We start from the raw sequence: 288,358 nt of genomic DNA, 5'->3' as shown, positions 1-288,358 counted from the left end.
GTTCGTGCCCCGGTCCGGGAAGATCCCACATGCCGCGGAGCGGCTGGGCTCATGAGCCATGGCTGCTGAGCCTGTGCATCCGGAGCCTGTGCTCCGCAATGGGAGAGGCCACAACAGTGAGAGGCCTGCGTACCGCAAAAAAAAAAAAGAAACAGTTGAAGGAGGTTGATGCGTAGATTCATGGAAAAAGAAGAGGGGGTCAAGAATGAGAAGGTGCATTTAAATATTTGAAGGTCTGTCATTTAGAAGGGGGATTAAATTAGTCTCTAAAGAGTGTGTAGAATTTATAACTAAACATATATCAGTTTAAGAACAATTTACCTGATTGACTTTCTTTAGTAGGTAATGCGTTTCTTGGTGAATGGTGTTCACACATAGACCAGGAGAACTCTTGGGAAGCGTAGAAGGATGCATGCCTAAGGAATCTTGTATTTGTCAGAATTTGTTATTATCTGAGCCTGATTTCTTATCAGTAGAGTGAAAATAGGATTAGAGATGCTCTGTAATGTCAGATATTTATGACATAACAAATTCTTAGGTTCTGAAGAGCAGCTCAAACTGCCTACATCCAGATTGCTTGGTTTAGACATATAGATGTCCCTTAACTGCCCCAGAAGCATCGCTCACCAGCAAAGACAAAGGTCTTCCTTCCCAATTTTTGTGGTATCTGTTTCTTCAAAGTCTCCAGCCACACCTGGAGCAAGCCAGCATCATCACTGATCAGTCAGTGAGAGCAATAATGGGGTGATGATGGAAATGAGTTGGAGTCATATGAATTTTATAATAAATCAGCAGCCCCTGTTTCAGAGACTGGCCAAAAGACTTCAGGACGTTCAGTCAGGTATAACTTACAACTGCAAGGATGAGCCAGTTGGAAGTTTGAGAACAGGGAAGGAGGCCCAAACCAAATAGGTCAAAAACAAAATGGTTGAAGGCAGAGATTGGTTTAAAAATGTAAAATTGAGCAAAGTCATTGAATATTTTAGCCAGGTATGTCTCCACTACCTTTTCAGTGGCTTATCATATTATAGATATCATCTAATTCTATCCAAGGTTTTAGAAGGCAATAAGATGTATGAGTAGTGAGAAATTGAGTAAATGAAACTTCATGTAGACAGAAATTTCACAACTGTATTTCACATTTCAGTTTTAACACACCACTTATGTGTGTGAAGACCTGAACGCTCTTAAAATCTCAATGCTCTTTCCAGGAATGCCTAAGTAAAAGACCATCAGATATTTCTCTATTCCGTTGCAGGTTTTGTTTTCTTTGTATGGAAGAAGGTTGTTAAATGGGAGCAGTCAGTGCTAACTCAGAGTTGCCGTGTTCATTACTAATTAACCTGTCGCTGTGGCAAACTTACCCAGAGTCTGACAACAAAATGCAGAGCATTTGTCCCAAATATCCTAAGGAACTACACAATACCCGCATGCATACGAATGCCACCAAAGACACACATGGCTTATGTCAGAGGGGCATCTCTCCGCAAGATAATCTCTTTATAGTCCTGCCCTGGTACAGTAATTATCACCCCTAGAAAAAATCCAATGGCCCCTTCAGACATCACCCTACTCTTCTGAAATGAAATTCATGGATACTATAACCTCCCTTATCATGTAATTTCAAAAAATTAATATAAGGTACAAATATAAAAGAGAAATGAAGGAAAATCAGTTTATAATAAAATATTCTTTTATAAATGCTCTAGCATATAATGTCAAAAGACAATGAAATACTGAAAGGTTTGAGCATAGTAAGTTTAAATTTAAGAGAAGTAACATTTATCTAGCTACTGTTGACACATTATATATTAAAATAAAGACTAAGTGAAAGCAGATATGTGCATAGATTTTAAAGTACAGGCTGAAGAAGAGGTATGCATACATAAAACCAAGAATACAACAGCTATAAATACAAACTGAAATGAACAATTTTGTTACTGACTCAAATCCACAATCCATGTTCCTATTGGTAGCGTGATTTTTCTAAAATGATTGACTAATTCTTAGTAAAAGTCAGAATAAAACAAGACAATCTTTCCCTTATTTACGTGGTAGTTGCACTTCTGAGTAATTTTAGTATATATCAAAATCATGCCAGCACGAATGTCCGTCAATTGATGAATAGATGAAATGAAGTGTGGCTTATCATACAATAGAATATGATTAAATTGTAAAAAGAAATAAAATACTGATAGGTGCTACAACATGGATGAACTTGGAAATCATGCCGAGTGAAAGAAACCAGACAGAAAATGTCACACACCATATGATTCTATTTTATGAAACATACAGAATAGGCAAATCTATAAAGACAGAAAGTGTAACCGAATGCAGATTCAGCCGCTCGCCACTCAACGGCCAATAAATCGAGGGGCAAGCTTCGGTACAGAAGATGCTTTATTCAGAAAATCCAGCAATCTGGGGAGAAGGTGGACTTGTGTCCAGAGACCAACGCCAAAGATTCTGCTCAGCCAACGACAATTTTTAAAGGGAAAAAGGGGAAACAGTTAATCATTATGGCAGGAGGTCAGATTCTTTGTCATTTTTCCACTGCATGAGGGCCTGTTGACTTATCCCAGTCTTACTTGGGATGCTGTCTTTCTCATGTGGTCCACCTGCAATTGAATGTTCTCTTGCCCACGTGGTCCACCTGTGCCCATGGGGTCCACCTGCAAATTTACTAAGGGGAAGCTAGAGGTAGAGAGTCAGTCATTCTTTACCTGCTTAATTCTTCATTCTTATTCCTTCTAAGCCAGGAAAAGAATCAACAGATTAGGTAAGGTGTTGTGAATATTTAGAAAAGTAGAAATCAGGAGCTAAGTTAAATGTCGCCTAATGATCTCACCTTTATGATTAAGGTCTGAGGAGAACAGGGATGAACAAACAGAAAAGGGGCAAAGGAGCTGCTTCCAAATTAGGTTAGTTTCCAGGGAATGGAAGGGGGAATGGGCAAGTGACTGCTATTTGGTTGTTTGAGGTGGCTGAAAATAGTCTGGGATTAGATATTAATAATGGTTGCACAGTCTTGTACATAAACTAAAAACCATTGACTTGTAAACAGCTTTAAAAGGGTGAATTTTATGAAATGTTAATTATGCCTCAATTTTTTAAAAATATACAAAAATATTACTTTTTGTATCTGAGTTCAGTTCTGGGCTCAGAACATCATAAACAGATTTTTTGTTTACATAAATCTTCAGTGTAGCATTAATACTTCATTGGGACAGTTATTCTCCCTTGAGCAGAAGTATCTCATGCACTTCAGGGCATATGGCATATAGCATTTCTCTCTGCCCACCACATGGTAGTAGCAGCCCACTACCTCTGTAACAACCAAGAAATCACTGCACATGTCCACGTGGTCCTTGAGGGTTAGGTACTGTCCTTGTTGAGAACTACAGTCATAATAGCCTGCAAAAATAACCAAAGCATATAAATACTTTGCCCTGTGACTTTCTGGATTTCCAAACTGACAATTAGTCACTACTTACCATCACTTAGAGACTGCTTCAAGGACTATTCAAGCTGTATCAGTTGGTCCTTTCACCTGCCCCTCCCTCCCATTACAGCTGACTTTTAAGACAACAGTGCAGAATATACTCTTCCCAGTGAACCATAAAATAATTTGCAGGATTCTGTTTGGGTTTTTTCTAAATTAACACTATTAAGATGTGTGGTATTTCTCAGAATTTACAATAGCCCTTACAGTTCAATGATGATGTGTTTCTCAAGAAGGAATTCAGCAACTTTATAGTTCAATGGTGCTTTGAGGTAGAGGGTTTAAAAAAAAAAAAAAGGCTTCCCAGCTATTTAGGAAGTTTTTCTGTTTCTCAAAGATTTTTTTTTTTTTATTCATTGATTTTGCATTTAAAACAGCAGTTAAGAGAGCCTTAAGGCCTGGGAAGGGCTTCAAACGCGAATCTGAGTAGCTGTTTGCAGCGTTGAAGAAGCACCAGCGGCTGCTGGTGTCACGCACACAAAAAAAAGCCAGCAAAGGATTTTTTCAGGTCTTCATTTCATGAATTGGCCCCTACCAAGTGCTGAAGACTTAAAATCAGGATCGAAGTCAGTAATTCCCAAACCAAGTTTTGGTACACACAAGGATGTCTCTAATGGTTTCAAGGAGAGTCTAAAATTCTCAAAATGCTTCATTTTTATTTGCAATCTTCTTCAAAATAAAATAGGCCCTGGAGTATCTTAGAAGAGGTGGGCAATGCAACCCAGACTTTCTGAAAAGTAGTATGTCAGCCTGCTGGCTACTGACAGAAATCACTGTGAGAACGCTTTCTACAGGCTCCAATGAACCATTGCCGCTTGTGAGAAGGGATTTTGATGAAATAGTTATTCAGCTTAAACATTGACTATAGTCCCAAAGACAGGAGAAAAGAAAGCATTTTATTCAAAAATGACGTTCTCTTCCTATACACCATAATGGATTGTTAGTGTCCAAAGTAGGATTAGAGACATGGCTGGTATTTTTCAATGATAATTCCATTCGGCCTCCTAACATAAACACTGCAAATTGTACAACTGGAAATAAAAACTCTTTTGGTCAAATATTATAATCTGAACGTACAGCTCATTATCGCTTTGAATAACGTGAAATCTCGCTTTCGAAGTTAGCACTCAGCATTTCACATTTGTTCAAGATAATTTCTAAAAAGAATAAAGATTTGGTTCAGATCAAACCCACTTCCAGAGAAACTCAAGATAGGCTCAAAGTCTATTGGGGAGAGTCTTTCAATTTACAGGAAGACGGTCATTATGTTGGTTTTGTAACTTCTGAGATATTTAACAGATTTCAGTGACCTTTGAGATGTGTGTGTGTATATGTGAGACATATGGATTTTACAGAGGGGGCTTTGAAGTTCTATAGGTTTTGGATTTGGCAACGGTAAACCTAAATTAAACATCTGATTAAAAAGTGAATCTTTAGAGCCATTGCCCTACCCTGTGTGCTCTTAGAACTGCTCTAGGGCCAAAGCCCCTGAACATGCTTGAGGATTTCTGGCTCCGTTTTGTTCCACGCTGGGGCTGTGGTTCTTTTTTAACTTTTTTATTATAGAAAGTTTCAAGCGTAAGCAAAAGAAGATCAAATAATATAATGAACCCTTGTTTACCCATGACCTAGCTTTAAGAAATACTAGTACGCAGCCCATCCTGTTTCATCCAAATCCCCACCAACTGCCCCCAACCCCAGATTATTTTGAAGCAAATCTTCTCATCTCTTCTGTAAATATATCAGACTGTATATAATCAGGCATTTTAAAAATCACAATATGATTATCAAAACTAACAATTAACAATGTTATTAATATCATCAAATAGAAAGTCAGCGTTATTTGTGCTCTTGTGATTGTCTTATCATTTTTCAGTAAATTGCTTGAGTCAAGGTCCAGATATGTTCCATCCATGACAATTGATTGAAGATAATGAGTTGCTTCAAACTAATCGAGGTTGGGGAGTTGGTGTGGACCAACACAATGGATTATATCCTGATATATTTTTTCTTGATTAGAATCATCATCCATGAAGTTCATCAAAATCCCATTCCCTAGGATGGAGGAAGATTGAGAATGTGTTGCTGAGTAAGCACTTTATAGGGAACGAATTTTATTTTCACAAGCCCTTTTAGGTTGAGCAGAGGTAGGGAGAAGACGGAGATAAAAAAAGAAGAGACTTAAAAAACATTTTTTTTCACTTCAGACTAGCTTTTCCTGGGAGAGGATTAAGCCCTGTGATAGGTATCTTACCACTGTCAAGCGTTTTGCTCTAACCCAATAAACTGGATCATTTTCCTGCCAACTGGAGACATAAAATAAGCATAATATCTTAACCGTGTTTCAAGTAGATGAGCTGGAATCCTAGTGTTTAAAATGGTCTCATGCTCTTCAACCATTAGCTATTTTCCTCCATCACAATTCCTATTACACAGTACGGTTTGATGAGTTTGGGAGTAAGTGGGAATTTGCTGTAAAGTCAAGCAATGATTTTGTTCTTCTAGCAAAGTAACATTTACATAAGATGAAATCAAATGTTTCTCTTAATGAATCTTTAAAGGAACAATTGACTGAAAAAAAATAGCTGTGACAAACTAATATGAAGGCCAAGGTATTTCAGGAAAAGAATAATAACAGATGCTAGTAACATCTCTCCACATTCGTTCCCTATGACTGAAGCTGTCTCTTAATAGATGGGAGAATGAAGCTATCTCCTACCAGGGACCTCGGGCTACATGGAAAAAAGTAGATGCCACAACAATGTGAAATATCTGAAGGAAGCTAAAAATGAAATCAAGAATGTCTTAACAGACGTCTAGATATACAGATTTTTTCTACCAGGTAGCTAGATCATGGGTCAGCAAACTTTTTCTGTAAAGGGCCAGAAAGTACTTATTTTAGACTTGGCAGGCAGTTACTGGATTCTGCTATCAGAGCATGACAGGAAGTACAGACAATGCATAAACAAGTGGACTGGGGTATATTCCAGTATAATTTATTAAGAAAATCATTTACAAAAGCAAGCAACAGGCTAGATTTGGCGTGCAAGCTAGAGTTGGCAGACCTCTGATAGAGATGATGACAGAAATCTTGCTTTCGCGTAGGAATCTGGTACTTAGTTGCAGGTATGAGAAGAATGGTGCAGATTATCGAATTTTTTTAAGTGGCTCAGGTAGGAGGTCGCAGCCCAAATTTCTATAGGATGAAAACTTTAAGCCCCTTGAAGAGATATAAGTGTGTATAAGAGGTTTGGAAGTGGTGAGAACATACCTAAGTAAAAAGATCCTTCTCTCTCAGTGGAAAGGGACCCTGTAGCTGTACCCGACTGTCACCATGTGGAAATGTCCAGTATCTCCATCTCCTCTAATAGTTCAGTGAAATCTCCCTATTTGTAAATGTTGTAAAATAATTAAACATTTTTAAGACAATGCAAAGGCAAACCAAAACAAACTGTAGGGCATCCAGAAAAGTATCGAGTAGACACATAGTAGATTCTCCATAAATATACGTTTTTTGTTTTGTTTTTTCTTATTAACTTTTATTGGAGTATAGCTGCTTTACAATGTTGTGTTAGTTTCTGCTGTATAGCAAAGTGAATCAGTTATACATATACATAAATCCACTTTTTTTTTTAGATTCCCTTCCCATTTAGGTCACCACAGAGCATTGAGTAGAGTTCCCTGTGCTTCAATAAATGTATGTTTGAAGGGCAAGGAGAGGGAACCAAGGAGGAGATAGGGAAGGAGGCAGAGAGGCTGAGAGGGAAACCAAAAAAAAAGAAAGGGGAAAAGGCAGAAAAAGTGAAAAAGAGGCAAATGGACAAAACCATTACTTAAACGACCAGTTTTCAAACTCCAGGCAAGAGGCTACGTCCCAGTCATTCATATTTGGCACCTGCCTGGTCTGACGACATGACGTGTGTTAGAGGAAGTGTTTTATATTTATTTAACCTAAACAAGATGTGCTATTTTCAATCTAATAGAAATGAAATAGAGTGAAGACCAAGACCCTGGAGGGAGAAGTCTCCATTTTCGTTTATGCACCCATTGTGGGACACACACCAAATTTTATCTTCAGTGCATGTGTAGTTGTATTCTCTCCCTCACTGTACATGAGTCATCAGGGAGCTTTGTAAAAGCATCTGTGTGCAATCAGAGCCCAGAGATTCTGATTGAATGGGTCCAGGGTGAGGCTCAGGCCTTGATATTTTTTTAATGCCCCCTATTTTATTCTAAAGCACAGCCGCGGAGGAGAATTACTAAACATTAAAGACATATGTGGTGTTAGGAGGATATTTAGATTTATGAAGAGCAGAAAATGCAGAATTCCTTCTGACTGCCACTCAGGGATGTCTCTAGTAAAGGTCTACATTGTTGAATTGGGTCACCCACCAAGTTCGGCAGTAAACACAATTACACTCCCTAATCCTTCCCAAAAGAACCACGTGACCTATGTCTTAGATCAGGGGTTGGCCAACTACAATCCACTATGGGCTTTTATATGCCCTATGAGCTAAGAATGGTTTTTACATATTTAAATGGTTGAAAAATATTCTTAAAGAATAATGTTAGTGATCTATCAAAATTAAAAGAAATTCAAATTCCATTGTCTATAAAGTTTTATTGAAACCCAGCTATGCCCATTCATTTACATATAGCCTGTGCAAGGGCAGAGCTGAATCATTGCAACAGGAACTGCGAAGCCCAGAATATTTACCATCTGACCCTTTACAGAAAATCTTTGCCAGCCCATGTCTTGGAGGGTATAGACTCTTTTTTGTGAAAAGACTAACAAATATAAACAAACGACTTGAAAGTTACAGTGGATTAACCCAACAAATGTTTACCTCCCCCATATGTCTCAGGCTCCTTCCATGTGGCATTGAAAATCTTAACCTTTTTGTGCTTTGGACCCTTTGGGCAGTCTGGTGAAGTCTGTCAACACATTTTTTTACATCATTATTGGAGTATAATGGCTATACAATGGTGTGTTAGTTTCTGCTTTATAACAAAGTGAATCAGTTATACATATACATATGTTCCCATATCTCTTCCCTCTTGCGTCTCCCTCCCTCCCACCCTCCCTATCCCACCCCTCTAGGTGGTCGCAAAACACCAAGCTGATCTCCCTGTGCTATGCGAGTGCTTCCCACTAGCTATCTATTTTACATTTGGTAGTGTATGTATGTCCATGCCACTCTCTCGCTTTGTCACAGCTTACCCTTCCCACTCCCCATATCCTCAAGCCCATTCTCTAGTAGGTCTGTGTCTTTATTCCTGTCTTACCCCTAGGTTCTTATGACATTTTTTTTCTTGAATTCCATATATATGTGTTAGCATACGGTATTTGTATTTCTCTTTCTGACTTCACTCTGTATGACAGACTCTAGGTCTATCCACCTCATTACAAATAGCTCAATTTCGTTTCTTTTTATGGCTGAGTGATATTCCATTGTATATATGTGCCACATCTTCTTTATCCATTCATCCGATGATGGACACTTAGGTTGTTTCCGTCTCCTGGCTATTGTGAATAGAGCTGCAACGAACATTTTGGTACATGACTCTTTTTGAATTATAGTTTTCTCAGGGTATATGCCCAGTAGTGGGATTGCTGGGTCATATAGTAGTTCTATTCGTAGTTTTTTAAGGAACCTCCATACTGTCCTCCATAGTGGCTGTACCAATTCACATTCCCACCAGCAGTGCAAGAGTGTTCCCTTTTGTCCACACCCTCTCCGGCATTTATTGTTTCTAGATTTTTTGATGATGGCCGTTCTGACTGGTGTGAGATGATATCTCATTGTAGTTTTGATTTGCATTTCTCTAATGATTAATGATGTTGAGCATTCTTTCATGTGTTTGTTGGCAGTCTGTATATCTTCTTTGGAGAAATGTCTATTTAGGTCTTCTGCCCATTTTTGGATTGGGTTGTTTGTTTGTTTGTTATTGAGCTGCATGAGCTGCTTGTAAATTTTGGAGATTAATCCTTTGTCAGTTGCTTCATTTGCAAATGTTTTCTCCCATTCTGAGGGTTGTCTTTTGGTCTTGTTTATGGTTTCCTTTGCTGTGCAAAAGCGTTGAAGTTTCATTAGGTCCCATTTGTTTATTTTTGTTTTTATTTCCATTACTCTAGGAGGTGGGTCAGAAAGGATCTTGCTGTGATTTATGTCATAGAGTGTTCTGCCGATGTTTTCCTCTAAGAGTTTGATAGTTTCTGGCCATACATTTAGGTCTTTAATCCATTTTGAGCTTATTTTTGCGTATGGTGTTAGGGAGTGATCTAATCTCATACCTTTACATGTACCTGTCCAGTTTTCCCAGCACCACTTATTGAAGAGGCCGTCTTTTCTCCACTGTACATTCCTGCCTCCTTTATCAAAGATAAGGTGACCATATGTGCGTGGGTTTATCTCTGGGCTTTCTATCCTGTTCCATTGATCTGTATTTCTGTTTTTGTGCCAGTACCATACTGCCTTGATTACTTTAGCTTTGTAGTATAGTCTGAAGTCAGGGAGCCTGATTCCTCCAGATCTGTTTTTCATTCTCAAGATTGCTTTGGCTATTCGGGGTCTTTTGTGTTTCCATACAAATTGTGAAAATTTTTGTTCAAGTTCTGTGAAAAATGCCAGTGGTACTTTGATAGGGATTGCATTGAATCTGTAGATTGCTTTGGGTAGTAAGAGTCATTTTCACAATGTTGATTCTTCCAATCCAAGAAAATGGTATATCTCTCCATCTATTTGTATCATCTTTAATTTCTTTCACCAGTGCCTTATAATTTTCTGCATACAGGTCTTTTGTCTCCTTAGGTAGGTTTATTCCTAGATATTTTATTCTTTTTGTTGCAATGGTAAATGGGAGTGTTTTCTTGATTTCACTTTCAGATTTTTCATCATTAGTGTCTAGGAATGCCAGAGATTTCTGTGCATTAATTTTGTATCCTGCTTCTTTACCAAATTCATTGATTAGCTCTAGTAGTTTTCTGGTAGCATCTTTAGGATTCTCTATGTATAGTATCATGTCATCTGCAAACAGTGACAGTTTTATTTCTTCTTTTCCGATTTGGATTCCTTTTGTTTCCTTTTCTTCTCTGATTGCTGTAGCTAAAACTTCCAAAACTATGTTGAATAAGAGTGGTGAGAGTGGGCAACCTTGTCTTTTTCCTGATCTTAGTGGAAATGCTTTCAGTTTTTCACCATTGAGGACAATGTTGGCTGTGGGTTTGTCATATATGGCCTTTATTATGTTGAGGAAATTTCCCTCTATGCCTACTTTCTGCAGTGTTTTTATCATAAATGGGTGTTGAATTTTGTCGACAGCTTTCTTTGCATCTATTGAGATGACCATATGGCTTTTCTCCTTCAATTTGTTAATATGGTGTATCACGTTGATTGATTTGCATATATTGAAGAATCCTTGCCTTCCTGGAATAAAGCCCACTTGATCATGGTGTATGATCCTTTTACTGTGCTGTTGGATTCTGTTTGCTAGTATTTTGTTGAGGATATTTGCATCTATGTTCATCAGTGATATTGGGCTGTAGTTTTCTTTCTTTGTGACATCCTTGCCTGGTTTTGGTATCAGGGTGATGGTGGCCTCGTAGAATGAGTTTGGGAGTGTTCCTCCCTCTGCTATATTTTGGAAGAGTTTGAGAAGGATAGGTGTTAGGTCTTCTCTAAATGTTTGATAGAATTCGCCTGTGAAGCCATCTGGTTCTGGGCTTTTATTTGTTGGAAGATTTTAAATCACAGTTTCAATTTCAGTGCTTATGATTGGTCTGTTCATATTTTCTATTTTTTCCTGATTCAGTCTTGGCAGGTTGTGCATTTCTAAGAATTTGTCCATTTCTTCCAGGTTGTCCATTTTATTGGCATAGAGTTGCTTGTAGTAATCTCTCATGATCTTTTGTATTTCTGCAGTGTCAGTTGTTACTTCTCCTTTTTCATTTCTAATTCTATTGATTGGAGTCTTCTCCCTTTCTTTCTTGATGAGTCTGGCTAATGGTTTATCAATTTTGTTTATCTTCTCAAAGAACCAGCTTTTAGTTTTATTGATCTTTGCTATCGTTTCCTTCATTTCTTTTTCATTTATTTCTGATCTGATCTTTATGATTTCCTTCCTTCTGCTAACTTTGGGGTTTTTTTGTTCTTCTTTCTCTAATTGCTTTAGGTGCAAGTTTAGGTTGTTTATTCGAGATGTTTCCTGTTTCTTAAGGTAGGATTGTATTGCTATAAACTTCCCTCTTAGAACTGCTTTTGCTGCATTCCATAGACTTTGGGTCGTCGTGTCTCCATTGTCATTTGTTTCTAGGTTTTTTTTTGATTTCCTCTTTGATTTCTTCAGTGATCACTTCGTTATTAAGTAGTGTATTGTTTAGACTCCATGCGTTTGTATTTTTTATAGATCTTTTCCTGTAATTGATATCTAGTCTCATAGCATTGTGGTCGGAAAAGATACTTGATACAATTTCAATTTTCTTAAATTTACCAAGGCTTGATTTGTGACCCAAGATATGATCTATCCTGGAGAATGTTCCATGAGCACTTGAGAAAAATGTGTATTCTGTTGTTTTGGGATGGAATGTCCTATAAATATCAATTAAGTCCATCGTGTTTAATGTATCATTTAAAGCTTGTGTTTCCTTCTTTATTTTCATTTTGGATGATCTGTCCATTGGTGAAAGTGGGGTGTTAAAGTCCCCTACTATGAACATGTTACTGTCAATTTCCCCTTTTATGGCTGTTAGTATTTGCCTTATGTATTGAGGTGCTCCTATGTTGGGTGCATAAATATTTACAATTGTTATATCTTCTTCCTGGATCAATCCCTTGATCATTATGTAGTATCCTTCTTTGTCTCTTCTAATAGTCTTTACTTTAAAGTCCATTTTGCCTGATATGAGAATTGCTACTCCAGCTTTCTTTTGGTTTCCATTTGCATGGAATATCTTTCTCCATCCCCTCACTTTCAGTCTGTATGTGTCTCTAGGTCTGAAATGGGTCTCTTGTAGACAGCATATATACGGATCTTGTTCTTATATCCATTCAGCCAGTCTCTGTCTTTTGGTGGGAGCATTTAATCCATTTACATTTAAGGTAATTATCAATATGTATGTTCCTATTCCCATTTTCTTAATTGTTTTGGGTTTGTTATTGTAGGTCTTTTCCTTCCCTGTGTTTCCTGCTTAGAGAAGTTCCTTTAGCATTTGTTGTAAAGTTGCTTTGGTGGTGCTGAACTCTCTCAGCTTTTGCTTGTCTGTAAAGGTTTTAATTTCTCCATCAAATCTGAATGAGATCCTTGCTGGGTAGAGTAATCTTGGTTGTAGGTTTTTCTCCTTCATCTCTTTAAATATGTCCTGCCAGTCCCTTCTGGCTTGCAGAGTTTCTGCTAAAAGATCAGCTGTTAACCTTATGGGGATTCCCTTGTGTGGTATTTGTTGTTTTTCCCTTGCTGCTTTTAATATGTTTTCTTTGTATTTAATTTTTGACAGTTTGATTAATATGTGTCTTGGCATGTTTCTCCTTGGATTTATCCTGTATGGGACTCTCTGTGCTTCCTGGACTTGATTAACTATTTCCTTTCCCATATTAGGGAAGTTTTCAACTATAATCTCTTCAAATATTTTCTCAGTCCCTTTCTTTTCCTCTTCTTCTTCTGGAACCCCTATAATTTGAACGTTGGTGCGTTTAATGTTGTCCCAGAGGTCTCTGAGACTGTCCTCAGTTCTTTTCCTTCTTTTTTCTTTATTCTGCTCTGCAGTAGTTATTTCCACTATTTTATCTTCCAGGTCACTTATCCGTTCTTCTGCCTCAGTTATTACTATTGATCCCATCTAGAGTATTTTTTATTTCACTTATTGTGTTGTTCATCATTGCTTGTTTCATCTTTAGTTCTTCTAGGTCCTTGTTAAGTGTTTCTTGCATTTTGTCTATTCTATTTCCAGGATTTTGGATCATCTTTACTATCATTATTCTGAATTCTTTTTCAGGTAGACTGCCTATTTCCTCTTCATTTGTTAGGTCTGGTGGGTTTTTATCTTGCTTCTTCATCTGCTGTGTGTTTTTCTGTCTTCTCCTTTTGCTTATCTTACTGTGTTTGGGGTCTCCTTTTTGCAGGCTGCAGGTTCATAGTTCCCGTTGTTTTTGGTGTCTGTCCCCAGTGGCTAAAGTTGGTTCAGTGTGTTGTGTAGGCTTCCTGGTGGAGGGGACTAGTGCCTGTGTTCTGGTGGATGAGGCTGGATCTTGTCTTTCTGGTGGGCAGGTCCACATCAGGTGATGTGTTTTGGGGTGTCTGTGGACTTATGATTTTAGGCAGCCCCTCTGCTAACGGGTGGGGTTGTGTTCCTGTCTTGCTAGTTGTTTGGCATAGGGTGTCCAGCACTGTAGCTTGCTGGTCGTTGAGTGAAGCTGGGTCTTGGTGTTGAGATGGAGATCTCTGGGAGATTTTCGCCGTTTGATATTACATGAAGCTGGGAGGTCTCTTGTGGACCAGTGTCCTGAAGTTGGCTCTCCCACCTCAGAGGCACAGCACTGACTCCTGGCTACAGCACCAAGAGCCTTTCATCCACACAGCTCAGAATAAAAGGGAGAAAAAGTAGAAAGAAAGAAAGAAAGGAAGGAAGGAAGGAAGGAAGGGGATAAAAGAAAATAAAATAAAGTAAGGTAAAACAAAATAAAGTTATTAAAATAAAAAAAATTAAGAAAAAAAATTTTTTAAGTAAAAAAAAAAAATCGGACGGATAGAACCCTAGGACAAATGGTGAAAGCAAAGCTATACAGACAAAATCTCACACAGAAGCATGCACATACACGCTCACAAAAAGAGGAAAGGGGGAAAAAATAATAAATCTTGCTCTCAAAGTCCACCTCCTCAATTTGGGATGATTCATTGTCTATTCAGGTATTCCACAGATGCAGGGTACGTTAAATTGATTGTGGAGATTTAATCCGCTGCTTCTGCGGCTGCTGGGAGAGATTTCCCTTTCTTTTCTTTGTCCTCACAGCTCCCGGGTTTCAGCTTTGGATCTGGCCCCGCCTCTACGTGTAGGTCGCCGGAGGGCGTCTGTTCTTCGCTCAGACAGGACGGGGTTAAAGGAGCCGCTGATTCGAGGGTTCTGGCTCGCTCAGGCCTGGGGGAGGGAGGGGTACGGATGCGGGGCGAGCCTGCGGCGGCAGAGGCCTGCATGACATTGCACCAGCCTGAGGCGCGCCGTGCGTTCTGCCGGGGAAGTTGTCCCTGGATCCCGGGACCCTGGCAGTGGCGGGCTGCACAGGCTCCCCGGAAGGGGGGTGTGGATAGTGACCTGTTCTCGCACACAGGCTTCTTGGTGGCGGCAGCAGCAGCCTTAGCGTCTCTGGGGTCCGCACTTTTAGCCGCGGCTCGCGCCCGGCTCTCGAGCTCCTTTAAGTGGCGCTCTGAATCCCCTCTCCTTGCGCACCAGGAAACAAAGAGGGAAGAAAAAGTCTCTTGCCTCTTCGGCAGCTCCAGACTTTTCCCCAGACTCCCTCCCGGCTAGCCGTGGCGCACTAGCCCCCTGCAGGCTGTATGCACGCTGCCAACCCCAGTCTTCTCCCTGGGATCTGACCAAAGCCCGAGCCTCAGCTTCCAGCCCCGCTCGCCCCGGCGGGTGAGCAGACAAGCCTCTTGGGCTGGTGAGTGCCGGTCGACACCGATCCTCTGTGCGGGAATCTCTCCGCTTTGCCCTCTACACCCCTGTAGCTGCGCTCTCCTCCGCGGCGCCGAAGCTTCCACCCGCAGTCTCCGCCCGCGAAGGGCCTTCTAGTGTGAGGACACCTTTCCTCCTTCACGGCTCCCTCCCACTGGTGCAGGTCCCATCCCTAGTCTTTTGTCTGTGTTTATTCTTTTTTTTTTTTGCCCTACCCAGGTACGTGGGGAGTTTCTTGCCTTTTGGGAGGTCTGAGGTCTTCTGTCAGCGTTCAGCAGGTGTTCTGTAGGAGTTGTTCCACGTGTAGACGTATTTCTGGTGTATCTGTGGGGAGGAAGGTGATCGCCGCGTCTTACTCTTTCGCCATCTTCCCAATCCTCTCCTATCTCTTTAATGTCTGTCAACACTTTTTCAGGATAATAGTTTTTAAAGGCATAAAATAAAATACATAGGATTTAAAGAAAATTATATTAAAATTCAGTAATCAAAATATTTTTTTAATGTGACATAATAATATATGTGCTTCTTTAAATAGCAAAGTCTAGCAACAGGTCTAATAACTATCATAATTTTGAAACAGTAGTAAGTGTAAAAAATTTTTGAAATGTCTGTAGCAACTGTAATGAAAAATCTGTGATTTCTCCAGGTGACAAAGTCACAGGGAGTGCTTACATCATTGCGGTTATTTGCCTACATTCATAGTAGAAGGAAATGCTAAATTTAAGTTAGAGTTTTCGTGAAGATAGGGATGTAATGTTTTTCTAGCCAAGCCCATGAAATCCTTGAATTTTATCCATAGATCAGGCATCTATGGACTGAAAGCTAAAAATTCCTCTGAGACTCTACAATTTCTGAGCCCATGGAAACTTCCATTTGAGACTCTGCTTTCCACCAGCAGGCAGGGAAGAGAGAGCAAGCACAAGACAGCCCTGGAAGTGACAGAAAATACAACAGCCCACATTCCATGAAGCAGAACTCCAGTTTATGGGAGATTCCAGCAGAACCCACCTAACTGCAAGGGAGGCTGGGAAATGCAGCCCAGCTGTGCACCCAGGAAGGAAAAGAGACCCACATGGTGAACCCTCAGCTGGTCTCCACCACAGCCTCTTCTCCAGAGCACTAAACAGAAGACCCTGGGAAGCTGTATTAGTCAGCTTGGGCTGCCATAATAAAACACCACAGACTGAGTGGCTTAAATGACAGAAATTTATTTTCTCACAGTTCTGGAGGCTGGAAGGCCCAGATCATGATGCTGCCTATTCAATTCCTGGTGAGAACCCACCTCCTAGCTTGTAGATGGCCACCTTCTCACTGTGTCCTCACATGGAGAAGAGAGCGAGATTTCTGTTATCTCTTCTTATAAGGACGCTAATCCTATGGCTTCAGGGCCCCACCCTTAGGACCTCATATAAATTTAATTACTCCGTAGAGGCCCTAACTCCAAATGCAGTCACACGGGGGGGGGGGGGTTAATCGTTTAGGGATGAATTTTGGGAGAACACATTTGTGTCCATAGCAGAAGCCATGCCAAGTTCTTCTTTAAAACTTAGAGCAAAGAGGATGTTTTGTTCAAAGTCTTCCTGGTAGCTTGATCTCAATATGGTAAACAGCTCCACATTTTTCCATTTTCATGTTTTATCCTGAAGCAACAGAGCATAACATTAATTGACTTGTCTTATTAATTCAGTAAGCTGCTTCCAAGATGAAATGCTTAGCTATGCTTGCTTGTTTTGGGTCCTTTTTGGTTGTTGGGAGAAAGCTTCAGGGCTCAAACTATTCTGCTGTTTTTCACAGTCACTGAAAATTTTTACACACTGGTGAAGATTTGCCACATTTGGAATTACTAAAAACTTCTAATTTCTCATTATATTATAGTTTAATTCACACTTTTTAGTATGATAAGAAAATATTGTGTAGTTCACATATTGTAGTAGGATATTTGCTCATAGATAGTTAATACCCTGTTTGAGTGTTTATCTTGGAGGGAATTCAATGCAGCAAATTTGACAGCTGCAATTAAAGCCAAAGGAAACTCTCATGCAACTGTGCTAACTCTAGCCTAAAACAGTGGAATGTGGACTTCACTCAAATACTTTTTTGAAAATGAAATTAGGAAATCAAGTGAGTAGAAAGTGAAAACTTTCTACAAGTACAAGGGGAAAAATCTAGATATTTAATTATCAAATCATAACATTGTACACCTTAAACTTACACAATATGTCAATTATATCTCAATAAATCGGTGGGGGAGGGGAAAATCTAGACATTTAAGAGACTAAACCTTTCAGGAATTAAAATAAATTGATAGTGACTTTTAAAGGACTTTCCAGGCTTATATTGTTGGATTTCTTTTTCCCAAAATCCTTTGGTACAGTACCAGAACAGTACAGATGGGTGCCTAATGTGTTTTTAATGAGATTTCTATTGATGATGATAAATATGCTACTTTGTGAAACCATATGAGATAGGTACTAAAGCATGGTAAAGGGATGTTTTAAACAATTTTTAGCGATTTAGACACTAATCTCAAGGACAATTTGAAATTTACATTATTATTATATAAACAGCATTTTAAGGCAAAAATAAAGACAGTCCCCTCTTTCCACAAGGACACAGATGTGCATGCATTTTGTTTTGCTTCTTTGCAAAGAGGCTGTTGAACAAAAGGTTTTTGCAAAAATCCAAGAAGGTTTATAATGCTTATTCTACACTATGTTTGAAACATGGAGTCTGCAAAGTAGCTCATACCTAGACAAGTGGGTTTAATATGAATAGCTATTCATGGCCCAATGCCCACTTAAGCTTGGGACAAAATGTGGAAGTAACCAAATATTATTTTAAGCTTTCCTCTGGTGTATTGTACCAAAACTTGATGCAAATCAAAGGTTAATGCAATGCATTAGGTAAAAGGGTTTTTATTGCATAGAATTGACTTCGTAACAGTATTTTTCCAGTATGTTTCCAGTATTAATATTAGGAAAACTGATAATGATGAAAAATACAAAGTTAGTAGTATGGATTTGCAAATCTTATCTGATCTTTCTTGGGGCTTGCTCTGTTAGCCCTAGAATTTCAGAAACCACTTCCTTGCTTCCACACAAAGCATAGCAGAAGAACTGGAAACACATGAATCCCTGCATTCATTTATTCGTGTGAACATTTAGTTAGTCACTCATTCCAGATTCATTCACTTATTCAACAAATGTTTCTGGAACATTTACTATGCACCAGGCTTTTTCCCATTCATTTATTTTATCTCACTTTTTTGTTGTTGTTTTTTTTTTTTACCCATACGTTTCAGGAATACATTCCCTGAAAAAAAGTAATTCAAACAATAGAGAGCATATAAAGGAAAAAAATCTAAAATCTCTCTTCACTCTTCCCAATGCCACGGCCTTCACCATAACTAAGCAAACCTAGATCAGGAATCAACAACCAATAAGCTCAGAGGATTTTATTTTTATGTATTTCATGAGCTAAGAATGTTTTTCATGTTTACATTTTGAAAGAGTTGTTTAAAAACATAAATTTGAAAAAGAATAGATACATGTATATGTATAACTGAATCACTTTGCTGTATACCTGAAACTATCACATTGTTAATCAACTATACTACAAAGTAAAATTAAAAGTAAAAAAAAAAAAACCATGAAGAATACACAACAGAAACTGTTAGATGGCCTGCAAAGCTTAAAATAGTTACAGTCTGGCTCTTTACAGAAAAAATGTTTGCCTACTGGCATAGACGTCCAGACCTTTCTCTAAGTGTGTATCTGTGTGTGTGCGTATATAAAGACACAGATAGACACAGAAATCTAGAGTTTTGTTTTTCTGTTTATTTAGAGAAATGAGGTTGTACTTGTTCATTGCTATGCAGCTTGCTTTTTTTTTTTTACTCAGTTGTGTATCGTAAAAATTGTTCTATGTCAGTATATTTATCTCAACATCTTTTTTAACTCCTAGTAGTATTTCATACATATTTTATGTTCCCTGCATCTATAGAGCCATTGCCCCCCTTCAGTTTGGAGCAGCACCTCTTCTGAAGAGTCTCGCTCACACGTCCTCAGTTTAGCTCTCAAGTGTGTGTCCCTGCCTCCTATTTTAAACATCCATCCATTTATTCATTCTACAAATATTTTTTGACACATATTATGTATCAGGTACTCTTTTAGCCCCTGAGGATTCAATAGTGAATCCAAATATCCTGCTTCATTAAACTTAGCTTCTAGCATAATAAACAGAACCAACTAGTGAAATATAATATGTAGCAAGGAAGGAAATGTCAAATGGTGGGGCTCGAAATTTAGATCAGGTGCTCATAGATGCCCTCCATGAGACAGTGACTCTTGAGGAAAGACCCTTGGGAGATGAGGGTGCTGGCCCTGAGAATAGCTGAAGGGAGTAGAATATTCTGGAATAGAGGGAGCAGCAAGTGGAAAGGCCCTGAGGTGGGTGCACCCTTGCTTGAGTGTAAGGAAGATCAAAGGTAACAAGAAGAGCAACGTGGCAGAAGCAAAGTGAATGAGGAAAAGCGTAGTGGAGATGAGGTTAGAAGGTAACGAGTGCCTGCACTACGTGGGTTAACCTGTGGCTTATATGAGGACTTGGGTTTTTACTCTAAGTGAGAGGAAAGCTGTGGGAGGGTTTTGATCAGGCGAGTGACGTGGTCTGATTTTCTTTAAAGCAAAATCACTCTTGTTGCTTTGTTGAAAGTAGATTAAAGAGTCAGAAATATAAGGATAGAAGCAGTTGGACCAGTTAGGAGGCTGTGGTCATAATCTAGGTGAGATATGATGGTGACCCAGAATAGGGGTGGTAGAAAAGGGGGTGTGTTATGGAGCAAATGTTTGTATTCCAGCTCACCCCCATCCCTGAATTCATATGTTGAAATCTTAACCTCCAGTGAGATGGTATTTGCAGGTAGGGCCTTTGGGAGGTAAGTAAGGTTAGATTAGGGCATGAAGGTGGTGGCCTCATGATAGGATTATCATCCTTATAAAAAAGAGGAGGAGATGTAACATCTCTCTCTCTGCTCACCAGTATGTGAGATACAATGAGAAGGCAGCCCTCTGAAAACCAAGAAGTGAGCCCTCACCAAGCACCAGATCTGTCAGCATCTTGATCTTGGACTGCCCAGCCTCCAGAACTGTGAGAAATAAATGTTTATTGCTGAAGCCACCCAGTCTGTGGTAATTTGCTACAGCAGCCTGAACTGATTAAGACAGGGTAGTAAGAAATGGAGGCTATAAAAAGCCAGAGGAGGAGAAAACCAGTTTTGAGACTCCAGCATACGGACCCATAGGTAACACTCTCATTCCAAAAATGATGAAAATATATTACAAGAAGAATCTTCAGATCTCAAAGGCCAAGGTCAACCTAGAAGATTAATCTTTAGGTCTAAGATCACATCTTATATAGGTAAACACCCCTAAGGTGAGGCTTTATTAGTTATTTTAAGATCAAGGCCATGTTCTCATGAACTGTCATCTTAGAAGTATTTTTTTAAGCCCTGTTGTGAAAATAGTGAAATGAAGAGGAGGAACTTTTTCCTTTGCAACTACTCCAAGAAAGAATCCAATAATATGTGTGCAATCTTCTTAACAGAAAAATAAAGAGTGGGAGTAGGCCAAAGAACAAGGAGGTTCCCAGAGTGTAGGGCTTTTGGTAGCAGACACGAGTAGATGAGGGCAGAGCCTAAGGAAACAGTCAGCTGTGGTCATGAAGGCTCTTGGCCAAATCCCAAGGGTCGATTTTCAGCAGATTGGGACAGCTCTGGTGGTCACTCAGGAGTCTTCTCTTCTTGGGGGCTTGACTCCCTCAAGCTGTCAGTGGAGGCCACATACTAGCATTCTTCTGTTTCTTCACCTGAAAGGATGTAACCTTTGTCTCCCTACAAACTCAGAAAGTTGAGGTGAGTTCTTCTGAGCTGAATGGCTTGTCAGAGGCATAGTCTCAGGGTCAAGCTATAAGTCAAGAGTCTCAAGAAGATTGCAGAGAATCTGAAATTCAGAAGCTTCTGTGCTTTTGTTTGGGCTTTATCTACCTTTAAACAATAATGATGCTTAGATATGGAAACTGGACTTAGTGTATGCTAACATACATAAGATCATTCTCCCCTAAGTGTGAGGCACAATGAGTTTAGAAGATATCCAGACAATTATTATTTCATTCCTGTTTCCAAGGAAAAGGAGAAGCCCAAGATATATTTCAAACTTTGGGGAAAAAAAAAACAGTAATAATTTTAAATATAGTAACACTCCTAATACCAGTATATTGATTGGATTCTTTTGGTTACAAATGGCAGAAAAAAACAACTCAAACTAACTCAAAAAGAGAGTATATTGGCTCATCTAGCTGTGAAGTCCAGGAGTGGACACAGACATAGAAGAAATGTACACGTTGGGTATAGCAGATTCTGGGGACTCAGATGATATTCTCTTGCCTTTCTTTCTCCGTCTCTAGTTCTACTTGCAATATGCGTTGGCCTCGTTTCTTTCTCCTGTCACATAATTTGATAAACTACAGCCAGCAGTCCTAGATGTCGATTAGTGTTTTTTACAGTGTGTGATCCAAGCGTAAGAGGATGCATCTTCTCCAAAGTTCCAGCAAAGATATCCAAGGAGAACTGTGATTGGCCTATTTCAGTTGAATGTCCATCTCCACACCAGTCACAATAAGCAGAGGGAGGGGTTATCTTGGCCAGAACTAGATTACATGGTCATTCTTGGGCTCAGAAAGCAGAGACAACCACACACAAAATCATATACAAAGTGGGAGGAATGGTCACCCAAAGAAAATGGTGGAATTTAGAAGACGAAAACATGTGTCCCCTGTAACCTTATTTCTTTTTTTATTGAAGTATAGTTGATTTACAATATTATATTAGTTTCAGGTGTACAGCATAGTGATTCAATATTCTTATAGATTATATTCCATTCAAAGTTATTAGAAAGGATGGCTGTATTTTACTATGCTATTCAATATATCTTTGTTGGGCTTCCCTGGTGGCGTAGTGGTTGAGAGTCCGCCTGCCGTTGCAGGGGACACGGGTTCGTGCCCCTGTCAGGGAAGATCCCACATGCCGCGGAGCAGCTGGGCCCGTGAGCCATGGCCGCTGAGCCTTTGCGTCCGGAGCCTGTGCTCTGCAACAGGAGAGGCCACAACAGTGAGAGGCCCGCGTACTACAAAAAAAAAAAAAAAAAATATATATATATATATATGTATACATATATATATATCTTTGTTGTTTATCTGTTTTATACATAGTAGTTTGTATCTCTTAATCTCATACCCCTATCTTGCCCCTCCCCGCTCCACTCTCCCCACTGGTAACAACTATTTTGTTTTCTATATTTGTGCATCTGTTTCTGTTTAGTTATATCCATTTGTTTGTTTCTTTAAGATTCTACATATAAGTGATAATCTACAGTATTTGTCTTTCTTTGTCTGAATTATTTCACTAAGCATAATACCCTCTAGGTCCATCCACAGTGATACAAATGGCAAAGTTTTCATTCTTTCTTATGGCTGAGTAATATTCTCATCTGTGTGTGTGTGTGTGTATCCTCTTTATCCATTAATCAGTTAATAAACACTTGGGTTGCTTCTATATCTTGGCTATTGTAAATAATGCTGCTATGAACTTTGGGGTGCATGTATCTTTTTGAATTAGTGTTTTCATTTTTTTTTTCAGATATATACCCAGGAAAGGAATTGCTGGATCATGCAGTAGTTCTGTTTTTAGTTTTTTGCGGGAGCACCGTACTGTTTTCCATAGGGGCTGTACCAATTTACATTCCCACGAACAGCATACAAGGGTTGCCTTTTCTTCACCTCCTTGCCAACATTTGTTACTTGTAGACTTTTTTGATGATAGCCATTCTGACGGGTATTAGTTGATATCTCATTGTGCATACTTATGAATTATGTGGTAGTATTTCATTTCTTCTTATAAGTTTGAGAAGTGCTTTCTATATTCAAAAACAGCTGTACAGCTTACCCTAAAGGAGACAATAGTTTGGTAGAAATATGTTCAGGAAATTTCCAAGAAGATAGGGACCAGGAGAGAGAAATGTCTGCAGCTTATTGACTGTCAGTTCTTGAAGGCAAGCAGGCCCTATAACTTACTCAGCATGGGTCTGACTTTGGGTCTAGTTCATGATGCTGTTATACAAGTAAAAACTTGGTCACCAAGTATTTATTAAAATGATTGGCTTAATAAGAGAGAAGCACCAGACTGCAAGTTGCTTCTCTACAAGAGGAGGGAGATGCTACCAAGAAGCTAAGTACCTGCCCTGGTGTGACCAGCTTAAACTCCTGAGATATACGGCTCATCATTAGAAGGCTTTACTCAGCCCTTTTTCTGTGCTGGGGGCTTGGGAGCCCTTTCTAATTATTAGAGTAGAGATTAATTTCCCACTGCAGTGTTGCAGATGTCCCACTTTTGCCCCTCTGTATCTACTCATCACTGTATCTCTGCCTCAAGGCTGACCTGTATGTTTCCATATTTTCTGGCTGTTATTTTGGTTCAGCCAACAGCATGAGAAGGAAATTGGAAGGACAGAGAAACCTGAGGTTAGAGTATTAATCCCCAGATCCCACTCTGCAGGGTTGCATTGGATAAAACAGAATAAATGTCCTCTATCTGCTAGCCCTGGACTAGATTAGCTCAAACTCCCTAGCTCTTGAAGTACACACTTCCATATTTCCCTCCTTTTTCTTCTATTTCTCTTTTTTCAACCTCTTCCACCTGTTTTGGCGTTAGGACGCACAAGTGTCCTCCCTTGCCTTTGAAATCACTCTTCAATTTCTTTTGGCCTTAAGTTTGCAGACTCACACTCCAGTCTGTCCTTTCTTGTCCTGATTATCTGAGGTTTGGGTACATTTACTGTTGAAGGGTATATGACAGAAGTTGGGCAAGTTCTCCTTAATAATCCTTAATGAGGGACATTTTATATGATCCCATAAGCCAAGGGTCTTCCATCCATCTCCTGTCTCACCCATTCCAGATAAGATCCCAAATCTCTATCACCGCATCTTCTGCACCCAGAAGGGCAGATACTGCCTCTGAGGCACTTTTGGAAAGCAAAAGTTGATTATGTTTATTTTCTGTACTAAGACAAACAGCAGTCTCTGTCACCAGCAACAGTTATGATAGGGTTCCTTTCTACCCAATGAATTCAATTGGCTATATTTCTAGAGTGCCAACGTCAGCAATGCTTTGCTGGTTCATCAATGGCTGTTACTTTCATCTGCTGAATGCAGAGGAGGACATAAATCCACAGCAGTAAAGGTGTTTGGTGGTTAAGTAGTCTCTAGAATATATGACTGCTAGATTGCAGAATGAGCTCATAGAGAAACTATTATACTGAACACTGGCTCTTGTGTGGACCTCAGAAGAATGGGATGCAGTAGACAGAATGAGGGTCCTTCATGGAGGCTTTATTTACTTTTTAAAGACACAAGGACGTCATCAAAAATGGCTTCACTTGTGAGAGTGTTCCACAGAGATAGAGGTGAAATTTCACAGCAAGTGAAACCATAATCCTTGGCATCAGAAAAGCTTGGGCTTGAAGTTTCTCTCCACTCCTCTCCACTTGGATGACCTCGGGCAAGTCACTTAATCTTTCTAAATAGACATATTTCCTTCTGTATGTTGAGGGTAATGATGTACCAAGTTATAGCGTTGCTGGGATCATCAAATTAGATAAACTTAGGAAAGCAATTAGCACAGTGCCTGGCACAAAGGAAGCACTCAAGAAATAATACTTGCATTTTGATGATGATGGTGATGACGACCACCATTAGATCATCATTATTTGTATGACTGAAGGGCATTTTGCACTCTTATTTCCCTCGAACAAATCTCTTCATTCCTACACTATTTTGGGCAAAAGAGCTATCTCTCTAAATACATACCCAAGTTTATCATGGCCCTCACTCTCTTAAAGATGACTCTTGGCTTCCTAGTCCACCTGCTAAAGTTGAAACTCTTGAAGATACCATATAGGCATTCACGATCTGTCCTTCTCCCATCCCTTCAGCCTCATATCTGGATTCTTCTCACCCTGAATATTTTACTGCAGCCATAGCAAACTTTTCACAGTACCCACCTTGCTCATGACGTCATGCCTTCTATATTCTCTTCCCTTTTCGTGGAATGTTCCTATGGAGGGTTCAAGGCTTTAGTCAAGGATCACCATATTAGCTCATACTTGTTATGTGCGTATTGTATGCCCAGCACCGTGATGATCAACACGTCTATGATGTGATACTATTATTCAGCATAAGACGGAATCTGAGGCTTGGCAACAGGGAACTCATAAAAGTGATCCAGGGTACCTGTTCAGGAAGTGGAAGAGTGAGAATTCAAATCAGGGCATTCTGACTCCAAAGTAGCTGTATCAGCTTCCTATCGCTGCTGTAACAAGTTACCACAAACTTAGTAGCTTAAAACAACGTGTACTTATTATCTTACAACTCTGGAGGCCAGAAGTCCAAAATGAGTTTTACTGGATTAAAATCAAGGTGTCAGCAGGGCTGTATTCCTTATGGAAGCTCTAGGGGATGATCTGTTTCCTTGGCATTTGTAGATTCTAGAGACTGCCTGTGTTCTTTGGTTCATGACCTCTTCCTCCACCTTCAAAGCCAGCATTTCTCTCTCTCTCTCTGTCTGTTTCTCTCTCTCTCTCTCTCTCTGACTCTGCTTCCATAGTCACATCTCCTTTCGTGTCTTCTACCTTTTTGCCTCCCTCTTAAAAGGACACTTTTTATTATGTGGGGCCCACCTGGATAATCCAGGATAATCTCCCCATCTCAACTCTTAATTTTTCACATCTGTAAAATCCCTTTTGCCATGTAAGGAAACATATTCACATGTTCTGGAGATTAGGGATGGGCATCTTTGTGAAGACTACCACAGTACTGCTCTTAACTTCTGTATTATTTTGTCAACTTTCTTTAGGAAAGTTGCCTTCTTTAACTTTTCCATGAACATTTCCGTAGCCAAGGAGCTGCTCCTTTCTTGGGTTCCCATAATCCTCTATTCATACTTCTCTTTATGTGCTTATCATATTGCATTGAAATTATCTCTTTATCTTTCTGGCTCCACAAATCAAATGAGAGTTTCTCAAGGGCAAGATTTATGTTCCCAGCATCCAGCCCAGAACCATGTACATAGTAGGCGTTCACTGAAAGTGGGGTGGATGGAGGGAGGGAGCACATGTTTGAAAACTGTTGATATCCCTTTTCAAAAATGTTGGCATCCATAGCCATTTTAAACAAATACATTCATGTGGCTAAAAGGATGTCTGCAAAGTTTATATATGCCAAGAATGAACATTGTCCTGCAAGAGGTGAGGATAACTACAGTTCATAGAGCCTCTTCTTACTCGTGCTTGATTTCTTCAGTCCTGTGACACTTGAATGTATCTACCTACTAAGTGTGAGGCCCCAGGGACATAAAGATAAATTACACTCTTGCCACTGAAGAGCTGACTGTTTTAAGGGCAGACATGTATGAACTCAACAATTGATCAGAAGTAATAAGTGTTGTACTCATATGAAAGAGCCATTTTTTGGGTCTTGCTGGAATCCACGAAGGATCTTTGCAAAGCCTTGCTTCAGTAAAAAAGAGAAATATAGGTTGTTAGAGTCTCTGAGGAGGTAGTGCCATTTAGTGGTTAAGGACGCTCATTAGAAACCAGAGTCTTAGGATTAAACCCTATCTCATAGAGGTTATGTGGTCATGTTTAAATACACTGTTGGGGACTTCCCTGGTGGTCCAGTGGGTAAGACTCTGCACTCCCAATGTAGGGGGCCCAGGTTCGATCCCTGGTCAGGGAACTAGATCCCACACGCATGCTGCAACTAAAGATCCTGCGTGCCACAACAAAGATCCCACATGCTGCAACTAAGACCCAGCTCAGCCTAAATAAACAAACAAATAAATAAATGTTAAAAAAAATTTTTTTAAATAAATACACTGTCGGTGGGAATGTAAATTGATACAGCCACTATGGAGAACATTATGGAGGTTCCTTAAAAAACTAAAAATAGAACTACCATATGACCCAGCAATCCCACTCCTGGGCATATACCTGGAGAAAACCATAATTCTAAAGCATACATGCACCCCAATGTTCATTGCAGCACTATTTACAATAGTCAGGACATGGAAGCAACCTAAATGTCCATCAACAGAAGAATGGATAAAGAAGATATGGTACATATACACAATGGAATATTACTCAGCCATAAAAAGGAATGAAATTTGCAGAGATCTGGATGGACCTAGAGAGACTCATACAGAGTGAAGTATGTCAGAAAGAGAAAAACAAATATCATGTAATATCGCTTATATGTGGAATCTAGAAAAATGATACAGATGAACTTATTTGCAAAGCAGAAATAGAGACACAGATGTAGAGAACGGATATGGGGGCTGATGGGATGTGGGATAAATTGGGAGATTGGGATTGACATATATGCACCACTATGTATAAAATAGATAATTGGGCTTCCCTGGTGGCACAGTGGTTGAGAGTCTGCCTGCTGATGCAGGGGACATGGGTTCGTGCCCCAGTCCGGGAAGATCCCACATGCCGCGGAGCGGCTGGGCCCGTGAGCCATGGCCGCTGAGCCTGCGCGTCCGGAGCCTGTGCTCCACAACGGGAGAGGCCACAACAGTGAGAGGCCCGCGTACCACAAAAAAAAAGGATAACTAATGAGAACCTACTGTATAGCACAGGGAACGCTACTCAGTGCTCTGTGGTGACCTAAATGGGAAAGGAATCCAAAAAAGAGGGGATATATGTATATATATATATGTATAGCTGATTCACTTTGCTGTACAGCAGAAACTAACACAACATTGTAAAACAGCTATACTCCAGTAAGAATTAATTTTTTAAAAATGCATGTGAAAAAAAAATAAATAAATGACCTAAGTTAATCTTTTCAAACTCCTCCCTTATCCAAAGGAAATGAAATCAGTATCTCAAAGAGATATTTGCACATCCATGTTCAGGTGAGCATTTTTCACAATAGCCAAGATATGGTAACAACCTAAATATTCATCAACAGATGAATGGATTAAGAAAGATCTCACATACACACATACACACACACAGAGGAATATTATTCAGCCTTAAAAAAAAGAAGGAATCCTAACATCTGTGACATGGATGGACCTGGAAGACATTATGCTAAGTGAAATAAACCAAAAAAAGAAAGCCAAATACTGCACCATCTCACTTTTATGTGAAGTCTAAACTAGTCAAACTCATAGAAGCAAAGAGTAGAATGGTGGTTGCCAGGGCCTGGGGGTAGCAGAGGGAATAAAGACATGTGGATCAGGTGTACAAACTTTCAGTTGTAGAGAGTGAATAAGTTCTGGAGATCTAATATACAGCAATGTGACTCTAGGTAACAATGCTGTATCCTATACTTGACATTTGCTAAAAGGGTAGATCTTAAGTGCTCTCACCACCAAAAAAAAAAAAGAAAGAAAAAAGTACATAAAGAAAGAAAATGGTAACCATGTGAAGTGATCAATATGTTAATTAGGTTGATTGCAGTGATTACTTCACAATGTATATGTGTATCAAAATATCAGCTTGTACAATTTAAATAGTTAATTTTTCTTTGTCAAGTATACCTTAATAAAGCTGGAAAAGAAATAAATTTTTAAAAAACTTTTCAAGCAAACACTACTTCTGAATGGGGAGGAAAACAAAAATCACATTAATTTAGATTGTTTTGTCCTGCATTGTATCTGTCCATGAATAATCTGTGTTTACTACTTATTAGGCTTTAAATATACTTCTATAAATCTGGTTGACATTTAGGTATTTTATTAAACACAACAAATGCCAGGGGCAATTGAATTAAAAAAAATTCTCCCCCCAAAAATGGAAATTATGATCACACCGATCCTGTAGGGATTTATGGAAATTAGATGAGATTTATGAAGAGCTTAGCTTAAGGTTTAGCATATTCTTTGCACCAAAGAAATGCTAACTATAATTATCATTTAGGATAATCCTTTGCTTTTTTGGGATGTTAAAAACAACTCAGTATAACAGAATACATTTTCGAAGTGTTTACCAAAGTACTATTAACTACTTCCCAGTATAGCTGCCAACCATCCATTTTAGGAGCCAAATGGATGAACACCAGTTGTAGAAGACACAGGATCCACTACTGAGAGCAAAGGTGACAACCTTAGCTCCAAAAGGAGGAACAAGCAGGAAAGATGTTTTCTTCCTGCCCCCAGATTCTATAAAAGATCCTCTAAGCTGCAGATAGAGAAAAGAATTTGGATGAGAAGAGAGACAAGACATTCCAGGGGCCATTTACTCTGTCTCCCCTTCTTGGAATAAGTCCTGGTGATGGAGAGGGGAAACCACCTCACAACTGATTTTGATTTGGGATCTGTGAATAGAGAGGATTGGCACCCTGCAGTAATTCTCCATCTCCTGTGGCCCTCCAAAAGACGAAGGACAACAATCAAACCTTTAGGAGAGATTCCAAAAGACTGAGCTTGGGCTGAAAAATCTGAATGAGCCTGGCGTCAAAAACAGGAATGATAGACAATGACCTGAAGGCATAGGCATCAGAGCTATGGCAAACCTTGACCATCTCAAGGGACATAATTGCTAGACATCAATGACCGTAAACTGTGAAGGGTGAAGTGCCATCGTAGACTGGATAGCACACCCAAGACTCAGGCAAGACAAGTTTTGAGTATTAAAAAACTCTAACAAGGGCTTCCCTGGTGGCGCAGTGGTTGAGAGTCTGCCTGCCGATGCAGGGGACACAGGTTCGTGCCCCGGTCCGGGAAGATCCCACATGCCGCGGAGCGGCTGGGCCCGTGAGCCATGGCCGCTGAGTCTGCGCATCCAGAGCCTGTGCTCCACAACGGGAGAGGCCACAACAGTGAGAGGCCCGCATACGGCAAAAAAAAAAAAAAAAAAAAAAAACTCTAACAAAGTACCAAGATAGAATAAGTCTAAGATATGGACTTAACTCCCCAGTAGCATCTTATAGCAATTATCTTAGCCTTGGGACATTTAAAATCAGTACTGAATTAAAGGGAAGGAGAGAACCTCAAGATGGTTTTGTGGGATTTTCTGAATGATCCTGAGTTTTAAGCCAGAAGTAACTTAAATAAAAATCTCTGGACTGAACTGAGAAAATCCTGAAAACGGTTAGGTTAATTTTTCTCTCTAGGAATTCTTGAATCATAAAATCAAAAAGTTTTGTAGAAATCGAGTTCATTTTTGCACACCTGAGATGGTCACCATATGTTGATAACCCACAAACATTTGCCTTTCAGTGACTCGTTCTCTCAGGCCAAATAAGGGAGACTTCACTGAATTAAACATACTTGTGACAACTGTGTTTAGAAGAACTCAGGTTGCACTTTATATTAAGTGTATTCCAGTGGCAGTACCAGGGATACTGGGTTACTGAAAAGACTCACTGGGGGTGTTATGTGATTTAATGCATAGTTCTTGCCTGCAGAAGTATGACAAGTGGAATCTGCTAAATTAATCACCATTTGTGCAGGAGCTGCTCCTCAGATGAAGGAACAGAGAAGGAGAGTGAAGGGTTGAGAATAACAATTGTTCATGTCCTGCCCTGGAACCTAGGAGACAACTTCTAGAAATCAAAGTGGTTGAGTGTGTAGCTCAAGGTTTGGCAATTTTTCTTTTTTGAAGAAGGTTATATCTTACTCAGTTTGGGCTGCTATAACACAGTATCCAGACTGGGTAGCTTGTAAACAACAGAAATTTATTTCTCACAGTTCTGGAGGCTGGAAGTCTAAGATCAGGTGCCAGCATGGTCAGGTAAGGGCTCTCTTCTGGGTAGCAGATATCTTCTTGTATCCTCACATAGCAAAAGGAGCTAGGGAGCTCTGTGGAGACTCTTTTATAAGGAGGTTAGGACTTCAACATATAAATTTGGATGGGTGTGTGGGGAGTGGCACAGGACACAAACATTCAGACCATAGCAGGCCAGATAGTAAATATTTTTAGGCCTTGTGAGTCATAACATCTATGTCGCAGCTACTCAACCTCATGGAAACAAGCATAGACAATATAAACAAAGGAGTATGGCTGGGTTCCAATAAAACTTTATTTACCAAAAAGAAAAAAAACGAGCAATTGGATTTGGCTCATAAGTCACAGTTTGCCGACCTATAGTCTAGCTTATCTGTACCAAAGTGTGTCGGTCTGGCCATTAGACAACAATGTGGGCACACAGATGTACTTGCCTGATGGATGGATATAGCAAACATAGGAAACAGTGGGCATTGTTGGTTTTGTTTCATGGCCTCCTTAGGTTCTATTTTCCTTAACGTCCTTTGGGAACCACCATTACCCCACCCTCAGCCCACATGCTTTCGCTTAGGCTGGACTCTTGGCCTATGCGTAGAGAATATGATCCCAATCTAACCAATGAGCACACCTATCCCCTTAGCCACAGTGACTGGTGCAGAGATGAGGAAGTGGTCCCAACTTGTCCGATCAGGATGAGGTTTATGATGTGTTCAACCAGGAGGAATCCCCCAAAAGCAGACCCAGAGACAAAGATTTCAGTGTAAATGGTTTTTTTTTGTTTTTTTTTTTTTGAGAAGTAATCCCAGGAGACACTGGTTGATGTTATCAAGCAAGTTACAACTGAGGGGAATTAGAGCTTCGTCCTGCTAGTGGACTCTGGGAGCCTGTGTGGAACAGGAGCCTCAGAGGCAGCCTGCCACAGAGGTACACATGAACCCCCATCAGTCATTGGTTGAGGGCTCTTCCTTGTGGGGTTCATCCCTGCTACTTGTGACCTGACCTCAGCACTAACAGAGTGGATGTTTCAGCCACAAAAGGATGACTTCAGGCAAAGAGGAACAGATGTTAGGATTTGGAAGTCAGGTCTTACTGCACTGAAATAAGAACCAAGAGGGGATTGTGTGGAGGACCTACAACTTTTGCTGCCACAGAATTTCATTAGTCTCCCTATTAGGGTTCTGAAGAAACTGGGGGCTTATTTGACTCAGTTAGAGCCTTTGACTCACATTATGCCTGAAGTCATCTCACGGACATTTTAGTTATGGGAGCTAACAAATTCCCTAAGTGGTTAAACCAGTCTGAGTCAAACTTCTTACCATATGAATCAAGAAGGACTAAATAAAGCGCATGGGAAGTTGTAATCTATTTTCTACTAATATTGATTCACTACACAATCTGATCATTATTTGGGGGTGTATAGTATTCCTGAGATTATAGGTATAAATATACAGCTATAGATCATATATATCATCTGTATTAGATATAGATATATCATATATTTCTGTGTCTATTTCTATATCTATATACAGGGGTGTGGTACTGCATTCAGGAAAGAGCTACATATATATGATGGTTTTTAATCGTATACAAAGAGTTAAGTAAGGCTATAATGTAGGATCTCAGAGGAAGGTCACGAAATCACCACAGTCCTTTCATTTATCCACATGACTAAAACCCATGAATATCTGCTTCCATGAAAGAAGCAACTGTGCAAAGTTGCCCAGCAGGCTCTCAGGAACTGTTTAATAAAAGAGATAAAAGTCTGTTCATCATGAGAACTTATTTTTGTCCACAATCTCTGTGCTTGAGGTTTATCTCTCTTTCTCTTTTTTTCTACTCCTATTTGCTAAATGGAGTTGAAGGATTACAGTTGAGATGGTCTGGACAAATAGAAGAGGATCAGAAGATAATAAGACCAGAAAAAGCAAATGTAGTCATTTCAGGGAAAGTTAGAGAGTCAAGGGAGTAAACAAAGGATGACACATGCTTATGAGAGTGGGAGAAGGGTCAAAAAAGAAAAGATTAACAGAAAAAAATTTTAATGACTAGAGCATATACTCCCCCTTTTTTGTGTTCTCAGAGGAAATGGAATATGTTTCTATTATATTTTTGTTTGGACTGCTATTTCATTTAATGTGATTCTGTGCTGATCCATGCTTACTTAGGCTAAGTTCGCAAGTGAAACCCTTTATAATCTGTGACCCATGTGGTTCAATCTTTGGTACCCGCTTATTCAGGAGTCACAGGTCAACAGTCTAGAAATAGATTAAGACGGATTCCATTCATTGATTCAACATTTCTCTTGAACATCTTCTATGCCAGCCACTACTCGTGGCACTTGTGATTCAACAGTAAATGGACTAAACAAAAAGCACACTCATCGAGTTTACATTAAGCAGGGAAAGACAGATGATAATCAAAATAAATAAAATGTGTGATAAGTTAGGTGATGATAAGTGATATGTAGAAAAACACAGCAAGAAAAATGACTTGGGAGTTCTGGGAGGAGAGGGCCTCTTTGAGATGATGCCTTTTGACCAAAACCCGGAATGAGCTGAGGGGTGAATCATGCAGATGCCTGAGGGAAGAATACTCCAGACAGAGGGAACAGCAAGTGCAAAGGCCCTGAGGTGGAAGAGTGCGGGACCCTTTCTTGGAACTGCAAGCAGGCCAGTCTGCAACTAGAGCAGGGGTCAGCAAACTTTTTCAATAAAGAGATAGTAAAAGATTTCCAGCTTTGAGAGACATACAGTCCCCATAACAATGACTCAACACTACCACTGCGGTATGAAAGCTGCCATAGACAACAGGCTTTAAGTCTAAAAGAATGGGTAGGTGGTAATGAGGCCTGAATGTGTGGGACATTATATATCATAATTTTGGATTTTACTTTGTTAGGGGTCTCCAGAGAAACTTACGAACAGAACCAATAGGATAAGTGTGTGAGTGTGAGTGTGTGTGTAGAGAGAGAGAGAGAGAGAGATTATAAGGAATTTGCTCCCATGCTTACAGAAGGTGACAGTTGATAAGCTGGAGACTCGGGAAAGCTGATGGTGTAGTTCCGGTCTGAAGACCAGCAGCTTTGAGATGAAGGAAGACTCAATGTTTCAGTTTTAGTCTAAAAGCAGCAAAAAACCTGATGTCTCACCCAGTTTGAAGGCAATCAGCAGGAGGAATTCCCTCTCATTCAGGGGAGGGTCAGTCCTTTCATCCTATTCAGGCCCTCAACTGATTGGATGAGGCCCACCACATTAGGGACAGTGATCTGATCTGTACTCAGTCTACCAATGTAAGTGTTAAACCCATCCAGAAAAACCCTCAACAAAACACCCAGAATTATGTTTGACCAAATATCTGGGCACTCTGTGCACCAGTCAAATTGACACATAGACTTAACCATCACATTTTGCATGGGATAAAGTGATATTGGAGGGTTTTGAGCAATGAAATGACATAATCTGATTGAAATGTTAACCACATTACTCTAGTTGGTGTGCCAGGGCAGACATAGGGAGACCAGCTATGAGGCTCTCTCAATATTCCAGGCAAGAGATAATGGTGGTTTGGACAAAGGTGGTAACAGTGGAGGTGGTGAGAAATAACCAGATTCTGATTATTCTGAGAAACAATTAGATTGGTTTTGGACAGTAGCACTGACTACATTTTCTGAGTACATGATATAAGTATGGAAGAAAGATTAGAGAACGGTGGATTCTAAGACTTTCTCCTGAGCAATTTAAAGGATTGAATTGTCCCCAACTGAGACAGGAAACATGGTGAGAAAAGCTGATTTAGGGGAAAGCATAGGGATGCAGTTTTGGACAGGTGGTATTAAAATGCTTTTTAGATACCCAAGTGACAAAGTAGATACTATGGTCAGGATGTTTGTGCTCCCACCCTCCAAATTCCTACGTTGAAATTCTAATGCCTAATGTGACGGTATTAGGAAGTAGGGCTTTGGGGAAGTACTTAGGTCATGAGGGTGGAGCCCTCATGAATGGGATTAGTGCCCTTATGAAAGAGAGCCCACAGAGATCCTTTGCCCCTTCCACCGACTGAGGATATAGCCAGAAGGTGCCGGCTATGAACGAGGAAGAGGGCCCTGACCTCTGAATGCAATCATGCCAGCACCTTGGTGTTGGAATTCCAGCCTCCAGAACTGTAAGAACTAAATTTCTGCTGTTTATAAGGTACCCAGTCTGTGGTGTTTTGTTATAGCAACTCAAATGGACTAAGACAGTAGAACAGGCAATCATATATACCATTTGCAGTTCGGAGGGAGAGGCTTTTCCCTCACCTAACTTCAAAAGACAATTCAAGAGATCCAATTCAAAACTTTCAACATTTTCTATATCCCTTTCCTTTTTTCTCCACACACCTGAAACTTGTTGGAACTCTCATTTGCTACTGTCCACCCTCTTCCCACCCTCTGCAAACCCAGCTTTCTCTCTTCCTCTCACCAAGTCCTACTTCTCCACCCATGCCTCTCTGGGTCTTCCCTTCTATGCCATTTGCTGGATCCGTATCCCCAGGTCTCCTGGCTGGGGAAAGGCAAGGACTGGATTACAAAGAGGGGAAGATAAAGAGAGAATTTGGACTGGAAATTATGTAATCTTTTGGGGCAGCTATAAGGATGGGTGAGATCTATAAACACCCCTATGATAAATAATAGTAATAATAATTATACAATTATATATGTATGTAGGTATATGATTCATATACAAAATCATATGTATATGATTCGTAAGTAGCTAATGTTTATTACGTCAATGCATATTTATTAGAATCATAGGATTTTAGTAACTCTGAAAGTTTAAATATCATCTTGTCCCGCTCTACCTTTTATAAATGAAGAAACCAAGATTACAGCAGTGAACTAACTTATCTGAGCTTCACTTTTTCTCAGAAGTGTATTCATCTATTAATCACCATAGCAGTATAATGTGTGTACAGTTGTATGTATATCTCATCAGTGTAATAAATATAGCATCTACACATGTAGCACTATGAAAAGTGAATCCTTTGAATCCTCACAACTCTATGAAGTAGGTAAAATTCGCTCAATTTCACAAACAAGTGTCCAAAGGGCTGAAGAGGAGAAATGACTGGCCCTGGGTCACTAGCTAGGCAGTGACTGAGCCAGGATTAGACATTTTTCTGAAGCCAGTAACTTTCCTGCACACAGCTGCCTTTCAATCATGAATCATTGCATGTGCTGGGGTGAGGATGAGAAGTAAAGATGATCCGCACTTGATGGTAATTCATTCTGGCTGAAGCTGTTTCATTCTGCATGTTTTGGAGTCCCTGTGATTGAACTTCATAAGCTCTAACTTCCTCTGAATGACCTGGCTTTGTCTTCATTCATAGTTTTGCTTTTTTGTCCTTTTGTCTGCAAGAATTTGCATGTACTATAAGGGGGAGTAGTGGTGGGAGAAAGAGAGAGGGATAGAATACCCATCCTATTCTAAAAACAGAGAGAAAAAACACACAGAGGAGAGTGTGTGCGGGCTCTACCAGCTGAAAGTATTATAATGTGAAAGTCAACTACAAACAGAAATTTGACATGAAGAAGTGTTAGGAGCTTGTGACAACCAAACATGAGGAAGTAATCGTCGCCCACTCTAACTGTACTTACTCAAGAGAAGGCACAAACAAGCCGTGGGTCTGTTCCTCTTACCATGTACTGCACTGTATTTTTCAGCCATATAATTTCTCCAGGGTAAATTCTAAAATATCCTCCTATAGAGGAGGATTGGAAAGGAGTCTTACTTCTTCTTACTAGAGAGAATTTTGCTAGAAGGGAAAGAGGGAAAGGTAATAGAGCTTCCCAGGGACACAAGCTTTTACTTTTAGTTTAGCAGATCCTAAATTCATATTTCCATTCATAGCACCTTCTGTCTTATGTGTTCTACCTGAAAAATCCTTTCTCCTTTTGTCAAATATATCTTACTCCTCAAGACAAGCAGAAAGGCAAGGAAAGTTTGTGCAAGTGCAAAAGAATCTGTGAATCAGCCTAAGGTTTTCATTTTGGTTGGAACACTGTATGGTGTCCATGGACTGTGTCCACACCTTTCCCACACTTTCACTCAGAAGGTCTGGATAAATAGTAGGCCAAAACTGGCCATATGACTCATTTTAACTTCTGGGAATAGACTGGGGCTTCTCAGTTTGACACTGTTGACGTTTTCAACCAGATAATTCTTCACTGTGGGGGCCCAAGATGTTTAGCATCATCCCTGGCCTCTACCCACAAGATGCCAATAGCACTCTTCCCAAGGCATGACGAGCAAAAACACTTCTGGATAAATGGGTAATTCCATGGCTGGAGAAAAAAAAAAAAGATAGTTATCAAAACACAAACACACACACACACGCCCACACACACAAATTTAATGATAGGGGTATATCAAACCATAATTCAAAAAGAGTCATGTGCCAAAATGTTCGTTGCAGCTCTATTTACAATAGCCCGGAGATGGAAACAACCTAAGTGCCCATCATCGGATGAATGGATAAAGAAGATGTGGCACATATATACAATGGAATATTACTCAGCCATGAAAAGGAACGAAACTGAGCTATTTGTAATGAGGTGGATAGACCTAGAGTCTGTCATACAGAGTGAAGTAAGTCAGAAAGAGAAAGACAAATACCGTATGCTAACACATATATATGGAATTTAAGAAAAAAATGTCATGAAGAACCTAGGGGTAAGACAGGAATAAAGACATAGACCTACTGGGGAACAAACTTGAGGATATGGGGAGGGGGAAGGGTGAGCTGTGACAAAGCGAGAGAGAGGCATGGACATATATACACTACCAAACGTAAGGTAGACAGCTAGTGGGAAGCAGCTGCATAGCACAGGGAGGTCAACTCGGTGCTTTGTGACCGCCTGGAGGGGTGGGATAGGGAGGGTGGGAGGGAGGGAGACGCAAGAGGGAAGAGATATGGGAACATATGTATATGTATAACTGATTCACTTTGTTATAAAGCAGAAACTAACACACCATTGTAAAGCAATTATACCCCAATAAAGATGTTAAAAAAAAAAAAAGGGACAGAGAAGAGCCCTCAGAGGCTAAAGCTGGAACAATTTAAGCAACAAAATTAAGTAGTATTGGGTTATAACCCTACGTATAAAATAAATATTCATAAGTCCATATTAATATTAATAATTGATTGAACAATTAAATAAATGGGGATAATGGGCAAGTCTCCTCTGCAGAAGTATTTCAAGTAATGTATGTCAACACTCATTTTAATGAGTGTGTGTGTGTGTGTGTGTGTATATATATATATATATATATATATATATATAATGAGTTAGGTAGTCATCAAGGAGGTATGTGTAACTTCCCCTTCCTTAACTTTGGGCTGTGCTTAGTGACTTCCAAAGAGTACCGTATGGAAAGCAGGGACACAATGAGTAACTTCACAGTGAAGAAACCTGACAGACACTACTCAGCCAGGTGGCCACAGTTAACATCAGCAGTGATAAGTCATGGTGATCGTGTGTACCCTTGATATGATGTGATGAGAACGACACTCTACCTCTGTGTGCTCTTCCTTCTAAAACCCATAACCCCACTCTAGTCATGAGAAAAGCATGGACAAATCAAAATTGAGGGATATTCTGCAAAATATCTGACCAGTACTCCTCAAAACGGTCAAGGTCATCACAAACAAGGAAAGTGTGGGAAATTGTCACAGCCAAGAGGAGCCTAAGGAGACAGATGCCTGAACGTAATATGAGATCCTGGAACAAAAATCTGAATAAAGTATAGAATTTATTTAATAATAATGTATTGATATTGGGGCATTACTTTTTTCAAGTGTACCATACTAATTATTACCATGAGAGATGTTATTAGTAGGAGGAACTGGGCATGAGATATATGGGAAATTTCTTACTATTTTTGAAACTTTTCTGTAAATCTAAAACAATTCCAAAATAAAAAGCTAATTTAAAAAAATATCTCTGGATATTGCCAAACGTCCCCATGGAAAGTAAAGTAGCCCCAAGCTGAGAACCATTGCTATAGCATATCTGAGTTCCAATCTCACAGCTTCCATTTTCTAGCTGTGTGGCCTTGGGAAAATTCCTTAGCATCTCTGAGCCTCTGAAAAATGGCGATAATAATACCTATCTCAGAAGATCAGTTTGAGGATGAAGTGAGGTAATGTAAAGTGCAGGCTGGCACTTAATAAGCGCTTGATAAATGTCAGCAATGGTACCACTCACCACGATCAGTATTATTATCAATTCACATTGTATGACAAATGCACTACTGACACAGTCCTATTTGTTCCTAGCTCATCAGGCTCCAGAAAAAACTATCTCGAGGGTGAACTGCGTTTAGACAAATCTCCCTTCTTGCCTTGAAGAACAGAATGTGCCTTTTAGAAAATGATAAACTCTCCCCCAAACCTGCAGGCTTTCTCAAGAAAAGCCCAAACGATGATCAACAGTGGCATTTCCTGCCCCAATACCAACTCAGCCTAGCTCTCCCGCATCACGTTTCTTTAGGTTAGACTCATTTATTGAATCCCGGGGTGAGAAAGGCAGCACAGTAACACAAGTGGAGGATGAAGCCGTCTGTCTGGCTGGGGACCAAGGGTGAGGAAATGAGACGAGTGGGGGCTCCACTGCATGAAGTGCAGCCGCTGCTGTTAGGTCAACCATCCCTGGAAAATGTTTCCCATCTACCCTGTGACTGTTCAATGGTGGAATGTTTTAGTCATCTCACCACTCACTTTTTAGCATCCTAGACTCAAAACTATTTAGATGTAATGACTTCTACTGATAGGGAGTTTAGGGCTGAAGGAAAATGCAGAGAACCAAACAATTTACATTTTCAAAAGGGATATAGAATGAAGCAGGATGAAGGCTACCACTCCAGCCCCTTGTTAAAACTGGGGCTAAAATGAAAAGCCCAGCGTCGGGCAGCCTTTCATTTACCTATCAGTGTAGAGAAGTATGGTCCTTAAAGTCAGATTAACTTGGTTTCAGATTCCTCCAAAGTCTCTTCCAGCCAGGTGACCGTGAGCCAGACTCTGCTCCCTCTTTGAGCCTCCATTTCTTCCCATGTAAAATGGGGATGATGATGAGAAATAAATGAAGGGATTTTTATAAGAGAAAACCAAAAGGACCAAAATGGTAACAATGGTCAGAGAGATGATGATTCTAGATGGACTGATCCTGAAGAGTGATACCTCCTGAAGTTCTCAAAAACACACTCTGTCTGCTAAGACAGTCTTAGTTCTCTCCAGCCAGGGACCAGCAGGACACCTTCTCCCCTTTGAACTGAGATCAGAAGGTGTTGATGTCATAGAGTGGAATCTGTTTTCTCACACCGCTATGTTCAGTTACTGAGGAATAATTTGAAAGACTGTGATGGTAATAGTTTAGTCCAAGCAGTCTTTGTGGAGAGTAGGTGCTGGAGAGCAGGGTAGCTCCAAGAGAGGGTGTGAGATGGAGTATAGGTTCCCCAGCTCTGAGAGAGACAGGTAGCATAGGGCTTTGGAGGGATCAACTATGTGTTGTTGCATTAACTAATCTTCAACTTCTTGGACCTTTACACTTCTCTTGGACCTTGACCTCTGAAATCCCTATTTGAGCCCGTTTTCAAGGATTTGGCTTCATTCATTCAAGAAATAATTATGAAGTGCCTACCGTATGCCTAGGCACCAGAGATACAGTAGTCAAACAAGCCAGCTGCCAGCTAGCCTGGTAGGAAACAATAGCTAAGGAAGGATACAAATGAATGAATAAACAAGATAGCCTTGGTGATGAACTCTATAAAGAAAATAAATCAGGGTCAGGGGGCAGAAAGTGACTAGATTTCAGGTAACCTCCAGACAGGTTGAGGAAAGCACCTCTGAGGAGATGGCATTGGAGATGAGCTTTAAAGGGAGAGAATGAGACAAACATGCAAAGATTTGTAGAATTATCCAGGCAGAGCCGACAGCCTGAATTAAGGATATTCTTGATTGCTTCTTATTTTTTACTTTAGCAACCCTACTCAGATCTGATTATCTAACTTCTTCCTACTTAGGAAAGTATTTTCGTTTTTTAGTTTTTATTTTATATTAGAGTATAGCCAATTAACAATGTTGTGATAGTTTCAGGTGCACAGCTCCAAACTCCCCTCCTATCCAGCCTGCCACAGAACATAGAGCAGAGTTCTTTAGGAAAGTATTTTAGACTCTGCTTGTGTGGACCATTTGTTTATTCATTCATTCATTCACTCACGCACTCAATTACTTATTAAGCACTTCCTGTTTGCCAGACACCAGAAATAATGAGTAGAACGGACATGAATTCCCATTCAAATGGAAACTGAGTTTACAGAGACTATCCCTGAAGTATTTCAGTGCCTAATGCACCAAATAGTAGTACCTTAGAAGGATGTTGCAGAGCCCATACCTCAGAAATAGCTTGTTTTTTTAGGGAGTCATCCATGGCTGGTAGATAGAACTGCAAAACTTGATTGCAGATAGATGTTAGGAAAACATTGGACTTAGGGTCAGAAAGAACTTGACTTCAAATCTAGTGCTGCCATCGACTAGCTGTGAGACCTTGGCAAAGTCACTTAACTTCTCTGAGCCTTAGCATTCTCAGCTGTAGTATCTAGCACAGGGTTCAGCACAGAGCAGACTCTCCATAAATGATTAAGGTGACATTTTGACCCATTTTTGCTGTCTTTTTGAGTAAGTAAATTGTAGCTTTTTCCCCAAGAGGGCAAAACTATATAACCTATATCAGGAAGGAGTGGAGGTTTTTTAATGAATCTAGTTTAATCTGATTTTTACAGAGACTATCAGATCCCCTTAAAATCCAAAGAGGGTATTCTGCCCAAAGTTATCCTTTCCACTTTCTGTTATGACATTCATTCTCAACAGAGCTGATATAAACAGTCCCTTTCCTGAGACCTGGATTCTCCAGTTGCCTGTACAATAATGTTAGTTAAATAATTATCTAATATTTACATGGATGGCTTGTAGAAAAAAAAAAAAGCTATTATTCCCACACTTTGGATAGGGACTGTTATGTAGAATTCATGCAAATATCCTGAAAAAATAAATGCTGTGTCTTAGCCTTTGGCGGTAATCAGCTCAACTAGGAAAACAGAACTGATCGGTGTTGAATTATACCTTATTCTCTATGCCCTACCAAATATGGAATCCAGAAACTACTGCATAATGTTAACCCCCAGCAATAAACCACTTCTCAAAGCAGTTTAGCTCTAATTATAAAAGGAAACAGAGGTTGCCAGTTCCTATCTGTCACACATCCTACATCTGCCAAGGCCCTCCGCGAGCCAGCAGGGGGACACCCTCGGGGGAGAATTAGCTGTTGGGTTTCTCAGTCACCTCCTGGAATGAGATTCAGCGGAAGAAATAGAGAGGTGTTGTATGAAGGTCACTTTCCAGCTAAATCATGCACCAGCCCGCAACTGGCAGCAGGGAGCAGGGAGCAACACTGCTGATTTGTACCAAGGCCCCAGGAGTTACTCAGCTGTATTAAACTATTAGGAGGAAGAATAAAAATCGAAAGAGATCGCATCCACTTGAGGTGGGCTGTTCAAAATGCGTTCACTGGGAGCGTTAAATTCAATATAGACGACAAGGTTGGATGAGACCCAGTGCCTTATTCCAAGCATATTAACGTTCAAGAGCTCACCACAGGGTTTACCGCACACTTCATTAGATTATACTTCTCACCTGAAACAATAACTGTTAAATTCCAAACTCCATCTGAGTCTTGGAGATCGTGCCTCAGAGATACCTTAACCTTGGGACGGGTAGCTGAATGGGAATTGATTTGTCATCTTTTAGAACTTAGCAAGAGCTAAGAGTTCACAAATTGACACTCAGATAACATATTCTGAATTCTGTTAAGTGATTTCAACTTCACTAGAGACCTGTATAGTTCTGTCTGGCCAAAATTGCCGCAGCCCTTTAAAATATTACACTGGAATCACACAAATAGGACACTGCCCTCGCTAGGGAAGGTTGTTTACATTAAAATGATGTCTGCCTTGTGACCCTGTGGCCAAATTTTTCATCACCTAACTTTGGCCAAAATTCATTTTTACTTGCATCATTTTGAGGTCATGAAGTTTAACCTGACCGGTGCGAATATAAGCACACACTTTAAACCCTTTTAGTTCTGCGTTTCAACTTCATCTTTTTGCTGCCTTGTTCTTACAGTTTGGGGGCTTATGTTCCTTGGTCAATCTTGTGCTTTCATAAAGTGACAATGTTTTACCTAGACTTTATTTTTCACCTCCCTAACCCTCCAAGGTATTCTCTATCTTCCAGACAAAAGAAAGGTCTTCGTGATTACAACCAGCATTCAGTCTTTGCTTCAGAGGATGAATTCATTCATTGATTTAGTAAATATTAGTTAAGTACCTATTATGTGTCAGGCATTATTTTTGACCCTACTGTTGCAGTGATTATACTTAGGGAATCTTTGGAACTCACATACTACTGAGAGTGAAAGACAATAAAAAGTCAATAAAAGCACCTAGTTTCAGGTGAAAAAGATAGTAAGGTAAAGAAATAGAGCATACAATTAGGGTAACTACTGAACGCCTTTCTCGGAGGTGGCATTTGTGCAGAGATCTGAAAAGATCCAGGGGAAGAATATTCCAGACTGATGGGACAGCAAATGCAAGCTTCTGGGGCAGGAACAAGCTTGGTTTGTTGATTAGGAAAACCAAAAGTGTCCAATGCAAAAAGGATGAGGACCCAGAAGTAGGTGACCTTCCCAGCCCCGATCAGGAGTTTGGGTTTTATTCTCTGAATGATGGAAAATCATCATAGGGCTTTAGTAGGAGAAGGACATGATCAAGTTTAATCTTTTTAATTACATTTTGGCTGATCTGTAGTAAATAGATCTATGGCTTATGCCTAATATGTAATAGCTCGATAAAGTGGGCTTTGGTGATTAGGTAGTTCTGAGTCCAAATTCCAGTTCTACCGTTCATTTGTTTATCTATTCATCAAATACATATTCAACCACTGACATTCTGTGCCTTCAAAGTCCTGCATGTAGCAATTTTAATTAGCTGTGTATTTTTTTATTATTTTTTGAGCATTTGATTTCCTGTTGTCACTCTCCCAGCTTTTTAATACAAGGAAGTTCCAAACTTGCCATTCTTCCGTACTTTTGTGCTTCCTCAAATCCCAAACCCTCCTGAGAATCTGGAGCATTCCACACATAAGCACGTGGATCGTAGATTCCCATTCACTGGGTAAATACTGAGCTGCTCTCCTTATAGTATTTGAAGGATAAGGTTTTGGGGTGCTAAACTAGTGATCCTCAACCTTTAAAATACCAGAAATTTTGGTCACACGTTAAAGCAATTAAGAGACTGAAGATAACAATTAATATGTCCATTATAATTATAGCACAATTCTATTAAAATAGCATAATATTTCAATGTATACCAAAATAACCTTTGTTTTTTCCTCTTTGATGATTGCCCCTCAACCCAATGCAGACTGTTTACTTCCCTGACTAAGCTCCCTAATATACCCACAATGCAAAATTGTTGAGTAACCCAAGCTCTTTTCTTCATGCTGACTTGATATCATGATTAGCCTCTTCTATCACAGGTTTCTCTTCTTATAGGGCTTCCTAAATCTCACTCAGCACAACATCATATCTGACAGAAATCACTATGATAATATGAACCCTCAGTTGTAGCAAAAATTAATCGTACATACTGATCAAAATTTGAACGCAAACACATGAAGGATTCACAGCACACTAGTAATATTGTGACATCCCTTTGATAACCGCTAAAATAAGGGCTGTCACTGGACTCCTGATTTTTATTTCAAACAGCAATAATTACTCCTGGGATCATACCACATAGACTGTGATATTGGTGCACAAAACTCCCAGCCTAGCACTTTTTAAAAATAGATCTTTATTGGGGTATAAGTGCTTTACAATACTGTGTTAGTTTCTGTTGTACAACGCAGTGAATCAGCCACATGCATACATAATCCTCATATCCGCTCCATCTTGGACCTCCCTCCCATCCTCCCTATTCCACCCTTCTAGGTTGTTGCAAAACAGCAAGCTGATCTCCCTGTGCTGTGCTGCTGCTTCCCACTAGCCATCTATTTTACATTTGGTAGTGTATATAGGTCGATGCTACTCTCACTTCGCCCCAGCTTTCCCCTCCCTCTCTGTGTCCTCAAGTCCATTCTCTATGTCAACATCTTTATTCCTGCCCTGCCACTAGATTCATCAGTACCATTTTTTTTTTAGATTCCATATATATATGTGTTAGCATACGGTACTTGTTTTTCTCTTTCTGACTTACTTCACTCTGTATGACAGAATCTAGGTCCATCCACGTCACTACAAATAACTCAATCTCGTTTCTTTTCATGGCTGAGTAATATTCCATTGTATATACGTGCCACATCTTCTTTATCCATTCACCTGTCGATGGACATTTAGGTTGGTTCCATGTCCTGGCTATTGTAAATCGTGCTGCAATGAACATTGTGGTACATGTCTCTTTTTGAATTATGGTTTTCTCAGGGTATTTGCCCAGTAGTGGGATTGCTGGATCATATGGTAGTTCTATTTTTTAGTTTTTTAAGGAACCTCCATACTGTTATCCATAGTGACTCTATCAGTTTACATTCCTACCAACAGTGCAGGAGGGTTCCCTTTTCTCCACACCCTTTCCAGCATTTACTGTTTCTAGATTTTTTGATAATGGGCATTCTGACCAGTGTGAGGTGATACCTCACTGTAGTTTTGATTTGCATCTCTCTAATAATTAGTGATGTTGAGCATCTTTTCATGTGCCTCTTGGTCATCTGTATGTCTTCTTTGAAGAAATGTCTATTTAGGTCTTCCACCCATTTTTTAATTGGATTATTTGTTTTTTTGATATTGAGCTGAGCTGTTTGTATATTTTGGAGAATAATCCTTTGTCCGTTGTTTCATTTGCAAATATTTTCTCCCATTCTGAGTGTTGTCTTTTCGTCTTATTTATGGTTGCTTTGCTGTGCAAAAGGTTTTAAGTTTAATTAGGTCCCATTTGTTTATTTTTGCTTTTATTTTCATTACTCTAGGGGTGGGTCATAAAAGATCTTGCTGTGGATCAGACACTAAAAATCTCTTAGAGGAAAACATAGGAAGCACTCTTGGACATAAACCAGCCTAGCATTTGATTAAAATTTTGCAAAGTCAAAGAAAGCTCTGATATTTCCTGAGAGTTCTCTATGTCCTAGCTCATTGTGTCCAGACAGGTTTGTGACTTTTGAAACGATTTCTTAGAATGACACTTCTTACGAATTCAGACTAATGAAGACATTCCAAAATTCTAATGCTCAGAGCATGGCAAAATCAAGTATGAAGTTGAGAGGTCCTATGAATAGTGCTTCCAGATGCCACATCTGGATCTTACTTAAGACCATTACATTATACAACTCTAATTATATGCTTATTAAAATTTGAGAACCCCTGAAGGAAGAAACAAAAGAAAGGTCTGTATGTAGATAACTGGACAGTCAAACCCTTCAGCATTTAACATAACTAGAAAATCCTTATCAGTAGATGAGATATGTGAATAACCTCTAAAATGCCCCTACTTGTTCAGAGTTCTAGCCAATTTCCCAGTAAAAATACCTGTTTGAGGAGATGATAGTGTAGAATCTGGGTACAGTGAAGTGGAGGAGGTGGAGCTCAGAAGAAGATCTGACTTCAGCTTGTAGATTAATGCATGCATGCTCCATCTCTACCATAACTCCTATTTTATCTGCTAAAGCCAGAAAAACTTTGTAAAAATAAATGATATAATTCTATTTCACATTCCCTATGCCCCTGTGTTGTTTTCATTGTTCCACTTCAGGAGCAGTGCCAGAGTCTAGGGATGTACTCACATAAAAATATATATTGAGAGTTTTTTTTTAATTGAATTGTAATTGACATACAATATTATATTAGTTTCAGGTGTACAACATAATGGTACATTACAAAATGATCACCACGATAAATCTAGTTACCATCTGTCACCATACAAAGTTATTACAGTATTATTGACCATATTCCCTATGTTGTATATTACACCTCCATGACATGCTTATTGTATAACTGTAAGTTTGTACCTCTTAATTTCCTTTACCTATTTTGCCCAACCCCCTACCACCCTCCGCTCTGACAACCACCAATTTGTTCTCTATATCTACGAGTCTGTTTCTATTTTGTTTTGTTTCATTATTTAGATTCCACATGTAAGTACAATCATGCAGTATTTGTCTTTCTCTGTCTGACATTTCATTTAGCATAATACCCTCTGGGTCCATCCATGTTGTCACAAATGGCAAGACTTAATTCTCTTTTATGGCTAAATATTACCACGTTGCATGTATATACCAGATTTTCTTTATTTATTCATCTATCAGTGGACACTTAGGTTACCTCCATATTTTAGCTATTATAAATAATGCTCTAATGAATAGTGGAGTGCATCTATCTTTTTGAATTAGTGTTTTTGTTTTCTTTAGATGAATACCCAGAAGTGGAATTGCTGGGTTGTATGGTAATTCTATTTTTAATTTTTGAGGAACCCCCATACTGTTTTCCACAGGGGCTGCACCAATTTAAATTCCCACCAGTAGTACAAGCAGGGTCCCTTTTCTCCACATTCTCGCCAACACTGGTTATTTGTTGTCTTGTTGGTAATAGCCCTTCTGACAGGTGTGAGGTGATATCTCATTATGCTTTTGATTTGCTTTTCCCTGATGATTAGTGATGTTGAGCATCTTTTCACATGCCTGTTAGCAACCTGTGTGTCTTCTTTGGAAAAATATCTATTCAGGTCCTCTGCCCATTTTTTAATCAGATTATTTGCTTTTTGATATTGATTTGTATGAGTTCTTTATACAGTTTGGATATCAAACCCTTAAGGGATACATTATTTGCAAGTATCTTCTCCCGTTCAGTATGCTGCCTTTTCGTTTTGTTGATAGTTTCCTTTGCAGTGCAAAACTTTTTAGTTCGATGTAGTCCCATTTGTTTATTTTTGCTTTTGTTTCCCTTGCCTGGGAAGAGAGATCCAAAAAAGATATTGCTAGGTCCAATGTCAGAGAGCTTACGGCCTATGTTTACTTCTAGGAATTTCATGGTCCCCAGTCTTACATTTAAGTCTTTAATCCACTTTAAGTTTATTTTTGTATATGGTATAAGAAAATAGTCCAGTTTCATTATTTTGCTTGTAGCTGTCCAGTTTTCTGAAGATCATTGATTGAAAAGACTGTTTTCCTCATTGTATATCCTTTGTTGTAGATTAATTGACTAAATAAGTGTGGGTTTATTTCTGGGCTCTCTTTTCTGCCCACTGATCTATATGCCTGGGTTTTTTTGCCAGTACCATCCTGTTTTGATTACTATAGTTTTGCAGTAGCATGATACCTCCAGGTTTGTTCTTCTTTCTTAAGATTGCTTTGGTTGTTTGTTGTCTTTTGTAGTTTCATACAAATTTTAGGATTATTTGTTTTAGTTCTGTTAAAAATGCCATGAATATTTTGATAGGGATTGTGTAGACTCTGTAGATTGCTTTGGGTAGTATGTACATTTTACCAATATAATTTCTTCCAATGCATAAACATGGAATGTCTTTCCTTTTTATCATCTTCAATTTCTTTCATCAATATCATAGTTTTCAGAGTACTTAGTTAGATTTATTCCTAGGTATTTTATTCTTTTTGATGTAATTTTAAATGGGATTTTTTTTTTGCTTTCTCTTTCTGATAGTTCATTATTAGTATATAGAAATGCAACAGAGTTTTGTAAACTAATTTTGTATCCTACAATTTCACTGAATTTATCAGTTCTAATAGTTTATCGGTGGAGTCTTTAGGACTTTCTATATATAGTACCATGTCATCTGCAAATAGTGACAGTTTTACTTCTCCCTTTCCAATTTGGCTCTCTTTATTTCTTTTTCTCATCTGATTGCTATGGTAAGGACTCCAATACTATGTTGAATAAAACTGCTAAGAGTTGGTATCCTTGTCTTTTTCCTGATCTTAGAGGAAAAGCTTTCAGTTTTTCATTGTTGAGTATGATGTTAGCTGTGGATTTGTCATATATAGCCTTTATTATGGCGAGGCGCATTCCCTCTATATCCACTTCGTGGAGGGTTTTTGTGACAAATGGATATTGAATCTTGTCAAGTGCTTTTTCGTTATCTATTGAGATGATCATATGATTTTTTTCATAAATTTATTTATTTTATTTTTGGCTGCGTTGGGTCTTCGTTGATGTGCACGGGCTTTCTCTAGGTGCAGCGAGTGGGGGCTACTCTTCATTGCAGTGCGCGGGCTTCTCATTGCGGTGGCTTCTCTTCTTGTGGAGCACGGGCTCTAGGTGTGCGGGCTTCAGTAGTTTCAGCATGTGGGCTCAGTAGTTGTGGCTCACAGGCTCTAGAGCACAGGCTCAGTAGTTGTGGTGCACGGGCTTAGCTGCTCCGCTGCATGTGGGATCTTCCTGGACCAGGGCTCGAACCTGTGTCCCCTGCACTGGCAGGTGGATTCTTAACCATGTGCCACCAGGGAAGCCCAATCATATGATTTTTATGCTTTGTTTTGTTAATATGGTGTATGATGTTGATTGATTTGCAGATGTTAAATCCTCTTTGCATCTCCAAATGAATCCCACTTGATCATGGTGTATGATCCTTTTAATGTACTGTTGAATTTGATTTGCTAAAATTCTGTTGAGGATTTTTGCATCTATGTTCATCAGGGATATTGACCTGTAATTTCCCTTTTTGTTGTTTCTTTGAATTAGTTTTGTTTGGAACCTCTGGGGCTTCCTTGACCTGGATATCTGTTTCCTTTCCCAGAATAGGGATGTTTTCAGCCATTATTTCTTCAAATAATTTTTCTGGTCCCTTCTCTCTTTTCTTCTTCTGGGACCCCTATAATGAGAGTATTATTCCATTCGCTGTTGTCCCAGAGGTCCCTAAAGATATCCTCTCTTTATTAAATTCCTTTTTCATTTTGCTGCTTTGTCTGGGTGATTTCCATTGCTTTGTCTTCCAGCTTGCTGATTCATGCTTCTATTGCTTCCATTCTGCAGTTGAACCCTTCTAGAGTATTTTTCAGTTCAACTATAACTTCAGTGTGCTACTTCCTTTTACATTTCTTTGTTGAGGTTGTCTCTGTGGTCATCCATTGTTCTCCTGAGGCTGGTGAGAATCTTTATGACCACTACTTTAAACTCTTTATCAAGTAGGATGCTTATCTCTATTTCATTAAGGTCTCCTTCTGGGGATTTGCCTTCTTCTTCGGTTTGGAACATATCCCTCTGTCTCCTCTGTATTAGGTAAAATGGTTACCTCCCTCAGTCCTGAAGGAGCAGTCTTGTGTGGGAGCTGTTCCACGTGGTCTAGAAGCACAATTTCCCCTGGGCCCCAGAGCCCCCCACTCATGTGGGCTGTGTGTGCCCAGCAGCTTGATAGGGCTATGGTTGCTGCACAGGAAGGGTGGTGCTCAGGGTGCTCACCTGGTCTTCTTGTGGCTTGGCCGCTACAGGGAGAGGGCAGGGTTTGTGTTGCTTGCCTATCCCCGTTGTGGCTTGTCTGCTGCATGAAGAGACTGAGGCTTGGGGCACTCACACAGGCTGGTTGTGAATCAGTTGCTGCCCAGGGATGGCAAGTCTCAGGGTGCTCGCCTGACCCTGATGCAGCTCAGCTGCTGTGCAGGAAGAGTGGTCTCAGAGTGCCGGGGGCCACCCTTTTGTTGGCAAAAAAAAAAAAAAATGCTTGCTTTAATAGTAGATGCTGTCTACCTTTGCTACCACTTCTCTTTCCCTTTGCCAACATCTGATAATTCAGATTAATTTTAGCTTTAAACAAGAAAAAAAATCTGTGCTCTCGTATTCTGTCAGCAAAAAGGGGTCACTCTGTCAGCCCAGAGCCAACTCCTTCTTTTCTCATATAAGCCATGGAAATCAGGGGTATTCAAAAGATAATGCCACCATGCACATGTTTTTGAGACCCTTCTTGATACTCCATAGCGTGATGAAATGGAACAACCGTGGGCTATAGACTGAGATGGACTTTGATTTGAAACCTAATTCTGTATTATTCTAGTTACATAATTTTGGGCAAATCACTAATGTCCTTTTACCTCCACTTCCTCGTCTGTGAAAATATCACATGGTTTTTGTAATGAATAAGAAAATCAGCATATATGATCAACCTTCTGATGGTACATGACACATAGTAGGCACTCAGTTAAATGGTAGTTTCTTTGTAGTTATTGGTATAGCTTCTATTTTTGCTGCTGTTCTTACCAATAAAATATCTGGCCCATACTACCCCTGAGGAAACATTAGCTCTCCTCTATTATGCCATTTATTCATAGCCATCTTTGCCTTCTCTCCTTTCCAGCCCACTCCATGAGGCCCCCAAACGGTTTCCTGGCGCAATATATAAATAGTAAATATTGGAACCAGTGTTAATTTAACCTAGTCTTTGTTCCAGCCTTCCCACTGACCTGCCTTTCTAGATAGATGAACTCGAGCAGAAATAAGGCAGCAATGTTCTTTCTTTGTATCACACACCTAAGGGATTTTTTTTTAGTCTTTTGAGAACATTCAACTTTCCCTGCAGCTCAAAGTTAACTCTCAATGAGAGAAATCATTCATGGGAAACATGAGAAGTGTGAAGAACATCAAAGCCAGACCAAACTACATCTGGTCCTCCCTACAACCCTTTTCAAGAATAGGAAAGCAGCAGCTGAAAACCTAGAATGGTGGGATAGATTGGGGCTGTGGTGGGACCAGGGTAGAAAACCTTCCGTGGCATTTAAATAACATTGACAGGCTGAAATCAAACCATCATTTCAAAGAAATTCCAACCTAAGACAAATTCTCTGCAACAGAAGCAACACATTTTCATACTTTAAACTTCTTGTCATTCTCATATAAAACCTGCAAGTCCATACTAAGAGACTGTTGCCTGGAAATTGGAAATGTTAGAAATGAGGAATAAAGTTACCTTACAGGGAAGTCTCTGAGCCCAAGCTGTTTTGTTTTTGTTTTCGTTTTTGTTTTTTTTTCCTGTTTAGTTTATCTTGTAGGCATGTTAAGAATGGATTGCTGGCTCTTCTGAGTTTCTAGCTTTCTGATGGGAAGTTTAATAGCTCAGTAAATGGCACACCCAGTCATTTTTTCCCAGACTTACTTTTTACTGTTTTAATGTGTGCTGTGGAATTTAGAGATGCACCCCCATTTTAACAAATAATGTTGGATAAAGAACCATGTTCAGCCCAGGACACAGGGAAGTTTTTTTTTAAATAATGTAAACTGAGTTCATAATAAGTATATGAACCATTATTGGAACACGGCTGTAACATTTCCAAACTTCTTTCACATGCATGATTTCATTTAATTTTCACAAAGCAGAAAAGTATTCAACCATTGAAAAAGAGCTTTGTAGTTCCTACTAAGTGCCAGGCATTGTGTTAAAATGCCAGGTCTGCAATTCTAGATAGCATCATTTCTCTCTCCATTTTCAGATGAGGAACCTGGCTTCAGGAACATCCATTGACTTTGCCGAGGTCACAAGCTAGTGAGCAGAAGTACCAGGTTCTCTGATTTCAAACCCAATGTTGATTAGCACAGAAGAAACTTATAGCTGAGTGGGGCCTTGGAGATTACATAAGTCAGTGTTTTTACTTTATACATGAGAAAAATAAGTATTCTGCCCAAGGTTACAATTGACACATAGTTAAATGGGGATAGGAACTCAAATCCCCCCATCACCTAATGCATTGCTCTTACCCCAGAGAATAACTTTAAATGTATTGTATATTTTAAGTCATATCTAAAATCCCACACTCTTTACTGGAGAACATGCTCTAGAATTCTTTTCTCCAACCCACGTTTCCTTGGAGGAAATAATCTTAGAATATAGAGGAAAATAAGGGCCATCATGATAATTAATGTGATCTGGCACATGGCAGTGGCTTGATAAATACCTATTAGATGGATACATTAATGGCCTAGTAAATCCTTTACAAACTCATATTATTAATCTGTTAGTTCTGGCCTGCATTTAGATCTCTGGAAAGCAGGCACTTGTCTTATTTATCTTTGTAACTCCTGCAGTACCTCACATGGTCCCTGACACAAAGCAAATGTTCAGCAACATTTATAGAAGAACCATCACATAAAGAAATAGAATTCAGTATTATTACTGATACCACGGAACAGGTATTTGACAGAGGCTGCTAACATTCTCAGTCCAACGAGAATAATTATCTCTCTCCCTGCCTGACTCGTTAAGCTGGCTCATGTGCCTCTGTAGCTTTGCTGAGTTTCCATTTGTGTTTAAAGCTGTGTTTGTGAAAGCTATTTTAATTCTGATGTCCTTAAGTTTGAAAAAGCTCTTACTAGCCCTTGCACAGGAGTCTCCAGAAATATCAGCAACTTCACTGATGGTGGCTTCCATGGAGACTGGATGTCTTAAGAAACTTAAATATAAGTCAAGGGAAAAATGCATAAAAGTGACAGTGATACCCTTCTGGCCATTGGCCATCATCCTCTAGATAGTAAGTACTTCACTACTGCAGTTTTAAATCTAGAATTCTAAAAAGAATAGTGGAATACAGAAAGAGTGGTAACATCTTGGAGGTACTAGTATAGTATTAGCACCAGGAGACCCTACCTACGTTTGCAATCATCCCTCCACAAAAAGAGCTTGAGGGAGTTGTTCATATGAGCAGTAGAAGCAAAAGAAAGCAGAATACCAGCTGCCTGGTAGGTGGATTTGTGCCTGCTACTCTAGCAGGGGGCTGCACTCTCTGGCAAGCTGAGTTGAAACTTCAGGCCGTTGTTGTGTATGGTCCACAGACCAACAGCACCTGCTTCACATGAGAGCCCGGTAGAATGCAGAATCTCCTCCCCACGAAACTACTGAGTATCTATATATTAGCAAGGTGCCTCCAGTGATTGTATTCACACTTACCTCCGAAGTAAGATATAGAAGAGAGAAAAGCAGCGAGAGAGGTACATCCAGGTGTCATGTCTAATGAAACACACATGCCACCCTCTCCCCTCCAGTCAACGTCTCTGAGAAAAGAGACCATGAGGTTAGCAGAACTTGGGATTTGCTCTTCCTGTTGGCGTGTCCTGTATCATTAGAGTCAAGCAAAGCCCCAATCCCAGTCTGGCTCAGAAATAAAGGCTTTCACAAGGATTTTATAAACTCCAAAGAGATAGCACTTGCTCCCACTAATTCCTTCAGCCAGAGACTGTAAATGCCCACATCTGTAAGACAGAGCTCGGAGAGGAGGAGGCCTGAGATAGCTTATCATTTAATATTTCGAATATACAAGAATAAACTCCTTGGAACCCAATAATAAAACTTCAAAAACACAAATGCCTAGACAGGAAAACTTACTTTTATTCACCTTTCATACCTATACCCTTCCTTACAGTGGCCTGTAACTGATTCTCAGAACTGCAAGTATGAATAAAGGAGAAAATCAAACTCAGTTATCTGGAAGGGAAAGAAAACCAAGAAAATTTATTATGCCATCGACTTTTATAAGGGGTCTACTTCTGTAGACATGAGACAGATATTAGGGAATGAATTCTAGATTTAGAATGTTCATTAGTTCATTCAAAGTCTATTTTAACACTGAACTTGCTTAAGAGTTTTGATACTGTTCCTCAACACCATATGTGTAACCTCTTAATTTGCAGTGACTCCATCCACTAATAAATGTTCCCTAACGTAATCTAGAATCTGACCAATAAAACGAGTATTCCATTTTCCTGGGAGGAACAACAAAAAGGGTGATAAAGAAGGATGATGAGCTCAGTATGACATGCAGGGTTATCCTCATGCAGGCAGGCTTAATGGGGGAAGTGAGATCCAAAGAGCATTGCAGAGGGGTGTGTGTGTGTGTGTGTGTGTGTGTGTGTGTGTAGGAAGAATTACACAAGAGGCTGAGGGGTGGGTGAATATCTACTGGTTTCAGACCCCTGAGAAATCCTTCAGAGTCTTAGTCATAGCTTTAAATCTTCCCCAAGCAGAGGGGAAAATAGTGACTTCTAAATACAGTTTCATAGAGCGGCAAACCTTTATCACTTTCCCAATGTATTTTTTCCACTCCCACTTGAGTGGGGGAGCTGCCCAAGGAAGCATCTTCCTTCCCCAAAAGGATCCTTATACTTAGATAAATAAATTCCCATTATCCTAATTAGCATAATTTTACCTTCCATTAAGGTTTTTGAGACAAGGTCTTAAATGCTGACTTGAAACCTTGAGGAGCAGTAATCACATTAAACATGGAGTTGTTTTTCCTCCCAATTCACCTTTGAGATATTTAAACCCTATAATAAGAAGAAAGAAACTCTATGAATTTTAATGTGATAGTATTGCTAACAGTAGGCAACCTCAGAAATAAGACAGTGCCTTATTTAAAAGAAATCTGATTTGTGATAGATTTGAATATTCTCTCCCCACCCACCCAGCTGTCTAATGGGCTGGTTGGTCAAATCCACGTTGGGTTTTATGGGATCACGATTGTCTTAACAAGTTATGGGGTTTTGTTACTTAGTGAAAAAAAATTTAAACTATGCTTATACAGAACATATCTGACATAGTATGTTTTCATATGATTCCGGGAACCACCCTCCGAAATAGGCAGAAAAATATGATTAATTTTGTTTATAAATGAGAAAATTGAGCTTAGTGAGATTAAATGATTGCCCAAAATAACATATCTGGGATTACAGTTACTGGCCCCTAGGCTGGTGTTATTTCCCTTCTACAAAGTTGCCTCATGTGTATCTAGGAGAAGAACATTTCTCTGAATTCTGTATCAAGTATTGATGTAAACCATGACAGCCAAAACATTGCTTAATGCATGTGATGTCTTGCACTGGGTAAAAAAATGCCATCTTTGTAAATTATCTTTAATATTTTACCTGTACCTCCTTAATAACAAGTGAGAGAGGTTTTAGAAGGATATGCACAGATGCCAAAAGGGATGAGACCAGTGGCCCACACAAAGCCAAGTTCTTAGTAGGCCTGGCTGCTCTCAAAGGTGCCGATCTGGGATGACGTCAACGAAAGCAGCTCTGGCTCGTACTTCTTTTTTTCTTATTTATTTTTTTATATTTTTAGCATCTTTATTAGCGTATAATTGCTTTACAATGTGGTGTGTCAGTTTATGCTTTATAACAAAGTGAATCAGTTATACATATACATATGTCCCCATATCTCTTCCCTCTTGCATCTCCCTCCCTCCCACCCTCCGCATCCCACCCTTCTAGGTGGTCACAAAGCACCGAGCTGATCTCCCTGTGCTATGCGGCTGCTTCCCACTAGCTATCTATTTTACGTTTGGTAGTGTATATATGTCCATGCCACTCTCTCACTTTGTCCCAGCTTACCCTTCCCCCTCCCCCTATCCTCAAGTCCATTCTCTAGTAGGTCTGCATCTTTATTCCTGTCTTGCCCCTAGGTTCTTCTGACCATTTTCTTTCTTTTTTTTTTTTTTTTAGATTCCATATATATGTGTTAGCATACGGTATTTGTTTTTCTCTTTCTGACTTACTTCACTCTGTGTGACAGTCTCTAGATCCACCCACCTCACTACAAATTACTCAGTTTTGTTCCTTTTTATGGCTGAGTAATATTGCATTGTATATATGTGCCACATCTTCTTTATCCATTCATCAGTTGATGGACACTTAGGTTGCTTCAATGTCCTGGCTATTGTAAATAGAGCTGCAATGAACATTTTGGTACATGACTCTTTTTTTTTTTTTTTTTTCCGGTACGTGGGCCTCTCACTGTTGTGGCCTCTCCCATTGCGGAGCACAGGCTCTGGACACGCAGGCTCCGCGGCCATGGCTCATGGGCCCAGATGCTCCGCGGCATGCGAGATCCTCCTGGACTGGGGCACGAACCCATGTCCCCTGCATCGGCAGGTGGACTGTCAACCACTGCGCCACCAGGGAAGCCCTACATGACTCTTTTTGAATTATGGTTTTCTCAGGGTATATGCCCAGTAGTGGGATTGCTGGGTTGTATGGTAGTTCAATTTTTAGTTTTTTAAGGAATCTCCATACTGTTCTCCATAGTGGCTGTATCAATTTACATTCCCAACAACAGTGCAAGAGGGTTCCCTTTTCTCCACACCCTCTCCAGCATTTATTCTTTGTAGATTTTTTGATGATGGCCTTTCTGACCGGTGTGAGATGATATCTCATTGTAGTTTTGATTTGCATTTCTCTACTGATTAATGATGTTGAGCATTCTTTCATGTGTTTGTTGGCAATCTGTATACCTTCTTTGGAGAAATGTCTATTTAGGTCTTCTGCCCATTTGGGGATTGGGTTGTTTGTTTCTTGGATATTGAGCTGCATGAGCTGCTTGTATGTTTGGAGGTTAATCCTTTGTCAGCTGCTTCATTAGCAAATATGTTTTCCATTCTGAGGGCTGTCTTTTGGTCTTTTTATGGTTTCCTTTGCTGTCCAAAAGCTTTGAAGTTTCATTAGGTCCCATTTGTTTATTTTTGTTTTTATTTCCATTACTCTAGGAAGTGGGTCAAAAAGGATCTTGCTGCGATTTATGTCATAGAGTGTTCTGCCGATGTTTTCCTCTAAGCGTTTGATGGTGTCTGGCCTTACATTTAGTTCTTTATCCATTTTGTGTTTATTTTTGTGTATTGTGTTAGGGAGTGTTCTAACTTCATTCTTTTACATGTTGCTTCCACTTTTCCCAGCACCACTTATTGAAGAGGCTGTCTTTTCTCCACTGTATACTCTTGCCTCGTTTATCAAAGATAAGGTGACCATATGTGCACGGGTATATCTCTGGGCTTTCTATCCTGTTCCGTTGATCTATATTTCTGTTTTTGTGCCAGTACCATACTATCTTGATTACTGTAGCTTTGTAGTATAATCTGAAGTCAGGGAGCCTGATTCCTCCAGCTCTGTTTTTCTTTCTCAAGATTGCTTTGGCTATTCCGGGTCTTTTGTGTTTCCATACAAATTGTGAAATTTTTTGTTCTAGTTCTGTGGAAAATGCCAGTGGTAGTTTGATAGGGATTGCATTGAATCTGTAGATTACTTTACGTAGTAGAGTCATTTTCACAATGCTGATTCTTCCAATCCAAGAACATGGTGTATCTCTCCATCTATTTGTATCATCTTTAATTTCTTTCATCAGTGTCATAATTTTCTGCATACAGGTCTTCTGTCTCCTTAGGTAGGTTTATTCCTAGAATTTTTATTCTTTTTGTTCTGGCTCTTACTTCTTGTGGAGTATGGAGCTGTAGCTATTTTCATACATTCATTTTATAACAATGTTCTGCATGTCTACTATGCATCATAGCAATAAATCAGAAAAAAAAAACCTGGGTCCCAATGAGGTGTAAAAAGAAGCAAGTATCTATGTTCCTGAGTAAATATGGGATGGCTTCAAAGAAAACAGGCATTTTATCTAGGTTTCAGAAAATATGTAGCATTTGAATTCAAGTTTGAGGCATCCTGTGTGAAAGAACAATGTCCATACAAAGGCATGGATATGGGAAATCTTGTAAGCCATACTATTCAGCTTGTGAGTTAATTAAAATATGACACATAGTCAAAGATGTGGGTAAGTGTTGAATTTATCCAGAACCATTTTTGAACCTTTGAGCTTTCCTGTAATGCCATTTTTGGTAAATGAGTTCTACAGATGGGCTGTTTTCTGTGTAATACTGTATTTCTTTGAGGTGCTATCAAGTCAGTCCTATCATGCTACCAGTGAAGTGGTGGGGTATAGTGACAAGGACTTGGGAAGAGAAAGACCCAGGTTTAAATCATGGCTCTGCCACTTCCAGCTGTTTGATTTTGGACAAGCTACCTAACTTCACTACAAGTGTTTACTAATTGGTAAAAAATAATATTATAATAATTTAGTCAAGTTATATTAACCTTCTAATGCCTATCATTAAATTGAGATGATACTACTTGCTTAATGAGGTTATAAAGAGAATTATGCTAGATAATGTGCCTAATGCACTTTGCTCATACATTGCCAGTATTCAATAAATGTAAGCGTTTGCTCTTCCCTGGATTCTAGTGCGATCTCCTATCTATCTGCCAGGATTTGATAGATTGGAATTTTCCTTTTGCATACTACATCCCTAATCATTTTATACCCTATCATTTGGATTATTTCAAAACTGCTTTAGTTTACATTGTATTTGAGTTTTCTTTAGCCCACCAATTCAGTTTATCAGATTTAAGCATTTTTTTTATCCCAGTATTCAAGAAAGCCTATGCAAGGGATATGTGGATGTGAATGTAACAAAAAAAGGTAAAGATGAAACTAATAGAAGATACTCAAGGTAGACAAGGCTTTGTAGTCCCTTCCCTTTGGGTTTGGTTTGACCTGGAGAATGCTACATTAATGGCACTTTTGAACCATTTACTTGAGCCCCCATCTTTTCCATTCAGGGAGAGCCAGTGAAGTAACTTTTGTTCTTAGAGCCTTACTCTAAGGCTTTGAGATTGTGGCAAAGATACAGCCACAATCTCTTCCAGAGCTCAGCATTTCTAGGGTGTCTCTTCCTACTTCTTTCTATCAGAAAATAATCAGCTTTTAAAAATATATTGATTTATTTAATTTTTCACTGTGTCAGGTCTTAGTTGAGGCACATGGGATCTTCATTGCCACATGCGGGATCCTCCACTGTGGCACACGGGCTCCTTGTTGCAGCACACATGCTTCTCGGTAGTTGTGGCACCAGGCTCCAGAGCACGTGGGCTCTCTAGTTGTGGCCCACACGCTCAGTAGTTGCGGAGCGCGGGCTCAGTTGCCCAGAGGCACGTGGGATCTTAGTTCCCCGACCAGGGATCAAACCCACGTCCCCTCCATTGGAAGGCAGATTCTTAACCACTGGACCACCAGGGAAGTCCTGAATCAGCTTTTTAAAAGTCCTTCCCCTAAAATAATTCAGTAGCATAGAGTGGAGTGGGGGGCCTACCTGGCACTGGATTTTTTATTCCTAAAACTCAAGCAGCAGACAGGGGAAATACTAATGCATCAAATATTTTATCTTAATTAGGGAGACACAGCTAATAAATCACAACACTCACCTGGCTGCTTCCTGCTGACCAGTACAAAGCTGTAGACTGATTTGCAATATGAAACTAAATCACACTTGCTACTTCTACACTGCACGTCAGCACCGGGTTGGGTTATTATTCCAGTTGTCAGGCTCCGATAATCACAGACAACTTGAAGAATTATCTCCTATACACCTTCCACCTGTCTTAAAACTAGCATTCCTTTTAAGTGAGTTCTGCGGAGACAGTCCTGGTCCTAAGCTGAGGCAACAGAATTCATTGCCGAGGTGTGTTTCTTTGTCATGGAATCACCCAACGTATGGCACAAACCGCCAACCTATCACCCATTTAACAAATACGTATTGTATGGCTGTTCTGTGTCAAGTACTGTTTTAGGATCTCACAATAAACCAAAAAATAGAAACGTGTCTTCATTGGAGTAAGCTTATACCCTAGCTAGAGAGAGAGACAAACATATCAATATCTACTGTTATATTGGGTAAGAATAAAGAAAAATTAAACAAACAAAGCAGTCCATGGAAGCAGGAAGTTGGAGAGTGAGGCAGGGAATTGTAATTTTACATATGGTGGCCATAGAAGGTCAAATGGAGAGGGAAATATTTGAATAAAGACCTCAGGGAAGTGAGGAACTGAGACAGGCACATATTCAAGGGAAGAGCAGTTTGGGCCACCACTTGCGCCACCACTGCATGGAGTCACGTGAGAAGTGCCAAGGTCCTGAGACAGAAATAAGTTTGGTGAGTTTGAAAAACGGGGAGGACTGTGTGGCTAGGGAAGAATGAATGAGTTGATGAGGTTAGAGCAGGAGTTCAAGGTCAGACCATGTAGAGCTTTGAGAGTCATCAAAGGGACTTTGAGGTCATCTCTGGGTGATATGGAAGGCACAAAAAGGTTTTGAACAGAGGAGTGACAGGACAGATCTTGCATTTTTAGAGGTTCACTCTGGCTCCTATGTGTCTATTTAAAAAATGCTTAGTGAGCATATACTTAATATCAGGCTTGAGGTCATGTAGTAGGGACATAAAGTTGAACAACATCTGCTTTCTTTTTTCGACTCATGGACCTTACAGCAGCTATTTATACAAGTTGCTGTGAAAATGAGTAAATGTCTTACTTAATTCAGCCCATGGGCAAAGACCATGGGTTGTGACTAAGTGAGGCTGTAATTTTAGTCCACTGCTGAGTGCCTCCACCATTCCTATATATTGCCTTCTATTTGCATTCTGGAAAACACATGTTTCACAGTCCCATCCATTACCTTCCCTAAACTGACTAATAACTCCTTTCTTATGGCTGAATCAGGGCTGGTGTATATTCAGCTAAAAATAAGACACATTTAATCAGATTTCAAAAAGCCAGTTTCTCTCTATAAAGAAAAAAATGCAGATTATCCAAAGAAGTTTTACCACTATTTGCAACTGTGGGTAGCTTTATGAAGAAGCAAGCAAGTAAGGAGTGCTAAAATCACTTCCTCTCCCCCTCCTCCATGAAATTGGCAGTTATATCATTGTATGTGAGACCTCAGGCAAAATAAATGTTCTCAGACCAATTTGAGGGTAAATTATCTGACAGAAAATATTATCAGGGCCCAAAACCAGCCTCTCTAATAACTGCCATGACACAAAGTCACTTTTTACTGTTTCTGTGTCTATGACATGTTTACAAATTCCCTGTTGGCAGGAGGGAAATAAGTGGGTTTTTCACATCTAGTGTATTAGTCAGCTTCTGCTGCATAACAAGTTACCACAAAGTCTCAGTGGCACGCGAGAATTAACAATTATCTCTTGTTTAAGTTTCAGCAGATCTCGTGTACTTTAATTCAGAGCGTGGCTTGGGGAGCAATGAGGGAAACCCAGTTCATTCTAATGTACATGGCTACTTTTTTTGTTAACCAACTCCCGGGACCTGGCCTGTATGTCCAAATCCTATGTATTCCTGTTATTCATTGAGCATCTGTGGTTTTAAGGTCAGGAACTAGATACTTTAAAAAGATAAAAGAGATAGAAAGGTAGATTCATAGGTACATAGATAGATAATAGATCTATAGAGTGATAGAGATAGAGATAATGTAGTGGGTGATCCAGTGAGCTAATGAGCACTGGGGTAGTATCTTGTTCTTCTGCCATTATCTCCATGGTGCCTCTCTCCACAGTGTCTAGAAGAGTTGTTAAACTGATTTAAAGTAGGATTTAGACATTGCTTCCAGTCCTGGCTATGTAACTTTAAAAATTTTGTTTGCCCTTCCTATAAAATGTGAGTAGCGGAGTGCATCCTCAGTGAATACCAGTGCACAGACAACTAACAGGTTAATTACACTTTGGCCAAGCCAGGTTGAGCGGCAAAGAGGGCAGTAATAGTGCTGCAGTAGGTTAATGTTGTCTGCCATGGCTGTGAGCATCACATCTTCCTCATCCTAATGAGGATGGTGTTCAGAAAAGCAGATATTAAGAAATGCTGCCTTGAGAGAATTGAGGGGGTAGATGTGACTCTGTCAGGGGACAGTGATCCCTATAAATGTGGAAAGGGTAGTATGAGAATGAGTTTGCCTAGAATATTTATTTGCCTAGAATTTTATTTGTATGTTAACTTTATATAAAAACATACTGTATCATTCTCCTTGATAATAAACCAACTTGGTTTTATTTTGAGAAAAATATATGCTTATTCCAACTCCTTTACCTCCAAATATTGTGTACCTGGGAATTTAAATGTACCTGGGGAGAGGGCAATTTTCTTTGCTATCTACTGAGCCAGTGGTGATTTTTGTTATAAAATGTCATTCTCTCCACCAAGGTTCCCCTTGTTACAGTTTCAAATGGGCAAGTGATCCACACTCAGGAAAAAAAAATACAGCCAAGCTCTATTGGAACGTCTGACGGATCCTTAACAATAGCATTGCTATCAAACGTTAGTACTGTAGTTTATAAATAATTCATTGATCACATGGCTTTGAATAGTTCTATCAAACTCCACTTACAGAAGTGGCAAATTATTCTTCAACACAATCATTTGTTTTCATCCATGAAAAATAGTATGCATTAATACCGTGGCAAATAAGAATTGAAATTCCAGCCAGGCAGTCTTTCAGAAGAGTTTTGTAGATGAAAATCTGAGGCATACTTTGTGAGATAGCCTCTCTTGCACCACCACAGCATGGAGTCACGGTCCTTGTTAATTTTATTAATTTGTAGGTTTGGTAGTTGACCTCAGAAGTGGTTCTGAAATTCTGCAACATGCTCAGTGAAATGTTCTAGCAAAAACAGTTGAATCAGAGTGTATAGAAAGTCAACTATCAAGTCTGTGAGACAACCAGTTCTTTTATCATACTTGGCTTTGTGTATGAATCTGTTTTCTCATCTGGTTATTACAGAAATCAAATAAAAATATAATTACACATAGATAGGTAAGCAGATGATAGATAGATAAATAGATAGATAGATAGATAGATAGATAGATAGATAGATATTGGATGGGCAAGTGATGAAGCTTAGAGGAAGGAAATGTTCTGTATATCCTCGGAAAATCAGCATTAATATGAAGCATGCAAAGTATATCAAAGAAAGACCACTCTACTGGTCTCATTTTCTAAACAAGCATGATGGGTAAAGTTAGAGCAAACTAGAAGATGAGATGAGCAAAAGCAATTTCTTCCTAGTCATACCCAAACATCCAAACAGTTAAGACAAAAAATCAATGGGAGCATTTTATGTAGACATCACCAAAGGCTGCCAATTTAGCATGATTAGAATGAATGGAAAGAAGCTGAAAAGTAACTGGAAATGAACAGTCACTACTTTCTCTCCTAAGTGTCGGCCTGTACGTAACTCTCCTACGATTTCAAGTCATTTTTCTTTGAGTCAAAAGCCAGTGTGAGCAATGAGTCCCTTATTTCAGAATCCTAATCATGTTGGAGGCAGCATCATGTCGTAGCTGGACCACTGGACTTAGACAAGAAAGATCCAGGCTACAATGGGAGTCAGTTATTGTGTAACCGCAAATGAGTCACTCCACCTCTCTGGGTTTCCATATCAGTGTCCTGAAAATGAGGTAGCTGGAATAGAGAATCTGCCGGATGCGTTTTAGCTCTGAGCATGGGGTGTTATGCTGGGTTGAGAGCATGGGTTTTGGCAGATAGGCCGAGCCTTCCACTTAAATAGCTTTGTCTATGATGTTTCTTAACTTCTTTAAGTCTCAGCTTTCTTATCTGAAAAATGGGCTTAATAATAGTGTTCACTTCACAGGGAGATAGTTTACATAAAGCCTCCTAAAACGTCATATCAAGTCAATAAATAACAGCTGATGTTCCTTGGGTTGTTCTGTAATAATGACTGGTTTTAATTTTTAAAACCAGAAGATGTTATGGGAGAGAAATAAAGTGGGAGACGAGTCATGTGAAAAGGAGGCTGTGAGGGGTGACCCCCCAGTCAGGACACCTGGCAGTCCACGTGACCTCAGGCCGTCTTGAGAGACCATGTGATAAAGTTAAACCGTGATACCGATTCCTATGTATGATATTACTTTTTAAGTTTTTAGTAACAGCAGGCAGACTGAAGTTGGGAAAAGCATGGGAGTGAAACTTTAAAAACGTATTCCTTTTGGTAGAAAGCTTTAAAAAGTAGAGAATGACTTAAAAGTTTTTCCTCCGTTGAACTTTTTAAAAATAAAACTTACTAATCGGGAACTTATTCTACTCGACATGTTCATCTCTCAATTCTATATTCATCCATTCCTGAGGTCTTGACAAATAGCGAGATGGCAGAAGGAAGTGGCAAAAATATCCCTAACTTCCATCGGAACACAAATGCAGTCTGTGTGTGGGCTTCAGAGACCTGTGCTAAAGGCAGGAGGTCCCCCCCAGGCATTCTCATTATTATTTCTTGACTTCAGAAGACAACCTGAATGTCCTAGATGAGGCAACCAACCCTGGAAGAGAAGGGGACAGGCTGAGTTTTCTAAAAACAGGTTTATAAAATATGAAATTGGTTTCTTGGGCCCATGTGTTGTGGGAATATTAAATCTGTGCCTTGAATTAAGGGTCTGTCAGTTGCTCCATGAAATGCTTTTGTCTTCAAGAGGGGCTTTATGTGGCAAATGAAATAGAGGTGAAACAGAAATGCAGGTTTTTCTCAAGATGTCTTGCTCTAAAGAAAACTGGTTTTGTTGCTTGGACTTGCAAGGAATTGCCTTCAGTATCTAGAATAAGGTTTACTTTGACCACTGTGACAGATCTGTCTGGTTTTTGTGTAGTCTTAAATACCATATAAGCCTGAATATAAGGCAAGGTATTTTCCTCAAAATTCACCATTCAGAAAATAGGGAGTCACCTTACAATACAAGTTCATACCGAGTTTCTAAATCACTTTATTTTGAACAACCAAGTATAAATTGGGAAAAACCTGGCCTGAAAGATATTCAGTCCATTTTAGTTTAAGATACTTGTAGAGGTCCCTGTACAGGGTTAATTTTTTACATTTAATTTCTGCTTGTCTTTAAACACCTACTGAATTAATTTCTGCAGGGATGACCCTCACAGTTGCAAAGTTTCAGTGTCATAAATAGGCCTTTTAAAAATCTCTTTAAAATAGAGTAGGTGGTGGCATTGAGGAGATCACAAGTGTAGCCAGTATAGAACAAGTGGGGAAAACAGTGTGCTAATGTTAAGCAAAGAATGTTCACAGCTTGGGATAAAATATCCAAATTTAGCAAAATACCTGGATTCTCTATGTGGCTGCACGTTAAAATAAGCCACAAAGCTGATATGCTCTAGAAAACTGTTAGGTGACGCAACGTGTTTCCAGTGATGACAGAAACATTGAGTCAGAGATACACACCTCCAGCTGTCAGGGCCTTCACAGTTCGCTCAGCTGCAGAGAGCTGCCTCATCCAAGGGCACACCCCTCTGAGAGTAGCCCACATTCAGTGACTGATGTAGTGGCAACATAAAGACCTGGCCCAGCCTGGGACAACTCTAATGGGTCCTGGGCACTCCAGAGCTCTCCACCGGGTGAGCCAAGATTTTATTGGGCCTGCCTCACAGCAAAACTTCTCTCTTTTCTCAATCCTGCATCTCACTCCCTCTCTACCTTCCCATCCACAGATGTTGATCCCTAATCAATACCCTGCTCACCAAACTCCATCTCAACATTTACTTCCAGAGAATGAGACCTGTACGAGCTGGTTAGAGGGCAGAGAGGGAGGAAAATTACAAGTTCTGTTCTAGGTGGAATATATGCAAGGTATCTGTTAGGCAGCTGGGGGGAGGGGGTGCCATGGAAACAATTTATGTATGAGTCTAGTGCTCAAGGGAAAGGTCAAGGCTGGAGAAACAAATTTGGGAGACAGCAACTTAATAGATGGTATTTAAAGCCAGGGGACTAGATGAGAGCTCTTAGGAAGTAAGTACAGGTAGTGAAGAAAAGAGTTCTAAGGATTGAGCCCTACCATTTAGAGGTCAGAGGAAGGGAATCCAACAAAGGAGATTGAAAAAGAAGCAACCAAGCAAATAGAAGAAAAACCAGTTGTGTTTGATATTCTGGAAACCTAGGAAAGAGTTTCAAAGAAGTGATCATCCATTTCAGTGCGCTGAGAGTTTGAGTCATATAAGGATATAGGTAATCCCTAGATTTGGCAAGACAGAGTCATTGCCAACTCGAGAAGAATGATTCCGTGGAATGGTCTGGATAGAAAGCCTGGTCTGAGTATTTTCAGGATAGATTAGATGTAAAGGAGTGGAAAGGGGGAGTATGAAGAATTCTTTTCTTTTGCTATCAAGGGGAAGGGAGAAATGGGGTTATGGCTGGAGGGAGAAATAAGGTTGAGGGAAAGCATTTTAAGGAGGGAAATAATTTCAACTTGGTTATAAACTGATGGGTATGAGCCTGTGGACAGTGAGAAAATAATGATACAAAAGGAAAAGGGGAGGGTTTCCCTGGGGGCGCAGTGGTTGAGAGTCCACCTGCCGATGCAGGGGACACGGGTTCATGCCCCGGTCCGGGAAGATCCCACATGCCGTGGAGGGGCTGGGCCCGTGAGCCATGGCCGCTGAGCCTGCGCGTCCGCAGCCTGTGCTCCGCAACAGGAGAGGCCACAACAGTGAAAGGCCCGCGTACCGCAAGAAAAAAAAAAAAGGAAAAGGGGAAGATTATAGGAGGAAAGTCCTAGAGTGGGTGAGAAGGAATGGCATCGCATGCACAGGTAGAGGGACCAGACATGAGAAGGGATAGTTTTTATCCCATGTATCAGGAGGGAAATAAGAGAAACGGGTACAGATTCAGGTGGATGGTAGATTTGGTGGTGGAAATATGAGGGATTTGTTTTCTGGGTACTCCTACATTCTCAAGGTCATCATCTGAGAGTGGGAAAAAGGTCTTGACTTTCCAGTGCCAAGAGCATCATCTTTTACTCCTTTGTAGTCATCCCCCCACTTCACTCCTCTGTGAATGTGTGGATTTTCAAAAGCTTGTGACTGGCCGCTTCTCACTTTCCTTCCTTTTTCCAATAGCTGTATCCCCCTGGTCCCGTGTCAGGGTATCCTCTCTCTCCTTTGTGTTGTTCACTTTTTTCTAATGAGTTCACCCTCTTGGCAATGTGGTGTGACTCACAGCCATGCCATTTCTTCACACCTGAGTCAGTTTCCTTTCAGTTCTCATGACCCATTGATCCAGCTCCTTCTTCCATTTGTTGGAGCGGGTTTTTTTTCTTATGCTTTTGTCAGGATGCATTTGTCACCAAACAATGTGTGCCTCCCTGTTCAATTCCCAGATCCTGCACACACAAAAAAGAGTTGATTCCAAATAGGAATATTTAGATACAAAAATAAATTGTTCAGTTCTTCACATATGCCTGCACCCCTGGAGGCCATTGATAATCACGTTGCTTAGTTGCCCAGAGATCCTACACTGTTTGATTCCTAAAATACTGTCAGCAGTAGAACATTTATCCAATGACAGGTTCGCAGTCATTTCCCATTGAACATTCATCCTATGAATCCTCTGCACACACACAACAAAAATCCTGCCAGCACCACGGGAGACCTCAGAGATCCCCAGTGCCCCGTATATGCCTGCATAGCCCAGGCTCTGGACTCAGACTTGCAGGCTCTCTTAGAGGAAAACATAGGCAGAACACTCTATGACATATATCACAGCAAGGTCCTTTTTGATCCATCTCCTAGATAAATGGAAATAAAAATAAACAAATGGGACCTAATGAAACTTAAAAGCTTTTGCACAGTAAAGGAAACCATAAAGAAGACCAAAAGACAACCCTCCGAATGGGAGAAAATATTTGCAAACGAAGCAACTGACAAAGGATTAATCTCCAAAATTTACAAGCAGCTCATGCAGCTCAATGTCAAAAAAACTAACAACCCAATCCAAAAATGGGCAGAAGGCCTAAATAGACATTCCTCCAAAAAAGATATACAGATTGCCAGCAAACACATGAAAGAATGCTCAACATCACTAATCATTAGAGAAATGCAAACCAAAACTACAATGAGGTATCACCTCACACCGGTCCGAATGACCATCATCAAAAAATCTACAAACAATAAATGCTGGGGAGGGTGTGGAGGAAAGGGAACCCTCTTGCAGTATTAGTGGGAATGTAAATTGATACAGTCACTATGGAGAACAGTATGGAGGTTCCTTAAAAAACTAAAGCTAGAACTACCATACGACCCAGCAATCCCACTACTGGGCATATACCCTGAGAAAACCATAATTCAAAAAGAGTCATGTGCCACAATGTTCATTGCATCAGTGTTTACAATAGCCAGGACATGGAACCAACCTAAATGTCCATCAACAGATGAATGGATAAAGAAGATGTGTCACATACATACAATGGAATATTACTCAGCCATAAAAAGAAATGAAAATGAGTTATTTATAGTGAGGTAAATGGACCTGGAGTCTGTCAGACAGAGTGAAGTAAGTCAGAAAGACAGAAACAAATACCATATGCTAACACATATATATGGAATCTAAAAAAAAATGGTACTGAAGAACCTAGGGGCTGGACAGGAATAAAGGCACAGACGTAGAGAATGGGCTTGAGGACATGGGGAGGAGGAAAGGTAAGCTGGGACAAACTGAGAGAGTGGCAGTGACATATATACACTACCAGATGTAAAATAGATAACTGTGGGAGGCAGCCACATAGCACAGGGAGATCATCTCAGTGCTTTGTGACCACCTAGAGGGGTGGGATAGGGAGGGTGGGAGAGAGACGCAGGAGGGAGGAGATATGGGGGTATATGTACACGTATAGCTGATTCATTTTGTTATACAGCAGAAACTAACACACCATTGTAAAGCAATTCTACTCCAATAAAGAGTTTTAAAAAAATAAAAATAAAGGCAGGTAGCCTTACCTCTTTTACTTAATTTCTCCATCTGAGAAATATGGATAGTAATAGTATTTATCATTGTTACGATGAGCATTGAAAGAGCTAAAAAGTATCAAGTGATTTAAAAAGTGCCTCACATATAGTGAGCCCTCAATACTAAATACTCTCGTTGCTGTTGTTACCTTTATTCTACTGACTTCTAGCTTCACCAGCTTGTGGTCCAACATGAGGTCACGGCCTTCAATATACGAGTGAAATGACTCTGAGCACAGTGCGTCCTGCAGAGAGAATGATGTCTTTCTTCCCTACCTGGGCCAGTTCCCCCCGCACAGTCACTCCAAGGCCACACGAATGCTTTTTAAAGTCTGGTGGTCAATGACCCCAGCAGCTAAACAGACTGACTGAACACTTCCTGTATAGAAATGAGTGAATAATAAGCCTACAAGGGTATCAACCAGAAGCCCAAGTCAAGCCAACATGACTGATCATTCCCCAAAGTTTTGCGTTCTGAGCTCTGACTTTTTTCAAGCGATATGTGAGGTTGTGGGGAATTGGGGACAACGTCAAGAATGCCCAGTACCAGTGGTGCCGATGAACATATTTGTAGGGCAGGAATAGAGATGTAGATGTAGAGGAACGGATATGTGGACACAGGGTGGGATGGGGAGGGTGGGATGAATTGGGAGATTAGGTTTGACGTAAATACACGAACATGTGTAATATAGATAGCTAGTGGGAACCTGCTGTATAGCACAGGGAGCTCAGCTCAGTGCCCTGTGATGACCTAGATGGTGGGGGGAAGGTGGGGAGGGAGGTCCAAGAGGGAGGGGATGTCTGTATACATATAACTGATTCACTTCGTTGTACAGCAGAAACTAACAGAACACCATGAAGCGATTTTACTCCAATAAAAATAAAAACTCCTGGAGATAAAAAAAAAAATTCTTTACAATCAGAAGGAAAAAGAGATAGGGTTATAGAAATGTTTTAATTTTTTCCCCATATCAGAAAAAAATGTTCTTAATTTTTTGTTGAAGTATAGTTGACTTACAGTGTTGTGTTGATTTCTGCTGTGTAGCAAAGTGATTCAGTTATACATATACATTCTTTTTTATATTCTTTTCCATTATGGTTTATCACAGGATAGTGAATATATATATTCACAGTTCCCTGTGCTATACAGTAGGACCTTGTTGTTTATATGTAGAATCTAAAATATGACCAAATGAACCTATCTACAAAACAGACTTGTGGTCATCAAGGGGGAGGGTGGGGAGGGGAGGGATGGATTAGGAGTTTGGAGTTAGCCGATGCGAAAAAAAAAAAAAATTTTTAGGCCATGAAAATTAAGTTTTGCCTACACAAAATGAAAAATAAATTGTTTACATATTTAAAGTGTAAAAAAAAAAAAGGAGTGCCCAGTACCAGCATGGGTCAGCCTAAGAGACCTAGAAAGTGGGTGAGTTAGGGGACAGAGTGCTCTGACCATGTCTCAGAAACCATATATAGAAAAGCCTTTGCCAGCCTGAGCTGCTCCCAGCTGGGCTGCGTGCCCAGAGCCTGACCTCAGATTCAGAACAGAGAAAGTAGGCTGCAGTCTTTTCCCTGACCAAAACGTTGTCTAAAGTGAAGCATTTTTCCTCCTTGTTTTGACAGTGCACTAGAGGTCTGTGGACCCTTCTGAGCTGCGTGATAGGATGCCTGGGGCCTAAATAATTACTTGGAATTGAGAAATGGGTTCTCTTTACGCACAGTCATTGTCAGCGCTATGGCTACTGCTTTAAGACTTTGAGATTATTTTTGCAGGCTTAAAGATTGATCACACTATCGGTTTTTTACAGTCTTTCTCTCTTTCTAATTGAGACGGAATATTGCATTAGTTTTAGGTGTACAATATAATGATTTGATAGATGTATATATTACAAAATGATCACCAAAGTAAGCATAGTTAACGTCCACCACCACACATAGTTACAATTTCTTTTTTCTTGCGATGAGAGCTTTTAAGAGCTAATCTCTTAGCAACTTTCAAATATACTATACTGTGTTGTTACTTATAGTCACCATGTGGTACATTACATCCCCAGGATTTATTTATCTTATACCTGGAAGTTTGTACCTTTTGACTGTACACTCCTTTCATTTTTTAGTGTGATGGAGCCATGTAGGTAGGAAGAGGTAAAATGTATCTTGAGCAAGTGATATTCACTTAATAAGTGAGAAGAATGGAGCTGAACCCCACCTGTGCACAGCTAGTGTTCTAAGAGGAGTCAGGTGTGTTCCCTAAGGGAATTCCTGTTCTCAAATAACCTGGATGGCAAGAGCTAGCAGTGGCTTTTTCATGGGGTCTCATCATGTTACAAAATTGTGGGAATATGTCGTTTGTCTCTCCACTCTCTGTCCCTACTCCACCCCACCAAAAATCAGGTCCCTGGTTTTTCTCTGGGGACATCATCCCTCAGCCCTTCTCCACGTGTTTCAGGTGGGGTTTACCTCACACCTTTATTTCCAATCAGAGGCTCTGATGGGCCTAAGTCAAGACCCCTCCCTAAGGAATTGGCTCAAGCATGAGCATCTGACCAGATCAGAACCAATAAGATACAGGAAACATTTTGGAGGGAGAGAGGGTGTTTCCCGGAATGACCAACCCTGGCTTTCTCAGCCCCTGTCACGTGAGGTGAGAGGAGATGGAATCTAGCACTGCTACAGAGATACTGCTGCCATTAGAGAGCATGAGGAATTACTGAAGGCAAATGCAGAGCCCAAAGATGAAGGAAATTCTGCAGGTGGCAGGACAGAGGAGAGCCACGTGGGTGCTGGCAACACTGTCTGTGCCTTTTTTTTTTTTTCAGTTGAATTATAGTTGATTTACAACGTTGTGTTAATTTCTTCTGTACAACAAAGTGACTCAGTTATACATATATATATATATATATATATATTCTTTTTTATACATATTCTTTTCCATTATGTTTTTTTTTTTTAACATCTTTATTGGGGTATAATTGCTTTACAATGGTGTGTTAGTTTCTGATTTATAACAAAGTGAATCAGCTATACATATACATGTGCTCCCATGTGTCTTCCCTCTTGCGTCTCCCTCCCTCCCACTCTCCCCCTCCCACCCCTCCAGGCTGTCCCAAAGCCCCGAGCTTATATCCCTGCGCCTTGCGGCTGCTTCCCCCTAGCTATCTACCTTACTACGTTTGTTAGTGTGTATATGTCCATGACTCTCTCTCGCCCTGTCAAAACTCACCCTTCCTCCTCCCCATATCCTCAAGTCTGTTCTCCAGTAGGTCTGCACCTCTATTCCTGTCTTATCCCTAGGTTCTTCATGACATTTTTCCCCCTTAAATTCCATATATATGTGTTAGCATACGGTATTTGTCTTTGTCTTTCTGACTTACTTCACTCTGTATGACAGACTCTAGGTCTATCCATCTCATTACAAATATCTCAATTTCATTTCTTCTTAAGGCTGAGTAATATTCCATTGTGTATATGTGCCACATCTTCTTTATCCATTCGTCCGATGATGGGCGCTTAGGTTCTTTCCATCTCTGGGCTATTGTAAATAGAGCTGCAATGAACATTTTGGTACATGACTCTTTTTGAATTTTGGTTTTCTCAGGGTATATGCCCAGTAGTGGGATTGCTGGGTCATATGGTAATTCTATTTGTAGTTTTTTAAGCAACCTCCATACTGTTCTCCATAGTGGCTGAACCAATTCACATTCCCACCAGCAGTGCAAGAGTGTCCCCTTTCCTCCACACCCTCTCCAGCATTTATTGTTTCTAGATTTTTTGATGATGGCCATTCTGACTGGTGTGAGATGATATCTCATTGTAGTTTTGATTTGCATTTCTCTAATGATTAATGATGTTGAGCATTCTTTCATGTGTTTGTTGGCATTCTGTATATCTTCTTTGGAGAAATGTCTGTTTAGGTCTTCTGCCCATTTTTGGATGGGGTTGTTTGTTTTTTTGTTATTGAGCTGCATGAGCTGCTTGTAAATTTTGGAGATTAATCCTTTGTCAGTTGCTTCATTTGCAAATGTTTTCTCCCATTCTGAGGGTTGTCTTTTGGTCTTGATTATGGTTTCCTTTGCTGTGCAAAAGCTTTGAAGTTTCATTAGGTCCCATGTGTTTATTTTTGTTTTTATTTCCATTACTCTAGGAGGTGGGTCAGAAAGGATCTTGCTGTGATTTATGTCATAGAGTGTTCTTCCTATGTTTTCCTCTAAGAGTTTGATAGTTTCTGGCCTTACATTTAGGTCTTTAATCCATTTTGAGCTTATTTTTGTGTATGGTGTTAGGGAGTGATCTAATCTCATACTTTTACATGTACCTGTCCAGTTTTCCCAGCACCATTTATTGAAGAGGCTGTCCTTTCTCCACTGTACATTCCTGCCTCCTTTATCAAAGATAAGGTGTCCATATGTGCGTGGGTTTGTCTCTGGGCTTTCTATCCTGTTCCACTGATCTATCATTCTGTTTTTGTGCCAGTACCATACTGTCTTGATTACTGTTGCTTTGTAGTATAGTCTGAAGTCAGGGAGCCTGATTCCTCCAGATCCGTTTTTCATTCTCAAGATTGCTTTGGCTATTCGGGGTCTTTTGTGTTTCCATACAAATTGTGAAATTTTTTGTTCTAGTTCTGTGAAAAATGCCAGTGGTAGTTTGATAGGGATTGCATTGAATCTGTAGATTGCTTTGGGTAGTAGAGTCATTTTCACAATGTTGATTCTTCCCATCCAAGAACATGGTATATCTCTCCATCTATTTGTATCATCTTTAATTTCTTTCATCAGTGTCTTATAATTTTCTGCATACAGGTCTTTCGTATCCTTAGGTAGGTTTATTCCTAGATATTTTATTCTTTTTGTTGCAATGGTAAATGGGAGTGTTTTCTTGATTTCACTTTCAGATTTTTCATCATTAGTATATAGGAATGCCAGAGATTTCTGTGCATTAATTTTGTATCCTGCTACTTTACCAAATTCATTGATTAGCTCTAGTAGTTTTCTGGTAGCATCTTTAGGATTCTCTATGTATAGTATCATGTCATCTGCAAACAGTGACAGTTTTACTTCTTCTTTTCCGTTGTGGATTCCTTTTATTTCCTTTTCTTCTCTGATTGCTGTGGCTAAAACTTCCAAAACTATGTTGAATAAGAGTGGTGAGAGTGGGCAACCTTGTCTTGTTCCTGATCTTAGTGGAAATGCTTTCAGTTTTTCACCATTGAGGATGATGTTTGCTGTGGGCTTGTCATATATGGCCTTTATTATGTTGAGGAAAGTTCCCTCTATGCCTACTTTCTGGAGGGTTTTTATCATAAATGGGTGTTGAATTTTGTCAAAAGCTTTCTCTGCATCTATTGAGATGATCATATGGTTTTTCTCCTTCAATTTGTTAATATGGTTTATCACATTGATAGATTTGCGTATATTGAAGAATCCTTGCATTCCTGGAATAAACCCCACTTGATCATGGTGTATGATCCTTTTAATGTGCTGTTGGATTCTGTTTGCTAGTATTTTGTTGAGGATTTTTGCATCTATGTTCATCAGTGATATTGGCCTGTAGTTTTCTTTCTTTGTGACATCCTTGTCTGGTTTTGGTATCAAGGTGATGGTGGCCTTGTAGAAGGAATTTGGGAGTGTTCCTCCCTCTGCTATATTTTGGAAGAGTTCGAGAAGGATAGGTGTTAGCTCTTCTCTAAACGTTTGATAGAATTCACCTGTGAAGCCATCTGGTCCTGGGCTTTTGTTTGTTGGAAGATTTTTAATCACAGTTTCAATTTCAGTGCTTGTGATTGGTCTGTTCATATTTTCTATTTCTTCCTGATTCAGTCTTGGCAGGTTGTGCATTTCTAAGAATTTTCCATTATGGTTTATCACAGGACGTGGAATATAGTTCCCAGTGCTATACAGTTGTACCTTGTTGTTTATCCATTCTATATATAATAGTTTGCATCTGCTAATCCCAATTTCCCACTCCCTCCCTCCCCCCACACCCCCTCCCCCTTGGCAACCACAAGTCTGTTCTCTATGTGAGTTTGTTTCTGTTTTGTAGATAGGTTCGTTTGTGTCATATTTTAGATTCCACATATAAGTGATATCATATGGTATTTGTCTTTCTCTTTCTGACTCTACTTCTCTTCGTATGATAACCTCTAAGTCCATCCATGTCTGCGCCTTTGAATGAAGCCTCACCTGAAATATACTGTAGTCTCTAGACCAGTGCTTTCCATTGTATGGTCCCTGGACCAGCAGAGTCAGCCTTAGCTGAGAACTTGCCTAACAATGCAAACTGTTGAGTCCCCACTCCAGACTTCCTGAATCAGAACTCTGTGCGTGCAGTCCCATAATCTACATTTTATTAAGCCTTCGGGCTGATTGGGATGCACACTGAAATTTGAGAAGCACTGCTGTTGACCGATACAACAGAAAGTAAGCTAATAGAAAGTTAGCTAGTCCAACTCAAGTACAATTATTCCAGGGTTCTCAGTACCACAAGCCGATCTATGCCTTTCTTATTAAAGCTGGTCTGAGTTTGGTTTTTATATTCCTCATCCTAGCTTTAATCTTTTTGTTCTAATAGTAGGAAAATCAGATGAAATGTCTTAATCAGAATTCTTCCTTATATTTCCAAAACATATTGAATTATGTGATGATTCCTGCTCCTTGGGACGGCTCTCTGAAGGACAGCAAGGATGTTCAGTGTACAAACTCCTCATTGTAGGGATGAGAAAACTGAAGTGCCATCCCTTAAACCTCCTGGCTGGCTAAAAGTCTGGTCTGGTTCTTTCCACCATACTTGGCTACCTGTGTAGCTGAGTAATTAGACCCACAGCTGATGGAGTCCAGCCAACCCACATTTATATCCTGATTCTGCTACATGGGAGCATCTAGCTTTTGTGTCTCAGTTTCTTTATCTGTGAAATGATGAAAACGGTTCTACTTCCTTCAGATGCCTAGTGTGAGGGATCTATGAGAATTAGTATGGAAAGGGACAAGCTCTGGGCAAATGGTCAATAAATTGTGTCCATTCAGAATAATATTGTCAAATCCATCATTGCTACTGCACTATAAAATGCAGGGCTGCACCCACAGCAGATTGAACCGAGCCAGGGAGTGTTATCTGGGAGAAGCAGCATCTCGGTCCTGCACGGAGTTATCCAGCCTGCTGATTTCAGGGAGCCCTCTGAATTCCCTCAGCCAGGCACCTAACTCAAGCAGCTCCAATCAGCATCATAATGTAATCTCTCACTTCAGCTTCCCGTCAGAAGCTGTGTTTCTAAACCTCATCCCCTTTAAGGCCATCTTTCTTCTGAAGGGAGCGAGGCTGCTGGTGATTAAGAGTTGTTTAAATTGCCATCAAAGCAATTAAAAAGTGAATCATTTTTACTAAAGAACCGGTCTTTATTCCTGTCCTGCCCCTAGGTTCAGGATAGGAATGAAGACGTAGAGAATGGACTTGAGGACACGGGGAGGGGGAAGGGTAAGCTGGGACGAAGTGAGAGAGTAGCATTGACATATGTCCACTACCCCATGTAAAATAGCTAGCTAGTGGGAAGCAGCCACATAGCACAGGGAGATCAGCTCGGTGCTTTGTGACCACCTAGAGGGGTGGGATAGGGAGGGTGGGAGGGAGACGCAAGAGGGAGGGGATATGGGGATATATGAATACATACAGCTGATTCACTTTGTTATACAGCAGAAACTAACACAACATTGTAAAGCAATGATACTCCAGTAAAGATGTTTAAAAAAAAAAAAAAGAACCGGTGTGCTTGAATCAGTGGGTATCTCGCTCATTTCCATGGATGCTTGATTCACGTCTCATCCACACAGAGGGAGGTGGTTTATTAAGGATTATGACGTCCTGCCTTCTCTGGGCCATGCAGAGGTTGTGCTGCTCTGGGAGGGGAGGGACCACATTAAGCCCAGTAATATTTTTAGAGCTGCATTTCTCTTGCCTGGCTCTAGATCATTCATCTGGCCTTTCAGCATGGCTACAACTTAAGTGACACATCAGGGACATTTTCCTGATAGATCTTATTTGGAGCTGAATCTTGTAGCTGCACGAATAAAAGTTTAATAAGTGCCTGGGTTCAAATCCCAGCTTTGCCACTTAATACCTGTATGACTGTGAGGAAAATGTTTAGCAATTTGGTGCCCTGGTTTATCCATCTTTGAAACGGGGATAATGGAACCTACCCATAGGATAATGATTAAACAAGTTAACGTCTGTTAAACCTTCGATGAGTAAAAATGAATAATAATAATAAATAATATTTACCTTTTACTAAGAACTTATTTTGTGCCAGACTTTGCACTAAGCACTTTACATTTGACAGATATGTTTATCCCAAACATAAATCACTGTAGTAGTGTGATAGTAATAATAAACAATATTGATAACAGTATTAATAATAATGGCAGAAATAATAATAATAATGTGTGCACACAGAACTATAGTACTATGTCTAACCTCACAAAACCTTATTAGTGAGTTTCTATTATAACCTCCATTCTGCACATGGGTAAACTGAGCCACAGAAAGGATAAGTATCTTTCCCAAAGTCACACAACTACCAAGTGGCAGAGTTAGAATTCAAATTTCATCCTCCCTGACTACAGATCCCAAGCTTTCAGTTGCCCACCAACTCAAAACCACATAAATATTGCATTATAAAATGAAGGTGTCAGTGTTCACATTTTCTAGATGCATGGGATAGATCAAAAATGTCAATACCATTTTTTTCTCTAGGCAAATAATTCCAAATAGGAGACACATAAATGGAATGGAGAACTGTAAAGGTTCCCAGTTGGCTGTGGGTCAAGCCCTGTGTGCTCCATGAAAACGAGGGATTGTTTTCCAAGTGAAAAATGACTCCATTAATAATAGGTTTTAAAAACTATAGAGTCAGCACCTTTCAGAAGATACTCAGTTGTGTAATAAAAAAAAAAGTAGAGGCTTTTATAGCATCCAATTACATGACAAGTGAGTTACATTTAAAGGTATTGAAAAAAAGTGATTTCAAACGTGAAATGAGGGGTGTGAGCAAATGTAACTAGTCCTCATATTAAGTTCTTTCCAAGCCCATGGGGGAGGTGAAGTCATAAAGGATAAGCATGTAACCTGACTTGAACTTGACAATTCTGCCTGTTAGTAAGCAGGTGTGTCTGGTGACCAGAGACAAAAGGGAAGGGTGATGATTAGAGCCATCACTCATCCACTACCCACTCTGTGCCTACTTCTGTGTGAGGTCCTTCCCAACACCCTGTTCTGGTCCTTCCTAAAGTGTTTCATTGGGAACCCTTATGAGCTCCATTTTACAGAAGAGGAAACTGGAACTTTGAGGTAGTAAGTGACTTGCCCACGGTCCTTCCGCCTGGTAAGGGGCCAAACTGGGGTTCGTACTGGTGTCTGTGTACTTGAGAGCCAACTTGCTTCCCACCACATCGTGTTTCCTTTCTAAAAAGAGACCACAAGAGAAATTCCAGGATTTGAAGGCTCAATTTTAGGGGAAATGACTTTTGATTTTCTTTGCACAATGTCACATTTAGGTAGAGGTAATTTTTTTAGAGGTGGAGACAAATTGAAGCCTTCCTATTGTGGAAATACCTAAGAAAAGAGAGCCTAATGATAAAGATTAGGGAAGATCCCTTCTGGGACTAAGTTCAAGAGAAGGATTTGTGTATTTATCTTTATGTCCTAGTGTTTTATGCCAAGCTGGTGTAAAGTACATGCTCCATAAACGTTCACTCCGTTGGCTCAAATTTTGTTCTTTTAGTTCCCAAACCCATTAGGCGGAGCCAAATATACTTTAAGTTCCTTGAACCCTGGGAGAATGTCTAGCATTTCTTTGATACCCACATCTGCCCTCCAAGGTACAATGGTAAGCGTGTAGGTGCTCAAATCAATGCAATTAATACAGACCCCATAGGAAATTCTGTTAGGGTTTGCTTCAAGTTCAGTGTACTTTGGGAGGCTATGAAGGACCGAGCTAGACACTGATACCAAGCTAGACCAAAATAGTAGCTGTATCCTCAGAAATTCTGATTAAGCAGGATTGAGAGAATAATGACTAGAGATTGAAATTTTAAAGATAAGACTCTGTTTACTGCAAATCCGTATACAGAAAGAAGAAATGACGGAAGCCCAAAAGAACGGTTTAACTCTTCCATCTTCCTGGAATCTTGAAATTATAATCATTGTTGTATTCACCCTTATATGAATTAACTTAGTTGCTTGAACAAGTGGCCAGGAATCTATCTAAGAGAATTGTCCTTTTGTGTGTGGTTAGGGGTGTTGTTATTTTGATTTGTTTTCCTAGAACTGCTTTTTATTTTTCTGTGGTCACAGGATTCTAGTAATGTAGGGGAATTTGGGGCACAGGTGTCTCAGAAATCAAGGGTAGTTTATAGATTCTTGTAGTAGAGGAAGGGAGCAAATTAATAGTTCCCCAAATATACCGATGTCCTAATCACCCAAAACCAGTGAACGTGTTACGTTTATAAGGCAAACGACATTTTGCAGATGTTTAAGGGGTTACGAGGATTAAGTTAAGGGTCTTGAGATGGGAACGTTTTCTTGGATTATCCACGTGGGCTCAATCATAGGGATCCCTCTAAATGGAGACAGGGTGTTAGAGCCAGAGAAGGAAATGTGATTGATGGAGCAGAGGTCAGAGTAATAAGACTGCTCACCTGGAAGAGAGAAGAGAGCCACGAGCCAAGGAGTGCAGGCAGCCTCTAGAAGCTGTGAAAGGCAAGGGACAGTTTCTCTCCCGGAGCCTCCAGAAGAAATGTAGCGAGACTTCTGACCTCCAGCAGTGTAACATAATACATTTGTATTGCTTAAGCCACCCGCTTGGTGGTAATTTGTTACAGCAGCCATAGGAAACTAGGACAAAGTTCCCCATCAGCAGCCTCGGCCAGAGAGGGGTGTTTCCTGACGGGAGCTTCAGAAAATAGTCTACCTGATTGGAAGCCTAAGTTATTATTATCTTTGGGTACTTGTGATGTACCTTAGGGTTTCTCAATCTCTTCAACGTCAGCGCTATTAATATTCTGGCTGGATGATTCCTTGTTGTGGGGCCGTCCTGTGCATTGTAGGACGCTTAGCAGCATCCCTCGCTTCTACCCAGTAGATGACAGTAGTACCGCTTCCCCTCAATTGTGACAATCAGAAATGTCTCCAGACATTGCCAAAGGTCCCCTGGGGAGAGGAAGAGCAGCAAAAGTGCCTCCAGGCTGAGAACCATTGATCTAGCTTGATCGTATCCTCCTCAGTTTTAAAATTTCTGGTGACAGTGAGCAAGCCATCTTTCTCCCACGGCCCTAATTCATAAATTAGCCAAACCCTAAGACACACAAAATGTGCTTTAGTCAGAGTCATTTTGTTGCTCAATTATAAGGCAAAAAAATCCTCACCTCTATACTCGATAGAATAATCTCATGGCTTGTACCAAAATATCAGACAGGATTTCTTTGTGGATGAAACTCCGCTGATAACCTAAGGCAAGTTATTAATCTACTCAGCCCAGCCAGCCAACACCTTAAGCCTGTTCCTCTCAGTAAATGCCAGATAAAGTGTTTTATCAAACTGAGTGAAATGGCTTTGCGGCCCTCCTCTTTATTGGTGGGAGTTAATTGGGAATCCAATTCATAACTGTTACTGGTTCAAAATTCCCAAAATGTACTGGGATGAAATGTGGTAAAGTCTGAGTAAAGGAGAGGGTACGCTCTGTGCCTCGTCTGGTTCCAAAATGTGGCTACTATTGGACATGGAAGCAGAAGCAGCCTCTAGAAAGCCAGTTCTCCCTTCTCCGAATCAACATGCCTGCCAAAGGATGCCTGAATTCAGGAGGCGGGGTGGGTGGGAGGAGCGCAAGGGAGAACCGATTCTAGTTCATTTACCGAAAGAAATTCACACTGTGCCATGGATAGGTTTGGCAGAGATAAGGCAGTCGGAAGTGGGAAAAGGACAAGAGAATAAATGACACTGAGTTACGATCAGCTAGGATGGACGGGTAGGAGGATGTTATAGACTAAACGTCTGCATCCCCTCAAAAATGCTCATGGTGAAGTCCTAACCTCCAATGTAATGGCATATGGAGATGGGGCCTTTGGGAGGTATTAGGTTTAGATGAGGTCAAGAGAGTGGGGCCCCCAGGATGAGGTTACTGTGCTTATAAGAAGAAGAGACCAGAGCTCTTTTTCTCTCCAACACGCAAGGACACAGCAAAAAGGTAACCATCCGTAAGGCAGGACAACAACCCTCACCAAGAACCCAACCATGCTGGCACCCCGATCTCGGACTTCCCGGCCTCCAGAACTGTGGGAAACGAATATCTATTGTTTAAGCCACCCAGTCTCTGGTATTCTGTTGTAGCAGCTTGAGGAGGCTAAGATGAGCAACTGAACCACAGAAATTTTATGAAGAGCTAGAAAGATTTGAGTTTCTTGGAATGGCCCCTGCCATCACCACCAAGCATGAGACCTCTGGCTTTTTAATTAGTTCTTTGAATTTTGTAAACATGAAAATCACGTGCTAGGTTGAAGACTAGATTCTCACTAGCTCTATGAGTGTGTACAGGTCTCTTTCTTGCTTCCCTTTTTTGGTTTCTATATTAAAATGGGCATAATAATACCTGCCTTGAAAGAGCATCATAAAAAGAGAATGAAATCATAGGTGTGAAATTCATAGGTATGTGATAGGCACTCAGTAAAGGTGAGTCTTCTCCCCTCCCATCTAGCCTCATCTTGATCAGTTGAAAACAGGTCAAACCTAAATGAGGCAGGTTCAGTTAGTGTGTGAGTGTGAATGAGGGTATGTGAACATTTATTCCTGATTTGGATAATTACCAACACTAGTATACTCAAGTATGAAGGGTAGTTCTTCTAAGGGTCTCCTTGTGGTAAATATTTGAAAACACTGCTTTTGTAAACCCATCTTCTAGTCCCCATTCTTCTGGTAATTTCACCTTGATTCTCCTTTGAGAAGTCTCCTTTTTCTCATTCTCAGTCTATGAGTTTCCGTGGGAGCTGAGAACACTCTGTCTCATACACACACACACACACACACACACACACACACACACACACATCTAACTCAGGAAAGAACACTTCCTTGGTTTGTAAATACGATCATCTACACCAATTATTTCAGATTCCACATATATGCATTAATTTGTTTTTCTCTTTCTGACTTACTTCACTCTGTATGACAGTCTCTAGGTCCATCCCCATCTCTACAAATGACCCATTTTCGTTCCATTGAGTAATATTCCATTGTATATATGTATCATATCTTCTTTATCCATTCCTCTTTTGATGGACATTTAGGTTGTTTCCATGTCCTGGCTATTGTAAACAGAGCTGCAATGAACATTTTGGTACATGACTCTTTTTGAATTATGGTTTTCTCTGGGTATATGCCCAGTAGTGGGGTTGTTGGGTCACATGGTAGTTCTATTTTTAGTTTTTTAAGGAACCTCCATACTGTTCTCCATAGTGGGTGTCTCAAATTATATTCTCACCAGCAGTGCAAAGCAGAAATAGAGATACAGACATAGAGAACAAACATATGGATACCAAGGAGGAAAGGGGAGGGGTGGGATGAATTGGGAGATTGGGATTGACATATATACACTATCGATACCATGTATAAAATAGATAACTAATGAGAACCTACTGTATAGCACAGGGAACACTGCTCAGTGCTCTGTGTTGACCTAAATGGGAAAGAAATCCAAAAAAGAGGGGTTATATGTATATGTGTTGCTGGTTCACTTTGCTGTACAGTAGAAACTAACACAACATTGTAAAGCAACTATACTCCAATAAAAATTTTAAAAAAACAAAAACACTTCCTTGCATCTGGGCAGTGAGTTTATTAATCATTACTCAAACCAGATCAGAATAAATTAATCTCAAGAATACTGTTAGAATTCATTAAAAGGGGAAAGATTTCTTTCTGCTGGGATTGCTGGTAATAAGTGTAGTCTGAGCCTGGAGTTGTCAGGAGTCACCATAATGAGAAGGCCAGTGTAAAACTTAAAAGTCATCACAGAAGAAAGCAGAGCTGAGAAATGGAGAGAGAGTGATGGCAACAAGTCCCCTGCATCCAGCTGTTCCTGAAGCTAGTTGGTCCCTTGACCTTCCAGGGATTTGAGCCAATTTATGTTTAAGCCAGAATGAATTCAGTATCTCTCACTCTCTACATAAAGACTCCTGAAAAATATATCCTCCCACAATTATTTCAGGATTTCACCTTGGGGTGAAATTTCCTGTGTTCAGAAATTAATTTTCTCAGCCAAAAGGAGACTCTGCAGCTGCTCTTCAAATGCTGTTAGAACCATCTCAGGGCTAATTGGTTGAGAATGTATGCTGATGGCCAAGCTCCCAGCACCACCTCCATACGCCTGGGAGACTGACCACAGCTACGGTCTCAGTGCTGGTTGTAAAGAAGTTTCACGGTCAGCCAAACAAGGCCCCAGTTTGAAACTATTAAGCCTAAGCCACCCCTTCCTAATAAACAAGGAGAATTCTCCTTCCTTCCATGTGACACTGGATAAGGGATACAGAGCTAGCCTCATTTAGCTATAAAGATTCCAACTGTTACATGCTGCCTAAAGTCCCCCAAACATGAAATAGTAGGGGCTACTTTTCTCCCTTCTACTCCAACCATTGTCTTTTCCAGAAGACCCAGCCGGCACTTGTCCTGTTTTAATAAGTATTTGAGAGGTCTGTCTAATCAGGGAGGAAAAAGAGATAATAATAGGTCAGAAAAGAAAGCAAGGGAAGCAGAAATATGAGTGTAGGGTCCAAATGATGTGCTGTCATGATTTGTGGCAACATAGCGTTTAGAAAGGAGATTCACTAATGAGAGGTTTCATTTTATTCATAAATTTTTCCTGATGTAAAAAATGTAACTTTTTCTTGCTACTTAACTGCCAAATAAACTTGGAGAAACATGTCCATAGGAATAATGACTCCCTCAGATACTGCCCCAGCCCATAACATCAAGATGAATGCAGGTATTTAGGAATCAGCAATACTTGGGTCCATGATTGACATACCAAGCTAGGCTTTTTGTGTCTGCAATCACTGTCTACCTTTCTGTGCATGGATATCCTTCTCTATGAATTATGTTAGATGAATCCAACTGTGCTGCTTTGACAATATTTCTTACGTAGGCACAGCTTTTGTTAATTTCTCTACATTTCAAGTCAAAAAAAATACGTCCTGAGTGAGTGACTATCCTTTGAAAAGGTCTAGACTAGAAGAAGGAAAGTATTTAAAGATGGGTAAGATTAAGATGCCTCCGTAATTCTCTGCATAGGTAGCTCCAGCAATGTTATTATTCTATCAATTTTATGCCAGTAGGAATGCAAAGAGAAGAGTTTGGTTTTGGAAATGAGAAATGAAAATATAAAGTGGCTTTGATAATCAGACATGCTCTTTTTCCTTAACACTGACTAGTCTTGAAATCACTAACCTGGGAAGGAATCTGCCATGTGTCTGGAAACCAGAGACTACAGTTTCTAAGGGCCCCGGATCCCTCTCTCTCTCTAGATTCCTTTCTGCTTTTTCTAGGGCTTCCTCCAAAGGTTTCAAAGCCAACTCTTTTCCTTCCTCCCAGCTAAATGGAAATGTGGGACTGAAGCTGCCATCAACCTATATCTTTTGAAATGCGCATGTCCCAAGTTCAAGAAACAACAACCATAAATAGATTAGAATGCCTCTGTATCTCATTGCCAAATCCCAGGAGAATCTGATGGCCAAAATCGGGCCAGGTGTTCACCTCTGATCCAATCACGTCATCCTGAGGGGTGATACCGGGTAATACAAACATTGTCATTAATAACCACAGGGTTATTTTGGAAGTAGCTCCGAATCGCAGATGGTAGCTTTTCAAAAGCCATCTCTGTCGTTCCAAAATCAAAGTCCCCATTCCTTTCTGTGCTTTGCTCCCTTGCCATCTTGAGCTAATTACAGCTGTGAAGCCTGCCCTCCAAATCCTAGCCATGAGAAGGCTTGTTTCCCCTTAAGTGGAGCTTAGCCAAATGTTGCTTCTTCAAATGCAGATTTCATACAAACAGGCCCTGAAGTTTAAAAGGTGTCTTTAAACCCCATTAAATAACACAGTTCCTTAGCAGGAATATCTCCTGGGACGGGATGTCTTCTATTCAAATGCCATGTTATGACAAGCATGACAGACTTGATGGGCATCTGTTCTGACTCATGACATCCCTTAAATTAAGTTAGGTAGAATGTGTGCAGGCATTCTAAGAAAATCTCCTCGGGGCCCCAGTCCTATTATTTTTCTTAATAGCTCTGAGTTATGACTGTCTTCTCCTAGGGACAGTAAACCCTCTTTCCATACTGGCTACATCATAGCATGTTTTTAGTACCTGATACCTTACCAGCAAAGCCAGTTGGCCTGCCACACATTAAATACTAATTTACTGTTGCATTTCTTCTCCTCTCTCTCTCTCTCTCTCTCTCTCTCTCTCTCTCTCTCTCGCTCTTCTTCTAATAGGCCAGAGTCAGCTTCCCCCACCTGAACTTTAATTTCTGCAAACGCTACAAGGGCCCCTCCTGTTTCCAATTTAACCTTCACCAAAGAGAAGAGTCCTGGGATGCCTCCTAATCCCCAATTTATGCGTCAAACTTGATTCACAGTCGCCGTTTCTTTGGTGGCAAAGGCTCAACTTTCCTGTGATCATTATTGGTTATATTGGCTCTTCGATCCAATTTAGTGCATCCTCTCCATTGATCACTGCAATGTAAATCTACCTCGTTATTTTAGCTTCAAGGAAATTTGAGGCAGGACTTAATCGGTTACAAGTCGTCAGGAGTAAGTTTCTCTCTGCTTCTCAGTTCTGCTTTCCTATCAGGCAGCTTTGTGAAGACAGCTGGCAGCTGCGGTGTCACGTGCTCCCAGCCTCAAGCCCGCAGAAGGCAAGAGTCAATTTTCCAATAGAGAAATTCCAGAATTTCTGTTGGCTTAGTTTCAGTCACTGTGGTCTGGAGAACAAGATGTTGTTCATTGGTCAACCCTAGTTCATTGGTCTGCCCTTAGACCCTCTACTCACTAGAGGCCAGTAGCACACTTCTCCCACCCCACCCCCAAATTGCCTCAGTTTGGACAAATAAAAATGTCTCCAGACATTGCCAAATGTCTCCTAGGGGGCAAAACGTGCACCTGGTTCGAAATCATTGGCCCAGTCAAGCCATTTGAGTGGCCAACCTCTTCTTGGTTTACTACGAAATAGCCATTCAGAATCGCGGAACTCTGGCTTCTTAACCTTCTTGGAAGCATCACTTAGAAGGAATCACTGTGCATAAGGATCAACCAGATTCTCAGGTCCCACCTCCAGAGAACATAGCTTAGTAATCACGTGTAGAGTCATAGAACGTGCGGTTTTTATAAGTACTTTGAGACCCAGTTCCATAGAGTACTAGTGGTCATTTTGCCACTAGTTCCTTCATTCAAGATCTATTTACTGAGCATGTACTGTGCTAAGAATTGTCCTAGAAGCTGGAAATAGAAATATCACTTCCTTCAGTGAGCTTTCATTCTAGTGGAGGAGACAGGCAGTAAACATAATAAATAAGTAAATTATATAGTATAATGAAACGTGATAAGTCATATGGGAAAACATCAAACCTTAAATGGGGGTGGCGACGGTAGAGGGGGAATCCCAGGAGTGGAGATAATAGACATGGTGACCTCAGTGAGGGAGTAACATGTGAGCAGGCACATGGAGGATTTGAGGAAGTATTCCAGCATGCATCTAAGGGAAGAGCAGATCAGAGCCAGGAGAGCCAGTGCAAAGGCCCTGAGGTGGGTGTGTGCCTGACTTACTGAAGGAGAACCAAGGAGATGACATGGTTGAGGCAGAGTGAGCAAGAGGAAGAGGGGGAGGGGATGAGGGCTAAGAGTTAATGGGGGGGGCGGGGACTTCCCTGGTGGTCCAGTGGTAAAGAATCCACCTTACAATGCAGGGGATGCTGGTTCAATCCCTGGTCAGGGAACTAAGATCCCAAATGCCACGGGGCAACTAAGCCCACGTGCCACAACTACTGAGCTTGCGTGCCCTGGAGCCTGTGTGCCACAACTAGGAAGAGAAGCCCTGACACCACAGCAAAGAGCCTGCGCACCGCAACGACAGGTCCCACAGGCCTCAACAAAGATCCCTCATGCCGCAGCTAAGACCTGAAGTAACCAAAAATAAATTAAATAAATAAATAAATAATAAATAAATCTTTTTTAAAAAAAGAGTTAATGGGGGGCAGGGAGAATATCACATAGAATCTTGTATAAAATTATATGTACTTCATACAGTGAGAAGTGATAAAATAAATTTTCACATACTGTGATATGGGGAAGTCATTCTGGCTTACACATGAGTTAACATGAATTTTATGCTAACTCAAAGGGCGTGTTTGTGGCCTATCAAACATACATTGTACGGGGCTTCTCTCGTGGCACAGTGGTTGGGAGTCCGCCTGCCGATGCAGGGGACGCGGGTTTGTGCCCCTGTCCGGGAGGATCCCGCGTGCCGCGGAGCGGCTGGGCCCGTGGGCCATGGCCGCTGGGCCTGCGCGTCCGGAGCCTGTGCTCCGCAACGGGAGAGGCCACGGCAGTGAGAAGCCCACGTACCACCAAAAAAAAATAATAATAATACACTGTACATCTGCTTTAATTATTAGAGAAAAGGACACATTGACCAAAAGTAAAGAATGTCCCCGTTAAGAAAAAAGATTAAATGCCCCTCTTCCTGGGATGCCAATGCTGGTCCTCCTTTGATGATAAGACTCCCTTGCCAGGCGCCGAGGCCATACTGACTCTCTGTGTACGTGCTGGTCTGTTCTTCTGGGGTTTTTTGTTGTTTTTGTTTTTAACCTTGAAAAAATGTAACCCTGACTTTTTAATGTTCTTTGTTCTGACAAGATATAAAACTGTGCTGGAAACCATGCTTCTCCAGAACAGGTTCTCAGAGTAATCTGGAAAGCGGGCTTCCAGCCTCGTCCTCAGTTTGGCTTGAATAAAACTCTTTCCTATTCTTATTATTGATCGTGTATTGGTTATTTTCGTCGACAGAAGACATGAACATGTTTGGAGCAGAGGTGTGACATGATTTGACTTATGTCTTGTTGCTGAGTTTAAAATACTGTATGGGAGGGCTTCCCTGGTGGCGCAGTGGTTGAGAGTCCGCCTGCCGATGCAGGGGACACGGGTTCGTGCCCCGGTCTGGGAAGATCCCACATGCCGCGGAGCGGCTGGGCCCGTGAGCCATGGCCGCTGAGCCTGCACGTCCGGAGCCTGTGCTCCGCAACGGGAGAGGCCACAACAGTGAGAGGCCCGCGTATGGCAAAAAAAAAAAAAAAAAAAAAAGCCAAAAAACCCATGTATGGGAGGCAAAGATGGGAAAAGCAAGACTAGAGAGGAGGTTATGAGAAGCGGTGACAAGGAATTCGTGGGTGACATCACTGAGAGCGCTTTCCGTGCAGTGATCTGTGTGAAAGCCTGAAAAAACTGATTGAACTGGTTCAGAGGGAAAGTGAAGAGTATTAGCATAAACAACGCTTAGAGGAGGTTTGCTTCAAGGAGAGCAGAAAAGTGAAGCTCCAGGGGGAAGAAGCAATGGGATCAAGGGAGACTGTTTTAAGGTGGGAGAGACGCCCGTAGTTTTACACAGCTGGGAGCAATCTCTAGATTGGCACGCACTGATGACGTAAGAGGGAGAGAGAGGTGAGTTGCGCGGGTGGTGTTTTCAAGCCGGAGAGCGAGGATCGGCTCTTGTGCAAGAGGGACGGTGTTGCCTTTGCAGAGGAGCGTGGTCAGTTTACCTACAGCGACGAGAAGGAAGACGAGGAAGGTGAGTCAGTGTTGCGGTGGGACTTTGTGCAAGTTCTCTTGTTATTGATTTAATCTTCTCAAAGGAAGAAACAGCAAGGTTGTCAGCTAAGAATCATGAGCAGGAGATGTTAGCATTTTGAGAAGGGAGGAGATGTCAGAAGGAGAGTGGGAGAGGGATGCGTTGTGGTACTAATGCCAGGAGCGTGGCTTTACACCCAGAGATGGGTCAAGGAATATGAAAGTGATGGAGTCACTTTCTTCTGTGTTGTTGGAAGGAAGGTGGGGACCGGATAACGTCCTCAGCACCGGGCATGGGTTTGAGGAACGTGTTCGGGACACACCAAGTTATTCATTGAGTCTTGGCGAACTATGGTGGAGAGGGCAAACCCTGGCAGGCAGAATTGGAATTGCGAGGCACGTGAAAAAAATGTCTTGCTGTACTGTTCGGTCTCAGTTTGATGTTGGCCTTGGACTAGTGCTTAATCCTCTGGTATATACGTGTTTGCCTTCTTGCTCTCACATCACCAGGATTTTCTCAGGGTTGGAGGTGGGGAGAAACTGTGAGAAGGTATTTGAAAGCCGTTCAACCTCTTCAGAGAACAGCTGCTATAAATCACCAAGTAGTGTTCCAGAATTAATACCAGTAGGGTTGGGGAAACATGTCTTTTAAAGTGAGGGTGCTTGTAATCTCGTGGTCACCTGTGTTGAATAATAGATAGGTGCCTATCCCTTCAGCAAAGAAAATGAGATGAAAATGCTTTTTTCCAAAGTTATGCATTTTCAGAAGAGGACTGAGCCATCAGCACCTCACCATCCTTGCATAAAGGAAGGCTCAACAGGATCAATTAAGTTCACTTGTTGACTCATCCTATTAAAACGCCTCTAGGAAAAGCTGAGCCCAAAATGCACCGTCGTCAAAGAGAAAATTGATGGATGTAAATAGACCAGCCAACCAAACTGGGTCTGAGAGGCAAGACTAGAGATTGGAAGGACTTATTTGAAAATTATATAAAACTGTTGCTAAAAAGGAACTGACTGCATCTCTCTATGTGTTCCCTTATGTCCTTTTAAAAAAAAAAAGTGCTTTTCTTACCTCACACCTTATAATGTATGTATCCGAACAAGCTTTGTTTCCTTCACAGTAGTTGCCTTTGAAGCTTAGCATTTATCTATCGTAATGATGTTCACATGAGATGCTGTCATAACGTACATGGCATCCTTTTGCACCTGCCAGCTTCCCAGTACATCTCCTTCTAGGGGGATTTAATTGCAAGGAGAAGCTACCAGCTGTTCTGAGTCAAAGCTAACAAATAACATGGCTGATCAGATAGGGGATCTGAAATTTTAAGAAGAGGCCTGGGCTTCCCTGGTGGTGCAGTGGTTAAGAATCCACCTGGGGCTTCCCTGGTGGCACAGTGGTTGAGAGTCCGCCTGCCGATGCAGGGGACACAGGTTCGTGCCCCGGTCCGGGAAAATCCTACATGCCGTAGAGCGGCTAGGCCCGTGAGCCATGGCCGCTCAGCCTGCGCGTCCAGAGCCTGTGCTCCGCAACGGGAGACGCCACAACAGTGAGAGGCCCGCGTACCGCAAAAAAAAAAAAAAAAAAAAGAATCCGCCTGCCAATGCTGGGGGTAGGGGTTCGAGCCCTGGTCTGGGAAGATCCCACATGCTGCGGAGCAACTAAGCCCGTGTGCCACAACTACTGAGCCTGCACTCTAGAGCCCGCAAACCACAACTACTGAAGCCCCCGCACCTAGAGCCTGTGCTCCGCGATAAGAGAAGCCACTGCAATGAGAAGCCTGCGCACCGCATCGAAGAGTAGCCCCTGCTCGCTGCAACTAGAGAAAGCCTGCACGCAGCAACAAAGACCCAACGCAGCCAAAAATAAGTAAATAAAATAAATAAATTTTTAAAAAAAGGAAGAGGCCTGATTTTCTAATACAGAATGTAAATTAAATCTACAATTTGCAAAGTTGACTCGAGATGGGAAATCGGCTCTAGAATATAATTGTAGCCTCCTACATCTAGATTTCCCCCTAATTAGAAATAGCTTTATATCATTTCTTCTTATTATTTAAACTTTATACAGAAAACATACAGATCAAGTGTAATCTCACTGCCGAGAGGTACCTGTGATTTATAGTTTTGTGTATATCTTTAATTTTTCCTTGTTCCTATAGAGTTCAAAATGAGGAATCCTCTTTTGTAAATGGGATTATTATGATAATTTATCTTGTCATTTATGTAAAATGAGTGCCATTCTGTGTCAAATGTAGAGCTAGACATCATCTTTAATGGCAGTGCAGTATTGCGCTGTAGGGAGGATTCGTAATTTAACCAGCCCACTCCTGATGGGCCCTTAAGTGGTATCCAAAATGTTGCTTCTATAAACATTACTAGGAACGTTGCTGTCCTTCCCAATTCTGTTATTTACAAAAAGGCCTTAACGTGTTCTTCCTACTCACTAATCCTCCCTTAGGCTTTCTTCTTGAGGTAACATGTTTTTGAAGGATGTCTAACTTACAGGGTTTCCGTAGTCATCGTTTTTTTTTTAATAGATTTATTTTATTTATTTAGTTATTTTTGGCTGTGCTGCGTCTTTGTTGCTGCATGTGGGCTTCTTCTAGTTGCGGCGAGCAGGGGCTACTCTTCATTGCGGTGCGCGGGCTTCTCATTGTGGTGACTTCTCTTGTTGCGGAGCACGGGCTCTAGGCACACAGGCTCAGGAGTAGTGGCACATGGGCTCAGAAGTTGTGGTTTGCGGGCTCTAAAGCGCAGGCTCAGTAGTTGTGGCATACGGGCTTAGTTGCTCCATGGCATGTGGGATCTTCCTCGACCAGGGCTTGAACCCGTGTCCCCTGCCTTGGCAGGGGGATTCTTAACCGCTGCGCCACCAGGGAAGCCATAGTCACCATATTTAATACCGAAGTTCAAATAAAAATGACCTGTTCTGTGGCCAGCCTTGGTGTGGACGCTGGGGATTCTCATCTCAATGTCGTCCTCTTGGCCAGGAGAGGACAAATTTTGTTATCACCTAAGTCACAGTTCTAGCCAGCTGTCCCCATGGGAGCCCCAGGGGACACATTTGAACATGTGTCACTGTGTAATGCCGTGCTCTCTGGGCTCACATGATAGGGTGATACACTTAGTCTGAGAAAAAATAGAGGAAACTGCTTACACATCGTCTAATCCATCCTCTGCGTTCTGTAAACAAGATGACCAAGGCTCAGGAAGGTGAAGTTATACCGCCACGGTGTGTAGCAGTACCTCATTGAACTGGAGATCCAGGTTGACACCTTGATTGGATTCCCTGGAACCCTGGTTAATAGCATTCTGTGAGCACATTAGTCAAAGTCTAAGACTTGGAAAATGGAGTTCCATTACTTAACTCATAGGATTATTTCAAGACCGTGGACTATAGTGACTTCTCAGTAGTTTTTTTTCCAGCAGTAGTGGGACAGTAGTAGTTGTTGACGTCACAGTTGCTGTTGGTATTGTTGTTGATATAGAAGTAGCTGGTGTTGGGGTAGAATTTGGGCAGAATTCAGGCTAGATTCCCTATTGAGTATTTCTTTCATTTTACCTGGCTTACTAAAGTTCCCAATTCATTATTTTGAACCCTACATACAAGGCAGAATTCTCTCTGAGATCTGTGTGTGTGCTTCTATGGGGATAGTAATCCTCATTTTTTTCTATGATGGAGGAGAGTAAAATCACACCTACTTGTAGTTCAAATCACATCCTTGGTTGTCAGTTTCCGCAAACCCCAGGGAAACTCAAGTTTGGTTGAAGCTACTGGAGTGGCCATATGTTTAAAGAAGGAAGTGAAAATTATGTTTAGGACACTAATTTTTTCTATTTCATTTTTCTGTTTGCTTTTCTTGACACCGTGAATTCCTTTGGCAAAGTGTGTGTGGCTTTACATTTTTAAAAGGAAGGGAGGAGAAAAAAGTGTCCACAAGCAGGCAATCAATTATAATTCTCACAAAGAGAACAAGTGGATCACATCTGAGGTTACATTTTCAAGTCTTGTGTATGGATTTATTCATTGACTCCCCACTGACTTAATAAGTATCACACCGATAAATTACAGCACGTAACGTTCTTTTTAATTAAGGGCTAGACATCCACTGGGGATGCTCAAAATCAAATTATTTTTTTTCTTATGACCATATTCAGATAACCATTCTGAAGGAGAAAATAATTAACTAACCTTATAAGAAGGCTTGCAGAACTACCATACAACTGTTTTCATTTGGAATGTTCGTGCCCGAGCTTCCTCGAATTCGTCTGCAGTGATGCAGCATCCAAGATGGTTGTAAGCAATGGCGCCAGTGTTTGTTTAATGTTCGTTACATGCTGCACGTTGTGCTAGGGGTTTTCCCTTATGCTCTGTGTCAGTCTGGAACAGTGGTTTTAAGCTGGGCATGATTTGACCCCCAGGAGGTACATGGTGATATTTTTGGTTGTCACAACTGGAGTGAGTGCTCCGGCATCTAGTGGGTAGAGCTCGGGGATGCTCCTGAACATTCTGTCAACAAGAAATTGCACTCACTTTTTCCCATTAAAATAAATATTTTTTAAGCTATTAAAATGCTGTACATCTCTGGCATGTCATATAAACATTTTTAATGATACAGTGAAATATAAAAATATGTGGAATATTTGAAAATTTAAAAAGAAACTAAATAAACAAATTAAATCTATTTGACTTGCATTCCACGAAGCTTCCTACATGTTATTTTTTAATTAATTTTTTTATTAGAGTATGGTTGATTTACAGTGTTGCGTTAGTTTCTGCTGTACAGCAAAGTGAGTCAGTGAGTCAGTTATACATGCACATATATCCACTCTTTTTTAGATTCTATACCCACATAGGTCATTAGAGAATACTGAATGGAGTTCCCTGTGCTATACAGTAGGTTCTTATTAGTTACCTATTTTATATGTAGTAGTGTGTGTATGTCAATCGCAATCTCCCAATTTATCCCTCTCCTGATTCCCCCTTGGTAACCATAAGTTTGTTTTCTATATCTGACTCAATTTCTGTTTTGTAAATAAGTTCATTTGTACCATTTTTTTTTAGATTCCGCATATAAGCAATATCATATGATATATGTCTTTGTCTGACTTACTTCACTTATATGACAATCTCTAGGTCCATCCATGTCACTGCAAATGGCATTATTTCATTCTTTTTTATGGCTGAGTCATATTCCATTGTATATATGTACCACATCTTCTTTATCCATTCCTCTGTCAGTGGACATTTAGGTTGCTTCCACGTCCTGGCTATTGTAAATAGTGCTGCAGTGAACATTGGGGTGCGTGTGTCTTTTTGAATTATAGTTTTCTCCAGGCATATGCCCAGTAGTGGGATTGCTGGATTATATGGTAGCTCTATTTTTAGTTTTTTAAGGAACCTCCATACTGTTCTCCATAGTGACTGTACCAATTTACGTTCCCACCAACAGTGCAGGAGGGTTCCCTTTTCTCCACACCCTCTTCAGCATTTATTGTTTGTAGATGTTTTGATGATGGCCATTCTAAAAGTATGAGGTGATACCTCAGTGTAGTTTTAGTTTGCATTTCTCTAATAATCAGTGATGTTGAGCATCTTTTCATGTGCCTTTTGGCCATCTGTGTGTCTTCTGTGGGAAGATGTCTCTTTAGATCTTCCGCCCCTAGATGTTAAATTATTTACCACACACAACAACCCTTTTGAGGAAGTGTTGCTCGTAAGAATACTAGCCTCAGATAAGCAGCGCTGAAATCCAGTTATCTAGGGAACTGCCATCCAGACAAGCTGAGGAGCTTGCACAGGGTCTCCTGGCTAGGAAGTGGCACAGTCAGGACTCAGAGAATTGAGTATTCACACATCCCAATATAAATGCATCCCACCAGATTCCCTTGGCGTCTGCCTCTCTCTCCCTGATCCAGATGTTCACATCTCCTCTCCCTCTCAGCAACAACCCATCCGGAGGTGCCTGCCCAGCCTTGAACCAGCTACCCAAGATGAACAACCCAGAGTCAGAATCTTTATCTGAGTAACAGACTTCCAATCCATTTGTTGCAGTTGGAGATAAATTACCAGTTCTAACTTTTTGTAGGAGGAGATATTGCTACTATTTACGATTCCTGACTATCTTCTTAGAGGGCATAACTCAAGGAAAGTGTCTGAGCTAGTTCTGAATGTAAGAAAGTGCACAGACATTAGAGAGAGTGCCCAAAACTATACTTCTAATAGCTTTCCCAGATGATTCTAATACTCACAAAGTTTGAGGCTCACTTTTCCAGGAGGAGAGAGGACCATGTATCCTGGTAAATTATGGTGTAACTAGATAAATTACTGTGTAACCAGCCAAACGTTAAAATAGAGAAAATGCCTATCTAAATTCTGTTTAGCTTTCAAAGCTGAATTCCTTGTGCTCTATGAAGGGTTTTTTGGCTGCCCAGAATACATTGATCTCCAAAAATACTCATATAAACATAATTGTCTCTGTTTCTGAGTATAACGTTTTCCTTTTTCCATCTCGATGGAATCCCTTGGAAGATCATGATCTTGTATTCCCCAGAGTAAATAGGCTAATCTACTGAAAGCTCAGTCAGCCAGTAATCGTGGGCTGAGTGGCTATTGAATGGAATAAGTTGTATTCCTCTGTCAAGGTCCAGGGAGGGGAAATCAAGATAGAACCTAACTGAAAGAAAAATAAAAAATACTTCCTAAACACTGAGATTTGTTTCCATCCAAAATCTGAGTTCACCTGGCCCAATCCCCTCAAGGTGCCTAGCCCAGTCCTAATTTTTTTTTTTTTTTTTTTTTTTTTTTTCGGTACGCGGACCTCTCACTGCTGTGGCCTCTCCCGTTGTGGAGCACAGGCTCCGGATGCGCAGGCTCAGCGGCCATGGCTCACGGGCTCAGCTGCTCCACGGCATGTGGGATCTTCCCGGACCGGGGCACGAACCCGCGTCCCCTGCATCGGCAGGCGGACTCTCAACCACTGTGCCACCAGGGAAGCCCCTAGTCCTAATATTTTTGAAGTTCTTTTACTAGAGTAGATTCTTCTCCTTTTGAGGGGTGGCCAAAGAAAAATTAGCAGAACCAATCATCAATTTCTTGCAAATTTTGCTGACATGACAATCAAAATAGAAACTGCTGAGGTGTCATGAGTTTGAGGACAAGGAACAGAGACCATGGGAGAACACATCCATGTCCTGAGATCCCCCATAATCACTTGGAATTTATCAGAGATATTGTAGTTACTACAGGCCCACTTACTAGGACATAAGTCAGGGTAAACACTCCATCCAGGGTCTTTAGGACAGCTAATGACAAAGCTTGTTTGGATACGTGTGTGTTTAATATTTTAGCAGTCTTCAAGGCCTATCTCACATAGGAGGTAGTGCAGATATCAAGATGATTGCCATCCTATAGAAAACTCACCAAGAAAAAAACATACCTTGTGTTAAGAGATAGTTGTGCACGTCCTCGTGGGTCCTACCTGTCTGGTTAGATCTCTGACACAGGAGGGAAAAATTGACTTATTTAGAGTTACCACCATGATGTGCACAGAGCAATTTGACCATGATCAAGTTTTTTTCTACACTAACACTTCAAATAGGCAGTTAAGCAATTATTCCCTTATCTGATCCATTCAGGGAGATAGTCCACTCAATACAGCCCCAAAATGAAGTTTGGAAGGTAGAATATAAATACCAGTGATTAAAAAAAGGACATGTAAGATACTATTTCAGAATAATACAGCATTTTGCTATGTTTTAATTTTTTGCCTATTGCCTAAGCAACCCCAAATTAATCTTCAAACCATATTAAAACAATCCTTCCATCACTACCAACCAATCCCACCCCGCAGCCCAGTACACATGTATAAGATTTGAGCAAAAGTATGCAAATTGTATGCAAATTTTAAAATTGTGGGTGTGTTATACTTGCGAATAAGGAATCCAACAAGTTACCAATTTGCATTTTGTGAACTGCCTACAGCTACAGTTTCCAGAACTGATGAGATGTTCAGACCCTAATACACTTTTTTTCATAATAAGGAGGTAAAAAATGGGAAAAAATACAAAAGGAAAGCTTTTATTACAAATTTCTTTCCAGCAGTTTGGTCAGGTTTAGAAATGTTTTATTAAAAGATAGGCAGCCAGAGTCTATGATAGGGAAAAGGGTGAATAATTTTTCCAAGGCAAATGTATTCTACTTTTTCCCCTTCTTGTTCACTGTAGCACCCAAATACCAACACTGTTACCTGTATGTGGCTGGTAAATCCAACAGGAATGTCAAATTGAGAAAATTACTCTCTTCAATATCTTGTTATTGACAGTGATCCTTAGGATCAAATACATGAGTGATGTCAGGAGTAACTCTTTAGATGGCTGAAATAAATGTTAACTCAGGGTGAACAGTTAGGAGAGAGCATGATGCGTGACCCATCAGGCAAAGCCACAAGAGAGAAGTTGACTTGAACCTCATCTAGGGTCCCTAGACATGACCTCAAAGTAGAGATTTTGCTAGAAATGAGATAATACCAAAAAAAAAAAAAAAAAAAGGTTGTCCTTTTGGGCACACTTTGCTGACATGTTTATTTCAGTTTTCCAAGCACTGCCCAGATGTCTGTGCTGGTATATTGGGTAATATCTGGCTCGAAACTCACAGGCAGACAAATATGTCTTCTTGAGGTTCCTTCTAGGCCAATGAGAGTTCAGGCTGACATAAGCCACAGGAGAAGGACTTTAGTCCTTCCATACCGAGAGGAGAATTGCACTATTTCTGTCAAGCTTATCAAGAAAAATCCCCTCACTTCATCTTTGACCTCGTGATATTTCTCAGTTTTACCACATTTCCTTATTTGCTGTTTATACTCATGCAATTCCAAGCAATCACTGAGTAGCTGTCCAATGAGAGGAGATAAAACCTTCGAAATTGCTATCTAAGGGCTAAAATATAAGAATGGCATTTCTGAACAAGCTGTGAGAGACTTGCATACAGATGGAATGTTACTTTTTATGCATGGAGACATCAGGCAAACCAGGATAAGTGAAAGGAAATGTCTTGAAGTAACAATGTTTGTAATTTATTATCTCCTGTATTTCAAGCTAATTATCTTTGAGGTGAAAAACTAGAAAGACTTAATCTGTTTTTGAAGTTCAGCCCCATCAAATTAGGCAGAATATATATGGAGCTTCTTGCTGATGGAACTAGGATCCAGCAATTATTTAAAAATTAATAGCAACTACCTTTGTAATATTTTACTCTTTGGCAAATTTCATTTATTGATTCCTTAGAGGCTTATAATTGTTCTAACTCTCTAGGGAACCAGCTTTGTGTGCCACTGAACTAGCGGCTTCAATTTAAAATCAGGAAAGGAAAATGGAGACTTAATTTTAATGGTGTCATTTTTAGGTAAAATGTGTAATGTATGCAAAAATCTTACATATATAGTTATTAAGGCATTAAATGGTAGTGACTAAAAGTTGAAGTCTAGAATAAATTAGACATGGAATACAGTAGAAGTTCTGGGCTTCTGTTTACTGTTTGAGCAAGTTTCTTATCCCCTCCAGCCTGTTTTGTGATCAGTAAAATGGGAATGATACAAACTTTCTGATAGGGTTGTTGCAGGTAATAAGTGCCTGGCATACAAATAAGCAAGCGTGTATGAGTAATGTTCTCGTTTCAAGAGTGTTTACCTTCCGACAAAGGAGAGGGAGACTAAATTATTGAACACCTAACTCTATGTAAGAATAAAATAGGGGTTATGGCCCTCTTTGTAAATGAGAGTAACGAAAAGCAAAGAGATCAATTACGCGGCTGCCCTTGGTCTCACAGCTACCCTTTGGTCAAATCGGAATTTGAACTAAAGTTGTTGGACACCAAAGCCCTGGGCTCTTATCCAGTACCATGCACTGATGGGTGCTCAGTGGTCCTTTTGGGGGTTTTTGGAAAGCAAACAGTGACAAGGATTCAGGAAACCAGGGCCCTGAAAGAAAGGCTATTTCACTTTCTCAGGGCCACCCAGTGACAATATCAAAACTGAGACCAACTTTCTGATTCCTGCCCGTGGGGCTTTCAAATCTCCCTGGCTAGGTCTCAGAGCTTGCAGTCCCCATAATACAAAACTTTTTGGGTCCTTAAAATCAATGCCCTTTCTCATTTATATAAGCCTACTTATGCACTTAATTGTCATTCCTATAGTTAGGAATGATCTTTATTCTTTGAAGTATAAGCCATGCTTTCCTAAGTGGTGATCCCATGTATGTGAACTCAACATAACAGCTCTCTGTATTTTTAAAAAATCTCTCTGAGAAGTTCACATGTGTAGAGATAGAAGCTACTTCCCCTCAAACAGCTGTTGCATTGAAAAGCACTAGAATTTGAGGAGGGTTGTCTGAAAATTCATCCTTGGATTTTTACCTAGCCATTTCAAAAACACCTGCTCTTTGGTCTCAAGAGTCTGATATAGCAAGCCCCATCTAGACATTCTCTTCCTTTATTGCTATTTTAAATGTACAATTCTCTATGTCATTCTTCTGTAGTTATGAGACACTAGACACACCCTTTATGTGAGTTGACCTCGGAAGAGAAACCAGTATCAGCTAACCAAAGAACACTTTGTCTTCTACTTCTTTTTTCCTATTGGACCTTTCACTGTTAAGGAACCACGATTGAGTATTTAAGATCATTTCCATCATTTGTGATTGGTGAAAAATCCCTGTATTCTCAACTCACTTAATAAATCTGTTGGAAAAACTATAGTCCAATATACTCTAATTACTAATGGGAGGAGAAATATAAATATTATTCCATTTGGTTAGATTAAATCTATAGTGTAGTCACAGGTGTTTAGAAAGCTTCTGGAAAACGGCTGAGTTATTGACTAAAATATAATTGATATACAGTATTATGTTAGTTTCACATGTACAACGTCTAAATACATTATGAAATGATCACCACAATAAGTCTAATAACCATCTGTCCCCATACAAAGTTATTACAGTTTTATTGACCATATTCTTTTTACTGTATATTATATCCCTATGACTTCTTTATTTTATAACTGGAAGCTTGTACCTCTTAATTCCCTTCACCTATTTCACCCATCCTCACCCCACTCCCCTCTGGCAACCACCCATTTTTTCTCTATATCCATGAGTCTGTTTTCATTTTCTTTTGTCGGTTTGTTTGTTTTGTTTTTTAGATTTCATGTATAAGTGAGATCGTATGATATTTGTCTTTCTCTGACTTATTTCTCTTAGCATAATACCCTTTACATCCATCCATGTTGTTGCAAACAGCAAGAGTTCATTTTTTTATGGCTGAGTAATATTCCATTATATGTATACACGTTATCCATTCATCCATCATTGAACACTTAGGTTGCTTCCATATCTTGGCTATTGTAAATAATGCTGCAGTGAACATTTTATCTTAAGGCCTACCTAATGTGGGGGGCTTCTCTGGTGGTCCGGTGGTAAAGAATCTGCCTTCCAATGCAGGGGACACAGGTTCGATCCCTGGTCAGGGAACTAAGATCCCACGTGCCACAGGGCAACGAAGCCCACGCGCCACAACTACTGAGCTCACGTGCCTCAACTAGAGAGGCTGTGTGCCACAAACTACAGAGTCCATGTGCTCTGGAACCCACACACCACAACTAGAGAAGAGAAAACCCGTGCACCACAACCAGAGAGAAGCCCGCCCGCCACAATGAAAGATCCCATGTGCCTCAACGATGATCCCGCGTGGCACAACTAAGACCTGATGCAGCCAAAAATAAATAAATAAATAAATAATAAATCTTTAAAAAAAAAAAAAAAGGCCTAATGTGAATTCTTCATTCTTCTGCCTTGCCTCTTGACTAATGGTTACTTTTAACATTTAAAAAAAAAAAAAGAATTAACCAGTTGTTATGCATTTTTCAATATTGAAAATGAAAAAAATATCTGGCTCTATGTAGATGAGTCCTTAACCATATTTCTGTATCTTCTCTTTACCTACTGCCTACTAGATTGATTTTTTAAATATTTTAAATTTTCTCTTTCAAGATTTGTTTAATTTTGTTTTGTGACCACATTAACATTAGTTATATAGAATTTCTGTTTTGTTTCAGTGCTAATTGTTCCTATTAGGCCACAAGTAATTCATTTCAAGGTTTCATATATATATGTAAATATTACATACATATCTAAATTTAAATGTGTATCTATATATAATCTCTATATACATAACATAATTGTTTTAAGGAAAGATGTGCCATTTTTTGAGCCATTAAATGTCTAAGGCCATCTTGCTGTTGTCTTCAGAGATGAAAAATTATTTAGGCAGAAGTAGATTTCTTGAATTGTGTTTTTCTCAAATGTTGGTGATTCACTTATTTTCTAGCTTTAGTATTATAGAGTCTACATACAGCTGGAGTTTTGTTCCTTTGTAAGTGACATTTTTCATCGTTATTTGTAAGATGCTTTTTTAAATCCGTAAAATTCAAAAGATGTCATAGGATAAGCCTACGATTTTGTTCTTTTCATTAATTTTTCTTTGGGCTTTTTTTTAAAGACAGAAAAACTGCCTGCTGTTATTTTCTTTGTTATTCATTCTGCTCCATCAATTCTGTTGTCTTTCAGGGATTCCTCATATGTATTTCTTCATGTTTCTAACCTTTTCTCCCATTAATTTTATCTACTTTGCTTGAATTCTGAGTGTATTTTACAGGGTTGCTATTTTCTGCAATAATTGATTTGCTAGGATATTTTATCATCTTTCACTGCCTTTTTTACTGTTTTATACATTTTATATAAAATATTTATGAATGCTACATATTTTATTAAATAATCAGAAAATACAAGAAAAGAAAAATGGAACACTCAGTACAGTGCCATAAAAATAATTGCTGCTGTTAATATTTATTTTTCCCAACTCCAAATACTTCTTACATTTGAGAAATATCCCCTTTTAGATTTTATACGTGTTTCATGTGTTCATACTACTAGTTAACCTGGGTTTTTTTTAACTTGGGAACAATTTCCCTGATGATGTATATAGATTTAGTTCAACATGAATAACTTCACATAAATCTAATTAGATGAATGTTCTATAACTTAATTATCCATTACCTAACTGATAGACCTCTAGGAATTTTACAGATTTTTTTCTTTTTTATTGAAGTATAGTTGCTGTACAATATTATATAAGTTACAGGTGTACAATATAGTGTCACAATTTTTAAAGGTTAATTAAACTTACTATAAAATATTGGCTATGCTCCCCATGTCACACAGTATATCCTTGTAGCTTATTTTATACCTAATAGTTTGTACCTCTTAATCCCCTACCCTTAAATAGCCTCTCCCCAATTCCCTTTCCCCAGTGGTAACCACTAGTTTGTTCTCCATATCTGTGAGTCTGCTTCTCTTTTTGTTATATTCACTAATTTGTGGTATTTTTTAGATTCCACATATAAGTGACATCATAGACTATTTGTCTTTATCTGTCTGGCTTATTTCACTTAGCATAATGTCCTCCAGGTCCATCCATGTTGCAGCAAATGGCAAAATTTCCTTCTTGGTCATGGCTTAGTGGTGTTTCATTGTATACCACGTTCTTTATCCATTCTTCTGTTGATCCCTGATGATTAGTGATGTTGAGTATCTTTTCATGTGCGATTTGGCCATCTGCATTTCCTCTTTGGAAAAATGTCTATTTAGTTCTTCTGCCCATTTTTTATTTTTTTTACATCTTTATTGGAGTATACTTGCTTTACAGTGGTGTGTTAGTTTCTGCTTTATAACAAAGTGAATCAGTTATACATATACATATGTTCCCATATCTCCTCCCTCCTGCATCTCCCTCCCTCCCACCCTCCCTATCCCACCCCTCCAGGTGGTCACAAAGCACCAAACTGATCTCCCTGTGCTTTGCGGCTGCCTCCCACTAGCTATCTATCTTATGCTTGGTAGTGTATATATGTCCATGCCTTACCATTTTTTAATTGAGTTGTTGGTTTTTTTGATGTTGAGCTGTACGAGTCTATTTATATATGTTGGATACTAACCTCTTATCAGTCATATCACTTACAAATATTTTGCCCCATTCAGTAGGTTGTCTTTTTGTTTTGTCAATTGTTTCCTTTGCTGTACAAAAGCTTTTAAGTTTAACTAGGTCCCATTTGTTTATTTTTGCTTTTGTTTCCATTACTCTAGGAAGTGGATCAAAAAAGGATATTGCCACAATCGATGTCAAAGAGTGTTCTGCCTATGTTTTCCTCTAAGAGTTTTACTGTATCCAGTCTTACATTAAAGTCTTTAATCCAGTTTGAGTTTATTTTTGTATATGGTGTTAGAGTATGTTCTAATTTCATTCTTTTACATGTAGCTGTTCAGTTTTCCTAGCAGCAGTTATCGAAGAGACTCTTCTCTCCATTGTGTGTTCTTGCTTCCTTTGTCATATATTAATTGACCATAAGTGTGTGGATTTACTTTTGGACTCTCTATCTTGTTCTCTTGATCTATGTATGTTTTTTGTGCCTGTGTCATACTGTTTTGATAACTGTAGCTTTGTAGTATACTCAGAAGGCAGAGCGTGTGATTCCTCCAGCTGTGTTCTTTCTCAAAATTGTTTTGGCTGTTTGGGGTCTTTGTGTTTACATACAAATTTTAAAATTATTTGTTCTAGTTCTGTGAAAAATGCCATTGGTATTTTGATAGAGATTGCATTGAATCTGTAGATTGCCTTGGGTAGTACAGTCATTTTAACAATATTATTCTGCCAATCCAAGAACACAGTATATCTTTCTATCTGCTTGTGTCAGATTTAGTTTGCTCTTCTTTTTCTGGTTTCTTAAGATGTACAGTTAGGTTATTGATTTGAGATCTTTAAAGTCCGACTTTATAGCTATAAATTTTCCTCTTAGCACTGCTTTGCTGCATTCCATTAGTTTTAATATGTTGTGTGTTCATTTTTATTTGTCTGTAAGTATTTTCTGATTTCTCTTGTGATTTCTTTGATCCATTTGTTTTGTAAGAGCTAGGCTTTTTCATGTTGCCCTTTATCAAACTGAAAGGATTAGCTTCAGTTGCTGGTTTTCTTAGAGTTTTTATAATGAATGAATGTTGACTTTTTTATTATGAATAAGCATTAAATTTTGTCCAAAATTTATGCATATATTGAGATGATCGTGTGTCTTTTCTCCTTTATTCTACTAATACAGTGGATTGCCTTTATGATTTTCAAATGTTAAACCAAACTTGAGTTCATCTGGTAAACCCCACTTGCCCATAATATGTGATTCTTTTTTATGTATGGCTGTATTTAATTTATAATGTTGAAGATTTTTGTGTTTTTTCTCTTAAGTGGTATGACTGTAGTTTTCTTTTTTAATATCTTTGTCTCGTTTGGGTATTAGAATATTCCTGACCTGAAGAAGTTGGGAGGTGTTCACTACTCCTTTATTTTCTGAGGAAGTCTGTGTAGGGTTGGTTTTATTTCTTCATTAATTGTTTGATAACACTAACCACTGATACTATCTGGACCTGGAATATAACGTGTAGAATTCCTTTAATTCCTTTAAGAGACCTATTCAGGTTCTCTATTTCTTAAGTGAGCTTTGGTAGTTTGCATCTTTCAGATAACTTCTCCAGTTTTTCTATGTTATCAAATTTATTGAAATGAAGTTATTTACAATATTGCTTTATTATCCCTTTAATAATGTAGGGTTTGTAGTGCTGTCTTTGCTTTCATTCTTGCTATGGATAATTTGTGCTTTCTCTCTTGAGGGTCATTCTGACAAGAGGTTTGTCAATTTTATTTGTTCTATTCAAAGATAGGCTTTCTTTTTCTTTTTAGCTTTCTGAATTCTTGCATGCTTGAACATGACTTACTTCACCCCCAGACTTGATTACATAATATATGTATAGTTTCTAAGTTGTTTAACATTGCTTTTCTTCAGAAATAGGAAGGTCCTGTTGTCTTCTCTCATCCAGTACTGCTGGAAGTTGAATTCCAGTCTGATTCTTGCTAGGTGACACTTTTTTTCTCTGCAAGTAGAGGGGATGGTCAGTATGACAATTCCTTTCTTTGTTTACCAGCAGGTTTCTGAATTGGCATCAATTCCTTTACATTCTATACTCTTCGGTCCTTCAAAATAGAGAGCATAGAGCAGTGGTTGAGAACACAGTTTATGGAGCCACACTGCCCAGATATGAATACCAGCTCCATCATTTACTTGGTTCTGTGACCTTGGGCAACTTGTGTACCTCAGTTTCCCCAACTTTAAAATGGAAATGATGGTAATAATAGCACCAACTTCATAGAATCACTAGAATGATATTTATAACTCCTTAGAATTGTAACAGGTAGAGTAACATAGGGGTTAGCAAGCTACAACTCTTGGACCAGATCCAGCATTTGGTCTCTTTCTGTACTGCCTGTGAACTGAAAATGGTTATTACGTTTTTTTATGTCCCATATATTTTATTTATTTTTTTAACATGTTTATTGGAGTATAATTGCTTTACAATGTTTTGTTAGTTTCTGCTGTATAACAAAGTGAATCAGCTATAGGTATACATATATTCCCATATCCCTCCCTCTTGCATCTCCCTCCCACCCTCGCTATCCCACTTCTCTAGGTGGTCACAAAGCACTGATCTGATCTCCCCATGCAATGTAGCGGCTGGGAAGCTAGCTACCTAATTTACATTTGGTAGTGTATGTATGTCAGTGCTATCTCTCACTTCATCCCAGCTTACCCTTCCCCCTCCCCGTGTCCTTAAGTCCATTCTGTATGTCTGCATCTTTATTCCTGTCCTGCCCCTAGGTTCTTCAGACCATTTTTTTTATTTTTTAGATTCCATTATATATGTGTTAGCATATGGTATTTGTTTTTCTCTTTCTGACTTACTTCACTCTGTATGACAGATACTAGGTCCATCCACCTCACTATAAATAACTCAATTTCATTTCTTTTTATGGCTGAGTAATATTCCATTGTATATATGTGACACATCTTCTTTATCCATTCATCTGTCAGTGGACATGTAGGTTGCTTCCATGTCCTGGCTATTGTAAATAGTACGCAGTGAACATTGTGGTACATGACTCTTTTTGAATTATGGCTTTCTCAGGGTATATACCCAGTAGTGGGGTTGCTGGGTCATATGGTAGTTCTATTTTGAGTTTTTTAAGGAACCTCCATACTGTTCTCCATAGTGGCTGTATCAATTTACATTCCCACCAACAGTGCAAGAGGGTTCCCTTTTCTCCACACACTCTCCAGCATTTATTGTTTGTAGATTTTTTGATGATGGCCATTCAGTGTGAGGTGATACCTCATTGTAATTTTGATTTGCACTTCTCTAATGATTAGTGATGTTGAGCATTCTTTCATGTGTTTGCTGGCAATCTGTATATCTTCTTTGGAGAAATGTCTATTTAGGTCTTCTGCCCATTTTTGGATTGGGTTGTTTGTTTTTTTGATATAGAGCAGCATGAGCTGCTTGTAAATTTTGGAGATTAATCCTTTGTCAGTTGCTTCATTTGCAAATATTTTCTCCCATTCTGAGGGTTGTCCTCTCATCTTGTTTATGGTTTCCTTTGCTGTGCAAAAGCTTTTATGTTTCATTAGGTTGCATCTGTTTATTTTTGTTTTTATTTCCATTTCTCTAGGAGGTGGGTCAAAAAGTATCTTGCTGTGATTTATGTCAGAGTGTTCTTCCTATGTTTTCCTCAAGAGATTTATAGTGTCTGGCCTTACATTTAGGTCTTTAATCCATTTTGAGTTTATTATTGTGTATGGTGTTAGGGAGTATTCTAATTTCATTCATTTACATGTAACTTTCCAGCTTTCCCAGCACCACTTATTGAAGAGGCTGTCTTTTCTCAATTATATATTCTTGTCTCCTTTATGAAAAACAAGGTGACCATATGTGCATGGGATTATTTATGGGTTTTCTATCCTGTTCGTTGATCTGTATTTCTGTTTTTGTGCCAGTACCACACTGTCTTGATTACTGTAGCTTTGTAGTATAGTCTGAAGTCCGGGAGCCCAATTCTTCCAGCTCCAGTTTTCTTTCTCAAGATTGCTTTGACTATTCAGGGTCTTCTGTGTTTCCATACAAATTGTGGAATTTTTTGTTCTAGTTCTGTGAAAAATGCCAGTGGTAGTTTGATAGGGATTGCATTGAATCTGTAGATTGCTTTGGGTAGTATATTCATTTTCGCAGTGTTGATTCTTCCAATCCAAGGACATGGTATATCTCTCCATCTGTCTGTATCATGTTTAATTTCTTTCATCAGTTTTATTATTTTCTGCATACAAGTCTTTTGTCTCCTTAGGTAGGTTTATTCCTAGGTATTTTATTCTTTCTGTTGCAGTGGTAAATGGGAGTGTTTCCTTAATTTCTCTTTCAGATATTTCATCATTAGTGTACAGAAATGCAAGAGATTGCTGTGCATTAATTTTGTATCCTGCTACTTTACCAAATTCATTGATTAGCTCTAGTAGTTTTCTGGTAGCATCATTAGGATTCCCTATGCATAGTATCATGTCATCTGCAAGCAGTGACAGCTTTATTTCTTCTTTTCTGATTTGGATTCCTTTGATTTCTTTTTCCTATCTGATTGCTGTGACCAAAACTTCCAAAACTATGTTGAATAATAGTGGTGAGAGTGGGCAACCTTGTCTTGTTCCTGACCTTAGAGGAAGTGGTTTCAGTTTTTCACCTTTGAGAATGATGTTAGCTGTGAGTTTGTCATATATGGCCTTTATTATGTTGAGGTAAGTTTCCTCTATGCCTACTTTCTGGAGAGTTTTTATCATAAATGGGTGTTGAAATTTGTTGAAAGCTTTTTCTGCATCTTTTGAGATGATCATATGGTTTTTATCCTTCAGTTTGTTAATATGGTGTATCACATTGATTGAATTGTGTATATTGAAGAATCCTTGCATTCCTGGGATAAACCCCACTTGATCATGGTGTATGATCCTTTTAATGTGCTGTTGGATTCTGTTTGCCGGTATATTGTGGAGGATTTTTGCATCTAAGTTCATCTAAATTGCATCTAAGTGATATTGGCCTGTACTTTTCTTTCTTTGTGACATCTTTCTCTAGTTTTGGTATTCAGGGTGATGGTGACCTCGTAGAATGAGTTTGGGACTGTTCCTCCCTCTGCTATATTTTGGAAGAGTTTGAGAAGGATAGGTGTTAGGTCTTCTCTAAATGTTTGATAGAATTCGCCTGTGAAGCCATCTGGTCCTGGGCTTTTGTTTGTTGGAAGATTTTTAATCAGTTTCAAATTCAGTGCTTGTGATTAGTCAGTTAATATTTTCTATTTCTTCCTGGTTCCGTCTCAGAATGTTGTGCTTTTCTAAGAATTTGTCCATTTTTTCCAGGTTGGCCACTTTATAGGCATATAGTTGCTTGTAGTAATCTCTCATGATCCTTTGTATTGATGCAATGCCAGTTATAACTTCTCCTTTTTCATTTCTAATTCTGTTGATCTGCGTCTTCTCCCTTTTTTTCTTGATGAGTCTGGCTAGTGGGTTATCAATTTTGTTTATCTTCTCAAAGAACCAGCTTTTAGTTTTTTTGATCTTTGCTATTGTTTCCTTCATTTCTTTTTCATTTATTTCTGATGTGATCTTTATGATTTCTTTCCTTCTGCTAACTTTTGGGGTTTTTTGTTCTTATTTCTCTAATTGCTTTAGGTGTAAGGTTAGGTTGTTTATTTGAGATGTTTCTTGTATCTTGAGGTAGGATTGTATTGCTGTAAACCTCCCTCTTAGAACTGCTTTTGCAGCATCCCATAGGTTTTGGGTCATCCTGTTTTCATTGTCATTTGTTTCTAGATGTTTTTTTTATTTCCTCTTTGACTTCTTCAGTTATCTCTTAGTTATTTAGTAGCATATGGTTAACCTCCATGTGTTTGTATGTTTTACAGTTTTTTTCCTGTAACTGATATCTAGTTTCATAGCGTTGTGGTCAGAAAAGGTACTTGATACGATTTCAATTTTCTTAAATTTACCAAGGCTTGATTTGTGACCCAAGATATGATCTGTCCTGGAGGATGTTCCATGAGCACTTGAGAAGAAAGCATATTCTGTTGTTTTTAGATGGAATGTCCTATAAATATCAATGAAGTCCATCTTGTTTAATGTGTCATTTAAAGGTTGTGTTTCCTTATTTATTTTCATTTTGCATGATCTGTCCATTGGTGAAAGTGGGGTGTTAAAGTGCCCTACTATGACTGTGTTACTGTCGATTTCCCCTTTTATGACTGTTAGCATTTTCCTTACGTATTGCGGTGCTCCTATGTTGGGTGCATAAATATTTACAGTTGTTATATCTTCTTCTTGGATTCATTCCTTTATCATTATGTAGTGTCCTTCTTTGTCTCTTGTAATAGTCTTTATTTTAAAGTCTATGCTGTCTGATATGAGAATTGCTACTCCACCTTTCTTTTGATTTCCATTTGCATGGAATATCTTTTTCTATCCCTTCCCTTTCAGTCTGTATTTGTTCCTAGGTGTGAGGTGGGTCTCTTGTAGACAGCATATTTACAGGTCTTGTTTTTGTATCCAGTCAGCCAGTCTATGTGTTTTGGTTAGAGCTTTTAATCCAATTACATTTAAGGTAATTATTCATATTTATGTTTCTTTTACCATTTTTTTGTTTGAGTTTGTTTTTATAGGTCTTTTCCTTCTCTTGCGTTTCCTGCCTGGAAACGTTCCTTGAGCATTTGTTGTAAAGCTTGTTTGGTGGTGCTGAATTCTCTTAACTTTTGCTTGTCTGTAAAGGTTTTAATTTCTCTGTCGATTCTGAATGAGATCCTTGCTGGGCAGAGTAATCTTGGTTGTAGATTTTTCTCCTTCATCACTTTAAATATGTCATGCCACTCCCTTCTGGCTTGCAGAGTTTTGGGTAAAAGTTCAGCTGTTAACCTTATGAGGATTCCCTTGTATGTTATTTTTTGCTTTTCCCTTGCTGCTTTTAATATTGTTTCTTTGTATTTAATTTTTGATAGTTTGAGTAATATATATCTGGGTGTTTTTCTCCTTGGATTTATCCTGTATGGACTCTGTGCTTCTTGGACTTCATTGACTATTTCCTTTCCCATACTAGGGAAGTTGTCAACTATAATCTCTTCAAATATTTTCTGAGACCCTTTTTCTCTTCTCCTTCTGGGACCCCTATATTTCGTATGTTGGTGAGTTTAGTGTTGTCTCGGAGGTCTCTGAGACTGTCCCCAATTCTTTTCATTCTTTTTTCTTTATTCTGCTCTTTGGTAGTTATTTTCAGTATTTTATCTTCCAGGTCACTTATCCGTTCTTCTGCCTCAGTTATTCTGCTATTGATTCCTTCTGGAGAGTTTTTAATTTCATTTATTGTGTTGTTCATCATTGTTTGCTCTTTAGTTCTTTTAGGTCCTTGTTATACGTTTCTTGTATTTTCTCCATTCTATTTCCAAGATTTTGGATCATCTTTACTATCATTACTCTGAATTCTTTTTCAGGTAGACTGCCTATTTCCTCTTCATTTGTTTGGTCTGGTGGGTTTTTACCTTGCTCCTTCATCTGCTGCATATTTCTCTGTCTTTCCGTTTTGCTTAACTTACTGTGTTTGAGGTCTCCTTTTAGCAGGCTACAGGTTCATAGTTCCTGTTGTTTTCAGTGTCTGCCCCTAGTGGGTATCGTTGGTTCAGTGGCTTGTGGAAGGGACTGGTGCCTGTGTTCTGGTGGATGAGGCTGGATCTTGTCTTTCTGGTGGGCAAGGCTGCGTCCAGTGGTGTGTTTTGGCGTGTCTGTTAGCTTATGATTTTAGGCAGCCTCTCTGCTAATGGGTGGGGTTGTGTTCCTGTCTTGCTAGTTCTTTGGCATGGGGCGTCAAGCACTGGAGCTTGCTGGCCTTTGGGTGGAACTGGGTCTTAGTGTTGAGATGGAGATCTCTGGGAGAGCTCTCACTGATTGATATTACGTGGGGCTGGGAAGTCTTTGCTGGTCCAAAGTCCTGAACTCGGCTCTCTCACCTCAGAGGCTCAGGCCTGACACCAGGTTGGAGCTCCAAGACCCTGTCAGCCACATGGCAGTTGAGTGGTTTATTACCAAGTGTATTAAAGCACAGGAACCAACAGCCAGATGAAGAGATTCATTGGGTGAGTTTGAGAACAAAGGAACTTTAGTCCTCTTGGAGTTTGGAGCCCAGCATGGTGGCACATGGAGGCATTCTGCTTCACCAACCTGGAAGCTCTCTGAAACCCTTCCTTTGGATTTTAATGGTGGCTCCACTCCAAAGATAGGCTTTTGATTATATTAGTTTTTTGTATTATTTTTTGGTTTCCTGATCATTTGTTTTCGTTTGGTTGGGTTTTTTGTTTGTTTAATGTGGAGGTGTTGGTTTTTGTTTTGTTGTGTTTTGGGGGATTTGGGGGGTTTTCTTAAACATAGTCTTTATTTGTTTGTTTATTTTTTGGCCGATCCATGCGGCTTGTGGGATCTTAGTTCCCTGACCAGGGATCGAACCCCAGGCCCTTGGCAGTGAAAGCGTGGAGTCCTAACCCCTGGACCACAAGGGAATTCCCAGTTTCCTGTATCATGGGTGTCTTTTTCTTCTTAATGACCCTCTTCCTTCTACATATTTGGGTGTTAGTTAATATCCACTCTACCTTTTCCCTGACTGTACAGCCCTTCAGAGCTGCAGATTATTCTGGAGAGAGTCTCCTGCTAGAATCACCAGTTCCTTGGGCTCTGCATTCTGAGAGCTTTTCACAGTTGAAGGGCATTGTTTCTGTTATCTGCGTAATTCTCTGCCTTCTCAGTTTTCCTTTCAGTTTTTGCCAGCTAATTTCTTACTCTTCTGTTTCTTTTTGTTGTTTTAGGAAATTTATTTTATAATTTATCCTGCATTTTTGGTTGTTTTTCATAGTAGGATTTGTCTAGAAAAGCTAGCCTTCTGTTACCAGCAGTTAGATCCCTAGTAGTTTTTCCACTTTGGAGGGCCATTGTCTCAAAGGCATTTGTGGCCCTTTCATTCCCATCTTCTCATATTCCATCAGAAGCTTGATGATTGTGCTAGTTTCAGGACAATTAGGTTGAATTCAGTCTTCTGTGTCTCACATTTTTATTTTACATTTTTGGGAAAAAGTAATATTTGTATTTCCTGAGAGACCATACATGAAACTGTGTTTTCTTGATTCTAAACATAATAACTCTTGAACATTTTTTAAAAGAATGAAGAGAGGGCTTCCCTGGTGGCGCAGTGGTTGAGAGTCCGCCTGCCGATGCAGGGGACACGGGTTCACACCCTGGTCCGGGAAGATCCCACATGCCGCGGAGCAGCTGGGCCCGTGAGCCATGGCCGCTGAGCCTGCGCGTCCGGAGCCTGTGCTCCGCAAGGGGAGAGGCCACAACAGTGAGAGGCCCGCGTACCGCAAAAAAAAAAAAAAAAAAAAAGAATGAAGAGAAAATGTCTATATGTTTTCATCCTAAAGAAAACTGCAATGAATATAATAGTGCATTTCCTGCCAACAAATTTTTTAATGTATTTAGATAGACAGCTGCTCTGGCCACTGACTGTGTGTGTATGTGTAGGGTTTTTTTTTTAACATCTTTATTGCAGTATAGTTGTTTTACAATGTTGTGTTAGTTTCTGCAGTATAACAAAGTGAATCAGCTATATGTATACATATATCCCCTCCCTCTTGTGCCTCCCTCCCACCCTCTCTATCCCACCCCTCTAGGTGGTCACAAAGCACGGAGCTGATCTCCCTGTGCTATGCAGCTGCTCCGCGTGTCCTCGGGTCCATTCTCTATGTCTCCCTCTTTATTCTTGTCCTGCCCCAGGTTCATCAGAATTTTTTTTTTTTTTAGATTCCATATATATGCGTTAGCATATGGTATTTGTTTTTCTCTTTCTGACTTACTTTACTCTGTATGACAGACTGTAGGTCCATCCACCTTACTACAAATAACTCAATTTCATTTTTTTTATGGCTGAGTAATATTCCATTGTATATATGTGACACATCTTCTTTATCCATTCATCTGTCGATGGACACTTAGGTTGCTTCCATGTCCTGGCTATTGTAAATAGTGCTGCAGTGAACATTGTGGTACATGACTCTTGTTGAATTATGGTTTTCTCAGGGTATATACCCAGTAGTGGGATTGCTGGGTCATATGGTAGTTCTATTTTGAGTTTTTTAAGTAACCTCCATACTGTTCTCCATAGAGGTTGTATTAATTTACATTCCGACCAACAGTGCAAGAGGGTTCCCTTTTCTCCACACCCTCTCCAGCATTTATTGTTTGTAGATTTTTTGATGAGGGCCATTCTGACTGGTGTGAGGCTGACTGTGTTTAATAGGAATCATACTATTGTACCTGCACTACTGAGTAGGTTAGCCACAAGCTACATATTGCTGTTGAGCATCTGAAACGTAGATAGTCTTTTTTGAGATGTGCTGTAAGTGGGAGATATACTCCAGATTTGCAAGTTTTATTATAAAGAAAAATAAGAGTGTAAAATATCTCATCTATAATTTTTATGTTGATCATGTGTTGAAATAGTATTTTGGCTATATGGGTTAAATAAAATAGATTATGAAAATTAAGTTCTCTCTTTTTGTTTCTTTACTCTTTTATTAAGCATGGCTTCCAGGCATTGACAATTATTTATGTGACTCATATCTGTGTCTCTTATAATTCTTTTGGATGGACTTGATATATACTGTTTTATATTCTTTTTCACTCAGCTTTATAGAACAGGAAGTTTTGCATACCACACAAAATTCTTCAAAATTATCATTTTTAATGATAATTCAATATTTTATCATTTAGAGATACGATATTTATAGTATAGCATAAAGAAACTTTAAAATATATTTTTAATTTAATTGAAGTATTGTTAATTTACAGTGTTGTGTTAATTTCTGCTGTACAGCAAAGTGATTCAGTTGTATATATATATATAAATATTTTTTTTTCATATTCTTTTCCATTTTGGTTTATCACAGGATATTTAATATACTTCCCTGTGCTACACAGTAGGATCTTGTTGTTTATTCATTCTTTGTATAATAGTTTGCATCTGCTAATCCCAAACTCCCAATCCATCCCTCCCCCACTCCCCCTCCCCCTTGGCAACTACAAGGCTGCTTTCTATGTCTGTGAGTCTGTTGTTTCATAAGTAAGATCATTTGTGTCATATTTCAGATGCCACATATAAGTGATATCATATGGGATTTGTCTTTCTCTTTCTGACTTACTTCACTTAGTATAATCTCTATTTACATCCCTGTCACTGCAAATGGCATTACTTCATTCTTTTTTATGGCTGAGTAGTATTCCATCATATACATGTACCACATCTTGTTTATCTATTCATCTGTTAATGGACATTTAGGTTGTTTCCATGTCTTGGCAATTGTGAATACTGCTGCTGTGAACATAGGGGTGCATGTATCTTTTTGAATTATAGTTTTGTTGAGATATATGCCCAGGAATGGGATTGTGGGACAATATGGCAACTCTATTTTTAGTTTTTTAAGGAGCCTCCATACTGTTTTCCCTAGTAGCTGCACCTATTTATATTCCCACCAGTAGTGTGGGAGAGCTCCTTTTCCTCCACAGCCTCTCCAGCATTTATTATTTGTGGACTTTCTGATGATGGCCGTTCTGATTGGTGTGAGGTGATACCTTGCTGTCGTTTTGATTTGCATTTCTCTAATAATTAGAGATGTTGAGCATCTTTTCATGTGCCTGTTTGGCCATCTGTCTTCTTTGGGAAAATGTCTATTTAGGTCTTCTGCCCATTTTTTGATTGGGTTGTTGGGGGGTTTTGTTGACTTGTATGAGCTGTTTGTATATTTGGGAAATTAAGTCCTTGTCAGTCACATCATTTGCAAATATTTTTTCCCAGTCCATAAGTTGTCTTTCCATTTTGTTTATAGTTTCCTTTGCTGTACAAAAGCTTGTAAGTTTGATTAGATCCCATTTGTTTACTTTTGCTTTTATTTCTATTGCCTTGGGAGAATGACCTAAGAAAACATCGGTACGATTTATATCAGATAATGTTTTGCCTATGTTCACTTTTAGGAGTTTTATGGTGTCATGTCTTATATTTAAGTATTGAAGCCATTTTGAGTTTATTTTTGTGTATGGTGTGAGTATGTATTCTAACTTCACTGATTTACATGTGGCTGTCCAACTTTCCCAACACCATTTGCTGAAGAAACTACCTTTTTTCCATTGTGTATTCTTGCCTCCTTTGTCAAAGATTAATTGGCTGTACGTGTGTGGGTTTATTTCTAGGCTCTCTGTTCTATTCCATTGATCCTTATGTCTGTTTTTGTTTTTGTTTTGTTGTTTTTGTGCCAATACCACGTTGGGTTTTTTGTTTGTTTTTTACATGCTGTTTTGATTACTGTAGCTTTGTAGTGTTGTCTGAAGTCTGGGAGGGTTATGCCTCCTGCTTTTTCTTTTTCCTCAGGATTGCTTTGGCAATTCTGGGTCTTTTATAGTTCCATTAAGTATTACTTATGACATGTTTTTTCTTGCAGTGGAAATTCTACTCCTGTTACTCAACAAACATTAATGACTCTGTGATTCCTGCTCACATACTGCTTTCTTCATTCCTTCATTGTATTTCTTTTGTTTTCCCTTTGTGTATTCATTTACCAGATATTGTTGAGGGCCCTCATAGGCAGGATAATGTAATAATGAAGCACAATTGCCTCTGGAGCCAGACTGCATGGGTTCAAATCTTAGCCCTGTCACTTAGTAGCTGGATTACTTTAGGCAAGTGACTTAATTTCTCTGGTCCAGGTTTCTCAATAATAACATGAAGCTTATAGTTGTATTTACCTCATATGTTGTTGTATTAAATAGAATATAATTAATTGTAACAACACATTTTGCACACCACCTAGCAAATTTTAAGTACCATGTAGGTTATAAGTTATTAATATCAATGTCTGCTACCTTGTAACAGTCTAGCAGGGAAGATGGGCACTAGACAAGTTACTACAATCATGCTCACTCTTAGGAAATCTCTGAGAGATACCCCAATGAATAAGATATATTCATTGCTCTCAAGTAGTTGACAGCCTGTTAGGGGAGAAAGACATGAAGATAAACAGTCCTAGTACCGTGGGCTAAATGCTAACAGGACTTGTATTCAAAATGCTACAGGAGGGAGGAAGGATGAGCTCACTTCCTTTGGTGGTTTGTAGAAACAGTATTTTTGAGCTGAGTCTGGAGGGATGCCTTTGGTTTTTAACTCCAGTCATTTGATCATGTGCAAAGACTCATGGAAGACATTCACATCAGTCAGCAAAATAAAATGCATTTTCACAAGCACGTTAGCAGTTGAATTGGACTAGCCAGTTGCATTTTTGTAAATAGGGCAAAGGTCACCAGTACCAGTTTCACACACTGGTACTTGGAATGGAGGAAGGGGAGATACTTCAGCAAACAGGGGACGCTCTTTCATAATAAAAGCATAAACAGATTACCAGTGTGTTGCAGGGATTATTTTCTTCTATTGCTGATGCCTGGTTATCAAGCAAAATACCAAATACCTCATCAGGTAAAGTGGGAAGCTTTTCCCTTACAATGAAAAAGAACTAAAGACTTCAAGTGTGAGCACAAGAGGAGTGTTGGGAGTTTAAGAAAAAAATTTAACTTAGATAAAAAAGTGTCCTTGATTTTAGAATGGCCAAGAACAACGTAATGATTGAAATTGATAGAATTGCTACTTACCCAGTTAAATTATCCAATCTCAGTATAATGTCCAGGTGACTTTGTGTGTTTTTCTTTTTCTTTTTTTTTTTAAGTGATAAGAACTATACTTGAATCAACCCTCATTCAAGCCTTGAATCTGCTAAATTAACCGTCAGTTTACTGGGCAAAAACAGTTTGACTAAATACTTGTTTTTGTACTGAAGAAAATATATCAGAACTAGAAAGCTTCCTTAAAGTCATATGTCTCTCTTTGTGCTCTTTTCACATCATGTTTATCTACTGAGTTAATTAATAGCAGCCAACTCTTAAACAAAGAGAAGAAATGTCTAATAATGAAAGGTATAAAGATTTTGATTGAAAGCTAGTGTGACAGTGTGACCTTAACTTTGCTTTGTCATTCAGTTACAACTGATGAGGATGTCATTTATTTTTCTTCACCTTTTCATTAGAAAGTCAAGATGTTTATAAATCCAGATTAATGATAACAGCACTTAGCTACACCTGCTCATAGATCTATTTGTGTTAGTGTATTTTGACAGGTGGAATGCGTTGTAATCTAACTCCCACTGTACGCATTTCTCTTTTCTTTCCAATTTATAACAATCTCAAAAAGAATGCAGTAAGGGACACACTTATCCTATAATATGTTTCTGTGTTTTCACTTGTTTTGTAAACTCATTTCCAATTTAGTTATAATGCCAGCTTTGCCATGATTTATGGTTATAACTTCTTTGTTTTGGTTATATAGTTCTATCTGCATGAAAATGCTCTGACTAATGTAGGCTGATAACGCTTCAAAATTAAGATGCTATGTTCTGTGCAAGTATTTAATACATTAAAGACATTTTTAACACAATAGCTGCTTGGGACAGACAGAAATTTCTCTTAAGGCAGTCCTGAGTGATAAAATGCAAGGTACATGTATATAATTTATGAAACTATCACCAAGGGATCCTGTGTTGATTTGATGTCTCTCTAACTGTTGGGTAACTAAAAGAAAACAATTGATCCACTTTTTCCCAACAGGGGTGATTTTTCTCCCCCAGGGAACATTTGGCAACATCTGGAGATACTTGTGGTTATCACAACTAAGGGATGGATACTACTGGCATCCAGTGGGTAGAGAGGCCAGAGATACTGTTCAGTGTTCCACAATGCACTAGGCAGCCCTCACGCTAACAAAGAATTGTCCAAAACTGCCAGTAGTACCAACGATGAGAAACCCTTTTCTGGTCTGAAGAATTTAAATCCCCTTCATATCCTTTAAGCGTGGCCATCCATATTTCTCTAGCTATTAGCCCTTGTCAGAGCTACCCAAGCAACATCTCAGATACATATTTGATGGTGCATACCTCTCTGGCTTGATCTAAATTGGCAAGAGTCCTGAGAAATTGAGGTGGCTGAGCTGGTCCCATCTGTACCTTCACTGGTACACACGCGCACACACGCGCTCGCTCACTCTCTCTCTCTCATATCACTCTTTGAACCCAAACATAGAGCCTATCTCTCTCATCTATATCCAGGCAGCCTGAAAGTTGCCACAGTTATTCTGACTTGCTGACAGCATTCCCCTACCATGTTGGCTCCCTGTGGTTTTTCAATGAGCCCAATAAGAGAAGCAGTGGGGAATAAGGAGAGATAGGTGGCACCACTGTGAGTAGTCGCTTGCTTTCCAAGGTAGCTGTGATTCTTGCCAAGCCTCAGCTCTTGTCAGCCTGGCTTTTGAACACCCTTTCAGTGTGGTTCCTCTGGAGATGAGTGGCTGTGACTTCCCATTCAGGAGGTCTACTGTGTGCAGCCTGCCATTCCCAATGGCTTGCAGGACAGAGAAAATAATACTGAGCTTTTCAGAATCAGTAATTCTGTGTTCCAGGAACTAATTCTGCAGAATGTGGCAGACGCATGTTTCTTTCCATGTACAGGGTATATATATGTCTTCCTTAATTTCTGCTCCTGGGTGTCAATCACTCAGCATATAATTACCAAGTATTTACAGCATGCAAAACATTCCTATGGAACTGTTCATAGAGGGGAGAAAAAAACTTCTGTGAATTCCTCTGAAAGTTTGGGGGATATGTGAAATGATCTTACCCAGGAGTGATCTCAAGGCAGGATGGGATTTATAACCAATTAAGGTGATGATAATGGATGGTAAAAGTCACAAGAGGGACAGTAATACATGACAGTCTCACCTCCACTCCCCACTCCCATGCCTGAGGCAGACATAACATGTCAGAGCACTCTTGCGTGCTGTGCTCAGACATGGACTCAGAAATCTGAGTCCAACGTAGCAATGCAAGTGGCTATAACCACTCAGTGGGAGAAGCTGTCTGAGATGCACTCTATTTGCCATCCATGGAGTGTGGACTCAAGTCACAGTGGTGTGGAGAGAATAGACTGGTGGGTAGATGGAGTTTTGGTAGCAAGAAGGATAGTTTGGGTCTGAGAGTAACACCTTAAAATCCTAGTGTATGGAAAGTATTTGGAGAAGATTTCAAAAGCGTCTGAGCAGGAATCTGGGGCTTTATTAAAATAAGTGGAACAGTCAGAGAAGCTGCGAGTTTGGGGAAAACATCAAAATGGAGTCTAAGAATTACAGACCTCCACTTCTTTTTTCTTAGTCCCTCCCTACATTCTGGGATTTCTTCTCCATGTCTTCTCACTTTTTCACCTTTTCCACCTTTCCTCTCTTGCCATTTTTCTTGCCCTCTCTTTCTGACATCACCCATCCCTAATGATAAGAGTGTTGAAAAGAGGAGCATAAAAATAAAGTCAGAGGCCTCTCCTTGTTTTCCTGAACTAGTTTTATAATTACCAATTTCAGCATTCTGCTTATGTAATTTTTTATTAGCTTGAGTGGTTTCAGGTCTCAGTTTATTGATAACAACTCTAATAATGGTAAATACTCAGAGCTAACATTTAGCAAGCACATCCCCTGTGCTAGATATACCTGCATAAATCCACTTCATCTTCAGAACAACTCTTTGAGGATAGTTACTATTAACATCCCACTTTTGCAAAAGAGACTTAGTTACATAACTCGCCCAAGATCATCTACCTAGGAAACCATGGAGATGCCTGGCTCTGAAATCCATGCTATTAATAATGATGGTGTTCATCTTAGTAGAGAAAGGTCATTAAAATAAAAGACTTATCACGATGAGAAATACAGATGTATTTAAGGAGCAGTGAGAAATTAAAATTTACTGTGTGTGTTTGGGGTGGGTGGAAATGTGTAAGAGTGCGTGTTTTCCTCTTCATGTTCTCCGAGTTCTGAAGGAAAGGGGAAAAGCTATAAATCTGCTGGATGAAGGAAACACTCAGGTGTCCCCAAATGGATCCGTTTGGGGAAAACCTGAGTGACAATCAGGAGATTAACTAACAATTTGGGGGGAGGTGATCTTGTTTAACCGCAGAGTCTGTTCTTCATTTGGGTAAAGTTATTGTTTCTGAGTAATTCTTTGTCCCAGACACGATCTACTTGGCACGGGTACCCGGCCACCCATTACGTTTCTTCCAAAACCTTTGAAAAATACATTCATCTATTCTTGCATCATAGTAGTGGCTCATTAAATGCCTTCTCCCAGAGACATACACACACCTTCATTTGCCTCCATGCAGGGACATGCAGATGAACTCAAGTCTTTCAACAGCGTCCCCAGCCATCATGGAGCTGTTGGTAGATATTGCTTGTTGAGCTCTTCTTAGTCACTGCTAATGCACATACCAGCACAGTCTGAATTACTCTGTGAGTCCTTTGGATGTCTGGAAGTCAGCCACCCTTACTGTTACAAGAGTTTACTCTGTCAGTGGGACAGCTACATTACCAAATCTAATTATACACATAAAAAAAGAAGGAAAATGTCCACATATCAAGCTAGATATAGAAGTCAAAGTTTAACATAAAAGAGAGGCTTTTGGGGCTTCCCTGGTGGCGCAGTGGTTGAGAGTCCGCCTGCCGATGCAGGGGACACGGGTTCGTGCCCCGGTCCGGGAAGATCCCACATGCCGCGGAGCGGCTGCGCCCGTGAGCCATGGCCGCTGAGCCTGCGCGTCCGGAGCCTGTGCTCTGCAACGGGAGAGGCCGCAACAGTGAGAGGCCCGCGTACCGCAAAAAAAAAAAAAAAAAAGAGAGAGGCTTTTAATTCAATATGTCAGTTATCTTTTGCTGTCAGCTCATAGTTTAATTCAGGCACTCGCATTGTGAAAACACTGGGTCAAGAATCCTTCCTCTGAGTGAAAAGTACAATTTTGTTATGGTTTTAACGATATGCAATAAGTTTTCTGATCAAACAGAATTTCTGAATTATAATGAAAACATAAATAAAAATAATTTCACATGTGTATTTTTCACTTTAGAAATTACTTTAGGTATCATATATAGAGAAAGAGATCCTGTTATTATGTCTGATTTTTAAAAATTTTATTAAAAAATCACTAAAAAAAAAAAAAATCTTTCCTCTGGAGACCTAGAGAATACAATCATTCTTGTCCAGCTGTAGCCAGATTCTGTTTGGAGGCCATTCCCACTGCTTTAATTAGGGGGAAAAATTTAATGTTGTAAATTCATAGCGTGTCACTCCGTATTTCCACACAATCCATCACAGTGTGAGCCTGTGTGTGGCAGCTCTTTTTAATAAAGGATTTTGCAGAGCACCTGCTGGGGCTAAAACACTTTATCATCTTTGCTAGCTCCAGGAGTCCTAGCATTATGTCATGCTTGACTCCAAAAAAATATTATTATAAGCCCTGGAATTAGAAACCCAACAATGGAACTAGCTGATTTCAATTGCCTGTGAAGCTATCACATTCTGAGGGATAAAACTTGGTACGTTTTCATTTTAATCAAGACTTATAACAGGACCTGGGGTGCTTGTCTAAAATGAATAGTTTCCACATTTCTGGATGCTATCAGATAATGGCTCTCTCATCCATGATTTAATTATAAAACCAGAAATACTCTAAGAATATCAAATTGTATCCCCCATACTTTCTTTTAATGATAACTTTGTTTCATACACTCAGAGCTTAAAGGATGGGAGTGAAGAGCCATCAAGGGACAATTTTTAGAACATCTTTCCAGCTGCGATGCCTGGGAAGATCATCAGGGTTTGCCGTGTCTCAAGCAGCATCTGTGAATGGGCTTATTGAGGACTCACAAGTTATTGGGGTAACTTTCAGGGAAAACTTTTTTCCTAATAGTAGCCTTCAAGGAACATATGTAAAACTGCCTCTAGTATTTCCCAGCTGAGTAAGATCTCCTTTAGTATCTAAGCCCAATTCCACAAGTTTGAGCTATTTTCTCCTTATTCCAATGGTCTCTGCAATTTGTGTGGAGGCACAGTCCTGGTTGTTTTTAAATCTCATTCTCAGCTTTTCTCTGTGTGCCCCAGACCTGAATCTCACCAACCTTAGGAGAGAATCTTGTCTCTAACCTGTCCCCGACTTACAAAGAAAGTAGTTCTGTCCCTCACAAGCTTTAAAAGTGACTTGCCTGGAGGACTGTCTCTTGACTCCAAAGAGGGAGAATATCTCCCAACACAGACCCCCTGGTGAGAAGTAGAGGCAATAGCTCTGTTTTGTTGTTGTTTGGTTTTAAGGTTTGCTTTTTTTTTTGCTTTTCTTATTGAAGTATAGTTGGTTTATGATGTGTTAGTTTCAGGTATCCAGCAAAATGATTCAGTTGTACGTACATAGCTATCTCCTTTTCCCCCAGATTCTTTTCTCTTGTAGGTTATTACAAAACATTGAGTACAGTTCTCTGTGCTATACAGGAGGTCTGTGTTGGTTCTCTACTTTCTATAGAGTAGTGTGTATATGTTAATCCCACACCCCTGATTTATCCCTCGCTCCCCACACCAATAGCTCTTTTTGCTGTACTTGTCTTATTAAGGGGGTGGAGGTGAGGTAGAGAAAAGGGGCCAGTTTTACAGTGATGCCCTTAAGCAAGTGCTTCAGGGGCATAGCTGCTCTCTTCACTCTGACTTCAGTATATAGTATACTTCCAGATTCTTCTTCAGCTGTGGGCTTTAGCCACAATTCTGGGATGACAAGGGCAGTCTCCTGGGTACAAAGGAGACTTTATATACGTTCTCCTCAGCAAATTAATACTGACTTTCTAAAGTAGTTTTGTACCTTAATTAGAAAGATGTCATGGCTTGGAGAGATAACATACTATCGTGTCTATACTCTAACAGTTAAATGGACAAAGCAGTGTCAGACAGGACTTCAAGTTGTAGGCTCAGTAAATTATAACTGCTTAGTAGATCTAGGAGTTAGATGCGGGTTTGGGGTCTACCCCCTCCTCATTTTCTGTGCACTGATTCTTACCCTTAGCTTCTCTACTTCTCTCCAGGCCTATCTCTTATCTGAAGCTTCCTGACATAAACCCTGCTGCTCCTAGAGATCCTGTTAATTTCCCAGATCCAAGCCTTTGCTTACGTTGATGACTTACCTTAAAAGTTTTCCCTTCCCTCTTCTTCACCCAAAACTCCCAGAAGAAGAGTAATCACCAAATTATTAAGCGTGGACTTACTTAATGACTACATTTGTCAGTTAGGATAAGCTGGGTTTTGCTGCAGTAACAAACAAGCCCAAACTATAAATGGTTGAAAACAACACAGATTATTTCATACTCATATAACATGTGTATTAGAGTCAGTTGGTGGCTCTGCTCCGTGGCTTCCTCAGTCAGAAACAGTCTCGAGCATGTACAGAAGCTCTGTCCCAATAGATCTCTCTGTGATGAAGGGAATGGTCTATGTCTGCACTGCCCAAAATGGTACCCACTAGTCACAGGCGGCAGTTGAGTACTTGAAAAGTGGCTAATGTGACTGCGGATCTGAATTTTTACTTTTATTTAATTTTAATTATTTTAATTTCAGTGGCCACAATTAACCAATGGCTACTGTCTTATAGAGTGTAGGTCCAAATCATCATGCATTGCTAGGGGCGAGCGAAATGTGGACACTTACACACTGGTCCTTAAAAGCTTCTACTCAGAAGTAATCATTGCTACACTGTCTGACATTTATGGCACCAAAGCCCCATGTCCACCTATAGATTCCAGGGATGAGATAGAGCTGTCCCGTCTTGTCCTTGGAGGAGGAGAAACAATAGTATCGGTGAGGAGCACTGATGAATTACACACCACTGCTATTCAGTATTCTGGATGTTAAGTGCAAAATGAAAGAGACATGTGCCTGGCCCTCATGGAACATAGGGTCTAATAGGGGCAGGAGGATGAGATGATCATTTGAAATACAGCCCCCTTTAACCAAGCTTTAAATGTGATTAAGAGACTGTGCTCTAGAGGCAGACACACTTGAGTCCAACCCTGCTTCTGTCTTAAGTAAGTAAAATGGCATTCAATGAAATTACATGACATTTATAAGCTATTTCATTACAGTTCCAACAATAAGTTATTATTATTGTGAATTCAGACTGTATGATTCTGTGTCCATAAATAAAATTTATCTTTATGTAATAAACTGGGTTTTTTTCCCTGAGTGCAAAACAATTAAAAATAAAAATTAAAATGCACCAACAAATAACATGGTTACCTATCTTTGGGAAAAAATAACTGACTTATAAATAAAGCCTTGTAATTTAGCCAGGGAAGTAGGAAAGTATGGAAAAATGACGTGACTGATGAGTATGAAATGGTTCAGAGTGTGGTAAAGAGTGTTGCAGATGAAGGGAAGAGCCAGTGTGAAGGCTCTGGATTTTGGAAGGTACCTGGTGGTGCCTTTTAGGAAGTAAAGGAAGGCCTGGGAGGTTGCAGTGTAGGTCCAGGGAGGAGATGGCACTGTGAGGTCTGTGTCATACACTCTGGGGTAAGCTGTGGTGGGAGTTGAAAGTTGGCTCTTATTAACAGGAGGCCATTAAAGAGTTTTAAGAGAGACATGATCTCCTGTACAATTTTGAAAGGTCATTCTGGCTGCTGCTTGAACAATGAGTTTGAAGAGGCATAAGAGAGAAGGGAGAAAACCATTTGTGGTGGTTAATTTTATGTGTCAACATGACTGTGCTAAGGGATGCCAAGTAGCTGGTAAAATATTATTTCCCAGTGTCCTCTGTGAAGGTGTTTCCAGGACAGATTAGCACCTGAATCAATAGACTGGATAAAGATGATTGTCACTAATGTGGGTGGGCATCATCCAGTCCATTACAGACCTGAACAGAACAAAAAGGTGGAGGAAGGGCAAACTTGCTCTCTGTTTGAGCTGAGACATTTATCTCTTCCTGCCCTGGGATATCAGCCTTCCTGGTTCTTGGGCCTTCAGATTCAGACTACATTGTACCACCATCTTTCCTGGTTCTCCAGCTTGCATACCACAGATTGTAGGACTTTCTCTGGGGAGCCTTGGTTAATACACCCCTCCTCCAGAAAGGCTTTTGTATTCGTTAACAAAAAAGATGCAAACATAGTGATTGTAAACAGCCCTCATTTATGATTTCCCAGTTTGAGTGGGTCAGGAGTCCCAGCATGGCTTATCTGAGTCCTCTGCTCAGGCTCTCCAAGCTGCAATCCAAGTGTTGGCAGAGGTACATTCTTTTCTGGAGCTCAGGATATTCTTCAGTTGGTTGTTGCCAGAATTCAGTTCCTTGTGGTTGTAGGACTGAGGTCCCTACTCTCTTAATAGATGTCCGCTGGGGTACCTTCTCAGTGCCTGAAGTTCCTTGTTGTGTGGACTTCTCACAACATGGCAGCTTGCTTCTTCAAGGCCAGCAGGAGAATCTGTCTTTTCAGAACAGGCCAGTGTCTCTTTCAAGGTCTCTTACCTGATTAAGTCAGGCCCACACAGGATAATCTCCCTTTGATTAATTCAAAACCAACTGACTTGGGGCCTTAATTACATCTGTAAAAAGTCTTCAGTTTTGACACATAATCGAATCACAGGAATGATATCCCATTATATTCACAGGTCTTTTTCATATGCAAAGGGAAGAAATTATATAGGGTGTGTGTACCAGGGGCAAGATTCTCAGCTGGGGCCTGGAGTGCCATCTCAGAATTCTGCCTACCGTGACTTGGTCTTTTGACCAAGTCAAAAGACCTCTGAGCATTTGGCCTCTGAGAACCTCTGGCCTCTGAGAACCTCCCACAGCAGTTATTGTCTGTATTCAAGGGAAGAGAGAACAAAAATTAGGCAGCTCTTGACCCCTAAGAACTATTTCACTCATGTGGGTCATAAGAAGCCACAGTCTACCATTTTTTATCAACTTAATTTACTCATATATTTAGCTCTGAGAGCCTAATGTAGGCTACCCAGGCTCACAAGAGACTGACCAGTAAGCAAGAATGACATCACTCTTTTTTTTTAATTGATTTTTAAAAAAATTTTTGGCTGCCTTGGGTCTTCGTTGCTGCATGCAGGCTTTCTCTAGTTGTGGTGAGTGGAGGCTACTCTTCATTGCAGTGCACGGGCTTCTCATTGCGGTGGCTTCTCTTGTTGCGGAGCACAGGCTCTAGGCGCACAGGCTTCAGTAGTTGCAGCACGTGAGCTCAGTAGTTGTGGCTCACAGGCTCTAGAGTGCAGGCTCAGTAGTTGTGGTGCATGGGCTTAGTTGCTCCATGGCATGTGGGATCTTTCCGGACCAGGGCTCAAACCCATGTCCCTGCATTGGCAGGTGGATTCTTAACCACTGTGCCACCAGGGAAGTCCCTTAATTTTTTTTTGGAGTATAGTTGATTTACAATGTTGTGTTAGTTTCTGCTGTACAGCAAAGTGAGTCAGTTATACATACGCATATATCCACTCTTTTTAGATTCTCTTCCCATATAGAATATTCAATACTCTGACCTCTATTCAACACTCTGGGAAAAGAGAACAAAATAATAGGCAGCTGTTGAATATTGAATAGAGTTCCCTGTGCTATTCAGTAGGTTCGTATTAGTTATCTGTTCTATATATAGTAGTGTGTATATGTCAATCCAAATCTCCCAACTTATCCCTCCCCGCCTTTCCCCCCCGGTAACCACAAGTTTGTTTTCTACAAATGTGACTCAACTTCTGTTTTGTAAATAGGTTCATTTGTACCATTTCTTTAGATTCCATATATAAGTGATATCATATGATATTTGTCTTTCTCTGTCTGACTTACTTCACTCAGTATGACAATCTCTAGGTCCATTCACATCGCTGCAAATGACATTATTTTGTTCTTTTTTATGGCCGAGTAATACTCCATTGTATATATGTGTCACATCTTCTTTATGCATTTCTCTGTTGATGGACATTTAGCTTACTTCCATGACCTGGCTATTGTAAGTAGTGCTGCAATGAACATTGGGGTGCATGTATCTGTTCGAATTATGGTTTTCTCCAGGTACATGCCCAGGAGTGGATTGCTGGATTATATGGTAGCTCTATTTTTTAGTTTTTTAAGGAATCTCCATACTGTTCTCCATAGTGACTGTACCAATTTACATTCCCACCAACAGTGTAGGAGAGTTCCCTCTTCTCCACTCTCTCCAGCACTTATTGCTTATAGATTTTTTTGATAATGGCCATTCTGACGACTGTGAGATGATACCTCATTGTAGTTTTGATTTGCATTTCTCTAATAATTAGTGATGTTGAGCCTCTTTTCATGTGCTTTTTAGCCATCTGTATATCTTCTTTAGAGAAATGTCTATTTCGATTTTCTGCCCATTTTTTGATCGGGTTTTTTGTTTTACTGACATTGAGCTGCATGAGCCGTTTGTATATTTTGGCAGTTCACCCCTTGTCAGTTGCTTCATTTGCAAATACCTTCTCCAATTCTGTGGGTTTTCTTTTCATTTTGTTGATGGTTTTCTTTGCTGTGCAAAAACTTTTAAGTTTAATTAAGTCCCATTTGTTTATTTTTGTTTTTATTTTCATTACTCTTGGAGGTGGATCAAAAAAGATCTTGTGGGCTTCCCTGGTGGCACAGTGGTTGAGAGTCCGCCTGCCGATGCAGGGTACGCGGGTTCGTGCCCCGGTCCGGGAAGATCCCACATGCCGTGGAGTGGCTGGGCCCGTGAGCCATGGCCGCTGAGCCTGCGCGTCCGGAGCCTGTGCTCTGCAACGGGAGAGGCCGCAACAGTGAGAGGCCCAAGTACCGCAAAAAAAAAAAAAAAAGATCTTGCTGCTATTTATGTCGGAGAGTGTTCTGCCTGTGTTTTCCTCTAAGAGTTTTATAGTATCCAGCCTTACATTTAGGTCTTTAATCCATTTTGAGTTTATTTTTGCGTATGGTGTTGGAGACTCTTCTAATTTCAGGGAACGACATAATTATCTTCTGGCACAAAATAATACTGCCAGGAAGACCAAAACGATTGTGTTAGCTAAGGAAACTGCAGAAAGTTTTCCAAGAGTTTTGGAATCAGAGAATAAGGTTCAACATGGTCAAGTCTTTTAACTGTTCATAGCCTTAGTTTCTTCATCTGTAAAGTGGGGATTGTTTTAGTCACTATGCAGCATTATTTATGGGGAAAATATGAGATAACGTATGTCAGACCCTTAACACAGGGCCTGGCACCAGATTTTAAAAAACTGGTAGCTGCTGTTATTCTCTTTGTCCTCCTCACCAGGCACAGCCAAAGCCAGATAAATACATGTTGCTGTAACACAGTGGAAGGCAGGCAGCTTGGGAAGCTGCCAGGTTCTGTCCCAAGAGGGGATCCAGAGTTGAAATGAACAAGCTTACCAGTGTGTCACTAAGCCACTCTGGGCCATCATTTCCAAATCTGTCAAACCAAGATAACCTTTCCCTCCACCTCCTTTGGTTGAGGAAGTTTCTGGCAGCAGATCAACATTTGTAGAAGAAATATGTCATGGGATAATCACACAGTGATAAATACCTTGCTTCCATGTCGCTTGTTTCCTCCCAAAGCATAAAGGTATTCTTGCAGCTCTGACTAACATGGCTTGGTAACAGAACCTTCCTGAACAATCTATCATTCCATTACTTTATAACTGGCATTTGATTATTTATTCATTTGGACTCTGCTACAGACTGCTTCATACCACTGAACAGCAAGTAATCAACTAGCACTCAATTTTCCTGTTGTCACACATGTACGTTGGAATGGGCACAATTTCCCCACCTTGCACCTCTGAAACCTCAGGAGTATTCTTGGAATCCTGAAGGCCCAAAACTTGCCAGATATTTCCTAACACATAGTTTTACGCATTCTCAGCTAAATATGCTACGTCTCAGTATGCTCTTTTGTAATTGATTTGCAGGGATGTGTTCAGAAAACGGATGCGACTCATTCAGAGCCACACATAAGGATGTTTTGGTTTGCAATGAGAATATTATGTTTTCTCAGATTCACTGTATGTCAGATGTCAATATGCAGGTTTCCAGTAATGTAGACATGGCTGGTAACAAAAATGGAAATGTATTTTCACATCCACGTTTTAGAACTGGAGGCATATGTAGAAGGAAGAATTGTTCTCGTAAATAAACTCATCACAAATTGGTAGATTAGAATCTTCGTAATTCAGCAAAGTTCACAGAATCAAAATACTTGCTGGAATTATGCAGAGGAAGTAGCCCAAAAGAACACAAAGAATGATATTGATAAAAGAACCCAAGTAATAAATCACACTGCCAAAAACCATTTATCTAGACCAGGGGGTACTAAGTATGGTCCAGCCCACTGCCTATTTTTGTAAATAAAGTTTTGCTGGAACATAATCAAACTTACTTGCTTTCACATTATCTATAGCTGTTGCGTCACTACAGCTGTAGAGTTGAGTAGTTGTGACAGAGGCTATATGGCTTGCAGAACCTAAAACATCATTGTGTCCTTTACTGAAAAAGTTTTCAGGCCCCCGATCTAGAACATCGGTTATTAACTTACTTTTGTAAAGACAATTACATACAAAATTCGTTTAGAATATTGCTGTATCTACGTCTAACTCACACCAGTGTCCATTATGATAGAAAATGTGTCAAGAGGAGACAGGTGTACCTAACAGCACAGTCCCAAAATATAAGAAGCAAACACTGACAAAACTGAAGGAAGAAATATACCATATTATTCAATAACGATAGTTAGAGACTTCAATATTCTACTTTCAATGACGGATAGAACAACTACACAAAAGATGAACGAGGAAACAGAAGCCTGGAGGAATAGTATGAACCGAGTAAGCTAAGAGGCATCATCTATAGAACAGCTCCTCCGAGAACGGTTCCTCATTTTTCTCAAGTGCAGATGAAAACTTCTCCAGCCATGATAGCACAGTACTTACTATCTTTTTGAGGGGAACTTTTCAGATAAAAAGATAAAGGGAATTCTCCTTTGTTAGGGAAAGATTTTGCGAAAGTAGAATGAAGATACTTATTGAAAAATAAATATGGCTTCAAGGCTTCATAGGAGATAAAATGAAAATATGCCTCTTTTTCTCCCATGCCTTTATTTTGTTATTGCTTCTCTGGACCAGTGCTTGGAGCAGTGGTCCAGCTTGAGGGGATACCTTTCTCTAACCGCAAGAAATGTTCGACTGACCAAGGAAATCTTATGTTTGATGTTCAGATCACAAAGCAGGTGGTCATCACTTGCATAGCTGTAAAACCAGAAGAGATTTTGCCCCAGGCCCTACTTGATCCTCCTCGTAGCCTGTGAAAAACAACGTCCTTTTAGCTAATTGCATCCTGTTGGCTCCGATTTTCTGCTGAGCCTGGGTCTCAGCCGTTGGGATGACATTCCATTAAACTCAAAGACACGTACTTTCTCATTTCAGCAGTCTTGCTGACTATACCTCACATAATGTCTTTTTACTAAAACCAATTAGTATCTTATCAAATTTTTAGTTAAGTAATTCTCATTTAAATTTATTTACTTTCTAAGAAGTCACATTCCCCGTTCTGGACAGTCTTATGTAATTACAAAATTAATTATAGCATTAGGCTCCAAGTCTCTCTCCTTTTGACTTCTATTATCACCACCCTGATGTGACTTTATTTTTACAGTGCCTTCTCTGGGGGGAGGCGGGTTGCTCAAGCTCTAAGGCACTGAGAATGACTTGAGGGTCCTGACATTACCATTTACTAACATTTTCTCGCAAAGTGCAAACCTCTAAGAAAGACTAGGTAGGAACACGACAGAAGGTGTGAATCTTAGCTCTGACACTTTCTGTGTCTTCAGGGTGGCTTTTCATTCTTTCGAAGACTCAGTCTTTTCATCTGGCGAATACTGGTGAGCTACAATGTTGCACCTTACTCATACCGGATGTTCAATACATATCAGTTCCCTTTTTCTCTCTAGTGATTTCTGTACCCTGGAACCAAAGATGTTTCGGGCTTGCGTCAAAATCTAGAATGTGAGGGATCAGATGGAAAGATAACAGATGAACTCTGATGGCTACACACATCTCTTTCCAAACATGCTGACACGTGACATCCCTAGGTTGGTGAGACTTACATTTGAGAGATCAAGTTGAAAGTGATCATCTTGGAGAGTTTTAACAGTCAAACAGAATGTCATTTCTAGCTACCTGCATTGTCCTCCCTGCAATGGAATAATAACTCAGTTTAAGTTAGAATGACTAGGTAAACCAAGGGAATATCTGAAGGGAGATCAGTTGGAGATTAACTATATTAGTGAACTTGTCTCAAAGAAAGATTGTGTAAAGAAGGAACTTAAAGCCACCCATCCTCCTTTCACTTAACATTTTATATATGAGATCCATGCCTGTATTTTAATAAAATGGGATTATACTAGAGAATTCAATATAAATCAGTAACGTTTTAATGGCTCTATAATACTTATTGCTTGGAGATGCCATATTTAGCCACCTCTTCTTTATAATAACCTTTTATTTTGAAATAGTTTAAGGGTCACAGAAAGTTACAAAGACAGTAGAGTTTATGTGTACCTTTCAACCGGGTTTTTCTAATAATAATATCTTACATAACTATAGTATCATGTCAAAACCAGAAAAGTGATGGTAGTTTAATCAGTCCTTATTATTCGTGGATTCTGAATTAGTAAGGTTCTCAAATCTGTGCATTTGTCTACTGGCTAATATTTATTTGTAACCCCAAAATCAATACTCTCAGTGCTTTCATAGTCATTTGGACGTGTGTCTGCACAGAGCGGTGAAAAATTTTAGTCATCCAAAGCGAACGTTCACAGTGGAGGTTGAGCATGGGGACACTCTGCCTTCTGGTTTCAGCTCTCATACTGTAAATGAGTGTCCTTTATGCAGTCTATTTAGCACCACGTTTTCTTGCCTTCTTGTGCTTTTTTATTGGTCAGCTCACTGTTAAAATGGCCTCCTGGCTAGCGCTTCTACACACAAGAAGGCTGCGATGTGCCTTATGGAGAAAATATGTGTGTTAAATAAGCTTCGTTCCAGCACAAGTTAGAGTGCTGTTGGCCATGCGTTCAATGTTAATCGGTCCACATTCACGTATTACACAGGGTGTCCTTAAACAGAAAGATACATTGAAAAAGGTAATGCACTGATCCGTTGATGAAAATGTTGTGACTGGAGGCCCGTAGGAAGATAGCCCCGTGTTTCCCATAGAAGCAGTGATTCAGCATCCATTCATTGAGCGGCCCTTGTGATGCTGTAGATCATAACTGCTGTAAAAAATCAGAATCACCTGTACGAAGCTGGTGAGGATGTAGAGTAACTAGATTTCTCACACAGTGCTGGTGGAAATGTAGGATGGTACCACAAGTCTGTAAAAGTTTGGCAACTTATAAAGCTAAACATACATTTACCATGCAACCCAGTAAGTGTACCCCTGGGTATTTATCCCAGAGAAACAAAAACTTACATTCACACACGTACTGTTGAATCTGTAAGTTTATGTCTGTTGTCAAATTTGGGAAGTTTTCGGCCATTTTTAAAGTATTTTTTGAGCTCCATATTCTTTCTACTCTCCCTGTGGGCCTCCGAGGACATGAATGTTAGATCTCTTGTTACTGCATCACGAGTCCCTGGGGCTCAGTTTATTCTATTTCAATCAATTTCCTCTCTGTTGTTCAGATTAGATGCTTTCTTTCAGCCTATCTTCAAGTTCACTGAGGCTTTCCTTATTCCAATTCTGCCATGAAACCCATCCAGTGAGTTTTTAAAATTTTTTATCTATTGTGTTTTTCAATTCTAAAATTTTAATTTGGTTCTTCTTTGTGTCATCTATTTTATTGTTGAGATAGGCTGTTTTTCAATTTGCTTCTTGAGTGTTCATAATTGCCTGTTGCAGCATTTTTATGACAGCTGCTTGAAAAACATTAGAAAATTGCAAAATCTACGTCTTTTCCATGTTGGCATCCATTGATCACATTTTCTCCTTTGAATTGAGATTTTCCTTTCTCTTGGTATGATCAGTAATTGTGGACTACATCCTAGGCTTTGGAATATTACATTATTAGAAGCTGGTTCCTATTTAAATCTTCTAATCAACCTATTAGGTTCTAAAGACATATCCCGGTTCACTCTTGTGGTTCATGGTTCAAATATCAGCTTCGTTTATAAAACGTGTGCAGTGGTTTTATAAACCTGTTCTCCTCACTTGCGTGTTACTTAGATGATAGGAGTCCACCCTATAGTGTCCCCACTGGTGGCTGGAGGTGGGAAGGGGAGAGACACATATCATTCCTGCAGGATGGGGAAAGAGGACAGAGTCTTATGCAGTGACAGACCTAGGGCAGGAGGGGTCACCTTGTTCCTGAAGAGAAGATTGAATCAAAATCTTGCCCACAGGCTCCACGGGACCAAAGTCTCCCCTCATTATCACCGTGGTGGCGTGAGGGTGCAAGTCAGAGTTCTGCCCACAGAAGAGGAAAGTTGCCTTATTATTTTCCACTCCATGGTGAAAACAGGCTCCGATTTTTTGCCAGCAGGCTCTGTGCGGAAGGAGTGCTGTCTGATTACCATAATAGGGAATGCAGGAGACAGGGCTCTGCCCACGGGCTACAAAGGAGCGGGGTACACCGCGTTCCCACCACAAGAAAGTGGAGGAAGTGTGAGTTCATCCCCCAGCCCTGCAGGGGAGGGACACGCTCAACACTGGGAGATGGGGATGAAGGACAGAGTTCCAGCTGCAGCACCCATTTGGGGAGGGAGTGGCTACAGAGGGCTTTCATGATGTTCACTCAAGAACAGGCAGATACGGCTAATGGTTTCTGCTCTTTTGGATTGCCCTTTTCTGAGTCCTTGGCGTGAAAGAAAGCAGGTTTTGGAGGGGGGCTATGTTTTGTCTGCACCCTTTGGCATTTCTGGGTTGCAGGCTTCTCCAGCACCCAGCTGGGTTACACAGAACACAAGAAAAAAGCAGCAACTCCAGAACCTCACTCCTCGGTTATTCCTTGTGTCGACTGGAAAAAAAAAAAAAAAAGCATAACGTGTGAGCTGTGAGTTATGTTTTATCTGGGGCAAAATGAGGACTATAGCCTGGGAGACAGCCTCTCAGATAGCTCTGAGGAACTGCTCTAGAGAGGTAGGGGGGAGGTCAGTATACGGTGATTTCGGTGAAGGTGGGGACGTGCAGTCAGGCACACACTTGGACAGGTTACTGCTGGTCACAAGAAGTTTGCTGCTAGTCCGAAGGAGCAGAGGTCTCCGTTAATGATTTTTGTGCTTTTCTAGATATGAGAAGATGTAAGAATTTGGGCTCATAAAACCTCCTGAAAAATGTCTTACTATCTGAAGTCCTGTTCTGCCAGTTTTTCCCAGAGCCCAGAGTGCCTCCTTCCTGATCTCCACCCTGAACCCCTTTAGGGTGTATTGAAGGTTAGTGGCTGCAGTGGCCAGTGACTTCATTCTTCCATAACCAGATGGCAAGTGACAATTTTTAGTTGGCACTTGAGTCCCAAGGTCCCTAGCTAGTCTGCCTGTCGTCCGTCTTTGACCCTGCCAGGATTTTAATGTGTTTTGTCCAGGAACTTCTGTTGAGATAAGCAGGAGTGCCCAGAACCAGAAGTACAGCCCTTTTTGATGATGATGTAGGATTTCTGATTGCTTTTTGCCCTTATGAACAATTCTGGGATTCATATTCTTGTTCATGCCACTTGGCCTCGTAATTTCTTATGTCCCTGCAAGTAGAAACCCTGAGTCAGGAAGGTTGACTGCTAAGCCTCTTGATGCAATATGTACAGGGTAACATCACACCCCTGCAACTCCTGTTAGATATTCTTTCTTTTTAATATCGGCCAAACTGACTTGAAAGACTGTACAATCTCAGGTATTCATCAAAAATTGCAAACCATTTGGCCTTTTTGTATTTCTTCTTTTGTGAATTATTACACCTTTTGTTTGCTTTTCGATTGAGGTGCTCATCTTTCGCTTATCAGTTTGTAAAAGTTTTGCGAGGATATTAATATTTGTCTGCCAATGCAAGCTCTAAATACTTTTCCCACTTTGACTTTTAGTTGGGTTTATGTGGTTTGGTCATGCACAAAGTTTTGCTTTGTATGGAGTCAAATCTATTAATTGCTACAAATCTTTTCCTGTTGAGTAGATCTGCCTTCCAGGTCCTACTCTGAGCCCGAAGAGATTTCTCTTCCCCCTTTGGACCCCTTTCTGCATCTGAAATGGCAGGAGGGAGAAGAGAAACTGACACAGCTCTCTTTAAAGCACAGGAAGATGAATGGAGTAACAAATGGGAAGACCTTCTACACCAGTCTTCTATCTAATCGTTAGTCAGAGAAGAGCCCTCCAAAGCACATGCAAACCCCTTTCTACTTCACTCTCTCTGACCACAGCCCAAGGGCCTGCATCACCAAATCAGAGCCATCTGTACTGATCTGCCACAGGCAAAGTCCCCTTCCCTTGAGAATATCAGACATAGCATCTTTTAAAGATCCCCTGCTCTATTCCCACTCTTCATCTGTGCTCTAGTAGTGAATCAGAAGAGACAGTGATTGAAATAGCATATGGCAGCATCAGATACCAATTTTTCTGACTCTGACAGTTTCAAGAGTTGTCACGAACTTCTTCTCCAGCTGAGACTTAGTGGTTTTGCTCCCCTTTCTTTACTGTGGCACTAAGGATCCGTTTCAGCCCTCTGTCAGATATATGGAGCTCACAAATATTTAACTGTTCCAAAGTATTGTCCTGATCCCTATTTCAACCCATGGCCCCACTGAGCTGACCTAAGCAGTCCACTCTATTGATTTGTGTGTGAAGAGAGACAGGATGAATTATTTTTTAATGTTTTCTTTTCGGTTATTGCAACGCTGAAATAGTAAGGGCATGATTAAATTTTCTGTGGCGTCTGTCAATGGGCTGTAAGACACTCAATGTTGAACTTAATAGATGGAACAAAGCAAGGATGAAGATAAAATTCAGAAAGAAGGCAGGCGGGTTCAGAGATGCAGACTGAACTCCTGAGAGTAGGATTTCAGATTTGCAAGTAGAGGACCCAGGTCCATCGGCTTGCTTCCATTCCTTGGTTGTTAAGTACAGTTATTCAATTAATAATTCAGTGTCCTGAACTATTGTGATAATTCCTCATTAAGAAAACCAAAGCTGATCATTAAAGGACAGGTCACAGACCCTATCCACAGAGAGCAAAGGTCCAGGTCCGGGTGAACGATACAAAAGAAATACCACTGCACGTTCCTCACAGGGAAGCAGGCTATGAATATTGATAGCACCAAAGAGGAGAGGAAAAAAATCTCAAGCATGAGCTTGTTTTGTTCACAGCCCCAAATCAATACTACAAAGACTGTCCAATATGCTTCAGTAACTATTCATCAATTATTCAAGGGGCTCTTTTGTTCCAAGTTTCTGTTTACAAGATTACTTTGTAACTTGAAATGATGGTTTCCTTTCATGTAGCGGCTGGATGGGGCTTGAGTTTTTTACACGATGAACCTGAAAGGACGGTGTTCACGTGTATGTCCTACATCTGTCACCTCGGGTTGCAGATTCAAATCAGCACCCCTGCGTAGTACATCTTTCTTTGCAGTGGTGCTCTGACTTCTACCAGGTAGGTACTACAGACTCAAGACATTGACGTGTCCATGCAGAAAGCATAAGCGTCTTCCGTTCTCTGCCAGATAAGACAGCCAAGGTTAAGGGGAAGCAGGGTTCCTTGAGTTGTTTGCCGAGTTTGTCCTCGCTCTGCTTTCTCAGAGTCTCTTACTGACTTGAAAACAGGGAGAGAACGCTTTAAGGTCTAGTCTCATCTGGCCCCGATTTTCTGTCAGTGGTGTCCACTTAAGCCTTACACCCCCGTTTTGAGCCCAGGGCCTGCTACTTGCTTCTCCTTTTCTGTGTGAGGTGACTACTTGGATTATGAATTACTCATCACAGAGGCACAACTTTATCAAGAACCTATTATTTGCTCGCCACCATGCTAAGAGTTTGTTGATAGAAAATTCTTATCAAAAAACTCCTGCAGCGTGTATGTACCATTATCCTGACATCCCTATTTTATGAAGGAACTGCAACTGATGGCGTAGAAGACTTTGAAAGATGCGTAGCAGAGCCCATATCCGTACTTGGATTTGTCTGCCTCCAGAGCCTCAAATCTTTGCCGTTCTGTTACCAGGTTCCAGTGAACTCATACGATAACATCGCGTTCTTCCATTGTATAGAACACAGATTGGCCAACTTCTCTGCAAAGGAGCAAAGACTAAGTATTTTAGAATTTGTGGGTCGCGTGGGCTCTATCACAACTAGTCTTCTCTGCTGTTGTAGTGCAAAACCCCAGCTTCTACACAAATGAACGGCACGGTTGTGTTCTAACACACCTTTATTAACAAACCCGGGCAGGCTGGATTTGACCGCCGTTTGCCAACGCCTAGTATAGAAGAACCCACAGGCTTTAGGTACACCTCTTAATAATGCTTTGCCTATTTCAGAGAGACCCAAAATGGTGAAGGCAGTTACCAGAGTAGCTGTGGATTAAGCCTTGGTCAGTGAGTCTCTAATTGCCCATCACTAGGAATTCTGTGCAGAAACATTTTCCAACCTTGGAGAAATTATCTATGACACAGGCATTTTGATGAGGTTGTTTCCACAGGTATTGGCAGGAGGCAATTCCCAACCCTGTGCACCCACAAATTCTTTCCAAAATTCCATAGTATGAGCAAAAATTCAAGTGAGGGGGGCTGGCCAAGTAGTCATGGCATTGGACCGGGGGCGGTGGGTTGTGCATACCCATGGAAGGGGCTGCCGTCTCCCCTCCACCCAATAGCATTGACGTGGAAGAATATGGGCTTAGCGTCACTGCATCTTCAGGAAACCTTCAAAATCCGTGGAACATATACCTGGGATGCATCTGCCCTGATGCACAGCCTCTAACTAAAACTTAACGTGGAGAAGGGCTGGTGTTCTGCCAGTGTACACAGTGGTATATGGAACCTTATAGTTGCTTACAGTCTAAGTCATAGTAATGAGCAGTTCAATGTTTTAATCATTGTATCCCAGGCCAACAGTATTTTTTTATTGTTCTTTGTTTTTTATTTAAAATTTTATTGGAGTATAGTTGACTTACAATGTTGTTGGTTTCAGGTGTACAGCAAAGTGATGCAGTTATACATATATATATATATTCATTCTTTTTTTTAGATTCTTGTCTCAATACGGGTTATCACAGAATACTGAGTAGAGTTCCCTGTGCTATACAGTAGGTCCCTGTTGGTTATCTATCTTATGTATAGTAGGGTGTACGTGTTCATCCCAAGCTCCTGATTTATCCCTCCCCCCCGCCCCATGTTTCCCCTTTGGTAACTGTGAGTTTGTTTCCGATATCTGTAAGTCTGTTTCTCTTTTGTAAGTAAGTTCATTTGTATCACTTGTAAAAAAAATTAGATTCTGCATATGAGTGATAGCATATAATATTTGTCTTTGTCTGACTTAATTCCCTTCGTATGATAATCTCTAGGTCCATCCATGTTGCTGCAAATGACATTATTTCCTTCTTTTTTGTGGCTGAGTAGTATTCCATCGTATATAGGCACCACATCTTCTTTATCCTTGGTTGATGGATGTTTAGGTTGCTTCCATGTCTTGGCTATTGTAAATAGTGCTGCTATGAACGTTGGGGTGCATGTATCTTTTCGAATTATGGTTTTTTTCTGGATATATACCCAGGAGTGGGATTGCTGGATCAAATGGTAGCTCTATTTTTAGTTTTTTAAGGAAACTCCATAGTGGCTGTACCAATGTACATTTTCTCCTACAGTGTAGGAGGGTTCCCTTTTCTCCACACCCTCTCCAGCTTTTATTATTTGTAGACTTTTTGATGATGGCCATTCTGATTTGCAGTTTTGGTTTGCATTTCTCTAATAATTAGAGACGTTGAGCATCTTTTCATGTGCTTTTTTAAAAAACAATAGTTTGAGTAAAATTTACCACTTGAAATCGGCTTCTTGCAAGTCAGCCCTGTTTTGAATTCTTCTTGGATTACCTACCCCAGGGCATTTCTTGAGCGCGGGCTGTCCTTTACAGCCCTGCAGGCCTTGTGACTAAGTGTGAAATTGTTGTTATGGAAAATGGCCACAAGGCGGCAGCATTTCTTCATGCCCAACTCTGGTTACTCAGGCAACCAGAGCCTTCGCGTTCCTGGGTTATAACTTAGAGCTGAAGGTGCCAGCACACACACCCAAGGGCTTGTGTCTCATTACTTCTTTCCCCTTGCCTTTCACCACCCACCCTGCCCCGGGCAAAATCCCAACCCTGCATAACCGCTGCGGCAAAGGTGCTGTCTTGTGCAGGTGAGGCGACTCTCAGGAAGGAGGCTTGAGGGTGGGAACCCCACCACCAGGAGACATGAAGACCTGGGGACATTTCAAAGCTAATCCAACCCAGAGGCTCCACCATCCTTTGCGTGCACTGGGCTTGCTTTAGCTGTAGGAGGGCCCATCTGGATCTGGAGATTGTGGTCCCATCCAGAGGGAAGCAGGCACTCCAGGTCCAAGGGGGCGGGGCTCATTTGCTGGCGCATCCTCCCCAGTTCCCTTAGAACCAGGACAGCCCTTAGACCCCAAGCCTGCTCAGGCTCCAGCGATGTGACAGCTGCCCAGTTTTTCGAGGCCTGAGGGGAAGAGGGTAGGCATGTCTTTATTTTTTTTAATTAATTTGGGGGTGGGTACTACAGATGATTTATAACGTTGTGTGCGTTTATGGTGTGCAGCAACGTGATCCCATTCTATATGTACAGATAACTGTTCTTTTTCGGAATCCTTTCCCATATAGGTTATTACAGACTGTTGAGTAGAGTTCCCTGTGCTCTACAGTAGGTCCTTCTTGATTATCTATTTTGTATATATTAGTGCATATATGTTAATCCCAACCTCCTAATTTATCCCTCCTCCCACCTTTCCCCTTTGGTAACCATAAGTTTGTTTGCTAAGCCTGTGAGTCTGATTCTCTTTTGCAAATTAGTTCATTGGTATCAATTTTTAACTTCCACCTATAAGTGATATCATATGATATTTGTCTTTCTCGGTCTGACTTCACTTAGTACCATCATCTCTAGGTCCTTCCATGTTGCTGCAAATGGCAGTATTTCATTCTTTTTTATGACTAATATCCCACTGTATATATGTAGCATATCTTCTTTATCCATTCCTCTGTTGATGGACACTTAGGTTGCTTCCATGTCCTGGCTATTGTAAATAGTGCTGCAGTGAACATTGTGGTACATGTCTCTTGTTGAATTATGGTTTTCTCAGGGTATATGCCCAGTAGTGGGATTGCTGGGTCCTATGGTAGTTCTATTTTCAGTTTCTTAAGGAACCTCCATACTGTTCTCCATAGTGGCTGTATCAATTTACATTCCCACCAACAGTGCAAGAGGGTTCCCTTTTCTCCACACCCTTGCCAGCATTTATTGTTTGTAGACTTTTTGATGATGGCTATCCTTACTGGTGTGAGGTGATACTTCATTGTAGTTTTGATTTGCATGTCTCTGATAATTAGTGATGTTGAGCATCTTTTCATGTGCTTTTTGGCCATCTGTATGTCTTCTCTGGAGAAATGTCTGTTTAGATCTTCAGCCCCTTTTTTGATTTGACATAGAGCTGCATGAGCTGTTTGTATATTTTGGAGATTAATCCCTCGTCGGTCGCTATGTTTGCAAATATTTTCTCCCATCCTGTTTGCAAATATTTTCTCCCATCCTCAAATCCTTGTCTTTTTGTTTTGTTTATGGTTTCCTTTGCTGTGCAAAAGCTTTTAAGTTTAATTAGGTCCCGTTTGTTTGTTTTTATTTTCATTACTCTAGGAGGTGGATCAAAAAAGATACTGCTGCAATTTATGTCAAAGGCTGTTCCATCTATGTTTTCCTCTAAGAGTTTTATAGTGTCTAGTCTTACATTTAGGGCTTCAGTCCATTTACTTTTATGGATGGTGGTAGAGAATGTTCTAATTTCTTTTACATGTAGCTGTCCCGTTTTCCCGGCACCACTCGTTGAAGAGACTGTCTTTTCTCCATTGCATATTCTTGCCTCCTTTGTTGTGGATTACTTGACCATAGGTGCATGAGTTTATTTCTGGGATTTCTCATCCTGTTCCACTGATCTATATTTCAGTTTTTGTGCTGTTACCATACTGTTTTGATGACTATAGCTCTGTAGTATAGTCTGAAGTCAAGGAGTGCAATTCCTCCAGCTCCATTGTTCTTTCTCAGGATTGCTTTGGCTTTTTGGGATCTTCTGTGTTTCCATACAAATTGTGCAAAAAAAATTTTTTTTTTTTTTTTTTTTTTTTGCGGTACGCAGGCCTCTCACTGTTGTGGCCTCTCCCGTTGCGGAGCACAGGCTCCGGAACCGCAGGCCCAGCAGCCACGGCTTACCGGCCCAGCCGCTTCGCGGCATGTGGGATCCTCCCAGACCGGGGCACAAACCCATGTCCCCTGCATCGGCAGGCAGACTGTCAACCACTGTGCCACCAGGGGAGCCCTGTGAAAAAGTTTTGTTCTAATTCTCTGAAGAATGCCATTGGTAATTTGATAGGGATTGCACTCAATCTGTCAATCGCTCTGAGTAGTATAGTCATTTTCACAGTATTGATTTTTCCACTCCAAGAACATGGAATATCCTTCCATCTGTTTGTGTCGTCTCCAATTTCTTTCATCAGTGTCTTATAACTTTCAGAGTAGAGGTCTCTTGTCTCCTTAGGTAGGTTTATTCCTAGGTATTTTATTCTTTTTGATGCGATGGTAAATCAGATTGTTTCTTGAATTTCTCTTTCTGATCTTTCGTTGTCAGTGTACAGAAATGCAACAGATTTCTGTGTATTAATTTTGTATTCTGCAACTTTACTGAATTCATTGACGAGCCTTAGTAGTTTTCTGGTAGCATCTTCAGGATTCTCTATGTTTAGTATCATGTCATCTGCAAACAGTGACAGTTTTACTTCTTCTTTTCCGATTTGGATTCCTTGTATTTTTTTCTTCTCTGACAAAGAAGGACTTCCAAAACTATGTTGAATAAAAGTGGTGGCAGTGGACATCCTTGCCTTTTTCCTGATCTTAAGAGGGAATGCTTTCAGTTTTTCACTGCTGGGAATGATGTTAGCCGTGGGTTTCCAATAGTCTTCTTTTAATAAATAAAAAAGAATAGTTATTCTTTTAAACTCAAGTGGAAATTCAGTAGCATAGTACACAAAGGGTCAGATATATACATTTGTGTGTATAAGGGTGGACAATTTCCCCAACAGCTCCGAGGGGTCTTGGGAAGGTTTATTAAGTGCTGTCGAATTTAAAGTGTGAACAGAGTTCCAATTTTCCAAGGGCGTGTGCTAAAAGGGTATACATGTTTTAAAGCAGCAGATCGGAACCTGAGAGAGTGCTCTAAAATCAAGGAGGTTGCCGGTTCCTTTGGAGAGACCCTGGCTGAGTCCACAGCCTAGCTGGGCAGCTGAAAGTTCTAAGATACAAGAATTGAATGTCTCTCGGGTATTGAGACCCCATGTGCCACAGTCAGAGGGCCTGAGCCTGACATGACTGATATCCTCCTTCAGTATCTTTGCTTTAAATTTTGTAAAAATACGGGAAAGTCTCCTGTCTACTCCCCTACAGGGAAAGAAAAGGAATGATAACATTAAAATGCTTCTCAAAGAAAGCCCCGTTTCAGGGCTAACTTGCGAACTAGGTAAAAAGAACACTTGGAAGCAGTAATGGATGAAATGGCAGCTTTGATACCTTCCATTTTCCCAAGTGGACTATTTATTCCCTGGTAGTAGTTTGTATCTTAGAAACGAACCTCAGGGTGAACCAGTGTCATTTTCACTTGATCTTACTTGGGGTACAAGATCAGATGGGTGGCTGAAAAACGTTTTATTTTATGTGCCATAAAATCTCTTATTTTTAAACTCGCTCTCTCACAGTGGAAGGTCTTAAACACTAAAGGCAGCAGAATACACGTAGAACATCACGAATGTGTCTCAACTTAATAAAATCGTCCTACATTTTAAATTCTCCTTACTGCTAGATAGGCTTGGGAGAAGAAATTAAGTAGTAATCTATATATAAATGCCAAGTTTGCCATATAGTAAACATCCCCAACGTGAAACTTTGTGTAAAGTTGTTTTTCACATTTATAATAAAAATTTGCAAGGCTAAGAATGTTAACACCACGTCTTAAGGCATAAAATAATCACAAAAACGTATATACGCCATACACCATGAGTAAAACGAATTTTTTACTTACTAACGTGAGAGGAACAATTCTGGTAAGCGTCTAGTCAGTCAAATTCAAACAAAAGGTAGCAAACAACCAAATAGCTATCACCTCATCCCGTTGCTTCTGCAAGAATAAAATCGAATAGACGTAATTGTTGCTGCTACAAACAGTATGATAGCATTATTTTCCCCCGTAACTGTGAAAGGACAGGGATAACCACCAGTGTAGAAAGTATGTTTTTGGCGTTTCTTAGTATATAAAATGTATGCCATATTATTATAGTGGTATGTGTTTTAATAACATTATGCATTTAAAATCTGGGTCACTTTTCATCTGTAATATGTTTCTGCATGAGAGCATCTGCGAGTATGTGGAGACACGTCTGCTGCAAGATAATTAAACCAAGAAAAGAATGACTCAGGTTTTACTTACATTTAAAGAAAGAAGATGAGTAACACATAAGTAGGGAAGGAGCTAGGAATAAATCACAGTCTAAAAATTCTGCATTCAAAGGCTTTTGGAGTTAACAAAATATTGTAATATAATTGCCATAAACTGGATCGAAGAAACCACCCTTGATCTAAACAGGAACTGTTTTATATTTTCAATGATTTACCTCTCTGACTACACTGCAGCCATAAACATCCCAACAGGTTTTCTTTCTGTTGTGGATATGTCACGATAGAGCTTTGGTTATAAAATATTGGAACCGACACCCTTCCTTAGTACTCGGTAAAACGGCACACAGAAGTTAAAATGGGAGCATTTGATTTCTGCTAACCTGCCAACAGAACCTCTAATGCAAAGATTTTAGATCGTCAAAAGCAATAATACAACTGCACGCACAAGAACCCCGGTAGAAGTCCTTCTGTTCTTCCAGGTTTATAAAATAAATTTTCATCACCAGTTAATCAGAGTTCCTTAATCTATATATGCCAAAATGTTCTGCCAAAACGTTTTGTCATTCGGACCCCTTTCGGACTTCCTTCAGCCCTTGCGTTAAAGTAAAGTAGAGTTCAAGAGAGGAAGAGAATGAGGATCCTCGGAAACAGGTCCGTGCTCCTTTGTAAATGTAGAAAGAAACTCAAGACCTGGTGTTCCTTCAGAGGTGGTCCATTCGGAAACTTCTAGTGTGTTCCTCCAGAGTTTCTTGGAGGTATGTTCCTTAGTAATCCAGATAGGATGTCAGTTGTGTGTGCGGCAGCCCATAGGTATAATTCACTGTAATAAAATCAGGAAGCAGAGAAGGCTGGGACAGTTGAGCAAATGCCACCCTTCAGAGCACAGATATGCAAATGTGATGTGGGTGAAATCCAAGACGATTTCCTGCAAAGAGTCCAGGACTCTGGACAGTCCAAACAAGAGAGCGCTGCAGCCTGTCGCTCCTCCAGGGTTGAAGCACACCTCTCTCTTTGCTACCGTGTTACCTAAAATGAAGTTTACAAGTTAGCATTCGACACCCCATACCCACCAAAGATAACCCTTCCTGTTACCGGACCCATACATCTCTGGCTGTGTCACATGCATAGAATTTAATAGTGGGCATCTTTATCAGTAACCAACTTTGCCACATCACCTGTTCAAATCAAATCCTTCTTTACATGTCTTGCTTTGAGGTTGCAAAGAAAAACACACCCAAAGCCTTCCACAACATGGTATCAGCGCCCTAGCTCTGTATCTTGTTGCGTTACAAAAAAATCCCATCAGATTAGGTACATTCATTGCCCATCAAGTTAACTCACGCATGCTAAGCATGCTTTGTTAATGGGGCTAAAATATGTCCAAACGAATGCTGAGTTAAATCAGTGTACGTCAAGATCAGAAGGTTGCCTTTGTTCGTTCTCTTTTAAGACTGACGTTCACTTTCGTTTTCAAAAATAGGTTGTTTTTATTAAACTACTGTATTTACTGGAAACATACATCCATTAAAAAGTGTGTTGTTTCTTCCATTTTTAAGCACCCAGGCTCATTATGGCTTAGGATCTAAGGAAACAGGCCTGCGGTTTCTATAGTTTGATTTCATCATGTAAGAAACTGTACAGGTTAGATCATCAATACATCAGCTGGGAATACGTAAATAAAAACATAAGACTTTAACATGTCTACACCATCCAAATACTTTTAAAGTAAATGATATTATTTGATCGCACAGTCGTCATGCCTGGACTTTAGACCCAATCAGGTATTTTTTCAAACCTCAGATACGTTTTAACTGAAAGACGGCCTTGATTTATGTATTCTACACTATAATTGCTCTTTTGTTTGTACTGGGGAATACTATAGAGCAAACAAAATTAAAAACCCTGTCCTCGTAGAACTTAGTTAGAAGCCCTGTCCTCATAGAACTTAGAATAGGGATTGGTATACTTTTTCTCTAAAAGACCAAACCATAAAATATTTTCCACGTTGCGGGCCCTGTAGTCACTATCACAACTTCTCAGCTCTGCCTTTATACCACAAAAGCAGCCAGAGACAATACATAAATTAATGGGCAATGGGCATGGCTTTATCCCAATAATACTTTACTTATGGTTGTCGAAATTTGGATTTCATATAATTCTCATGTGTTATAAAATACATTCCTTTTGCTTTTTTTCCCAACCATTTAAAACGTAAAGCTCCTTCTTCCCTGTTTGTTGTTGTTGTTGTTAATGGCCTGTGAGCTAAAGGCTGCATCCGGTTTGCAAGACATCGCTTGCCGATTCCTATTGTAGAGGAAAAGGGCTGGACAGATAGGTAAATAGTATGTCAACAGGGGATACGAGCTATGGAGGCAAGTAAAGCAATACTCTGGAGACCATTACTGGGGCAGGGAGGGCAGAAGGCTAGTGTTTCATAGAGGGTTGTCAGGGAAGGAGGTATTTATGGAGATACTTGATGGAAAGGAGCGAGCCCTGACTCTCTGGGGGAAGAACTTTCCGGCGAGAGGTAAATGCAAGGGCCAGTGCAAGGACTTTGGCCTTTTTCCGACTGAGGCAGAGAGGTGAGACAAGGGAGGCAGGGCCAGGCTATCCACTTAAAGGGATCCCTTTGGCTGAAGTGATAAAAGAGGAAGGCGGCCGGGTTTGTGACAAATAAAGGGTGTAGAGAGAGAAGCAGCAAGGACAACTCCAAGGTCTTTGGCCTGAGCAACCAGAGGACGAAGCTGGTCATTTTCTGAGCTGGGAGGGGCTCTCTCTCCGCCTAAGGGTCTTCATCTGCTAAGTGGAGAACAGTCACACCGGCCCCCTTCAGTTGCAAGTGCAAAGGGAATGAAAAGCACGTGAGGTTAGGGCTCAGGAAATGGTGGCTCTTGTCATGTTAGCTCTTTCTGGAGCTTTCTTTCATGCATCTATTGAAAACCCAGCCATGTTTATAGCCAGCCAACTATCAATCTACATCTAGGATGTAATTCTCAAAAGCATCTTATTTGATGCTTTTGAAGCTCATTCTCCATGCCCAGTTTGTTTTGGAGCCTCTCTGCCCTGAAGGTCGGATGATAAGCCCCTGGTGCTCTCCGGTTTAGTTTCTTTTAAAATACTTGTTGTGCTGATTGTATGTGGAAGGTTCATTGTTATTTTGGTGGATAAACAGTTGCCATCCTGTCGCTATTAGCTCCAGTCTCGTGTGACAGGGTACCCTGAGGAGTTCTGGCTCTAGGGATCAGAGAAGATAAGGGTTCAGGATAAAGGAGTCATCTCGGCTAGACCTTGAAAGACAAGTAAAATTTTAGAAGTGGGAGGAGGTGATTAGAAGTGGGAGGAGATGAAGAGGAAGGCCGTGGGGTATGGAAGTACATGGCCTATTTGGTGAGCGGCCGTGAAAACCCATCCCAAGATGCTTATACTCTATAATTTCTGCCAGTTACCAAGGGGGATCCATCGATGGTCTCTCACTAGGGAGGAACCTGGGCAGGGACTTTACCCTGGCAGCACAGAAAGCAGAGTATAGGCCAGTTAAAGGCAAGAACAGAGAGCAGGTGGGGCGCTCGGCAAACGAGGGATCCCGGCATCCTGTGTGCTCGTCAGAATCACCCTAAGAACAACGTCTTCAAAGTATGGGTTTTTTTAAGCCCCGTCCATAAACATCCTATAAGGAGGCTCAAAATAGTTTGTTTTTAACAGGTTGCCATGATGATTTTCCTGTAGCCACTGATACCATTAAGTAATTTAACCTTGTGGTAGAGAGGATGACCCATCACAGTAGTCCAAGAGACAGAGGAAAAAGGTATCGATTTGAGTCCCGTGAGGAAGATACTAGAAGGACGTTGGTCATCTTAGATGTTGAGGGTGAGGGAGGTTTTGAAGAGAAAGCCTGTGGTTTAATTTCTTACCTCCTACCTCTAGGTTTTCCAGTACGAAATATTGGAAACAAAACAACTGGACACGTAATAGAAACTTTGAAGAACAAAAGGAAGTAAGAATCAGGTAGGATGCTTACACACAGCTACTAAAGAAAACGACCCTGTTCTAGAAAGCACAGTTTTTCAGCCTCAGCACCACTGCCACGTGGGGCTGTATAAGCCTTTGTCGTGGGCACCGTGCTGTGCATTTTGGGATGTGGAGCAGCATGCCTGGCCTCCACCTACACAAGGTGCCCATGGCAAGCCCCCTCACCGACGTGTGACAACTAAAAGTGTCCCGAGACGTTGCCAAATGTCCCCTTGACGGCAGACTTGCCCCTCGTTGAGAATTACCGCTCTAAACACATACCTCTTCACTCTTAGTAGACGTTTTAAAATCAGGAACGTTTAAACATGGAAAACTTCTCAAGATTCAATGTGAATTGCTTTCCTTTGCAAATCACAAGAAGCCCCCGGGGCAAGTCATTGCCTTTGGTGCTAAGAGGACTTGCACACAGTGTCAGGAGCCTTCATACGTCAATAGGGAGAAATGATGTAGCACATGTAGCAGGGTGGAGGTAAGAAAACTCAGAATTGAATTAGGGAAAACTGAGGCAGGATGACAGAGCGTCAGTTATACTTTCCCACAAAGCAGTAGCTGCCTCCTCTCTGGGGATCCTGACAACTCTACCAGCGGAATAAACTCAATGCCAACCTTCCTGGTTAGGGAATTGTCTCCTCTCGCGTTCCTATCTTCATCTAAGGCTATTAATATCTCAAGTTGACTGCTACGTCTGTCACACTTGCACCTAAGGGGAAGTGGAAAAGAAAAGTCGGACCTAGATGGCTTACCGCAGATAATCTTATTCTTTGGCCTTGCTGTGTTTTGAGGCTGCATCAACTGTTAAGGACAATGGCAACTATTTTGTTCTCTAGTTAATACCCCCCTCGAGGGAGGTAATTGTTCTACCTTTAGAGGACTGCTGTCTCACCTGGGGTGTAAGGTCCAGTGTCGATTTTAAGGTGCAGCTTCTGTGAGTACCAAGCGCTTCACTGAAGCCAGTCACAGCTCCACAAATGAAGTTACTCTATGTGCAGAAGCTCCATAAAAGACAGAAAATGTTTTATATAGTTCAAGTCACACTGACTTGGATTAATAAAGGAAACAAAGTTTTATGACTTAGAGATTATTCTCCAGTGCTGTATCACTTAAGAAAAAAAAAAAAAGTAGCTACGTATCATGAGGGCTGGGGGAACTGTATTATGCTTCTACAGCTTCCCAAGTGCTAAATGAAACGTCACTACCGTTCAGGATGCAGCTTGCGCAAACTTCTAACCCCCAGCACATAGAGCCGAAATGGCCCGCAAGGTTTGCTTCCTGCAGCTGCCCTCGCTCTCGGCACGTCAATAGAGAGGGAGCTGCTGCAGCAGGGGACCCCTTAGACACATTCATTTCTGGACCACAGCTGGCTGGCACTTGTGTTCTTCTTTTATATTTATATGTAAGAGTCAATACAAGAATAATCTTGCAAAATGTAATTTCCTAGTTGACAAGAAACACGTTGAAGGACATTTTTTTTTTTTAAATCGTTGATGGATTTAAGACCCTGGCTCCTTGGCCACTCCAAGATTTTGATTTAGGAGGGGGTGAGGGAAGAAGGGCTGCGAGGGGCGCATTGGGAAAGGATGGTGGAATCATCTTAAGGCGGGATTTGCTTAACAAGCACACTTGGGTTTACACAGGTTGGAAGTGTATGGGGAGTTGGTTAGAAGGAGAGCTGATAAAAAGGCTGGCAGTGCTAACCTCCTTCCCCCTCCAGCAACCTCCCCGAGCTTCTACTGCCCTGGACATAAAAGCCTAGATCAGGTCATTTAACCTGAGAGTTATGCTGTCACTAACAAGGACACGTTAGCTGATCATTGCAATTAATGTCACAATGGTCTTGATTTTGAAATTATTTTACCTAGATAATGAGGAACTAATCAAATCACTGACTATATACTATTGGTAATTTGGGGTAGGACAAATAGCAGCTAAAATCTACATTTAAAATGTATTATAAAACCCTGTTCTATAAGAGTCTGTTGTAGATGTAACCTTTTATTCATGACATACTTAAATATTTATTTTATAAAATCTCGTGTATTATAATACCCCACGTACACACACATAGGAGGAGAACTCACCTTCTCGTGACCTCAGGGGTTGAAAATGATTGAGAGCTCGAGTAATTCCAAATACTCATAAAGGGGAAACTGTAAGCAAGATGAGAAACGCTTCAAGAGACGTTATACCTCCTCAGGGGCCACAGCTGACACAGCAACCAGAACTAAACAGTCATCCCATTCCAGTGTGCCTAGCTCATTATAATCCTAGAATGACCGGTTTTATGAATATTTCCATTCAAGCAATAGTCACGGAGACACGCAGCTGGCTCTGGGACGATTATGGGTAAGCAAAGCAGCGAGGGGCCCTGACTTCACAGCTCTCCTCCTAGACAGAAAGCTGTCAGTATGAAGCCAATAAGTACAGCGCTCCCTGTAAAATGTAACTATAGTACCGTGCTAGAGATACAGGGAGCGTGAATCCTACCAGTGAAGGATTCCCTGAAGAAATAATGGTGAACTAGAAAAGAAAGGCAGAAGGCACGTTCCTTTGCAACTGTAAAGGCACCACAGGAAGAAGGACTAGACAGAAGGCCCAGACGGTTGGAGCAGAAAGAATGAAGGGAGGGAGGTGGCTTGCCAGGTTATCTACCTAGGGCCAGACAAGCACAGGCTAGCTAAGGAACCCAGAGAAGCCCCTGAAAAATGGGGAGGTGGACTAGCTTAGCGGATCTGCAATTGGCAAAAACGACTAGGGTCATCCTGTGGAGAACAGACCGGGAGGGAATCAAGAGCGGATGTGAGGCCGCAACCTCAGTCATCCAGATGAGACACAATGGCGGACCTCACGGGGATTGTAACTATGGGACGCAGAAGCGTGGAGGGATTTGGGAGTCACAGTCCCAAAGACAAAATAATAGACTGGACAGGGAGAGATGAGGAAGAAGTTAAATTTCTGGCTCAAGAACCAGGTGGAAAATGGAGTCTTTCAGAGCCAGAAAGAGGATGATCTGGGGAGGAAACTATTGACTCGCAAGGCTTGAATTAGAGTCTTCAACCATTCAATCTCCTCTTAGGCACTAGGTCTTTCTGTTTCAGTAAATCGTCTGGAGGTGGATTCCTGCCATACTGTTTTGATACACGGGACTGTCAACTCTGAAACCTTTACTTGAAAGCGGGCCGTGAAGGAGCTGAACTGAATTCAGCAGCCCTGCCTAAAAGAATGCGTTTCCCCACCAAATCACTGCTCTGTAAAATCTGAAACTAAGGCTGATGCTGAGAAATGGGCTTTTCAAAGGGCCAAAGTCACAGAGGGGCCCTGCCCAAGCAGGTTTAGCAACAAGAAGGACCGCTGTCCTCTTGACGGCAGGACGAAATGAAGGGGGGGAGACCCCACAGGTAATGGTATACTGAGGCTGTAGATTACTGTTGGGTTTTGTCTATACTTGCCTTTGTAGTTTTGACTTTATTGCCACTGCTACAGGACCAACCTGAGTGATCTGGCAGCTCTTTGCAATCCTCTCCTTCCAAACAAGGATTCATGTGACACCACCATTTCTGAATCACAACGGAAGCTGGAAGACAAAGCCAAATAATATTTGGGACATTGTTTCTTCCTCCAAATACAGGTAACATAAAGCTCACCATTGGTGAGTACACTGGCTTCCAAGATGGCTTATGGTGAAATCTTGTGAGTACAGAATCCAATCAGCCGTATACTGTACAGAAACAGTTTCTTTTTATGCAGCTGGCTAACCGAGGATGATGTAGTTAGTGAGATCTCGCACTGTGCAGTACGCCTGCCCGGGTTTGAATTTGGCTGTGCTACCTTTTCTGAAGGACCTTGGACTAGCTTTTTTTACCCTCAGCTTCAGTTCCTTCATCTGTACGATGGGAATAAAAACAGAGCCTTGCCAGAAGGTGGCAAGAGCATAAAGGCAATCCGTGTGGAAGTCTCGGCTGACTGTGGACCAGTCACTGTGTGGTCAGAAAATGTTCACCATTACCGTGGTCTCCGTCTCTGGTTGCAGGTGATAGTGGTGGACGCGGATACCGCGGTTGTGTTTCATACTCTTTGTTTTCAACAGCAAAGACTCAGAACAGTCAACATTTTCAGCACACAGGGTGCCTCATCTCTCCACGCCATTCCAGCAAGGTGAGTAACCACTTGAGTCAACCACTAGACGCACGTTAAGAGGGGAGGGGCGGGCCAGCCCCTCACATGCCTACATTCTCGACTAGTCAGTTAGCTTACCTGTGAATTCCCTTTCCTCTTCATCTCACTATCCCCACAGCAGTCTGCCAATAAAATGATTGCTGTCTTAAGCCCCTGAATCAGAAACTAGTACCCCAGATCTCTGGGTTTGCAGGCAGACGAAGAGAAGTTAAGAAAAAACCATCACCTTGATGGTTATTCCCATAGATCTCAAAGGACGAAAAAGACTGTGATTGATTTTTTAAAGGTGAACCCCCACCCTGCAGGCTGGTATAGGACAAAGCTCCAGAGCTGGGGATAGTATGTGTGGATTGGGGGGTGGAGGTAGGTTAGCCTTGTTTTTTCTCTTTTTTCTTTTTTTTGGGTCGAAACAGTAACACGTTGACTTAAAAAAAAAAAAAAAAAAAAAAAACAATTATACCCCAATGGATTTTACCACTGCCTCAGAAGTCTGAAACTAAAGTTCAAGAAGAAGCAGGCATCCACAGGCCCACCTTGGAGAACTCCAGACCACCACCAGAACTCCAGACCACCACCCTAAAGTAAGTGACACCAATTTTATGACTTCCCAGTGCCTAGAAAAGTTAGGTTTACACTACACTGTAGTCTATTAAAGGTGCAATATCCTTATATCGAAACTAAAAAAAAATTTGGTGTACCTATTGTAATTAATTATTTTATTGCTCAAAATTGCTAACCATCACCTGAGCATTTAGCGAGTCATATTCTTTTTGCCAGTGGAGGGTTTGAAATACCGCAAGAACTGCCACAATGTGACGCAAATACACAAAGTGAGCAAAGGCGGTTGGAGAAGTGGCACTGATAGACCACTGCCTCAAACCATCAGTCTGTAAAAACGCAGTATCTGAAGTACAATGAAATGAGGTATGACTGTAAATCCTAAGAGCTACTTTTTCTCGAGTGCAGGACACATCGCCAGATGTCCTGCCTGCATTTGCTAATTTCAAATTCACTTCAACTCTGAGGTTCAAAGTGGCTATTTCTTTTTTCTGCATTTTACAGAGAGGAGAAAACTGAGGTCTGGTGGTATTAAATGAGTTGCCCAGAGTCACCCTTTTTCCAAGTAGCCAAGCAGCATTTGAACAGAGGCAATCTAACACTGCTGCCAACACTTAATACGTACCCACTCCCTCCCAGCAGAGATCTCTACTAGAGGCAATGACAAAAGTAGGTAACGTAACGGAGGAAGCCAGCGCATTCAAAACTCTTCTCCTGTCAGGCAAACGCGATGTGGCAGGATGAGGGTATAGGATTGTTCCATTACTGGCTGAAGTAACCAGATACTGCATTTTCTCCACATGCAGCCACCGTTCCAGATTTGGCCAGATACTGAGCTATGTATCCAACGAGTCCCATCCAAACCAACAGTACATGAGTCAGGCAGATTTGTGATCTAGAATAACCAAGTGCTTTTTAAATCAGGAAGTGCCAACACTGAGAAAGGCACGTAGCTAAATGGGTTATTTATTTTGTCAGAGACTGACACTGCACTTGAGTGGACGGACACACCGGGGCCATGTCTGACCAAGTTACATTCTTTTCAGCCCCCGACATCACAACGGTTTCACCTTAAAATCGTATGGAGCTGTGCACTTTTATGTACTGTTCCCTTGTGATGGTCCCAAGAACCTTCAGAAGCAAGAAGGGGAGTCAGAGGGTTCCAGATCCAAAAACCAGAGCTTGCCACAAAGTGAGTAATACTTGAAGCGAGACCCTGTATCCATCGATCTTTCTACTTGTACCACAATTTGCAGTAATCGTTTAGATTAATAAGTGCTACCCAAAACTGACCATCTTCAAAGGGCCGACCAGTCATTGATTATTTTCTGAGTACCTTAGTTTGGTCCCAAGTAGATATAAAGATAAACAAGAGTGGTTCCCAGCCCTCAACTGAAAATGCCATCTGCAGGACTGGAAAAGTTATCTGAACGTTGCCAGAGCTTAGTCATATTTGCACAGAGTTAAAAGTGAATCTGAGGTACTTTTTAAAAAGGCTTTAAAACTGTTCCTTAGACAAACTTTCTTCCACTCAGCAGTGGAAACCTATGTACTCTTGACAGGTATCAGAGCTACACGGATGATTCAAAAAGAAGCTTTGACAGATGGCTAGTGATCTGTCCAGGTGAAGGCAGCGGGGGGCAGTGAACGGCCACCTGGAAGCCAGGAGACCCACGTGGCTCAAGTGAGGGGTCAGCAGGGAAACAGTGGGCATTCAGCTGAGAAAGGTGGTCTGGGCAGCAAACTTTAGGGACTGTCAAGGACAATCCAGGACTTGATTCTCTAAGCAGCGGGAAGCCATGGAAAGTTTCTCAGCACGGTAGTGCAATAAGCCAGGAAAACCTATGTCCCTAGAAGGGTGAGTCTGGCAGGGACAATGAAAGAATTCAGAACAAAAAGGTGCCTGACAGGGAAGACCAACTGAGGTGTGAGTGAGGGGAGAAATCTGGGAATCAGACTGAATCCGATATTATCTCAGCTTCACAGCGGAGAAACGCCAGTACCTTCTCACTGGACTCAGGGGAATCGGAAATAATCCCGATGCCGAATCTAGAAAAGGAGCTTGAGGTGGGGAAAAGGATGGCTTCGGGCTTTCATCACAGTCTCAGCTACAGCATTGCCTAGTATTTTGTTTAAGGATTTAAGTGTAATAATGTATTTAAATAAATACAAGAAGGAGGCATACGCAGTCAACCCCTTTGGAAACTATTTACCACTGTCCTCTCATTTCGTTGGGAAACACGGAGCGATGGAGACAGACAGATTCACAATAGACTCCTTAAAACAGCAGGCTGCCCTGGAATTCCAAATATTTCTAGTTGTAAAAAAGACATCGTGTTCATATTTGATAGAATGCGTTGAGTGAGGAGCCCTAGAAGTAGCCACTTTATCCAGATAAAAGTTTCCTTGTGAAAGACTTAATCGCAAATGTTCTTTCAGAAAAGGAGACATGATAAGAGCCATCCCGGTAGCCAAAATACAAGTTTCAAATTCCGTTATGAGTTAAGGATTGATGAAGGAACTCGCAGCTAAACTGAAAACCAACAGAGGGTTTGACCCGACAATGACTAAGGTGATTAAACAGCCCGGATGTTTCAGCCCTGAGAGCATACGGGGTAGGGCTATGAGCTGAGACAAAAGACTCAGAAGTAGGGTTCTATTAAAATAACTCTTGAGAACATCTGCCCACTTAACTGAGTTTTGCCTCCACAGGAAAATAAATTTGTAGGAGGCATACATGGTTTTTTTCCTGGTGCCAAATACCATAATATACTTATACTTTGAGAAAGTGTCTTGTCGCTTCTATTTTTAAAATGAAATTCTTTAAAAAGCCCCCTGCCTTAGGAAAATACAAAATATCCCTATCTGTCTATCTCCAAGCTGCCGAGCTCTAACGAATCTCTAGCTTTATGCAGAAACGAACTTAAAAAAAGACAGGCAACTAGTACTTTCTATAATGTTGTTTTTTAGGTGCTCCTGGTGCATTTTCTTTACTCTCTGTTGTATGAACTAGATGGAGGGTTTTTGTTTCTAGCCCTCGTCCCAAATAAATACCACTCTATTAAACAAAACACAATATGGTATTTATATAGCTATTTAGATAAGCCCACCTTCGAGTAAGACCAACAGGCTCACTTCTCAACAGCTGGCATCTCCTCTGTGGACTTAGTGTGGTTGTCTTTACACAGAGTTAAGGCTCTTCTAAAGAAGAGTGTATTTTTACCCTGAAACTACGGACAGAGAGATTAAGAGCACATCTTCGGGGAATATGTATCATCTAGAAAATGGAAACAGTCACAAGCATAGGTTCTGAGGTTTTAACGTATCGTATCTTCAGCTGTTTTGCTCTCACCCCTGTTATTTCAAGACACTCACTGTGTGCTTTAAAAATTAAGCCATTCATTAGCTTTTAAGATAGGTGGAAAGCCCTGCCAATTTATATTTCTGGTCATTCAAAGAAAAGAAGCCATTCCAACCTGACCCAGGTAACATGCATAAAAGCAGTAGTGAGAGGACTATAATTTTTTTACAGAACCTTTTCCTTGTTCCCACACTTCACAAATGACACAGTACTGTTATCTGCACAGAGTACGGCGGGAGGCTGGGGCTGAGGATGTACAGGCTCCTCTTCTGTGATCTAGGTCTGTCTTCCCAGCTAAAGGCCCTCTCGCACAAGCACACACACATCTGGGAGAAACTGCTAAGGCAGGGTCTCTTGACCTACGTTTGGGACCAGATCATTCTTTATTGGGGCTGTATATCCTGTGCATTCACCGTGGATATTCAGCAGCATCCCTGGCCTCTACCTGCTAGATACCAGTAGCACCCTCTCCCCCAGCATAACAACCGGAAGTGTCACCAGACATGGTCAAATGTCCCCCGGGGTGCAGGGAGAAAATCACGCCCCGGCTGAGAAACATTGATCTGTGGTTATCTATCTATGGTGATGATTTAGATGTATTCAGCCCAACATGAGAGGCTATGTTAGATCATCAGACCTCATCAAAGCTTTGGCTGGTGAAAGTGATACTAATTCACAGTAAATATCATCATGCCACCTCCATTCCATGGCTTCCGTCCTCCCTCCACCCCCCTCCACCGTGGGCGCTTCCACAAGTCTAACCTTTGTATCTCTCTTTCACACACACAAATCCTGGCTAATCTTGGGCTCACTACGCTGACAGTCTATGTGACCTGTCAGATTCCGAGATCACATTTTTCCTGCTCAGAAACCTCAGGGTATTTTATATGCGCTTTGTTCCTAGCACTTCATACCCTTTCTTATCGGCAGAGTCTGCTTCATCCATTCTCCTTGAATACAAATTCCCAGAAGGCAGGCAGTAAGCCCTAAAATTTGATTTGCTCTAAGGCCTTTAATATCACAGGCTCTGTTTACATCTCCAGCTTTGTCTTCTACCATTTCTGAGCCAGATGAGCTGCTTCTGCTTCCCAAGGCTGTCCCCTTCATTCTCAGGTGCTCTACACGCCTGCCCTCCCTAGCTCCTTCCTACCTGGTCAAGTCAGACCGATGGCGTCTCATGGGCACCACCGCTGACCCCTCGTCTGCTTTACTAGAGTTTAATTACCAATCTTTCCGAGTAAACTCTGGGCTCCTTGAAAGCAGGACCTGAGTCTAATTATTATGCTACCCTCCAGCATCTAGGACAGGCCAGGCACAAATGTGCTAAATTAGAACTTGATAAATGAACAAACATACGCAAGAGGCATGTCCTTCCAACTTCCAAAGTACTTTTTGTAAAGGATACTTCATTGTCCTTTACCTGACCAACACTGAGAAGAACTCAGAAAACTGCTTCGTCTGCCAGGTGGCACAGAGAACATAACTGGTAAGAAAACCGTGTGAACTCACAACTTAAAGACAGACCCTGCATCTCACCACACAATCCATAAAGCCATGAAAGACGTCTGCAATACACACAGTGACTCTTGTCCTTAAAGAAGCGAAATCCGACATCTCAGAAAAGATATTTGGGCATCCTCGAAAGGAAAAAAACTATAGCTTTAAAAAGTAACTAACTGTCTTCCATTCCTAGGCTTTCACCTTATTAAGTTTTTTTAAAACCGATGTTTAGAAAGCATTCACTTTGACAAAAATAAATTGTTTCACTGTACTACACATTTATTTCATTTCATCCTACAACGATTCGGCATTATCTCTTGATAAATGTGTAGAATACGGTTCCTACCACAAAACAGCCTTGTCTATGCCAGTAGACGAGTCAAAAGCAAGAATGCTTAACAGCTAAAGTTTCTGTTTTAGGATCCAAGTAATCATAGCTTTAATCAAATAATTCCCCATCCCTTCTCCCAAATCCCAAATGTGTATTACAGACACATTTCAATAATTCAGGGGGACTTCATAAGTTAATTATAAGAAAAAAGCCCGATAGGAGGGAAAAAAAAGCTATTTTTTCTCCCTTTTTAACTAGGAAAAGCTATGATTTTATGGAAGAGCAACAAAAAACACCAGATAAGTATCTGTGGTGTGGATTAACAAAAATGCATAAAGATAGTCCAGTGTCTATACCAACATTAATAAGTGCCCCCCCATGTCTTCTCGCCTTGGTTTTAATTTAAATGTAAATTCAAGTAAATTTTATATTTTAGATCCTCTCTATTCTTAGTGACAAATAAGATAAAAGGAACATATCAGCAGAGACTAGGTTTTCCCGCATGCCAATTAGCAGCATGATACCGCATAATTATTATGGGATAAAGATTAAGCAGGTAAAGCTAAAAAGCCCTAATCAAAACATGTTCAGATAAGAAACAGATGATCAGGGAGATATGAAAACAGACGTACACCCTAACTAGAGCCTAAACTACAACTTCCTACACCTCCTCTGTGACTTTGAGCCAATAAACATTGACCGAGCACCGACTACTTGCCAAGCAATGCTAGTGCAGGGAACACAAATATGAAGACACAATTACAATCCCATCTTTCAGGGTTTTGGTATGCTCTGGCCACCAAATGTTGCACTGAAGTTACAGATTTACGTAAAGCTTCTCCTGCACTACCCAATATAGACGCTTCTAGTCACAAGTTCCCATGTAAATTTACACGAGTCACATCTCAAATGCTCAAGGGCCACCTGTGCTTAGTGGCAACCAATCATACTGGACACGTATACATCACGCCATATAGACAGGGAGATATACAGAAAGAACATCTGCGTCATCACAGAAATTCTACTGTACAGACTCTGCTCCGACACCAAATAATTGGTCTCCGTCACTCACTGATCCTCTACACTAGGGAAATCATGGACCCTGTGAGCGTGTTTCCTTTGCCACAGACACAACTGAAATGTCTTTCAGTAGAAGTACAGCTAAATAAATTATAACCTGTCCAATATAATGGATGCTGTGGAGCGATTAAAAAAACAGGTCAATAGGTACTAGTACACAAAGAGCTCCACAACCTAATACTAATAGGAATAATGCACATTGGATTAAGAAATATCCAGTGATAGCCATTTGTGTAAAACACATTCATACTGAAATCTACCACATTTTCCACAGACCTGTCTTAAATACACAAGTATATGGAAAATATATTGACCAAACCCATAGGGTACCCATAGGGTAGAGGCCAAAAGGGATTTTTCCCATATACAAAATTTAGAACAAGCCAGTGTATGATAAGGTACTAGTATTTCCTTTACTAAGAGACAGATGCTAATAGGAACTATTACCCTATCTGTACTTTCCAGGCATCGATAAAAGTGCTTTGAGTTTTGTAAAACATTATTTAGATATCTAAGGTTTTTATATCCAAATATTCTAAACTAGACAGTATAAATACAGTTTGTTATGATTCGTGAGCTCGTGTAGAAGTTTAAAATATACAGAGGCGATGTTGGTTCTGGATAAAATGGCAGAATAGGAAGACCCTGACTGAGCTCACCTCCTCCCATGGACACACCAAAACTACAAATACCTATAGAACAACGATTTCTGAGCGTGACCTAGAGACTAGGAGAACATATTTCCACAACTAAGGCTATAAAGAAAAGGCCACATCCAAACAGGTACGAAGGTCAGAGATGTGGTCTAGTCAGAACTGACACCCCTGGTGCAGGGACCCACAAGCAGGAGGGATATCACAACCATAAAGCTCCCTGCTGAGGAGCAAAGGGTCCGAGCCCCACATCAACTGCCCCAGCCCGGGGGTCCTGCACCAGGAAGATGAGCGCTTAGAACATCTGGCCTTGAAAACTAGTGGAGCTTACGTCTAGGAGAGCTGGAGGAATGGAGAAAACTGAGACTCCACTCTGGAAGGATTCACACACAAACTCACTTGCTCCAAGTCCCAGTACGGAGGCACCAGCTTGCAAAGTGCCTGTGTGACACAAGAAGGAAATTCACCGACTAAATTTAGGACACATGCCAGAGGGGCAGGGATCCGGTGGAACTTCCTCCAGGGACTGAAGTGCTGGCAGGAACCCTTTTTAAACTCTCCTTTTACCTAGCTTGCCCAGCACTGATGTGCACCATTTCCGTAACTCTCGATCTACCTAGCTAACACTGTGTGCCCCACCCCAGTGTTCCCCTAAGACCCTACCCAGCTGTGATCAGTCCCTCCTAAGTAGCTCCTGCCCTACCTGCTGGGCCACCTCAGCCGTTACCAGTGCCCCTGCAAGATGGTTCTTGCCCCCTACCCCACCCAGCAGCTTGGCCGGCACTGGTGTCCCTCCAAGGCAGCTCCCATTCGGAGAGCTCCACACACCGGCAGTCCCACGAGAGTCATGATCAGGCCCCACAGCCAGTTGTGCCAGAGACGAGTTCTACGAGTTCTACACATCAACGTGCCCCATAACAGTCCCGGCCAACCCATGCAACCAGCAAGCCTGGGGGTCAGCCCTGCCCACCAACCAGTGTGTCTGTAGCAATCAAGACTCAACCGTAAAAGGAGGGTGCATACAGCCCACACCAGTGATACCTCTGGAGCAGCTGGCTCTGGTGACCAAGGGTGACTGTGCCACTGGGCCCCACAGGGCACCTTGTACGTAAGGCCACTCTTTCGAGACCGGGAGACACAGCTGACATACCTCATATATGTAGTTAGCCAAAATGAGGAGACAAAGAAACACCTTCCCAATGGAAATAAACAGGAAAAAACACAGAAAAAGAACTAAATGAAATGGAGGTAACCAATTTACCAGCTAAAGAGTTTAAAGTAATAGTCATAAAGACACTCACTGAACAAAGCAGAAGAATGAATGAACTCAGAGAACTTCAAAAAAGGGATAGAACTTCAAAAAAACATCAGAACTAAAGAATACGGTAACTTCTACTCAATACTCTGTAATGGCCTGTATGGGAAACGTATCTAAAAAAGAGTGGATGTATGTATATGTATAACTGATTCACTTTGCTGTACACCTGAAACTAACACAACATTGTAAATCAACTCTACTCTGATTAAAAATACATACATCCAGTAACTTAAATACACTAAAGGGAATCAACAGCAGATGTAGCAATACTTAGAATAGACTCTAAAACAAAAACTGTAAACAGAGACAAAGCAGGACATTACCTAATAATAAAGGGATCAATCCAACAAGGTATAATGCTCGTAAATATCTACGCACCCAACAGAGGAGCACCTAAACACATAAAGTAAATATTAACAGATATAAAGGTAGAACTTGACGGGTATAATAGGAGGACGTGAACACCCCACTTATATCAATGGACAGACCATCCAGACAAAAAATCAATAATGAAACATTGGCCTTAAGTGACACATTAGATCAGATGACCTTGATAGATACAGTCCACCAAAAAAAAAAGCACACAAAAAAAGTAAACTCAAGATGGATTAAAGACCGAAATGTAAGACCAGATACTATAAAACTCTTAGAGGAAAACATAGGCAGAACACTCTTTGACACAGATCACAGCAATATCTTTTTTGTTCCGTCTCCCAGAGTAATGGAAATAAAAACAAAAATAAACAAATGGGACCTAATGAAACTCAAAAGCGTCTGCACAGCAAAGGAAACCATAAACAAAATGAAAAGAGAACCCACAGAATGGGAGAAAATATTTGCAAATGATTCAACCAACAAGGGATTAGTCTCCAAAATTTACAAACAGCTCATGTGACTCAGTATCAAAAAAACAACCCAATCAAAGGATGGGCAGAAGACCTAAATAGACATTTCTCCAAAGAAGACATACAGAAGGCCAAGAGGCACGTGAAAAGATACTCAACGTCACTGATTACTAGAGAAATGCAAATCAAAATTATGAGATATCACCTCACACCAGTCAGAATGGCCATCATCAAAATATCTGCAAACAATAAATGCTGTAGAGGGGGTGGAGAAAAGGGAACCCTCCTACACTGTTGGTGGGAATGTAAATTGGTAGAGCCACTATGGAAACCATATTGAGGTTCCTTACAAACGGAAAAAGAGAGCTGCCATATGTTCCTGCTCTCCCACTCCTGGGCATATATCTGGAGAAAAGCATGGTTCAAAAGGATACAGCACCCAGTGTTCACTGCAGCACTGTTTACAGTAGCCAAGACATGGAAGCAAACCTAAATGTCCATCAACAGATGAATGGATAAAGAAGAGGTGGTACATATAGACAATGGAATATTACTCAGCCATTAAGAAGAATGAAATAATGCCATTTGCAGCAACATGGATGGACCTGAAGATTATCATATTAAGTGAAGTAAATCAGAAAGAGAAAGACAAATAGCATATGATATCACTTATATATGGAATCTAAGAAAACAGATACAAATGAACTTATTTACAAAACACAAACAGAATCACAGACTTAGAGAACGAACTTATAGATACTGGGGGGAAGGGTGGGGGAAGGGATAGATTGGGAGTTTAGGCTTGACAGGTACACACCTCAATATTTAAAATAGATAACCAACAAGGACCTACTGTATAGCAGCAGGGAACTCTGCTCCATACTCTGTAATAAGCTAAATGGGAAAAGAATTTGAAAAGGAGTAGAAACATGTATATGTATAACTGAATCACTTTGCTATACACCTGAAACTAACACAACACTGTTAATCAACTGCACTCCAGTATAAAATAAACAGTTTCCTATAAAAGCAGAAAAAACACATACATTTCAAGAGCACATGGAACACTCTCCAGGATAGATCACATTATACCATAACACAAGTCTCAATAAATTTAAGACGAGTGAAATCAGGCACTTTCAACCACCCACAGAAGTATGAAACAAGAAATCAAATTACAAAAAGAAACCTGGATAAAACACAAATGCGTGGAGACTGAACAACATGTTACCAAAAAACCAATTCGTCAGTGAAGAAATCAAAGAGGAAATCAGAAACTATCTCGAAACAAATAAAAATAACATACAATTTTCCAGAATCTATAGGACGCAGTGAATGTAGTTCTAAGAGGGAAATTCAGTGATACAGGCCTACCTCAAGAAACAAGAAAAATCTCAAACAACCTAACTTACCATCTAAATGAATTAGAAGAAGAGGAACAAAGAAAGCCCAAAGTCAGCAGAAGGAAGGAAATAATAAGTATTAGAGCAGAAATAAATGAAATAGAGACTAAAACGAAAATAGACAAGATCAATGAAACTAAGAGCTTGTTCTTTGAAAATATAAACAAAATTGATTAACATTTAGCCATACTCATCAAGCAAAGAAAGGGCCCAAATAAATAAAATCAGAAATGAAAGAGAGGTTACAACCAACACCACAGAAATACAAAGAATCATAAGAGGCCAGGAGAAATAATCATATACCAACAAACTGAACAACCTCAAAGAAACAGATAAACTCCTAGAAACATACATTCTTCTAAGGCAATCAGGAAGAAATAGAAAATCTGAACAAATTGATTACTAGTATTGAAATTGACTCAATAATCCAAAAGCTCACAACAGGATACCAAGGGGGAAGGGGGGTTGCGATGAATTGGGAGATTTGGATTGACGTATATATACTATCAACACCAAGTATAAAATAGATAACTAATGAGAACCTACTATATGGCACAGGGAACTCTACTTCATGCTCTGCGGTGCCCTAAATGGGAAGGAAATCCACAAATGAGGGGATACGTGTATACATATGGCTGATTCACTTTGCTGTACAGCAGAAACTGACACAGCAGTGTAAAGCAAGTATACTCCAGAAAACAAAACAAAAAATCCCTTCACAACGAAGTCCAGGACCAGATGTCTTCAGAGATGAATTGTTAATACTTATCCTTTTCAAATTATTCCCAAAAGTTAAAGAGGAAGGAATGCTTCCAAACTCATTATCCTTATACTAAAACTATAGACAAAGACTGTACACCAAAAAAAGAAGAAAAAAAAAAGACAATTACGGGCCAACATCCCTGATGAAGATAGAAGCAAAGAACCTCAACAAAACATTAGCAAACCTAATTCAACAGTACATTAAAAAGACCGTATGCCATGAGCAAGTGGGATTTATTCCAGGAATTCAAGGATGGTTCAATATCTGCAAATCAATCAAGGTGATGCACCACATTTACAAAATAAAGGAGAAAATCATAGTCATCTCAATAGATAAAGAAAAAGCACTTGGCAAAATTCAACATCCAGTTATGATTAAAAGCTCTCAACAAAGTGAGTATAGAGGGAATGTACCTCAACACAATAAAGGCCATATACAATAAACCCACAGTTAACATCACACTCAATGGTGAAATGCTGAAAGCTTTTCCTCTGAGATGAGGAACAAGACAAGGACCCCTACTATCACGACTTTTACTCAACACAGTGTGAGAAGTCCTAGCCACAACAATCAGACAAGAAAAAGAAATACAAGTTCTCCAAATTAGAAAAAAAGGAAGTAAAACTGTCACTGTTTGCAGATGACATGATAGTATGTATGAAAAAAACCTTAAAGACTCCACCAAAAAACTATTAAAACTGATAAGTGGATTCAGTAAAGTTGCAGGATACAAAAATCAGTATATATAAATCTATTGTATTTCCATAAACTAATAACAAACTAAGAAAAATTAAGAAAACAATCACGTGTGGGATAAGCTAACCCTTATACACTGTTGTTGGGAGTTTAAATTGGTGCAGCCACTATGGAAGACAGTATGGAGATTCCTCAAAATACTAGGAATAGAATTACCATATGATCCAGTAGCTACCCCACTTCTGGCTCTCTACCCAAAGAATACAAAAACACTAAATGGAAAAGAAATATGCACCTCTATGTTCACTGCAGCATTATTTACAATAGCCAATGTATGGAAACAATCTAACTGCCCATCAACAGATGAATGGATAAAGAAGATGTGGTGTGTATATATATATATATATATATATATATATATATATATATATATATATATACAATGGAATATTACTCAGCCATAAAAAGAAGAAAATTCTGTCATTTGCAACAATGTGAATGTATCTTATTTCTCAGTGAAATAAGTCAGACAAAGAAAGACAAATAAGATATTATTTCACTTATATGTGGAATCTAAAAAAATTTTTTAAAAGAGAAAAAAAGAACAACAAACAAAACCAAACAGAAACGGACTCACAGATGCAGAAAAAAAACTGGTGGTCTCCAGAGGGGAGAAGTGTGGGAGGTTGGACAAAATAGGTGAAGAGAATTAAGAGGTACAAACTTCCAGTTATAAAATAAGCCATGGGGATGTAATATACAGCACAGGGAATATAGTCAATAATTTTGTAATAATTTTGTATGGCAACAGGTGGTTGACTTACCCTGGTGATCAGTATGTAACGTTTATCAATGTCAAACCGCTATGTTGTACACCTAAAACTCCCATAATATTGTATGTCAACTATACTTCAATAAAAACATTAAACATCTTTACAACTGTTAATTAAAAATTAAATAAAATCTACAGAGGCAAGCAACCATTGTTGTTACCTTTCGAAATGAATCTGTGATTAGTGAAGATGAAATCATTCTCTCCTGTGCTAAAACTCATCGTGCACCAGCTACTGCGGGGAGATGTAAATAAGAGACCCAGTTCCCATCCTCAAGCAACTTGCGGACTAATGGGAAGCATACATTCGACAAGTTTTTACAACAAAACAAGATGCACATCATGAACTGGAAGTATGGGGAGATACAAGAACATATATAAGATTTGAAAGGAGACTAGGCATTAAGTGGACAAATGTGTGTTGGGGGGATGAAGGGAACGATTCAGGCAATGACAGCTGAAGTGCAGAGATGAAAGGGAACAGAAAAGACTCCAGTTTGCCTGGGGTACAGTAGTTCAAAGAAAAAAGTAAGACAGAACGAGATTATGCAGGGCTTCATCAGCCAAGCCATGGTAAGGAATTTGGATTTCATTTTAAAGACAGTGGAAAGTCACTGAAGTGTGGCTTTAAATATGCGAGTGACGTAATGAGTTCTGTTTCTGTAGAAGGATCATTCTGGCTACAGCGTGAAAATTGGAAGACGAAGAGTAGTAAGCTCAGCAAAATGTATTTAGGCCCTTAGACGGTGGAGGTGACAGTGGGGTAGAGAAGAGTGGACTGATTTGAGAGAGAGCCAGGAGACAAAATGAGTATGATCTGGATTCAGTAATGGAGCAAATATATACACTAAACTGTCCCAGCTGGGGAGACAAACTTAGCAATTTTTTTTTTAATGTTAAAGATCCTTACCTTTTTTTCCTATAGGCCTACAATCCTTTATCTTTAAGCCCCAAATCCAAAAAGCTCTGAAAATGGCAAGAATTTCTTTAGAATGGCAGCAATACCTAACTTGAATTAACATGAGGTTCTTCATCTTGCCTTATCCCATCCTGCATGAATATTCATATATTTTACTGTATAAATATTAATATCTGTAATTGTGGGGTGCAACTGCAGAAGACGTTAGGTCTGTTAGGTAATAGATGGCATATGCACTATGTTGCCTTAACTAAATCTGACAGAAGCTGAATTCAGCAACACATTTGGCCCCCAGAGTTTCTGGTGAGGAATTCTAGATGGGAAATTTTCCACGTTCACTTTCCATTTTGAAAGGTGGCGGAGATCATGCTGATACATAGCCATGGTATGTATACAATACGTGTACACCAAACAGTCTACAAATGTGTGTCTGTTTGGTAGGGTAGGTGGGATGTGGTTAATTATCGTGGACTGTATGATTCTAGAGATAAGAATGTGTGTGTGTGTTAACCGCTGACCTTTAGAAATGCATCAGATAAGACAGGAAGTGTTCGTTTTCAGGGAGGTTTCACACCACTGTAGAGAAACTGCTACAAGACTTAACCTCATGCATCTGTCCCCCTGGGGACTGATACTTGTTTCTAACAAGGTGTCTGCTGGAAGGAGCCAGGGGGTATCAAAAGGAATCAGTCCCAGGCCTCCACCTACAACCATCAACATTGATTCTTTTTTTTTTTTTTTTTTTTTTTTTAACCACTGCCACCATATTCTGCTAGGGGATAGGGAAACAACAAATGAATGATATCCCAAACTATTCTCACAGAACTTGCTCCAAAGATGTTGTATAAATAGTAAACTAGAAATAAAGAGAATATTAGTCTATAACGTCAAACACGAGGTGAGAAAACCAGGTTGCTGACTTTCTGAATAGAGTTTTAGAGGAGGCGGAAAAGCATGTCTAGGGAAGAAACTGCTCCAGTGGGTGATATGTGGAGAGACAGTTGGGCAAGCAGAAATCAAAGCATATCTTCCTGATTGTCCAGTAACTGAACTCCTCATTGGTACCTCTTGGGAGACATCATTAATACCCTACTCATTAAGAAATTTGTGGGGTTATATTTATGTTCATTTTTTAAATGACACTGACATAGTTGACACAGATGCAGCCCTAGTTTCCTTTGAGTTGCAAAGACAGCAAAGTAGGGGGGTTCTTTAGGTCCTTTTGCAACATTAGGGAAACTGACCAGAAAGGTCTTACCTTCAACACAAGAAGGCTGAGCCCGAGTTGTGCCAGCAACCTGTCCTGGGAAGCAAGAACACTTGACCGTTTGTGATCGCTCCTCTATGCGGTTCTTGTTACAGCACCTGTGCACTGCGACCACCTCACAGGTCCCTTGCTTGATTTGGTGGTGACCTGGTGGATAACAGGGGAGCAAAAGAGACCCAGTGCTGTTAGGAAGAAATGAAAGTACCAAGGATGTGAACAATGCCATGACTACATTTCCCAATTCCATGTATACTACGTTTATGAATCCTTTTGGTTTGTTTTGATGTGAATTTAAACTTATATAAAGGTGGCGAGAATAGTGCAAAAAACTCCTATAAAACTGAGGTATACAGAAATTTGGCTTCCAGGACCTTTAGCCCCAGTATCACACCAATGGCTGTGTTATGTTACTTACATGGCAAAAGAGATTTTGCGGATGTAATTAAGATTACTAATTGGTTAAGTTTAAGAGAGGGAGATTATCCTGGATTATCCATGTAGAGCTAAGGTGATGAGCCCTTCAAAGCAGAGAGATGAAGCAGAAGGCGAATTCAGATTTAAACCACGAGGAGGACTCAAAACACCATTGCTGGCTTGAAAATGGAGGGGCCAAGAGTCAAGGAAATGGAGACTTCAGTCCTACAACCACAAGGCACTGAATTCTGCCAAAAACCTGGATGTGCTTGGAAGCAGATTCTTCGCCAGGGTCCCCATAAAGGAAGGCTCTCCTGCGGATACCTTGATTTTAACCCAGAGAAACCAACCAAACTGTGCCAGACTTCTCACCTACAGAAACAAGCCGCTATGTCACAGCAACAATAGCAAACTGATATAAGACCTTTTACCTAGATTCCCTAATTGTTAACATGTGACCCCATTTGCTTTCTCATTCACTCTCTTTCATATATTCTTCTGAGCCATTTGAGAGTAAGTTGCAGACATGACACTCCTTCACCCCTAAATACTGTGTATTTCCCAAGAATAAAGACTTTCTCTGACATAATTAACGAATTCAGGACATTTAACATTAATACAATGCTATTATATAACTGACAATCTACAGTCAAATTTTTCCTCTTGTCCCAAAAATGTCCTTTAGGGCCATTTCCCCCACTGCTCAGGATCCAATGCAGAAGCCTACATTATATTTAGTTCACATTTCTTTAGCCTTCTTCAATCAGAAACTACTCCTCAGCCTTTATCTTTCTTGACCTTGACATTTTTAAAGAACACATGTCAGTTATTTTGTACAATGTTCCTCAGTTGGGATTTGTCTGATGTTTCCTCCTGATTAGAGTCAGGCAATGCACTTTTAGCAGATTACCCCAGAAGTGACACTATGTTCTTCTCAGTGCATCATATCAGGAGGCACATAATGTCATTTATCCAGCTTTTGGTGCTCTTACTTTTAATCACATGCTTAAGGTGGTGGCTGCCAGGTTTCTCCATTTCTAAAGGTACTATTTTGCCCTTTGTAATTAATAAGCATTTTAAGGGGAAATATATTCAAACTATGTAAACACCCCACTCTTCAAACTTTGACCCACTCTTTTTAGCATCCATTGACGACTTCCACCAGAACCAATTATTAATATGATGGTTGCAAAACTGATTCTATATTAATATTCAAATTATCTCAGATCTAGACAGGAGGAGCCCCTTCATACTGGCCGCTGTGTCATTTTGACATATCCCCATTATGCTTTGAGATCTTAGCTAAATTTCTGGCTCAAAAGATGTGCCAGATTTTCCCTGCCCTCATCATTTTTCTCCAAGGAGCCCTGATTGTTTTTAGTGGGGCTTCAGATTTAGAAACCAGGACCTTGGCACAAAGGTTTATTCATTGCTACCAGGGAGTGACTTGGGGCTGAAAGGGCAGATAGACCTAGGAAGTGTGTGTGTGTGTGTGTGTGTGTGTGTGTGTGTGTGTGTGTGTGTATACAGCATGAGTCCACAGCGTAAGTCCACACTGGCATCTCCAATTCCATCCTAGCACCACAGGTTCTCACTGCTCTGTCCACAATTCTATATTTCTACCTCCCATCGCCAACAACAATAAAACTGACTTCCATACTCCTGTAACAAACAGAAAATGGTTTACGTTTATATTGGAGTCCATTTTATCAGTTAGAAGTCTTTTAACAATGGAAAGTGATCTAAGCTCACTTAAGCCAAAGAGAATTTATTGGAAAATTAGCAGGAGATTGTAAAACCAAGAGAGAACTTAGCTTACCACTAAGTGGACCCGTTCTCATGGCTGGACCTGAGGGAATGATTCCACTCCATGAGTCTGTCGTTCTGTTCAAGGCCATGTCAGCTGTAGCAGCCACCGTCTAAGATGGTCCCTAATGCTCCCTGCCTCCTACTGTCCACACGTTTGTGCAGTCCCTTCCCACATGGTACCAGGGTTGGTCTTTATGACCAATAGCGTGCAGAGGAAATGATGATATGTCACTTCCAAAATTAGGTGGTCACCCTTTCTGTGCCTTTTAGATCACTCACTCAAAGGAAACCATGGGATAAGTGGCCCTATAAAGGGGCCCTTGTGGCAAGGAAGCGAAGTCTCTTGCCAACAACCCTGTAAGTGAGCTTCGAGGTATATTCCCTCCTACACTGCACCAGCACTGGTCTGTGTGCCAGTGCCAATAGCACACATCACAAGTGATGGTTTACCACTTCCACAGTCAGGTTATAAAAGACAGTGGTGCAGTCCCTTGCTTGCTCATCAGTCACTCTGGAGGAAATCATGCTGTGTGCTGCCATGAGTGAGTTTGGAAGTGGATCCTACAGCCCTAGTCGAGGCTTCAAAGACTACAATCCCAGCCAACAGCTCAACTGCAATCTAACAACCCTGAGTCTGGACCACCCAGCTAAGCCATTCCCAGATTCCTGCTGCTCAAAGACTGTAAAATAATATATAGTTGACCTGTGAACGATGCAGGAGTTAGAAGCGCTGACCCCACACACCCAGTCGAAAACCTGAGTATAACTTATGGTTGGCCCTCCTTATCTGTAGTTATGCATCCATGGATTCAGCCAACCACAGGTCATGTGGTACTATAGTACATACTTACTGAAGAAAATCATAGTATGGTGGACCTGCACAGTTCAAACCTACGTTGTTCAAGGGCCAACTGTTTGTTGATTGTTTCAAGCATCTAAGGTCGGGGCTCATTTGTTACACAGCAATGGATAACTAATGCACCAACTCTGGTTACACCAAGATGGAAAGACTTACCTTTGCTCTGATAAAAAAAAAAAACAACGGAAACAAGATTGTAGAGGCAATGTTTAGAAATTATTAATGAAAGGCAAGCTTTCCAGGCACCCTTGAGCACCCTCATGATTTTCAGATATACCGTTTACATATATATTGTTCTGTGAATTACAAGAAATCTCATCTACTCGTTAAAACAGGTTTCCCCGAGGATTCCCACAGGTTAATGCTTTGCTTGGTTTCTGTTGTTTGGTGTATGTACTTCGAATAACAAAGCTCCTTTTTACAATTCTGTATTTCAGATTTTTAATCCATAAAGACAGACCTTCTATAAAGTAACCTCTATATCATGGTGAATTTCTTCTGGCCCTTCCCTGTCATACTATCTTAAATGGTGGAAGCAAAATCCAATTAATGGTGAGAACAAACACTAAGGCAAAGTTTCATTTGTAAAATACGTAAAAGCGGAACCAGTACCCAGAGAGTCAAATCGCCAGCATGAGAGAAAGTTTTCAATCCACTACAGAGGAAAACATAAATATGAAAGGAGTAATTAAAACTATAAACCTAATTAAATGTTTGCAAGAAGAGTGTTGATTTCCCATAGGTAGTTGTGTACAATTGTAAAAAAGTAAAAAATAAAGAGTAATTACAATGTCGGTAAAGTACCATGGGACTTTAGCACCAAGTAAGCAGAAAAGTGAGGACTGGGGAGACTTCATGGGGAGATCCTTTCTGTAGTCTCCAATTGCAAATGAGCACTTCAGGTCAAACGGTCCTGGACAGGTAATGAGTAGCCACGAGGGGGAAGAGGGGTGGCTGGGATGAATTCATCCTCAGTCTTCTCTCAGTGACCACCCTCCCTGTTGGCCATTGTCTCAGTTTGCTCAGCTGCCACAACAAACTACCACAGACTGGGTGGCTTCAACAACAGACATTTATTTCTCAGAGTTCTGGAAGCCAGAAATCCAAGATCAAGGTGCTGGCCAATTCAACTCCTGGTGAGAGCTCTTTTCCTGGCTTTAAACAGCCTCCTTCTTACCATGTCCTCACATGGCAGAGAGAGAGAGAGAGAGAGAGCACACACTCTGGTGTCTCTTCCTTTTCTTCCTAAGGACACCAGCCCTATTAAATTAGGGCCCACCTTATGACCTCATTTAACCTCTACCACCTTCTCACAGACGCTCTTTCCAAATACAGTCACATTTGGGGGTTAGAGCTTCAACGTATGAATTTGGTGGGTGGTGGGGGCACAAACACTCAGTCTGTAACAGCCATCATGCCTTAATTAGATTTTTAATGGTCCTAGAGAATCTATAATGAAAGCAGCTCTAAACCTCATTAAGAAAATAAAAGAAACGTGCTTTAGTAACTTCCTAGAATAGTCAAGAAGTGATGTGAACATTCATTATTATTATAGTTTGCTGAGAATTTTGTTGCTATTTAGATAACCATCCACAAATGCAAATAGTTGTTTTTTTTATTCAATCTTGTCTCTGAAAAATCAGCTTGCCTGGTGTAGAATTTTATTCATTTATATAGCACCAACTATGGTACTTCATTGATTTTTAAGATACATATTTTAACGTGTCAGGATGTGTCACAACTGATAGCATCTTACCATTATAATTGGCATTGCTTTTCTTTCTTTGAAATACACAAAACAGCAGTATATTTCACAATTGACAGCATCTTAGATTTGATAAAATATGGTAGGTTGCAGGCACTCTTCTAAACTTTCTACAAATATTCTATGTAATCTTTTAAAACGCTACAGTACAGGCACTATTTTTATTCCTATTTTACATCTAATAAAATGTCCAGAAATTGATTTGCCCAAGTTAACACAACTAGAAAATAGCAAGAGAAGAGATTCAAACCCAGGCAGTGTCTATGCTCTCACAGCAGAAAGTGTAGTCGCTATGGTAGCTAATATTTCACCAAGTACAGCCAAAATAGTATCTCTACCTCAGCAAGTCACAAGATATGGCTCAGTTTCCCACATAAACATCTTTTCTACTTGATAACAATGTTTATGTGGCTCCATTTAGACAGTCTTTCTAGAAATGTGTGTACTGTTGACATGTGACAATAATCTTTGAATAAGGATGTGCCTCATTTCTTTGTAATCTTTGTTCCTGGCACAGGAGATGGGTTCTCAGAAACAGGTACTTAAAACTGCTGAAGGAATGATGGCAGAAGATAGGGATCCAGTGTGGGTGATGCACAGAAATCACTGATTATACGTGCTTGAGCAGCTCATGTGTTAACACTGTATTAGTCAGAGTTCTCCAGAGAAAGGGAAGCAAGAAGATGTGTCCAAGGGTGGACAGATTCATGATGCAGTAAGAGCTGATGTTTCAGTTTGAGTGCAAAAACAGGAAAAGATACGTCCCAGTTCAAAACCTGGAAGAATTCTCTCTTATTCAAGAAGAAGGTTAGGTTTTTTGCTCTATTCAGGCCTTCAGCTGATTGGATGAGGCCCACCCATGTTAGGGAGGGCAATCTGCTTCACTCAATCTATAGATTCAAATGTTAATCTTATCCAAAACACCCTCACAGAAACACCCAGAATAATTTGTGACTGGGCACCCCGCCAGTCAAGTTGACATATAAATGTAACCATCGTAAACATCATACAGCTACGTAGTATAGTGTTGCTGGATGCAAAAAAAAAAAAAAAAAAAAGAAAGTAGAAAACAGACAAGAAACTAGTGGCTTAGTTCTCTAAAAACATACAAAAGGGATGCCTTGTTCAATAAGCTTAGTACCAGAAAGTGGCCACTTCAGGTAAATTCAGTTAAAACAAAGATGCATTTTCTCTCTTAAACAGCAGGGAACATTTCAGTTGGAGATCTGTCTTGAAAACTACAGCTAAATACATATACATAAGACCTGTGCAGTAAGTGAGAAGTTGTAGCTGAAATCTCTCATTTCTCTTACTTTAGAGCTTCAAAGTGTGAATTGGAGTACATACAAATGAATTATCCAGAAGTGGAGCCAGATTCACTGGACAGAAGCTGGCCAAAGAGGGGGGAAAAGAAAACTGTCCTGTTTTTGCTGTTAACCCTTGTCAGTTTCTGGGCCATTTTCCTTCCAGTTTTCTCTGGGCAGGTAGATGGAAGCATATTTATTTCTATTTATTTAACCAACACTTTCATACAGTATACTGTGTGGCAGTCACTATTCTCAGCATTCTTGGAGACATATTTTATAAGTGGGGAAATTTAAAACTTCCTTGATTCCTTTCCACACTTCTGAACTTGCAATCAGGTTGTATATGCTCTTTTCAAAAAAGGTGACTTAAAATTAATATTGGCAGAAGTGTAAAAGTTAAGATGCCTGGTTCCTCACTCACCTGACTAACTGATGTATATAACATTAAAAGAGTTAGGACAATCCTTACCAAAAAAGTTGATTGCTTTGGGATTGCTATAGAGGATGGATTAACTTTATCTGCTTAAATACATATCTTTTTTTCTTATTAAATGTGCTTTTAAACTGAAACCATTTCCACTAAGATCAGGAACAAGACAAGGTTTCCCACTCTCACCACTATTATTCAGAATAGTTTTGGAAGTTTTAGCCACAGCAATCAGAAAAGAAAAAGAAATAAAAGGAATCCAAATCAGAATAGAAGAAGTAAAACTGTCACTGTTTGCAAATCACATGATACTGTACACAGAAAATCCTAAAGATGCTACCAGAAAACTACTAGAGCTAATCAACAGATTTGGTAAAGTAGCAGGATACAAAGTTAATGCACAGGGCTTCCCTGGTGGTGCAGTGGTTGAGAGTCCGCCTGCTGATGCAGGGGACATGGGTTCGTGCCCTGGTCCGGGAAGATGCCACATGCCACAGAGTGGTTAGGCCCGTGAGCCATGGCTGCTGAGCCTGCGCGTCCGGAGCCTGTGCTCCGCAACAGGAGAGGCCACAGCAGTGAGAGGCCCGCGTACCGCAAAAACAAAAACAAAAACAAAAAAACTTAATGCACAGAAATCTCTTGCATTCCTATACACCAGTGATGAAAAATCTGAAAGACAAATTGCGGAAACACTCCCATTTACTACTGCAACAAAAAGAATAAAATACCTAGGGATTAAGCCTACCTAAGGAGACAAAAGACCTTATGCAGAAAACTATAAGACACTGATGAAAGAAATTAAAGATGATACAAACAGATGGAGAGATATACCATGTTCTTGGATTGGAAGAATCAACATTGTGAAAAGCAATCTACAGATGCAGTGCAATCCCTATCAAACTACCGCTGGCATTTTTCACAGAACTAGAACAAAAAATTTCAGAATTTGTATGGAAACACAAAAGACCCCAAAGAGCCAAAACAATCTTGAGAAAGAAAAACAGAGCTGGAGGAATCAGGCTCCCTGACTTCAGACTATATGACAAAGCTACAGTCATCAAGACAGTATGATACTGGCACAAAAACAGAAATATAAATCAGTGGAACAGGATACAAAGCCCAGAGATAAACCCACTCACATACGGTCACCTTATCTTTGATAAAGGAGGCAAGAATATACAATGGAGAAAAGACAGCCTCTTCAATAAGTGGTGCTGAGAAAACTGGATAGCTACATGTAAAAGAATGAAATTAGAATACTCCCTAACACCATATACAAAAATAAACTCAAAACGGATTAAAGACCTAAATGTAAGGCCAGACACTATAAAACTCTTAGAGGAAAACATAGGCAGAATACTCTATGATGTAAATCACAGCAAGATCCTTTTTGACCCACCTCCTAGAGAAATGGAAATAAAAACAAAAATAAACAAACAGGACCTAATGAAAATTAAAAGCTTTTCACAGCAAAGGAAACCATAACCAAGACCAAAAGACAACTCTCAGAATGGGATAAAATATTTGCAAATGAAGCAACTGACAAAGGATTAATCTCCAAACTTTACAAGCAGCTCATGCAGCTCAATATCAAAAAAAAACAAACAACCCAATCCAAAAATGGGCAGAAGACCAAAATCAACATTTCTCCCAACAAGATATACAGATTGCCAACAAACACATGAAAGGATGCTCTACATCACTAATCATTAGAGAAGTGCAAGTCAAAATTACAATGAGGTGTCACCTCACACCAGTCAGAATGGCCATCATCAAAAATCTACGAACAATAAATGCTGGAGAGGGTGTGGAGAAAAGGGAACCCTCTTGCACTGTTGGTGGGAATGTAAACTGATACAGCCACTATGGAAAACAGTATGGAGCTTCCTTAAAAAACTAAAGATAGAACTATCATATGACCCAGCAATCCCACTGCTGGGCATATACCCTGAGAAAGCCATAATTCAAAAAGAGGCATGTACCACATTGTTCACTGCAGCTCTATTTACAATAGCCAGGACATGGAAGCAACCTAAGTGTCCATCGACAGATGAATGGATAAAGAAGATGTGGCACATATATACAATGGAATGTTACTCAGCCATAAAAAGAAACGAAATTGAGTTATTTGTAGTGAGGTGGATGGACCTAGAGTCTGTCATACAGAGTGAAGTAAGTCAGAAAGAGAAAAACAAATACCGTATGCTAACACATATATATGGAGTCTAAAAAAAAAAAAAAGGTTCTGAAGAACCTAGGGGCAGGACAGGAATAAAGACACAGACGTAGAGAATGGACTTCAGGACACAGGGAGGGGGAAGGGTAAGCTGGGACGAAGTGAGAGCGTGGCATGGACTACCAAATGTAAAATAGATAGCTAGTGGGAAGCAGCCACATAGCACAGGGAGACCAGGTCGGTGCTTTGTGACCACCTAGAAGGGTGGGATTGGGAGGATGGGAGGGAGACGCAAGAGGGAGGAGATATGGGGATATATGAATACGTATAGCTGATTCACTCTGTTATACAGCAGAAACTAACACAACAGTGTAAAGCAATTATACTCCAATAAAGATGTTAAAACAAATTTTGTTTTTAATAAATAAATAAATATGCTTTTAAGAAAAGTTGCAAACAGCAGGGTAAATAACTATTTGTCCCAGTGCAGTCAGGGCTTTCCCACTGTAAAGGAGGTAAAATATAAAAACCACATTTGCAATAAAAGTTCTTCGGCTGAATCTACTTGAAAGCTGATGGAGAGACAGAAGGCATCAGACTAGGCTGACTTTTTCTTTATCCTATTATTTCCCTTGAATCCTTTTCCTTTTGTTTAAATCCTTTTTTCCCTTCCTCCTCCAGCCCAGCACAGGAAAATACACCCTCAAAGAGAAGCGTCACACTCCAGTGATCTTAGAAGGCATTTATTTGATTTGAGCGGGGTATTCTCTTTGGCATTCTCAGCCTCCCCCCTCCATGGAAGCAGAACAGAGGAAACAAAGGGCTGAAAACAAGATTTCATGAAATGAAAGCAGAGAATGAGGCCATGGCTAGTCACCTGCCTTTGGGAAACATGCCCAGTATTCCTAGTTGTGCTTCCCTTAAAATTCTCAACTTTCTTCCCCTATCCCAGCTCCAACTTGGCTTTTCGTCAAAAAGAGGTACGTCACGTAAGTTAAGACTACGGTAGCCATGGGACCGTCAGCTGGACAAACATGGTAACTTAGCCGTGCAGACAAATATCCTCTGAGCCCCTACTATGCGCCAGGCCCTCTGCTGGGGTTGAGGACACAGTAGTAAAAAAGAGAGATGCTTCTGGCCTCAACAAGTAGAGATACCAAATGGAAATGTCTAACGATTCTCCTGAGGTGGAAATGGAATTCTTCCCTGTTGGTAACCAAGGGGAGAGCCCTGGACTTGGAGTCAGAATTGCTGAAATGGAATGCCAGCTTCCCCACTTGGAGAATTCCACTGAGTAATTCAATCTCAGTTTTCTGATACACAACTAGTACATTATCTATCACACATGATGGTTATGAAGTTTCAATTAAAGTGCTTAATGAACGAAAAGTGTTTAATCGTGAGCTACTTACACCATAGATGTTGAATAAATGACTTTGGGTTTTTTGTTTACATATTTATTCAGTAAATACTCGTTGAGCACTTGCTTTGTGCCAGACACATGGAAATATAACACCGAACAAAACAGGACCAAAAAAGCCTCTTCCTCAAGAGTCTTTTGTATTTTTGTGATGAAAGAAACACAAAGCGTGAAAAATGGAATTTAAAACAGGGAGGGCCTAAGAAACTAACACGTCAGTGTGAAATTAAAGCAGGTGAGAGACTATTACTTGCAGATATCTGAGAGAAAGAGGCCCTTTACCCGGAGCTATGTGAGAGAAGGGAAGATTAATAGGAGATGATGTCTGAAAGATAATGCAGGGTGAATGGGCAGGTTACTCAGAGCCTCATGGGTCACCGTGAGGCTCACAACCGGATGGGAAGCCCCTGGGAAGTCTGAACTTAGGATGACCGGATATGACAAATATTTGTAAAGGATCTACCGTAATGAGCACAGACTAACGAGGAACAAGGATGGAAGCAGGGACACAGCTCCTGTCACCATAACCCAGGGAGAGGTGATGATGGCTTGGTCCAGGTGGTAGCAGTGGAGATGTAAGGAAAGGTGGCATTCTGGATATATTTAGAAGGTAGAGGTGACAGGATGTGTCGATGGGTTAAATGTACGATGTGAGAAGAAGAGAGGAGTCGATGCAGACTCTGAGGTTGTTGCCTTCAACAACGAGAAGGGTGGGGCTGACTCTTAAATAAAACAGGGCAAACCAGGAGCTTGCTTGTTGGGTGTTAGGTTCCTAACTGAAGAACGTCAAATAGGCAGTTAGATTAGACGTTTGAGTCTGGAGTTTAAGAGAGAAGGCTGGTTTCAAGCTAGACATCTGTTCATCATTAGAATATGTGGATGGTATTTAAAGCCCACAGACTGGGTAAAAATCCTCAAGGAAAAAACTGTAGCTGGAGAATTTTTTAAAAGGTTCATTTCAATGCTAAGAGTTTGGGAGAAGAGAAGCAGTGGCCAGTGGCCTAAGAAAAGAACCAAGGAGGAATGTGGGGTGCTCTGCAAGCCCAAGGGACAAAGGTTTCAAGGATAAGGGAGTGATCATGTTAACTGCTGTTCCGAGTTCGAGTAACATGAGGACCACTGGACATTGCAGTATTAAGGTCAGGGGTGGCCTTCACAAGAAAAGTGTCAGAAAAACAGTGGAGGCAAATCATGATTGGAATGGGTTTCAGAGAAAGCATACAGTGAGAAATTGGAGACAGTAATTATAGCTAGAAATTGTGTTGTGAAAGGAAGAAGAGAAATGATACTGTATAGGGTATACAGGTGTTAGCAATTTCTTTTTTAAGATACGAGAATTTACAGCAAACATGTATGCTGTTGGGAAAAATCTGATAGAGAGGGAAAGCTGCTAGAGAGATGTCTGAGTAGGCAGGAGGTAATGGGTAGAACCTAAATGAAGAGGCAGGCATTTGTTAGGAGCACAGACAGTTCATTTATAACCCTCCTCTTTCCAATTTTCTGTGTGCCACCCTTGTGCTGGATGGTCTATATGGAAGCTGTGTTCATTGCTATGTGAGTATTCATTATCATCATCAGAATAAAAAAATATGCCTAGTCACACATAAAACTAGTCCCCACTCAACACCAGGGACTGTCCTGTCAAGGCTGTCAGAGAGCCTCTCGGCGACGGTCCAAAACATCCTATGATGCAAATGTTACAAAGGATGAAGAATTTCATAAGGTCATTGAAAGTGACATAGTAGAGCTGCCTGAATACCACTCAAAGCCATTCACTGAGAATATGGCAGATTTAGCCCAATAATTAAAGAGGAGAAAATCACCTGGAAAGACTTCACAAAAGAGAATGGCTGAAGTGGCGAAGGGCTAAAGAGCAGCTCATGGGGGAATTGGGGAAGCTTCTGAATGCTTTTGTAGACAGTTACGATCCTGCGGCAAAAGGCCATGATAAAATAAAAGGTGATCCATTACACCATGTTACAATTTTTCCCTGAAAAGCCATATCTAATGCAGTCTAGGAATTTTATCCCAACTACCTTTTCCTTTCCTGCCCAAGACCTTCCACCTGCACTCAAAAAATACAACTTTCCTCCAGAAAAATTTCCCATCTACCTGGAACACTGTCTTTGTGGGGAAAACTATTGTTATCCTATTCTTATAGATATTACAAGTACAGTTTTCAATAACTGATTAAAAGTCAAAACAATAATATGTTCTAACGTCAACACAACCCAGCCACTTACCTTAGTTTTTAGAATATCTAAAAATCTCCCATACTCAGCATTCCTAATTCATCTTAAGAAAAGTTTTCGTCTGACATTATTCAAAATAATACACCTATTCTAGGGATAAAACATTCACAAACAATGTGACTGACAAGGGACTAATCTCCAAACTTTACAAACAGCTCATGCGACTCAATATCAGAACAACAAACAACCCAATCAAAAAATGGGCAGGGCTTCCCTGGCAGCGCAGTGGTTGAGAGTCCGCCTGCCGATGCAGGGGACGCGGGTTCGTGCCCCAGTCTGGGAAGATCCCACATGCCGCGGAGCGGCTGGGCCCGTGAGCCATGGCCGCTGAGCCTGCGTGTCCGGAGCCTGTGCTCCGCAACGGGAGAGGCCACAACAGTGAGACACCCGCATACCGCAAAAAAAAAAATGGGCAGAAGACCTAAATAGACATTCCTCCAAAGAAGACAGACAAATGGCCAAAAGCACATGAAAAGATGCTCAACATCACTAATTATTAGAGACATGCAAATCAAAACTACAGTGAGGTATCACCTCACACCAGTCAGAATGGGTATCATCATAAAGTCTACAAACAATAATGCTGGAGAGGGTGTGGAGAAAGGGGAACACTCCTACACTGTTGGTGGGAATGAAAATTGGTACAGTCACTATGGAGAACAGTATGGAGGTTCCTTAGAAAACAAAAAATAGAGCTACCATATGATCCAAAAATCCCACTCCTGGGCATATATCCAGAGAAAAACATGGTTCAAAAGGACACATGCATCACCCAATGTTCACTGCATCACTGTTCACAATAGCCAAGACATGGAAGCAAAGTAAATGTCCCTCGACAGATGAATGGATAAAGAAGATGTGGTACACATAGACAATGGAATATTACTCAGCCATTAAATGAATGAAATAATGCCATTTGCAACAACATGGATGGACCCAGAGATTATCATACTAAGTGAAGTAAGTCAGGCAGAAAAAGACAAATATCATAAGACAAATATCATATATCGCTTATAAGTGGAATCTAAAAAAAAATGATGCAAATGACCTTATTTACAAAACAGAAACAGACTCACAGACTTAGAGAATGAACTTATGGTTACCAGGGGGAAGGCTGGGGAGAGGGATAGATTGAGAGTTTGGGACTGACATGTACACACTGCTATATTTGAAAGATAACCAACAAGAATCTATTGTAAAAGAAATAAATTTTTTTTAAAAAACACATATTCTAAAGACTTGCCCTCCACACTTTTCTTAAGCAAATCTACTATCTCTTTGTCAAGAATACCATCAACTAGAAGATACATATAAGAAGATGATAAGTACCATGGAATAAATGCTCTGAGAGGATCTCATCATTAGATGAATACATATCATAATATATATATATATATATATAGTCTTTCTGATTATTTATATATATAAACTAGAAATAGTTCCCAGTTTAATTATAATATAAAAGCTGTCTGTAATTAATAACATATACTTTCACGTGTTACACTGAGATGCTACTTTTTAGTAGACTTAATCTTCCCATATTTCAGAAGTATTCCTTCAAAACGTCTGTCATAGACTGAATTATACCCCCTCTCCGCAAAATGTATATGTTGAATCCCTAACCCCCGATGTGACAGTACATGGAGATAGGGCCTTTAGGAAGGTAACTCAGGTTAAATGAGGTCTAAAGGGCAGGTCCCTCACAACAGGACTAGTGTTCTTATAAGAAGAGGAGGAGATACCAGAGAGCCTGCCCTTTCCACACACGCACACAGAACAGGCCACGTGAGGACACAGTGAGAAGGGGGCTGTCTGCAAGCCAGGAAGAGACACCACACCAGAAAATGAATGTGCTGACACCTTGATCTTGGACTTCTAACTTCAAGAACGGTGAGAAAATTAATTTCTGTTGTTTAAACCACCCAGTCTGCGGTAATTTGTTACGGCAGCCTGAGATGACTCATACGTTGTCACTCACTACTTCTAACTTCATGGACTGAAAAAGGTGACATGCTCCACATCAAGGGGTACCACAGTGAAAACATGACTGGGCAGAAGAAAGCTTTTGGGATCATTCATGTTTCTGAAAAAGTTTCTGTCTGCGTGTGTGTATGGTAAATGGGATTTTTAAACCCAATTCATTATCTGCCTTAGTTTATGGCCACATAGTTTATTACAGTAGCAAACTGGATTGGAGAATGGTCTTGTTCTTGGGAAACATATGCAGTTTGCCACTTACTTTCAAACAATTCAGAAAAAAGAAAAGAATAGCTGCATAGGCATAGGCGTATGTAATTGGCAGCTCTAATACGATAGGGTCTCATAAGGGATCTAAAGATGTACTTTTCACTCAACCTTTCTTTAGATTTGAGAAGTTTCCAAATAAGAAGCTGGGGTTACCTAACACTGTGAGAAATAACTGGAAGTCATTACAGTCACTAAAGACACTATCCTGCCATCTCTCTACTTCTGGGAGGTTTTCAACAAGTGACTTCACTTCTCTTTGCCTCGGTTTCCATATCTGCAAAATAATAAGGCTTCAGAGGTCTGATGTGAGGATAAATAGTAATATAGATAAAGTGTCAAGAATGCTGCCTGGTGTATAGTAAGTGCTCAATAAATATTGGTAGTGCTAGATGCAAACTAGTTTATATAGGATGGATAAACAACAAGCTCCTACTGTATAGCACAGGGAACTATATTCAATATCCTGTGATAAGCCAGAATGGAAAATATGAAAAAGAATATATATATATATATATTCTTAAAACTGAATCACTTTGCTATAAGTAGAAACTAACACAACCTTGTAAATCAACTATACTTCAATAAAAATTTTAAAAATATTTGTGGTGCTAATAATAATAAGTATGACAGTAAAATTACTGCTATTATTATTATAGACTACTTAAATAACTATTTAACTGGGAAGATCTAGGAAGAAATGCAAAGAACTGAATTCAATTCATTTTCAAAAAATTATGCTTCTCAGAATAAGGAAAAAGTAAGTGCCTCTAAGAGTGAAACATCCACCTTATAATGGTCCCCTTACCCAACGGATATTTATTGAATTAAAGATTTGAAACAGTCAGCAACCTTTGTTTTAATTTTTCCCCACCTGGTGCATGAATTCCTTATTTCCCGAAAAGTTTTCATTTAATGCCTCCTTAAACCCTTAGCTCTCCCATTAAAAGCCTGTTGCTGCCAAATTTAGGGCATCTCCAACGATGTGAATCATGACTCCCAACTCCATTGCACTGGACTACACTGGGCCCTCCGGTTTCTATCTCTCTGGCTCCCGGTTTCATCATTGCCTAGTACTTTTAAAGGTTTTCAACTCAGCAGGATCACTGGGGCACAGGAAATCAAATAAAGTGGCTCCCCACGTTCAGCTGATCAGACTGAGCCCCTTTTTCTTTTGAAAGGAGAACATAATTGCAGAAAGATAGGAGAGATTGCAAAAAGCCTCTCCCATAGCAGTAGCTGATGAAGTAGAGAACTGACATTACGATTTACTGGCACCTTCCTTCCCAGCCCCAGGCATGCTCCACCCACCCCTTTCCTAGCACTCCCACAAATCAGGGGGATAGCTAAGTGAAAGAAAGAGAGAAAGAGAGAAAGAGAGAAAGAGAGAAAGAGAGAGAGAAAGAGAAAGAGAGAGAGAGAGAGGGAGAGAGGGAGAGAGAGAGAGAGAGAGAGGGAGGGAGGGAGGGAGGGAGGGAGGGAGGGAGGGAAAGGAAGGAAGAAAGGAAAAAGAAAGAAGAGGAAAGAAAAAAAAGAAAGAAAAAGAAGACAGAAGGAGGAGTGAAACTGCTGTGTTCAGTTTCAAAGAGCCTGTTACACAACTAGTGTATATATATGCTAAAGTTAGAATAAAGCCAAATGGAGAGTTAAAAATAAACAAAAGGACTTGTTTTAGTCCCTGCAAGCCCCTTCATGCACAGTTGGATAGATTTCTTAACCGTTCTTCTACTAAATTTATATGCAGAACCGTCTCCGTGGACAAAAATAAATAAATCTATGTGCATGTAGAAATTGGTGATAAGCTTCCACTTGTACATTTTAAACCTAAAAAGTATATATGTATTTTTTAACATTTTCCCTCAGAAAATTTTGTTCTATTTTACTTCTAACTAAAACAGACTCCAGCAAAATGCTGCATGTTTTTTATCATAACCTAAACAATATTTCAGTTGTTATTTAAACTCTTATAAACATTATTTTTGTTCTCATGTTATACATGTCACTAAGTATCTAAGCCCAGAATTATCAATAAAATAGCATTCTGATATGCTACCCTGACATGTCACCATGAACCTTTCCTTAACAGCAACTTAGCAGAACCAGTTTTCAATAGATTTTTTAATTCCCAAAAAATGGTAAATCACCCACCTATGTTGCTGTTCTCTCCTTTCTAAGACCCAACAAATATGACAGTTAAGGAAGACAAAAGATTTGAACTCACAAGAGCAAAGAATAAAAGTGGAGATATCAACAAGTGAGAAACATTTAATAGTGTTTTGGGAGATGGAAAGAAGGTGAATTAGGAGTGACTGATTGAGACAGCAGGAGTGGGGGAATGGACTGATTCACTTCCAAGGACCTCAATAGGTCCTTCAAGGCATGGGGCTCAAAGCAGAAGCCTTGGCTGACCACCAATATACTCAAAAACAAATTCACTGGTCACCAAGTCCTATACATATTCAGAGATTCCACTCTTCTATAAGGAGGAACGACATTGAGAGAAAGTCTCCAATATGAAAAACACTAAAATAAACAAAATAGAAAAAATAAAACTAGAGGACACAGAGTTAACTCAAGGAACAGACAAAGACCTAAGAGTACGAACAGTAGCAGTATGACTCCAAAAGAAAAGGAGGAGGAGGAAATGATTAACATTTAGGATGTCCCAAAGTCTGTTTATTAATATTTAATATATACCTCTACTAGTTTTATATGTATTATAATATATATAAAATCTCATAGTTATAGAACATATACATTTGTGTATAGATAGATATATAGAGATAGAGATATATTCTCATTAAATCTTTGACAATACGTAAGGGAAGGGAATAAAACAAAACTTTACAAAGCCATCTATCAAGTATTCAAAAAACAACAACACACCACATCTCAAATCCAGGTAATCTGATACTGCAAAATGCTATGATAACAAAATCAATCTGATAATGAAAAAGCACTCTTGGGAATTTTTTAATAGATGAAACCAATGAAAATCTCTCATAAAATTCAAAAATGAAGATAAAGAGATGGAAATCATTAACACAAACAATAAATGCTTATAAAAACAATCCAAATGTCCCAATATCCTACTCCAGAGATAGAAAACAACAACAACAAAAAGTGTAATGAGGATATCATCAAAGCAATACATATCCAAATCAGAAGGACTTGAATCCAGTTAGTGCCCAGAAACACAGAATGAAGAGCAGACCTACGCCAAGATACATCTGCATGAAATTTTAGACTGCTCAGAAAAACAACAACAAAAACAAAACAAAAGGGTAATAGCTTTGAAAAGCCAGGGGAAAAATACTAACATGTGGAAAAAGAATAAAACAATTTTATTAGACTTCCCAAAAACAACACTATATGCTAAAAAGCAACTGAGTTATGCTTTCAAAATTCTAAAGGAAAAGATTGCTAAACCCAACAAGACTATCAATAAATTTTCAAACATTGTCTCAAACGTTTTACTTTCATGAACCCAATTGTTTAGGAATTTACTGAAGGATATGCTGTAGCAAAAAAAACCCAAAAGAGTAAAGCTCAAAAAGAGAGAGACAAGGGAAAAGAAGGAAATCAATCCAAAAGACAGATGAAACAGAAACAAAGCCAGAGGGTCAGTCTTTCAACTAGACACAATGGAAGAAGCAGTCAGAAGGGAGACAATCTCTGAAACAAAAAGGAATTTGATATGATGCATAAGCTAAAAACATTTATGCATGCAAATAAATGATAAAACTATCCAAGAAGGGACATGTATTCTTTATCTAGAAGTTTAATACGTAAGATTTAAACTTGTTGAGTCAATAAATCACAGTATATGCATATTGCTTAGAAATGTGATATTAACAAAATCTAAGATGTAAAAAAAGAAAACAGTATTTGCGGCTGTTTTGTAGCCATGTTTCTGGAAACAAAAAGACACATGCACCCCAATGTCCACTGCAGCACTATGTACAATAGCCAGGCCACAGAAGCAAACTAAATGCCCCTCGACAGAGAAATGGATAAAGAAGATGTGGTACATATATACAATGGAATATTACTCGGCCGTAAAAAAGGATGAAATAATGCCATTTGCAGCAACGTGGATGGACCTAGAGATTATTATACTAAGTGAAGTAAGTCAGAGGAAGACAAATATCATATGATGTCACTTCTATGTGGAATCTAAAAAGTGATACAAATGAACTTATTTACAAAACAGACTCACAGACATAGAAAACAAACTTATGGTTACCAAAGGGGAAAGGTGGGGGCGGGAAGGATAAATTAGGAATTTGGAATTAACGTGTACACACTACTATATATAAAATACATAATCAACAAGGACCTACTGTATAGAACAGGGAACTCCACTCAATATTCAGTAATAACCTATATGGGAAAGGAATCTGAAAAAGAATGGACATATGTATATGTATAACTGAATCACTTTGCTGTACACCTGAAAGTAACACAACATTGTAAATCAAGTATACTCCAATATAAAATAAAAATTTTTAAATAAAATCAAATCTTAAAAAAAAAAGGAAAACAGCATTTGCAGCTGGAGAATGAGACCAGGGACAGAGAGGTGAGGCTGATGCTTTTTCAAATAGACACCAGTATTACTTTGATAAATTTAATCATGTATTTTGAAATTTTAACAGGTCAGATGATTTCCAAAGCCACAGTATCTTACATTCATAGCTAAGTCCTTACATACATCCATGCATACATACATACACGTACATGTGTACATACATACATACACATACATTAATTGACTCGTTAGCACTTGATAACTATGTCTAAGTAAGCTTTCTATTTTCAGTAAAGTTTTTCTAGAATACTAAAGTTACTTTCAGGTTAAAAAAAATTTATCTTTACGAGCATTTCTCAGATCTACTTAAGCAGTCACACACCCGTGTGCATACACAATTCCTTACGTGAATACTGACTAAAAATTCTTGTTAAAACTTCCAAGACAAAAGAGAAAATCCCAGTGAGTATAAAATACTTAATTGACATTCATTTTTTTTCTGGGCACCATCTCTTAGACTATCAGTTTCATCAGGGCAGGGAACACAACTCCCTTATTCATGATTGGATCCCTATGGTAAGCAGTAAGTTCTTCTCAAATTAAGGAGCTCATCCTTTCGATTTTCTTTGGCATATATGGCTTACACTAATACTGGAAGATAACTGCTACACAAAGCTTCATCAGCGGCCAACAAACCTGAACCAGTAGGATATTTATATCGTGAAAACCCAGGGAAGAGACTGTGTGCCTGTTCTGTAGGCTCATAATGGATTCAGACTCATTTTTAAAAATCCAAATATAATTATATTCAAATGCCAAGCCTTTTATATCCTGGATTTTAATTTGCTGGTTCATTTGGGATCTTTGTTTTGTTTCATTTGCTTTTAATGAAATGCTAGGTAAAAACACTTTGTCAAAAATGGCTCCCACCTGAAAACATGATGGCTTTACGAATGAAAGTCAAAGAGAGGTAAAAGTAGGGGTAACTTGTGGGGATTATACATTTTAAACGCTGTAAGGGTAGAGAAGTTTGTGACCACTCAGGGCAAGTTGATGATAACATGTTTTGAAATGGTCAGAAAAAAATCCAGTACGGTAAACCACTGCTGATAACAATGATTATCTCTGAGGAATGAGACTGAGGAAGAGAAGTTTTAGAATAGGCCAGGATTCATTCTTATAATTAAAGAAAATAAAATCAATTAGAAAAATGGAAATCAATAAAGCCGAAGCTCTCTTGATCAATGTTCTAAAATAGCAGTTTTCAAATGAGGGTATGTGAACCCTTAGAAATACACAGATTTTCCAAGGGGTACCCCCATATTCAGCTTTACGCGAGTCAATGTCTAGACTATACTCCAAACATCTTTTTAACCGAAAAATGTAGGATGGGCCTATGATGAAGGTACATGCCTGCTCTCCAGATCCACCTCACCTTCTCTAACTTTACAAAGAAAGAATAACTTTTGGGCAGCCCATATCTCACTATGGGATTAGGAATAAACATTTCTGAATTAACACCCAATAAAAGGAGAGTCTGAAATGTGGTGTTATCGACAGTCCCCTCTCCAATATTCATCTCATGAAGAGATATTCCAATAAAATTTTACAAATGAGGAAGAATTTTTAGATGTCAACCTAAAGTATGCAAAAAAGGCCCCAAGTTGTTCTAAGTGTGATTACTAAACTACCCAATGACTTTCTAGACTTTTCTGATGAATCGCCACGGCACACTTAATGCTCTCACACGGGGAGCAACATCTGAGCTGCCTACTCATCAAAATTAAGAGTGTATTACCAAACACAGTGAAACCATTTGTAGTGTAACTGGAATTATGTGACTTAATTGAATATTATGTAAGCTGAAAGAGTTATTTCCTCTCCAAAAAGGAAGACAAATGCTTGGAAAGACTCAAAGGCAAATTGTGAAAATGCAATCAAATACGATGTAGGCAACTGGGGTTTCCCTGGTGGTCCAGTGGTTAAGACTCCGTGCTCCCAATGCAGGGGGCACAGGTTCGATCCTTGGTCAGAGAACTAAGATCCCGCATGCCACACAGCTCAGCCAAAAAAAAAAAAAAATTTGTAGGCAAGGCAAATGTAAGAGCAGGTAACAGAGATTTTTTTCTTTTTTTTTTTTTTGCGGTGCACGGGCCTCTCACCGCTGTGGCCTCTCCCGTTGCGGAGCACAGGCTCTGGACGCGCAGGCTCAGCGGCCATGGCTTACGGGCCCAGCCGTTCCACGGCATGTGGGATCCTCCCAGACCGGGGCACGAACCCGTGGTCCCCTGCATCGGCAAGCGGACTCTCAACCACTGCGCCACCAGGGAAGCCCGAGATTCTTTTGTTTAATTTTGTAAGGCTTCACACATATCTTAGGTCCACACTTCATTTTTACAAAGAACCCAGAATTTGGGGATGACACACAGTAGGTGAGCTTTATGGCAACAAGACCATATGGAATTCAGACATTAGATCCCTGCTCAAAGAAAAGATCTTAATCTAACATCAAATGATTGGTAAATCAATGTATACTTATAGGTATTAAGTTCAAATAAGATATTTAAGCATATTTTACATTTTTTAACAATTCCTTCTCTAAGTGACTTTCTCACTTAGCCAAACAACCATTGGTCTCAATCACCTAGATAAGAAAGCATCTACTAAAATAAAAAGATTTAACTTCAGCTGGAAGTTGAAGAGTCATTCCCAAAAGAGTACATGGTGCCCCCTATAACAAGGAGGAGTCCCTTTAAGACCAAGAACTCAATTTCCACCCCAACTGGGTCATACTGTAATACAATTCTGACCCAGTCCCACAGGTCAAGGGCAAAATCCTCTACAAGACTGCCCCCACTTCAGACGCCAGGTCACCTGGCACTCTGGACAACTTGGCTACAAATTTGGGGGCTCCCACGTACCTCCTAGCTTTAATAATTCTCCATAACTACTTGCAGAACTCACAAAGCACTATGCTTATAATTACAGTTTTATAAAAACTGCACATCCGGCCAAGTCTGGAAGGGTCCTCAACAAGGAGCTTCCACACCCTCTCCCCTTGGATTCAGGGCACGTCTCCCTCGTGGCACATCAGTATGTTCACCAACCAGGAAGCTCCTCTAAACTTCAGTGCCTGAAGTTTTTATTGAGATTTCATTGCACAATCATGATCGATTAAATCTGACCATATACGTGAACTCGATCTCCAGTTCTCCTCCTCTACCCAGAGGTCAGGAGGCTAAATCCTCCAACCTTCTGATCACATGCCTGGTCTTTCTGGTGACCAGTCTCCATCCTGAAGTTATCTTGGGACCCATAATGAGTCACCTCATTAGGATAACAAACACAGTCCTATCACTCAGGAAATCCCAAGGGTCTCTGAAGCTCTGTGCCAGGAATCGGGGACAAAGACCAGATGTATCTGTCCTTATACTACAACAGGTAAATTAATATTGTGTAATAGAGACAATTTCATTAGAATTTTAATGAAATTGGGGGTAGAGGGAGACTAAGAGTAGGGGAGCTTAAGAAGAGGTAAGGAGGAGAGGAAGCAAGGAAGACTGAGAACAGTGATGAAGGAACACGGAGCCAGTGAGAGAACCGGACCAAGGAGTCAGCGATGGCCTAATATCAGAATAGTGCTGTCAACATTTTTGCCAAAAAAATAGTGTTTATACAGAAACAAAGCATCTGGAAGGAGAAACCAAACACAAATAGACCTTGCTTCTTCATCTAAGAGACGAACTAGACTGATCACTCTAGACCTAGGGTAGATGTTGGGAAGGCTAGCGATAACAGTAGGAATCCCCCTGCCAAGCTCCCGTCCTAGAAGAGGTGGCAATACTTGGAAAGGAAGCCTCTGGAAGGAGGAGTTCACTCCTAGAATTACCTGTTATGTTCAATCAGCAACAAAACCCTGGAATTCACAGATGATGCCTAACGCAGTATATTGTTAGCGTTACAGAATTCTTTCATTCTCTCCCAAGGATTAGGTAGGTGGGAATTACCGCTTACTTCAGTAGAGGCTGCTTTACTGAGTATTTAATACGTATCGTCCCATTTGAAATTGTTCTTGAACTGGAGGAAAGGAAGATAAAACCATGAACACAGAGGCACTGCTTGTGGAGAAGAAAACTCTCTCCATGCTGTGTACTCTCAAGCAACAACAGCAGAAAGTAAATAAAGACGAGGTGCTTAAATGGAATACCAGTAAAGTTTAAGCATGACCTGAATCCTGTCTGCCACGCCTTAATGGCACATGTGTGAGAAGCAGTAGATCAAAGATGAAGTCAACAAATGGTATTAGGTCAACTAGACAGCCACTCGGAAAAAATCAATCTGAATTAATATATAATGCTACACGCCAATGCACACTCCAGGTGGATGAAAAAATTGAACATGAAATAATAAAATGTAGATGCACTATTAGAAAACAGGAGAGGTTTTTTTCTCCTTTTGTAGTAAGGACACCCTTTCTAGTCAAAACATAAACCTCAGAGGCCTATGGGAGAAAACTTATACGTTTGCATAAAAAGGAAATTATGTGGCAAAACCAAAAATAAACAGTTGAACACAGAAGGGGGCTCTGCTTGTGAAAATGACAAAAGAAAGCCACTCCCACCATAAAAAACAAAAAGCCAGACCACCTACAAAGTCACTAGTTTCCTGAGCCTATCAGAGAGTCACAAAGAACTTGGGTGAACTGAATTCCAAAGGGTGGCAAGTACCTCTGAGGACGTGAATTGTGTGCCTTTTGTCAGAAGAGGGGAAGAAAAGGTGGATGCCACAAAAGCAGACGAGGAGAAAACAGCTGAAATGTTAACCATTTCTTAAAGGCCCAGTGTAAGCAGGGAGCCCCAGGCACAAGGGAAATTTGCACTCACTCTTTTCCAAGGTAAACTCCCAAAAGTCACTGGGGAACACACAAGACTCATTGTTCTAGAACCTTCTCTCATACTATGCAGAAGTTATGTGCAGCCCCAGACAAAGGTTGCGATCACCATCAAGGAGGTTGAAAACCTGAGTGTGCTTGCCCACCCTGCCATCAGACAAAAGCCACTTGCCACTGGGGGGAAAATAGGAAAACCCACTCATTGCCAGGATCCTATAAAGATCAAAAGCACTGGTCGGAGCGGGCAGAGGAGAAAGGCAGGCAACCTACTCCTGCCCGCATAACCTTCCCCCACAGATACCAGAGTAAGTTCAGCCACCATGGAGCGAGGAGCAGAAGCAAAAGGGCTTTGAGAAAGCCCCACCCCTGAAGCTCAGGCATGCAGGACCTGCCTAAGACTGAAGCCGGAGTCGAAGAGACAAGAAGCCCTGCTCCCCACAGGACGCACCATGAATAGTGAGCACCATCAGCCTACCACTGGGGAGGGGGCAAGAGCAGGGAGGGAGGCTGCCACGTGTCATGGGTATATGGGACCTGCTGCGGGTGAAGCAGAAGCAATGGGGGAAAATGCTCTGATAAAACAGGCCCCCACTAAGCATAAGGTGGCATTGCTCCACTGCTGAAGGGATGGGAAGTCAGAGGCACTGAGGGTAGTAAGAGCAACAAGAAAAAAACAAATCCAGCTCAACTGACAGACTAGACTGACGCGACTTACAGCCTGATAGAAGAAGGGAAGGACCTATTTCTAGTCATAAACGGCGCCTATCTTAGTCTCCTGTTCTATACACACTGTCTCATATTCAGTAAAAACAAAACACAAAACAAAACATGACAAAAAAAAAAAATTATGAGATTCACACAAGAAATCAAGAGGAAATGACCCAGAAGACAAGGGAGCAACATCATTAAAGTACAGAGAGAAAAACTGTCAACCCAGAATTCTGTGTTCAAACTCAAAGGCAAAACACAACAGGAAAGTCAAAGTAGAATTCCAAAAAATTATTCAAAAATGACAAGAAGGAGGAAATGGAGGGACAAACAAAGAGAAGGAGCAAGAAAAAACAAACAATAAACTGGTAGACTCAAACCCAAACAGAGCAATACTTAGAGTAAATGGTAGTGGATTATGGAATTCAGTTAAAAGGCAGAGACTCTCAGAAAGGACAGAATAAAAACAAGGCCCAAATACATGCTATCTACAAGAGACACCCCTTAAGGAACAGAAAGGTAGGAAGTAACTGAACTGAAAAAAGATACATCATGAAAAGAGTAAGCATAAAAATATTCATATCATTTTATTAATAGCAGATAGATTATATTTCTAAACAATATGCATTGCCATGAATAAAGAAGGATATTTCATTATTTAATAAAAGGTAAATTTAACAGAGGGAAATAGAAAACATTAAAGGGTATACAAAAGAGCTTAAAAATACACGAAGCAAAGTCATGGAATAAAAGGAAAAATAGATAAATCTAACATTCAAAGTGAAAATTTTCACCCCTTCTCTCAACAACTATTAGAACAAGATGAAATCAACAAAGACACAGAAAATCAGAACAGCGCTATCAACCAACTTGACTTATTATTTAAAGAACACTCAACAACAGAAAAAACGTACGTTATGTGTCCAAAAAAATGTATACCAGAATAGACCATATTGTGTGCCATAATTAAGTTTCAATTAATTTAGAATTATTGAAATCATAAAAAGCATGATAACTGAACACAGTTTAATTAAACTGGAAACAAATAATACTAAGTTAACCAGGAAAAACATTTGGATATTTAACAACATACTACTAAATAATCATTGAGTCAAGAAGAAATCATGAAAAAAATTAGAATATGTTTTGACCTGAACAGTAAGAAAAAGAGAAGGCAAAATAAACACTTTCTCAGACAAACAAAAGCCAAGAGAAATTAATGCCAGCAGATCAGCAAAACAGAATAATCAAAGCGTTTCTCTGGGGAGAAGGAATTTAACACTGGATGGAAATATGGATTCATACAGATAAATAAGGTATGTTGGAAATGGTAGAAATGTAGTTAAATATGAGAGATATTTTTCTTACTTTTAATCTCTTTAAATTATAACTGACCATCGAAGGCAAAAATAGTAATATATTAAAGGGTTTAAACCATCACACAAAAGACGGATGAAATGAAAGCACACTACTGTAAGGCTCTTACACTGTACATGGGTTGGTATACTATGTAAAGCTAGGCTATGAGAAATTAAACTTATCTATGTTAAACGCCAGAGCAGTACTATATAAGAAGACATTCTTTGATGATGGAAATGTTTCAAATCTGTCCTATCCAATACAATAGCCACTGCCCACATGTGGATACTGAACACGGGAAATGTGGTTAGTCCACCTAAGGATATGAAATGTGAATATTTAACTTTAATTAATTAAAAAATTAAATTTAACTGGCCGTACATGGATAGTGCCTATCAGTTTGGATAGTGTAGCCCAGGTGAAAATAACCACTAAAAAACTGTGGAAGAAAAAGGCATAGATAATTACTAATAAAGGAGGGGAAAAGACAATCATGAAAAATACTCAATTCAAAACAGGCAAGAGAAAAAAAGAAATTAAAAACATATGAAAGAAGGAGAAAAAAATAATGTACTAGATTTAAAACCAAACATGTATATAAATGTTAAATATAAGTCATTAAATACACCAATTAAAAGGAAGAGATTGTTAGAATGTATATACAACAAAACCCAACTATATGCTGTCTACTTTAAATATGAAGATATAGACTGCTTAAAAGGAAAAGGATGGAAAAAATATACCATGCAAAAATACACCACTAATGAAAGAATGGAGTAGCTATTTATTATTAGACCACATGAATTTCAGAAAAAGTAATACTACTAGAAGTAAAAATCGGAACTTTGTGGTCATAGAAAGGTTAATATATATCAAGAGGACATAATAATCCTAAATGTGTATGCATCCAATACCAAAGTTTCAAAATACACAAAGCAAAAACTCATGCAACAAAGAGAATAGAAAAATTCACAATTATAAGAAGAAGCTTCAAACCTCTACTGCTAGTAATGAATAAATCAGTAAAAAAATAACTAGCATAACTGACGTTTATGGAACAACTCCAGGGAACATCAAAATACACATTTTTAAGTGCACGTGGAACATTCACCAAGACAAATTACATTCTAGGCCATTTTTTTAAAAATCTCTAAAAACTCAAAAAGATAGAAATCATGCCAAGTATGTTCTCTGTCCACAAAGGAATTAAACTAGAAATAAGTAACAGAAAAATATTTAGGAAATATTCCAACTATTGAAATTAAACTACACATTTTTTAATTGGTCAAATAAATCACAAGAGTTAAGTCAAAAACATATTGAATTGAATGAAAATGAAAACACAACATGTCAAAAATTTGTGGGACACAGCTAGCTCAAGTAAACTTATATAACTAGGTGCTTGTATTAAGAAACAAGAAAAGCCGCAAGTTGAAAGTTTATGATTTCATATGAAGAAACTATAAAAAGGAAAGCAGATTAAACCCAAAGCAAGCAAAAGGAAGAAAATAACAAGAGCATACAGTAATGAAAGAGATCACAGAAAAATAATAGGGGATAATAAGTAAAACAAGTTTGCTCTTTGAAAAGGCCAATTAACTTCTTAAATTTCCCCAGAATGATCAAGAACAAAAGAGAAAAAAATACGTAATACCAGTATCAATAACAGAAGAGGAAACATCACTACAGGTCTTACTGACATTAAAAGGATAAGTGAATATTATGAACAACTTTATGCCCGTAAATTTGATAACTTATCAGAAGAATGCCCTGAAAAACACAAACTTACCACAGCTCATTCAAAAAGATATAGATAACCTGAGTATCCTTATACCTAATTAAGAGAATGAATTTTTATTTTAAAACCTTCCTGCCAAGAAAACCAGATGTTAGATGATTTTACTGCTGAATTTCTAGAAACATTTAAGGAAGCATTAACACTCATTCTACATAAACCCTGAAAGGAAACAGAAGATATGGGAATATTTACTAACTACCTCATTTTATGTGGCCAGCATTACCCTGATGCCAAAACCAAACAAAAACATTATAATCAAAGAAAATCACAGACCAATATCTCTCATAAACATAGATGTAAATGTGCATTTAAAATCTAGCAAACCAATAAGAGCTAAAACTTTAAAACATTTATAAGAAAACACAGGAGTAGTGAGGTGGATGGACCCAGAGTCTGTCATACAGAGTGAAGTAAGCCAGAAAGAGAAAAACAAATACCGTATGCTAACACATATACATGGAATCTAAAAAAAAAAAAAAAAAAAAAAATGGTTCTGAAGAACCTAGGGGCAGAGGACAGGAATAAAGATGCAGACGTAGAGAACGGACTTGAGGACACGGGGAGGGGGAAGGGTAAGCTGGGATGAAGTGAGAGAGTGGCATGGACATATATACACTACCAAATGTAAAATCGATAGCTAGTGGGAAGCAGCTGCATAGCACAGGGAGATCAGCTCAGTGCTTTGTGACCACCTAGAGGGGTGGGATAGGGAGGGTGGGAGGGAGACGCAAGAAGGGGGGGATATGGAGATATATGTATACATATAGCTGATTCACTTTGACATAAAGCAGAAACTAACACACCTATGTAAAGCAATTATACTCCAATAAAGATGTTAAAAAAAAAATAAAGAGGGCAAAAAAAAAAAAAGAAAACATAGGAGTAAATCTCCACAAGGGTGGATTTAGAAATGGATTCTTATGACACCAAAATTATATGCCACGAACCAAAAGGAGATAAAACAGACTCCTTGAGAATTAAAAACTCATCAAAAAACATTTAAAAATTAAATTATAAGACACATATTGGGAAAAATAATTTGGAAAACATATCTAATAAATGGCTTTTATCTAGAATATATAAAGAACTCTTCCAACTCAATAATAAGGCAAAAAAATAAACACATCCTCTCACTGAAAAACAGACACAACATTAAAGAGACATTTCAACAAAGAAAATTTACCAATAGACAGTTTAACATATGAAAGTATTCACAACACCAACAGTTATCAGAGGAATGCAAATTACAGCCATGGTAAGATACCACTAGGTATCTACTAGAATGGCTAAAATCGTAAAAGTGACAAAAGCAACTGCTGTTGAGAATGAGGACCAGCTAGAATTCTCATACATTAGTGGTGGGAATGCAAAATGGTATAGGCACTATGGGAAGCAAGTTTGCAGTTTATTACAAAGTTAGCCATATGATTACCATACAACCCAGCAATCTAATTCCTCAGTATTCACCCAAGAGAAATGAAAGCATATTTCTATACAAAGACATATATGAATGATTATAGCAGTTGTTTTCATAATAGTCAAAAAGTGTAAACATCCCCAATGTCCATCAGTTGGTGAGTAGATAAGCAAACTGTGGTATATCCATACAATGGAATACTATTACTGAACAATAAAAATGAATTAACTACTGATACACAACAACGTGGATGAATGTTAAGTGCATTATGTGAGTGAAAGAAGCCAGACTCTGGTCTACATACTGTATGATTCTATCTATATGTCAATCTAGAAATAGCAAAATTATAAGGACAGAAATCAGAGCTGGGTATTGGGGGACAGAGTAGATGTCATAAGTGCCCAAGGATAATTTTGGGGGTCATGGAAATTTTCTGTATCTCGATTACAAGGATTAAACAAACTATATATATTTATCAAAACTCATCAAACTGTACATTGAAAAGGGTGATTGTGTATGTGAAAATTATGTCTTAATAAACCTGACTTTAAAAAAAAAGACAATGCAAGCTGAGAGGCAGAGAGTGATCCTTAAGTCCAATAATTACGTCCCCAGTAACAAACCAAAACAAAGTCAGACAGTCTCAGAATCAGACAAATATAGACAAAGGAGCTCCAACCAGTTTGGGAGCTTCAGCCATGTGAGCAAAGATCTACCAGGGAGAGGCCCATTTACACCCTCCCTAGAGAAACAAGAAAAGGATCCTTATAAGCACTGAGGATTTTCCTTCTTAAAGAAAATGGAAAAAGGGAGGTGATACAAACAAGTTAATGGATCTGCTTCAGAGCTTCCCACCTAGTTTTTTGACACGCCAGGTGGCTCCAGAAACTGCAAGATAATACAAACTTTGAAACACAATTATCACACACACTCACACATACCGGAAAAAGACTAGAACTTTCAACAAAAAAACAAAAGTGGTCACTAAATGACAGAATTATGGTGACTTCCATTTTCTTCTTTTTGCTTTTCATATTTTCCCAACTTTAATCTTATAATTGAGACAGGCTGGGACCTGGGACTCTTTGCAGCAGTGCTGCAATGCTTGCACCTGGACACACCTCTCCTCCAGCAACAAAATAGAGAAACTACATGGGACTAAAAATAACTGTGAGCATGCAGTTGGGGCAAATTCTGCACCCAAAAGATACAGAGAGACCTAAAAACCCAACTGCCACTTTTGAAGAGCCTGGAGCAAAATCAGGGTGTCCGGAGCAAAAGCAGGGTACTGTGCGTGCCCCCTGCACACAACAGCACCTAAGGGGTGGGCAAAACACCTAAGCCACCCCTCTGGCCCGACCCCTGGACACACCCCTACCCTCACTCCATGTAAGGAACAAGCTCGCCTCCCCTCAGTGAACAAGTAAGAGCACCTGTTGTTTGCTCTTGTCCCCCCACCCCTGCTGCAGCAGGGGCCCCAATAAAGCCTTGCCCTTATTTCTTGTCTGGCCTCTAGTCAATTTCTGTTGACTGGGGAAGACCAAGAACCCTGGTCGGTATCATAATGACCATGTTTACTCTTGTAATAAAAATTGTTTTTTTTTAAATGAAAAAAGGTCAAAACACAAATGATAAATTGGAGAAAATAGTTGCAACAGGATATGTTCTTCAATACACAGGGTTCTTAAAGTTATTAAGAGAATAAAAAAACATAACAGAACAGAGAACTGTAAATGAAATATTGATACAAAGTGCTTATAACCATATGAAAATATGATCAACCTCACTAATTAAAGAAATGAAAATTAAAACAACTCAGACTGTCAATTTAAAAAAGCGTTATGATTTAATGTATTAGACTAGTTGTAAGGGAAGGTGTAATCTTTCGTATACACTGTTATACTGTGTAAATATTGTAATGAAATAATAGGACACCTTTAGAAATATGCATCAAAATTTTAAATGCATCTACCTGATAGCTCAGCAATTCTACTCCTAGGAATTTGCCTATCTGTCTAGAAACAGGCGTATTTCCAATATATATGCAAAGATCATGTACAAGTCTCTTCAGACCAGTCCTCTTCCCTAGTTCTAAAAAACTGTAAACAACCTAAATGTCCACCAATAGGGGATGGTTAAATAAACTATGCTAAGTCCCCACAATGTGGGAGGGAAAGCTGCAGGACCTGTGATCATATATGTTCAGTTTCCACCCACACAATTAAATAAATAAAGCAAGTTGCAGAACTATGGAGAACATTATCTTCTTTGTTAAGGGAAAAATTTAAAAAACTATAGACAAGTTTGAACATGCATGGAAAACTACTGGAAGAAATGCATGAAAATGGATAATTATGTTTACCTCTAGGTAGGGAAACTCTTGTGTATCCTTAGTACTGTTTCAAATTTTACTATTTACATGTATTAGCTTTTATAACCACTTAACCTTGACCCTCAGTCTTGGTTTTCTACTTTGTAAAGTGGTAATAATACTTGTCAGGCTCACCTCAGAAGATATTTGTGAATACTAAATGAGAAAATGCAGAGGCATTGAAAGTGATTTGTAAGGTTTATATGGTAATACATAAACCGCATAAAAGTTGGGTATTATCACTAGTGATTTTTTTTTAAGCTACAGGAAATCATTTTATGACCCGGGATTTACAACGGATAGGTATGAAGAAAAGTTAATTTAAGGGAAAAGGACAAATGAGAAATAAAGGCTAAGAACATTGCTACAAAATACATGAGTGGAAAAAGGCTTTTGTCTTGTTTGCCTCTAAGGTCAGAGTAGAAAAAATAAAAAGGGTCAAAAAATATACATACAAATGCTCATGTGAACTTAAAAAATTCTCTGCTAAATAAAATTTTAATCCTGTAAAACATTTTTAAGGCCCTTAAAAATGAAGATAAAAACCTTATGCGAAGTTCCACAGGAGCCTTATAATTAAAGGAGAGTCAGTTGAGACCAAGGTGATCCAAAGAGCAGTATGTTCCCTCCATGCAGAGTGAATTTTAAACAGGTGTTTGCAGATATCAATAAAGCTAACTTTCAAGAGAAACAGAAAAACAAGGAGACCTCAGAGTATTCAGTGGAGAGTGAAATTGCAACAAACTAACCCCCTACACTCACTATTAAAAGCTCATTAACTCCCAGCTGTTCATCCATTAGGCTAAGAAGAAGAAAAAATGCATGCCCTTCCTGTCACATATCTGTACCAGAGGTTTTCATCTAATAAAAGGGAGAGCGAAGGAAGATGAGAAGATAACAATCACACTCATATCACCAGGCTGTAGAGAGAGCTGTGCTAAGTGTAATAAACCTCTCGGCAATAAAGTCAGATGAATGTCCAAAATCTGCCATGTAAGGAGGAAAGAAGGGCGGAGTGGACACCCAGAGGCGTCACCGGACTCATCCTTGAACCACTTACAAACCGGAGGCCCACGACCCACCCGGCCAGGGGGTAAACACCTCATCTACACTACAGACAGACACACCGGAAAAGAAAACATTTTCCACCAAGTTACTGTGGTATATAGTGCTTGACTACAACATTAAACAGAAGAGGGCATAGGAGCGCAAATCAGATGTAAAATAATCTATGCACAAACTACTGTTTTCTTTAAAGAGCGGTGGGATGGAGCTGCTTATTGTACGACAAAGCTTCCAGGCCAGCACTTAAACAAAGGCAGCCCAATTCTGGCCCATGGGGGTTATGTTTGGCTCAGAGCTCCAAAAAATTTGTAATTTTTCAGTTGTCAGTATTTACGAGTCGAGACAAGTAACTGAACGGTCTATCTCCAGCTTGTTCGGCAAAACTGGAAGATTGCAATGCTAGGCCTACACTTACATATTTCAGCAGAACACAAGACTAGTCTTCGGTATTTGAGTTTTTTGACCTTGATTATAGCCCAAGAAGAGTGAAGTATTAAAAATAAAATACAGTTTTCCCTACGTCAGTCGCATGCTGTGGTGTAATAAATGGTTGGTCTTTCTTAAATCTTTTTCACAGTACCATCTCTATGGCCACATCTTCACCTATCTGGCACTATTCCTGCATGCCTCACCACCCTCCTTCCTCACTACCAGGGCCACACTGGCCTCCTTGCTGCTCCTCACACATACCAGTCACCCTCTGTCTCAGGACATCGGCACTTGCTGTTCCCTCACCTGGAACATTCTTCCCCCAGATATTATCAGGGCTGGTTCCTGCACCTGATTTGAGTCTTTACTCTCACATTCCCTTCTCAGAGAGGTCATATTTTTGACCAACCTTTTTAAAAGTCCATCTCTGACCCCTGCTCTATTTTTTCACATAGAACTCATGACATGAGACTCACCATGCTTTATTTGCTTATTTGCTGCCTATCTCCCTCCACACATGATGTAAGCCTCAAGAGGATAAAGTTATTGTTTTGTTCACTCTCTGATGAATATCAGTGCTGGGCACACAAGAGGCATGGAAAAAAGAAATTCCCATTGGACAAATTAACTTTGGTTCTCATCAGAAAACAAAAGAAAAGCACACATTCAACACATACTCACACATATCAATGAAACCATGGTGACCACATATCTCTAAAAGGAGAGTACAATTTGTCGGGACAGATTCTCCCTAAAAGAAAAGCTAAAGGATATTCTTCAGGCTAAAGGGAAATCATATCAGAGAGAAATCTGGAACTTCATCACTGAAGGAAGAGCAACAGATAAATGGTAAATATCTGAGTAAATAGTCTATTGCTCTCCTCTTCAATTTTTAAAAATGTGGATGACTGTTGAAAGCAAAAAATATAACATTATCTGGTAGAGTTTTCAATGTACATAGATGTAATATATTACATATATAATATATAAAGTAATATAAAGAAAGGAGGCTAAATGGACCTATATGCTTGTAAGCCTTCTACATTTTGCTCATTGTGTCAAAATATTAACTGTAAAGTGACTGTGAAAGATTAGTAGGTACCTTTTAAGCCGTAGAGCAATCCCTTAAAAAATGCAAAGAGATATAGCCCAAAAGCTAATAGATAGATTAAAATAGAATGTATTAAAAATTATTCAAATGACCCCAAAGAAGGCAAGAGAGGGGAACAAAGAAAATTAGAAGTTACAAACAGAAAACAAAGAATAAAATGGTAGGCCTAAGTCCAAATATATCAATAATTACACTAAATGTAAATGACCTAAACACACTAATTAGAAGACAGAGATTATCAGATTAGCTAAAATGAGAATACTTACAATTTAACCAAAGAAGAACCCTTTCTGTGTTAAAGAACAAGGCTGATTATACTCAGGTGACTTGCATTACACAGTAAATTCTTAGATGGAAAGTCAGAGCCACATTTACATTGATATGGGAATCCCCTGAGTTAATTGTACAAATGACTTCAAATTAGACATAAGTGGAACAACCAACCAGGAACTATTACAATGGCACAGTAATAAAGCAAAATGGCTGAAACCATTGGATTCAGAAACTTGGGGTCAAATGAGAGAGGATGAACCAGAATCAGTAAAAAATTTAAAAGAATCTCTCCCGGGGGGGACCTTGAAGATGGCGGAAGAGTAAGACGCGGAGATCGCCTTCCTCCCCACGGATACACCAGAAATACATCCACACGTGGAACAACTCCTACAGAACTCCTACTGAAGGCTGGCAGAAGACCTCAGACCTCCCAAAAGGCAAGAAACTCCCCACGTAACTGGGTAGGGCAAAAGAAAAAACAGAGACAAAAGAATAAGGACGGCACCTGCACCAGTGGGAGGGAGCTGTGAAGGAGGAAAAGTTTCCACACACTAGGAAGCCCCTCCGCGGGCGGAGACTGCGGGAGGCAGAGGGGGGAGTTTCGGGACTGCGGAGTAGTGCACAGCGACGGGTGCGGAGGGCAAAGCGGGGAGATTCCTGCACAGACGATCGGTGCTGACCAGCACTCACCAACCCCAGAGGCTTGTCTGCTCACCAGCCGGGGCGGGCGGGGCTGCGAGCTGAGGCTCGGGTTTTGGTTTTGGACGGAGCTCAGGGAGAGGACTGGGGTTGGCGGCTTGAACATAGCCTGAAGGGGTTAGTGCACCACGACTAGCCGGGAGGGAGTTCGGGGAAAAGCCTGCACCGGCCGAAGAGGCAAGAGACTTTTTCTTCCCTCTTTGTTTCCTGGTGCGCGAGGAGAGGGGTTTAAGAGCGCTGCTTAAAGGAACTCCAGAGACGGGCGCGAGCCGCGGCTGAGGGCGCGAGCCCCCGAGACGGGCGCGAGCCGCGGCTGAAAGCGCGAGCCCCCGAGACGGGCGCGAGCTGCGGCTGAAAGCGCAAACCCCAGAGACGGGCGCGAGCCGCGGCTAAAACCGCGGAGCCCAGAGACGGGCGGGAGACGCTAAGGCTGCTGCTGCCGCCACCAAGGGGCCTGTGTGCGAGCACAGGTCACTCTCCACACCCCTCTTCCGCGGAGCCTGTGCAGCCCGCCACTGCCAGGTTCCCGGGATCCAGGGACAACTTCCCCGGGACAGCGCACGGCGGGCCTCAGGCTGGTGCAACGTCACGCCGGCCTCTGCCGCAACGTCACGCTGCCTCTGCCGCCGCAGGCCGGCCCCGCACGCAGTGCCCCTCCTTCCGCCATCCCCCAACCCCCGGCCTGAGTGAGCCGGAGGCCCCGAATCAGCGGCTCCTTTAACCCCGTCCTGTCTGAGCGAAAAAACAGACGCCCTCCAGCGACCTACACGCACAGGCAGGGTCAAATCCAAAGCTGAGCTCCTGTGAGCTGTGAGAACAAAGAAGAGAAAGGGAAATCTCTCCCAGCAGCCACAGAAGCAGCGGATTAAAGCTCCACAATCAACTTGATATACCCTGCATCTGTGGAATACCTGAATAGACAAGGAATGATCCCAAATTGAAGAGGTGGAATTTAGGAGCGAGATCTATGATTTTTTTCCCTTTTCCTCTTTTGGTGAATGTGTACGTGTATGCTTCTGTGTGACATCTAGTCTGTATACTCTAGCTTCCACCATTTGTCCTAGGGCTCTATCCGTCCATGACTTTTTAAAAAAAATTCCTTTTCTTAATAATTAAGTTTAATTGTAATAACTTTATTATACTTTACCTTCGTTCTTTCTTTCTTTCCTTCCTTCCCTCCCTCCTTTAGACAACGAATCACCCCAAATTGAGGAGGTGGTCTCAGGGAGCAGGATTTATGATTTTTCCCCCTTTACCTCTTTTTGTGAAGGTGTATGTGTATGCTTCTGTGTAAGATTTTCTCTGTATAGCTTTGCTTCCAACATTTGTCCTAAGGTTCTATCCATCCCTTTTTTTTTTTCTAAATATTTTTTAATTCAATAACTATATTATACTTTATTTTATTTTTACTGTATCATCTTTCTTTCTGTCTTTTTTTTCCTTCTTTCCCTCCTTCCTTCCTTCCTCCCTCCCTCCTTTCTTTCCTTCTTTGCTTCTTTCTTCCTTCCTTCCTTTCCTCCTTTCCCTCTTTCTTTACTCATACTTCTACTAATTCTCCCTACTTTTTCTCCCTTTTATTCTGAGCTGTGTGGATGAAAGGCTCTTGGTGCTCCAGCCAGGAGTCAGGGCTCTGCCTCTGAGGTAGGAGAGCCAACTTCAGGACACTGGTCAACAAGAGACCTCCCAGCTCCACATAATATTAAATGGTGGAAATATCCCAGAGACCTCCATCTTAACACCAGCACCCAGCTTCACTCAACGACCAGCAAGCCACAGTGCTGGACAACCTATGCCAAACAACTAGCAAAACAGGAACACAACCCCACCCATTAGCAGAGAGGCTGCCTAAAATCATAATAAGGCCACAGACACCCCAAAACACACCACCAGATGTGAACCTGCCCACTAGAGAGACAAGATCCAGCCTCATCCAGCACAACACAGGCACTAGTCCCCTCCACCAGGAAGCCTACACAACCCACTGAAACAACCTTAGCCACTGGAGACAGACATCAAAAACAACGGGAACTACGAACCTGCAGCCTGCAAAAAGGAGACCCCAAACACAGTAAGATAAGCAAAATGAGAAGACAGAAAAACACACAGCAGATGAAGGAGCAAGATAAAAACCCACCAGACCTAACAAATGAAGAGGAAATAGGCAATCTACCTGAAAAAGAATTCAGAATAATGATAGTAAGGATGATCCAAAATCTTGGAAGTAGAATGGACAAAATGCAAGAAACAGTTAACAAGGACCTACAAGAACTAAAGATGAAACAAGCAACGATGAACAATGCAATAAATGAAATTAAAATCACTCTAGATAGGATCAATAGCAGAATAACTGAGGTAGAAGAACGGATAAGTGACCTGGAAGATAAAGTAGTGGAAATAACTACTGCAGAGCAGAATAAAGAAAAAAGAATGAAAAGAACTGAGGACAGTCTCAGAGACCTCTGGGACAACATGAAACGCACCAACATTCGAATTATAGGGGTTCCAGAAGAAGAAGAAAGAAAGAAAGGGACTGAGAAAATATTTGAAGAGATTATAGTTGAAAACTTCCCTAATATGGGAAAGGAAATAGTTAATCAAGTCCAGGAAGCACAGAGGGTCCCATACAGGATAAATACAAGGAGAAACACGCCAAGACACATATTAATCAAACTGTCAAAAATTAAATACAAAGAAAGCATATTAAAAGCAGCAAGGGAAAAACAACAAATAACACACAAGGGAATCCCCATAAGGTTAACAGCTGATCTCTCAGCAGAAACCCTACAAGCCAGAAGGGAGTGGCAGGACATACTGAAAGTGATGAAGGAGAATAGCCTGAAACCAAGACTACTCTACCCAGCAAGGATCTCATTCACATTTGATGGAGAAAATAAAACCTTTACAGACAAGCAAAAGCTGAGAGAGTTCAGCACCACCAAACCAGCTTTACAACAAATGCTAAAGGAACTTCTCTAGACACGAAACACAAGAGAAGGAAATGACCTATAGTAGCGAACCCAAAACAATATATAAAATGGAAATAGGAACATACATATCGATAATTACCTTAAATGTAAATGGACTAAATGCTCCCACCAAAAGACACAGATTGGCTGAATGGATACAAAAACAAGACCCTTATATATGCTGTCTACAAGAGACCCACTTTAGAACTAGAGACACATACAGACTGAAAGTAAGGGGATGGAAAAAGATATTCCATGCAAATGGAAACCAAAAGAAAGCTGGAGTAGCAATTCTCATATCAGACAAAATAGACTTTAAAATAAGGACTATTAAAAGGGACAAAGAAGGACACTACATAATGATCAAGGGATCGATCCAAGAAGAAGATATAACAATTGTAAGTATTTATGCACCCAACATAGGAGCACCTCAATACATAAGGCAAATACTAACAACCATAAAAGGGGAGATCAACAGTAACACATTCATAGTAGGGGACTTTAACACCCCACTTTCACCCATGGACAGATCATCCAAAATGAAAATAAATAAGGAAACACAAGCTTTAAATGATACATTAAACAAGATGGACTTAATTGATATTTATAGGACACTCCATCCAAAAACAACAGAATACACATTTTTCTCAAGTGCTCATGGAACATTCTCCAGGATAGATCATATCTTGGGTCACAAATCAAGCCTTGGTAAATTTAAGAAAACTGAAATTGTATCAAGTATCTTTTCCGACCACAACGCCATGAGACTAGATATCAATTACAGGAAAAGATCTGTAAAAAATACAAACACATGGAGGCTAAACAATACACTACTTAATAATGAAGTGATCACTGAAGAAATCAAAGAGGAAATAAAAAAATACCTAGAAACAAATGACAATGGAGACACAACGACCCAAAACCTATGGGATGCAGCAAAAGCAGTCCTAAGGGGGAAGTTTATAGCAATACAAGCCCACCTTAAGAAGCAGGAAACATCTCGAATAAACAACCGAACCTTGCACCTCAAGCAATTAGAGAAAGAAGAACAAAAAAACCCCAAAGCTAGCAGAAGGAAAGAAATCATAAAAATCAGATCAGAAATAAATGAAAAAGAAATGAAGGAAACAATAGCAAAGATCAATAAAACTAAAAGCTGGTTCTTTGAGAAGATAAACAAAATAGATAAACCACTAGCCAGACTCATCAAGAAAAAAAGGGAGAAGACTCAAATCAATAGAATTAGAAATGAAAAAGGAGAAGTAACAACTGACACTGCAGAAATAAAAAAAATCATGAGAGATTACTACAAGCAACTCTATGCCAATAAAATGGACAATCTGGAAGAAATGGACAAATTCTTAGAAATGCACAACCTGCCAAGACTGAATCAGGAAGAAATAGAAAATATGAACAGACCAATCACAAGCACTGAAATTGAAACTGTGATTAAAAACCTTCCAACAAACAAAAGCCCAGGACCAGATGGCTTCACAGGTGAATTCTATCAAACGTTTAGAGAAGAGCTAACACCTATCCTTCTCAAACTCTTCCAAAATATAGCAGATGGAGGAACACTCCCAAATTCCTTCTACGAAGCCACCATCACCTTGATACCAAAACCAGACAAGGATGTCACAAAGAAAGAAAACTACAGGCCAATATCACTGATGAACATAGATGCAAAAATCCTCAACAAAATACTAGCAAACAGAATCCAACAGCACATTAAAAGGATCATACACCATGATCAAGTGGGGTTTATTCCAGGAATGCAAGGATTCTTCAATATACGCAAATCTATCAATGTGATAAACCATATTAACAAATTGAAGGAGAAAAACCATATGATCATCTCAATAGATGCAGAGAAAGCTTTCGACAAAATTCAACACCCATTTATGATAAAAACCCTCCAGAAAGTAGGCATAGAGGGAACTTTCCTAAACATAATAAAAGCCATATATGACAAGCCCACAGCAAACATCATCCTCAATGGTGAAAAACTGAAAGCATTTCCACTAAGATCAGGAACAAGACAAGGTTGCCCACTCTCACCACTCTTATTCAACATAGTTTTGGAAGTTTTAGCCACAGCAATCAGAGAAGAAAAGGAAATAAAAGGAATCCAAATCGGAAAAGAAGAAGTAAAGCTGTCACTGTTTGCAGATGACATGATACTATACATAGAGAATCCTAAAGATGCTACCAGAAAACTACTAGAGCTAATCAATGAATTTGGTAAAGTAGCAGGATACAAAATTAATGCACAGAAATCTCTGGCATTCCTATATACTAATGATGAAAAATCTGAAAGTGAAATCAAGAAAACACTCCCATTTACCATTGCAACAAAAATAATAAAATATCTAGGAATAAACCTACCTAAGGATACGAAAGACCTGTATGCAGAAAATTATAAGACACTGATGAAAGAAATTAAAGATGATACAAATAGATGGAGAGATATACCATGTTCTTGGATGGGAAGAATCAACATTGTGAAAATGACTCTACTACCCAAAGCAATCTACAGATTCAATGCAATCCCTATCAAACTACCACTGGCACTTTTCACAGAACTAGAACAAAAAATTTCGCAATTTGTATGGAAACACAAAAGACCCCGAATAGCCAAAGCAATCTTTAGAACGAAAAAAGGAGCTGGAGGAATAAGGCTCCCTGACTTCAGACTATATTACAAAGCAACAGTAATCAAGACAGTATGGTACTGGCACAAAAACAGAAAGATAGATCAGTGGAACAGGATAGAAAGCCCAGAGATAAACCCACGCACATATGGACACCTTATCTTTGATAAAGGAGGCAGGAATGTACAGTGGAGAAAGGACAGCCTCTTCAATAAATGGTGCTGGGAAAACTGGACAGGTACATGTAAAAGTATGAGATTAGATCACTCCCTAACACCATACACAAAAATAAGCTCAAAATGGATTAAAGACCTAAATGTAAGGCCAGAAACTATCAAACTCTTAGAAGAAAACATAGGAAGAACACTCTATGACATAAATCACAGCAAGATCCTTTCTGACCCACCTCCTAGAGTAATGGAAATAAAAACAAAAATAAACAAATGGGACCTAATGAAACTTCAAAGCTTTTGCACAGCAAAGGAAACCATAACCAAGACCAAAAGACAACCCTCAGAATGGGAGAAAACATTTGCAAATGAAGCAACTGACAAAGGATTAATCTCCAAAATTTACAAGCAGCTCATGCAGCTCAATAACAAAAAAACAAACAACCCAATCCAAAAATGGGCAGAAGACCTAAATAGACATTTCTCCAAAGAAGATATACAGAATGCCAACAAACACATGAAAGAATGCTCAACATCATTAATCATTAGAGAAATGCAAATCAAAACTACAATGAGATATCATCTCACACCAGTCAGAATGGCCATCATCAAAAAATCTAGAAACAATAAATGCTGGAGAGGGTGTGGAGAAAAGGGGACACTCTTGCACTGCTGGTGGGAATGTGAATTGGTTCAGCCACTGTGGAGAACAGTATGGAGGTTCCTTAAAAAACTACAAATAGAATTACCATATGACCCAGCAATCCCACTACTTGGCATATACCCTGAGAAAACCAAAATTCAAAGAGAGTCATGTACCAAAATGTTCATTGCAGCTCTATTTACAATAGCCAGGACATGGAAACAACCTAAGCGCCCATCATCGGATGAATGGATAAAGAAGATGTGGCACATATACACAATGGAATATTACTCAGCTTTAAAAAGAAATGAAATTGAGCTATTTGTAATGAGATGGATAGACCTAGAATCTGTCATACAGAGTGAAGTAAGTCAGAAAGAAAAAGACAAATACCATATGCTAACACATATATATGGAATTTAAGGGAAAAAAATGTCATGAAGAACCTAGGGGTAAGATAGGAATAAAGATGCAGACCTACTGGAGAACGGACTTAAGGATATGGGGAGGGGGAAGGGTGAGTTTTGACAGGGCGAGAGAGAGTCATGGACATATACACACTAACAAACGTAGTAAGGTAGATAGCTGGGGGGAAGCAGCCGCAAGGCACAGGGATATTAGCTCGGTGCTTTGTGACAGCCTGGAAGGGTGGGATGGGGAGAGTGGGAGGGAGGGAGACGCAAGAGGGAAGACATATGGGAACATATGTATATGTATAGCTGATTCACTTTGTTATAAAGCAGAAACTAACACACCATTGTAAAGCAATTATACCCCAATAAAGATGTTTAAAAAAAAAAAAAAGAATCTCTCCCACCTTTTGTATCACCTCAGCACTAATGAAGGAAGGAAGAAAGCATCAGGAATCCTACTTTGATAACTTTTGGCTCTCTGGCATCCATGCCCACCCCCTAACAGCATACTGATTTCCTTTAGAAATATTTATGGCAACCCCCCAATATGTGCAGTGGCTTAATGGGAAGATAAGGCAGCTGCATATAGATAGAGACTCTTATAGAGACATGTGATCGAAACAGGAAAGAATGTGGTAAAGAACTAAAACAAGGTCACTGGGCTGGAGTCATCTATTACTGTGGGTTGGTATCAGGTGATGTGGTCCATAAAAGGGCTTCACCCTAACCACCTCACTACCTATGGCCCAGGAGCCATTGGTCATGCTGGTTCTGCTCTCTGTTCAATGCAAGTGATGTGTGTTGAATTGTGTCCCCCAAAAAGACATGCTGAAATCCTAACCCTCAGCACCTGTAAATGTGACCTTGCTTGGAAATAACGTTTTAGCAGATGTAGTCAAGTTAATATGAGGTCTAATCTAATATGACTGGTGTCCTTATAAATAAGAAGAAGAAAATGCCATGTGAAGAAAGAGATGCACAGAGTGTGATGATGGAGGCAGAGACTGAAGTGCTGTAGCATCCACCCAAGGACAACCCTTGGAAGAGGCAAGGAAGGACACTCCCCTGGAGCCTTCAAGGGGAGCGTGGCACTGTCAACACCTCAATTTCAGACTTTTAGCCTCCAGAAATGATAGAATAAATTTCTGTTGTTTAAAGCTACCCTGTTTGTGGTACTTTGTTATGGCAGCCTTAGACAACTACTACAGCAAAGGATGATATTCCTCTTTGTTGGAACACACCATCATTTGAAGAGGGTAAAGGAGAGGAAAAAATATAGATTTGTTTCCATCAGAAGAACCGGACACTCAAGGAAAAAAAAAAAAACAAAAAACTATATCCTGCCTCACATGAAGCAGCAATCGTAAAGACTACAAAGTAAATGAGAGGAACAGCCATATAACCTAATAAGGCACAGAAACAAATGGGAGCATCTCTTGTCTAGGCACAGTTGTTCATAGAAGTGTCTTACGATCTTTTGTATTTCTGTTGTATCAGTCGTAATGTCTCCTCTTCCATTTCTGATTTTGAGTCCCCTCTCTTTTTCTCTTGGTGAGTCTAGCTAAAGGTTGTCAGTTTTGTTTATCTTTTCAAGAACCAGCACTTATTTTCACTGATCTTTCCCATTGTCTTTGTAATCTTTATTTCATTTATTTCCACTCTAATCTTTATTATTTCCTTTCTTTTACTAACTTTGGGCTTCATTTGTTCTTTGTCTAGTTACTTGAAGTGTACAGTTGGGTTGTTTATTTGAGATTTTTCTTGTTTCTTGATGTAGGCATTTATCACTATGAACTTTCCCATTAGAACTGCTTTTGCTACATCTTTTAAGTTTGGTATGTTGTATTTCCATTTTCATTTGTCTTAAGGTATTTTTAAATTTCTCTTTTGATTTCTTCTTTGATCCATTGGTTGTTCAGTAGTACGTGATATAATCTCCACATACTTTTGAATTTTCCAGTTTTCTTCCTGAAATTGATTTCTAGTTTTATATGACTGTGGTTGGAAAGGATGCTTGATATGATTTCAATCTTAAATTTATTATGATTGTTTGGTGGCCTAACATATGAGCTATCCTGGAGAACGTTCCATGTGCACTGGAGAAGAATATGCATTCTGTTGTTTTTGGATGACATGTCCTATGTATATCTGTTAAAACCACCTAGTCTAAGAAGATATGCTAATATTTTGATAGAAACTAGAAATCAGGATTTTGACATGATATTCCCACACTGAAACACCGTGCAGACTGAACACAGCACATATTTGGGCCAAATATGTCTCACAAGCAACCAGCTTACAATCCCTCCTGTCAATCACACCCCTGCACCCCAACGCAGAGATTCACATTCTAACAATGTGAATCTTAGACCAGCAGAAAAATCACGGTACTTTCAAAACTCAACAATCTACCAATGGATTTCATTGGTTGTCTAGAGTTTCTGAAGTATTAAGCAATCTTAATTGTTCTTAGAAAAATACCTTCAACATCCATCCTTGCAAGCTCATTTCACTTATTCATAAAATGAAATGCTGGCCTGATACCACATTATTAAATAGTACTTAACAAGGACAGAGGTTCATAGACAAAAAACCCATAACTCATCATCATTAGTAGAAAGAAAATATCAAATCTAACCTTATTTCTATTTTTGGTTGAGAACATTAGCTACAACTACATATGTAGACTCACCCATTCACAGTCATTTTCTTCCTCAATAAGTCCAAGAAATTTTTTTAGAAGAGACAGAAACGAAATTTCAATTTTGGTGGCACGTATCCTCATTTCATGGTCTGGGATATGACCTGAGCCTCAGGATTTTTAAAAACTTCCCTGATGATCCTAGCATGCAGCAAACTTTGCAAACGTCTACAAAAGACAGTGGAATGAAGGACTTTTTCTAACAGTGAGATAACATTCTTTCTTTGAAATTCAAAATACGATGCACTCATACACCAAAGATAATCCCTGCAAAGCTTTCAAAATTTCAGGAAAAAAAATCAGATTGATCTATGCTGTCTCTTGCCCTGATTTTGGTTAGTGAAAATCTTCTAGGTTCCTAAAATGCTCTAAAGTTGCCCATGTCATTTTATAATCGTTGTTCTTCACGCAGCAATAATTTTCATCTAAAATGTTTTCAAATTAACTGGATTAAAAGAAATGCCATTTATAATGAACAAAATGTGTTCTGAAGATACAACTTTGCTTCCATTCCTAATGAAACTCAGACCTTTCATCTTAAATTCGAGCAGAATCTCAAACACTAAAATGAGATGAGTTTGATACTTTCATATTTCTATTAAATTGATGGCCATCTACACACAGGTAAAAAGCCTCCTCAGTCTCTTCATTATACCTGTACAGCTGTGCTACTACCCCTGTGAGATCAATGGGTTATACTGTCTCTTAATAGTGGGATTACATTTTTCCTATATTTCTGCTTTTATTATTCTGGACCTTGCAAAACATCTCAACTTTGGCAAGCAAATGCAGGCAGTTAATCGCTCTCTGATGTCAGGGAAGTAGAAGCTGACTTATCCAAAACCTCCACTGGGAGACAGATCTTCGAATGACATCGTTTGAAAAATTCAGAAAAAAGAAGATAGTCCGTGGGCATGACCCCAACATTTGCTAAACAGAAAAGGAGACTGGACTATTGTTTTGAAATTCCACTAAACAGACTGCATAATTAAGAGAATACAGGCCCCGTAAGTGCACTCAGATGATCACTGCTCTACTGATAAACGCCCTCTGTTTTAATTGCTTGCTCGTAATTCGTTTCAGGGTTTGGGTTTGCAGCAAACCCTTTCAGATAAGCAATCCTATTTGGTGGTTCAGAGATAGGCAGCCCAATTCGGAAATCCAACTGCCATTTAGGCAATGATTAGCCATAAAGCTAAATGGCAAAAATGGCATTTTAATTTTGAGCAAGAGAACATTAAAAACATTTAGCATGAACCAATGCTCTCCTGCAACAGTTAGCTGAACTTCACGGAGAGTAACAATTACGATCTTTTGCAAAAGGAATGAGTGAGACTTTGAGCCAGTTTTTTAAAAAAGGGAGCTGCCATTTTTATTGCTGTGCCTGAGTTATGGATTTTAAAAACTCCACCTCGTATGCAAGTTTAATTCACTCTATAACAAGGAATCAAAGGTAAGCACATAAAGTGGGATTCCAAATCAGATAAAGTGAAATTCAGAAGATGCCATCTTTACCTGCCAATCTACATACTAACTCAAGAGGTAGCCTCAATGTATTTAACGGCGTAATCAAAAAAAAAAAAAAAGTCAAGACACTGGAATGGTGAAGCTGCTCCACTTACACCCTGTCCCCGATGAGTCATTTAAAAGTGGGCAGGGAATTCCCTGGTGGTCCGGTGGTTGGGAGTCAGTGCTTCCACTGCAGGGGGCCTGGGTTCGATCCCTGGTTGGGGAACTAAGATCCCGCAAGCCGCGTGGCGCAACCAAAAAAAAAAACTTTAAAAAATAAAGAAAAGTGGCAAGGTTGTCCCAATCAATGGGACATAAACACCTCTTATTCCCTGAGATGCTGCTAGGATCTTGACCTGTGCAACCCGTTATTTTTTCAAACTCCTCTCTTTGGAATAAAAGGTGCTCTTGAAAGTTCTAGGATCTTTTACTAAACATTGGTAGGCATATGACAATGGATTTTGCCATTGTTGAGAATACAGACTTCACGTTATAAGGAGTCACTGTCCATGAACACATGCTAAGGAAAGACAGCACCAGTTGCTTTGTGTCTTTTTTTTTTTTTTTTGCGGTACGCGGGCCTCTCACTGTTGTGGCCTCTCCCCTGGCGGAGCACAGGCTCCGGACGCGCAGGCTCAGCGGTCATGGCTCACGGGCCCAGCCGCTCCGCGGCATGTGGGATCTTCCCAGACCAGGGCACGAACCCATGTCTGCTGCATCGGCAGACTCTCAACCACTGCGCCACCAGGGAAGCCCCACTTTGTGTCATTTTTTTCCCTTCGATTTACCCCTGCCTGGAGAACTAATCACTAACACAGGGAGGTCTGTCTTCATCCTGGCTGTCTTCCTTTCTTACCTTGTACTTTGAAAAGCTGTAGGGTGTATAAAAATCACTGTATTTGACTCATGTTAAATACAGGCTGCATTATTATAAAGTAACACAGGTAACTTTAAAGATCCTCACTCGCAATTAAATAAAAATAACAGGGACAGCTCTGGCCTTCAGATGACTTTATCTTCTTCCCCAGATTGACCACTGGTCTGCTCTTCCTTACATTTCCATATCACTTCTCCCTGCTTTCCGTGGCTCCCTCCTTTCTTCACATTTTTTTCAATATTCCACATTATGTATTGATCTTAGTGAACGGCTTAGGCCTACCTGAAGTTATAAGGGTAACTGAGAGCCAAGAAGATGTCTTTGTTAATCATTTGGAATCAAGGGGTGGGGAGATATATATATATATATATATACACACACATACACTCCACCCCTCAGAAAGCATGCTGTAACCCCTTTATTGAATGTGGCCGAATGACTCTGATTCTTTTTTTATTTTTTTTAATGATCATCCACTTAACCCCACTAAGTCAAAGAGCAGTAGGAATTGACCGCATCAAAGACAAAGAGAGAAAAAAAAATACAGCTACTGTAGAACCAAGTGTTGATGCAGATGAAAAAACATAGGCTACCAAGAGTTCTACAGCCTAAACTAAGCCTGTGCTTTTGAATCAGGTTTATGCTTCAATAGGGAAATCACAATTAATTTTGAAAAATTAAATTCAGAGTGCTATAAGTGCTTTACTAGCACTCAAAAACGTGCTTCGATTTTTATTGTGACTTGGACAAGAACTGAAGGTTACAGAAAGAATAAGCATAAAACACACTTTTCTGGCAGAAGTGTTTCTCCAGATATGGAAATTCCTGAGGAATTAGAGGAGCAAAGGAAGTAGCCTTTGAAAGGAAGCTGGTTTTCTGATGTGCTTCCACATGTCTTGTTTAGAGAAGAAAGTCAGATATATGAGTCCATGAACTACAGAATAAATCCCAAGGGCTCCCTCTTTCAACGAATACGTATTTGAAGGCCACCATGTATCCAACACGGTGCAAGCACCAGGGATGTAGCTCTGAGTGGAAGAGATCCCATCCCCATGGAGCACACAAGCTTCTCTACTCCATTCACTGGATAAATATAACAGTGGACATCACAACACTGTATATTGTTAGTAGAATTACAAATCATCTTGACCTATACAAGTACACACACAAAGGACCGAGGCCAAAGAGCGAGATCTCAACATACATCATTATCAAATGCATCACGGCAGGAAGAACCAGGGTGTGTAGATGTTATTTTTCAGGTAGGACTTTCTGGAACAGCGAAGTTCTGAGCAAGGTTTATTTGTAAGGAAATGAAGAACATGAAGTAAGATTCCATGTGTAGCAAAACTGGTGCTATGACTTGATCAAACTCAGGCAGGTGACAAAATTGAGAAGAGGATGATTTTACTTAATTAGACAGCAAATATGTGCCTAAGAGGTAGAAATCACCGTTCAAGGTGTTGGGCAATAGTTTCTTACACTTTATAATGCTCTCTGTCCTATATGCATATTCTGGTTGGGAGCAGATGACATGAACACACAAGTTAACTAATTGGGCCTCACTCTTACTTCTCCCTCACCTCCCACATTCAATCACCAGTGTCCTGACAGCACTGTCTCCTACCTCATAAATCCATCATGGTGGATTGCCAACTTGGCCACAAATTCCTCCCCTCCTTTCATCTGTGCCCTTGCCATGTGACTTGGTAACTTCTCCCATCAAGAGGTGGAGTCTTTTTCCACACCTGAATCAGGGTTAGACTTGTGACTTGCTTTGGCCAATACGACATCAGCAAACAGTGAAAAAGCACTTGCGTGTTAAAGACTTGCCTTCTTGCTGCTCTTTTAACTCGCTGCCCTGTGAACAAGCCCTGGATAATTCTGGATGACAAGAGACACGTGGCCCCCTCACCCCCTCACCCAGCCAGCAGCCACCCAACCTCAGACAAGTAAGTGGAGCCATCCTGACCAGTCAGCCCCTAGCTAACCTTCCAAGTGATCTCAGACAAACAAGTAAACCCCATCAAACCAATGGCTTGTCACAAACCGAGAGAACTGTCCAGAAGAAGTGTGAGCTGAATAAATGCTAATGTTTTAAGCCGTAAATTTTGAGGCAAAAGCTTATACATCGAGTTACTCATCTCTTTCCTCTGCCATCGTAATTTCTCACCTAAACTATTACATCTTCCATCTTGCCCTCGCCAATCCACTTGCCACAATGCAGCCAGATGGATCTTTGAAATTATATACATGTGAGTCTACATGTAAATGTATATATATATATATATATATATATATGTATATATAATGTATGTACTATATAAATATATTTTTAGATATTAAATATATTTTTAGATATTAAATATATATAGGGACTTCCCTGGGGGAGCAGTGGTTAAGACTCTGTGCTCCCAATGCAGGGGGCCTGGGTTCAATCCCTGGTCAGGGAACTAGATCCCACATGCATGCCTTAACTGGGAGTTTGCATGCCACAACTAGGAGCCCACATACCACAGCTAAGGAGCCGGAAAGCCACAACTAAGGAACTGGTGAGCTGCAACTAAGACCTGGTGCAACCAAATAAGTAAATAATTTTTTTAAGTGCCATCTTTAAAAATAAATATATATATAATATACATATGTACATATAAATACAAACATAGAAATTTGATGAACTCACTCAATGGTGTATGGTAAGTATTTAACAACCCTTTCAAGGGTAGGAAGAGTGACTTGTGGCATTTGCCAATTTCCACAGTGCAAACAGTCCCACCATGGCAGATTTCAAGCTACCAATGGTTTAACCAGTTGCTTGCACAAATTTTGAAAAAGGAACAATCAGCTTTCATGAGCCAGTATCAAGCGCACTCTAGCAAAACACTCTTTTCTCCTTAAAACTTTCAATGGTTTCCCATTAAATTCCGGATAAAATCCAAACCTCACACGCCATATCCTATAAGGTCTGTAGGACCAGACTTTGCTTCTCTTTCCTTCCCAAGTTCTACAGTCTAGTCCTGTTAAATTTCTTTCATTTCCTTTAATGGTGTTTCTCAAAGCATGGGCTTAAAAACATTGGCAAAAGAATCTCACGGAAGGAACACCGGTTAAAAATTGGGAAAACAAAGCTTCATCCCAGCGATCTCAAGTTAGAACTTCTTGGGAGTGGAGTCCAGAGATTACAGGTTTTAACTACCTGAACAGATTCACGCCCAGCAGAGGGAGCAAACCTAGACAAAGGACCACGTTAGCCCGCAGGATTTTATTTTGCCCATACAGTGTTTTTAAAATTTTAATCCATTGCCAAAATTTTTGAATTGGCAAATGTGAAATAAAAACTCTTCAGAAACAGAAGTTCTGGCAACCTGGACTAGAGCTGAGAGGACAAAGCGACTTGAAATAGCCTTTTGACTCACAACGCTGCCAACATGCATTGTCCTCATCCTGGCCGGCTTCTTTCAATGATTCATGCATTGTCCTCATCCTGGCCGGCTTCTTTCAATGATTCATCCTCCCAGACAGAGGAGTTTGAGACCCTTGGTGTATGACAGTTTCTGGGCCTTTCTACTTCCTCCCATCTACAATAGTCCATTCCCCTTCTTCTACACTATCCTCACCTGCACCTAGGTAATTCTGGGATTCACGTTAAATAACACCTCCTCACCGAAGCCCTCTCAGATCCCGCAGACTAAACCTTCCTGTTAAATTCTCCCACCCCTTCTCCTGCTGTAACACTCATCACACCTATAATTACCTGGGAGATGCCAGTCACCTCCACTACATAGTAAGTCCCTCAGAGGAAATAATCAGCATTTCTGTGCTCAGCACACAGGGTCTCAGAGATGAACATACTTTAGACGTTTGTTAAATGAATGGAAAGACTCATAAATAATCAGATAAATTTCAGATCATTTTGTGCTGGGAGTCCTGCAGGAAGGACTCTGAGAAGAGGTAAAGTTTTAGCTAGACATTAAAGAACAGGTGCAGATACTAATAACAGAGAAGGCAGAAAGCATTCTAGATGGGCCAATTCCAACAGCTATTAATTTGGGGCCACTCAGCATCCACTGCCTTCAATGCTAGTAAGAGCCTGTTTTTCCTTCAGTAAAAGGCCTTCCCTATTTCCAATCTCATGATTCAGGCGGGGCCCTACCTTCCAGCTCCCGTTACAGATCCTATGACCCAAACCTAAGATGTCAGTGCCTTGCATTTGCCCCCTGTGTCACAATAAATGGTTTAGTAAACAATAAGGTCTTACTGTATAGCACAGGGACTATATGTAGTATCCTGTGATAAACCATAATGGAAAAGAATATGAAAAAGAATGTATATATGTATAATTGAATCACTTTACTGTACAGCAGAAATTAACACAACATTGTAAATCAACTATACCTCAATAACATTAAAAAAACAAAAAAACAAAAACAATAATTGGTTTAGTGATGAGTTCAAGTCCACCCAAGCAGGCCCAGTTAGAGCTAACCCAGTCTTATACCCAACTAACAAGTATATTGCTCCATCCCATGACAATGAAACTGGAATGGATGTAAGGACTGAGCTACTATCTTGCCACCACATGGACCCTAAAAATAAAAATAAAATCCAGAAGAAAGCAGAGGCAAAAAGCAGAGAAAAACTGCATCTTGGAGCGATTGTTTGAAGCTCAATCAAGCTATCAACACAGCAGACTCTGCCTTCACAAGAGCCACCACGTGCCCCTTTTGCTCAAGACAAACTGGATGAGTTTCTGCCACTTGGAAGGAGACCTAAATAAAACAAGGAATTATATGAACAAATTTACAGAACCTCCATACCCTAAAGAAATCACATGCTGACTGCAGATTTATAGGCTGGTGACTAGCGGATGGAGCTGGAAAAAAAATTTTTTTTTTTTTGGCCAAACTATAGAGGAGCAAAGGCCTGATTGTAGGGTTCCAATACCTTACTACTTCCAAAAAGAAAATAGGGGTGCTACTCAGTATTTTTAAAATCTATATACAGAAAGGTGATATTGTGATTTATCATAAGAAATATACATATTTGGTCTTTGTTCCCATTTCTGGCACAGAGCTCTCCAAACCTTTGGAATTTCCTAAGTGCTGAGAGTGATAAAGGTGTCCTTTATTATGCTAATAAGGTGACCTGTGGACAGTACATAGGATGGAACTGGTTGCTAGTGGAGCCAACCCTATGATCAGAGGGTCAGAATTTCCAGTCACATCCCGTATCCTCTGAGGAGGGGAGAAGGGCTGGAGATCGAGTTCAATCACCCATGGCCAGTGATTTAATCAATCATGGCTACATAATGAAGCCTCCATAAGAACCCCAAAGGATGGAGTTCAGAGAGCTTCTTGGTTGAACATGTAGAGGGGCTGGGAGCAGCTGGGAGAGGGCAAGGAAGCACTGACCCTTCCCCGTACCCAACCCTAACCTTACACATCTCTTCCACCTGAATGTTCATCTACATCCTTTATCATACCCTTTAACAAACTAATACTGTAGGTAAGTGTTTCTCTGAGTTCTGAGAGCTGTTCTAGCAAATGAATCGAACCCGAGGAGAGGGCTGTTAGAACCTCCAATCTCTTGCCAGTTAGTCAAAATAACCTGGGCTTGCAACTGATGTCTGAGGTGTGCATGGGGGCAGCCAGGGGGCAGTCTTGTGAGGCTGAGCCCTTAACTGGTGAGGTCTGACCATACCTCTGGGAAAACTGTGTCAGAATGGCATTAATTTCATATACACACTACTACATTATAAAATAGATAATCAACAAGCACCTACTGCATAGCACAGGGAACTCTACTCAACACTCGGTAATAACCTATATGGGAAAAGAATCTGAAAAAGAATAGAGATATGTATATGTATAACTGAATCAGGTTGCTGTACACCCCAAACAAACACAACATTGTAAATCAATTATATTCCAATAAAAATAAGAAGAAAAATTTTTAAAGCAAGGGATGGAGGGAGGAAGGAAGGCCTACAGTATTCCCCTCAGGCCTCGGTGACCTGGGCTGGTGTCACATCCCAGGAGCCGGAGCAGCCTTGGGTTCCAAGGCTGGACTGTCATGGGGCAGAGGGAGCTGGGGAGGATGTGCCCGCAAATGAGCCCCCCTTGGACCTGGAGTGCCTGGTCCCCTGCGGATGGGACCACAATCGTCCCCTGGTCTCCAAGTCTCCTGGTGGTGGGGTTCCCACGGGCAGCCTCCTTCCTCGGAGTCTCCCCACCTAAGTAGGACGGCAAGCTCAGCATAGCGGTTTTGGCAGGGCTTGGGATTTGTCTGCCAGGGTGAAGGGTAAGGGGGAAGAAGTAAGGAGACACAAGGCCTGGGGTGTTTCTTCTGACGCATTCCACTCAAATCTACCACCCAAGGACAAGACTTTCTCTAAGGCTCTGGTTGCCGGCGTAACCCTAGTGGGGCATGAGGAAATGCTGTCCCCTTGTGGACATTTTCCATAACAACAACTTTACAAAAGGTGCTTATGGACACTTCATATTCGCAAGGCCTGCGGGGCTGTGAAGGACACCTGCCTTCAAGAAAAGTCCTGGGGTGGGTAATCAAAAAATAATTCAAAACAGGGCAGGCCTTCAAGAAGCCAATTTCAAGAGGTAAATTTAATGCACACTGTTTTTGTTTTTTTTTAAAGCACACGAAAAGCTGCTCCCTATCGCTAATTGTTAAGAGAACTCCAAATCAAAACTACGAGGTATCACCTCTCACCAGTCAGAATGGCCATCATCAAAAGGACTACAAACAATAAATGTGGGAGAAGGCATGGAGAAAGGGAACCCTCCGACGCTGTTTTTGGGAATGTAAATTGGTTACAGCCACGATGGAGAACACTATGGAGTCTCCTTAAAAAACTGAAAATAGAACGACATGATCCGTAAATTGCACTCCTTGCGTATACCCAGAAAAAATCATTCACGTGGACCTAGGTGTACACCTGAAACTAACACAACACTGTAAATCAACTATATTCCAATACAAAATAAAATTTAAAGAAAAGAATTGCATTAAATTGTAGGACACTCAGCTGGTGTCAGAGAGAATTGCTCGATGTGGGGAAAAAAACCTCCACACATTTGGTGACCAGAAGTGTCAGAAGTGAAACATTCTCTTGAAGGTAAAGGAGACACACAGGAAAGAAAGACATAATAGGGAAGAACTGGGTTTTTCCTTAGATAGAAAGATAGAAAACTGTAAACGTATTCATTTACAAGAATAAAATCATCAACCTCTTTCCAGAAAAGCAGGACTAGTAAAATTACATTACACAAAATAAAATAGGACCAAGGAAAATAATAAAATATGCAAATTTAAATTTCTACACGGTTATTACAATTGAGTTTAAACATGTCATTGAGTTTCCTGATAACCAGTTTTCCTGCAGTCTTTGTTTTATTTTTAAAAGAAAGATGCATCTTGAAAATAGTTTACTCTCTGGGCTACAGGGAACGATTGAAGGGTTTTTGAACAGAGACATGTTAGGAGTATGTGGTGGACAGAACAAAGCCATCCCTCTCCCTGCCCCGCCCAACCCCCCAAGACGTCCACGTCCTAATTCTCAGAACCTGGCAAAGGGACTTTGCAAGTGTGACTAAGTTAATGATCTTGAAATGGGCAGATTGTTCTGGATTCTTCTGGTAATCACAAGGGTCCTTGTAAGAGGGAGGCAGGAGCCTCAGAGTCAGAGACAGGGCAATGTGACAAGGGAAGCAGAGAGAGAAAAGGCAAAATGATGGGAGGACACGCACCAAGGAATGAGGATAGCCTCTAGTAGCTGGAAAGGGCAAAGAAATAAATTCTCCCCCCAGGGCATCCAGAAGGAGCCAGCCCTGCGGACACCTTGATTTTAGGACTTCTCACCTCTAGAACTATAAAATGATACACTTGCGTTGTTTTAGGCATTTAAGTTTGTGGTATAAAGCCCATTTTCTTAGACACACTCTATCTTAGTGTCACTTACAGAATCAAACTTTTAAACAAATGGAAGCATGGCAGGGATTTTGTGAAAATCCAGTTTGGCTTATATGAAAAAAAGTGAGTCGGGGAGCGTCTAAGCAACCCGCCAAGCTCAGGAAGTGTGAGTTCTCGGCCTCCCAGTTCACATTCATCTCTGTAACGGGTTTGCTCCACGGGTGCTTTGAGTTCTCCAGGGCCTGGCACCAGGACGCAAAGGCTGATTTTGAAGAATTTCATTAAGGCATGTTTGAAAGATTCATCACAGCTTAAAGGGAGAAAGAAAAGTTCTGCCAGGTGCATCTTCCACAAATTTAATGAGAACTGAAGCACGTGAAGAAATGAGTTGCGATCATTATTAACGAGATGTGGAATTGAAAATAAGGCTAAGGACAGGACAAACTCATGAGATCAAAATGATGGGACGTCAGCTTTGTCACCAAAGCCATGGCCATGTGGCAAGTATTGAGGGGAAGAGAGCAGGTGCCACCCCTTCGACAGGTGCAGAGCTAATAGGGCTTGCAAGTGTCAAACGGCCACTGCTGCCTGGTTCGAAAGAGCCCCCCATTAACCTGCGTGACCTCAAGACCCCAGAGTCTCACAGCCAGATCTGCTCTGGATTTACATTCCAGGAAAGATTACTCCCCTATCTTCCAAGATCATGAGTTTTACTTTTACGCAGGGCAGTTAGGAGACTTAATAAATACTGTTTTCAGTTATTGTCGCTGGCATGTAGATTTCAAAGTGAAATTCACACCCATATCCTCACTGGCCAAAATATTAGCAAAAATTACCATTTTGCTGATGTATCCCTGTTTCACTCTGTCTTTGCCTAATTGACCATCCCTTGTGGCTCTGAATGAGCCCTAATCCCTGTGGGTTTTGTGGCAGCCTTTGGGGGGAATATGCAGGTTTAGGCTGAGGACCACTCTCATCTCTTTTCCACTGATGGCTGTTCAGTGGCTTATGTGAAAAGCTGGAATTAAGAACCTTCTTAGTGTACAAAGTTTCTCCACTCACAACACCAACTGCAGTGGTGCTTTGCTTACTACAGTTATCTGTTGACGGCAGCATGAATGTGGCCCAGAAAGGCATTTTTTACCTGCTACGTATCCATCATGGCAATGCAATCAGGCAGTTTTATCACCACAGTCTAGATCAGAGGTTGGCAAACTTTTTCTTAAGAGACCAAACAGTAAATATGTTAGGCTTTGAGGGCCAAGAAGGAGAATCAAGGCTATTATATCAATGCCTAAATAATCATTTGAAATACGACCATTTAAAGATGTAAAGAATATTCTTAGCTCACAGACCATACAGAAAGATGCAGTGAGCCAGGGTTAGCGCAAGGGCCATACTTTGCCAACCTCTAATCTAGATAATTAAGAAAGCCTGTTCATAGGTGGGGGGAAAAACCCTGGAATTTGAAGTGTTCCCTTAATCATTCAAGATCCTTTACATAAAATCCATGTAGTATTTTTTTTCCTAGAGCCCAGAAAACAATGGTGTGTATAAGATGCAAACCAGCCACTGGGAGCTTCAGGGTTTTTTTGCAGGTAAATACAGTTAAGGAATACTGATACGCACTTAGGTTCACAAGATTTTTCGAACTAACAGGGTAGGGATTACATTATATTTTTACTCTATTGCAAAATGATAATAGTGGTATTAAGCAACACGGAAAGCTATTCTAATTGATATCACCAGTTAGCTAACTTTTATATGCAGTTTAGCCTCCTCTAATTGACATTTTATAAATGGTATCTGCTTCTAAGCATTCCCTTTTGATTCACACCAATCTGTTGGCATTACACAGGAACTGGAAGAAAATATGGAGCCTTCTGCTTCAAGTATCCTAATTTACATGCTAAATCAGAAGGTCAAAATGAATCTGTGTCATATTTAGAGCCCAGTACATTGGCCCAGAAATAAAAGGCAGCATGTTGATTTTTTTTTTTTTTTTTTTTTTGGTGGCAGGAAGGATAATTCCCACAAACAAAGCAGCAAGTCATAACTCAGTGTGAGTTTAGAACAACAAAATCTAGTACACTGGAAGATGGATACTGCGGAATGTGTTTCGGCATGATGAGTATGGCTCTGTTGAAGTTGAAAATTCTTCTTCATTCTGATAGCAGCTGAGGAACACATGGCTTGCAGTTATCATAAATATGTAAGCCCTAGGAGTGTTCTGCATTGAAGAGCAACCAGAACACAACAGTGCTGAACTACACAGAGCACAGAGAAAACCGTCTGACACCTACAGAAGAATGCGAAGCCTTCCCCCATACAGTATGATTTCTAAGCGTAGTAGAACATCTGAGACACCACCTAGCTTTCCCACACAGCAGTAGTGCATAGAGCAGCCCCATTTTTGAAAGGCTCCGTGGGGACGAAGTTAGCCTTTCTTTCAATTAAATTACCACATTTTCGCAACACAGAACTTGAAATAGAACTTCAAGTGCTTTCTTCTTTGGAAACTTGCTGTCAAAATCGAAGCTTACTAGTACGATGAAGAGCTGTACATTGCAAAGGAGGACTCTAATCGGATGGTTTGCTTCAGCTTAAGTGTAACTTTCCACCCTTCTCTAGGCACTGTGATTTCTTCCCCCTTGTTCCTGTCTGCCTAACTGAGTATCTGAAATGCCACCCAAAGAGATCTTTATTGAAAATTCCCTTCACTGATGAATTATGAAGGTAGCTCACTTTATATCTATGGCAGCTACAGCCATAATGTTTTGTAGTTATCAGGCTTCAATAAATAAATACACATGAGATCCATCCATCTATTTGTTAATGCCTATTATGTGCTATGCCAGATAATGAGAAATACAGAGCTGAATAGTTTACAGAGGGCAATACTCCTCTCCCTGTGTTGCTACAGAATTGGTTGGAAACTACTGCCTTCTCACACTCAGTCCTCCAAATGGGAAAAGGAGGAACTGATTTGATTGGCGAAATAATGAGAACCCAAAATCCCTGGTCCATCATTCGGTCCTGGGCAAGTTGATTTATTCACAATTGCTCTGCTGACCAAGACCATGGTCCACCACGATGCTGCACGTGGGTTGATGGATAACTGTCTGTTCTGCCACTTAACAGACTACAGTACAGTGTAAACATAACTTTTATATGTGCTGGGAAACCAAAAAATTAGTGTGACTCGCTTTATTGCAATATTTTCTTTATTGCGGTGGTCTGGAATCAAACCTACATTATCCCTGAGGTATGCCCGTATTCTGTTTTAATACGATGATCGCAGCGGATTTGAACATTTTAAAGTACAATCAAAACCCTGAAAGCACAGTGGATCAGTATGAATCACAGCCAACAGTGTGTCTTTTGGATTGCCAGTTCGTGAACTCAGTTTACCAATGCGATGAAATTCTAGTACAACAAAATAATCTGGACATGGATTTAAAGTTCATTATGACAGTACGGAGTTTAGAGTTATTTATCTAGAAATATAACTTGTGGCCAACACAATTTGGTTGCTTCTTTTTGGCAGTTCTGAAATATACAAATTTGATATAGTAAGATAGGAAATATTATTAAAGTTTCACTATATGTACAATGTTAACCCTTCACAATTAAACAAAAGGTGATGAATTTCATTTCAAAGTTGCTGAGCCATGGAAACTATAAACAGTTTGTGCTACACCATATGAAGGTGCCAATTTAGCTGGTATGCAGATACACAGACTTTGTTAGCCCTGTGGAAACCAATTCTGCAAATTATTTTACCACCTTTCATGGCTGTTGTTTTAACAGTTAATACTTACAAGTTACATTTTTTTACTCTATAAGAATGTCATCCATACATTCACTGATGCTGAAGAACACGGCCAAAAATCAATAGCTTTTGAACCACTGCCAACATATACCATGCTGTTAATTTAAGTACAACTTCTGAGCTATTAGAGATAATACTGAGGAAATAAACACAGTATCAAAGCAACAATAAGATATGATGGCTGTAGATTTACGGACCATGAAGACAACCCCATTTGATTTTTTTTTTTTTCCCAGAAGAAAATCAGTCTCAGATGCATTGTGCATTGTGAATTATGTGAGCTCTTCAGGCAACACTCCTCACAATAAATCCCACTGCCACTGGGTTTTAAACCTTGTCACAAACAGTGAATCCATGAGGGCACATTCCCAGTAGCTATGCTTCATTGGGGTGTTTTGTCCCTATGTAACTTTTTATTCGAAAGATGAATGAGAAAATATTGACTATCTAAACCATGGTAAGTAACTAAGAGCTCTCTGTCTTCTATTTCAAGACACGGCTGTCAAATCCATCACTTACAAAGACACTTGCAAGTCCTTCCTCCAGTAAATCTGCAATAGAAACCGCCTGCAGAAAAGCTCTACTGGTATTAATTCTGCAAACCTATTGAGCCTCATGTTAACAAAATAAAAATGTATCATGCTCGCTCCTGTTATATGGCAGGTATGGACAGCTTTGAAAAGCTATGTGTTTACTTGGGGCTACCATAGCTTTCTAAATTATGCAATGAAAACAAATATTGACTTTTCAAAAAATGTCATCCAGGTAGTGAATGTGGTGTAAAATGTTCTTGAGTCAAATGAATTTGACAACCACGAGCATGCCTACTATGTGCAAAGCCATGTGCCATATTTAAGCCTAAAACTCTCACCAAATAAGCTATCTGATATGCTAGCTAATGAGTTCCTCTTAGGAACTCTGGTTGAAGCTCACCTGTGGATACTGAGCAGTGACAATGGTCAGCACAATTTAATGGACCTTCTTACTCATTCTTGGTCAAGAAAATTTTCCTGACCACTGTTATTTAACCAAAATTGCCTCTAAGAGGCAACTGCACTGAAATTCTTATAACACTATTCATTCCTTTCATTGTGTTTAATGCTTTGCTAACATGGAGTTAATTTCACTCTCACTACCCTATCTTACTGTTTATTTGATAGGTCTTCTCTCCTGGTAAATTAGCTTTATAAATAACGTTTCAAACCACGAAACCCAAATAAAATTCAATTGGTACAAGAAAGCCCTTGCCCTTTTCCAAATGAAACAGACCAGTCATATCCTTGTCCTAATAGACCTACAGTCCCTTCGATCCTCAAGGATTTACAGAATACACACACTGACTCTTGATATAAGTATTAAGATCTCGAAGTTTCACTATACTGCCTTCTGGTCTTTCCAAAATGCGCTTCCCAGGGATTCATGCCCCAAGGGGGTCCACAGTCAGAAATGGAGTTGGAAGACACGGCAACTGAACCAGGATGGGGAAAAATTACATTTTCATTCCATAAGCTCAAATTCAAATCTCCAATGATGAGGCAATGAAATGCAATAGTATCAGCAGTACCTGCGGTTTTATCACCAAAAGAGATCATGAATATTTTCATCTCACATTTCAGTTTTTGGAGATGCGTTGAAATATCATTTATGCTCATTACAACTTCTAAAGTACAGTAGATTTAAGGCCTGCCACAAGATCTTTTTTAATGTGTTACTAAGGTTCAAACATTACTTTAACGCAACATTTGGAGGGTTTTTTAGTATTTGCTAAGTGTAATTCAATATAATGGAATTTCTGGGTCATAGTACTGAGTTTATGAATTAAAAAGAGAGTTATGAGAACAGTCCATAGACTACATAACGCACTGCCAAAGGGGTCCATGGCTCAGAAAAAGAACCAAAATAGGTGCAGTACAGTGACGGTACGTGAGCACCAATGAGAACCTAAAGCTTAGAAACACTGTGAGCGGCCCACGTTGCTTGGCTCACTGCCCCCTCCATCTTCACAGCCGGCAGTCACTTCACTCCAGCCTCTGCTTCTGTCCTCCCAGCTCCTGACTCTGACACTCCCACTTCCCTCTTTCACTCACAAGGACTCTTGTGACTACACTGAGCCAGCCAAATCACCCAAGACAATCTCCCCACCCCAAAATCCTTAATTTAATCTCATCTGCGAAGTCCCTTTTCCCATGTAAAATAACATTCACGCCGGTTCCAGGGATTAGGAAGTGGATCTCTTTCAGGAACTATTATTCTACCTACCACCCTGGCCCTATTTCCTTCCAGCCATGCTTTACGTGGCATAACAATCCAATGAGTTTCAAAGTATCATCTTCAGTGTAACAGATGAGAAGTCTGAGATTTTAAGTTCAGAGTTCAAAGTCATATGGCCAGCAAGGGGCAGAAACAAGAACCAGTCCTCTTAGACACCAGACATTTTGGGGTGCCTTCTGTGTATCAGATGTTTATATCCAGGTTCCCTTATCCTTTACCCTCCAGGCTTGCTGTCCCATACTCTCTAGACCAACTCTCATTTACACTTGGATGCGAAGTTTAATGCTTCCTTTCATGGCTCTCGGGGGGCTGGTACTTTCACTGACATGTCCCCCCATCTGTCCCTGAATTTTACTTTTACTCATCCATTATCTTACTGCACATACTTCAGCATAGGGGGAAAGCAAAAAGGAGAGGCTCACTTAGCAACGTCTTTATCCTTTGATGAACTTGGTCCTCATAACTCATAAAATGCAACCGTTGAAGGGAATGACTTTCAGTATCTGTAAGGCCTTCTACAGGGAGTCTCAGGTCAATTCAATGACCGTCTCCACTCTCTGGTGCAAGACTTTATATTGGATTCTATTGGGGACACAGAAAGGTGTTCATCCCTGCTCATAAATTGTTTATAACATAAGGGATGGGAGAGGGATAAGCAGAAATCAACTCGTGCAAACGTGACTATTTGACAGGGAGGGACGCAGTCAGCGTCCCAGGCTACAGGTCAGCATCACGAAGGGGCTTTTAATAAGAGAATAAATCAAACCAGCAGGACCTTCCTTTGGAACAGGCAGGGAGCTCAGCAGAACAAAGAGGGTTTTGCAGGTGAGTGATGGCTGTTGGCTTGAAATCATGGCATAGCTCAGGGAAGAGTTTTATTTGGGCTGAAGAGAGGAGGTGAGACAGGAACAGACCACTGGACCTGGAATCAGAAAGCCAAGGTTTGGGGAGTCAGCTCTGCCACTACCTGTATAACCAAAAATACTTGATTATCTCAAGTTTTCTCACCCATAAAAAGGGATAAGAAGGCTAATTCAGAGGGTGGTATGATTAAAATGAAATGAAATAAAATAAAATAAATAAAATGTAAAGTAAAATAAGTGAGCCTGTGTAAATGTTCAGCTGAATTTGAGGATAGAATCCCTACAGAAGAGCATCACCTGGAAACGAAGGAGAAGAGGAGGCACAGTATAGCCTGCAGAGACTCAAGAATAAGGAAAACCCACCTTCCTTCTGAAGACTCAATACTTTCCTACTCCAACCTCTTTCTTACTCAGTAATATTAGAGCAAAGAGATGTGAGAATAAATAACAGGTCTTGTATTATTTCAGAAGATTTCTATTTTACAGGAAGTCAGCTCTTCTCAAAAGACCATAGAATAATCACAGATTCAGCAGATGTACGCAGAGACAGTCTAGAATTTTCCACGACTGAAATCCAACTTTGTATGAAATGTGGCACCCAGATTTATACTACCATGTCTTGTCTAAGAAGCCCCAATAACAGTGCCAATGTAATGATTATTTTGAATAGCTGAAGCATTCAGGTACTTGGGAATAAAAGTGAGAGTAAAGATTGGTTCAACATGGCGGAGTAGAAGGACATGCGCTCACTCCCTCTTGCAAGAACACTGGAATCAAAATTAACTGCTGAACAGTCATCGACAGGAAGACACTAGAACTCACCAAAAAAGATACCCCACATGCAAAGACAAAGGAGAAGCCACAATGAGATGGTAGGAGGGGCGCAATCACAATAAAGTCAAATCCCATAAATGCTAGGTGGGTGACTCACAGACTGGAGAACGCTTATACCACAGAAGCGCACCCACTGGAGTGAAGGTTCTGAGCCCCACAACTGGCTTCCCAACCTGGGGGTCCGGCAATGGGAGGAGGAGGAGTTCTTAGAGAATCAGACTTTGAAGGCTAGCGGGATTGGATTGCAGAACTTAGACAGGACTGGGGAAAATAGAGACTCCACTCTTGGAGGGCACACACAAAGTAGTGTGTGCATCAGGACCCAGGGGAAGGAGCAGTGACCCCATAGGAGACTGAACGAGACCTACCTGATAGTGTTCAAGGGTCTCCTGCAGACGCGGGGGGTGGTTGTGGCTCACCGCAGGGACAAGGACACAGGCAGCAGAAGTTCTGGGAAGTACTACTTGGCGTGAGCCCTCCTAGAGTCTGCCATTAGCCCCACCAAAGAGCTGGGTAGGCTCCAGTTCTGGGTAACCTCAGGCCAAACAACCAACAGGGAGGGAACCCAGCCCCACCCATCAGCAGACAAGCAGATTAAAGTTTTACTGAGCCCTGCACACCAGAGCAACACCCAGCTCTACCCACCACCAGTCCCTCCCATCGGAAGCTTGCACAAGCCTCTTAAAGGGCCACATCCACCACAGGGCAGACAGCAGAAGCCAGAAGAACTACAATCCTGCAGCCTGTGGAACACAAACCACATTCACAGAAAGACAGACAAAATGAAAAGGCAGAGGGCTATGTACCAGATGAAGGAACAAGATAAAACCCCAGAAAAACAACTAAATGAAGTGGAAATGGGCAACCTTCCAGAAAAAGAATTCAGAATAATGAATAGTGAAGATGATCCAGGACCTTGGAAAAAGAAAGGTTGGCAAAGATCGAGAAGATGCAAGAAATGTTTAACAAAGACCTAGAAGAATTAAAGAACAAACACCTAACAGAAGTAAAGAACAAACAGAGATGAACAATACAATAAGTGAAATGAAAACTACACTAGAAGGAATCAATAGCAGAATAACTGAGGCAGAAGAAAGGATAAGTGACCTGGAAGACAGAATTGTGGAATTCACCATTGTGGAATAGAATAAAGGAAAAAGAATGAAAACAAATGAAGACAGCCTAAGAGACCTCCGGGATAACATTAAACACAACAACGTTTGCATTATAGGAGTCCCAGAAGGAGAAGAGAGAGAGGAATGGACCCGAGAAAATATTTGAAGAGATTATAGTCGAAAACTTCCCTAACATGGGAAAGGAAATAGCCACCCAAGTCCAGGAAATGCAGAGAGTCCCATACAGGATAAACCCAAGGGGAAACACACTGAGACACAGAGTAATCAAAATGACAAAAATTAAAGACAAAGAAAAATTATTGAAAGCAACAAGGGAAAAAAGACAAATAACATACAAGGGAATTCTCAGCAGAAACTCTGCAAGCCAGAAGGGTGTGGCAGGACATATTTAAATTGATGAAATGGTAGAAGCTACAACCAAGATTACTCTACCCAGCAAGGATCTCATTCAGATTCAACAGGGAAATCAAAAGCTTTACAGACAAGCAAAAGCTAAGAGAATTCAGCACCACCAAACCAGCTCTACAACAAATGCTAAAGGAACTTCTCTAAGTGAGAAACACAAGTGAAGAAAAGGACCTACAAAAACAAAACCATAACAATTAAGAAAATGGTAATAGGTACATATCAATAATTACCTTAAATGTGAATGGATTACATGCGCCAACCAAAAGACACAGGATTGATGAATGGATACAAAAAGAAGACCCATCTATATGCCGTCTACAAGAGACCCACTTCAGACACATACAGGCTAAAAGTGAGGGAATAGAAAAAGATATTCCATGAAAATTGGAAATCAAAAGAAAGCTGGAGTAGCAATACTCACATCAGTTAAAATAGACTTTAAAATACAGAATGTTAAAAGAGACAAGGAAGGACACTACATAATGATCAAGGGATCAATCCAAGAAGAAGATATAACAATTATAAATATATATGCACCCAACATGGGAGCACCTCAATACATAAGACAACTGATAACAGCTATAAAAGAGGAAATCGAAAGGAACACAATAGTGGGGAACTTTAACACCTCACTTACACCAATGGACAGATCATCCAGACAGAAAATTAATAAGGAAACACAAGCTTTAAATGACACACCAGACCAGATAGATTTAATTGATATTTATAGGACATTCCATCCAAAAACAGCAGATTACACTTTCTTCTCAAGTGCACACAGTCATTCTCCAGAAGAGATCACATCTTGGGTCACAAATCAAGCATCAGTAAAGTTAAGAAAACTGAAATCATATCAAGCATCTCTTCTTACCACAACACTATGAGATTAGAAGTCAATTAAAAGGAAAAAAATATAAAAAACACAAGCACATGGAGGCTAAACAATATGTTACTAAATAACCGAGATTACTGAAGAAATCAAAGAGAAAATCAAAAAATACCTACAGACAAATGAAAACATGACGATCCAAAACCTATGGGATACAGCAAAAGCAGTTCTAAGAGGGAGTTTATAGCAATACAATTCTACCTCAAGAAACAAGAAAAATCTCAAATAAACAATCTAACCTTATACCTAAAGGAACCAGAGAAAGAAGAACAAACAAAACCCAAAGTTAGCTGAAGGAAAGACACCATAAAGGAACATAAATAAATGAAATAGAAACAAACAGAACAATAGCAAAGATCAATAAAACTGAAAGCTGGTTCTTTGAGAAGATAAACAAAATTGAGAAACCTTTAGTTAGAATCTTCAAGAAAAAGAGGGAGAGGACTCAAATCAATAAAATTAGAAATGAAAAAGGAGAAGTTACAATGGACACCACAGAAATACAAAGCATCATAAGAGACTACTACAAGCAACTCTATGCCAATAAAATAGACAACCTGGAAGAAATGGACAAATTCTTAGAAAGGTATAACCTTCCAAGACTGAACCAGGAAGAAATAGAAAATATGAACAGACCAATCACAAGCACTGAAATTGAAACTGTGATTAAACATCTTCCAACAAACCAAAGTCCAGGACAGATGGCTTCACAGGTGAATTCTATCAAACATTTAGAGAAAAGCTAACACCCATCCTTCTCAAACTCTTACAAAAAACTTCAGAGGAAGAAACACACCCAAACTCATTCTAAGAGGCCACCATCACCCTGATACCAAAACCAGACAAAGATAATACAAATAAAGAAAATTACAGACCAATATCACTGATGAATATAGAGGCAAAAATCCTCAACAAAATACTAGCAAACAGAATCCAACAACACATTCAAAGGATCATACACCATGATCAAGTGGGATTTATCCCAGGGATGCAAGGATTCTTCAATATACACAGATGAATCAATGTGATCCACCATATTAACAAATTGAAGAAGAAAAACCATATAATCATCTCAATAGATGCAGAAAAAGCTTTTGACAAAATTCAACACCAATTTTTGATAAAAACTCTCCAAAGTGGGCATAGAGGCAACCTACCTCAACATAATAAAGGCCATATATGACAAACCCACAGCAAACATCATTCTCAATGGTGAAAATCTGAAAGCATTTCCTCTAAGATCAGGAACAAGACAAGGATGTCCACTCTCACCAATATTATTCAATATAGTTTTGGAAGTCCTAACCACAGCAATCAGAGAAGAAAAAGAAATAAAAGGAATACAAATTGGAAACCAAGAAGTAAAACTGTCTCTGCCTGCAGATGACATGATACTATACAGAGAGAATCCTAAAGATGCCACCAGAAAATTACTAGAGGTAATCAATGAATTTGGTAAAGTTGCAGGATACAAAATTAATGCACAGAAATCTCTTGCATTCTTACACACTAACAACAAAAGATCAGAAAGAGAAATTAAGGAAACGATCCCTTCACCATTGCAACAAAAATAATAAAATACCTAGGAATAAACCTACCTAAGAAGGTCAAAGACCTGCACTCAGAAAACTATGACACTGATGAAAGAAGTCAAAGATGACACAAACAGATGGAGAGATATACTATGTTCTTGGATAGGAAGAATCAATATTGTGAAAATGACTATACCACACAAAGCAATCTACAGATTCAATGCAATATCTATCAAATTACCAATGGCATTTTTTACACAACTAGAACAAAAATCTTAAAATCTGTATGGAGACACAAAGACCCCTAATATCCAAAGCAGTCTTGAGGGGAAAAAAAAACAGAGCTGGAGGAATCAGACTCCCTGACTTCAGACTATACTACAAAGCTACAGTAATCAAGAAAATATGGTACTGGCACAAAAACAGAAACATAGATCAATGGAACAAGACAGAAAGCCCAGAGATAAACCCACGCACCTATGGTCAACTAATCTATGACAAAGGAGGCAAGGATATACAATGGAGAAAAGACAGTCTCTTTAATAAGTGGTGCTGGGAAAACTGGACAGCTACATGTTAAAGAATGAAATTAGAACACTCCCTAATGCCACACAGAAAAATAAACTCAAAATGGATTAAAGACCTAAATGTAAGGCCAGACGCTATAAAACTCTTAGAGGAAAACATAGGCAGAACACTCTATGACATAAATCACAGCAAGATCCTTTTTGATCCACCTCCTAGAGAAATGGAAATAAAAACAAAAATAAACAAATGGGAATGAAACTTAAAAGCTTTTGCACAGCAAAGGAAACCATAAACAAGACGAAAAGACAAGCCTCGGAATGGGAGTAAATATTTGCAAATGAAGCAACTGACAAAGGATTAATCTCCAAAACATACAAGCAGCTCCCACAGCTCAATATCAAGAAAACAAACAACCCAATCCAAAAATGGGCAGAAGACCTAAATAGACATTTCTCCAAAGAAGATATACAGATTGCCAGCAAACACATGAAAGGATGCTCAACATAACTAATCATTAGAGAAATGCAAATCAAAACTACAATGAGGTATCACCTCACACCAGTTAGAATGGGCATCATCAGAAAATCTACAAACAACAAATGCTGGACAGGGTGTGGAGAAAAGGGAACCCTCTTGCACTGTTGGTGGGGATGTAAACTGATACAGGCACTATGGAAAACACTATGGAGGTTCCTTAAAAAACTAAAAATAGAATTATCATATGACTCAGCAATCCCACTACTGGGCATGTACCCAGAGAAAACTATAATTCAAAAAGACACATGCACCCCAATGTTCACTGCAGCACTATTTACAATAGCCGGGTCATGGAAGCAACCTAAATGCTGCCTGACAGATGAATGGATCAAGAAGATGTGGTACATATATACAATGGAATATTAGCCATAAAAGAACGAAATTGGATCATGTGTAGAGACGTGGATGGATCTAGAGACTGTCCTACAGAGTGAAGTTAAGTCAGAAAGAGAAAAAGAAATATCGTATATTAATGCATATATGTGGAATCTAGAAAAATGGTACAGATGAACCAGTTTGCAGGGCAGAAACAGAGACACAGATGTAGAGAACAAACGTATGGACACCATGGCGGGAAAGTGGCAGGGGCAGTGGTAATGGTCGGATGAACTGGGAGATTGGGATTGACATATATATACTAATATGTGTAAAATGAGTAACTAATGAGAAAAAAAGTGAGAGTAAAAAGTTTTGCTAAAAATAAGTCCAATGAGAATGAATAGTCCACAGTCTTTTTTATTTAAATTGCATCTAAATATTTAATGTGGTTGGAAAAACAGCTTTTCTAAATTCTTTTGTGACTTTGAATAAAAGTTTCCCTTAACTGATGTCTACCCTAAACACTCCATCAGCAATAACAAAAACCAACGCTTTCATGTCTATAGTTTGAAAAATAATAATAGAACTGGGACTCGGGTCTGATCGCGCAGTTCGCACGGCCTGGTCTGGGGCGGACCCAGGAGGGGAACCGCCCCCCCCCAGCCGCGATCCCCATGGGGCTGTGTTTTCCCTGTCCCGCGGAGGCCGCGCCTCCTTCGAGGGACCTGGAAGAGAAAAGAGCAAAGCTTGCAGAGGCTGCAGAAAGAAGACAGAAGGAGGCTGCATCTCGGGGCATTCTGAATGTTCGGTCTGTGGAAGAAAAGAGAAAGAAAAAGGAAAAAATAGAAAAAGAAATGGCTGCATCTGGACCCCCACCAGAAGGTGGCCTTAGGTGGACAGTTTCATAAAGCATAACACGAGTGGAAGAGTCTACTGCCAATAGCTAGTATCTGCAATCAAGCGGACGTCCTCAATTTAATTTCTCCTCTGAATAAATGAAGATTCAGACTTCGTAATTTTAGTGCTCTTAAAAGCAGTGCTTTTTCAAAATTGAATATTGAAAACGCTTTTGATTGTTAGACTTAGAAAATGGGCAGACCTTTCATTAAATACTTAGTTTCCCTACATTTGCTCTTCTGCAGACACTGGGTGATTTGCCGTTTTTTAGTAGTTAAAACATGGGCCTAAATAGTGAATATATATTTATATATTGCATGGAAAAATTCTGCATACATCTCAGATATTAAAGTTTGCACTTGTATTTTCCCTCCTTTACAAAACGACCTAGCCATTTATAGTGTGCCGATTAACCTTATATCTCTTTATTTCATTATATGTGAAGACTTTTGCTTAAACTTATGGACTTAGTGCCTTTAAACTGATCATCAGGGAAAATCTTGAAATATCATTTGAAGGGCTCACATGAAGGAACACTGTAAATTTTTATAACTTACTAAGAAATTAATATTTGTATAAAACATTGAATTTCCCCTAATTTATTTTCTACTTCTGTAGCTTATACAATTAACATACTGTGTTTTACATTATAATACTTTTTGGGTTTTTTTTTTGCTTGCTGAGTTTAAAATTATATATTAGTGGTACCATCAGAGGGCAGTGATGTACTATTATACAGTATCAGATTCAGCTCTATAAAGATCTTTGCAGTAATTGAATGAGTTAAACTAAGAATCTGGATGGGTTAAAAATAACAAAGTATAGTGGTAATGTGCTTGTCCAAATTTCATAGGTGTTTTTATTCTTTTGTATTTATTAAAGAATGATCATCAGATTTATATAGATGTCAAATTGCCAAGGCAAGTATGAATATATGAAAGAGAAATATGTAAGTACTGTATTTTAAAAGGTCCACTTTAAACATAAAAATATTGCGAGGTAATTCTATATGATACACTGCCATGAACTTTGTAGATTTTTGTTCATTTGTAACATGGATTATAGCATATTTGGTTTTTTGAGTTTTTTAATATATAATGAGCTAAAATAGAAGAATTGTTGTGTCTTTTAATTTGGTTGCTCTTTAGGATGACAAGGCCACAGTCTGAGCCCTAAATTAGAATTTTCAAATATCAAGTACAATAGGGACTGTCAATTAGATAGACCAGCTCATTTGATTTACAAAAAGGAAACTGAACCACTGTCTCGCTCATCCTTCCCACAAATCTTGTGTTACGTTGCAGTATGTTATATATGTTAATTTAAAAGAGTTTGAACTAGAATATAGATCTCTTGACTCCTCATTGGAAAAATCACTTCCTTCTATTACAGAATGAAATATCTGTGACTATCCAGGCAAGATACGTAGTTATACGCAGGTTCAATTTTAAGTTTTAGAGAATTAGTGGTATGTTTGCTCATAAAGGATAGTGAAGTCATTGAATTATATTTTAGAAATATAATTTTTTACTTTTTGAACATGATTAATTATTCCAAGGCAGAAATAAAAAAGGAACATTAATAGATGAATGGATATAGAACCAGAGCATACTATCCTAGAACTGTGCACTTTCTTGCTTCTGTTTTAGTACAGAAAGAACAATTTTATCTGTATTACAGCTTAGAGAATTACAGCTTGGGTTGGTGTAAACAAAAGGTTTACATCTAGGGGATAATGCTGTATTTCTAATAGTTTATATCCAAATACCATGCTCATTTACTGTTGAACCAAGAATGCTGTGCTGATGAATTGCTTTCTAGGAACAGTGGGATATGCCATTCCCGCCAACCATGGCCTGCCTCCATGGGTGTGATCGTGTTTCCTCAAAACCACATGGGTTGCATGGGCTAAGGGGTGATACTCAATGGGAAGGAAAAAGGGGAGACTGGATGCATGATAGGAAACCAATAAGTGACTACTTAAAAAAAAAATGTATACACACATACACATATTCCAGGAATCTTCCTCAAAGTTATGAATCAGTTCCTGATGAAACCTTAGCCTAGAGCCAGTTTCCCATAATTCATAATTTAAATAGGAAAGCATTATAATGATTGATATGTCACCCAAACTCCCCAACCAAATTACTAAAATAAAACCAAACAGTAAAATGCTTATATGTAACTATCTTATTGAGATATAAAATGCTTAAATCACTACTTCTTCATTCTAATCATTGAACTATTACTATGGTAACAAAAAGTTGTATATTACCGCACAGCCCCTCTGCTAACGTGCTGCATGTTTTTTAAAACATCTGTATGTGATACTTTTGTTCCACTGATTGTATTTGGAATGTAATTAATAGTTTTGTTATAAATGCTGTACTGCCTTACAGGGTACAAATATACGTTTTCCTATATAAGAAAAAAAAATAATAATAAAATGATCACCCCTTCGCTAGGCATGGACATATATACACTACCAAATGTAAGTTAGATAGCTAGTGGGAAGCAGCCACATAGCAGAGGGAGATCAGCTCGGTGCTTTGTGACCGCCTGGAGGGGTGGGATAGGGAGGGTGGGAGGGAGGGAGACGCAAGAGGGAAGAGATATGGGTATATATGTATATGTATAACTGATTCACTTTGTTATAAAGCAGAAAGTAACACACCATTGTAAAGCAATTATACCCCAATAAAGATGTTTGAAAAAAAAAGTTAATCAGTGGGGGGAGAAAAGCCATTTCAGTTTGAACCAAACATAAAAATTCTGTCTTTCATATTTTTGCCTACTAGTTTTGAAGTGTTTCAACTTATTCAGGAATACACTTGATAGTTTTAATATCTCATATGTGTTTCTAGGTCTAAGAACAGCAGATGTTTTAATATAATTAATGCTGAGACATTTAATTTCTAGTAGAAATCAAAAAAAAAAAAACATAGCAGAGGAACTAAAGACAAGTGTCAAATCACACAGAGATGTTCCCATTGCAAACTATACGATCTTAGGTAAAGTAGCATCTTTAAGTGTGAGTTGCCTCATCTGTAAAATGGTGATAAAAATGTGGAGATTACTTGAAACAATTAGTGTAAAGAATCTAACATTCAATCAGATGAGTACCGGGGAGATAAGTATTCCCAACGCCTGAGGCTCCATTAGCTAGAGTTAGTGCTCACCCTGGCTTCTCTCCCCAAACCTAAGGAGCCTCTCTCTAGAGGGAGAAGAATGACTTATGCATTGACTGCTTGGCAAGTTTAAGGAGAATGAAGTGACTTTCAAGGTCTGTGTGTGATAAGAGTTCATTCAAGATCTGCTTACCTGAGCAGACACTAACATTCTGATCTGCTCAGTACCTCCATGCAGTAAGAGACCCACCCCTCAAACTGTCCACCTCGACCATGCCTGGTAGAAAGCCTACCTGACTCAAGAGTAAAGTATGGGCAAGTCCACTTTGCCATAGACACGTTCTCTAATCCTGTGGTTATCAGCAATAAAGTTGACATTTCAATTCTCTAACTGTACAGCTTTTGTTTCAACGTATCACTTGGTTCTGAATGCAGACACATGAAACAGAATGTTCTTTATTGTGTTCATACACTCAAGTAACAGGCACTCAGTATTAACAGCTCTCACTACCATCATCTTCCGAATCCTCCATATGACCTCCACCACCACACAACCATGTGCCTTCCTGACCTCTTCATTTGAGTAGCTCATCAGCATATCAGCTCAACATGCCCCAGATCAGACTCCTGATGTCCGTGGCCACCCCCCACCCCTGTTCCTCCCATACACTCCCTCATCTCAGAAACAGCATCACCTCCCTTCTGGTTGCTCAAGCCCAAAATATTTGCCTCATCCTTGATCCCTCTCTTTCTCTCACCATCTGTATTCCATCTGTCAGCAATCGTGTTGGCTCCATTTCACAACATTTTCCGAGTGTACTCAGTCCTTGCCATCTCTAGTGGTACTACCCTCATCCAAGACACCCATGTTTCTTGCTAGGAATTATTTCAACAGCCTCCTAACTGGTCTCCCTGCTCCAGCTCCCACCCTTATACTTATCAACACACCACCAGAGTGATGCTTTTAAAGTGTAAGTCAGATACGGTCCCCCCTGCTCAAAACCCTCCAAAGTCTTACATCTCATTCAGGGTAGAAGCCAACATCTTCACAATGGCCTGTGAGGCCCAATACTATCTATGTTCCCATGCAGGGGCAGGAAGGGCAGTATTCACTCCATTGAACTCTCTTGCTCTCTTCCCTCCTCCCTCACAGCCTTCAATGTGTCGTGCACCCCACCTGGAACACTCACTCCCACTCATCCTCAGGACTTCATCTAAATGGTACCCCAGCAAAACCTCCCCTGATGGCCCTATGTGAAATGGCTACCACCTCCCACATCCAACCTGCTCCCCGCAATCCCTTGAACCTGTGTAATTTTTCTCCTTAGAACTCGTAACCATCTGGTGTTCACTTTTTTCTGTTTGTTGATTACCTATCTCCACTCACTAGCATCAAAAACTCCTGGAAGGCAAAGACTTTGTTTCCCCGGAATGAGAACACTACCTGATACACAGTCAGCATGCAAATATTTGTGGAACGAATGAATCAAAGAATGAATGAATGAGGTCAACGTACATGATAGAAACAAACGTTAATATTTCTTCCTTGCTAGCTGGCTTCTGCAAGGTCTGATAATAATAAGTATCATGAATAAATAAAACCCCAGAATGTAATGTCTCAATTTTTCTATCAAAGGTAGTCTAGTCAAGTTAGCTGCTCAAGTACAGTACAAAGAGAACACTCTTGGACTTCCCTGGTGGCGCAGTGGTTGAGTCCGCCTGCCGATGCAGGGGACGTGGGTTCGTGCCCCGGTCCCGGAAGATCCCACGTGAAGTGGAGCGGCTGGGCCCGTGAGCCATGGCCGCTGAGCCTGCGCGTCCGGAGCCTGTGCTCCGCAACGGGAGAGGCCACAGCAGTGAGAGGCCCGCGTACCGCAAAAAAAAAAAAAAAAAAAAATCCGCCTGCCAGTGCAGGGGATACAGGTTCGAGCCCTGGTCCAGGAAGATCCCACATGCCACTGACCAACTAAGCCCGTGCGCCCCACAACTACTGAAGCCTGCGCTCTAGAGCCCGTGAGCCACAACTACTGAGCCCACGTGCCACAACTACTGAGCCTGCGTGCCACAACTACTGAAGCCTGCGCTCTAGAGCCCGCGAGCCACAACTACTGAAGCCCACGCACTCTAAGACCTGTGCTCCACAACAAGAGAAGCCACCCAACGAGAAGCCCACGCACTGCAACAAAGAGTAGCCCCTGCTCGCTGCAACTAGAGAAAGCCCGCGCGCAGCAACAGAGACCCAACACAGCCAAAAAAAAAAGAGAGAGAGAGAGAGAGAGAGAGAGAGAACACTCTCGTAAGAAATTTCACTACAAAGCCCAGACGTCCGTGGCAGTCTTGCATGGGCACAAAGTTGGCTTGCAGGTGAGATCACTAGGTCACCTGAGGCAAGAAGGCTTATCAATGCTAAAGAAATTGATATAAGTTAGTGTCCTTGTAGCTTTAGCAGCTGCGCCTTCCCTCTTGCCTCCTCAGGATCGAAAGCCCAACTCCCAGCCTTCCAGCAGCATCTCTACTTCAGTAAATTCCACTTTCAGCAGCCCTTCTGTCTTCCTCACATACCCTTCTTCAAAAATTATATGTGATGCTTTAAACACCCCTGCCAAATTGCCCTTCCCTTTGTGTCAGAAGAACCTTGTACAAATTATAGTGTGTTTTTTAGCAATACACAACACGGTTACCAAGAAACCCATTCCAGCAAGGTCTGTGGATTTCATTTTTAAAATCTTATCAAGTGTCCTAAAATGAGAAACTCCAGAGAACAAAGAAGAAAAGGGTGTATTACCCTTGTCCGGCCCCTTATTTCTTCTGATTGGTGACGTGACAATTGACTATTGGTTTTGTTTTGGAGGAACGCCCCATGAGAAGATGATAGGAGTTTTGTCTGGGATCTCTTGCCCCAGGAATAGTCCTTGATTCATTCCTCCATTCACCAGGAGGTTTGCCAGAAAACAATTTTATCCCCAATGCTGAGAAGGGAGTGAAGGCTTAAAATTAAGAGGAGGTAGTATCTGTTTGGAGCTACACGGTAATGACTTAGGTCCTTGCAAATTACATTTATCAAACTTAAGTGCACCGCCGAGCATGAAGGAGGCTGAGCGTAGAAAAATCTGCTTCCTAGGACTTGCAATGAGGTTCACTAACTGTATTATGGGTTGCATTGCTTTACCTCAAAAATCCCTTCCCATAAAACACTATTATTAGAAGTGGGAAATCATGAAATAGCCGTTCATTCAGTAACTGTTTATTGAGCACCTACTGTGTTCCAAGCCCTCTTCTAGGCAGTGAGGATACTGAGAGAACCAAAGATATAAATTCTTGCCCTCATGAAGTGTACATTCCTCCACTCCTTCAAAACAAAAGTTACTTCCAAAGCAAGATTTATTGCTAATGTGGAACCCACAGTGTATAATAAATAGAAAAGACACTCAGATTGTAGTCCAGAGGTCAGGGCTCAAATCTCAGCTCTGCCACCTGGTAGCTGTGCATCCTTGAGAATGTTCCTTAATTAACGTTTCAGAAGTCATTTTGAGGGAAAAAAAATTACTTAGAGTAGCTCCAGGCAATTAATACACTCCCAGTGAATTTTAGCTATTTTCATTTTATCAGCTTTTGGATTCATCAGTTTAGTTTTTAAAAACATGAAAAACCTGGAATGACCACAAACTAGTGATCTTAAAAATCAGTCATTGTGGGGGCTTCCCTGGTGGCGCAGTGGTTGACAGTCCGCCTGCCGATGCAGGGAACACGGATTCGTGCTGCGGTCCGGGAGGATTCCACGTGCCGCGGAGCGGCTGGGCCCGTGAGCCATGGCCGCTGGGCCTGTGCATCCGGAGCCTGTACTCCGCGGTGGGAGAGGCCACAACAGTGAGAGGCCTACGTACCACAAAAAGTAATAATAATAATAAGGCATTGTGAATTCATTTAAAGTGCATGCACTCATCCCTAAATTATATCACAAAAATAGACTACTTTAGTAATAAACACATAGATCAATGAAACAAAATAGAGGACCCAAAAATGGGCCCACATAAATAAAATTTTAAAAATTGAAAAAAAAAGTAGCTTTGCATATGCTACCAGGATACAAATGAACGAAACCACCTTCCAAATGACCTGTCACATGAAAGGTGCTCAGTAATTCTGAAGAACAGTAATAATAATTGGTATGATTTGGCAAATCATGGCCCTCAGGGCCAAATCTGACTGGGGCCACCTGTTTTTGTAAATAAAGTTTTATTGGGACATAGCCCATTTATAATTTATGTATAATCTATGGCTGCCTTGGCGCTACAATGGCAGAGTTGAGTAGTTGAGACAGAAGCTTTATGACATGCAAAGCCTAATACTTTTACTCTCTCACCCTTTAGGGAAAAAATTTGACAGCTCCTGCTCGAACCCCCTGTTATGCTAAATGAGGTTCAAAAACAGATGCAGGTACCGTCATCTGGCAGCTTATTTGAAATGCAGAATCTGAAGCCCCACTCCAGACCTGCATCAGAATCTATTACATTATAACAAGATCCCCACCTGTGATTTGTATGACATGGAAGCCTGGGAAACACTGACATGGAGTCTGCCATGATGACAGCATCCTTGCCCTACAATGATATGGTGAATTTCACCCTTCCCCTTCCTCCCAATATTTGAATTCGGAACAATGCTTTTCCACCTTAGTAAACATCAGAATCACATATGGAGCTTGTTAGAAATATAAAGTCCTGGGACATCCCTCCAGTGATTCTGATTCAGTGTGTCTGAGGTGGAGTCAAAGACTCAAAATATTTTTAAACAAGTACCCCCTGAGGAGATTCAGACACAAGTGACCCTGGGACATCACTCTGGAAACACTGCTTGAAAAGAGTAGACTTTTATATCCTGTAGAGTTGGGGCCAAAATCAAGAAGCATCATCTGTGTCCACCACTATTAATGTTTTTCTTTTGGATACTTGAAATACCACCAGGAGATCCATCAGCTACAGTTTATTGTAAAGTAATGACTCATGGGGTCTCCGTGCCTACCAAGGGGTCAAGCGCCGTACTCTGAGCCACAATAAATATTTTACCACAGCTACTGTTTTCAGTGACAGGAATCCAGTTTTATGCCTTCACAGCCTTGTTCAAGACACTTTACTCGACACCAGATGTTTGTGAGACGACATTCTAGGTAGATGGAGAGTCCAAAATTGAGGGACCCAAGTGACACTCCTTCATTGCACAAATATTTGTTGAGGGTTGGCATAACAGCCAGGCTCTGTTCTAGGTCAGGGGTCAGCACATGTTTTCTCTGAAGGGTAGATGGTCAATATCTTAGGCTTTGTGAGCCACAGAGTCTCTGTTACATACTATTCCTCCTGGTTGTTTGTTTGTTTGTTTTACCCCTTTTATAACCCTATAAAAAAGCAAAAATCATTCTTGGTTCTTAGGCAGTACACAAACACAAAGGGCCAGATGTGGTCTGTGGGCTGTCGTTTATCGATCCCTAGTCCAGGTGATAGGAATACAGGAGTGAATAAAAGTCCCTGCCCTCATGGAGATTACAATCTAGCATAAGGACATATATAATAAACCAACAAATACAGTAAAATGACGGTAGCAATTAAGTTCTATGAAGAAAAATGTTAAAGGAATTAAAGAGTGACAGCAGAAGAGGGGAGCCAAGGAAGGTGACATTTAAGCAGAGATTTGAATGATGTGGGGAAATGTGTACTCCTCTTCCAGATATGGCAAGACCTGCTCACGTTAAATTATCATCATGGGGAATAATGTTAACACCACTTGGGAACAGTGGAAACACTGTCCAAAACAAACAGAAGTCATTCATCATGAAATGGGCTTCAGGCCACAAACAGGAACAGTCAAGGTGGAAGTGAAATACTTCAAACAGGGCCTGGAAAAGTCGGCACCAACCAAGCTTCATTAACAGCCAGATGCAATTCACAACCTTTTCATGTGAGAAATGTTCCCCTGCCTCTTAAAACAACATTCTAGTCATGTACCAAAATGTTCATTGCAGCTCTATTTACAATAGCCCGGAGATGGAAGCAACCTAAGTGTCCATCACCGGATGAATGGATAAAGAAGATGTGGCACATAGATACAATGGAATATTAGCCATAAAAAGAAACGAAATTGAGCTATTTGTAATGAGGTGGATGGACCCAGAGTCTGTCATACAGAGTGAAGTAAGTCAGAAAGAGAAAGACAAATACCGTATGCTAACACATATATATGGAATTTAAGGGAAAAAAATGTCATGAAGAACCTAGGGGTAAGACACGAATAAAGACACAGACCTACTAGAGAATGGACTTGAGGATATGGGGAGCGGGAAGGGTAAGCTGTGACAAAACGAGAGAGAGGCATGGACATATATACACTACCAAACGTAAGGTAGATAGCTAGTGGGAAGCAGCCACATAGCACAGGGAGATCAGCTCGGTGCTTTATGACCGCGTGGAGGGGTGGGATACGGAGGGTGGGAGGGAGGGAGACGCAAGAGGGAAGAGATATGGGAACATATGTATATGTATAACTGATTCACTTTGTTTTAGGGCAGAAACTGACACACCATTGAGGAGCAATTATACTCCAATAAAGATGTAAAAAAAAAAACCTTCTAATCCCTCCTTTCCCTGACAAATGTCCTGTTGCTCTGCTTTCCAACCTCTTGTTACTCCATGAGAAGTGTTAACTTTGAGATCAGTGGATCCTCACCACAGAATTTTGTTGCAAAGGAGCTGCTGAGTCTTGGAAGTTACAGTTAAGGGGAAAAATCTAAAGACAGCAACTCCTTAAGCTAGCTGGAAGTTTCATAGGTCAGAGAGACCATCAGCTCTAGTCACAGAGGCACTGGGCTGGGATGGGAGGAAAATGGGAGAGACTTTTGATGGGTCCACCATGAAAATGTAGCACTGGCCACAGATTTAAAACACAGTTAGAAAGCTTTCTTAGACTCTCTTCACCTTCCTTGGCTTCCAGGTAGAAGCTCTGATATGACACCGTCTTTCCTCCTCAAAGAAGCTTTTGTTCCCTTAGGCTAAAGTCTCAAGAAAAGATGGAGATTGTGAGACAGAGGACCACATGGAAAATGTGGGCTGCTTCAGTAAACCTTCCCTGGCTAGAAATCACGGTCTTGCCACTTAGTGGTTTTAGAAGTACCATCTGTTGGTACAAATGAACTTATTTAAAAACAGAAACACTCACAGACTTAGAAAATGAACTTACGGTTACCAGGGGGAAAGAGTGGGGGCGAGATAGATTGGGAGTTTGGAATTGACACGTACACACTACTATATTTAAAATAGATAACCAGCAAGGATCTACTATATGGCACAGGGAACTAGGCCCAATATTCTGTAATAACCTAAATGGGAAAAGAATTTGAAAAAGAATGGATACTTGTATGGGTATAACTGACTAACACATAATTGTTAATCAACTCCAATATAAAATAAAAATTAAAATAAATAAACTGCCAAAAAAAAAGAAATACTATTTGTACCTCTAGGTCAGCTGTCTCCCCAAGAAACGCTGGAGAGATACAACACACATGACTTTTAAAAATTAAATTCAAAGTCTAAAGTTCTGTTTCCTTAAATACGCAAAGACAAAAGCTGAGAAGCTGGCAGGTGACATTTATGTGTATCCAATATGGTGATGGAGAAGGGAAAATAGAGGCCTAGCCCTTCCCCATGGGGAAAAATTACAGTTCCAGAGTTGTTTTAGCAACAGCCACTCTGCCTGGGTGACGAGCCTTTCATAGTTTGTCCGTAGGTGCCACCATGCCTGCCAAATACCACGCTGGGCGCGTTGCCCCTACTATAGCTAGAATGACTCTTGCTTCAGTCACTGTTACTTCCTGAAATACTGAACTAAGTAGTTTCTTTCTAAAGCTGGACTTGCCCTGTCTCACATTCCCTACCTCAGCTGTCAAGACAATAACACTGTAATCGGTGCAAAAACCTATCAACACTCAAAGGCTTTCATCCTTTCTTGACAAGTCTAAATAGAAGGTGATCTTCCAAGGGGGGAAAGTGGTGGTGGGGATGGTGGTGGTGGGATGAACTGGGAGATGGGGATTGACATGTATACACTAATATGTATAGATAACTAATAAGAACCTGCTGTATAAAAATAAAATAAAATAAAATTCAAGAAAAAAGAGGGAGGGGATATGGGGATATATGTATATGTACAGCTGATTCACTTTGTTATAAAGCAGAAACTGACACACCATTGTAAAGCAATTATACTCCAATAAAGATATTTAAAAAAATAAAATTGAAGGTGATCTTAGAAACACACACACACACACACACACACACACACACACGCACAGGTGCGCGCGTGCGCCAAAAAACAAAACAAAACAAAAAAGAAACTTTTCATTTTCATTGAGTCTCTGTGGTTCCACAACTGTCTGGCACTGTTCTTGCCTTTCTTCCCTGACAGCACAAGGTCACCAGCCCCTGAGCTAAATCACCAGGCGTGGCTATCACCCTACACAATTCATGCAATGTCACCTTCAACTGATTGACTAGTGGGGTTTGAGAGGAACTGAGCTTCTCAAAGGTCACAAGTTCCAAATTAGTAGATTAGAGCACAGTAAGGTATAAAATCACTTGGTCATAAAATTCACATTAATTTCCCAGGTGTACAGCATGTTTTGCAAACATTTACTACCTTTGCCTGTACTTCCTGCTTTGCCTTGTCCCCCAAAGTGTAAGCGAAACACATGCAGAATTCACTCATCTAACATTCTGAAGTCCCTACTTTGTGCCAAGAATTAATGCTAGGAATTACTCTGGAAAAGATAAACACCACTACTGCTAACAGCTACCGCTTTTATAGCATTCTGTCCACTTTACATGCAACCATGTAGTTAACCTTCACACCTCTACCAAAAGGTAAATGCTATTGTTAGCCTCATTTTATAGGTGAGGAAACTAAGGCAAAGAAAGATTAAGTAATTAATCTTAGTGTGTACAGCTATTACATGGTAGAACCAAGACCTGAACACAAGAAGTCTGGCTTCAGGATGTGTGCCATTAACTGCTCCACTACACCACCTTGTGACATCTGTGGAAATGTGTCTTCTCCGCATTTAAGTGGAATTCACACAAAATTAAACTGTCCAGCATGAGGCTCTACCCTCTACATGACTCCATTTCTAGACATGGGACAAGAGACAAGGAATAGGACAGTATCCTCTCTCTACGCCCAGCCATGTATCAGCAAATAAAAATAATGGTCTCCACTCATATTTTGGGGTTTTTTAAGCACATGATCTAACTGGCATTTCCTATCACCTATATGCCTTTCCCCTACAAAGCAGGTAGCCTAAATCAATAAGGTAGAGACTTTTAACAGCCTTTTCATCCTACTGTTCAGCCTTTCCATGGACCATGGGTGGTCAATGACTTGCTGACAATGGTACCATGAACTTAGATGAAAGGTAAAAAAGGACATGCATATTTAATTACATCACTTCCCCCATGCCCTTCGAACATCTCCCACACCCAGTGCCCGTGGCTCAGACAATCATTTCTATTGGCACCTCCAGAGGAAACGAAGCCTGCACTACACCACTGTCTTCCCCAAGACCAAGGTCCCTAGCTCCTCTGCCACTTTCTCAGGCATGACTATTTCAGGATGGGAACACACAGTTCATAGTACATGGAAGGTGGCAGACTGTCTCCTTTCCACCTCATTAGTTCACCATATAAAAATCAAGTTGATTCACTGGAATGGTTTTCCAGGGAGAATGCCAACTTACAAAGAAAAATACGTAGGAAGGAAAATAAAAACACTCCTCTAAAAGTTCTCTCTGCAATAGATTTCCCACCTTTAGCACAAGTTATCCTTCCAGAGAAATGGAGCAATGAAAACTACAGCTGATGAATATAATGCATATATCATTTTTCTATTAAGTATCTTTCCCTGGCTACTCTTGTATGATTCTTGCTTTCAAACCCCTATTTCCTTCTTCTCAGAGCTCTTAAATTCCTTTTGGCCAACAGATGCATCAAAAACTGGAGGTAGGGCTTCCCTGGTGGGGCAGTGGTTGAGAGTCCGTCTGCCGATGCAGGGGACACGGGTTCATGCCCTGGTCCGGGAAGATCCCACATGCCGCGGAGCGGCTGGGCCCGTGAGCCATGGCCGCTGAGCCTGTGCATACGGAGCCTGTACTTCACAACGGGAGAGGCCACAACAGTGAGAGGCCCGCGTACCGCAAAAGAAAAAACAAAAAAATTGGAGGTAAGTCATTGTGGCAGATGAAAGCCTGCCGCCAATGCTTTGACGCCCCTCTGAGGGAGAAGTGGGGATCTGTGTGCCCTCCTTTGAAGATGATGAGCTCTGTGACCACTCTGAATAACAGAATATGGCAGAAATGACACTGTGCCGGTTTCTGGGCCCAGGCCTTAAAAGACTGGCAGCTCCCACTCCTTGGCTTTTGGCAAGTTTGTTCTTGAGCTCTGAGCCACTATTGAGAAGTACTATAACCTCCCCGCCCCCCGCACCGGGAAGACCACGTGGAGAGACCCTGAGACTCATGCAAAGGGACCCAGCTGACCGCCGCCTCCCAGCTGTCCACCAATGTGGCATTAACATGAGTGAAGGCACGTGAATCCTTCAAACTAGCCAGATGTCATCTGAATATCACCAAGCAACCCAGTCCATGTGGAGACCACCCCTAACCAAGTGTCCAGAATTCCTGATCTGCCATCACGACATATGACAAAACACTGCTTTAAGTCACAAGTTTTGGAGTCGTATCTCATATTGCATTAAATAACTGGAACACCAGTCCTTCCACAAAAGCCCAACTTTCATTCATGTTGCCTAACTCACCTCCTTCTCCAAAGGGATCCACTACTGAACAGCTCACTCACTGTGCCATGGCCTTATGGCTGTCCAATGCTGCCAGCAACAGGGTAGAGAAGTCCTAATTCCAGGCAGAAGCATTAGCAAGCTCCTCTGGCTATAAACGTGAAGGCACATTCTCCAGCCAGCTTGAACAGTGCCCAAGGCGATGCACTCATCTCCACTTGCCTGACTCCATAGCTCTCTCTCAACCAGTTCAACCAGTAACCACCCAGGGGGTGCAAGTTCCCAGGCCTCCCAAAACTTTAAAAGTTTTGAGTTGAACTGACCAAGCTTCAGCTTCTGCGTATAAGTCAATATACACTGGTCATCAATTTCCTTTCAGATTTACTAAGCCTGTATCCTTAGTTATTGAAATTCATTAACCAAGTCCCCAAACACTATCAGTCCACCTTCAACTTAGCCTTGTCATCGACTAAAACGAAAGCAAACTAGCAAGACTGAGCTCCTTGGTTCTTTTATTTTTATTTTTTGGAGTATAATTGCTTTACAATGGTGTGGTAGTTTCTGCTTTATAACAAGGTGAATCATCTATATATATACCCATTTCTCCTCCCTCTTGCGTCTCCCTCCCACCCTCCCTATCCCACCCCTCTAGGTGGTCACAAAGCACCGAGCTGATCTCCCTGTGCTATGCGGCTGCTTCCCACTAGCTATCTATTTTACGTTTGGTAGTGTATATATGTCCATGCCACTCTCTCACTTCGTCCCAGCTTACCCTTTCCCCTCCCCATATCCTCAAGTCCACTTTCTAGTAGGTCTGTGGATGGACCTAGAGTCTGTCATACAGAGTGAAGTAAGTCAGAAAGAGAAAAACAAATACCGTATGCTAACACATATAGAGCCGGGGGTGCGGGGTTGGGGAGGTGGAGAAAACAAAACAAAAAAACAAAAGAACAACTCCCTCAGCTCATATTCATGATCGGACTAGATAATCCTTTTGAATCTAAAAACTCTACATGTTTCCCAACAGTGTTCTGAAATAATTCCTCCTTAATGAACTCTTCTCCCTTCAAAGGAAAACTGACAATTCTTTTTTCCCCCTTTTTCTATGAGTTTATTTGTTTGCTTCTTTTTATCTAATTTTTAACTTTATATACAGTTTTAAAGTTTACAATCCATTTACAGTTATTAGAAAATATTGGCTTTCTTCCCGGTGTTGTACAATACATCCTTGAGCCTACCTGACACCCAGCGGTTTCTACCTCTCACTCTCCCACCCCTATATTGCGCCCCCCCCCCAGCTGGTAACCACTAGTTCATTCTCTGTATCTGTGAGTCTGCTTCTTCTTTGTTATATTCACTGGTTTCTTGTACTTTTTAGATTCCACAGAAATGCGAAGGTTCAGGTGTGATTCCCCTGAGCCTTTTGCAAGTACATGGTAAGAACGTACGAAGCAATGTGATTTCTGCATAAGTAAATTATACTTTAATTTAAAATGTCAAATAGATTTAAAGTTGGAGTGTCACAATGTTTCTATATCTATTAGCCTTAATTATTATCATTATCTACTACAGAGTTAAGGGGAAAAAAAATTTTCTCCCTTGTCAGTGTTCTAAAAATAAATCTTCAGGTGTTAATAGATATGACCTCGTTGTGTTTTTAAGACAGGAGAGTGTGACTCCATAACACCCATCTTCCTTCTATTACCTTTACATCTATTTTAAGTAATGTTTTAAATGCATGATTTATCGTTTTTATTAATTTCCTCTGGAAGGCCCACATTTCCCCCTCTCTTAAAATCCAGGTAAGCCCCCTCTCCCCTTTGAGGTGGGGTTGGGGTGAGGGAGGTGTTGAGTCATGACCCTTCCTTTCCCCAGATCATACCTTGGCTAATTCCTACCCTACTTCTAACTTATACAGCACAGTTATCACCCCTCTACATGCTTCTTTAGTCTCTTACCATCCATTTTCCATAATATGGCCCTTTATTATTCATTCCAATGCAATAAATATTTATTGAATGCCTACTGTAGGCAAAGACATTGCAGTGAAGTGGTTAAGGGATCACCGAATGCCCAAGTACAAGGATCCTCCACTTACTACCTGCTTGACTTTGGGCTAGCTGGTCAACCTCTGTGCCTCAGCTTCCTTCTTTGTACAAAGAGAGCTAAGAGTCTGACCTACCTCAAAGGTTCTTTAAACAAATTAATACTTGCAAAGCACTTGGAACAGGGCTTGGAGTGTAGCAAGCTTCGGTAAACATTAGCTGTTACTGTTATCACTACTGGTAATCATATTCCTGGGCTCAGGGAGTACAGAAATAAACAGGGCATGGTGCCTTTTCATATTTTAGAGCTCATTCACTAATTTAGCAAAGATTTACTGAGCACCTACTATGTGCCAGACACTATTCAGGGGATGTGACTGTGAAAATTCTCTGTCTCAGTGAGAGAGAAAAACAATAACTGGTAGAAAAATAATTGAATATACAATAGGATGTCAGATAATGATGAGTTCCATAAAGAATTATAAAGCAGAGTAAGGGGAGAGAGAGATGTAGCAGGAAAGGGGACACCAGAAGAGATGACATTTAAGCAAAGTCCTCAATGAAATGGGACAGTGAACATGCAAGAAGGGTTTCAGGGCAGAGGGAACACAAGCCCAAGATGAGAATGTTATGTGAGGAAGGGCAACAAGGCCAGCGTGGCCGGAAAAAGTGAGTAAGAAAGAGAAAGGCAGGAGATGATGCCAGGGATGGAGCCAGGGCCCAGACCAAACAGGGCCTTGGAAGTCACAGGAAGGACTACAGCTTTATTCGAAGGATCATAGGAAGCTGCTAGACGGTTACATGCAGGGGAGTGACATCATCTGCCATGTGTAGAATATACCAGAATCACATACGTACATTTTCACTAACGGTCAAAATGCCGTATGTTCACTAGTTGCTCTTGTGAGCTCTCTGAGCTACTTACAGGCAGGTACCAAGTCTTAAGATTCTGGGGCTCTCATACAGTTCACATGGAGCGAGGAACAGACACATGATAAAAACCTTACTGACTGGAAAAATAATCTTCGCCTCTCGTTTGATGCAGTTTTTCTAAAAAAATCAAGTATTTTCCAATATGTTTGTCTCTCTGTTCTGTTTCTTTGTATGGTTTGCTATGTTTGCCTCTGTTCCTAACCAACTTTCAAAAAAAGTGAACAACAATTTTGCCTTCACAGAAGTCCATTTTCCAACAACCTCAATCTTCCAGGACAGTCTTGAAAAACAAAACAAGAAACATTCCACTAAGCTCTCCAAGAATCGGTCATCACTTCCTAACATACAATCTCTGTATTTTACCTGTAATCATCTGGATACACTCGCATTCACTCTTAGTTAACATACAATTCTAACACCTCTGGTCCCAAACCCCCAACAGAATAAAAATCTTAACAGGGGATAGTGGAGTTCTTAGGCGCCAGAAAACTGACAATGATAAGTAAAAGATAACTCTATGAAAGCTAAGTAAGAAAGAAAATCTAAATTATAACAGAACTATGCTGGGTGCTCCCAAAAAACTCAAAAGTAGTTGTTTCTAAAGTTGCTGACACCAAAGCATTCAATTATGTTCTTTTCATTTACAGAAGAAGAAAAAAAAAAAAAAAGGAAACAGTAAAGTATCTCCTAGATGGATTTCTACGCAAAATGGTTAAAATCAGCAAAGTTTTGGTATGTGACAGGAACGGCTTGATTTACTCTTGTACTCTAGAGGTAATGGGAAGAAAATTTGATTGCTATAATGAAGCCCAATAAATTACTCACATAACAAACTGACAAGTAGGGAAAATAAGTTGCAGAACAATATCTAGAATATACATCGTTTATGTGTGTGAGAGAGAGAGAGATTTTATGCATACTTATACAGGTACATAAATTCATTGAAAAAGAATGAATGGATAAGAGACACTGGTAAAACCAACCCAACATCCCTTTGTCCCATATTCCTTACTATGAGAAACATGATTTTTTTCCCAAGTGGTCATGAGACAACATTCTGCCCAGTGAATGTAAACAGATTTCACTGGGCATGGTCTCCAGAAAAGCTACTGCTTTCCTAACAAAAAGGACCAGAATCAGCTGCCATGCACCTATTTCTGTTTGCCCTTTCCTGTTTTTCCTGCTCAAAATGCACAAAGGCTATCCAGAACTAGAGCAGCCACCTTGCCACCAGGAGGACAAAAGCCACAACTAAGGATGGTAAGGCAGAAAGAGAGCAGTCGTCGATGTCTGAACAGTTATATCACCCTGGAGTACACACCCTTAGATCCCTTGTTAGGAGGCAAAAATAAACTGATTTGTTAAGTTTAGTTGATTACATGCAGAGGAAAACAATCCTAACTGATTCATACACCAAACTAATGAAGAAAACTGGGTTAGCGGCACAATGGGAGAAGAGGATTGGAAGCTCTAAGACCGCTTTACTTGTTTAAATGTTTTAAAATAACAATACTGTATTATTTATGTCATATTTAATTAAAAAATAGATGACTGGGCTTCCCTGGTGACACAGTGGTTGAGAGTCTGCCTGCCGATGCAGGGGACGCGGGTTCGAGCCCCGGTCTGGGAGGATCCCACATGCCGCGGAGCGGTTGGGCCCGTGAGCCATGGCCGCTGAGCCTGCCCATCCGGAGCCTGTGCTCCGCAACGGGAGAGGCCACAGCAGTGAGAGGCCCGTGTACCGCAAAAAAAAAAAAAAAAAAAAAAATAGATGACTGATGGTGACTATACTTATCATGGTGATCATTTCACAATGTATAAAAATATCGAAGCACTGTGTTTTACACCTGAAACTAATATAATACTATAAAGTCTATTATACTTCAATAAAAATAAGTAATAATAGAATAGAAGATCATTCTGAGAGTCCATGAATAATATGGCTCAAATGAGTAAGACAGCCACTACGGTTGCCCTACAGGGCATCGCTCTCCAAAGATTGAGATGGTCTCAAACACACCTAACTTGTCTGACTAACCCCCCTTAGAACATTCTTCCAGAGTCTTATGGAAACTTCTCTTGACCTGTGTTTTCAACCCATTAGGCAGCCTTTTGGGGTAAGAAACTTCACAAGCTATGGAGCAGTAAACTTCACACGATTTTCAAACTAACTCCTAGGAGTGGTACTCAGGCAGGAAGCTTAAGCTAGAAAACAGACCCGGTTCCACTCTTATCCGTAGCACGCATCGGTACTGAGAAAGTCACTCAACCCAAGTGGAGTTGTCAGCATTCCTATGGATGGAATAAACGAGAGCTCCACTCACCCATCCTCAGGGAGGTGCAGATGAGAACACAACACAGAAATAAGGATGTGTCACTGGTGAAGCACCGGGGTGTGGAGGGGAAGGATATGGGTTCTGGAGGGGAACTGGTGCCATTCCAGCCGCAGTCCCACCACTGCTGGCTGTGTGGTGTTGGGCCAGTCACTGAATGAGTCTGAGCTTCAGTGCAAATATGAGAGGATAACAACGCAGACCTCCAGGACCTCGAGTAAGTCAAATGGGATGCATACAGGGTAGAGGATTTGGCCCAGCGGCTGTTAATAATATCATAATAGGTATTAGCATTAATTAAACTCATCAGCATGTAAATAACATTCTTCCTGAATTAAACTTAAAATGCTCAGTATCCTTATTATCAGCTTCCACGCACCTGTTATTTGTTCAAAGCGTGGCAATCAGATTCCCTTTCCCCATGGCGTTCGATGACGCTCCCACTTGGTGCAAACTGTCAAAATGTAGCCACGTAGCCATTTCTGAAAACTCAAAGATATATTGGTGGCACGACTGTTAAGTACCACAGCACAGCTAAAGGACAAAAGTCCCTCTTAATAAAGCATTCGCCTGTTGATTCACTAAGCACCTTATGCATACACAGAGTGTTGTTGGAAGGATGGAAACACAATGCCTGTACCCTAAGGTATGGAACTTATTTGAAAAGAGGATAAACAGGACATAATGGTAGATGTTAGCTAATTAGAACCCGTGGATGTAAACCTTTCATCACAATACCATTCATCATTATATAATGCTCTTAACTGCCATTAAAACAATTTCAAATCATTGAAATTAAAAATGGCTTTTACAGACTATGATTGCTTTACTAATTTATCATTACCTAAAAAATACATTATGTAGAAGAGAAATGTAAATTCATATACATATATGTAGTGTATATATATACACACATACTATAGTTAAATGTTATTAACTTTCCTTGAGTTTTAGAGCTCCAGAGGAAAAAAACCACTCAGAAATGCACTTAGTTTTAGCACTAAATAGCTTTGGAAGCCAACATCGTCTTTTAACATAAGGAGGGGGTGGGGAAAAGCCATATTAGCTGAAGAAATACAATATATTAAGCTCAGATTCTAGTCAAGAGAGGACATAACGACTAAAGCAGGCCAACTGATCTCCATCTCATTCCATCATTCAGTAACTTAAATCTGATTTCTGATTCTCCATCTGCTTATCAAACACCAAACACCACCATGAGATGTTATCTCTGACAGTGATCCTGCTTTCCTTCCCCTGTGGACCGTCAGATCCTGCTACTTTACCCATCAGCCTGGCATTAGTTCCACCTCCTCATGTGGAGCATGGAAGCCGTCACGTAAAGCCACCTGACTCACGTGTAAGGAACAAGGCTTGCGCTTATGAGCAAAATGCTTTGTGAAAACGCTTTGGCATCCTTGCCACACGTACCAGCCCCTCAAGCCTCACTGCTTGGGAGGACATCAAGAGCAGGATAATGTCCATCAGCTTTGACGATTTCTTTTTGTAGTTACGTTAGAATGGAGTTAAAAACAGTATCAACCTAGCATACCTGCAAATTTTAAGGAACATCACATGCAGCCAAAAAATATTACTTTTTGCCTTTTTCAGCTGAGAAATGGAAGAGGAATTATTCTTTTATTTATCAATTAAATTTTCTTTTTCAGCCAAACTGTCTTTTTAAATATTGATTCTAAATATTTGATGAGCTAGCATGAACAAGGCACTATTCTAAGTGGTATCTGTGTGTATATGTGTGTGTGTTAGTATTTAATGGATACGCACCCACACAGATGCCGATGGAATCCTGAGAGCAACCTTAGGAGGCAGATACAACTGCTGTCCAACTTAAATGAGAAAACTAGTGTTCAGAGAGGTTAAGTAGACTTTTTAAGGTCACACAGCTAAACTGGAAGAAACCAGCACTTGTTTCCATGCAATTTTGATTCCAGAGCCCAAACTCTTAACCACTGTGCAAAGATGCATGAAACCTGAAATAAAATCTTCTAGTTATTTTTATCTTCATTTTGAAACATGTGAGCCAAGGCTCTCAAACTCAACTGCTTATATTTCAGGGTCAAGGGGGTCAACATAAATGAGGGAAACAGGTGACAAAGATGAAAAATGCCCCATCTGCTGGGAGCAGCCAGCAGTCACCTACAGCAAACTGTTACAAAGCAGAAAGAAAAACCCGGTGTTGTCCCAAATCTGGATTTATATGTGAAATCCTATGATTTTCAAACAATGCAACCAATTTTTAAAAGACTTTTTCGACATAATCTGAGCCAAATAAAACACATCTGTGGGCCTAATTTACCTGTGGGCCGCCATGTTGAGACCTCTGCTTCAGACCATAACTTAATCAAATTTTTGGTGGGGAAAAAGATATCAAATCACTGGCAATAAATAACTGGTATCTGTTTGATTCTCTGTATTTCTAAATATCTTGAATCCCTCCCTCCCCCCCGAGATGTTTAACTCAACCTGTTTCTTCATTCACTTCTTCCTGCTGCCAAGTTTACCTTTGGTCAGGTAGAAAACGACCTTGCTGGTTCTATTTATTACTTCACAGAACTCAGTCTCAAAATCCCTGTCATAATCCATAATAAAATAGAGAGAGCAAAACTTAATCGGCTATAAATGTACAGTAGTTAGCATTCACCACAAAATGCCAATAATATTTCGAGAATGCCATTTCTCTTCTTGGCCTTTTGACCAAGCTGGTTAATGGACTGAGACTTGGGAAATAATGGAAATAATTTAGGCAGAGAACTTCCAAACCATGCATCAACCTCGAATTGCATTGCATCCGAGCAGAGAAAGCTCACCAAGATGGCCCATCACGCAGCTTTGCCAAGAGCTCACCAACCAGCGTGAACACTTGTAACTCTGACAAAAGGAGAATCTAATATTTCATTCTCAAGTGGCCAATACCCACTTTTTAAGTATTCCTAGCACCAAATTTTCTTACAATACTATGAATTTAAAATTGAATGTCTATTATGTATGCAGAATGCTTGAATCCTATGGTTGTAAAGAATCGTTTAAGTCCACAAGCACTTATGTAGCACTTAGGTCCCTAACCCAGAATGCTAATCAGTGGGCTATGACCCCTATGAAACTCATCAAGCGAAGCATGGATATTATTTTCTAAAATCTTTGCCTTCAAATTCTTTCCTTTCAGAGAGGACATCTCATACACAGCTTCTAGGACTGTGAAGGAGAGTGGCCACTGTGGCTGGCCATCTGTTACTATTTTGTAATGTTAGGTATGTACTCCCTTCCCTGGTAACCCAATAATCCCTCCCACCTATCCGTATATCCCCAAAATCCCTGAACAGGTCCATTTACACGGGTTATCACGAGTGCACTTTTCTTGTTGCTTGTTTTGTTTTTGTTTGGGGATAGTGGAGAGCGGGAGCAATCTAAGCGTCCGTTACGAAGAGAATGAAGAAATTCACCTGTGATGGACATTCACGATGGACTGCTCCACAGCAACTGGAATCTTGGTTTGATCTTCATTCACTCTCAGGAACTAACTCGCAAAAATCTCTCCCACTTGTATCCTGAAAAGCTGAGATGATAGGCCCTGGGAAATTTTACCTTAGGAGAGAAAATATCCTACAAGATTCAATATTCACTCACTCTGTTAATTTTTTTAAATTCTATTGTGCCAGGTACCTTCAGAAACAAAAGTAAGATACCTCTGCCTACCCTGTAGGAACTCTTGCCTCGAAAGGGAGACTGACACAAATCATGTTCACACCCAATGATAAAGGCCACAAAAGATGTGTATACCTATGCAGGGAAAGCGCTGAAGGTGCTGGCTGTCCGGCAGGATGCCTGCAGAGACTAGGACATGCTGCTGGAACTTGCCACGGAGGAGAGCATGCCCACCTCCCTGGAGCCCAGCTCCACAGCCTCTGAGAAAATCCCACAGCCCAGGAGATGTTCAAGCACTTACTTGCTGCTCCTCTCTCCACGAAGAGAAAAGGGCACAAGGACTCACCAGAAAACCAAGCCATCTGTGACCTGTCATCTGATTCCCACCTGCTGGAAATGCAGATTGAGACAACAAGTGTCAGGAAGGGAGATTCAATACTGGACACCTGATGGGGGAGAAGTCCTACAATGACAACTTTACTGAAGGCCCCCGAATCAGTCACATATAAGCTCCATGTCCCAACATCACAATATGATGCAATTTGTTCCACTTCTGCCTCCTCTTCCCTTTCCCCACTGGCCTGAGGGGAAACTCATCTTTGTGGATACCTGACGTCATGATAGAGCAGCTTCCCACGTGACCACCAAATCACTTTCCTGTAGGGAAAGAGTTCTCTGATGAAGCCGTGAGATGCCTCTGCTACCAGCAACCCTTACCAACTTAGGGGACTCGTGAAGGGCAGGTAGGCTACGATACAGCTGGAAACGCTCACAGCAATTCCTCATCGTTTTTGTGCCATGGTGAGTCTACAAACTTCCTCTCAGAACAAATATTGTAAATGCATAAAATAAAACTCATAGGATGGCAAAGGAAATCGGTTAAAATATTGTAAGCAATTTGTAAATACCACGTATGATGTGTCTGTCTGTGTGTGTGTGTGTGTAAAGACATGTAACTGTTAGTAAAAAGAAGCAGAGAGCAACATATAGATCACATGACAGTCCCTACAAGGATGTGTCATTTCACCCTAATTAACCTGTTTTTTAAACATGTTCCTGAGGGTTTCCAAGCTAGCACATGTTATAGGATATTCACAGAGAGAGGTTCTAACTCTACCCTTCAGCCCGAGCTATGAATATCCTCTAATAGTGATATACATGACCGCACTTACCACCCATGCCACCTTCTGAGCCATCAGCAGTGTGAATGGAACAGAGCTAGGAACACTGTCGGGGCCAGTGAGGAGAGTGGAGACATTTACTAACCTAGGACTGGAACCATCAGAACAAACTGGCATCTCGGCGATGCGAAAACCCACCAGCCACAAATGCTGATCAACTAGGACCTCACAGCCTCATTACATCTCAAAGCACGAAAGACTCTTAGTGGAGGATCACTGAGATACGTGTTTTCCCATCTAAAATGAGTAAGACTACATTTTACTAGTAAGAATAAAGTTTGTGTTTCCAATCAGACAGTGGTTGCACTGCTGTACTCCTTGATTACGAAAATGTAGACCTGACACAGCATTAATAGGAAGTCAAAGCCCTTTTAAGTCAATTTGAAGTCAATTTCCATTTTCTTCATCAAATTCCATCAACACGTGCTTGAAAAATGAACTACCCACAGCTGAGGGACATCTAACCAACCTAGTCAATTATTGGTGCCAAGACGAATATAAAGACTGGTAAGAATCTGCCCACCCCTAGTGGGCAGAGTTGCACACTGTGAACATAAAAACTCATCTAACTTCTGTGTATGACAGCTGTAGAAACTGACGCCAAGAGATTAAACAACTTGTCATGGTCTATACAACTGGTTATTGCCCAAGGCTGAAGGAAGAGCTGGTCTCCTGGCTTCCACGTTGATGGTCCTCTCACTGTTCAGAGTTTCAGAAACGCGCTGTTTCAAATATTCTTACCTAAAGTGCTGTATTGCTTAAATTATTGCACACCTTTATTTTAACTCACTAATTCACACTAGTTAGTGTGGGACTAAGAGTCTGGCTCATTAAAATACCTAAGTTATTGAAAAATAAATCTACGATTTTATTATTTTTGAATACTCTCAGCAACTTCACCTAGGTAACGGGGAGAATTTATAATGAGCAGTCTTTTCTTACCTACACAAACTGCATTAAAGTACATCATATAGAGAGGGCAGACAGCAGAAGCAAGAAGAACTACAGTCCTGCAGCCTGTGGAACAAAAACGACATTCACAGAAAGATAGACAAGATGAAAAGGCAGAGGGCTATGTACCAGATGAAGGAACAAGGTAAAACCCCAGAAAAACAACTAAATGAAGTGGAGATAGGCAACCTTCCAGAAAAAAGAATTCAGAATAATGATAGTGAAGATGATCCAGGACCTCGGAAAAAGAATGGAGGCAAAGATTGAGAAGATGCAAGAAATGTTTAACAAAGACCTAGAAGAATTAAAGAACAAACAGAAGCGAACAATACAATAACTGAAATGAAAACTACACTAGAAGGAATCAATAGCAGAATAACTGAGGCAGAAGAACGGATAAGTGACCTGGAATACAGAATGGTGGAATTCACTGCCACAGAACAGAATAAAGAAAAAAGAATGAAAAGAAATGAAGACAGCCTAAGAGACCTCTGGGACAATATTAAACACAACAACATTTGCAATATAGGGGTCCCAGAAGGAGAAGAGAGAAAGAAAGGACCTGAGAAAATATTTGAAGAGATTATAGTCGAAAATTTCTCTAACATGGAAAAGGAAATAGCCACCCAAGTCCAGGAAGCACAAAGAGTCCCATACAGGATAAACCCAAGGAGAAACACACTGAGAAACATAGTAATCAAATTGGCAAAAATTAAAGACAAAAATTATTGAAAGCAGCAAGGGAAAAGCGACAGATAACATACAAGGGAACTCCCATAATGTTAACAACTGATTTCTCAGCAGAAACTCTACAAGCCAGAAGGGAGTGGCATGATATACTTAAAGTGATGAAAGGGAAGAATCTACAACCAAGATTACTCTACCCGGCAAGGATCTCATTCAGATTCGGTGGAAAAATCAAAAGCTTTACAGACAAGCAAAAGCTAAGAGAATTCAGCACCACCAAACCAGCTCTACAACAAATGCTAAAGGAACCTCTCTAAGTGGGAAACACAAGAGAAGAAAAGGACCTACAAAAACAAACCCAAAACAATTAAGAAAATGGTCATAGGAACATACATATCGATAATTACCTTAAACGTGAATGGATTACATGCTCCAACCAAAAGACACAGGATTGATGAATGGATACAAAAAGAAGACCCATCTATATGCTGTCTACAAGAGACCCACTTCAGACCTAAGGACACATACAGAATGAAAGTGAGGGGATGGAAAAAGATATTCCATGCAAATGGAAATCAACAGAAACCTGGAGTAGCAATACTCATATCAGATGAAATAGACTTTAAAATAAAGAATGCTACGAGAGACAAGGAAGGACACTACATAATGATCAAGGGATCAATCCAAGAAGAAGATATAACAATTATAAATATATATGCACCCGACATAGGAGCACCTCAATTCATAAGGCAACTGCTAACAGCTATAAAAGAGGAAATCAACAGTAACACAATAATAGTGGGGAACTTTAACACCTCATGTACACCAGTGGACAGATCATCCAAAATGAAAATAAATAAGGAAACAGAAGCTTTAAATGACACAATAGACCAGATAGATTTAATTGATATTTATAGGACATTCCATCCAAAAACAGCAGATTACACTTTCTTCTCAAGTGCACATGAAATATTCTCCAGGATAGATCACATCTTGGGTCACAAATCAAGCCTCAGTAAATTTAAGAAAATTGAAATCATATCAAGCATCTTTTCTGACCACAATGCTATGAGATTAGAAATGAATTACAGGGAAAAAAAATGTAAAAAACACAAACACATGGAGGCTAAACAATAAGTTACTAAATAACCAAGAAATCAATGAAGAAATCAAAGAGGGAATTAAAAAATACCTAGAGACAAATGACAATGAAAACACGATGATCCAAAACCTATGGGATGCAGCAAAAGCAGTTCTAAGAGGGAAGTTTATAGCTATACAAGCCTACCTCAAGAAACAAGAAAAATCTCAAATAAACAATCTAACTTTACACCTAAAGGAACTAGAGAAAGAAGAACAAACAAATCCCAAAGTTAGCAGAAGGAAAGAAATCATAACGATCAGAGCAGAAATCAATGAAATAGAAACAAAGAAAACAATAGCACAGATTAATAAAACTAAAAGCTGGTTCTTTGAGAAGATAAAAAAAATTGATAAACCATTAGCCAGTCTCATCAAGAAAAAGAGGGAGAGGACTCAAATCAATAAAATTAGAAGCAAAAAAGGAGAAGTTACAACAGACACCGCAGAAATACAAAGCATCATAAGAGACTACAACAAACAACTCTATGCCAATAAAATGCACAAACCAGAAGAAATGGACAAATTCTTAGAAAGGTATAACCTTCCAAGACTGAACCAGGAAGAAACAGAAAATACGAACAGACCAATCACAAGCACTGAAATTGAAACTGTGGTTAAAAATCTTCCAACAAACAAAAGTCCAGGACCAGATGCTTCACGGTTGAATTCTATCAAATATTTAGAGAAGAGCTAACACCCATCCTTCTCAAACTCTTACAAAAAATAGCAGAGGAAGGAACACTCCCAAACTCATTCTAACAAGCCACCATCACCCTGATACCAAAACCAGACAAAGATACTACAAAAAAACAAAACTACAGACCAATATCACTAATGAATATAGATGCAAAAATCCTCAACAAAATACTAGCAAACAGAATCCAACAACACATTCAAAGGATCATACACCATGATCAAGTGGGATTTATCCCAGGGATGCAAGGATTCTTCAATATACACAGATGAATCAATGTGATCCACCATATTAACAAATTGAAGAAGAAAAACCATATGGTCATCTCAATAAACGCAGAAAAAGCTTTTGACAAAATTCAACACCAATTTTTGATAAAAACTCTCCAGAAAGTGGGCATAGAGGCAACCTACCTCAATATAATAAAGGCCATATATGACAAACCCACAGCAAACATCATTCTCAATGGTGAAAATCTGAAAGCATTTCCTCTAAGATCAGGAACAAGACAAGGATGTCCACTCTCACCACTATTATTCAACACAGTTTTGGAAGTCCTAACCACAGCAATCAGAGAAGAAAAAGAAATAAAAGGAATACAAATTGGAAACAAGTAAAACTGTCATTGTTTGCAGATTACATGATACTACACATAGAGAATCCTAAAGATGTCACTAGAAAACTACTAGAGCTAATCAATGAATTTGGTAAAGTTGCAAGATACAAAATTAATGCACAGAAATCTCTTGCATTCCTATACACTAATGATGAAAAATGTGAAAGAGGAATTAAGGAAACACTCCCACTTACCACTGCAACAAAAGAATAAAATACCTAGGAATAAACCTACTTAGGGAGAGAAAAGACCTGTATGCAGAAAACTATAAGACACTGATGAAAGAAATTAAAGATGATACCAACAGATGGAGAAATATATCATTTTCTTGGATTGGAAGAATCAATATTTTGAAAATGACTATACTACCCAAAGCAATCTACAAATTCAATGCAATTTCTCTCAAATTACCAATGGCAGTTTTTACAGAACTAGAACAAAAAACCTTAAAATTTGTATGGAGATACAAAAGATTCCGAATAGCCAAAGCAGTCTTGAGGGAAAAAACGGAGCTGGAGGAATCAGACTCCCTGACATCAGACTATACTACAAAGCTACAGTAATCAAGACAATATGGTATTGGCACAAAAGCAGAAACATAGATCAATGGAACAAGATAGAAAGCCCAGAGATAAGCCCACGCACCTATGGTCAACTAATCTATGACAAAGTAGGCAAGGATATACAATGGAGAAAACACAATCTCTTCAATAAGTGGTGCTGGGACAACTGGACAGCTACATGTAAAAGAATGAAATTAGAACGCTCCCCAACACCATACACAAAAATAAACTCAAAATGGAATAGAGACCTAAATGTAAGACCGGACACTATAAAACTCTTAGAGGAAAACATAGGAAGAACACTCTTTGACATAAATCACAGCAAGATCTTTTTTGATCCACCTCCTAGAATAATGGAAATGAAAACAAAAATAAACAAATGGGACCTAATGAAACTTCAAAGCTTTTGCACAGCAAAGGACACCATAAACAAGACGAAAAGACAACCCTCAGAATGGGAGAAAATATTTGCAAACGACTCAATGGACAAAGGATTAATCTCCAAAATATATAAACAGCTCATGTAGCTCAGTATTATAAAAAACAACCCAATCCAAAAATGGGTAGAAGACCTAAATAGACATCTCTCCAAAGAAGACATACAGATGGCCAAGAAGCACATGAAAAGCTGCTCAACATCACTAATTATTAGAGAAATGCAAATCAAAACTACAATTAGGTATCACCTCACACCAGTTAGAATGGGCATCATCAGAAAATCTACAAACAACAAATGCTGGACAGGGTGTGGAGAAAAGGGAACTGTCTTGCACTGTTGGTGGGAATGTAAATTGATACAGCCACTATGGAAAACACTATGGAGGTTCCTTAAAAACTAAAAATAGAATTACCATATGATCCAGCAATCCCACTACTGGGCATATATGCAGAGGAAACCATAATTCAAAAAGACACATGCACCCAATGTTCCTTGCAGCACTATTTACAATAGCCAGATCGTGGAAGCAACCTAAATGCCCATCAACAGACGAATGGATAAAGAAGAGAAGATGTGGTACATATATACAATGGAATATTACTCAGCCATAAAAAGGAACGAAATTGGGTCATTTGTTGAGACGTGGATAGATCTAGAGACTGTCCTACAGAGTGAAGTAAGTCAGAAAGAGAAAAACAAATATCGCATATTAACGCATATATGTGGAACCTAGAAATATGGTACAGATGAGCTGGTTTATAGGGCAGAAGTTGAGACCCAGATATAAAGAACAAACGTATGGACACCAAGGGGGGGAAACGGCGGGGGGTGGGTGTGGGGGTGTGATGAATTGGGAGATTGGGGTTGACATGTATACACTGATGTGTATAAAATGGATGACTAATAAGAACCTGCTGTATAAAAATATAAAAATTTTTTTAAAAAAAGAAAGTACAAAGTCAAAGTCCCCACTTCATACCCCAATCTCCCAACTCTACACTCAAAGGCATTTGCTGTTAAGGGTGATATATATCCTTCTATCCATTGTTTGTATATAGAATTGCTTGAGTGAATGAAAAGACAAAGTCCTAGGAATGGAATTTTGGAGTGAAAGTTTTGTGTATTTCAAATGTTGAAGGAAAATGCCAACTGTATACTAAGCCTTTTAAATGGACATGATCAATCCATATAAATGCAGAGCTAGAGTGAAGTGAGAACTCAGTCTGGCCCCATCTCTCCAACAGCGCTGGGCCAGCTCAAAGATGGTAGACCAGTACTGCCCCACAGGTGCTTTGGAAATTTGTAGGAGAAAGGGTATTCCGTTGCCACAATGATTGGGAGGGTGGAATAAGGGGCTTGGACGTTAGACATGTTACAGTGCATAGGGCAGTCTCACCGAATGAACAACTGTCCTGCGTCCCATACAATCTACAAATGTTTTGGTGGGCATTCATGTTGGTGAAGAATCTTTATTATCCTGGGCCCAGAGCTTGGCTACATTTTACATATAAATTCATCCACAGTTTTTTGTGGGGTTTTTTTCCTTTGTCATGTTTTTAATATACATTGAATTTTCCAGGAATACAGCCACGATGTAAATAGAGTTCAATGTTTTGGAAAGTTACATCACAGTGGCATTTTAAGTCCTAAACCAACATATTTTTATTGTTCTCTATTTATAACTAATGAGTTCACAGTGATTCTATTTGTAATCTATGTTACCACTATACCCAAGCTTATACATAATGACATATATGTTTATTATATTAACTACTTGCCTTTTGGTTTCTTTAAAAAAACAAAGCCTGCCACCAGATGCAGCTGTACAATATAAAAAATAAATAAATTTTTAAAATAAATATATATAAATAAAGTACAACATATACACAAATTAACTCAAAATGAATCACAGACCTAAATGTAAAGACTCAAATTAAAACGTTTCACAGAAAACAAGCTTTGTGACCTTAGATTAGAGGCAAAAAGACACCAAAAGTATGGTACATAAAAGAACAAACTGGCAAGTGGGACTTTATCCAAAAAAAATCTGCTTTTCAAAAGACACTGTTATGAGAATGAAGAGACTGGGAGAAAATATTTGCAATTCCTTTCTCTGATGAAGAAATTATATTGAGAATATATAAAGAACTCTCAAAATTCAATATTTAGAAAACAATCCAACTTTTAAAAACATGGGCAAATGATGTGAATAGACACTTCACAGATATACAGATAAGCAAATGGTAAGATGTACAACATCATTAGTCAGTAGGGAAATGCAAATTAAAACCACCATGTGATATCACTACCACCTAGTGAAAGGGCTAAAATTAAAAATACAGATCATACCAAGTGCTGACAGGAATGTGAAGGAACTAAGACTCTCTTACTCTGTTGGGGGGAGTGTGAGCTGGTACAACCACATTGGAAAACCGTTTGACAGTTTCTTGAAAAGTCAATCGTACATCTACCATATGAACCAGGCATTCTGTTCCCTAGGTACTTCCTTAAGAGAAATGAAAGCATATGTTCATATAAGCACTTGTAAGAAATGTTCCTAACACCTCTACTTGTAATAGTCAAAACTGGGAACACCCCCAAACGTCCATCAACAGGTGAATGGATACACAGTGTGTGACACAGGATGGGCTACTATTCAGCAGTTAAAAGAAATGAGCTACTGACGCACAGGACACCACGGATAAACCCTAAAGCAACTATGCAGAAAGAAATCAAACAAAAAAAGAATATATCTTGTATGATTTTACTTAAACACGATTCCAGGAAATGCAAACTCATCTATAATGGCAAAAAGATCAGTAGTTGCCTGGCAACGGTGGAGGTAGGGGCAAGAGGGACTGATTACAAAGGGGCACAAGAGAACTTTCAGGGGTGATGGGTATATTCATTATTTTGATCATGGAGATGGTTTTCATGGGTGTGCATATATATATATATATATATATATATATATATATATATATATGTTAAAACTTACCAAATTGTACACTTAAAAATATGCAAAGTTGACTGTATGTCAATTACACCTCAATAAAGCTGTTTAAAAAAAAACAAAATCAAAATAATGCATTAAGTTCCCAATGGAATCCCCAACTTTTCCTCTGAACTATTTTATTTAAACCTCACGAAAACACTTTGAGATAGAAGGTGCTGTTATACCCATTTCCAGGAAAGGCAAACTGAGCAAAAGTCTCAGAGATTGAATAACTGTTATTCAATAACTCACATAGCTAGGACCTCACAGGGCCAAGGCACAGGCATTTTTATTTCATGTTATATAAATGCTTCCAAAGCACTTGACAATCTTTTAAGATAACTTCAACAGCTCCCAGGCAAACATATTTACACTATTTATTTGCTTAGCAAATCTCCTTTCGTAGACGGCACATGGGTAAATGTCAACCCTATCATTTCAGGATCATCACAAATTCTAAAATTAATAGGGTTCAACTTAAGGTTTCAGTGACTTAGAGAAACAATCCAGGTTCCGACGTGTCACACACCCAAGAGTCACCAAGTCAGCACATTGGAAAACAAACTCAAGATCAGCACAACGTACAGAAGAGACAGGCTAATAACCTTTTGGGTCCCACCTGGAGAGATCAAGCTCCGTAATTTTTCTTCCGGAGCACACACACACACACACACACACGCACACGCACACACACACTTGGCAACCAAAATGCTGAGTGTGAATGTTTCAAGTTTCTAGATGTCCACTAACTAGAAAAACATTGTTGATTGTTGCTTTCTTGTTTTACATACAGTCATTATTTCCTATCAAATAAGACTGACCAGCAAAAGCTCAAATACATAGAATATCCCCCATTAAAAGTCGCTGGCCTCCACTGGTCGACAGTTTGGAAGTTTCCTAATGACCGCAGGACAGCTGTGGAGGGGGACAGGCAGAGAAAACTTCAACAAGTTCACTTCTATGGCTCAAATCCAATCAGACTCTCAATGCTCCTCTTGCAAAAAATGGCTTCCACCATGCCTTGCAAACGCTTCCCCAATAGCAAAGCGTACAACTGTGTTTGGTTTGGGGGAAGAAGACACACACCTTAACTCTGTGCCAAGTTCAGGCGGTTCAAGCCCCCCACCCCCTCCCTGGACTGCTGGTATTAATTTCCAGCCCTTTAGCAGGTAGCTGTGCAAAGTCAGTGACAAACTACAGAAAGATGACCTGCTGGTGGATTTACTCATTTATTTCATTTTGTGCCCATATTATTTTTTTCGTGAAACAAAGTTCTCTCCTGCTTCCATTTCTGACTCTCCACAACAGATAAGAAACAGGAAAAGAGAGCACAGTCCGAGATGCTCCCACCTTCAGGCCCTCCTAGCCTGTTCAAATTGGTTATAGTTCTTATCTGATTTCAGACAGTCCCTAAAATATACGCATTGATGGCACATGGCATAAGGAGTGGTAAAGTTTTTAACTGTTGAACACACAGTCTTCTCAGAGTGAATTAATCTGTTTTAATGGATTTTTGAGTATCCATTCAATAATATTAATTAATTAATATTAATAATATTACTTGTGCTATTCTGAGACCGCCATATGAGCCAAAATATTTCAAGCATCCAAGCTACACCTAGAAAGACACAAAACCTCTTTTTCCTTCCCGTACCGTCTTTACCCCTGCTGATTCTTCTTACCAAATGATTTTATTTTCCTTATATGGGACAAAAGATTCTTATTTCCTCAGATAAAGCTGACAGATGATATACTGACCCCTGGCTTTTTAAGCCCCAAATTGTAGGCTTTGTTTAGATAAGTTCAAGTGCATGGCTTGAAAGAAGAAAGAGGAACTTTCTTCTCAAGGGTAAGGAGAATCTTTTCCCTAACTACCCAGAGAACTCTTCCAAGGCCGTGGGTTGCCTCTTCTGCCTCAAAGACACAAAAGGGGGCAGGAGAAAAAGCTTGCTCTGCCACACAGGGTGGCTCACAAGCTCGTTTAAGGAACTAAAATTCTTTACTCTCCTGTCAGTGAAACAACCCTTCCTCCCCACGAAAAAGAATGTGAAGCACACTCATCTGTCAGATATTTTGCAAAGCTGACCTTGACGGTGGCACTGGGATTTGAACTTGCAGGCAAGGAGATGAGAAGTCAAATATTAACACCTCACATAATCTGTTCCTTTCCCTTCTTGTGAAACATCGAGAATAAGACGAGCCTATCAAGATGGAACTAGAGAAAAATAATGTAGGGTCCAAGGGAGGTCAATGGAATCTCTCACACTACAAGCTTTTAGCATCCAGGAACAGCCCTGCCAGGGCAAAATGACCAAGCGTCTTCACAGTCCTTCCAAAGAGATGGATACGGAGGTCACCGCTAGAGGGAGAAAACACACCTCTGCTCAGCCTGGCAACATGTAGTGAGAATGAAATGGAGACTCATCACCACTGGAATCAAACTGTAGCTTAACAAGAGCTTGAGTCAAACCTGACTTTTTGTTCTTCTGAATCAGTGGTTCTGACACCCACCAGGCAACTATTAAAAAATAGAGTTGACTGGGCTCCACCTTGCAAGATTCAAATATAATGTAGATATGGTAGGGCCTCCATGCTTTTTAGTGGAAAACTCCCCAGATAATCAAGTAAGCATCATCACATAGATGCCCTCTTCACTACCAAAACACAGGCTTTTCTCCCGTTCCAAAATCTTTTTCTTGTTTATAAAATAAAGGTTATTCCCGTAGAATTGCCTACATAAAAATATACCCATACAGTTAAAGAAGTAACCATTCATTGGGGGCAGGGCAGGAAGATGGAAACAGTCATGGAAGAAACCATATTAAAACTGTATCTGGGCTTCCCTGGTGGCGCAGTGGTTGGGAGTCCGCCTGCCGATGCAGGGGACACGGGTTCGTGCCCCGGTCCAGGAAGATCCCATATGCCGCAGAGTGGCTGGGCCCGTGAGCCATGGCCACTGAGCCTGCGCGTCCGGAGCCTGTGCTCCGCAATGGGAGAGGCCACAACAGTGAGAGGCCCGCGTACCGCAAAAAAAAAAAAACAAAAAAAAACTGTACCACTGGATTTCACTCCAGTGGATAAACACTGATTATGGGGCAAAGTAAGCTTCCAGGGAATAACTTTACGACTTAATGGCTGGGCTTCCCTGGTGGCGCAGTGGTTAAGAATCTACCTGCCAATGCAAGGGACACAGGTTCAAGCCCTGGTCCGGGAAGATCCCACATGCCACGGAGCAACTAAGCCCGTGCACCACAACTACTGAGCCTGCACTCTAGAGCCTGCGAGCCACAACTACTGAGCCTGCATGCCACAACTACTGAAGCACACAGGACTAGAGCCCGTGCTGCTCAACAAGAGAAGCCACTGCAATGAGAAGCCCGCACACAGCAAAGACCCAATGCAGCCAAAAATAAATTAATTTATTTTAAAACGTCTTCATGGCTGAAGCCATCACTCACACCAACGCGCACACATACACTTTCAAATTATCCTGCTACTTCTCTCTCCCTAAAAAATATGCTCTTGCAAAGAATGATCATATGGGCAGTTCATTAGGAAATGGAACCATTTTCCCCACCCTTTATGAGGGCTACAAACCCCACTTACCTGGCGTTTTTCCTGAATTTACATGCAATCATTTAGGAAGAAAATAAAAAGAACTAAAACCAAAAACATGAAAAGAAATTAAGTGAAATAAAGGGAGATAATACATTGTGCCCATGGACTGACCCATGAAAATATATGTAAGTCATAATTCTAATCTTTCAGAAAGTAATGCTAAGACCCAATTCATTACCCTGTACTAAACAGATTACACTGGCCTCTGGCTGCATGTAGCTATTGAGTCCTTAGAATGTGGCTTGGGCCACAGGTTGAAATGATCATATTTGGGTGTGTTAGATTAAATAAAATACACTATTAAAATTAACCTACGTATTTCTTTTTACTTTTTAAATGTGGTTATAAAACATTTAAAATTCCATATGTGGCTCCCCCATTTCTGTTAGACAATGGCTGCATCAGGCTAGAGTCCCGCTTCTCGCTATTTAGCTCTTCTAAGCCTTGCCTGCCCCCTAATGTCAGAACTCTGGCAATGCAGACAAAATATTTTTCAAAACCATCTGTATTGCTTGGAAAGAAATAGAAGTTTCTTCTATTAGGAAGATTAGGGCTAAAATAGTCATTCCAATCAAAATCATCAGCAGGGTTCCTATAAAAATTCAGCCTTTATAGGGGACAGAAATAGGTGCACTCTTCATACTTAGGTGCGCTCTTCATACAATTTAACCAAAGTTAAAGACAACACAAGGCACCAAAGCACACAAGCCCAACAACATTCATATTCTGCATATATCATTTATAACAGAGAAAAGAGAAAACCTAAATCTCCATAAATTTAAACATTACAGAATCTCTATAAAACGGGATTCACTCAAAAGGAGAAGGCAGTTCTCAATAAAGATGACTAACATTTATTAAACACTTACTGCGCAAACACAATTCTGAGCACTTTCCCAGTATTAAGTGACTCCTCATTACAGCTCTTTAAGGATGACTTTTATTGTTTATTATCCCCACTTTACAGAAGAAGAGACTGAGCCCCAAAGAGGTTTTTTTAACCAGCCCAAGTATGAAAGGAGAATGTAAGCTAACCTGGATGCCTGCTGCTTAGTGCGCAGTGAGAATAAATCCTTCTTCTCTGACCCAGGGATCTCATGTCTTCTGCAAGCATCCAGGAAACTGACATGCTATCCTGTTAGCCTGCAAGAAATCTCAGACCTGTCACAATTTTTGACACCAGCCCCCAAGAGTGAGGTGCCCCCTCTACAGAAGATCTGGCTGAAGGCCAGCAGGTAAAAGGGCTCTCAGCATCCTTCGGTCACTCTGTTTTCAGCTTTTGAAGCCTTGTTTGTTAGAAATTTCTTTTTTCTTAAGGTTGGGCTGAAACCCCAGTATTCATAAAGAAACTGTCTTCATTATAGTCAGCTTCTAGGACAATGAAAAACAAGCCTTTTTCTCTTGTACACGATAAAGCTTCAAACCTTAAGCCACTGATCACATCTCCCTACACATACAAAGCCGTCAATCACTCCTTGAAAATTTCCAGACTCCTTTTCATTTTGGACGCCTCTAAATATGAAAATAGCTACCATTTATTGAGTGTTTACTATGTACTAATCCCTTCACCTACTTTCTTAGCTAATCATTCCAATAACTCCATAAGGTAGGCACGTACATCATTTTATTTTTACAGATAATGAAGCAAATTCATAGAGGTTAAGTGACCTGGATAAGGTCACACAGCTGGGATGTGGCATAACCAGGGTTATGTTTGACTCCAGACCCCCTATGCTTTGCTGCCTCATTCTCAGTTGTGCTCCAGTTTCTTGGGCCCTTAATACTTTGGACAGACTATATTAAATAAGAGATTTTACAGCGTAACAGAGTATATTAAACAGCAGCTAGGCACCATGGCATCTGCTGGAATGAAAACACCCCAAACCAGTCATACTTAAAGCTCTCTGGAGAAATGGAACTATTAAAATGAACTTGTAAACCAGCAGCACCCCAGTTCCCAACTCTCTCAGCTATAACGGAAAAGTAGCTATGCTTCTGTTTTCAAAGGGGAAAATTTTAATTTTTGAAGTGTCCGAATATTCCCAGAGATAAATCTCCAGGATGTAGGGTGTTTCGTGTCCCAAACTCATCATGTAACCAGCTAATTAATTTCAAATGACTCTCAAGTTTCTGAACCTATCAGCATCTTTCCACTGCATTACATGTGCTGCCTTCTCATGGGGAAATGATGTTACATATGGGGCTGGGGAGGGGCGAGACAGGGAACTAAAGGACAAATTGCTAGTTGAAGAAATAATAGAGTTAACTCTGCTTCCTTTTAAAAGAAACTAACCTACCAAATGGCTCTCACACCTTTCCTACAGATTGGGCTACAGAAGCCCATGTCTCCTACTCAATTATTATGTCAGGTAGGATTTTAAAAGCAACAAAATGGCCTTTTGTGTTTTCTAATTCCTTAAAGATACTACCTCTGGACTCTTGTGAAAGATTATCAATGCCATGTGCCTTAAAGAAAGATTCCTACCACCAATTCTGTGAAAATTAGGTGTGTTTTTGTTTCTTACACTTGAACTAAAATGAAACTTCGGTCCACACCTAACAATATCCCATCCGATCTGCCCAAATTAGGGGCAGTGTCCCACATTCTTCCCCTCCCTCTCTGTCTTAGAGGTATGAGTGGAAATGGGATTGTAAAATATCTCCTTGTTCATACACAGCCATCAACAAGCCACTTTCCTAATCTGAGCCATTAAAAGCATCCAAAAAACTTCCAACTAGGGTTTCCTAGGGACACAGTTCCTTAATTGGCCAGCATGAACCACAAACTCTTGGGACAGTGTCAGGGGGTCCTCTGGACACCGCACAGAGGCTTCTTCAGTTAACTCTCTGCAACTTGCTCCCGCTCTCAGGCTGTTTCAGATACACCCAAAAATCTGACCAGAGTTTCTCAGGTCTGACCCTTGACTTTGTCACCAGCTGAGCGCAATTCTGGGAAGAAACTCCACATGGCCACTGCAAGGTCATCAGAGAAATGTACAACACCTCCCTGCCACCGCCAGTTCCCTCTCTGTCCACCTCTCTCTCTCTCTCTCTCTCTCTCTCTCTCTCTCTCTCTCTCTCTCTCTCTCTCTCTCTCACACACACACACACACACACACACAGACACACACACTCACTCACTCACTCACACAGCCTGCTGGAATACACAGCCTTACTAGAACGGGAGTAGTGGGCAAAGGAAAAGCAGGAAGAAACAAGGAAATGAGGATCAAAGTACTCGGGTGTCCTCAATTTTCAAAGAGCTTTCACAAATCGACAAGTAAACAATCAATAGAGCCAAGACAAAAACGGATAAAGGATAAGATAGTGCAAAGAAGAACAAACAAATAGTCCCCCAGCACACTGAGTACTTGGTCAAGAAGAGTTGCAAGGGCTTCCCTGGTGGCGCAGTGGTTGAGAGTCCACCTGCCGATGCAGGGGACACGGGTTTGTGCCCCGGAACGCGAAGATCCCACATGCCGCGGAGCGGTTGGGCCCGTGAGCCGTGGCCGCTGAGCTTGCACGCCCGGAGCCTGTGCTCCGCAACGGGAGAGGCCACAGCAGTGAGAGGCCCGGGTACCGCAAAAAAAAAAGAGTTGCAAGACAATCCAACAGCAGTTTTCATTACCATACTTGCAAAACAGTAAGACCGATAGCACCCAGAGTTGATGAGGGTCTGGGGAAACGGGGGTTATCGTACTATTACTGCTGGTGTAAGTATAACTAAGTCCAGAAGTCTGGGAGGGCACTTTGCACTATCAAAACTTTAATGCGTTGTGTCAAAAGCTGCAGGATACTCACCAAAACTCATTGTCTCCTCTTTGAACTGGGCCCACAGCTAGGGTATGTTTCCCAGCAGCCCAGGCAGTAAGGTGTGGCCATGGGCCTCAGCTGCAGCCAATGGCAGGACAATTCAAGGGACGCAGTCAGCATCTAACCCCGTTCATCAACACCTCCCAGGTGTATCCTCCACGCCCACTTCCCTTCCAGCTGGCTGGAATGAAGACCACTCTAGAACAACCCTTAAGGCCGCGGGTTGAAAACACTAGAACTTCCATCCACTGTGGTTCCAAGAAGACCACAGTAGAGGACATCCAGCTGACGTATTACCCACCCAGCACTCATGAGCAAGAAATACAATTTCTTTTATTTAAGCCATTATGTATATTTACTTGGTCTATGTGTCACAGAGATTAGCCTACTCCCATACATTTACATGCACTTTAATTCAGCAATCTCACTATTAGGAATTCATCTGAAGTCGGGACATACATATTCGTACCAATATGGTAACAAGCGATATGTCCACCAAAATTGGGAGTGATCAAATAACTTATGGCACATCCATACAACAGATGACTATGCAACGTTACAGGGAGTGATACAGATCTGCACGCACTCACATGAAAAGACCTCTAAACTTTATTGTTAAATGGGGAAAAAAATCAAGGCACAAAACAGGGTGCATAAAGAGACATCTGTGCATACACACATACTGGTATATACATGCCTTTTTCTAGAAGGATAGGTGTGGATACATAAAATCTAAAACAGTATAGAAAATATATAAAATATAGATGACTACATAAAACAATACCTAGAAGGCTATATGAAATTAACAATGGGACTGGGCCAGGGGACACCCAGATATCTGCTTAAACATTATTTCTGTATGTGTCTGTGAAGGTGTTTCTGGAAGAGGTTAGCATTTGAGCTGGGGGCTGAGTGAAGCCAATGGCCCTCCCCGTTGTGGGTGAGCCTCATCCAATCCCTTGAGGACTTGAATAGAACAAAAAAGCAGAAGAAGGTTGAATTTGTTCTTTGCCTGATTGTTGAGCTGGGACATTGACCATCTCCTGCCCTCTGTGCTCCTGGACCTCAGGCCTTCAGACTCAGGCTGGAATCTACACCATTGCCTCTCTGGCTCTCAGGCCTTTGAACCACATCATTGGTTTTCCTGGGTCTCCAGCTTGCAGACTGCAGGTCATGAGACTCCTCAACCTCCATAGCTGTGTGAGCCAATACCTTAAATCAATAATAAACTAGTTGTGTTGGTTCCGTTTCTCTGGAGAACCCTAATAGTCAACAAAAAGTTAAAAGCCTATCCTTTCACACCTGCCTATTATTTTCTGGAATTTTTACCACCAGGAGAAAACTACGTCATTGATCACAGGGTGACAAATGGGCAAAATGAGCCTATTAATAAATATTCATTTAGCACCCATTATATTCCAGGCATCAAGGACACAGCTTAAGAAACCCGCGAGGGAGTAAGACTCCACAGGATTCAGGAGCCCTCATCTGCGGGTATGCAAAGGGTACAGGCAGGCCTCAGGGATTTTGCCAATTTGATTCCAGACCCACGCAATAAAGGGAATATCGCAATAAAGCAAGACGTGAATTTTTTGGTTCCCTAGTGCATATAAAAGTTATGTTTACACTATACTGTAGTCAATTAAGTATGCAATAGGATTATGTCTGAAAAAACAACTCACATACCTTCATTCTAAAATACTTCAAAGCTGTAAATGCTACCCATCATCTGAAACTTCAGCGAGCCATAATCTTTCTGCAAGGGTCACATCAAAGATCATGGATCACAGGTCACCACAACGAACAGAGTAAAAATGGAAAAGTTTGAAATATTGCGAAGATCACCAAAACATGACACAGAGACATGAAGTGAGCAAATGCTGTTGGAAAAATGGCACCAAAAGACGCTGCATTTGTAAAAAATGCAAGATCTGCAAAGTGTAAGAAAGAAGCTAAGTGCAATAAAACGAGGCACGCCTGTACTTCTGCAAAGATGGTTCTTCATGCAGCCTGCAGCCCCAGTGAGAGAACAGAGCCCATTGTGGGCAGGAACCAGTCCTGATTGCTTTGATGGTTGTTAAGATAAGGCGTGAGAAGGACTTAAGTTCCAAAAACGAAAGCAGGAAGAATCCCCCAAAAGACAAAAAGAAACCAAAAATGGGCTGAGAATCCAAATAAAATCATCTAGAAAGTCTAAGATGAAAATTTCATTTCTTGCGCAAAACTTGCCAAGGCTTTGCTCAGACTTCTCACCCTCCCTGTTGCAGGAGGGTCTTTGCTTATATGGGAGACACTGCATCTCTTGTGTACACAATTCTAATCTTAATTTAGATTTATCACTACAGTTCCACGTTTTCCAACTTTAAAGGGTATGAAAGGGTATGAAATGAGGATTGCCACAAAGATTTAAAAGTGAAGGTTCACATAAAGACTACCAATGTCGGGGGCTGGGGGGCTGGGGGGATAAATTAGGAGATTGGGATTGACATATATACACTAATATGTATAAAACAGATAACTAATTTAAAAAATAGGTAACTAACAATAACCTGCTGTATAGCACAGGGAACTCTACCCAATACTCTGTAATGGAATGTATGGGAAAAGAATCTTTAAAAAGAATGGATATATGTATAACAGATTCACTTTGCTGTACACCTGAAACTAACACAACATTGTAAATAAACTATATTCCAATAAAAATTTTTTAAAAAGACTACCAGTGTGTATATGTTGGGTGTGGAGGGGTGATAAAAATAAGTAATCTAACCTGGAAGAAAAAAAACCTAAGTATAATGCCTTTTAATAAGTGAATATTGAAATAAAGAAATATTGAAGGTTCAGTCATGTCCCCTGTTTCCTCCAAGTTTAATCATTTTTCATCATAATCTCTCTGACATCTGGAAATGTGCTGGTGATAACTCCCCACCCCGAAATGCTCTGCTTCTTTACTAGCCTGACTCTCTACCTGCACCCAAGAAACGAGATGTGTATCAAACAGGTAAGACTGATGACTTCAAATTCTCTATCCTTGAGAGCAAGCTCACCAAAATATACACAGCACAATAACCAACCAGCCCTGGGCACTTTCACAGCAGCCAAATGGTATTGATTTTATGCTGATTCATTAAAATTTCAATCATTAATTTTCTTGTCTTCTTGAAACTATTGCTTAAGGACAATTGAGTCATGAGAGAGTTTAAAAACTTAAGCCTAGGACTTCCCTGGTGGCGCAGTGGTTAAGAATCCGCCTGCCAATGCAGAGGGCACAGGTTCCAGCCCTGATCCAGGAAGATCCCACATGCCATGGAGCAACTGAACCCGTGCGCCACAACTACTGAACCTGCACTCTAGAGGCTGCGAGCCACAACTACTGAGCCCACGGGCCACAACTACTGAAGCCCGTGCGCCTAGAGGCCGTGCTCTGCCACAAGAGAAGCCACCGCAATGAGAAGCCCGCACACCGCAATGAAGAGTAGCCCCCGCTTGCTGCAACTAAAGAAAGCCTGCGTCAGCAACAAACAACCAATGCAGCCAAAAATAAATAACTTTATTTAAAAGAGAAACTTAAGCCTAAAGTTAAATCTTAACCTTAACTTATCAGAATAAGTAAGTAGAGAGCTTCACCTGCTGTATATCTGAGGGTAAGGATAACTAACAAGCTTCTCTACATACTTTCTTGGAGAGAGACTTTACAATCCTGATGCGTACATAGTTTAGGGCTCAAGCTTCACTCTTTCACTAAAAAGTCAAAGCATGCCTGGCACTGCCACACCTCCAATTACTGAAGCAGAGACAGCAAATTACTTGCTTGACAAGTCCACTGACAAATGTGAATTATTTAGGAAAACACAATTCTCGGGGGAGTTTCCAAGTCTGTGTCACTTTAAATGTAGATGTAACAAGGAAAGGGGACAAGAAACACACAGGAACACACACACACAGGTACTTTGCTGATTATTTTCATCTTTCTTTAGAAATAAGCAACTACAGCCATGGGTCTCACTAGAAATTAACAGAATGATTCTCTAAAACTTCAGACATTCTATTTTAGGTCCTGTGTAAAAGTGACCACCGCTTTTTTTTTCTTTTGTTCCTTTCTTTCTCAATCATTCACCATCTTTTCTTAAAGGGGTTTTAGAATTATCTGAAAGCTCCCTTCACTATAGCCCTGGAAGTGTTCATTTAAGTTTATTAATGAAGATGTTCTGCCTTCAAAGGAAGATGGAGTATATAATCACAAAGTGCTGCTGGTTTTCCAGGATTCTTTGAGAAAAATCACTGAAAAAATGAAAGTGTACTCAGGAAGGTAAAAAAGGAAAAACCTGGAGGACATTTTAGATAGATGTCCAGAACAACACGCTTTAAGCATCAAACCCTTAAACTGCTTTACCCTGTTGCATTTCATGCTTCCTCTGGTTAGTTACACACCATCAAAAGATTTTGTCAATTACCTGTGTCTAAAATGTGGGCTTAGGGGGCTTCCCTGGTGGCACAGTAGTTAAGAATCCCTGTGGGATTTGAACCCGCAAGGGACATGGGTTCGAACCCTGGTCGGGGAAGATCCCACATGCCACGGAGCAACTAAGCCCGTGTGCCACAACTAATGAGCCTGTGCTCTAGAGCCTGCGAGCCACAACTACTGAGCCCACGTGCCACAACTACTGAGGCCACGTGCCACAACTACTGAGGCCCACGTGCCTAGAGCCGGTGCTGCACAACAAGAGAAGCCACCACAATGAGAAGCCCATGCACTGCAATGAAGGGTAGCTCCCTGCTCACTGCAACTAGAGAAAGCCCACGCACAGCAACGAAGACCCAACACAGCCAAAAATAAATAAATTAAATTTAAAAAATTTTTAAATAATAAAATAAAATGTGGGCTTTGGTGTTTGAAAGGGTTTTATTACTTGATCTCAGTGGCGCGCAACGAGCTTAAAGGGCTTACCTGCGTGTCCCCAGAGATGCTGGCTGGAGGCAGACATCAGCTTACAGCACACCATTAACACATAGGCCAGAAAGAGCCAGTGAGACAGCAAGACCGACCTAGCACAGACTCTCATCCTGGAAAGAAAGCAGGATGCAGTTAGGGAGGGCTGAGTGACACAAGGCTTTTCAGCAAACACCATCCTGAGAAGGTGGGGAAAGCAGTGGATGATGCTCAACTATGGACTTCTTCCCCCACAAGGAAACTGAAGGCCAATCCAACCTTATTTGCACTGTCCATTCACTCAATTTTCAATAAATACCTTTTTTTAACATCTTTATTGGAGTATAATTGCTTTACAGTGTTGTGTTAGTTTCTGCTGTATAACAAAGTGAATCAGCTATATGCATACATATATCCCCACATCCTCTCCCTCTTGCATCTCCCTCCCACCCTCCCTATCCCACCCCTCTAGGTGGTCACAAAACACTGAGCTGATCTCCCTGTGTAAAAGTTTTCGAAGTTAGCTACACGCCTCGGTGAGAGGTCTATTTATGAATCCCTAGAGTGTAGCCTGAGTGGCCCTGATAGAACATGGGCGTTATATACTATTTTATAGCATGAAATTTAAAAAGCGACATACTTAGAGCCGGATTCAAATAGAAGATATGTGGTTTCCTCATCAGAAAAAAACACAGAAATTTTCACACCAGGCTCAAGAGATTTCCCCTGGTTCCTCTGTTTATTAATGCCCTCTGCCTAGAAGCCTGGCTGAATAGTTTATTAATCCAATCTCAAAGTTTGATGGGAATATGAGCAAGTACAGGTGAATAGAGAAACAACTTCATATAGATGTCAACAGATAAATGGATAAAGAAGATGTGAGATAGATATGATGAAATATTATTCAGCAATGAGAAAAAAGGAAATCTTGCCATATACAAAATTTTAGATGGACCTTAAGGGCATTATTGCTAAGTGAAATAAGTCAGACAAAGACAGATACTGTATGATCTCACTTACACATGGAATCTAAAAAAGACAGACTCAGAGAAACAGGTTAAGTAGCATGGTGGTTACGAAGGGTTGAGAGTGAGGAAAATGGGTAGATATTAGCCCAAGGTCAAATATTTCAGTTACATGATTAACAAGTTTGGGGATCTAATGTATAGCATGGTGATTATAGTTAATAATACTGTATCATATACTTGAATGTTGCTAAGAAAAATGTTCTCATCACCAAAAAATAATTTTAAAAAAAGGTAACTATGTGATAGTAGGAAGGTGGTAGCTGATACTATGCTGGGAATCATTTTGCAATTGACCATCATTAAATCAACACAGTGTACACCTTAAACATACACAGTGTTATGTGTCAATTACATCTCAATAAACCTGGGAAAATAAACTTCACCTCATATGAATGGACAATAACCAGACAGTTGCTCAAAGACAATTCAGGTCACAGATATGGTTGTGTGGTCTATTCTAAAACAACTCCTCCCCCCAAAAAAAGAGTAAGTAAAAAGAAAATAGCCAGTATGCATGCCAAGCCTCTCCCTAACTTTCTGCCCTTTTTGATATTATAGAGAAATTAGATAGCACTTGATTAACTTTTATCTTTGCTATTTTTTTTTTATTAACTTTTTCAAGCAAGAGTCAGAGTTCTTGGCGTTTGAAACTCCAGTGATACTAGGTTCTGCCTGGCACATGTCTCACGGTATTTAGGATAAAACATCCACCACAGAGGATCAAAGGAACCCCCTTTTCACATACACAAGATGTATAAACACTCATGGGCAGACAATAAAGACATGGCCCATGGGGATGGATCCCTGTTTGGGTAACACTAGAGGCAAAGCTTCTGAGGAAATCCTGGAAGGAAGTGTCTAGCCACCTCCCAGCTGTCAGCCACACAGTGCCTCAACCAGAACCATGATTCCATGCTCAAGGGAAGGCACAGCCTTGGGGACCTGGTGCCCACATCACACTCTGGGAAGTAGGTTGTGACCTCTCACAAGTTAGTCAAATAGATCTTGTTGAAAGATCTCGTATTGCTCCCTGATTTGAGACTCAATCTGCCTTTGAAGCAACCACAGTAAGACAAGATTCTAAGATTATCTTTGAAGAGCACGGTGTTAAAAGGGACTCAAAGCTTAACATCTTTTTGCCCCTTGCCTTGGAAACCCTGAAAATTTTAAACCTACATGGAAACATAGGGTCTCTTTGCTTTGAAGGGCCTGCACATGCCTTAATTTTACAAAGCATGTATTCTGTCTCCCCCACCTTGGCACACACACGTGGTAAGTAGGAACCCTAGGATCAGTTTTAAAGGTGGCAAAGAATATACACGTAAGCCTATGTGAGCTTGAGGTGCTATTGTTTAATTATATTTCCACTTCAGGAAATTGATTATTAATTTATTACTAACAGGGAAAGCATGTAGGTTCAGAATTCCATATTTGTTAATTTTTGAATGAGGTGCTCTATCTCACCGATAATGTTTTTGTTTTTGTTTTGTTTTTTGCGGTACGCGGGCCTCTCACTGTTGTGGCCTCTCCCGTTGCGGAGCACAGGCTCTGGACGCGCAGGCTCAGCGGCCATGGCTCACGGGCCCAGCCACTCTGCGGCATGTGGGATCTTCCTGGACCGGGGCACGAACCCGTGCCCCCTGCATCGGCAGGCGGGCTCGCAACCACTGCGCCACCAGGGAAGCCCCTCTCACCGATAATGTTTTAAAATTTCAGCTGTTAACCCCAATATCAGTTACTGATCTAATTGTTACAAAGGCTTATCCTTCTTACTCAAGGATCAAAAATTCAAATATCTCTAAATAAATGCGTAGGCTGCCTGGGTCAAAAGCACTGGTGAACAGTAGGTAGTGTAGAGACCTGTCTAGGAGCAGCTGCTCCAAGTGATGCCAGGAACGACTTTTAAAGAAAAGCCGTTTTCTGATATGCAGTCTACACACTTTATATGTTGGCAAGTAATTCCATTTTCTTTGTTTTTTCTGTTTTTTGTTTTTTGGGGGGCGGGTACGCGGGCCTCTCACTGTTGTGGCCTCTCCCGTTGCGGAGCACAGGCTCTGGACGCGCAGGCTCAGCGGCCATGGCTCACGGGCCCAGCTGCTCCGCGACATGTGGGATCTTCCCGGACTGGGGCACGAACCCGTGTCCCCTGCATCGGCAGGAGGACTCTCAACCACCATGCCACCAGGGAAGCCCAATTTTCTTTGTTTTAAAAGCACAGTGCATAGCTTCCCTGGTGGAGCAGTGGTTAAGAATCTGCCTGCCGATGCAGGGGACACGGGTTCGAGCCCTGGTCCAGGAAGATCCCACATGCCGTGGAGCAACTAAGCCCGTGCGCCACAACTACTAAGCCTGTGCTCTAGAGCCCGCGAGCCACAACTACTGAAGCCCGCGTGCCTAGAGCCTGTGCTCCTCCACAAGAGAAACCACCGCAATGAGAAGCCCGCGCTCCGCAATGAAGGGTAGCCCCTGCTCGCCACAACTAGAGATAGCCCACACACAGCAATGAAGACCCAACACAGCCAAAAATAAAAATAAATAAATAGATTTTAAAATAAATTAAAAAAAAAAGACCACAGTGCAGACTGAACAAAACACATTTGCAAGCTGGATCAGGTACCCCGGTTTCCAGTTTGTAGCAATTAGTGGCCCAAAAAGCAAACTTTCAAAGAGTCAAATGAATGGAGTACTAGTTTTCTATTGCTGTATAACAAATCTGCCAAGTTTAGCAGTTTAAAACAACGGGTCTCCTACTGGCTTCTTAACTTTTCTATCCTCCACTTTTTCCTGCTTGGCGGGTTGGCTGCCCTCCCTCTAACCACAGTGCCCCACCCAATTTAGAGTCTCCAAATTCAGACTAGGTCTTTCAGGTGAGCTATAATCCCTCCCACCTAAAGCATAAGTGAAATTCAGTCTCCATGTGTTTATCAGTCCCTGCATCACCTAAACTTGTCTGAACGGAGTTTACCAAATCTGGAGAGCATGTCTGAGATGATCTGAGTCTCAAAGGTTGGTTACCCTGGGAGGCCAACTGTGAGATGGAAATTGATGAGCAGGGGGTTATTTAAAGGATGCTCTAGGGAGAATCACCTGCGGAAGGGAAGGGGCGAGAAGAAGGCAGGACAGAAGGAGGAAACAGCCTCGGATAACCCTACGGAGAGTTCCAAAGCTGAGACGCCCCTTCTCTGCGGTACCAAGTTGGAGTGAGGGGCCAGGCCTTTATACTTGGACATAAGGGAAAATCTTAAATCTTCAGCAAGGAGGCTCTTTGTTTTGTTTTGTTTGTTTGTTTGTTTTTGGCCACAGCACATGGCATGTGGGATCTTAGTTCCCTGACCAGGGATTGAACCTGCGCCCCCTGCATTGGAAGTGTGGAGTCTTAACCACTGGATCGTTGGGCGAGTCCCCCAGCAAGAAGGAGGCTCTTTGAATTGAGGACAATTCAAAGAAGCTGTAGGCCATCTTCTGTAATACTTCCAACGGTTGAGGGAATAAATCCTTCATTCCTGAAGGGGCTTCTGGGCAGTGCATCACAGACCACTACTGTCCATCTTCAGACAGAAGATTCCAGGGCATATGCATAATTTACTTGGTGGGGCTGGGAGAATCAGCCTCAAGAGAAGACTCATCCTCTGAGGTAGAAAAGCCTGTGCCACGCTCATTAAAATGTCATGGGAAGAGGTTTCAAATATAAACTCTATGCCAGCCTGGGCCTGTTTTGCCCTCAGAACCATTCTTTCCCCTTCCCCTGGGTAACACCCATACACTGCATTTCCCAGCCTCCTGAATCACCTGGCTCCTGGCTGGGCTTAACCAATAGGAGACCCTGGCTGGAGCCTGGAGGGTGGAAGGGAAAGGGCAGGGTATTTCTCCCCACCTTCTCTGTCTTGGTAGGTGCTATGGAGTGGCCATTTCTCCTCCACAGTGCCAATTTCCAAGAGAAGGGCCCACTATGGATCCAGCTGCTGCTGAAGGTCCCTTCCCCTAAGCACTGATCAGCAGTACTGCCCTCCTATGTCCCACCAGCCTCAGGATGGCAGAAGCTTCCCGCTGTTGCTGATCTCTGGGCTGCCTCTGTATCTTCTGCTTAACGTCTCTGACTCTCCCATCACACGTGTAACCAGTTCCCTGAATTCACTTCCCTCTGTTCCACATTATCAGGATGGTTTCTGTTTTCCTGGTTGGATCCCAACAGCAAACCCCAAATCAAAAGTCTCAAGGGCCACTGTTCCTAATCTCGGATGATAATTCCTAACTTCTTCTTCATGGACAACTCTACGTACCAGTGCGGGTTGAATAGTTACGAATTCCCAGTGCCTAAAGTATTTATAAGTTAAGTATTTACTTAACAATAGCTATGATTCCCCAGAGAAATGCCTACAGATAAGTGGGCAGCTATTGAGCAATGATTCTTTATTTCATTCAATAATCTAGGACCCCCTCCGCCAGTAAAAGGATTTCTCACCTACTACATCTACTGTGATACCTCAATTTCTTCTACATTGAACAATTTTGCCCAAATGTGAAACAAAATCGCTTTACCTTAAAAATATCACCATTTACCCTGCTGAAGAGCTGAAACACTGCCTTACAAACTGAAATAATTTCAAAGATGAGAGCTAAAATTTTTTAACCTCCCCAAATTCCCAGAAATTCAACATAAAAAGAAGGCTTTTATAAAGGATCATCAACTCTAAGATACTCAGTTTGGCTAAATTCTTTATGCTTCGTAAAGATACCATCTCTAGGTATGTGTTAAAATCATTTTACCTTGGAGACTTCATAAGATTTGGTTCCAGTCAAACACAATTATTCCAGGATGTATTTCAGAGTGACTCCAAATTCCCATTGGTAGCTAGGACCACTTCTGCAGTTCCAAAAAATAATCTTAGCTTGGAAGACCTATTTTAAAAAACAAAAAAGACAGGAATCCATTAGCATTTTAATGCTGAAATGATGTAGATTTCCAGTAGCAAAATTGTGGGTTTTTTACAATGCCACCTGCATTTTCAGGCAAGCGGTAGACAGCCAAACACATCCACATTTGTAAAGTGTCCTAACAGACGGAGCAGAGGGGAGGAAGATACAGAATTCTACACTTATTAACTAGCCACATATTAGTTAACATAATATAGTTTTAAAGTAGAAGTTCCCTCCGGAGCAAAGGCATCCCCAAGTTGACAGACGGTCTAAACCATGCAAAATTTCACTCTCGTTTCATTAACAATGGGATGAAAATGAAATTGGAGGTAATCCAATCCCAAGAGTTCTACAACTCGCCCAAGTTCACAGAGCAGTGGAAAAGCCAGCATGAAGATCTGAGTTCCTATGTTTGTGTGACATAAACCTGATGATGCTAAACAATTTGCAAGACACACTACCACGCATAAAATAACCAACAAGGACCTACTGTATAGCACAGGGAACTATACTCAATATTCTGTAATAACCTGTAAGGGAAAAGAATCTAAAAAAGAAATATATATATATATATATATACAAAAATATATATACATATATAGATATGTATATATGTATAACTGAATCGCTTTGCTATATACCTGAAACTCACATGATATTGTAAATCAACTATACTTCAATTAAAAATTAAAAAAAAAACAATTGGCAAGGATGCTTTTTGAAAAATGTTGATGGGAGGCAGAAGGCAAAAATCTTTCCAACATAAAACACC

The 288,358-nt window shown here is 40.3% G+C and overlaps 2 protein-coding genes across 2 annotated transcripts; one reads left to right on the top strand and one right to left on the bottom strand.

The window, feature by feature from the left end:
* Positions 1–151,570: 151,570 nt before the first annotated feature.
* Positions 151,571–287,450, bottom strand: TAFA4 (TAFA chemokine like family member 4). Its single transcript, XM_065885538.1, has 4 exons — positions 287,437–287,450; positions 281,660–281,775; positions 167,842–167,997; positions 151,571–151,722 (listed from the first exon to the last, which is right to left on the bottom strand). Exons 1-4 carry the CDS (start codon positions 287,448–287,450, stop codon positions 151,571–151,573), a joined length of 438 nt encoding a protein of 145 aa, XP_065741610.1.
* Positions 236,854–237,087, top strand: LOC136130004 (small VCP/p97-interacting protein). Its single transcript, XM_065886393.1, has one exon. The coding sequence runs from the start codon at positions 236,854–236,856 to the stop codon at positions 237,085–237,087; it is 234 nt and encodes a 77-aa protein (XP_065742465.1).
* Positions 287,451–288,358: the final 908 nt, after the last annotated feature.

Source organism: Phocoena phocoena, chromosome 10, assembly GCF_963924675.1.
Source record: "Phocoena phocoena chromosome 10, mPhoPho1.1, whole genome shotgun sequence".
In the NCBI taxonomy this organism is placed as follows: Eukaryota; Metazoa; Chordata; class Mammalia; order Artiodactyla; family Phocoenidae; genus Phocoena; species Phocoena phocoena.
The sequence above is the reverse complement of the archived record's forward strand: the minus strand, read 5'-3'. Positions and strand labels throughout refer to the sequence as shown.

Excerpts from the sequence above, each read along its gene's own strand:
- LOC136130004 (XM_065886393.1), top strand. The coding sequence starts at position 236,854 with ATGGGGCTGTGTTTTCCCTGTCCCGCGGAGGCCGCGCCTCCTTCGAGG.
- TAFA4 (XM_065885538.1), bottom strand. Across the intron at positions 167,998-281,659 it reads GCATCTCTGGGGACACGCAG|GTCACCACCAAATCAAGCAA; the intron begins GTAAGCCCTTTA and ends GTTATCCACCAG. Across the intron at positions 151,723-167,841 it reads TCAGCCTTCTTGTGTTGAAG|CTTCCGTTGTGATTCAGAAA; the intron begins GTAAGACCTTTC and ends TTTGTCTTCCAG.